The sequence below is a fragment of the Electrophorus electricus genome, chromosome 16, assembly GCF_041902795.1.
Source record: "Electrophorus electricus isolate QZ-2024a chromosome 16, ASM4190279v1, whole genome shotgun sequence".
In the NCBI taxonomy this organism is placed as follows: domain Eukaryota; kingdom Metazoa; phylum Chordata; class Actinopteri; order Gymnotiformes; family Gymnotidae; genus Electrophorus; species Electrophorus electricus.
In genome coordinates, this window is record NC_137512.1 from 14434198 (window position 1) to 14722555 (window position 288358).

Consider the following 288358-nt stretch of genomic DNA (forward strand, 5'->3'; position numbering starts at 1 on the left):
TAATACAAAATGAACGATTGAAAAGTTTGACTCACGTATAACTTTATGACAGCCAGTTCTCATTTCTCATTGCCTTTGTTCATAGAGGCCATGGAACTGAACAGCTGAATAGTTTGTCAAAGCTGGTATAGCATGCTGTTTTTTTGTTTTGTTTTTTTTCTTGTTCAGCAAGGGTATTGGAAAAAAAAATTTTTTAGCCACCCCCTGGTCAAAGCTGGTGTAACATGCTAAGTGTTAGTCAGGATTTTTTACGCAGGAAAAAAACTTCGACTGCTACAGAGGCCACCATGCGGTGGAGGGGGGAGGGACGACGACAATGGTTGAAAAAAATGTACTTTTCCCACAAACCTTTTAGGCTTGTTCTAAATTAGCTGTGTCTGGCCTTGGTGATTAGCAAGATCAGCCAGTTGCGGTTCGGGGAGGAGATGCGCAGAAAGCTGATAAACCGAAGTTTTACCTGCTATACCCCACGTGAGATGGCAGATGTTTTGGAATTCATATAAATGCATGGGTTATACAGGTGCATCTCAATAAATTAGAATATAATCCAAAAGTTATTTATGTCAGTAATTCAATTCAAAAGTGAAACTCTAATGGTGATGATTATGGCCTACAGCCAATGAAAACCCCAAATTCAGTATCTCAGAAAATTAGAATATTGTGAAAAGGTTCGATATTGTAGACTCATGGTGTTGCACTCTAATCAGCTAATCAACACAAAACACCTGCAAAGGTTTCCTAAGCCTTTAAGTGGTCCCTTAGTCTGGTTCAGTAGGCTATACAATCATGGGGAAGACTGCTGACTTGACAGTTGTCTAGAAGGCAGACATTGAAACCATCCACAAGGAGGGTAAGCCACAAAAATTCATTGCTACAGATGTTGGCTGTTCACAGAGTGCTGTATCCAAGCATATAAATGGAAAGTTGAGTGCAAGGTACAAAAAATTGCACAAGCAACAGGGATAACTGCAGCCTTTACAGGATTGTCAAGAAAAGGCGATTCAAGATTCACAAGGAGTGGACTGCTGCTGGAGTCAGTGCTTCAAGAGCCACCACACACAGACGTATCCAGGACGTGGCCTACGACTGTTGCTTTCATTGTGTCAAGCCACTCATGACCCAGAGACAACGTCAGAAGCGTGTTACCTGGGCCAAGGAGAAAAAAGACTCGACTGTAGCTCAGTAGTCCAAAGTCCTGTTTTCAGATTAAAGTAAATTTTGCATTTCATTTGGAAATCAATGTCCCAGACTCGGGAGGAAGAGTGGAGAGGCACACAATCCAAGCTGCTTGAGGTCTAGTGTGAAGTTTCCAAAATTAGTGATGGTTTGGGGAGCTATGTCATTTACTGGTGTTGGTCCACTGTGTTATATCTAATCCAAAGTCAGCGCAGCCATCTATCAGGACATTTTAGAGCACTTCATGCTTCCCTCTGCTGACAAGCTTTATGGACATGCGAATTTCATTTACCAGCAGGACTTAGCACCCACGCATACTGCCAAAAGTACCAATACCTGGTTTAATAACCACAGTATCACTGTGTTTGATTGGCCAGCAAACTCACCTGACCTAAACCCCATAGAGAATCTATGAGGTATTGTCAAGAGGAAGATGACAGACACCAGACCGAACAATGCAGACGAGCTGAAGGCCGCTATCAAAGCAACCTGGGCTTCCATAACACCTCTACAGTGCCACAGGCTGATCGCCTCCATGCCACGCCACAATGATGCAGTAATTCATGAAAAAGGAGCCCCAACCAAGTATTGAGTGCATATACTGTACATACTTTTCAGTAGGCCAACATTTATGTATTAAAATCATTTTTTCAATTGGTCTTAAATAATATTCTAATTTTCTGAGATACAGACTTTTGGGTTTTCATTGGCTGTAGGCCATAATCATCAACATTAAAAGAAATAAACACTTGAAATAGATCACTCTGTGTGTAATGAATCTATATAATATACGAGTTTCACTTTTTGAATTGAATTACTGACATAAAGTAACTTTTCAATGATATTCTAATTTATTGAGATGCACCTGTAAGTCTAAAGGAATTTTATACGGTATGGCATGTGTTGTCAATGTGTTGTATTAGCTACAGTTTATGGGTACATGTTTGTCGACAGATAGCCAATGTGGATTCAGCGCTCAGCTCATGCAGCTGTAGAACATGCAGCGCCTGGCTCTGAAATCTGCAGCTGTCTCACTCTCACAAGATTATAATTGTGTATGCAATTTATACAACAAGTTAAATGCTAAAATAATTTCCCATTTTGTATATACACAAAACTAGCCACCATTAGCGACAGTAGAGTGATACTGTTTTGGTATCAGCATGTTGAGAATGATTTTCGACCAATAATATTGTGAGGTCAGGATTAATTTGTATAATTGCCGATAACACATTCTCTCTTGTGTTCTATTATTTAAACAGTAAAGCTGTGGTATAAACTTTATACAGCACAGCTGTGGCATACACATTATACAGAACCTCTGTAGTGTAAATGGAGATTTTTTTCTCTCCATGTCCCCTCCAGGGCTCAGTACAAACTCCAGAAGACACTATTTAAAAAACAAAACAAAACCATTAAGTAAACGTTATGTACTCTGTCTTCATGAGGTTGTAGGAGAACCTTGTCAGTGCCATTGATTATCCAGCTTCTCTGTAAATCAGATCAGTCTGAACTTTACATTGTTTATGTAAACAAAAATATCTGACAAGACAGGTAGGACATGGCCTGAGATGACTAGACCCTAGTGTACTGTGTGTGTGTGTGTGTGTGTGTGTGTGTGTGTGTGTGTTTATCTGTATTGTTATTTGACAATCATAAAAATTAAGTATTTTTATAAAAAACTTATAGATTAGTTCGCTCAATTTCTGTTCCTCAACACATCAATGCCCAGTTGACCTGCAACTCATCTTTGTACATATGACATTCTTTGAAAATGCTGCAGTCACATGTTACATAGTGGAAATTATGAAACAGAGTTGATGTCTGAAAGCAAAAGAACTTTGACTTTCATCCTCAAAGAATCTCAAAAATCAAGCGGAAGCCCTCCTCTATAGACAGCAAGTAGTCTCCCACAGACGCCCACACATGGCCCCGGCTACCAGCAGCGTCATCCCGCTCTGACTCACCCCTTCCCCAGACTGTACTGCCACCCACATGATAGCAATGCAGGCTCCAGGCGAACCGAAGCTCACTGGCAACCTCCTTCACTGCAATGCTACAACCCTTCTGCATCTGATTTATTAATTGCTCATGCTTTCTGGATCTTTAGGTGACAAGGGATAAAAGAACCGCACTTTGAACCAGTTTATCTTTTGAAACTGGAGCTATGAAGCTGGTCGCACCCATGCATGTGCCTGTGCTTGTTCATGTGTCAGAGTCAGCCCACACAGGTTGTTCTCCAACCATTAAATGAAGATCAAGGGTGGTAGCTCAAAACACTCGTTACTCAGTTTCATATATATATTTTTTAAATAGAATGAATGTGTTTGTGTATAAAAGAACTGTTGTTAAGAGTCAGTGGATCAAAAGAAAATATATAGCTTGAATAACCTGAAAGTCACTATGTAAAGCCTTCACAATATTCTTCCCACATCCTATATTTTTGTCAGAGCTTTTAGGCTTGCCGAAGAATGCTTTCATTGAAATTTGACACTTTAACAATAACTGCATTTTCAATATAAATTACAGCCCATTATTGATTGTTTGTGTGCAATCTACTTAGTTGATGTTCTCAAATGTCCTTGTCTTCTCATGGCCACCTCATTTATTTATGTACATGCAAACAGGGCATATCAATACATCTCTCATTGGCAGACAGATTCAAATGCTTCATAAATTGACATTTTTTTGTATGTCGCTCGCACACACACACACACACACACACACACACACACACACACACACACACTTGATGAAAGCTTAGTCTTTCTTTAAAATCAGCGCTCTGTGTTCTATATTATTGGGAATCCAGTTTGGTAGTTATGTAGTCTTTTGTGGCTTTTACCATTAATTAGAGGTATGAATAAAGCTTACTTTATGCAATTTGTGTTAAAAAGTAGTAGTTAAGTACACTGCAACCTGGATTGTTTCTTGTGTGTGTAGGCAAAAACCTACATATACCACTCTTAGCTGTGCTTCAGTGAAAACAGTCATTCCCACAAGCCACACACAGATCTTTAATCTCGCTCCCTATTTTTTATGTAAAAAAATTGTACATAATTTTTACATGGTACAATTTGATTGGATACTGCCACAAAATAAATTTCAGCACCTTGAAGCCACAAATATTATGTAAAATAAAAATATGTCCTCTAAGGTTATTGGTTTGGTAGCATTGGTCTTTTCACTTGGGGAGATTAGAGATGGAGACAAATACTGCCTTCAACTAGACAAATAGCACAGGCCATGGCTGAGTGCTGGGAGCATTTGAGAAGAGACAGAAGAGGTGGGGGGTGAGGATGCGATAGAACCTGAGTGCAAAATGGCCACTGTGACATCTTGCACTCAGATGCAACAGTGCAACAGATGCAGACATGGCAGAACACAGAGAATTGAAACCAAGCCAAGTTCATACCAACTTGGTCCTATTACTGTCAACTAAAACTGATAATGAATGAATTTACACCTTAGCGTAGGCAAATTATAACACCAAAGGCTATGGTGTACCTAGGATGGTGCTTTTATCCTAGGTAAATGCACCAAAGCACTATCTGAGAAATTCTTTTCAGATCATTTAAGATCAGATAATTCAGTGTGACAGATTGCTCTTAATGCCTGTTCTACATCCATAGCAGCAAAATTTTATTTGTGTTGTATTCTCATAGCAGACAACAAATAGTATTTGATGTTAGGCAGATGTTTGCCTTTATTAGATGGTAAAAAAACAAATTGTTGCTGGAAAGTAAGGAGTAAGCTGCAACTATGCATTTGATCTACAAAAAAGAACAACAACAACAGACAACCCCCCCCCCCCCAAAAAAAAACAACAAACAAAAAAAAAACCACTGTCTTTAAAGATTTAATACTTGGGGTTTGACCTGTGACAGTATGCACTTCATCAAACAGCAGTGAGTAATCTTTTACACTTTTTACAGGTACTTTTACACATTTACTCCAATGTTTCATGTTCTCAGAACAATCATCATACTCATCAAACAATTGTCACTCGGTGTAACAGATACAGAGGCTTCTGCTTCTGCTTTGCTTGCTCATAATACAAAAAAGTACACATCTGCACTAAGATTAACCAGAAAAATATCAATCACAGATTTTGCTGGTTGATTTAGCATGCTGCTACAAAGTAAGGCTTTTAAAACAAATAGCAATAGAAACTACATTTTCTACTTGATAGGCATCTGCTATGTAGTTCTCTATAAATTTACATGTTGATTATGTTTCTCCATCAAACAATACCCATGAGCAGTGAACTGGTAGGAGCATCAGCTGGGTGAAATCAAATATATAGTGTGGCAATGGTGTATACAAATCGATATGAAATTTGATTTTGCTTCTCTCACCCTCCTTTTCTTAAATAATGTTTTTTCAGCTTTGCCTGGCATCACAAACTGCTCATGGTTGCATTTACACTAGTAAAGACTGTATGGACAGTTTAGAATGGTACTCAAATGATGATGACACAATTTTCTGTTATGTTGCATATTGTTGCCCATGGAATGTTTTCTGATAGATTTCAACAAATAGGGCGAAAAGGTGTGGATATCATTTTGAGAACAGGAGAATTGCTTGCACAAATGCTTTTACAACACCTCACTGTATACTGTATCTATCTATTTATCTATCTATTATAATTTTGCTAAGTGAATCAGCAACTCCCACTACCACAGATGCTGTGGAATGTTCACATTACTTTTCCAACTACGCTCTTGATTCAATTCAGGTGTAAACTTTATAGGAAACCAATGAAGCTGCCATGATCTGGGTTCACATCACACACCACACACTTTGTAGTAGTAGTATTAGTAGTAAATACTTTGCAATGCAGTATTTGGCAATACTGGTGGCATGAGAACAGTTGCTATAGTGAGTAGTGTAAAGGACATGTGAGGAAAGCCCTCCTCCCTGACACCCACACACACATACACACACACGTGATGACATGCATTACTCTGCACATGCTGTGTGTGCCTGAGTGGGTGGTTAGCCATCAGTGGAGCAGGTCATTATGAGCTCTAGTGAGACAGCTCTTGCTTTCCATGTCAGCCTCTCTCAGCATGCATGACAGGCCCTTCACACTAACGAACGATAGAGTTTTTGACCACAAGCAAGCAAACAAACAAGCATGGCCAGCTCCCTGTGGCACACAGCATTGTTAGGTTAGATAATATTGGAGAATATATGGATGATTGCCATAAGGTCAGCTTTACGTAATCAGTGAGCCTCAAATGTCACACTAGACAGGGTGGCATTCTCTCTCCTCCCTCCTTCCCCCTCCCCTCTCTGTTTCTATTTCTCTCACACACACAAACACACTATTTTACCAATTTTAGCAAGTAGTTTAGCAATATGTGGTTCATACCCATGATATAAAGAAGTATATTTTAATTATACTAGGTGTACATTAAAATCATTCCTTTAACATGTTTATATACAAGCACGCACACACACACACACACATATACTCACACACGTAGATTTGTGTGTGTGTATGTGTATATTCATACATGACTACTGATGCTTCAATTTGCCTGCCTCCAAAACATGAGCGCACAGACAAGAGAGTCATGTTTGCTCAGTAGTTGCCCTGATTAACAAGGTCCATGTTGAATGTTGAAAAAGCAGGACAATGTGATGGTAAGTGGGCTAGTGGAACAAACCATAGATGTATGAGGTGGGACAACATGGATCTAATGGAATACTACTGCATCAGCAAGTCCAATGACAGAGGCTATATTAAGTGCATGAAGGAAGTTTGGATGAGGAAAAGGCCTTCAATCCACACTCACAGACAAGCAATTATTTACCCAGTGCTCGAATGTGAAATAATGCCTCTTATAACAGACCACAATATATGAAAAATGGTAAATATCACTGCCATGGCAGAACACCTAGTGCATCTGAGAAAGAACAGTCAGAATACAATTGGAATTCACCAGTACAAGAATATAATGTTAAAATATTATGTGGTCCAACTGTGGACATGCAGAAATTAATTATGACAAAGCTAACTACTTTTAGTCACCGCTTAAGGCCCCCCTGTCTTAGCAAACATCAGACAGTATGCTAACAAATATGAATGCAGCAATAATCACAATAACAGCAACCAGTATAACTGAAACCAACAAACTTGTATATGCTGATGCACCAGTCATGCTTGAGATGCTAAGCCACAAAATACAAGCCACAAGACCCTTTAAAACAGAGGCTGGAAACTAAGCTCGCAGAAGGAAATAAAGATCGAAAATGGGATCTGACTACAAAAGAAATACAATGGGTAGCCCATAACTGAGGCTCTAAAGACTTCCAAACAAAGGTTAGCATTGGCACCCAGCACTGGCATCCAGAGTGCACAGATGCACAAAAGAAGCAGTGTCCAAAAGAGTAAATGCCCTCTTCAACAATGAACCATCCAAAGTGTACTCTAAGTTTCCATACAACAGAACCCTGATCCAATCAGAGCTGAAACGGAACAGTATTGTAAGAGCATATGGGAAGATGAATTATCACATGACACTATTGCCCCTTGGTTAATAAATCTCAAAGCACAACACCTCAATCTCCCATAACAGTAACCAGTTGGTATTACAACAGCACATATCCATGAGTGGGTAAGAAACATAAAGAACTTGGCAGCTCCTGGACCTGATGTGAGCCTTACCTACTGGGTAACAGTTTTGCATGCCCGACTTGCAGAACAAATTAACCTGCTGCTAAATACTGGCTCCCATTCAGGAGCAGTACTGAGCATGAAGGACCTAAACAAGGGACAAACATCATCCAACTACAGACCTATATCCTGCCTGTCCATAACATGGTATCTCCTGCCAGGAATACTAACCACAATGCTGAAGGAGCATATGTGCAAGAACATGAGCACTGCTTAGAAGGGGATTGGTAACAACACCAGATGCCCTAAGCATCACCTACTTACAGACAGAGCTGTCCACCAGGATTCCAAGACCAGACAGACTAACCTAAGTATTGCCTAGATTGACTACAATAAATGTATATGACTTAATGCTACACACCTGGATGCCTAGCCCTGTATCATCAATAAACACATAAAGGCTTTCATCCAGGACAACACTAGAAGCCAACTCAAAGACAATTTCCAAGGTCACCATAAAGCGTGGTGTATACCAAAGAGATACACTACCCCTATTGCTGTTCTGCATAGGCCTGAATCCTCTCAGACAGATCATTAATGCAGTGGGTATGAGTACAGTTTCAGGTCTGGAACTACCATTAGCCACCTCCTTTATGTGGATGACATCAAGCTGTATGCCAAGAGAGAAAGGGATATTAACTCACTTATTCAACTGACCAGAATCTTCATCAAGAACATAGAAATGTCACTCAGGCTGGAGAAGTGTGGTCAGCTAATGGCGAAAAGAGAAAAAGTGATCAGGACAGAAGGAATTGAACTTCCATAAGGCCATGTAACATACCTTTTGGAACCTACAAATACCTGCAGATTCTCCAATCACACAGGAACTATGAGTCAGAAACCAGGAGGACAGCAGCATTCAAGTAGCTCCATATAGTAAGGTAGGTCCTCAAATGTGAGTGAATGAGAACAATAAGATCAAAGTCATAAACACATCCTGTTAGTTGTCAGATACAACTGTCCTGCCAGTTATCAGATATCCAGCAGGCACAACAAGCTGGCTAAGAAAAGAACTGGAAGCTGCCAACATCAAGACCAGATCCAACATCCACAGACTGTACAGCAGGCTAAAGGAGGAAAGAGGGGGTCTACAAACTGTAAGTTTCACTGACTGTCCAAAGTGAGACACAAAACATTCATGAATACATCTAAGCAATGGCTCCCGAGGATGAGCTGATTAGAGAGTGATTCAGTCAGATGGGGAAGGTGGTCACCATGGAAGCAGAAGAGGTCCTGGAGATACATACATACATAAATACATACATTTTATATATATATACATCATGCTTTGTATGTCTCACTACTGCTCATCACCCCTCACCTCGCAATAAGCAGCATCTCGCCTTACAATGTCTGATAACATTTATTTGATGTATTACCTTATGGATAACCAATTTTATGTAATATTTCAAAGAGCATTTAAAGAAGAAATATAATTTTAATTGTGATGCAAAAAAAAAAAAGATATTCCACTAGAAAATTGTGGCACAGTTTCCCAAATTACTTATTCTAGCTTCCTGTACTATTATTATTATTATCAGAATTACTATTGAAGTTGATTGGTTCAATAAAAAATAGCTGTCAGTGGAGCAGGCTATAACAGATCAAGTATTTAGTTCATGACTAAAGAATCAGACTTGTTTTTTCAGTTGCTGTAATAAACCACTGGCATGATGTTATGTTGATTTGTGATGTCATTTATTTGGAGCAGTGATACAGACACACGTGATGACTCTCCCCAGCAGATAAGACACTGCATTTCATTCTTGGAAACAATTAAAATATGCAGTAATGCTACACACACACACACACACACACACACACACACACACACACACCCTCTATTACAGTGGTTCTTCTGTGGCTTGGAGTTAAGCTACTTCAGAAAATATATTTGATTGTGCTACGTAAGTGAATTGGTTATATAAACACATCTGTGATGGTTAGGTAATTGTGCGTGTGTGTGTGCGTGTGTGTGTGTGTGTGTGTGTGTGTGTGCATGTGTGTGTGTGTGTGTGTGTGTGTGTGTGTGTGTGTGTGTGCATGTGAGCTGGCTGTTTCTTGTGTTTGCACTGCAGTTTCTATGATGTACTTAAAATACATACCAGGCACCTTGTCTGTGTGGCAGCGATGAATCTGCTGGGGCATTTGGTTGGGCCATGCAGGCCATTCTTGCTGTTTATTTGCTGTTAAACAAGGCAAATTGTATTTCATATAAATCTACAATGCATATAACTTTCAGAAATTATAAACTTTGGTTTAAACTAATAAATAAGTGATCAGTTTAGGTAAGTTTTGATCAGTCTAAAGGAAAGGCACATGCCTTGAATATAGATAACAAGTTACATGGTATGTAGTGTCTTATTTTTAGTCACAACAGTAATTGAAGTTGTAATTGAATGCGATTTTGATTTTTAAACTGGGAACTCCAGCTAGGATGAGTGGAACATGAAATAAGATGGAATATTTTTGCAAGGATATACAATTTAATTATTTTACAATTCCTTATCCATGTCCATTCTTGGGGCTGATGAATTTATTAGTGGCATTGTAACAAGCATAGTTCTGCCTGAACTCGGAAAGAGCGAAAACTTTTTTTTCCGCATGACCACATGGAGGCGGTAGGTAGTCTATTACGTTTTAAAAAGAAATGCGTGTCAAACTGTTTCAGCAAAGCGCATGGAACTATCGCAACAGGGAGTCTAAAGGGTTCAGTTCAAAACAGGTTATTATCAATAATATGGTTCACTGAATTCCGTCCGGAATCAATGTATTCACTACAGGGGGCTGGTTACTGCCGATTTGATGCTGAAGCGCAGAGTCCGTCAGGTTCTTGCCCGTACCGCTCACAGACGCTGGATGTTTGATGAGTGCGCGTGAAGGAGAAGGTTTTGGCAGTGAACTTGCAAGGAGCTCTTCGACCGTCCGACTGCACTACGACACTCGAAATCGCGTGCGGTGCGCTTCCAATGGAATGAGAGTGATTCAACTCAGGAGGGGTGATCCAGCTGGGGCTGAGGTGTAAAACAAGCTAGAAGGTGGCAGCTATTTCCCCCAGGTGCTGGCATGCTGAGGATTCCGGAAAATGGAAGTTATTTTTGGACGTCTAAAGTAACTAGGCAGTCTTCATGATTCGGTGTAGAGAACAACGGAGAGAAGACCAAGATCAGAAGTTATTCAGGCGACTTTTAACGAAGTGTTTAGCAAGCAAGTCTAGCTAGTGATACGGAATGTTTACTCAATTCCAGTTAGTTAAGATAGGTTAGATTAGCCTACGTTCTTTTGACCATACCAAACTCCATATCCACATAAACTATTTTCGAAAGAAACCAAATTTACACTAATGTCAAGTCTAATTACTGCAGAAAATGGTAATTTGAAGTACAACTGAAGCAGTGGAAACACTTGCCGACGACTCGCGTAGAAGACGAAAAGCAGTTTATCAGTATCAAGTGAGTTAACCGCTAACTGTTTATCATGTCTTGTAGTTAACCCTGCTATGGCTTATTTTATCTAAGAATGCGTTCATGGAATACCTTTACCATTTACATTTTGTGGTCTGTCTTTAAAAAGCTGCCTTTTTTAATTAACATAACTTTAACGTTAGTTGTAATGTAATGTTCAGTGACAAACAGAAAACAATATGCATCTGTATTACGATACTAGCTAGTAGTCGCCTACTCAGGTGCAAACAAGGGACGCGGTTAGAAAAACTAAATAATCAGTTTAGATTTTTTTTCTAGTGTTCGAGTCATTTATAGTGGTTATTATGGAATCAATTAGATTTTTCTTGTGCTTTTATGATTTCCTTCCCGCAACGTCTAACTTCCATCAGTTCATGAGAAAGAAAACAGAATTGCACATTAGGTGTAATGTCGAAATAGTTAAAATTGTTATATTGTTGTATTGTTGGATTTTGGATGACGAAACGTTTTTAATAGCCTCCGGAGAACAGCATGCGCTACAGTCGTGGTCGGCGGGCGCGAGAGACTATCTAGCCATATTGATTTGTAGAGTAAAGTAAGTCCATAGATCAGAGTTGAGACTGCAGATCGACTCCGGCCATACTTTAACTGTAACTTTAAACGTTTCTACCTGCCTCTTGTGCCAAAGAATCAAGCTATAGGCGACGGGACACGGATGTGTTATAAACAAGCGCGCTTTGGTGCACTGTTCGCAGTCCACAACTTAAGCATTTCGCTGTAGTTTTTACAGTAGCCTATTTGTAGTATGAAAATATACTACATAATTTGAGTCTCTTACCGCTCTGGATGTTTTTGTTCAGAGGTTAGTCACAGGTTTGAATCATAATCGGAAACTGTTTTCAATGTATAAACGTATGAAAAATATAAAGGTAAGATTTCCCCTTGTCTGTGACAATAAATCTGTTCTGAAACAGATTAGTTATATACACTGATAGCACATGTCTGCTGAGATATATTGCTATTTTTAATTTGCAGTGAGTCACTCTTATAATTGGTAAATGTCAGGCTTTTCCATGTCATTCTGTTTCTTTGCAATACTTGTTATATCTACTGAGAGCGAAAGTAAAGTTTGAGGTGCAGTAGGTCTTTGTCATGCCCCAGTTCTCTGTTGCTGGCCAGAGATATGACACTAGGTTGTTGCATTTATCATGCTATTTTCCCCATGCATTAATATCTTGGTCTATTTTAGTATTTATATACTTCTTCAGAGGGACTTAGAAATTGTTGTATTCCAAGTGGCAATGGATGTTATTTAGAACAGACATATTGGCGTGCACAAAGGAGATTCATTAATTTGTTTTTATTTGTTGCTTTGTTTACAGACTGGTTTAAGGAGGGTGTATGTTTTTTTTTTTTTTATTTGCTGAGGGCAAATATGTGCATATTTGCTCTATAAAACATCCTGGAAAAAGGATGTTTAGAATAAATAGAGAAAATGAGAGCAAGTTGACAAAAATCTGTTATGTGCCTTAAGGAATTTTATTGTTGAATGAATCAGTTGTCCCTTGAGAATTTTTTTTTTATTCTTTAATAAATATAAACTGTGTAGCCTAATTTGCATAATAAAGGGTGGTTTGTTCTGCTTTATATTACCTCTGGCTACAACAATAGCTGCATTGTCAACCTTAGTGGGTTTAGTCTGGTTGTAGAAACTGCATGTGTGCTGCTTTTCACAACTGTCCTCTCAATAGCCATCCAACAAAATGTAATTGCCAATACTTTTACAAATTGTTTTTTTACTTTGCCTACTGGGTGAGAATTTGTAGACTTTAGCTTTATAAAGGTGTAAAAAGGGCTTTTTCAGTTTTATTCTTTATGGCTGTTATGCCACCATTTTCAGCAAACATTTACGTAGGTTGAATACCTGGTATTTACAGCCCACTATAACGTGCCTCTAAGTGAAGGGAGATGGAGTATAAGTAAAATTGAAGTAGTTAACCTTTCGTGTCCTGGAGAGTGTGCATCCTTGGGCCATTCCCATGTGATGATGGCTCCAACACACTTCGGGATAAGGGGCTGGGGGTGGTTGGTGGCTAAATGAAAACAGATGGTGGCGTCAATCCCACTCAGTCGCTGCTTCGCTTTCACCATGACCATTTATCACCGTCAGGCCCCCTTCATCATAAAGACTTTACCCATTAAAGGAGAAGGGTGCACTTGTGTCTGCCCAGCTCCAAATTCTAATCTGTGGGCTCCACAAGGAGCTCTTTTAGAGCTTATTGTTAGCACTTAAGACTGGGTTGAAATGAGTTTTCGCCACCTGCCCTTATTGTTGTGGTAATGAGATGCAGGGCCCGGTGCGGCCGCAAGGAAACATGGCTGCGTTCCTCTGCATGATAATTGAAATGTAGTTGTCATTAGGAGGGTGCTTTTCAGCTGGGAACGCTCAGGAGGTGCAGCTCTGTCGTGCAGGGAGGAGCTGTTTGTGTAAACATAAATCAGCACCAGAGTCTTCTTGTGCAACACCAGGCACTCCACTGAACATGGTAATAGCTTTAACCAGGGGCTGAATGAGTTTATTTGCATAAATATTGTAAGCGGGTATTTATAATTAAGTTTTACAAGTGCAAATCCAGTTTTGAAGCGTACTCAGATCACTGTAAAGGCGTAATCAAAAGGAAGAAATTACTTAGCATGTAAATGGCCTGGGTGGGCTTGGAGGAGGATGGCAAGGGGGTATGTAAATATTTGGAGGATAGCGCTTTCCCAGGTGTGCGCCTCTGTCAACATGTGAAACAACTCATGAAGCTGTGTAGTGTACTAGGTGAGGTGAACTGATGTGGTTCAATTGTCAAGAAAACGCTTGAAGGGGAGTGTTGCTGTGCATTACATTTGGCAAGGCCTAGAGCACAAAGTAAATATGGACCCTTATCACCCACCTTATTAGAAATGCCTACCTGGCACGTTTGCCTCATGCACTCACTGGCCACCCTATAAGGAACAGCGGTCTTGTAGATGTACTTTGTAGGTGTACTGCACTGCAGTGTACTCCAGTTAAAGATGTAGCGGTAATAAAAATTGGACGGTAGTACACAAGGCAGATCTTCTGAAGCATTTCACTTGCACAGCTGATAAAGGTGTGAAATATCCTGTTGCTCTGGAAAACATGTACTACATTGCTGCAGTTTTTACTACCTTTATGCACATACACAAGATAATTTAGACAGTACTTAATGATGGTAGTATTTCACACATTATGATGAGCTCAAGTTAAAATTATGCTACAGGCGAAAGCTGGTAAAAGCAAACATAACATTCTTCTTAATTACAGATTTGTTCTCAAACTTGACATCTTGAATTACTGAGTTATTAACTTTAATTTTTTTCACCATAATACAGTACAGCAGCCATCATGTTGATATTTAGAACTCTCAACAACAGACAAAAAAAAGCACACCAGCCAGTTGAATTGAACAGTCTCAGTCTGGATGGGCAGGAACTGATCCAGTCAACAAAACTCATAGACATTGGACTCCCTGTACCTTATCATCTGAAACAACGTCTGCAAATCCTAAATATATAACATGAGGTCAAAGTAAAAGTCAAATTTATTGATATAGCGCTTTTTATAACAGTTGTTGACACAAAGCAGCTTTACACATGTCTTGAGTCCAAGCCCTCAGTGAGCAAGCCAAGGGCGACAGTGGCAAGGGAAAAACCTTGAGATGAACCAAGACTCAGCTGGTGCTCCACACTGGGGATGAGAGTGCCTCAAGAACTTTTTATTCAGTTCTCACACACATGCTTCCTATCAAACTTGGGGCCTATAATTACTCCTGATTAAAAAGTTCCAAAGCGTGAAGATTCTCACTCCCACTCATTGTTGCTGTTGTTAGAAGTACTTTTCTTAGCTTGATTTTTGAAATATGCAAAAAATAATTATATTAATACATAAAAATCTGAGGAAAAAAAACAACAAATAAACTGTTCAAATGTTAATTTGGCAACGATTGGACAGAAATGTTCTTCCTCTTGTAAGAATTTGGGAGTTGAAGCATTTTCTATCCAGCTGTCAATACAACTGACATTTAATGCAACTGTAACATTTGATAGCATGCATGCTTATTATTCCTTCTTTTGAAAACAAGGTCAGTCTTTTCATGCCAACACTTATTGCATTTACATTTACAGAGAGCTATGTGCAATGAATAAGTGGACTTAAACACAAATAGTTGTTTACATTATTATTTTTTGGGCAGGAAACAGATTACAAGTAGGGAAAGCAATTAGAGAATGGATAAATATACAAGATATTTGCTTTAATATCTAGTATGAAACATATCTGCTGTACTCTTAGTTATAACTTGCAAGAAACAAACATTTTGGAGTCATGGCAGCATATATGGATAGTGCAGTCTGAATGTACATGAACATTAACTCAGTCCTTGTTTTCAGGCTTTGTAAAACAGCATAGCTGATTTTCAAATGAACCACGGCAAAGAGGTTAAAGTATCATATTACAGCTTTAATTTGAGTGCTTTTATGTCTATATTAGATTAACTATATAAGAATTGCAGTTATTTTTTAATCTACATAATACCGCTACATAATACTCCATGTCAGGAAACCAAATGTAATTTGAAAGATTTACATAATTTTAAATAATTTTGTCATGCTTATGTTATATAACTGATTAAAATACTTTGCAGTTGATGTTTGCCTAAGTTTGTGATGTGTAGACATAACCAGACACTGGGTATTTTCCTGGTGTTCTGCCAAGGCTGTAATGCAGCTATTTTCAGTTCCTGTTTACTGCTTGTTTTAGGGGCTTTTTACATTCCATCTTGTCTTCAGTAAGTGAAATACATGCTCAGATGGTTGGTTGGCCAAACACATCTATTTAATTTTTTCAGCAGTGAAGTATTTTAAGTTTATTCAGCACTAGATTTCAGGTCATTGTCCTGCTGCAGTATGCTGTTCTGCTGCAAGATAAAGCCGAATTAGATCATATCAGTAAAGTGAACCTGTTCCACTGGCAGTCATTTATGGCCATGCAACTGTTTTTCATAAATGAGGTGGTGTTCATTTGGATCCTTTTTTACCAGAGCATTTTTGCTTCTTAATAATATACCAAGTTGTTGCTTTTGACGCACTTAATGTTTTGGGTATGTACCTGATTTGTTCAGATTTTTCAGCCTCATAAAAGCCTGCTTTACTGACACTGGAATTTGTGCCTCATTTTGTGAGATGACAGCAACAGATTCCAGATGCAAATTTCACATCTAGTTCTAGACTTTTTTGCTAGCTCTACTATGCATGAACTAACGATATAAAAATATACAGCAAACAAAGAAACAAGTAGCCAATTGTCAATTGACTTGTCTCCCAAAAGGTGAGGACTATGTATAAAATTGGCTATAATTCCTGCATTGTTTACCTGATATAGATGTTCATCCCCTGAGTTAATGCAGCCCTTCTGCACTTTTTTCCCACTTGAAGTACAGTGTGCTAGAGAACAGAACCAAAATAACAAAACTTGTCTCTGTCCAATTGCTTATTGTAGGTGAAAAATGCTTTTACTAGCTTGAGTTTGTCATTTTTATGGAAGATGGACTGAATCCAGCAGCTGATGAGAGGCCAGGTCTACTTCATCCTGGCTCACACAATTTGACGAGAAAGCTATATGACACCGTGTGACACTCAAAAGTTGTAGGCCAGCAAGTTAATAGCTGTAACCTTGCAACAATGAGGTGGAGCAAATTTGAAGTCAGTCATTAAAAGCTATAAATAGCCATCAAGGTGTCATGGGAGGCCTGCAAAGGGGGTAGCAATTAAGGGTGTGCATCACCAGACAAAGCCTTCGGTTGCCTTTTCAGCAAAGTAAGCCAAGACTACTTTGACGCTTTGGCCCTTTGACCACAGGTCTGTCTATAGACACATACAAATGACCCACCTCCTTCTCTTTATTATTTTCCATATTCCATAACAGGTAAAATATTTTTTACACATTTCATGTCAGGTATTTCAATAGTCCAGTGTGTTATTTACTGTTTATTTGACATTTCACACCTCTAAATCATGTGCTAATTTAATTTATTCTGCAATGTTTTGAGTTTGATTCAATGTTGTCATAAATCATAATGCATAATACAATGTAGTTGATCCATAAATGTTTGAATTTTAAATAAATGTAATCAATGAATGAGACATATGGTAGCTCCATATGGGAAAGTCATGGTGACAGTTTTTCTTTGAGAAATAAAATGAAGGGCTCCATATGTACTGATCCAACATTAACCACATGTTTGTTTGTCTAATTACAGAGTGTCCTATCTCTAATGAGGAGGGAATCATGGTGATTAACCAACAAATAATTGAAAGCTTGAAAATGTTCCAGTGCAGATCAACTTTAACATTTTCAATACCTCTAATAGAATTTAATACATTTGGAACATTTTATATATAAGGAATGTTTGTTCTTTTTGCATGAATACTTTAATTTTGATTTGTAGCACTTTAAGTATATTCACATTTCTAAACATGGAAAAGTAATATAGTTTATACAAATATTTAAGCGATTTTTAGAAACAATATTTTTCCTGCAGTGCAGAACTGATTTAGTTGCTGTATATAAACAACAGCTAGAGCCTTTTTTTTTTTTTTTTAATTGGTTGTGTATTTTATTGTTAATTTGCAATGTTGGTGTTCAGTCAGCTTGTTTTAAGTAAAAGTTACTGTTTGCAGCTTCTCAGGATCATCCTGTGTCAAATGCAATAATTCTTAATTAGCAACAACCTCTTTGATACCTTCCAACGTGTTTTTAGTACAATGTGTAGCACAGAGACAGCCCTTTTACAAGTTGTCAGTGATCTCCTCTCTACTGATTCTGGTGCTCTCTTTGCCTTTTAGATTTAAGTGCTGCATTTGACACAATTAATCATGATACACTTATCTCCTGACTTTCAACTATTGGCATCACTGGCATGGCCCTTACTTGGTTCACGTCTTACATTACTAATAGATTTTATATAAACACACATCTTCTCTTGATGCTGTTAGGTAAGTTGTCCCCCAGGGATCAGTCCTTGGTCCTCTCCCTTTCATCATCTGCTTGTTGAGGTAAACTGGTTCAAACTTGGTTCACACCTTACATTACTAATATATTTCATTTTGTGCTCTTGGTAAACACAAATCTGTTATTGATGCTGTTGGACAAGATATTCCCAAGAGAACAGTCCTTGGACCTCTCCTTTTTATCATCAACATGTTAACTCTCAGTCAAATCATTTGCCATCATTTGATACTCTGTGAACATCAATGCAACCATTACCCTACCACCCTCTGACCTCATATTCTACATCTGAGACTGCAGATACTGCATTAATGCAATTCTTCACTAAATACTGACAACACTAAAGTATTACTCATTGGCTATGAGTGTACAATATCTAATTTTCCTGGCTTCACTGATAACTCGGGTGGTGTAATTGTGAAAGCCTCAACAGTAATGTATAACCTAGGGGCACTTTTTGATTTTTTTTAAAATTTAGAAATGCACATCAGGTCTCTAGTCAAAAGTCAAATTTTTCTAGCTCCTCACCCTTGCTCTGCTCTCCATGAAACATGCCATGGTCCATGCTTTTATAACATTCTGTTTATATTACACCACTACCCTTTTTATTGGCATCCCAGACAAAACCATGTGTCTCTTCAATATGTCCACAATTCAGCTCTTAGAATTTTGTCTCATTTTTCAAAATCAGGTCATATCATCCCAATTTTATTTGTTACACTGGTTGCATGGTCTGGCACACCCATATTTAGCTGATCTCTTGCATCCATCCTGCCTGAACACTTAGGTGCTCTGATGCTGGTCTTCTAGATGACCCAGACTATTGACTGGTCACAGCTGGAGGTAGATCTTTCAGTGTCATGGCCCCCAAACTATGGAATACTCAGTACTTTAATTCAGTCTCTTATTTTTTTGTTTGGAGGCAAACAAATGATACAGCACATTTTGTGACATTTTTTGAACAATTTGTGTATTAGTGCTGAACAAGTTTAATAGGCTGACTTTTTATTGATCAAGTGTTTCAGCTTTGATGTTAGGATGCTTTTGACCTTTAAATGTGCACCTTATATCATTGTTATAATGATTGTTGAGTTTAAAGATGTTACTTTTATACCTTTTAACAGATCCATTGTAATATTTGAAAAATACCAACACCTTTAGCCTACAAATATAAAACACCCACTCATGCTACTTTCCTTAGGTGCTCTATTGACATTATAATCAATGAAGGAAATGTAGATAGATGGACACAATGTAACCTTTAGTGAACAAACTGCAAATGCTGCATTATTTCTGGAGCAAAAAAATAGGATGAAAATTTAATAGGTGTGAGGAAGTAGCTGTTTTAATTGTGGGAAAGTCCATTGATTACCCGTCTCCAACAACTTCCCCTGCTTCTCTGGCCTGGACACTCTAGAGTTTTTCATTAATAGTCTCTCACATCTTTCACAAACTCCTAATTCCTGTGGTCTCCGACCAGCTTCATGTAATGTCAACTTTCTTCTTGGTTTTCTGTTTCTCATATTTAACTTTTATTTGCTCAACACGACAGACCTAATATTGGTCACTGGCAAATTTTTACCTCTGACTCTAACTTAACTGTGCTTTGCTGGCCAATGAATACTCCAGTGTGGTCTACTGTTATTCGTTTGTCATAGTTATGCTCTTGTAATGCTATGTGCATTAATTCAGAATGTACAAAAGGTAACCAAAATGTGATTAGTGACCGAAGGTGATACTGTTTGCTTTTATATAAATTTACCTTAGTATAATTGTATTGTTTATAACTAATAACACAATAGTCCAGTGTAAACAGCTTATTCAGGTTTGTAACCCATCCTTTTAATGTACATAATATGTATATACCTTCCTAGTCCTGCAAGCTGCTCTGGATATGGGTACTGAGGAAGCACTATTAACTTTGTTATAATGAGTTAAATATCACCAGATATTGTGATACAGCAATATGTTTGGAGAATATTGATATTGAACATCGTGTGGTCACTATTGGGCACTACCTGAAGACAATAGGTTCTCCATGTCTTGGCTCCACTCATGGCTTCTTCCTCATGCCATATCGATAGTTTTTACTATCTCATTGGTGAACCCAGGTTTTGTGAAAGCTGCCTTGTGACAATTTCTGTTGTACAAGGTTCTCTACAAACAAATAAAAAATAAACTGAACCTCACATTTTTTGTGAGCGCAGTATAAATTATATGGCATGGTCTAATCTTGTAAGAGATACATATATAAGAGAATATTGCTTAAGAAAACAGTTCCATGAAAGTGAAATCTGTCACCCTGTCTTGGGGGGGGGGGGGGGGTGGGGGGGGGGGGGTTTGGACACAAGCCAGTCATTTTCACCAGAATGTGATTTAGTGCTTTCATTGCATCCTTTGTACAACTAATTAGTATAACCCTTAAGTCAACAAGTAAACTGCCAAATCCAAATGTCATTGTGGACCTCATAATGAGACTGTTTTAAACATTTTTTAAACTATAGTTGCGGTGACCCATAATCTGGAGGTATAATTCTGTGTCAGACTTTAAAGCCCAGAAAAGTTTTAAATGTGAAGCAAAGACAAAGTAGTAGTTGAGAAGCCTTTTTTTGTTGTTAAAGCATGTTGTTTTTAAAGTGCCACAGCAACCCTGTAAGGTAGCCTTACATGCCCTTTTACAAGATCCATATTAAAATCAAGGCACAAAATCATCTATTGTGTCACATATGGCACACATTAATATACATGTCCAGATTAAAGATATTTTAGTCTGAGCAGAGAAGGCCTCTCACCAATCCTGTGGTGCTCTGTTTACACTTGCTTCGCCCACCACACGTTTTCCTTTAGCATCTGAATGTGGAGTGGGCTTTTGCACAACCTTCTCTGGGTGATCCATCTGCTGCCATGTTGGCTGTTACTTCTTCCACTTGGCTAAGCAAAGGGGTGCTGAGGAGAGGGGGAAACAATCTGTGTACCCCCCCCTCCCTACCCTGGGGATGCAGCTTACTTCTGGAGCACTTGCTGTGGATGCTTTTCAAGCACCTTGTTTCTGCTCATTTGATTCCTTCACTAGGGCCCTGTATTCCGACTTAGGGGCAAAGGATTTACTTTAACTAGAAAGGAAGCTTTGAAATTAGTAGGGGGTGCCCTGCTGTTGTGAGTATATGACTGTAGAATGTTGAGAGGTTGTGTGTTTTTTTCAGGACTTTGATTATGTGCTCTTTGAAGTTTAGCATTTCCAAGCTGCCTAACCCTTATGTTATTCCTGCACTCAAATGAAGAGAAATGATTGAGCTTCCAATCAGTTGATTACTGTTGGTTAGGTGTGGCCTGCCAACACACAAGTGCACTTTCAATACAGAAGTACTGTCTAATTAGCAGTTTTGCAGTCTCAGCGTAGTGTTGAAAAATTATCAAAAGGCCAAATTCCAAAGACCTAAAATACCAAATTCATATCTTCGGCATTGAGTCACATTTTGCAGCAGCTGCAGTCAAGTTTAGTGTAAATGTGCATTTATCCCTTGATGACTCATCTGTTTTGTGCTGTGCTAATGATTCTGTAATTACCATTTGTGGCACTTGCTCATGGCTGGGATAGATTGGTAGATTTGCATCTTGGTATCTTTGTCTCCGTGTGTTACCAATAAACACCATACTGTCAAGTGTAGAACACAGCTGATGTAATGTAAAAAAGGGTTACATGGCACAATATCACAGGTAGTTACAAAGGTTTATTCCATATGCTAAAACTAATTTGCATACCCCCCCCCCCCCTCCACACACACACATTGTAGCTTGGTGGCCAGTGGGCTCAGGCTTTTGTAATTTTATTATATCTGGCAATAGTGCCATAGTGGCTTCTTACTTTATGTATGTCACCTGGATATGGAGGCCTTCATCTTTGCAGTGCTGCACTTGCCTGCACATTATCACCCAAGTTGTGTGCATTCAGCAAGATCATGGTCAATCTGCACCACTGCATTGCTTCATAGGTTCTGACTAGTGACTGCAGATGATATTTTAAGAAATAATGGACCACAACTAACTTTACAATTTATAAGCCAAATCGATGCATGTGTTTATATAACAAGAATTTTAAATTATAGTGGTTCAAACAAAATTTATGAATGCCTTGTAGAGAATGTTTGTCCAAAGAAAATAGCCCTTTGATATTTTTGACTTCATTCTATTAGTCCTGGACTTACACCCAAACCTTTGAAGGATGTGAGAGAAGGACTTATCAGACAGACCTGTAATAAAAATATGTAAAACCATCAGCATTTTTGGCAGAAAATAAAGGAAAATCTGTTTACTGCTTGATAGGCACCTTGATAGGGTAGGTGTGTTGACTGCAATGCCAAGGGTGAAATAATTACTACTATAGCCATATAATCATTCCTGGCTACTAATCAAGTGATTGATGTGCGACAGAATTTGTAATAGTAGGCATTGATTTTTTTTTTTACGTGTGAGTTTGTGTGGGTTGGAGGGAGCTGTGGATGGGCATGTTTGCAACTAGCATTGCGAAAGAAAAGTCTATGTTGAGCTTTTCTGGCCTCTGAACACTTCTGTGTGTACAAAAGGTCCATTGAGATGCTGTTCTTGTTTAATTGGGTGTATATCATTGCTTAGTGTATAATTAATAATTAATTTAGTTTTCTTTGGTTATACAGGTAATCTGAAGTATGTCTTATTCCATAACTTATATATACTGCTTTGAACACATTACCTCAGTCTGAAATGTCCTGTTTCTGTACTGTACTAAAATTACCACCTCTATACATATATAAATATGCATGTTCTGTCTCTCTCTACCTTTTTCTCTTTCTCTCTCTCTCGACACAGAAAGAGAGAGAGCGCAAGTGCATATTTTGCCTCTGGGTTGAATATTGTGATAATAGTTGTATATCATGTGTCTAGCTTATTGTCTATGAATTCACCCCCTGAAATTACATTGAAAATGAATGTTGTTTGTCATTTTGTAATTATCACAGTTTTCCTATGAGAGGGTTTTATCTCTACTAAGAAAAAATGGGAATTTACAGAGGTCACCAGTAATGCTTCTACTGAAGTAGCAATGACTCTGCTCAATACCACTATTACTTTAGGATGAACATTTAAACCAGTGTTTATGTACATGAAATGCAATTGTGAAAGAGAGAAATAATGGGAGACAGAGAAGGAAAGAGAGACAGTGAGAGCATGCATGACGTTTTACTCTCATTCACTTCTCTGAATGCTAATAAGGGACTCATGAGTGCCTGCTAAGCAGCTGCTAATTGGTGTGGCAAAGCTATGTGCTACTTCTACAGTATTTATTTCTTCTTTTCCTCTCTAGTGGGCTCAGTCTGGTGTAGAAGGAGCCCCCTCTGCCCCTTCAAACTTTCTCCCACTATTTCTCTCCCTTTCTTACATCTTACAACCCCGGGCTAGCATGGCTGGCGGACAAAGCCCCTCCTGGGTTACAAACCTAGGAGACACAGAAATGCAGCTGTATTCCCTCGTTCTTGTCAGTTCAGAGCTTAGCACCATGGCTAATGTAGGAAAGGTTATTGTAGCTGCTGTTAGCAAGAAAGTTGGAGCCATTTTGGCAAGCAGACATGTATTCCAGCATATGCGCCTCGGTTACCTGGCCCCATCTGGGAAATGATCTGACACAAATGATTTGTCACCTTATAAAAGCAAGGCTTTTGTGATAGATGAGATGGGCTTTTGTATATGTATAAACTATTGAACTTGAACTTCATCATAGATTCTCGCAGCCAAATTTCACAATTGCAAGAGTCAGTTCATGTAAATAGATATGAAGTGTTGATAGTCACCAGAGGTTTTCTTTCAACTCTATGAAAGAATTGTTTAGAGTTTCTGTAAATGAGATCAGGCCGTGTGTAAAGTGGTGTGCAACTAAGTTATGACACTGAGGGGAAAAATACCACTGGATTATGAACAGAATTACCAGTTTTTTACTTCAATCACAATAGCTAATCTCTTAGTCATTGTTTTGTTGATGTACTTATTTTAAGTGACAGTGTTTCACTGAGGTTTGGACAGATTGGTAAAGTAGGGGATTACAAAGTTATGCATTTGCCACTTGCTACTGATTCATACAAGGCCTCGGGGCCTAGGGGAAAGGGGGGTTCCATCTCATTTCCTTATGCTTCAGGAGTGTCCCCAGCAGCATCAGTGCATCCTTTTTAGTGTAAAGCCTTGTCTCTGCTTATATGTCAGCCTATATCTGTCAGCAAGCTCCAAAATACAGTGTGACATAACTGTGTGTGTGTGTGTGTGGGGTGGGTGTGAAAGGAAAACCTTTGGGGATATTTGCTGACCCTTTATGGGATTAAATTCTTCAGGAAAAAAAGGGAGCTCTCACTTGAGTAACTGAAAGATTTCCCTTTAAACTACTAAAGTTAAGGTAACCAACCTCAGTAAGATGAGGTTAAGCAGGAGGCATAACAGCATTTACTTACATTAATCTGTTTCAGAAGGGTCAAATTATTGGCATGCATCAAACAGAGAAAACATCTAAGGAGATTGCTGAAACTTCTAAAATCAGGTTAAGAACTGCCCAATGCATTATTAAAAAGTGGAAGGGCAGTGGGGAAACATCATCTTCGAGGAAGCAATGTGGACGGAAAAAAAATCTTGAATGATCGTGATCAGCAATCACTTAAACGTGTGGTGAAATCAAATCGTACAAAAACTACAGTAGAACTCAGGGATATATTTAATAGTGAAAGTAAGAGCATTTCCGCACGCACAATGCAAAGGGAATTCGAGGGATTGGGACTAAACAGCTGTGTAGCCTTAAGAAAACCACTTGTCAGTGAGGCTAACCGGAAAAATTACTTCAATTTGCTAAGGAGCATAAAGATTGGACTCTGGAGCAATGGAAGAAGGTCATGTGGTCTGATGAGTTCAGATTTACCCTGTTCCAGAGTGATGGGTGCATCAGGGTAAGAAGGCAGCTCAAGTGATGCACCCATCATGCCTAGTGCCTACCGTACAAGCCTGTGGGGGCAGTGCTATGATCTGGGGCTGCTGCAGTTGGTCAGGTCTAGGTTCAGCAACGTTATGTGCCCAAAGAATGAGATCAACTGACTACCTGAATATATACACACACATATATATATATACACACACACATATATATATATACACACACACACACACACACATATATATATATATATATATATATATATATATGAACGACCAGGTTATTCCATCAATGGATTTTATCTTCCCAGATGGCATGGGCATATTCCAAGATGACAATGCCAGGATACATCTACCTCAAATTGTAAAAGAGTGGTTCAGGGAGCATGAGATCATTTTCACACATGGATTGGCCACCACAGAGTCCAGACCTGAACCCTACTGAGAATCTTTGGGATGTGCTGGAGAAGACATAGCAGTGGCCCAAATCTCCCATCATCAATACAAGATACAAGAAATTAATGCAACTCTGGACAGAAATAAATGTTGTGACATTACAGAAGCTTGTGGAAACGATGCCACAGTGAATGCATGCCATAATCAAAGCTAAAGACGGTCCAACGATATATTAGAGTCTGTGACCTTTTTTCTGGCCAGGCAGTATATATTGGTCAAAGGTACATATTGTAGTAAAAGGTGTGTGTGTGTGTGTGTGTGTGGGTGTGTGTGTGTGTGTGTGGGTGTGGGTGTGGGTGTGGGTGTGTGTATAAGTGTATATGTCTGCATGCATGCGTGTGTGGGTATATGTCAAGGCATGATTACAGCCCTCACTTTCTTAGAGGCTGGATTCAGTTATCATCTTTGTACTGAATGCGCTTTAGCTTTGCAGCATATCAGCAGAATAGGCCTCTATTACGCTTTCTGATTTATACTGCATGTTGTTACATGCATAGTGCCTCAAGTGCAATTCCAGCTGCACCCACTGCTGGCACACTCTGTTGCTGCTCATCCATGCACTGGTTTCCTTGCAAGGAACCCAAATTTTATGTAGTTTTTGGATGCCAATTCTTCTTGCACTTTTGCTTAATTTCAGAACCACAGTACCTGGACAGCTCCACAGCTCTCTCAGCTGCATGTTAACTTATTATGGGATAATTCAGGGGCAGATTTAAATATTCACTTGACACCATTGATCTAGTTTCACATTTTATTCTAAAAATACTCATCTTCTTATGGACCTTCCACACATATGCTATATTTCTCCCATTGTGTTTGCTTCTACGGAGTCGGCTAATGTGTATATCTCCTGGGAAAGGTCTAACTGCTTGAGGAATGCAAGTGAGTGTAAGCAATGAAAGTAGTATATAAACACAACTGAGTTCAGTGTTTTTAGACTTGATATTGTCCTTGATATTGTGGCCTGTATACCGGAACTGTTGCCAAGCCTTTAGTGTCAAAGAGAAGAAGAGAGTGTTTGAGGATTGTTTTGTCCTAAGCCTCGGGTGAAATGTATTATTTACTGTTGCACTAGCCAATTCCATGCTGCAAGAGCAGCCTGAAAAACACAATTGATTTGGAATACATTAACAGATCTTTGTTACTAGAGCTTTGGTATTCATTCAAAACATTATAAACATGTTCACATATAAGGCTATCATTAGGCTACATATCTTAAAAGAAGGTTAACCTTGAATTTCTTTCTGTATCTTACAGTGCTTTCATTAATCTGAATTGTGACATTCCTCATAGATTAATAAATTCATTTAGGTTGAGGTGTGCTTAGAAATAGTTGTTGTGGATATTTTGAGCTTTCAGGCTAAATAGTGCACTAGTGCACTACAGTTTGTATAAACCATAACCCTGGCTCAGGAGACTTTTTTTTATTCAGGAAACTTGGTTTAATATGGGAATATATTGAAAATCTGCAGAAGTGATATTTTCTGTATTATTAATTTATGGGGAAAATGAACATTTATGAAAAGCAACAGTGAATATTTAATTAGCCATGTCAGCAGAAAGTGGAACCTTGCCTCGGATGCATCCTGAGGCTACCTGCTCGTTAAGTCAATTCCAGAAGGCACAAAACCAAACTGTTTGTTTTCACTCTTACAAACGTAGTCTCTCCTGTGTGACTTAGTGAAAGATTTGCCAAATTCGCTTTTGGTCTTCTGCATAGTGCTTTTCCTTGTGTATGAGCAGTGTTCACTGCTTGGGCACTGTTTGTTTTAAAGCCATTCAACTCCCTGCGAGAGGTAATCATCACACAGCTGTTTTAATGACCATCAAGTTCAATTATTGATTTTTTCAGACAGACCTCATTCTGATGCACCTCATTACCTCGTGCCACCGCTGTCTCCCTTTTATCTCTGCATGTCATAGTTGGTGAGTTGTAGCATGTCTTCTTCCCAGATTAATTTCCATGTTTGTATGGTCATATCCTGCTCCACTGGCATGTGGAGCTTGGCAGATTTTTAATAACACATGCAGGAGACAGCATGGAGTCAAATGAGTGCATTTGAAACTCCTCACACAGTTTGGCACTGTCCAAAAACTACAGAGACTGCTTGAAGATGCATTTTCATGTTGAGCTACTCAGTTGCATATTATGGACTAAAGATTGGTCATATGTTTGGCTGTGTGGCCTGTTAGGACATCGGAATGTGTGCTATCCTTTGTCATTGGTTATGGAATGGAGTAAACTATGCCACTTTATAATGCAAAGAACTGTTATTGAAGTCACTTCTTTGTTCATAGGTTATAATTTAGTCAGCCTAAACCCTTTCATGTAAACATAATAAATAACCATCGGTATTATTTTAGTGACAGCATGTATTTTTTTGACAGGACTTTCAGAAGTGAGAAGGCATTTCTACAGTTCTCTACTGCTGTGAACGTTTACTGCTCTTCAGTTTGTAATGTTTCTCAATATAGCTGCTAAAGGTGGATTCTTTCTAATATGCTATTGCTCTTATAATGCATGCTAAACCTTTGGACAACAAATTATTTACCAATGTGAAAACCCTTTCCCAGTTGGACACCGAACATAAGCTCATCTGTTGTATTTTGATGACTTTGGCATGATCTGACATTTTAAAAGCTAAGGAGGAAGCAACAGGATTTGCAAAAAAAGTAATTTAAACTTAAAAGGTTTCAGTAGTCTTAAGTTGTGTAATATTTGAAGTTTTATTTTCATATACAAGTTTCAAAATGCTATTTCATAAAAAAAAATACTATAATTTTCTTTAAAACAAAGTTCAGTTTCCATGGTTTAGTTACAAAAATAATAATGGAATTTATTTACAGCATGCAGTATGCCATTGTTCATCTGACATAATCACACCTGTGTATATTGGGCTGGTTGATGAGGTATTGCAAGCTGTAACCAGTTGCTGAGCTGTACCTGAGGACCTGAAGGAACCATGCTTCAGCAGAACTGTTGATCTGATGAACGGGAGACTGTGTTTTTCTGCTTGTCTCTCTAAGTCGCGCTCCGTTTCCGGCCGACTGCTTTACAGCCTCTTAATGGCTTTGTAATGGTGATGTGTGGTGAGCAATTAGTTTCCTGGCCGAGCAGGTGCTGCTGAATCCATTACAGGTCAGCCAATGAGAGGGACCTTTCACAAGCCCTTTTATCTTGTGCCCTGGTGTTTAAAGAAGGACTACTTTATTTCTGTTTCTAAGAGTACACTAGTATTATAAACACTTTTATTATTCGCTCTATCTGTATACACATTTGGAGATGGCTTGCCAAAATTCTTAAGCTTGAAATATAATGCTACATAGCTTGCCCACAATTCAGGCATACAGCCCTGAAATGAAAGCGTTTATCCAAATGTTGAGGACTCTTCCACCTACTGCAAGGTCTTCTTGTGTCCTCATGTGCCTTAGTCATCTGTTAGTCATATCGGCCAGCTCCGGAGGCCATCCGGCCCGGAACCGCTGAATCGGTACGCTGTTTGCGGAGTTGCAAGGACATGTCTCAGTGGGCTTCCCGCAACCCCGGTACAACAGCAGATGGTGGGATGCGCTGTCTGGGCTGCTGCATCGCTGATGACAGAACCACAGAAGTGTACTGCAGACTACTGCCACAGGGCTGAACCTCTCAGAATCGGTCAGCTTCCACCACATGCCTACCTGCGTGGATCTTACCACAGCCCACCACAGCAGCATGCCTGCTCAGTGTCCCAAGCCGCTATAACCTGCTCACGAATAAATCGGCACTTTCAATTAGACATCATGATGCAGTGTTCTGCAAAGAAAAATGAACCGTTGCAAGTATTTCATCTTTTACCTAATTAGTGTTCAGCAGCACTGTTATGCAAACTACTAATGATCATTCACAAAGATCATTGCCTTGTGAGAGGTCTAGTTGACTGATGTATTAAGGTAGATATGTGACTGTGATTCTAGACTAAGTGTTTAGCTGAGACTGTGCCAGCCTGAAATGGAGACGGTCGTCTACATTACACCTCAATTTAGATTTCACTTACACCTGCATTCCCATGGGCATTGTAGCCACAGAACAAAAGTGGTGGTGTGGTGGTGGGGGTAGGGTGCAGCCTGCTGAAGTGCTGTACCTGCTGGTAATTTATTTTGAAACCATTTTGAGAGTGAAAAGCTTGGTTGTATTACTGTGAATTTGTAATAAAAAAGCCATTTTTAAATCTTGTTCCTTTGGAATGAGAGAGAGATGTTGAAGGGCCCCTATCTATCTGTCTGTCTGTCAGTCTATCTAGATATGTATTTGCAGTTTGAATATATATATATATATATATAATCAAACTGCAGAAGACTGTACCCCTGCTAGAAAGGCCATGTGGAATTCTGCATGTTTTCATAGGGAAGTTTTAGAAAGGAGAAATCTGCATGTTTCATGAGTAATGCTGGAACGAGGGCCTAATGGGGTATCATCCATTTGCAGTATGCACAAGCACCTGACATGCAATCCTCTAAGCTTTCACACTAACAAACCTCCTCCAGACATCCTTGAACATTTACCAAGTTTGGACAGCCACTAGACATACGTACGAAATAGCTTTAAACTGCATTTGTGAAAGTAATTGCTGTGCTCCTTCTGTCTGCAGACTCTCACCTCTTTCTGTTTCTCTGAGACACACGCGCCTGCACCCGCACACTTCAGTGGGGATCCAGCCACGCTACCCACCCCCTCTGGCGCTCTTAAGACCCGATCACTGGGAGCTGTGTTTGCATTCATGGCTGTTTGGCAGAACGTTGGCACCAGTAATTGGGTGCGCCCCCTCCTTTGGCTTTGATGTACCTCCCACCGAGGGCTGGCAGGACGAAGCAGTGGTGAGCACAAAGCCGCTGCTGTGGTCAGGGTGATTTGTGGCCACGCTGCTCCCAAGGCTGGATTTACATGCGGGTCCTGCTGAGTAACGCTGCTGCCTGGACATCATAATGACCACAAGGGATGCTTTTACAGGGGAAGGAGGCTTAAATGGCAGGCTCGAGGTTACTGGAAAGTATGGCTATAAAGCAATTTACACTTTGTCATGACCTGAGCCAGCAGGTCAGCAGCTTTGGTTGAAAGATGGAGTTTGGCTTAAGCTGTGCTAACTGTTTGTTTTATGTTATTTTCTTTTTGGCTAGGGGGCCTGGAACTACTGCCATATATGTGACAGCTAAGTTTGAGCCTTGCAGCCTTTGTGGAGTTGCTGTAATCGATATTTCTCATGCTTTAAAAAAAAAGTCTTTACATATTCTTCTGAATATATTAGAGAGACTTGGTCTTAATCAATGTGGTAACTTTTTTTCATTAACAAATGAAGAAATTTCTTAAAATGTGTCAATTATTTAATGATGCAATTTCTTATGCACAAAGTCTAATTGAAATATTGTACATTCCAATACTTATTTTAAGCCTTTTTTGCTTCCCTGAGATTTAAATACAAGAAAATCCTACAAGCTTTTGAGCTTTCTAAAATGGACAATGGCTATAAAAATTAGCTTCAAAACTGAAAACACCCACCTCCTCTATAATAGCAGTTAAGAAGTTCCAAACAACTGGATCTCTAAGGAAGGGAACACAAACACATTTTGCCCCACACATAATGAGGAAGATGGATGGAGAGGCAAACTTTTCTCTGAGGATCAGTGTTGGATTGTTGTTGGAATTGGAGTCGCGAGGTCACTGAACTTTCAAAACTATAATTAGACTCTACCTTTATGGCAATCATGGTTGCTCAAAGGTGCTTGCAAGAACAAAGCCTCTTTTTTTGTCAAACCACATGTGTAAGCACCTGAAATTCAATTAACATTTTGAATCTTATGTGGAACCATATACGATGGCAAAATGAGACAAAGTGTTTTGGCCACACATTGCAGGGATAGGGTGTGGTGTAAAGAGTCAAGGCCATGCTGAAAAAGAAATTCCCACTTTGAAGTATGGTAGAGAATCTGTATTGTAAAGCTGTTGTTTTTCAAAAGCCTTTGGACTCTAAGATGCATGGTATTATGGACTGAGTTTAGATTAAATTCTAGCAATTTTGAGTGGAGGAGTGGTTTCAGATCCCATTGTATATATTTTCACACCTCAGTGTGAGAGCATTATAAGAGAAATCAGACTGATGTTACTTTGGCAAAGAGGCTGAACAAAGTGGTAAATATGATAACAATAATTACAATATATTTCTGATATGTTATTCAATTTTTAGTAAGGATTTTTTTCCTTGAATAATTTTACCTTACAGAAAATGTTAAATGCATGATCAAGCTGTTAAACAACAAAAGCATTTTTTCTTACTTTTGCTTTTTGCTAATCTTTTGTGTGCCAATAATTCTGGAAGGCACAGCACAGCAGTTGGTAAATTCAGAATATTATATATATACATAAACTACTCATGCATTACCATTTCACCTTTACTTGAGTACAAATCAGTGAGTTTCACGGAGTTAAGAATACTGAATAAAATCCAGAGGGGAAACTACAGAGTAAAGCGTGCACACAGGGGTCAGTTTTTATGCACTTGGAATTCTGGACCATTTCAGATGGGGTGGAACAAAGCAAACTAATGCAAAGGATGAGAGGACATGTATGGAGGGTGGGGGTTGGGAGGTCTATATAAAACTCTCTTGCTGCCCTTCACTAGACTAAGGTGCTGATCTGTGAAATGATTTAAACCGGGTGCTCAGTTGGCTAACTGACCTCTCTCTAAATGCTCTTAGCAGAAAACAGAAAACATGCCTTGTGTTTTGGAATGCCAGAAACAGCGTATTGCTCTGCAAATGGTGTCTGCTGAGTGTTTTAATCAAAACATTATAACAAGTAAGTACATGGATGACACAAACAGCTCTGTTATCTTACTGTAGCGTATTTAGCTACACACTAGTATGCCATGTTTGCTGCACCATCATTATAAAGCAGTACTTTCACCAGCTGGAAAAATGACATTTTTGTCCATTCTTTGTTTTTGTAGGCATTTGTAGGCCATGCCTGTTTTAAAATGCAGAACGAAACCTTTTCATGAACTGGTATACTAAATGAGTTTTTGGTGCTTTGAGATATTTTCTGTATGAAAGAGTGTAAAGATGCTGGCTTCCCGAGTTTCTGCCAACTCTTAGGCAGTCATTATCCAGGATCTAAAAATCAGCCCCAACTGTTTCTGAATATAATAACTGTTTCTGAAAATACTTTTTCCTTTATTGTATAAAACAATAAAGGAAAAATTCTTTTGGTTGAAATGCAGCCATTTTCATTGGCAAGTAATGTGCTTAATATATGCCCTGATGTACTCAGATGCCTTTTCTTTTCTATCCCATCACAAACCTCTGGTGAACATTTATGGCATTAAGATGACAATAAAGGGTGCCTTTTTTGTCTACTCAGAAAATATACCCTTTAGATATGTATTGGGAAGTAACCATTCTTAAATGCTGTCTAAAACACAATTTTAGAAGCTAAGCAAACATACAAACTTGTATAGGAACATCATTTTTAAAGAACAGGTGTGCAAATAGGATGTTTTACAAAAACATCTAATTAAGGTTTTGTATAGAAACAACAAGACATGTTATGTTTCTGAGTGTCTCAAAATTCATCATCATGCATCAAAGCACTGAGTATCTTTCTAAAGAGGTCCTTCACATGGACTCCAGTGCACAATTAAAAGGGTTTTTGACATAGTAATTGTAGTTGTATGCAGTTAATAGCCATTCCGTTGTTACCAGTGTTATTCTTCTGGAATGTTTTTTAAGAGTACAGAGTTTTGGATGAACTAGAGATTTGTGCAAAATTTAAATGAAATTGCTAGGAAATTTGGCTTGCAAGTAGACCATTTTCTTTAAAACATCAAAGCCAAAGGAATTAGGAAGAGTTATTTTCATTGTCCCATATTTAGGTTGAGTTGAATTATAGCAGACTTCCAGATCATGTGTGGGGCAGACCATGTTTCTCTGTGTGCTTCCATGCTGCTTCCAAAGGGGTTTGCCCATTTTAAGGGTTTTATGCTGTTACAAAAGAAAAAAACTGCTCCCTTTTTCTGGCAAGCCAAGGACCATGGACAGCTACACTCACCCTAAATGATCTTGCCATATTAATTATACTTATACTGAGGAATAAATCTTTATTGATTACTAGCTGCATTTATTGTGAATTATTTAAAATATTTAATTTATGCACAGTAGAAACCACAGGTTAACATGTTAAGCAGTTGAAGTTACAGTATAATGATTTGAATCGGACTAATTTGAAATGGGTTTTGGCATTGTGTGCTGACTAATAAAAGCATCACTGGTTCTGTTGTACAGGATTAGTGTGCCTGTTGTGAGGGACTGCTTGGGCAGCAGTGAGTCAGGGCTTTCTGTGGTGAGCTGTTTTGGTTTTTTTTCCCGTGTACCTCATGCATTTTAAATGAACTATTTTTCACTCTCTGTCTGGGAAATGTTTCTGAGTGTATTCTTAAGAGAATGCATGTTTTTTTTTTGACTGAGTGCATGTTTCCTTTTTGACAGATTCCTGAATCATTTGCTTTTTAGTGTGATTCAGCCAGTCTCTAGTTCAGTGTGAAGCTTGAGCTCCAGACCTATAATCAAACTCCTTAAAACTTGCTTTCTATTTTCATAAGTAACTTGCCCAAAACTCAATTGAGATCTATTAGAAAATGTCTTTTTAGTTTTTCTTCCCTTCCCTGACCAAAAAAAATAGGGATGTTTTTCACTTCCTATTGATGAATTTTAAGTAAATGGAGTGTAAAGATATAACTTCAGAATGGACACGGTGGGTATGTGAGAAAAGCAAACAGTGATGCAAGTGGATGTGTTCTGCTGTTGACAGGTGAAGAGTAGTTATTGTTCAGTTTCCCCTTACTGGTGCCTCTTTCTCATCCTACCTTGTCAAATGGTTGGAAGTTTGTACCACTAGCCAGAAAAACACTAATGGACATCACTGAAGAATAGAGGTTTCATATTAATGGGAAATCTTATTTTTGTAAACTTACAGGAAATTGGGATAGTATAATACCAGTGAGATTTTATAATGGCTTCTTTAAACATGTGGTTAATAATTCCTTATTGTGCAGTGATTTCTTGCTGTTGCTAACATCATAGTTTGTGACTGTCTCAATCTTCTCCTTTGTTTGCTTGTGTTGCATTTATAAAGTGAGCTCCATAAAATTAGAACTATTAATTTTGACATACTCATATCTGATGGGTATAGGTAGTCTAATGTTGGTAGTCAGGTTCTTCTATCTTGAAAATTTCCAAAACTGCAGTTCATAAGAACAAGGTCAATCAGCAAACACATGGGACAACAACAGCTACAGACTGGCAGAGGTCGAAAACGACTGTGATGATTGCCACCTCATTCGAATGTCACTTAACAACCGTAAGATGACGTCAAGTGACCTACAAAAAGAATGACATGCAGCAGCTGGGGTGAATTGCACAGCGAGGACAGTTCGAAATAGGCTTCTGGAGGCAGGGCTGAAGTCATGCAAAGCTAGAAAGAAAGCCCTTCACCACTGAGAAGCAAAGAAGAGCCAGACTGAAGTTTGCGAAATACCTTAAGGATTGGACCGTAGAAGACTGGAGTAAGGTCATCTTCTCTGATGAGTGCAGTTTTCAGCTTTGTCCAACACCTGGTCATGTAATGGTTAGACGGAGACCTGGAGAGGCCTACAAGCCAGGGTGTCTCACATCCACTGTGAAATTTGGTGCAGGATCAGTGATGATCTGGGGGTGTTTCAACAAGGCTGGATTCAGGCAAATTTGTCTTTGTGAAGGACACATGAATCAAGCCACTTACAAAACTGTGCTGGAAGAAAACTTGCTTCCTTCTGCTCTGACAATGTTCCCCAACTCTGATGATTGTTTTTTTCAACAGGACAATTCTCCATGTCACACAGCCAGGTCAATCAAAGTATGGCTGATGGACCACCAGATCAAGACCCTATCATGGCCAGCCTAATTTCCAGACCTGAACCCCATTGGAAACCTCTGGAATGTGATCAAGAGGAAGATGAATGGTCACAAGCCATCAAACAAAGCTGAGCTCCTGGAATATCTGTGCCAGGATTGGCATAAAGTTACCTAACAGCAATGTTAAAGACTGGCGGAAAGCATGCCAAGACGCATGAAAGCTGTGATGAAAAATTAGGGTTATTCCACCAAATATTGATTTTTTGACTCATTCTAAGTTGAAATATTAATACTGTGTTGTTTATAAATGAATATGAACTTGTTTTGTTGAGCTTGTTCTTTGCATAATTTGTGGTCTGAAATTTCTGTAACTGTTTTGCTGTTTTGACCATTAGTCATTTTCATTAGAAAACATACTCTAAAATACATTATTTTTGTCTGGTGTTTGGAAGAAATGTTGCCAGTAGTTTATAGAATAAAACAAAACTGCTCAGCCTGGTCAAGCACATACCCATCAATTATAAAACTAGAGAAACTGATAATTTTGAAGTGGTCTCTTATTTTTTATGTGTGTGTGTGTGTGTGTGTGTGTGTGTGTGTGTGTATGTGTATATATATATATATATATATATATATATATATATATATATATATATATATATATATATATATATATATATTATTGTGTGTGTGTGTGTGTTCAATTTTGGTTCTTTGTACCAATGACTGAATTAAGAGCAGTACTTGATGTGTATATTAAAGATGTACATATGTCCATCTACATATATTATCACAAATGTTTCAATGTTGGTATATTGTTCAAAATCAAAAATGTGCTAGATCTCAAGGAAAGACCACAGAAGACCACAGTAATGAATAAATGAAGAATACCTACAATCCTGAACAAAATGTGTCGAAGAAATATCAGAAGATGTTGCTGTAGATGTGTCTTAAAAAAAACATAAAGAGAAGAAATACACCAGCTTGACCTCAGACTCACACCAAAAAAATCCACAAAAACCACAAGATGCAAACCACTGTAAAAATGTGCAAAAAAAGTGTTCTAGTGTGATATATGAAGATAAACCTGCACCAGACTGAGGAAAGAGAAAATTGTAGAGCAAAAGAAAATAAACTGCTCATGATCCAAGGCATTCTACTGCATGTGTAAAATATGGTGGCATGGAGTGTATGGTTGTCAGTAGATCTGGCTCAGTTGTCTTTGTTGTTGATGTGTCAACTATGGAGCTTTTGAAGGTATAAAAAATTTTCTGCCAAAACAGGGCTTTGTATATGAAATAGGACGAGTAAGGCGCATACAGAAGCCACCGTTAGTTTTCACGCAAACAGGAAGCTTCCTTTCTTTTTGTTTTTTAATGGTCAGTTCATTTCTAAAAAAGAAATGCATCTCCAGCATTAATATCTTCTATAAAATATATAAAACAAAGCAAAATTCTTACTCCGATGAGGTAGAAGAAGAAAGTAGCATAGCACAGCTAATGCATAGCTAATCAAAGGACATCTAACTCAGCTCAGTAGCTAATTAACATGCCCTTCATGAGGTAGAGATTGGTGTGTTCGAGCAGGGGTAACTCCAAAATGTGCAGATCTGGGGTACTTCAAGGTCAAGAACACTGAGGCACTAAACTAACCCATGAATCATGGAGGTTTCGGTTAAAGATGTTGAGAAACCATGGTGAAGACTTATATAGCCAAAACCTTATATGACCTGTCTTGTTTATCTTAGGTTTTCAAATTTTAATTTATTTTTTTTACTGCTGTTTGATGATGCTGATAGCCTGCACATGTAATATATGTTAGAGGGGCATGCTATATCCTGTAGTAGTGTATATAGTAGTATAGTATTGCTTGTCAATGTTCAGCCTGTCTGTGGCTAGTTTGTATTTATTTGTTGATATAGCAAAGTTCCTGCCTTATCTTACTGTTGTTATATTAATTGATCGTGATTGTGTGAAAGTTTTGTTTCTTTTCATTTGCTTGTATTACAGAGTTGTTTTTGGAATTGTTACCAGTCAGAAGTTGGCAGCAGGCAGCTTTTAGCCAAGTTTGTATTTGTATTTTTGGTTGGGCCTATTTTCCATTTGTTTTTCTTTCATTTTGAATTTGTGCTGTCCTCTGCTATTTTTGCAATCCTTGTCATGTTTACACTCGTGAAGGAGAATAATTAACTCATTGTAGCCTGATTAATACTGACTGTATTAAAAATCAATCTCGATCTAGTTGCAGTTGTGTAAGTGATGTGCAGAAGAATATGTAGGGAAATACCCCAGCAAAGTGCAACACAGCATTCAATCCTTTGGAACATTTGAACACACACATAGAGGCTGCCTTCAAGAGACCTATTTAAAAATAGGTCATAAGGGTTTTGTTTGGAAGATGTATTTCACTATAAATTTCAAAGCATGGCTAGTGGTTTTGTGATGTCTTGTAAATGTACATGCTCCAAATTGAGTGAACCACAATTTTTAACAATTAAAAATGATAGCCAAGTCAATATTTTCCTTATTGCCAGACTTAACAGAACATTTTCTTATTATAGAGAGTGACTTTACTGTCTCTTAAATCAGGTTAGACCACTGTTTGACCAGTGGTCTCGGCATGGTCACAGCTTCACGCTTGAGCTACTTTTAGGCACGTTACAGGCAAGATGATGTCTGGCTCTTTTTAATCCCGCATTATAGCAGTACTCAGTATTTTTCCCTGTGCACCATGCCCACCCACATATTTTCTTTTGAATAAGAATTTACTATCCAGAGTCTAAGACTGCTCTAATAGCAACATAATCCCATCATAATCCCAGACCATGCAGCAGCCATATCCTTGTCACTTTAGATTCCCTGAAAAACAAGCTAGTCTCAAAGGTTGCAGGTTTAACCTCCTTTTTATTGCTGAGGAGGACTTCACAGACTTAGTCCTCTCAAGTGGCTGTTTTATAATAGATCACTCCTGATGTCTCACCCTTACTAATGCAGCAGTCGTATCTTTGAGGGCTAAATAATCTCCTGTTAGTAGATGATATAGAGAGAGTAAATTAGAGGAGTTATCTCATACATTTTTATAAATTAACAGCCTGCTTATACAAAAAGAGATGTATCAATATGCAAAATTATATATATTTTTTATTTTAACAGACAAGGTCGATTGTTGAGAATTTGTCATGTGAGTTTGTTGTAATAAACAAACGCAATAAAAGAATTGCAATAGAGCTATATTTGCCCAATCAGTTAATGTAACTGTGAATAAAATCAAATCATATGATTAATCAGCTGCTTCTGCTATTATCACTGAATTTGACTACTGGAGATGGTGGTCCAAGGCATCAGTAGGCTGACGAGGAAACAAAAACTGTGTCAAATATTCCATACTGCATACTGCAAAAAATGTTGCAACCAAAGCTATTATCTTAAATGTCTCCTGACCACACCCTCCAAGACATTTTGGGTGCACTGTCCCTCCCATATATAAGGTAATCAACAATGAAAAATAGCTGCTTCTACAACCAGTTGGCTAATGATTTTTGGCAGTCCTTTTTGCATATGGTGGTAATCTTTTGTATTCAAGTTATTCCACATTTGGTAATCTCATTTGGTAACATTTGGTGACCTACTCACCTACAACATACTTGCTTCTTGGATCTTCATTACCTGAAACCGTTTCCAGTGGCCAAACTGGTTCAATCCAACAAACACTGAGCTACCACTGCCATGGATAAAGCTATTTGTACCCTGTCCTGTTAGCCTTGGATCATGCAAATGATTTGGTCTCCATCTTCTCCCCCTGTCAGTGGAACTCTTTCTTGTACTTCTTGCTGCCCTCACCCAGTTATGCAAGTGATCTTCAATAGTAGACAATAACTCAAAATATATTTTTATGCTGATGTGTGGTTGTTATAGGAGAGGCTCATCCACCCCATCTTCACATGCAGTGCTTCTCTGTTCTCTTCTTTCATTTAGTACTGCTTTTATGATAATAAGTAGGTTCCCCAATCACTGTGAGTTTAGGGCCAGTTATAACCCATTATCAACTACAACTTCATTCCAACATTTTTCCCCACCATTCTTATATACCACATATATATATATATATATATATATATATATATATATATATATATATATATATATATATATATATATATATATATATACTTTTATGGGTGTATATAAATTCCTTGGAATCTTCAAGATTATATACACCCATAAAAGTATCGCAAGCAAAGCAAGATTATTCAAAATGCAAACTACATTTTTGGTGCTGTGGTATTAAAAAAAGAGACTGGGTTAAAAAAGAACAGACCTCATCATGTGGCTCTCTCCCCTTACTCTTCCTGTCTGTCCTTTTATTTCCTACAGCTACGCAAGACAAAAAGATGAAGTCTGCAGCATTCATATTTCTGCTTATCAGTTCTGCTGCCTGTGTCAATCTGAAATACATTTCCAAGAGGAACTCTGGTAAGTCAATCAATTTATACCAATTACTGTCTCGCTCAGCCTGAATTCAGCCTTCGTTTACCCATTATTTTTGTGTGTATTGGTTTATTATCTTGTTATCTGCCACTGATGCCTAAGCGTGGGATACCCTTAAAAATGGTTTGTCATTTAAAAAAAAAACCATTTCAGAAAGTGAGCAGTGGTGAACTTCCATAACTCACTGCAAACATGACCCAGACTGCTCTGTGTCAGACTGTGGAGATGCTGGTTAATTTTGCGTCTCCAGCGCATACAATTTTCAGCAGGGTATTTATTTCCAGAGAGCGGCTGAGGGTATCTCCCTGTTGAAGAGAATGCTATCATCTCTTTTTTTCTTCAAGAGTGAAGACAAAGGATTCTAATCCTTCTACTGGATCCCATAATCCATTTCTTCTTTGGAAACTAATCAATGTTTTTCGTGTGTTTGTGTGTGGGTGCGGGTGTGTGGTGAGCAATTATGTTATCAACACCAAGCGGGCTCTCATGTGGGCGACAGAAATATAGAGGCAATTTTGTCTGTTAGCTTTCTTTCCCTGTATGAGATTTAAGTGTTTACTATGGTATTTTTCTGTATTTTTCTATGGTATTTTTCAGATTTTATTGACATATCTCATGCTATGCATAAGTATGCATAGCATTAGTATACATAACCTTAGAACGTAACATGTATTTTCTACTCATGTATTAACATGTATTAATATAGTTTTTACACTTTTATTAAGATGTGCATTAGACAAAATGCATGAGAGCAGTCATAGGTGACATTTTTACATGCTTATGGATATGGCATTAATGGTAACCCTTCTGGTACAGGATGCTACAAAAAAATGCTTTATGCCTATCACAGGATAGGGGTGTTGGCCTGCAGGCTGCTGCATTGCACTGGAGTATAGTGGGCACCTAGGGTTCTGATTGGGTTGGGGTTCAATGCATTAAAAAAATAAACAATAGTTTTATCATCAATAGCATGGAACGTAGGCCAATTTGGAAGGCTTTATTGCTGGGTGTAATATTGCTGAGTGGTTAGTGGGGTGGAAGACAGATGTTCAGATCTTACAAGCTTCATCTCAGGTACCACTAAACATATTATTGGGTCAGACATTATTCTCCTGCTGCACCTCTGGGTTACCAAGGGCCAGCCATGTGTGTCAAATTACACATGAGTAGATCCGCGATGGACTCCAGCATTTTGAAAGCCTTGCTAGTTTTTCTTCAGCAAATGATGCTCTGACTTTACCAAAATGAAAAAAGAAACCCACTGATAGAAATCAATCTATACATTTGTAAAACAATAAGTAAGACTTCACTTGGGGTACTAGAACAACGAGAGTGAAATATTTTCCCTTTGTGTGAAATACATAAAACCATGGGACACCTGGTATTTCCACATGGAGAATTGTTGTAGGCAACAATTGCTTTCTGTATTATCTTCAGGGGAAAAAAAACACAGAGGCTGATTTATCAGTTATATGATCTTTGGCACGGAGATAAAGCCTTATCTGAATTTTGAACGTGAATAATCTAATTATGCTGTCTAGTCTGTTTCTGTTAAGATCTCACCCTTGCCCTCCTTTCCCCTGCCCACTTTTAAGATGGTTCCCTGCTCAGAAAATGGTAGTCTTTCACCTTCTAGTTCTGGCTTTACATCGAGGGAAGGTTAGTGGAAAGCAACGGTGGGCTTCAGTATCTCTGTGATCTTGAAGAGACAGGACACTCAAGTCACTCAGTTAATGCTTTAAAGTGTAATAGAACACTGTGTGCCTGGAGCATCCTAGGCAGAGAAAAAATGATTCCTCCTGCAAAGGAAATTCTGTGTTGGTGCTCAGGGGCTGAACACATCAACTGAAGTCACTTTCCTCAGGATTATGGGATATGGGGCTTACAAGGAGGCTTGTACAGTATGCAACCGTTATTTCTAAAACTAGATCGTGCTGGCTGCTTCTTGCGATTCAGTTTAAAGTCTGAGCTTAAGATCTCCTTTATCTAAATCCTGTGTTTGCCTAGATGAGTAGTATAGATAATAACATTTCTTCCTGTGTAGATTATCTTATGGTGATAGGTTTGAATTAAAAAGTAAGTAATATCTCTAAACTAATAAATCAGCATTAAAATATAAGACCAATATCTGATTTGTATTATTGTGTAAATCTCTTTAATGATTTCCACAATGAAAGAAAATACTCATTTGAGGACAAGCTTGTGAACTGGTCCAATAATTGACTGATGCTGAGAAGTTTACATAATTTCAACCAGCCATGGATCACAAAATATGAATTGTGATGGAAAAACAAAATACTTGCTAGATTACATGTGAATAATTACTGAAGTATTTCTTACACACTAGTTGCCTGCAGGTCTATGCTAGCTAGATTTCTAACTGAAAAGGAAGGGTATTGCTTATGGCTAAGCTTTTGTTTAGGGTTAAAACTAATGGTCTTTTTGAGGGCCAGGGACTGGAGTAGCTTGCCACAAAAGTTCTTTCCAGGGTTACTTACTGAAATAGGTGATACTGTGATAAGCTGTATTAACCTTGGTCAGTGAATAATGTACCATTGTAAATAAGAGGAGGACTTAGACTTGTTCAGAGAATAAAATAAGAAATGTCATACCATATTTGTATTTACAATGTTGAATAAAACATTTTTATAAGGGACTGTGTTTTTAGTTGAAATCAGATACTGTAAACACAAATAATTAAAAATTATGCAGACCTCAGTAGAAACATTACTTCTTCCTCTAGGAGGATTACAGTAGCACTGTAATATGAGAAAGAACAGACCTCTTGAAGGCTTAGATTTATGTCTTTTTATATATATGTTTGGTTTAAAATCACCAATATATAAAGGTACTCTAATTAGTACTTAGGATATCTGTATTAAAACTTCACTCCTATAGGGCTGTAAAACTGCAAAGAAGAGCATGAGCCAAACATGGTCACACGATCTGTCGATGTCCTACTGATACATGTTTCAGATAAACCCTGCAAGCGGTAGGGGAGAAAAAGTGGAAAACCTCAGAGCAATGCGATTTGAAGAGAAAACGAGTGCTTTGAAAATGAATGCCCTCAGTGGAAAAGTTGCACTTTTCCAGCTAAATTAATCATGTCAGGCAGCATCGGCGTCTGTCCTGAATGTGCTTTCCAGTCCCATGGAAGTCATCTGTGATGTGATTTAAATGATTTTTCCTTTCTTAACATGCTGAGCGGAGGTGGGGAACAGTGTGCATGTGTCTCCTGTGGATGGCATTGACTGTGGGGAAGCATGAACATGTGGTGCATATTATTATAATAAGCATGAGTCACCAGTGGTGATATTGGCCAATTTGATGAATAGAAAATTTTATATATACATATCCACTTTGAATAAACTGAAATTAAAATGTATTGACATTTGGGCAGAACCCATCTTGTGTTCATCAGACCACTCACAGCAACATTAAGCCATGGCATCTAGTACAGATTTTGTACTAGTTCCAACCCTGGTGGAAATTCTCACACAATGTTGCCAGCTCTCATTGGCAAATGACTTTGGCTTTTTATGCCACTTCCATTGAACCTCACACTGAGCAAAAGCACAATGGATGTGGAAAGGTTACTGATTCCACAACTGACACAAAAAGGCTTAGCATATGAAAAGCACCTTCCACACCGTATGCCACTCATTGCCCTCCCAGTGTTAAGCCATTCGCTGTCAATAGAGCTGGCTGATTTTTGAAAGCTACTGTGGAACGAAACCCAAACAATGCCCCTTGCTGTTTTAAAAGATCTTGAACTAGTCTTTAGTAATCTGCCTCAGACATGGCGGCAGTCACGACAATGTGTGTGGCAGCCAATATGCAAGTCAGATAAAGGAAGTAAAGGAAATTTGAACGATCTTCAAAGGGCTCCTCTCTGCCGTCTTGGTTCGGGCACTTTGCAGGCTTTTCTGCCAGCTTTTCAATTTCAGATGAAGCATTTCCTCCTTTCAACATACTATATCAATCTGAGAGAGAAGGGTCCGACTGCACGCTAATGGATGTATCGGCAGACTTTCTCTTTTAATTAAGGCACTGTCAAGGACACACAATAAAACCAACTGTTCAAGCAGGAAAGAGATAATGAGGAAATATTTATCTATTGTACTTTAAGTTCTGATTATAAAAAATGAATTAACCATAGTTATTGTTATTCATTGCAGTTAGTTTATTGTAATCCGTCACAAATATACTTGAATGTTACCTATACTTCTGAGGGCCCTATTTGCTACATCAAAATTAAATTATTGCTCATAAACTAGGCAAAATCAAACAGAAAGATAAAACTCTTCAAATGCTATATTTTATTATTTTTCTACTTTCCTATATTTTGGGATAGTTTTGATAAATGTTTAGTTGTTCAGATCTTTCTATTGTGTGGAGGATCAAGGCAGCATATCAGATATGAATTAATTATGAATACATATGAACTTGTGTGATCACAAGAATCTTTGTCTGTGTTTCAGAGACTGAATGGATTCATTACCAAAGAGCAATAACCGATTAATGTGTAATGATGTGGTCAGACAACACCAAAAAGCTGTCCCAGCTATTTATTTATTTATTCTTTGTTTATTTTGCATACAGGTAAAAGAGAAAAGATGGGGTGGGGTGGGGGGCAGAGAAGAATGGCTCCAAATCAGCCCATGTAAACATACTGTGGTCTTTCTGCAATGCTGCGAGACCCTTGAACAGCAGAGATGATAGTTCCTTGTTGGCAACACCTAAATATAACGTATAAAGTGCTTTCATTTGAAAGGGGGCCCACGAGAGCAGAACTATGAATAAACACACAACCACTGGCAGGAGCACTTTGAGTGGTGTGCAGAAAGCAATTGAGACATCAAGTAGCCTGACATTGGCAGCAGATCTGGTACACGGAGAGATGCACTGGCACAATATGATGACATAGACGTTTTGGAAACAAAATGTCTCCAGTGGAACTTGTGCTTTCCATGCTATGTGGGTAAGGAAGCTCAATTTCCCCTTAGGCAGAATAATGCTCAATTTTTAGAGTGAGAGAGAGAGAGAGACAGACGTCTTCACTGGGATTTGATCTCATGAGGTGACTTTATTGCCAAAGTTAATAGGGTATTAAAAAAACACTGGCACTTTCCATTATTTGCTGAATTTCTTTCTGTTAATGCATCCTTTTACATTAATTGTTGCCCTTAATGACTGGCTTATAAAATCGTCCTTTCAGGTGGTATGTACTCATTGGTGAATGGGCTCTCCACTGAAGATTGTGCCTTGACATAAGTGCTGCTGTTCTCTGCTGACACTCTACCCTGAAATCTTGAATTCTAAATTAGTTTGTGGAACACGGCCAAACTGTTAGAAGGCATATAATTAAGCTACACAGAGAGGATCTCACCATGTCTGCTGCCATGTAATTTTTCAAGACCTGAATGCACAAAGCAATAGATGGAACAGTTCAGCTGCTGCCATCATTGTGTTTGCTTCTCTAACCCTACAAAAATGAGTTGTACTTTCTTAATAACCAATTTGAACATGCACTATCCTTATGCCATAGTCCTCATGCCCTAGTGTTTATGACCTAGTCTTCATGCACTTGGCCTCATGCCCCAGACCATATTCCCCAGTCTTCATGCACTAGTCCTCATACCCTAGTCTTTATGCTCTAGTCTTCATACCCTAGTCTTCATGCACTAGTCCTCATACTCTAGTCTTTATGCTCTAGTCCTCATGCCCTAGTCTTTATGCTCTAGTCCTCATGCCCTAGTCTTCATGCACTAGTTCTCATGCCCTAGTCTTCATTCACTAGTTCTCATGCCCTAGCCTTCATGCACTAGTTCTCATGACCTAATCTTAATGCCCTAGTCTTCATGCAGATTTAGTTATGCCATGAATTTAAAATAGTTAATATGATAATATTATAATATTGCAGACTTCCTACAGAAAATGCAGATTATATGGTATATGACTTGGGGGGGGGGGGGGTGTATAATGAAGCAAATGTACAACAGCTATATGCCTCATGCCAAAGATATAACTGAGCCACACAACCACATAGGGATTTCTGTTGTGCAAGCCACTCTGTGTACATGTTCAACACTCTCAGTGTAAAATTATAAAATCAAGCAAACAGGTAGGCAGTGCTTACACAGCCAATGTTGTGCAATGTGCCCATGTACTTGGGCATCCAAGCACAATACGATTGTCAGTTCTAGAAGGTTCTAGAAGGTTGGGCATTGATGCTTTACAAAATATAAAGGAGACAGAACAACACTTTTGAAGCAGCTGTTGACCTAAGAGAGTGGAATGATAAGTGCTTTCTGGCAGGCCTGTCCAGTGGGAAATGGGATGCTCGGAGTTATAGAGGGTTACCCATGGAAGTGCAGCCCTTTCACCTAATAAAACCATCTTTGACTTTAGGACAGATAAGGACAAACAGGCCATTATACTTCTGGAACCATTTATGTAGCAGCACTAAGTGCAAACATAAGCACAACTAGCAGTGATTCCTAAGAGCACTTCTCCAGTATTCAGTGATAGTATTATACTGTAGTCATCGTTAAGTTAGAGAATTAACTAATATTCAATATTATTCAACAAATGCTGAACCAAATGCTGAATGCACCATAGCTAAGTTTTATAATAAAATAAAAGGCCAGATATTAAACATGCTATAATTGCATATTTTGTCCTCCTGAGTTTTTATTTTTCAGGTCTTCCACCAAATTAACATCTTAAAATTTCGAAGTATATATATATATATATATATATATATATATATATGGAATTATCAGCCTCTGAAAAGCTTGTGTAAGCATTGTGTTGGAGTTTAAGCAATTTTGTTGAATGAACAATAACCGTTACATTCCTTTACTTTTCTTCTTCCTAAAATAAATAGTAAATGCTCTCCAGTAGTATTCTCCCTTGCCTCTATATCACCAAAAGAGTCCAAGCTAGCTTCAATCTTCCAGAACCTTAGGCTCGTGTCTCAGGGAAGGACATATTACTTTGGGCAGATTATAACACTGTCAGTGAGTTTGGAGAAGTGGGAGCTTGTTTTGTTTTCTTCAACCCAGTCAAAAAAATCACAGAGATGCTACACGGCAGGCTTTAATGCTCTCTTCCATCATGTGGTGCTTGAAACTGTGTGAACATGAAGACTAAGTTCATTGAGATTCCAAGAAACTAATTGCCCCCTGTCCAGACTTTAGCATAGGGGCTGTCAGGCTCTGTGTCTCTTTGTACTTATTATACTGAGACTACAAAGGATGTTACAGTAGAACTCTATTCAGATGCACTGCATTAATGTACAGTTTATTATTCATTCTTAGACATGTGATTAGTTGTTGGTAGTTATCAGTATCAGTATTTTATTAGTTATTGAAGGCCAGTTTTTGCTCAGCTTGAGGGTACCAAACCTATATTTCTTCACATCGATGTTATGTAAGAGACGCCTGTAATCATCGGCTGCCTGACACCACAGGCAAATGTGCAGCTCAACACAACCTTAGCTCAGTATATCCAGGCCTTAAGCATCCTGTGAGGGATTTGAAAACCAGACATTAAGTGTCCCATGAGGGAATCAAAAAACATGTATTTGTCTTCTTCTTGATAAGTTTAGGTGATCCCAATATATTTTTATTTGTTTGAATATAGCACACATTCATATCCGAAGGATACACATTTGTAGTGGTTTTCTGCATGTGATCAAAATTGCAGCACCACTGTGGTAAAAGAACAGAGAGTATGGGCAGGACCATGTCATAATTCAAAATCAAATTACTACCTTTTGTCAGTCATAATTGATCAGGAATAGCAAGGGAACCCTTTCAGATCAGGCTAAATTGTCCATAACCCATGGCCCATGGTGATTAGTAGAGTGGTGGCCATTTTGTTGATGAATGGCTGTGTGTTAATCACAGTAGTAAGTTGTGAGCCAAAATCATGTCTGTTTGTTTTGTTTGTTTTTAAACATATAGGGGGTGAGGAGTAGCTTTTAAATGTGATTGTCTTGGTAATTTACATTTTGAAAATAATTTTTTAATTGGCTTGCGCATTACTATTAGTTATGGTTATCCCATGAGATTAGCTTTGATTGCATAAAGGTAATTTGGCTTTCAGGAATGTAGTATAACATAATTCACCAACAGTTTAAACAACTACCTTCCTAATTACCTTTAAAATCCTAGATGGATTTCAAATGGAATTTTTAAACAGTTCAATAAATCATTACCTATGCATGCAGACCTCTGCTTGTACACCAAGTTAGTATGGTGTAGTGTGTGTGTGTGTGTGTGTGTGTGCATGTGTTTGCACACATGTGTATGCATGTGTATATGTATGTGGTATCACATTCTCCTTCTTCTTGAAACAGATTTTTGAAAGATAAGACAGCATTTGTTTTGATCTCAAGAACAAACATACCAGAATCCTATGAAAACAATGCAAGTTTCAGTTATGCAAGATATCAAAATTCGTGCCTTGTTCAAAGTATTTCTTTCCTTATTGTAAGTCACATATAAACTCTTCAAATGAAAGTTCAGGCTATGCTGTTCCCAGTGAAGGTACAACTATTAGAGATGTTCAGGCAGGAGAGGATCTATTATATATTACTGGAGTGTTGTGAACAGTGCTTAAAGAGTAAGGCATTTTAAGTACCATACGAAGTACTCTAAAGAGTAAAGTGTAGTAGTGCTTATCACATTTCATAGCACTTGTCTTTTCTGTGATTCCTCCACCACACAGGCTTGGCCTTGGGGTGCATGTGTGCGCAACATATTGCAATATTGTTTTAAATATGCACAGTAAAGAAGATGGAATTTTAAACGCTTGATTGTAGTTACACCAATTCTTAATAACTAGCAGATGATTTGATCCCCACGGATGGAATACGTTGATGTATCTCCATGGCTAAACACTTGTCAGTGGTGTACTCCTGAGTGTGCTGAGTCCAGTCTGAGCCCTCCGATGCCAGAGTGACTGTGGACATCTGCAGCCTTAATCTCTGTAGCCAATGGGCAGCCCTGTCCAGGGTTGACCTCGCAAGTCTCCTCCCCATGCTCTGCAATAACTCCTCACACATGTGGTGCACAACGGCATCCCAGCCAAACAAGTGCAGGGCCACGCTTCTTGGGAAGGTATACGTGGTCACATATTTGCATTTTCTGATATGGCATGTTATTTGCTCAGCTGATAGCCACTAGAATGGCCAGCAGAGTTAACCTAAACACTACTTTTTTTTTTGGCAGGTCCCAAACAGCTCTCAAGTCATGTTGTTTTCTCTTTGAGGAAAATTCTTCCTCAAAGTATGTATATTTTAAATGCCTATCCATATACACCAGGCCAATCCTTTTGTAGGGCAATGCCTGATTAATTTTCTTTATCATATTAGACTGGTTCATATGAATGCTGAGTGGCTTTTTAAGACAAACATTTCCATGGAATTTATTATCGTTTAAACCATATAATTTTTCCATCAGCTCATCACTTTCAGTGCCTTGTATGCCCCAGGCAGCAAAAGTGCCTAGAGTGTATAAAGTAAAGGTGGTGAAAAAGAGAGTTATTTTACCAGTTGTGAGTGAATATTTATCTTACTGCAGTAGCAGAGAAGATCAAAGGGAATATCTAAAGATAGTATTCAAACTATTTCACAGTGTGCTGCCTTTAACCTCACAAGCATTACCGAGCCCCTTGTCTTTTTTCTCCAAAAGCATATAACTGAAAGGAAATAATTTGTCTTCCAGTTGAACTAACTGCGGGATAATTCATGTTTTGTTTTGTTGTTCTCTGGTTTTCTCCACATGGTACATTGACAGGAGGGATTGGAGGGGAACAACAGAGATCATAAGACAAAGAGCTCCTTCTTGGGTGCAGAATGGAACATGCCATGAGATGCATTCAGGAAGTAGACATTGATAGAGAGATTTTTTAGGACTACTAGGTCCTGCAACAATTTTCCAGCTATGTTAATAAGCAGCAGTAATACGCAGTTTACGATATGCAAGCTCTTAAATAAGGTGAGCCTCAGCAGATGATGTACTGCAGTGCATTCTGAAGGAAAAAAGGAAACTGGGACAGAAATAAAGAGGGAAATTTAGTGTTATTTAGAGAGACCAGCCTGAGTGTGCAACACAGCGGAGCTGCCGATGAGCGCAGCAGTGTGTGACGTTTGTGCCAAGGGGGACAGAGCCAGAGAGATGCTCAGCGTCACGTGCCTAATCGCTAATTATCCCTTCAGGTACCACAGAGGATATTTGAGGTTTGCCAAGCCATCTGGGGGAGGGCAGGGGTATGTTGGGGCCATTTGAGCCTCTTTTAAGCAAAGCATTCATTTGCAGGCATGAAGCGATGTCTCCCCTGCCTAATAACACAACGATGGAATTCTGTTGGACGGGATGCCTACGGCTCCCATAACAGATTCTTTAAGTGTAAAAACAGACTTTAATGGAGAAGCTGTCTGGCCTTTCTTTTTAAATGTATCTTTTAGAAAAGGTTTGCACAGTAAGCTGAGGTTAACACCCTCTGAATAATAGCAGTATACACAGATTCTCATTTTGACTGCAGTTATTTCACTGCTATGCTCTCAAGAAGCACATCTGATTTTTGGTCATGTATAGCTTGTAGGATTTCAGAAGGAGTGGGTTACATGTATGTACTAGAGGAAAAGAAGGAACTTACATTTTCAATTTCTCTCAATCCCTTGAGTAGATTTTACAAAATAATTATAAAATAGCTATCATGTTAGGTGTGTTGTGTATTATAGAGATAAAGATGGCATGTTTAAAATGAATTATAGTTATATATGTTTTCAGCACCATTATGTTTGCACACTGTCCCTGAAATATATATAAAAAAATTGATTCAGGATTTTCCGAATGAAATCTCTCTGTATTACATCAGTTAAGTTTCTTTCTTCCTCTGCATTTTCCTGTGTGATGCTATAGTGAAAGTTGTTTTGTTTGGCACACAGACATTAACAGGTCCTCTAGCTGAAAGCCCCCACTGCAGCAGTGTGATATGAATGCCTAGAAATACCGATCCAAAACATACTAAATTCTTAATCAGAAAGCATATGGAATGTTTTTATGCAGGAAGATGGAACTTGTGTGTGTGAAAATAAGAATACAGTTGTGCCAAAAAAATCTTTATCTGCAAAAGATAAAATTCCTGGTTACAAGATATATATGTATAAATAATTACTGTTCAGTCCAAATTGGAACAAATGTTTGGAAATGCACATGAAAGGAGCTCATTCTTAGCTGTCATCCATGCTTGGCAGCTGCTGTCAGTCTCTTTGTTGGTGTTCCTCAGCTCACTCATATCGTCTGCACATTGTAAAGATATAGTGGGGCTGGGATTTGTCAGCAGGTACCCCTTCGTACCTATCTAACATCTCACTCAGCTACATCAGATACGACAGTTCAAATTCACTGGCAGGACTTCTTGTGCAGCATTTCATTAAATGCCTAATTAATTTTTGTCATGTTTCATTTTAAGTGTGAAAGAGTCTATTAAGTAAGCAGAGTGTCTATGGGGTGCCTTGGACAAAGATCAGAATGACCTATAGAGAAGAATGAATTTACTATGAAGGACAGGTCTGTGTCTGAAGCACATTCCATTCTTTGCGCAAAGTAATGTCTTTAGAAAGAAATTCTAACAATATGGTTGTTATGGTAGGCTTTGTTTGTGTTGGTGTTTTTCATGACAATCATTAAATAATGTATTCATTTCTTGGTCATGAAGCGTACAGGAGTATTGACTTCACTTTTCTTTCCTGTGTGAGGAGTTTACTCATATGCTGAAAAAAAAGCTCAGAATTCAGTGGGGGTGCATAACAGTAGCTTGACGCCAATCTTTATTTTTACAGCCAAACTCGTTTCATTTATTCTTTTATTCTTACTATTAGCTGAATTATTAATCTTTTATTGTGAATATGCTTATATATGCATATACTTAATTTCAACTGCTACTACAGGTATTCATATTTATACATATTGACTTAGAAAATTATTAGTTCAGAACATTAGACTATTAGAATTATTCATAGTTTTCATGCTGGCGCATTTAGAAATGTATGCATATATTTATATATCTTATGTTAACCGATTATCTTACGTTATAACTCATTCAGAACACAGTCACAGCGATTGTGTAATGCACAAGGCTGTGTTCCTTTACTGTCTGGGCCCATAAAGGGGTGCGTATGTTTTGACAGAGTGCCTGGTCTTGTGCGTGAGGAGGTGAGGACCCATGGCGAGAGCCCCCCCAAGACGGGCCTCTAATGAAGCCAGTCTAATTGCGTTTTAATGTACCTGAGCCCAGCAGCTGCTCCTCCGACTGCCCCCAGACCCGGCACCGGTGCATTCGTCAGCCACCTTGCACATGACTGACACTCCCGAGCGCCCATTCCACAGCCCTGCTGGAGTTCCATCTGCCTAAAAGGTGCTCCCTGCGGCTTCCGGCAGCCTCTGGCGAGTAACATGGCGCAGGGCTGCAGCGACATGCCGGCGCCATGTATGCCCTTATTGCCCAGATTTTGGTTAGTGGACCTTTTGTCAGCATAATAACAGTTACCGTGTTTGTGCCTTATTTGCAAGTGGGTGGGTGTTGGCGATGATGATTGATCTTACATATACAGTGGATGATGATGTCACTAAATGCCCTAACTGCATGATGCACAAATCAGTCAAAGGGGAACCAATACGTTACTCAAAAGCTAATATATAATAAAATAAGTATATATACTTAATAAATATATATAAAATATTATCAATCTGAGATTGGTTAAATACAAACCTTTATCTGCTAGGTAAAAATGTTCATGAAGATTAATTGGGTCTTAAACATTTTTTTCTACAATGTGCATGCAGGGTGCATCAAAAGTAAGGAAACGCACACAAACACACACACACACACACACACACACACACACACACACACACACACACACACACACCACACACACACACACACACACACATATGAAAACGGTTTGGCAGACAGTGATCCAATTTTAGACAAGCTATGGGGGAAAGGGAAATCTATTAACCATGTGATCAACATGGCAGCCATCATGAGTGCACCATCTTAGACTCAACTTCAGTTTTTCAGATGGTAAAGTAGACGTATGACACATCAAATTGGTAGAGAATTTCACAACCTTGAAACACACCACTTTTTTTCTGGTGAAACTCTCTATGAGTTTGATGTGCCACTTCTGACACACCCTGTACTTTTATATACTCTGCCCTAAAAGCTACTAGTATAACAGTTTCTTCTAGTTTCTTCTCTGATCAGTCAGGTATGCAAGAGGCAAACATTGTATTGTACCTAAAACACCTGATCACAATCACACTGTCATCAGCGAGATGTCAAATTTTATAGCAGCAGCATTCCTCTGCTGCTTCAGAAGACCACAGACCACAGTTTCAGTGTCAGGTTTTTTTTTTGGGGATAGGTGAGGTAGCTGTCAGATATTATAACTTGATTTTCTGATATTGAGCGGTAGACACAATGTTGCAAGCTTTAAGTTAAGAGGCTTTTAAAATCATTGTCAACATTATTTCTACACATATTTTATCCAAAAGTCTGAAACACTAAAAACTAAAACAATTGAATGAAGTCCAAGCATTTTCACTGTATATCTTGGAAGCATGAAGACTCACTGCGTTATCTTTATGTCCATACATTTGACACTGAATTTATCTAGGATAAGTGAAGTTGAGTTTAAAAAAGCCTATTTGAACAGAATGATCTTTTCAAACCATGGTAAACACTTTATTTTAAACTGTGACTGTGGATTTGCCACCCACAGTCACCAAGAAGGTGGTTACCTTCTTTAATTAAGAAGTCTCCCTATTAGGATAAAACACTTGCACTGTTTCAGCTTTACAGCAATTAGAGGGCATTGATCTTCGTCGCTTTTCCAGATACTGCAGCATTGAGAACAGACCAGGGGGTAGATGGAGAGCGAAGAAACAAGTGGGAGAATGTAGTTGGAGTACAATATGGAGGACAGAAGCATTGTGGGCTAAAAGTATCAGAGAAGGGTGCAAGGCATAAGCAAGTCAGTGGTAAAATACAGAATGTATCAGTAGTTCACAATAATGACTTTGAGAAGTCAGGACCTTTTATGCATTATGTGCCAAATAATATGTTGCACTGCAGTGCAATGTGTAAGGGATAACTGTTGAAACAGGGTCCAGGTACCCTGTTTTTTTAATGTTATGTTCATTTGACTCACCCTTCCACCAACCCCACCACCACTACACTCACATACTGTATTTTCACTTAGCAAATACAAAAAAATCCAATGTTTATTTAAGCTTTTTATGCACCAAAATTCAGCCTTGTTTTACATTAGTGTGTGCCCTCTCAGACCCCAGAGAGTAATGAATACATCGCTATCCTGCTAATATGACTTTTTCATTTAAATCTTTGTGAATATACACTTCAAGTATAATATGACATTTGGTCACTGAGGCATTGCAAAGCACTATAATTTTACTAAAAATAATTTTTCACTTTTATTCAGTTAAAACTTGACATATATACATCACACTAAGTAGACATTTTTCTTTCTCCTGGAAAAATAGGAAGATGAAAAATGAAAATTTATTTTAACCTGATTCACCCCCTCACTTCCTCTGCCATTGAATGGTCTTTAAATTGGCCATTAATTGCCTTGCATTAGGAACATAGTTAAAATTATCCAGAGCTTATTGTGGCTAGCCTAAACAATTTGAGCACTCAGGATATTGCGTTGGTATGTTGGTATTCAAATTTCAGTTCAGCGTGCTGACTGTAGCCAGAAAAAGCGTTAATACATGAAAATGTAAAACGTGGAAGGTGAATACATTATAACTGGCTTACGTTATTGCATCATAAATTCATATTCTGCATCCAAAGAGGCTCCACTCCTCCACTCAGCTTTGCACATAGCTGATAAAGCTCCAGAGGACAAAGAGGCCAAAGAAAACAGCTGTGTGGGAACATTTTAAATTATAGGATGACAAGAAAGATGCTCAGTAAATCACAATATTGGTATACTATGGAAGCAAGACAAAGTGTGATGTAAGTATATGCAAGAATAGTGATCCTCATGTGGAAAGGCCCATCACGTACTCTACATATTTTCAAAAAGCTCATGGCACATTTCACTTCTTTTGTCCTCTTCTGTACATTATTCATATGACATTTCTGCTTACTGGACACATTTTGAAGCACATTAACAAACATGCTTATGGTAAGGTTATAGTTAATTAGGAGATTTTAAAGTTGTTGGTTTGAACTATACTTTTGTGAACCAGTGTTTGGACACCAAGAGCCTGTGGCATCTGTAAAGTGGTACATGGGCCAGCCCCTGTGTTTAGAGAGGGGAGCACTGCTTCAGGCATTACTGCAAGGTTTCCTCATATCTGCCGTCAGCCCCTACTCGGGAGGCCTAGTGTCCAAATCGAGATCTGACATCTGCCCTTTCATGAAAAGATTTAATGCTTTCATTACATGAGAACACATCGCTAAAGCACCCCACGCTACTACAGTTACAGTGTTCACTGTCGAGAAAGCACTACAGTTGCAGCACCTCACTATCATGACTAGGAGATAATTTTTTTTTTCATATGCAAAACATAGCATTGCTGTACCTGTTCTGCACATTTAGCAATTTAGAGTTATGTCTTTTAATGCCCTACACTCCAAGACCCATGGGTGAGACCACACCCTCATTCTTCAGTCTTACTACGTAATATAGCTTTCATGTGTATCAGTGCAGGTACTGAGTATTTCAGTGTGCTTGCTGAATAATTTGCATGAACGATATTAATGCAACAATAATCCGGGAGCTAAAGGAGTTTAAGTTTTGTGGATGAGAAATATGACCCTGACAATTTAGAACCCTGGAATTTAGCTGGATTTTTAATTCTGGTTTTTGTTATAATCCAAGACCACCATGGGCTGTGAGGTTAATTAGAAGTGAAGACAAGGCTAGGGCTTGGCACTTTAGAAATGAAACAGTAAGGGCAAAATGTCAGCTTCTTTGAATGGACTTTATTCTGCATACACAGCAGATGAAGCACCTGTTTCCTAAGAGGCATCTGGGCTCAGTCAAGCACCAGCAGGAGTCACCATTTTTCAACACCATCAGGAAAATTGCAGACCCAGTAACCTATACTTTGATTGAATGTACTTTATGGATATGCTTTCACAGTTGTCAAGTTTGTGTCAATTGTCATTTTAATATCACTCCTCAAAACATTTGTCCCTCAGCTTCTAGTAGTATGGATTTTAGAGAAGCAGCCTGTAGTTGCTTTGCATTGAGAAATGAAATAAAACATGCAGCATCTTTTATTGTTGAAGGTATCCATATGAAAATAAATTAGCAGTAAAGATACCGATTTATAGAGATAGATACAGTGTGATTTTATATATATATATATATAAAATGTGTGTGTGTGTGTGTGTATATATATATATATATATATATAGAGAGAGAGAGAGAGAGAGAGAGAGAGAGAAAGAAAGAGTAGAAGTAGTAGTAATATATAGTAGAAATATGAATATGAATTCATTATATAACAATTTAACAATTATTTGACATGGCAGTATATAGTTACAGTGTATAGTTACTTTTTTGTTAACTACTGCTACCAGCTTTTAGACATTAAAACAAGTCAGACTTATTCATTCTAAAAGGTTACGTCTCTCCCCAAAGTTGGCCAAATTCAAAGATCAGTAATTCATATTACAGCTCAGAAAAGCAGGCCATCATCGCATGCACCTTATTTTCAAGCACAGTGAGGCATAAATTGAATGTATGCTTCTGGATATACTATACTTGGAGGATAAAAGCTCCTTCAAAAGTCAATTAGACCCCAGGCAGTGTGTGAGCTCAGTGAGCCCAGCAATGGTTGAGCTCACTGTAGCTGACCTCCAGTTGTTTCAGCCAAAAAGACTACTGAAACGTTTGGAGGTCAAGAAGAGAAAGCACCCATGGGTGAATATTTTACCTAAATACTTCTGTAATATATAGAACCCTGGGGGCAATGGAGGCAACATGGCATTGTGCTCTTTGTCATGGTTTATTACAAACATCCTTAGTTTTTGTTAATTACTTTTAATGTTTTTCCAATAAAACTGTTAGCAGTCCAGGAAATTCATTCTAACAAGTCCTTACTGCATGCTGAGATGCTGGGTAGTGTGCCTCAATATAATTTCGGAGAAGGACGGGTATGACAAGAAAGAAAAAATAGAAAAGACATCATAACTGCCAGTATGTTTAATTTATCAAGCTTCTCTCAGCTTCTCTCTGGAGTCCCATTTGATTGAGACAAAAGCAGTTTGGAAATCTGCAATTAAAATGATGTAATATTTGTGTTCACACCCCCCTTGATGACATTTCCCCCTGTCTTCATACAAGCTGTACATAGTGGAAATCAAAATGTAAATCTCAAATATTGTTTACCGGCAGTGCCTTGACACCATGCGTTTGACGGAACAGAGATATAAAGCGTAAAGGTCATTTAGACACAATCGCTCTTTGTCCTGACACTTCTTGCCAGTCTTCCTGATTAACACTTTGTGTGCTTTGTCTAAAGTGAGGACTGTCTACTGAATCTACAAAGCTGCTTAATGCTGACATAGGAAGGAAATCTCGTTCAATGTTTCGGCTTTCAATAGTTCAGTAATTTTCTTTGCTATGTTTTGAAACATGGGAGTCATTGTTGAGCACTGACTCTCGGCCTGCAAAATATCTGTGTTGACGTTTCATAAAGATGTTTTTTCAAAGCTACATTTTGATATGCACAGAAGTTTCTTTTCATATGAAAACTGGAGAATTGGGGAGAATTGAAAGTAAAATGAGAAGACCTCACTGCAGTTAGTCTAAGCTGAAATCTAAACCTAATTAGAGGTGTTGTCCAACATTGCACAAGTATTTTCTCTGGCTGAGTTAATGGGTAATAGATGTATTTTTTCCATGTTTTTACTCTGCTAAGCTTTCACCTTCACCTCAATACAAGGCCTCTGACCACCCTACTGAGGACCCCAACCCTGAGGTCTCTACCTTTCTTTCTATTGACTAGGTGAGTGAGAACTTGAAAAACTCTGCACAGCCAAATCCACGGATCCTGATAGAATCAGCCCCAGACTGTGCACACCCTGCATCAGCCAGCTCTGTGGGGTTCCATAGCATCTGTTTCCTCCTTTCCCTGGGATTTCAGAAAGTGCCCCAGCTCTGGTAGATTTATTTTATAGTCCCGATACCAAATACAGGACATCCCAGCACTCTCAAGAACTATAGGCCAGTTGCTATCAATTTGTACATCATTAAGCCCTTTCTTAATGATGGTGCTGAAGCAACTCTGATCCATGGTTACCAAACATCTGGACCTCCTGGATGTCACCTACCAGTTGTAGAGCAGTTGTAGATACTGCTCTTATTTACATTCATAGGGCATACACATGCCTGGACAGGGCCAGCACTGTTGTCAGAATTATGCTCAGTGGTTTCAAGACCATCCTTCCACAGAATAATAAAAATAAAGTCAAGGCATGTATCTTGACTTGTCTCCTGAAGCATCATCTGATCAACAGATCACACTGTGTGAGGAGCCAGGAATTAATGGATCAGACTTTATCAGAGTTCCACTATCACACCAGCTCATGCCGTCTAAAGACATTGTCTGACTCCTCCATCATAGTGTGAATAGAGATGAGTCAGAGCCTAGGAGGCTGATGGAAGAACTCAACTTGTGGAACAATGAAAACCACCTGCAACCTAACATCAGTAAGACAAAGGAACTGGTGATTCAGTCGTTTCTACTCAGTATTCTTTTCTGTTTGGTTGTCTGCTGGGGAAGCAACACTAATAGAGGAGGTAAAAACAGTTAAAAAAATCTGAGTATAAAGGCCTGCTCCATCAAAGTACTGATACTGCAATGACTCAAGGCAGTGATAGAGAAGCATTTGGTAGTAACATAGAGTAACTTTAATGAACATGTTAGATTATCAAGGAACCTCACCTTAAAACCCCTACCTTAGTTATTTCAAATCAAATATCAAATCAAAATGTATTTATATAGCGCTTGATGTTGTCACAAAGCAGCTTTACAAATGTCCAAGTCCAAGTCCCCAGTGAGCAAGCCAAGGGCGACAGTGGCAAGGAAAAACTCCCTATTGCAATGACTAAGAAATGTTGAGAGGAACCAAGACTCAAAGGGGAGCCCATCCTCCTCTGGCCGACAATGGTCACCACATTAATAATAATTTTAAGAGAAAAATAAGTAACTAATAATAAAATGAAAAAATAAGTAATTCATGTCTAATCCAATTTTGTAGAGGTCCTAGTCTTGTCCCGATTGTGTGCATGTGTCCGAAACCCATCCCACAAGAAAACGTCCATTAAAGGCAACGGAGAAGTAGTTGGCTGGAGTGGAAATGTATTGAACTACAAGAGGGGACATCAGAGGGTGGTGGGAGTAGCCATGACAGCTGAGATGGGTTGAGGCTCAGTAACTTCATGACATCCTGCAAGAGAATGTCCATTAAGGGCAATGGAGAAGTAGTTGCCTGGACTGGAGGTGTGGTGGACTACAGCTGGGAACATCAGGGGGTGGTGGGAGTTGAGGATCAGTAGCATCATGATATAAGGGGTAGGTGTAACTCGGCAGAAAGAGGGACTAGATTATTTGGCATGTCCAGGCATCAGGGTGTGTAAATTAGGGAACTATAATGTGCAAAAATGAACTCCAGCGATCTAGCTATGGCAGCACAGCTAAAATAGAGCTAGAAGGAAACACAGGCATGCGGGCACGGTGGAACATCAGCACTCTGCCGCTCTCAGTCAACAAACTTGAGTGACAAGAGGGAGGTGAAGTGACAGCATCATAACATCCCAGTTTACCATAACTCTTAATGCCCATGGACCCCCAGATCTACGCCTTTACCTAATATGGGAAGTAGTTAATAAAATGCCTGACTGTACAGATAATTTTTCAGCCTAGCCTTAAATATTGAGACTATGTTTGAGTCTTGAACTTTTACAGGAAGGTTATTCCATAGTGTGGGAGCTTTATAGGAAAAGGCCCTGCCTTTTCTTATTCTTGGTAGTAGTAAAGAGCCTGCACCTTTTGAACTGAACACACATGGTGGCTCATAATGCACTCTAAGAGATCTTTAAGGTACTGTGGGGCAGTTCACTCAGTGGTTTGTAGATTATTAGAAGTATTTAATAGTCAATACAAAATTTTACTGGGAGCCAATGTAAAGTAGCTAAGATAGGAGTGATGGGATTACATTTTCTACTTCTAGTAAGAATTCTGGCTGCTGCATTTTGCATTAGGTTGAGCTTGTTTAGGCACTTAATGGTACAGCCATAAAGTAAGGCATTACAGTAGTCCAATCTTGAAGTAATAAATGCATGGATTAGCATATCTGCATCATGTGAGGAGAGAATGTTCCTAATCTTTGAAGTGTTCCTAATGTGGACAAGGGCAGTCCCAAATATTATTTGCATGTGCTTCGAAAGAGACTGGGATCCATAATAACTCCAAGATCTTTAACTGTTAGAGATGATGTAATTGGGAAACTATTGGGGTTCACTGAGTAATTAGAGAGTGAGGACCTAGCTATCTCTATTAGAAGCACGTCTGTTTTGTCAGGATTAAGTGAAAGAAAGTTCCTAAACATCCAGTGTCTGACATCCTTTATTCCTTCATCAATAATACTAAGATGATATATGTCCTCTAGTTTGGCTGAGACATATATCTGAGTATCATCAGCGTAGCAATGGAAACAAGCACAGTGTTTACGTATAATGTCACCTTGAGGTAGCATATATAAAGGAAAAAGCAAAGGCCATAGAACAGATCCTTGTGAGACACCATAGCTAACCTTTCTAAGATTGAAACCAGGAAAGGGCTATTCCTCTAATCCCAACAACATTTTTGAGTCTATCTAGTAAAATGTTGTGATCAATCATGTCAAATGCAGCACTCAGATCAAGCAATATTAGCAAAGAAATAACCCTGGTCAGAAGCCAACAACATGTCATTAACTACTTTAATTAATGCTGTTTCCATACTGTAATTAGGTCTAAACCCTGACTGGAAGACTTCATGTATCTGGTTCTGATTTAGATATGATCTTAACTGCTGAGCTACAGATTTTTCTATGATCTTGGAAATAAATTAAAGATTTGAGATTGGCCTGTAGTTTGACAGCTGGCATGGATTGAGGTTAGATTTTTTGATAAATGGTCAGATTACTGCTAATTTGAATGATTTAGGAATTTAGCCAAGGTTCAAGGAGGAGATTATTAAATTTAGTAAAGGTTCAATTACTTCAGGTTCTTGACTAGGGGTAGTGGATTCTAGAGTTGTTTTTGGCTAGTTTGTTCTGATCTCTGATTAATATTCTTAATGTTATCTCTAATGTGCTTAATTTTCTCATTAAAGAAATTCATGAACTCATTACTACTGTGTGATGTTGTAATCTGTGCATTGGTGTCAGTTCTATTGCTAGTTAGATGTGCAATTGTACTAAAAAGAAGTCTAGGATTATTTTTGTTATTTTCTATTAGGGTCAAGTGATAAGATGTTTGAACTGTAATAAGTGCTTTTCTATAATTGGAAGGCTCTCCTTCCATGCAAGCTTAAATAATACAAGTTTAGTGTGATGCCATTTACGTTCTATTTTTCAAATTATTTGTTTTAAATTGTGAATGTGATCATTATACCAAGGTAATACATTTTTGTCCCTAATTGTTTTATTCTTAAGTGGAGCAACATCATTGAGTGTGCAGAGGAATACTGATTTTAAGCATTCATTTATTTGAGCAAGTTCTATGGGGTTTGAGGGTATCCTAGTTGCAAATGATAAGTCTGGGAGATTCACAATAAATTTAGTTAGCGAGGTGAGGTTACTATATTGTGGCTCATATGTAATTCAAATGAAATTAGGGAATGGTCTGAGATGGCATCTGACTGGGGTAGTATAAATACATTCTCTATGTCTACACCGTATGTCAGTACTACGTCAAGTGTATGTCTACCAGAGCGTGTTGGTTCTCTTATACATTGGGTGAAACCAATTGATTCTAATATAGAACTCATAAATCATATCTCATAGCTCAGAAAAAAAAAATGTTATGCTTAAGATACATCATGTTAGCATTTTTTGATCCATTTTGAGAAAACAACATATGATGCATTTTGGCTTTGATGGCAGTTGAGCATTTAAAGCTGCTGAGAGTCTGAGAAAAGCACCACACTATAATTTCTTGAAAATAACTCTGCTTTCCTTTAAATATAATAAAACATGTAAACCCAAGTAGCCACAAAATAAGGACACCCAATTTTTTAAATATCTGCTTTCACGAAATATGTCTTCATATTCAACTTTTACATTTAAAATGTAATCTATTCACTTTACATGAGGATAGCTGACTCTGCTTGAACAGAACTCTATCAATATGTGATGTTAGCAGAAAGGGGACCATATTTGATATGGGGGTTTTACCTATATTGCCTTTGGCTTTATCATTCAGCTTTCCCTTGATATCTCCAAGATCCCATTTCAACCCATTATGATGGGTAATTCATAAGCAATGCTGCATATTATCTCCTACTGAATGAGTAATTTATTCTACACTTCTTTCTCAGCAGGTAATATTTCAGGTGGATGACACATCAGTTGCTATCAAAATTTAAGTTCTTCAAAAAGCTTTTAGTCACAGAGTCTCCTGTCATAACTCAGGATGATTAAAACCATTTTTAATAGACCTGCTTGTTGACTGTTGATCAGATTAAACAGATGAATCAGATTGTTTGACACGTCATATAGGAATGCTGTGAACTACAGCAACAATATTTCTATTTATAACCACACACACACACACACACACACACACACTCACACACACACACACACTAAAATTAACAGTAGAGGTACATTTAATTTCAAGCAGTCACCTTACCTACCACAACAATAAAGGTGCCTAAGATGCATAGATTTTTTTTAAACAATGCTACTCTTCTTTTAAAAAGAAGCCATTTTCTGTGTCTCTGGGACCAGACTGCTTCCGTTTATGGTATCATAGCTTCAAAGAATATTGTGAAATTTCTCTACCAACCATTACATATGTGTGGCAGTAAAGACCTGCAGACATTTTAATTTGAAACCTAAGAAAATGGTCCAGGTGCATTGAATAAATTTGAAGTGAACTGTTGGGTTGGTACATATATTGGAGCCAATGAAGTGAATAAACAAAGGGAATGGATAAAACAGCCAAGGCCACAAAAATTAGTTAATGAGACCAGACTGCAAAGAGATGTGACATCTCTCTATCTTCCCCCTCCCAAGTGGAAAGCTCATATCTTCATATCATAATCATTAGATCACCGATACATTTCCTCCAGGGGAACAGAAGAAAGCAATGTTTTCAAATTTGAATTTAATGCACTGACATGATGTTCCACTATGATACAGTGCCCTCCGGAATTACTTGCAAGCTTAGTACAGATGAGCAAAGAAAAAGGTATGAAAAAAGAAGCATTGTTTATCAGTTTATCTTATAATGAACATTTGAAAAAAGAGAAGTGTGTTGTTAAAAATGCTAGGGTTGTTTCTGCATTACACACTATTTCTATACCAAACTGGCTTTTAGTGACTTTTAGCTGCCAATTTCAGGCATTTGTTGAAATGCTTAAAGCAGAGTGTTTCTTTTAAATACTTTTTGCCATTTAGTTGGTAGCTCATCATTAGAGATTAGTTTTGGGGACTAGAAAACACCAAGATGCAAGCAGCTTCTGCAACTCTGGGCCTTAGAGACAATTGTGCCCCTTTAGCCATCCTTCTTACTGTGGAAGAGGGCAAAATTCCCTGTTTCATCCCTCTTACTTTTTCTTGCCCGCTCTCTCTTTCTTTTTCTTTCTATCTCTCAGAGGTCATTAATCAGCTTTGCCAGCAAATTGCAAAGGGTTTACAAATCTAAGGATTAAATCAGTGATGTAACTAACAATAATGAACATGTGTAGACATTTCTCACATGTATTATCAATTGTGTTTCAGTAACAGACGAAAGGTCAGTGGGATCGTTAAATATGATTTATCTAATTTAAACTTCTGATGTTAAACACAGACTATGTTTACCACTTTGAAATCAACAATGAAGGACTCAGTGAGTCATTTTCATTTGTACAAGTCAATGTCAGTTATGTTCACCAAATATGGTTTCGGTGTGAATATGGACACTGTCACTCAAATCTCTCTCTATGAATTCAGCAGTGCGTTGCTCTTACCCCATCTTTTCAGTGAATAGAATATTGAGAATTAAAAGCTAAATGCTAAAGCGTTTTCAAGCTAATGCTTGAAAACATTCATATGGTCCCCAAACCTCTTCAAAACACAGTAGGCAACCCTGAAGAGCAGCTCCGGCGGAAATTCTCATTGAGAGATCAGTCTTTCAAACTGTCTGCCCTTTTATTCCCGCCTACAGTAAATTTGTCTGTGTATGTCCCCAAACAGCATCTCAGGTGGCACAGAAACAATGTATTTAATTTGAATCAGCACTTTTGAAGCCAATGCCTTCTGCTTTGCTCTCCCTGTGAACCGTGGGAAACAGTTTGCGGAGCTCACCAACAGACGAAAGCCGAACGCTGACATAGAGGAGAAATGTTTTCTTTGGCAGGGCAATGATTGCCTTCGGTTGTTAACGTTCTGAGCTTGGATCTGCCCCTGGCATATCAATGCACAGCGGCGCAATAGTATTGGAGTAACCTGAGATAAAGGCGAGTGTGTAAGGTTTTTTGTTGATACTGTTTGATGCGGTGTCATTCAGCGAGCAAAGGATATTAAGGTATGAGGGTCACCTCCAATCCTTGAGCGGCATCCTTTGTGGTTTCACTCACAACCCACCCACACTGCATCCTAAGGTTGTGTCTTATGTGTGCAGATATAGAGGCGTCTGCTGAGAGGATACAGTAATGTAAAAAGAGGTTGTAAGAATACTGATTGTCATAGATGAAGCTGTACTCATTCTTCAGCACAGCTTCATCTGAACTGAAATATGAAAACTTCAGTACAAGAGATTATTGTGAGTCCACATGCATTGTAAACACCTTGGAGATTTTAGGATATGATTATTATCATTTTAGTGTTTGTGAAGCTTGGACTTTCCCTTTTAATTCATACCTTTCAGTCATCAAAGACAACACCTTCACAGAAATATTTAAAGTGATCAGCACTGAGATATTGAGATGGTAGACATAGATTCTAATAACATGTATTTGAAGGTTTACACATATAATACAATGATGCTTGATTGTGTGTATGCAAATGTATGTTTATGTAGATGTGCTGTGCAAACTTGACAGTCATTATCTAAACTTTTTTTCACACTGGTGACAAATCAGGTGCTCAACAACCTAAGTGCTTAAGTTGCTTACGAATGGCTGTTTAAACTAGATTACATGCATCATTGCCGCTACAGTGAATGCCCTTGGTTATTTGAGATGGACAAAAAGCAAAAGAGGAATAATTACCCAGTGTCCCCCTGTAAATTTAGCATAGATCTTGAAGTTTTGTGTACATTTGGGGTAATTGATTTCCTTTTTTGTTGTTCCTTTTTTTTTTTTTTTTTTTTTTTTTTTTTCAAATAGTGTGTTATAGCATATCTGGCATATAGCAGTGTTGATATTTGATCACAGATTGTTGTGACAGGTTTTCTTTCAAGAAAAGTAGTAATAAAAGTTCAACACTTGTGAATATAAGCCATAGAGCTTTTGTAGCCATCTCTGCTTTGAAGTTGATAAACAAATAAATCAATGGACAGTGGAAACCATTACCATGGAGAGAAAATCACTTAAGTCCTACCCGCATGGAATTAGGATCTCTGGCATCATTGGTAATAATTACTGAGGTCAGCAATCATTACCAATACTGATTGTCCACTTAGACAGCTCTGTTAACTTATAAACACAATAAGAAATGTGATACTTAGGAATGTAAGTATGGTTATACAGGCATAGCAGCTCAGTCTGTTGGTAGTGATACTAATGTGGATAATGAATTGAATGTTGTGTGAATAAGGCTTCCACTTCCTTCTTGGTTCAATCCAATAAACTTATTCTCTTCTGTTTTACTTTACTTTTAATACTCAGTATCAGTATGTTTTGCTTGAATTGGGCGCAGTCCAAATGAGACAACCCAAATGACAAAAGTAAGCTAAGCTTCCTTTGCTTACTATCTTTACACATATTTAACTTGCTTTCTGTTCTTTTTGTAATCATTCAGTTTCATGAGAGGTTTATGACCTCAGCCTGGAGGTCACTTAATACATTTTAGGTCAAGTATTTTCAGTGTAACATTATGGGACAAAAAAAGGATATAACTGCTGTCAAATTACCACTCTTGAGAAGGACTACAAACTAAATATGGCTATTAGGCTTTGGCTTGTACAACTTACAGCCATTTCTGAGGTCAGAGAAAGTAACTGAGAAAAGAATAATTAGTGAACCCTTAGATATTACTTGGATTTTAAGCCTGATTAGCTTGGTTGAAACACCTGATTTGAGTAACCTCATCAAAATACACGATTATCCAAGAGGTTCTCCCATATATTTTAACAATGTTTGTAATAGTTAAGTTTTTAATGAAGATATAGCATAACAAAATTGGTGTGTAATTTTGCAAAATAAACTTCTTTATTAGATGTTTTGTTAACCATACCTTAGATGCAGATTAAAGCTCAGTTTTCCAAAAGCATCATAAAACAAAGATCATCTTAAAATGGTAGAGCAGCTGTTACACTGAACACGCTCTCCTTGATTTGAGATAATCTTAACAATATGATTATTTTGGGAAATGGGTCTCAGCTCATTTTAAGAGCAGTTCTTGCAGAAATTCCAAAAATTCAAACATTTTCTTACAATAATACCTTGTCTGACCTCTGAGCTCTCTGCATTCCCTCTCACTGCTGCATAAGTGTACAAAATCATACTTGCTCATTTCTATTAAATTAAATACATTATTATACCTCCCAGGTGAAGGGTAACCCACTCTGCACCAAGAACAATGTTACTTGTTTCTTGCAAGCAAGCCATGCTCATTGTAATACAAATGGAAAGAACATTATTAATCTAAATATTAATCTAATAACAATGACATTCTCTTCCACAACAGTTAATATCCTTAGTTCTCAATGTTGCACATACAAAAAGGATATGCAGATCAGGTAAATGCATTAAAAAGATCACTCAAAAGTAGAAGCAGCAGCAGATGCATCTTCTTTTTCTTAACTTTCTTCTTCTTCTTTTGTTTATTATTATTATTATTATTATTATTATTATTATTACAAGAAATGCACATGTAGTGGACTGCATACCTGTACAGTTGTTAATTCCTCAAATGCCATAAAAGGGTGCTTTTGATTAATTAGACTTATTACAGTGTTCCAGACAAACAATATCTCTTCTCCTACACTGAGACATTCATTCTTCAGATAATTCATTTATCTTACAGTAATTTTTAGTTATATGAATTCAACACAAAGAAATTACCATTTCTCATGGTTATCTCGTGCTCCTGAGCATCTTATAGAAATCACTTTCTGAATTAGATCATTCATTAGTATAATCCCCATGAGCAAACATATTAAAGTTAATGCATGTAGTACTTATAATTCTCAGTTAATTACTGCGATTGTGTCATAATGAATTCCTCCAATTTGCATTGGTAATTGAGTAACTGCACATGGCAATGGCAGAAGAAAACAGCGATTTGATAGATCTCTTCGAATTTAGAAGTGTCTAACTCCTGTTCAGTTTACATGCTAAGGTTAGGCTAATGGGTCAGACCATCAATCTTGAAAAATCACATTCACAAGCTATCAGTACCCAGAGACATAGCTTAAATGTTTGCATTTGTATGCACATACAGTGGATAGCACAGGCAGATTTTGTGCTGAGAGAGCTGTTGTTTAAGGTGACTGAGCTTCTGTTATATCTATCATCTTTGATAGTATTGGAATAGACAGCTAGCTGAATACATGGTTATACTATAAAATATTACTTATTTTCTATGTAATTGTGAATATTTGCTTCAGTAATTATATAGAAAACTGGTAATTGTGTCAGTTGGTATTTATTTATGCCCATAGATGCTGCTGACAGCAGCATGTGGGATTGGATTTAAGGTAAGAGTTAGCTTTACCTTCTGTTAGCTTCACTTTTCTATCCTATCTGTTATAACAGAAGCATTAAGTCCATTTAAACTTTATTTGCTGCTTTACTATGACTGCATAACCAAAGGACTCTGTTCGTTTGCAGTCTGCTCATGTGTTACTGTGTTTTGTGTGGAACTGAGCTATCATATATTATGATTGTCTTGCTTGCCACTACATTTCTTCAGTGTGATCATTTAATCTCCAGCTGATTGCAGAGTATATGGCTGACTGTATGGTGGAGGGGGATGGTAGTGAGTGTGGAGGGGTGAGGGAGGTCGATGTGCTGACTCTTCTCATGTACTGCTAGTCTCTTAAGCTCTGACTCAGAGCTCTGCTGTCTTATTCTGTTTGTTTGTTTGTTTTTCATGCACCCAAAAAATCAATGGCAGATGCTAATTAAAATTGGTCCCTTTTATCCTGTGTTATCGGGAACTGAACGGAACTGAACACTTGTTTTCCTTTTCCCAGCCTAAAATATTGCTGTGGTCTTTTTCTTTGATACCATTATTGATACTGTTAGGTTTTCTGCCTCAGTAGCTAGGAGCAGTGTGTGGTTCACTTTAATTAGGAGGATACAGTGGGTGACAGCCAAGCCAAGATTGTCCCCTTTATTCAGCACTGGCTCTGGTCTAAGCAGGGTACTAATATCCTACTAAATATAAGCAGTCTTTGAGGACTAATGTTTAAAAATTAACTATCAACAGCAGCTGGCATTGAAATATGCTGAACTAAAGACTCATGAAACTTTCATGGAGACTGAATTTAGTGTCATAGGACCAAAAAGTGATGTTAAAAATTAATCACATCAGCTGATTTCCTGTGCCCTTGGACTCAAAAAGCTGAATCACATCTTTTCAAGAATTGCATTTGCTATGCTAGCATAATCTAGTGAAGGGGTTGTGACCTGCCTGTCACATCCAAACATGTAACTTACACAAAGACTGACAATGGGAGCCTCTATGAATGCCTGGGGAAGAGATTTAAATGCCGTGGGAATATAGTCTGATTACAAACTTGTAGTAGCAGTGTGCTCATGTTGGAATGATGCTTTTTTCATTCTCTCCTACCATCCTTCTCTCTCTCTCTCTCTCTCTCTCTCTCTCTCTCTCCATCTCTCTCTCTTTATCTGCAGTAGGTCATTCTATCTCCTCTTCTACACAAAAACAAAGCACACACACATCAAGATTTTGCTCAGATTGTCACTCAGTCTGCCCTATTCCTCAATATTATTCTGTTCCATTTCAAAGGTCATATTGAAATTAGAGACAGGAAATGAGTACCATATTGGCTCTGTTATTATGGCTTTGGACAGTTACTGTAACTAACTGAAGTATTGCAAGATAACACATAAGAAAAGCCAGGGGAATACTCGATAGATTTTTCTTTCCTTTGAGCATTTGGCCAGAAACGTTTGATTATGATGATTTGGTTATTTGAAAATAACCTAGTATTTTAAATAACCAACATTTTTAAAATATTTATTATAGTACCTTTCTCAGACTCAATGATGCTTTACAGATAGTTATCAGCTTTTACAAACTCTCACACACTGATGAGAAGCAGCAGCCAAATTGCACACAGCATACTCCCTATCAGCCCCTGGAGGACTGCATCAGGTGTAGTGGAATGGGAGGAGGTTAAGATCAGGACAGAGCAACAACCATCACAGAACATACATGCACACATTCATACAGGACAAGTTAGAATATCCAATCAACCTAGCCTCCACATTTTTTGACTGTGGAAGGAAACTGGAGACCACCAAAGGAAACCCACACCACACCAGCACAGGGAGAACATGGAAACTTCACCCAGATAGGGATTCAAACCCAAGACCTTAGCACTGAGAGGCTAACCACCAAGCCACCATGCTGCCCAAATGATATGCAAGTATCATTTTGTTTTAGTGAAGGGTGTACACTATTCCATTCAATGTTTGAGCAGAAACATGGGATATGGGTTTATTTGGTGGATAAAAACTGGATGGAATGCATGGAAATTACAACAATTGCTGTTAAGATGAAACTGAATAAATGGATATAAACATGTCTGTGGGGATATGTGAACACATCAACAGACATTCAGATGACTAAACTGTTAGAAAGTTCAAAGAAATAGCCTAACTGCCATCTTTATGTTGCCCTGTACACTTTTGGAAAACCAGGCCCAGATGTGTCAGGATTGGTTTTGTGTCAGATTGTTATTTGCAGGTAGCTTTGCTGCACAAATAAATTCCACCTTGTTATAAGGGCAACAGACTTTTTATTTCTTTTCTTTTATATTACTCTACTTGGTAGAGCTTATATTTGACTGTCACCATCTCCTCCACAAAGACAAACAGAGGGACACTGGCAAAAGTGAGATCCACTTATGAGTAGTAAAATTAACTGTGTGTGTGTGTGTTTGAGAGAAAGGGGGTGAGAGAGGGAGAGAGAAGGGTGAGAAGAGGCTTCCACATATTGGCCTGACAGTGGCAGAAACAAATCAGCACTGCTCTATCTCATCTTCTCACGCACTGACAGGAAAGGGGGAAAAAAAAGCCCTGCACCATGCCGCTGGCACTAACTCACTGACCCCATTTGGACAGGAGAGGCAGCGAGGTATAGGGGTTTAGCACAGAAATGAGAGAGAAAGGGGGGTATAGGCCTCGGGTGCAGTATAATCATATTCCAATTGGAAGTCAGTCAGCTGGAACAATGGGGGCCCACGCCAAGAATGGATTTTACATGCACACTTTTCATGGCCCAGCCTATTTACTCCAAACCACTTGGAAATGGAACAGCATTATATAGTGCAGCCAACAGTGAATGCATTCCCCTGCCTGGCGATGCCATCTCGGTTTGTCTTTGTTTCTCAGCAGCGCCTCCCTGTCATTTACTAGACGGAACCTTCCAGTTGTCCCTCGAGCGTGTCCACCCTGCGTCGGCGCAGACACTGAGATGACTTATTCAGCATGCAACACGTGTGCTGTAGAAGTCCTGGCTGCAAGTAGTCAAGAATTTGGAAAGATATTTTAGACCCCATATTTCCCATCTGTTCTCATTTATGTTTTGCACCTTTTCAGGGGTGTGAAATGTGCAATTAGTCGCTCCATCTGTAGAGCCCTATGCTCTCTCCAAAAGGATAGAATCAGAGCACTGCAAATAGTAAAACTAAATTGTTTAAGTACCACTCAAGCTCAATACATTGACCATGTAATAATAGTTATATAATACCCCAAGATACATTTAAAAACCTGAAGTGGATATTGCTGGAAGATGAAATTTTACTGACAAAAATCTAATTATACTGTGTGCACAATATTTATTTTATATGAACATATTGTATATAATGTAAAGTCTGCAATGCTTGTCACAGTGCAGCTCCCCAGTGTGAGAGTGAATTGATGTCCATTGTCATAAGGTAAGCAGTTACAAATATCATGTATCTTTAACCAACCATATTTTTTTTTTCATTTCAGATATCCTTTTAGTTTAGAAACAGTGGTAAAATGTGTATTTTTGTCAGATTAATAAAGTGAACTGAATTCCAATGAGAATATCTCTGTCACTTGCCTAGATGTAAATGTAGATTCTAGTAATTGCCTAGATTCTAAATGATTCCATAGCTTTGGAAAGAGAAACAAATGCACAGCTACAGCGCAGACTGGCTGTATGTAACTCTTTTCTTAGGATTTCTCCTGATTCATCATTTAATGGTAGGTGCTCTGTGCAGATAAATACATGCATTTTTCTTAACTGCACTTTTAATCCTAGACTCATCTGGGAGTGCTTGTATATCCCTAAGTGACACATTATCCTATATTGCGCCATCTGAGTAGTCCAAGAAACATATAGTACTAATGCCAAAATATATTAATTTTATATCTAATAATAATTAACATCAGATGTATATTAATTAATACATCGTAAAATAAAGAATATTAAACTAGAGTATATAACCTGTTTAATTTCTTTGAAATGCACCTTTGCTTTACAGCATTCGATAAGTGGTTTGCTGTCAACATGATCCAGGAAGCAAAACTTAGAAATGCAGTGCCTAAAGACAGACTGCAGACTTGTCATTGGAAGACAGCCAAAGACAGCTATATAATGCCTATCAAAGTAAACATTGAAACTCACATTATCCCCCTTTTCAAAATGCCAAAATGCATGTTCCCCAGATAAATGAGCCCATAATTTTTTTTTTTCAGCAATCTGTGTAAAGCTACTGTGAGCTATGTGCTAAAGTAAAGATCACTTGTACCTACCTAGGTGATGTTTTGTCTTGATCAGACATGTGTGTTTGCCAAGAAGCAGTCTAGTTCATAATCATGACAGATAATATTCTGTGCAGAGTATATGCTTGACACCTTCGTTGCTGTCTCTAGTAATTATGCTGTCAGCTTCAAGGAGAGGAACCTCTAGCCCAGCTCCCACCCTCAGCCTGTAATTAAAGTTAGCAGGATGGAAAGGAATTGGATGAGCTTTTCAAGGTCTACACCAATGTCCATGCCATTCAGGTGGGGGATGGGTTCTAGTTCCTTACTGGATGGACCTCATAGCTGCAGGAGACGGCTCTGTTTAACACAATGAGTGGGTAACCTTTGTCAGTGTGATATCTGATCCTTATATAATGCCATGTGCCATCCCCTGGACTTTGGTGGGGAGAAACCTTTAAGTCTTTTCGTAGCGTGCAGACTTTTCAGACGAGGTAGGACTAGTCTTTGAGGGGAAAATCGGATCTTGGCCACATGCTTATAATTTGACCTGGTGTAACTTATCAAATTTGGAAGATAGCTGATATTGTTTAATTCTCTCATAAACCATTAAAAAAATACCTGTCAACTTCCTCTGCATGCACTTAATTTCTCATCTAAATTAGATGTTGGCTGTACCTAAGCAGCAAGGTTTGTCAAATCATAAACGGAAGGTTAGCTGCTATCAAATATGTTTTTGTAAGACATCAAAATGTAATTATATGTTTGGAAAAACCATTAAAATGTGCTTATACTCTTATGCCAGAGGGGCTGATTTCTGTGACCTTACAAACTAACATGATTAATATTTCATTATGAATGTTTCATTGAGGGCAGGATTATGAGTAAAATGCAGTTAACCTGTTGAGATGCAGGGTACAGCAAGGCCACCTTCCAAAATGTCGTATGAGGATTTCATGTCCCTTAGGGTTAAATATTAATTTTCCATGGGTTAAATTTTAATCATGTGAAAACATTTTTAAAACTAGAAGTGAGTGAATATCATTGCCATAGAGGTGAAACAACATTGTAGCTTTGACTGTAAATCTAATTTTTATGGGTTAAGTACTTTTGATTAAAACAGTTTAGTTGAATGAACTGTCATAAAATACCATATTTTCTGAATGCACTCTGAAATGGCACAAAAATGACATGTGTAAGTGCTATAAATTAGATCTCAACTGATCGATTTTATTTCCAGGCTGCCAAAAGGAGTGTGGATCTCTTGCATCCGAGGCAAATACTGGGTGTCTTTTGCTTTCTTGCTAACCTCATTTCAGCACTCATATATTTATTTGCATGCCTAAATACTATTTCAGGGCCTAAAAACTATATTTGTAGATTTTAAATATGTCTTGAATTATTACTGCTTGCTGTCTTTAGCAGTAGTAATAGCTATTATTTAACAGATTATGGCTTATGCAGGACTGTGCTAATTTTTATACATTCATTAGCTAGGTATGAAGAACAGTAGCAACTGTTGTCCTGCAAGTGCCTTGCATTCAGATAGACCATTAGACAGTCAAACATGCTTACACACACAGACACATACACCTGCACACCCCCTCCAGATGTCAGCTAAGTGGATGCGGAGCCTCAGGGGACTGATTTTATCAGGGGCAGTGCTGTAGGCAAGTCAAATGTCGCTCAAGGAGAGGCAGGCAGCCACACAGAGCTGCCGCTCATTTGCCTTTAATTGGAAGTAGAAGAGGGTGTCGCCCTTACCACACACATTCCCTTCAGCTTTATTCTGTGGAGCTGAGCACACCGTGTCAGCAAATGTCAGCACATCTTTGCTTTGCTATGGTTTTATATATCAAATATTCACATATAAATAAATAAATGAAAAATAATTGAATTCTAATGGCATACTTAAAAGCCAAAATCAAATTTGATGACTTGTGAAAAAATGTGTCTCGTAAGAATTCATTACTTATTTTAGCATACTTATTTGCTACTTATTTTGATTTCATTTGGAAACATTTTTATTTGTTCGACAGAACTAACCAATATTAGTCTAGGCAGCATTATTTAATGTCTTTACCACATACATCTTATGTCAAACCAATAGGAGCCTTCCAGTCTTGCTACATTCAGTGCTTTGATTAAGTTTTCATTCTCATTCACTATCCATGCAGTCTACTCAACCAGAACGGCTGTGTTGAATCTACACTGTCTCAGTTCTGTTGTGTCCAGCTGGAAATATAAGCATTGGGAAAGCTTGTTCCCTATAATATATGCCTGGCAAACATTCCCTGTATGAGACTGCTGTCACACAGTGCTGAAGGAGACAGTGTAAGCTCTAGTGCAGCAGCCTTAAACTCATTTTTCCAACACTTTGGGTCACTCACCTTTTCTTTTTCATTTTTTTAATTCCTCATGGAGTGGGCATAAAGGAAAATCTCACTTTTTCAGATGTGAAGAGTAATCCATTGACTAAGTGCACACCACACAGTGCCCCTTGCTTGGCAGGCTGTGAAAAGAAATTGAGGGGATTGATAGCGCTTCTCCAGTGTATCTAGAGAGGCTTGCTTTTTAAATGCCTGAACGAGAGACAAGACCTCCCTCAAGGCAAGGCTTATTGTGATATGAATTCACTGTCACCTACGCTTGAGAACTCTATTAGTCTGATGTGCTGTGAGCTAAAACAGCACATGTCAGTCATGTGGTACGCTTTATGATACCTTGAGTACCTGGACTGGTGACTCATCCCCAGCCTGCAAGATTATTGTAGGTACGTTTACATAACAGCACCACCTAAATCAGCCCTTTAATATTTATCATGCTGATTCCAATCTGTGTCTGATCACACTCTTACCATTCTTTGTTGCCATTTTTCAGTTATATTGCGTTGGAAAACCCCTTTCCAAAAACATCACTTGCCATCTCTTAAGCATGTCCTGTAGGTTATAACAACAGGCCACAGGACCTACAATAACAGAATCCTTTCAGATTGCTTTTGAGACTCCATGTCATATTGTTAAAAGCACACAGTTCAAAATTCAATGATACACAGTCTTCATATTTCAGTTTTCACTGTTAAAGCTTGGTTCCAGTGCAGGAAAATGGCAAATAGCTAGTTTGCAGGTTTTGATCCTTCCATCTCTAAGCATGTGTATGTCTGCTTCTTGGCCCATGTAGCATTATTTGTTGTGAGCATTTTTGGTCACACTAAATAACATAGTACTTAGTTTCTTCATAAATGATAGATGATTTACTCATACTCTGATGGCTGCCACATGCTCTGATGTAGCCATTATACACACTCACCCATGAACATCCACAACCAAGTAAGATAGAAATGTGTGTGCCTGTTAATGATAGATCATGTGTAAACTAAGCATATAGCACAGAATTATGTTCTTTAATAAGCTTAGTGACAGTAGTTCTGCAGTGGGAGACTTGTTTCTCATATAAAGGGCATAGAAGGAAAGAGCGTGATGGAATCAGATATCATAGCAGCAGTGTTTGTCCAAGGAAGTTAATATCTGGGCATGCATGAAACATATGCAGAATTTTACAAGCTCTTCCAGTACCCCATTAAGAGACTTCACAGGCATAAAGATCCAACAGTCCTTTGTATGCCAACAACGATTCTTCTGTTTAGTAAAATAAGCAGCTTCAGGAATCATAAACATCTTAAGCAATGGAGTTGCAATGAAAGCATCTTTAATAGACAGAAGTTATCATGAAGCCTTAGAATGAGTGCAGATCACTCACATTATAGTAGTTTCTTAATATAGCCCTTTGGGCTACACTGATTTCTTTAATATTAATACAAGCGGGTTATAATAACATGAATGCAATTGAGTATATTTCTGGAGGATGTTGTTTAGTTTTACAGGGGGTGCTTTGTAATAATGTTGAATGCAATAAAAGATGGCATCAGTGGATTTGTTAGTAAGTAGATATCCTACTTATGAATTTTAAAGTGACTAATGCTGCTTCAGTTTCTCTACTTATTGAGCAGAAGCACAGCATTCACCTATGCTACAGAGTTCATTTGTAAGAGCTTTGTAACCTGCAGGTATGGGGACACTTGGCCTGCCAATCAGTTTAGGATTGTAGTGTTTTTAAATGAAGGGACAAATATAAAGATGGAATTACAGAGAATAATTCCACCCAGTACTTGCCGTGCTTTTCCTCAGGGAATGATGCCTAAATCTTAATCCATAAATTTATTAATCTTTCCATGGTAGACATGAGTATGTTGTGTTTGGGTAATTGTTATCCTGAAGCAAGATGATTTATTTCAACTCTTGCAGAAACAAGTTATTTAAGATCTACCTTCACTGCTAACAACTTTGTGTATCTGATAAATAACAATATGCAAAACATTCTACTTCAAACAGAATTAGAGATCCCAACATAATAAAATAAGAAATAAGATCCCAAAGCAGTTACTTGTTTTGTCTCAGGCCTTGGTTGAATGGCTTGTCCCAATGGTTCTTCATTGAGGATATGCAGTATTAAGCGGCCCGGGAGATATTCTGCAGGGTTATCTTGGATTGATACAGCAGGGGGGATTATTAGTCTTAAATTGTCTTAAACAGTTGTTATATGTTTTCAGCCTTTTAATATCTAGGATTCTGATTTATACAACCAGTACGTGAATTTACCAAAATACTCATAATATATTGCACATATGAATGAAAGTGCTTTACAAAATGACTCACTGTGATATCCCCCAAATCACAATCAGTTTTTTCCGTATAATAGTACAAATGACCAGTTTTGGTATTTACCCTTAAATTAAGCATTGCTGCAACTCCTGCGACCTCCTTTTTTGTTAATCCCTAGACAGTCCTGGTAATGGATCAGAAATAATCAGATGATCAAAAAGAGGCAACTTTATAACTGATTGAGATTCTAAGCTTGCTAGATAAATCTTAGAGAGTGAAGGTAGGGTATTATGGTGAGTGGAGATCAAAGCATCCAATGCTAAAGTCAAGCCTTTGAGAAAGCTAATCAGAGAAAACCACCCTCAAGGTGCGTGATCAAATGTTGTTTTTTGAAAAAACTAGCAAGATCACTCAGCAAATCGAAGACACAACAAAAACCCCATTCTGGAATTAACACATACAGCATTTCAATCGTATCGATCCAGCTGTACATTAATGAATACTACATGAGCTGATTAATCCCTGCAGTGTATAATTAGAATTCTGTGGATTGTCAATGCATGCATTACAATTGTTCATGACAAATTTGCCTTTTTAACATCATGAACTTGATCAAGAAGTAAACAATATATAGCCAGCCCATCGTGGTTCAGATCCTAGAGCTGTGGACTTGATATTAACACGTTTATGATTAAATGATTTGTTTTTAATAACACAATTTACCAAACTTGTGCATTATAACTAAATATTACATATTACATTTGGTACCAGTCTATTCAAGCCCGCTGATTTTCTCAGTAAACTCAGTAACCTAACTCCATGCAGCTCAGCAGGAGTTAAGGGAAGCTTTAAATCAAGGATGCCCAACCCTCCTTCCTGAAATCTTTTGGACTTTAGAGTTTAGTTCAAGAGTTTAGTTTAGTTTAGAACGGATCTGATTGAAATAATCATTGCATTTTTTGAATGTTAATGATGCATGTGTTAGATTAAGGTTGAAACACAATTCTGTGTGCAGTAGGACAGATCTTTTAAGAAAGAATCAATGACAGATCATGTGGGTATCTTGTAAATCTTCTTGGCTTCTGTATAGTGGCACTGATGGGCAGTGGTCTCTTACTGTTCTTTATTCTAAGAATTTAAAGACTGCTTGGGTGGAATTTTCCACAGAATGTATGCATTATTTGGCCTGCTGAGTTGTCTCCCCTTTTTTTCCTGTAGGACAATATGATGTTGGTGAAATGCATTCAGATTGGAAGCATTATTCATTTTCTGTTGAGACTATTAGTGTTTGTCAAATAACATTACAATTAACAGTTTTTAATGCAGCGTATGAGAAGTCAAAAAATGGTAGCTGTTGCCATATTAATGTCTGATCTGTGCATAAACTATTATGTTGCATCCCTAATTAATTGTGTAGAATGTACTAATAGTGACTGTAAAATCTTATGTATGATTTAGCAGGTATGTGTTTTTACTTCAAGTCCTTTGATGCTGCTGTCCTTTAACCTGACCTGCCAGTCACAGTATCTTCTGACCTTTTTATACTGCTCAAGTATTATGTCTTTTTCCGTCAGCTGCTCAAAACAGCCTCAAGCTAGCATCCTCGACTGTTCAGATCAACACACAATCTTCATGCGTTGTTTGTTATTATGTGTGCTGTGGCCAGAGGATGCGAGGGGATACATTTAGACACCTTTTCACTCTTTGGAACTTGCTGCGCTGGCTGGGCTCGAACGACAGGGCAGGACAGTGGCACGAGGTGCCTGCCGGTGAGGATTTGTGTCAGAGATGTCTGAAGGCTCAGACGCCGTCTGCACAGGCCCTCGCTTTTCATCAGCCTTGTCACAATTGATGGCTGTCAGCAGTGTGCTGAGCCTGCTGTTCCTTAGCTCAGCGAACATGGCCAGGGTTAGCTACTCTAATGACATCATTGGCGAGCCAGTCTGTCGTGCTGCCTGTGGTGCTCAGAGCGTGTAGTGTGCGTGTGAGTGGGGGGATGTGTGTGGTGTGTGTGTGTGTGTGTGTGTGTGTGTGTGTGTGTGTGTGTCTGTGTGTCCACACTCAGAAAAGGGTGAGGGAATGAATGGAGATCTGTTTGCAAACATGAAAGGCTGTTTGACTGTGCAATCACACAGTTCAAGGGAATAATCTCATTCATTGTGTTACCCATGTGATGTACAAGGATTAGCATACAGATAGGCTTTCTGAGACATACTGAGATACATGTCATAGATTTGGAAAGTTATAAGCCAACACATCTAGATTTATTAGTATGCATTATAAGTGCTTACATCATAAGTACTTACACAACTAAGCACTCACTACATGTGTTCTTTGCCATTATATATTCCACAGTCTCTCTCTTCCTGAATCCATGTGACAGTAATACACAGTTTAAGTTTGTTCAGCAGTTGTAAAATGCAAGCCATGAATCCAACAGTAATTTAAGTCCTTAACATAAACAAAAAGTGCTGCAATGAACTGTGACTTCTGAAAGTGGCATTTCGAGATGGATTGTGACCATGCATGTTTGTATGTTCTGGGTTTATTGTAGTGCTAGAATTCCATCTGGGCCAGTCTGCTAAGGTGCACCTGTCTTAGGAAGGATAATAGTGCAGCACTGACACTGGCAACACATTTGGCTGAAGATGCTGCAATCTTTAATGTCTATGAATATACATGTCTGCTGCCCAAATCGGGAAGTAGATTTTCTCTGAGTAAGTTATTCTAATGTGCAGTAAATGGAAGCAGCCTTTTTTGATTGGGAAGGTTTGGGGTGGAGCTTTTCTGGCTGTGCTTGCAAAATAAAGGAGAATGCTTTTCTCAGAACACTCACAATAAATTAATAAATAAAAATCTATGAAGTTTAATTAATAATAATAATAATAATAATAATAATAATAATAATAATAATAATGGGAACATTACTGAGCCTAGATTTGGGAAAATACTATTAGGCCTCTAAAAATATTTCTCTTTTAACCTATATCTGTCTTGAAAATAGTGAATGTGAGGTAGAGTGTGTGACCTCTGCAGTAATTGTCACCACAACTGTTTTTGATCTTTTCTTTCTTTTTCTTTATATTTGCTTTGTACTGTATAGCATACAGTGTAGGCTTGCCACTAAAATGTGAGGTAATTTGTCATGCCACTTCATAAATTGTCTGCATGTGCACATGTGTACATATGAAAACTGTGCTGTAAGTATGTCTGCTATAGAAAGAGGAGTGTGTTTTCTGAGGATACACATGCAGATGAGAAAAGTGCCCCACAACCTTGTCAACTACCACTGTCTCTCACTACTAGTGTGTGTTTGTGTTTGCCAGTGTATGTGTGCGTGCTGTGTGTGTATGTGTGAGAGCGTGCGCGTGGCTATCTGTGTGGTGCCAATGGAAATCACTCCCTGTAGACCAGCCAGTGGTCCTCTGCCACAATAATATCTTAAAAGAAGCTCATGCATGTGTGAATGTCTATAGAAAGGAGCTGGTGTGTCTGAGTGTTTGTGTGTGCATGTGCATGTGCGTATCTGTGTGTGTGCAAACACACCATGTATATCTGCACATGGGCAGCCAACATTGATGTAATTCTGTTCTGTTTCTCCAGTAAATGCATAACACAGAGCATGTAATGTGCTACTCTCATATTCACCAGTGATCCAACATTTACCTCATGACAAGCTGCCTTTCAACAACTCATGCAAGTGATAAAGCACCAGCCACCGGGCATTGCTTTTCTCCAACTAATTAGAACGCAAACGATTTAGAAACAGAGGTGCCTGTTGCGACGGTGCTGACCTTATTCAGAGCTGCAGAGTTTGGCCTAATAACTCGGCGTAGACTGCCTCTAAAAAAGAGGACATGACAGTGCATAGATGGATGGCACAGGGGTAAATAAAACTTCACTGAAGACCATAAAGCTCTAGACTCATTTTTATGAAGTCATAAAACACAAGTGGGGAAAAAAGCAGTGGAGCAGACGTTGCACTTCAGTGTTACGTGGCTGTATGCATCAGATCTATCCTCAGGCATAAATTATCAAAGGCCAAGCCATAATATTAACTTGTGCTTCACTGTTGACCATCCACACCTATTAATTAGGAGGTTGCAGGTTAGAGCATCAGGCCCACTATTTTCTGTTCATTTGCCCCTGGAAGGGAGAACTAATGGAATTATGCCTAGAAATACATTTATTCTGATTATAATGTCCACATTAATCAACTGCATATGGGACAATTTAGACAGTACTTTGCCAGGACTCCAGCCTGAGGAATGTAAATTAAGTAGTTTTCCTTGAGTAACGATTGTGTTTCTGCTGCTTATTCAGACCCTTGTGGCTCTTGATATTTCTCTGCTTAAAGAAACTTAAAATATTCTGATATTGAAGACAACAATACTTAATGAATGAAAAGTAGTAGAGGGCAGTTACCTACTGAAACAGTTCCCAGTGGTTCAAAAGTTGTTGACTAGACGCAATAGAAATTTGGGAAAATGTATTTCATCGCTTTATTGAGAGGTATAATTTCAGGTAGTACAAATGTATTTTTTTCTGCTGAAGATATACTGTGTTGTTGGAAACAGTTACAATAATGTGACAAAATTTACATGACCACCTATTTAAAATGCAATAAAATAATTAGTCAGACTTTGACAGCATAAATTGGTATTTGCATATTATTGTCTCAGAGGTTCTAATGTAGATATTGCAATCTAAAAATAAGAAGCAAATTCTCATTATATTTTTATTTACTGTCTAGCTACAGATTATAGCATATCCTAAATATTCTGTATTAAGTTACAAACAGTAGGCAAACCGTTTACATCGAGGCAAAGCTTTGGTGCTTGGCTCCCTGATGGACACAGTAAATGTTCATGTACCCTTGTTTTGTAATTATAGAAAACCTCTTACCAAATTATGTTGTTTAGTGTCTAATAAATTTTTTTCAGTGCTTATCAGGATGTGTGCCCAAAGACAAGTTAAATATAAAGAACCATGTTCAAACTTAATCCAAACATAGCGATGCACTATAAATGAAGTTCGCTGTATTAAAATGGCTGATATTTAACAAGATTGCATCTTCTCCGATGTGCCCTATTGTTCCCGTCAAGGTTTTAGCAATTTTGGCTGTACATGTACATTTGGCTGTACACAAAGAGGGGAGGTGATTGCACTTCTCTTGTTTTGGATCAAACCCATTTTTTATGTTTTGAGCTAGATGCACCACTGGCTGTTACTGAACTCCTGAGACACTTGCCTCACTTGCACTATGGATCTAAAAGAAGGCTTCTTTGACATTTAACCCAGTGTTTGAAATTCTTAAAGTCTGTTTCAACTTTTAGAGAGCTTCAAACTATTTTATCATAAGGTCATCTCCCAAGCTGTATTGAGACTCTGAGTGGGTGTCCACACAGCTTGCCATGGACATTGCTATCAGCTACAAATCTGGGGTTGTCTCTCAGTCTGCAAATACTAGGTGTTGTAATTGCAAAGAATTCTTAAATTACTTCCAAACATCCAAAAAATAGTCCTTGTAATATTTTGTTTGCTCACTAACAGACCATTGTATTGACTTTGGACTTGCTTGCCAGTGAGAACTCTGAATCAGAAGTTAGGCTGACATGAAAACCAAATCTTGAGTTTAGGCGAGGTCCAGTTTTGACATTAGCATTACTGCAGATGACACTGCTGATGACACTTGGGTCAAGATCATTAATTACTCTGGGCAGTAGAATGTCTTGAGATAATGCATGCTATGGAGATGCCTTCATTACTTACTTTGCTTAGGCACACTGCTGTGTGTGGCTCAATTTATTTGTCAGTTTTTTTTGCTCAGTATATGGAGCATGTAGTTCTTTTTAATGGTCCAGGTTGGTTCATGTCTTTTACTTGTCCCACCAGTTTCACTTAAACAGGTTCCAACATTCGTTTTACTAAAGCTGACTTTAAGATTCATCACCTCTTTCCAAGCTGTATCTGTGCTGTGTTCTCCCATTTTGGTACACAGTGAATGAATGAATGAATGAATGAATGAATAAAAAAGTCTGACAAAAATATTTGCACATGCTCATGTCATCTTAAAGTCAAGCCATTAGTCTCTGTTTAGACTGGGTCTGTTTGCTCACAGAAGTCTAACCTCTAACAATGCTGTATACTTTTAGTCCACTGGGTTTCAGAGTTTTCACACCTTGATAAAGACTGTAATATATTGTGCCACACTTTCATCCCTTCCTATATGGGCTTTCAAAATCTTTAAGAGGAACATTCGTGATTCAATGAAAAATCTTCTTCTTGAAATGTTTTCAACTAGTAATAGTAGCCCAATTCTCCTGGTGGAATGAGGATATTTATCTAAATATTCGTCCTCATCTTCCAAACAGAATTCCCTCATAGTTCTGCAAGTCATCTTTGATGCACAGTTTTTCAACATCCCTTTTGCACTCTTTTCTTGCCCCACATTCATGCTCTAATACATTATCCTTTCCCCTCTGGGTTAGTGTAATATTTCTAGTTGTAGTCTGACCTCCTGCTGTGAAGTCTCGCGAGACATGACTGGAAGCAGTAAACAGTGGTGCACCTCTCTTCTCCTGAGCTCCACTCAGCCCTGGGTCTTCATCTCCTATCCCCAGCCCCCAACCCTGACCCTCCATCAGCTCCAACCCCAGCACCTCATTAGTGTGCTATTTCCTCATCATCTGGAGGAACTGTTAGTCAGCACAATGTGATCAAACTGCATAAATATGTGGCTTGGATTTTTAAAGTAAAAATAAATATAAATAAATAAATAAGCATAAAAATGCATGGTTAACATTTATGGAAGTTAAACTTTGAACAACATTGTTTGATGATGTTTGCCTATGGAAATACATAAAAAATGCATGGTTAACATTTATGGAAGTTAAACTATGTTTGAACAACATTGATGATGTTTGCCTATGGAGATACAACTGGTTGGTTCTTGCTACATTTGAGTCAATTTATTTAATAATAAAAAGTTTTATTTATGCTAGTATGTATGTATGTATGTATTTTTCATAATGTTGAGCAAAGATTAATATTTAGATTTTTTTTTTATTGAGCATTTTAATTGAGTATTTTAATCATCCATCCTTGACCCTGTTCTACTGTATGGTCAAAAGACTACATTAGAGTTTAGTGTTTATCACAGTACTGCTGTTGAGGACTCTTAACAAATGACAAAGCAATGATAAAGAAAGTCGGTCTACAACCATAACAAAATCTTTTTAAAATATGTTCCAAACTAAATGTGTAGTAATATAATCACAGTGGAGTATTCTGTGTGGTGTAGAGCCACCTGAATTGCATGCATGCCTGAAATTTCAATGTGAAATCTTGGCAGCAGTGCCAGAGCTGTGTAGTAAGACTGTGGTGTAAGACTATGCAGTTCGCTACTCATCTCAGAAACACATGGCAGACTCATGGTGGTCAGCTCAGTGTATCATACACCCACGCATGCACTAGGGGAGGTGTGTTATTGCAGAGCAGCCCTATTGCCTGTGTTTGCAGTCTGCCATAAAAAAAGCATTTGCAGATGTATAATTTATACTTTTTAAATGCAATCAAAACTATATTTGCCTTTGCGATGTCACCAAAACGAGTTCACAGCCATTCATAAAGTATGCATGACATCTATTCCTTTCATGACCGCTTCACTAGAGGATATCTAAGTCATCAGAAAATGTGTGTCTTTGGTGCTGCAGTAGTACGTGCTTATAATTTGAGATAATGGGGTAACAAACTTAAAGCCATTGGACTATGTAGCTCCTTGATGTTCTCCATATTGGTGGAATAATAGATGACAATATAAAAACTGAAAGTATGTGATGGCATTCTAAACTGAAAATGTCATTTTGTTCTTTTATTTAACTGCAAAAGAACTCCCTACTACCATCTCCCCTAGCAGTTTTGTTGTATTTGATGCTTTTCAAAATTGAACTGAGGAAAATCTTTAAAAAATAATATGGACAAATATCTTATTTTATTATATTTTAATCTTTTAGAAAATATTCACCACATACAACGATTCACACCACATACAACGGTTCACACCAGTCTATACATAACTATAACAAAGCATTGTGACTAGAGTCACAGATTAAATTGTCAGTGATATCACAGACACTCACCCTGTGTTGTGTGTGGACTCCTTACTCCACCCCCACAATATTCCTTAAATTGCCAAGGGTCACACAATTTGCTGACCCTATCTATTTTTTTCAATGTTTTTTTCTTCCAATCTGCTGCTCCATTACTTTAATTGACTGCTGTTCAAACTCATGTTACACTAGCTAGCTTTAGAATGTTCAACATGTGAAACCCAATTAATGCCTCCCTACCAAAACATGCGGCCAGCCCTGCACATTCGTGGGGGTTAGGGGCAGAGGACCCTGGCGAAAGTGGGAAAAAATGTGTATATCTCAAGGCCCCTCCAACCTTAACTCTTAAGTACCTGTGGGCATAAATAGGGGAGAAAACAAAGGAGGCAAACAGGAGAGAGATGTACATGTTCAGTAATCAGTTGATAGGTTCAACTGGTATGTGTGTGGCAGTGGGTGTGTCCCTTGGGTGGGGTACCTGGCACACTGAGACACTAAATATTTCATTTTACTTGGATTTTGTTGGTTATACATGTCATTTGCGATTTTCCATAAAACAAAACAAAAAAAAAAATCAATTTGTTATTGATGGCAAAAATATGAACCAAATCAGTAAATTGGTACCTTCATCAGTATATTGGTATATTGGAAAAGGCTTCTTGATAATTTCATGCATTACACAAGGATTGGGTGGGGGGAATTTCCATGTAAAACATTGATAGACCAGGTGTTGACATTTTTATGAAACTTGAGTCACTAAAAAGAATGCCAGTCTCAAACTCCAGTCTCAAACTCAACACTAAACTCAAATTGTCTAAACCTAACCAAATCATTGTATGGTGCTGTATAGCACAGATGTATCTATATTCTGATATATAGGCCTATTGTAGAGCTGTTTAATTGTAAGGTACATGCTATGAGTAACAACTAGATCCACCCTTACCTGATATACGTTACATGATGTTTATATGACATTTGTCAATGATTGTGTAGGCCACTATGGTTGCCTGAAGTAAGTAAAGCTCCTTAAAGCACTAGTCAAAGTTCTGATCAAGTCTGGCCCTTCAAGTGTATAGCATCATATATACTTGCGAGAAGCTTTTAACTGATTTCTGCTATCAGGTCCAATAACCTCAGAGGAGTTTAATAGTTTATATCTGGACAGGAGAAACATGCAGGATTTTGTGCTCTCTGAGAGGTGAATCACATCTTGAATTATCTCAAATTGATGCTGATGCTGACAGGAGTGAGCCAGTGTCAACAGAATCCATGCTGATGGCATTTATTAGATGGATGTCATATGTTGTTTCATTCTGTCACCTTTGTGCAATTTGTCACTGGGGAATATGAGGAGTAATCTGCTTGAGCAATTTCTTCACTGTCTGATGCATCGAACAGATAAATAGATAGAAAAGCTTTATTAATCTCCAAGGGTGAAACTGATGTGGTCATCTGCACATAAAAAAGTCATAAAATGCACATTAACAACAAAACTCCATGAGAACAAATGTGATATAATTACATTCAATTTCGGTCATTGACAGATGACTTTCTGAGGCATTCTGTGGTGCATGTAATCATGTTTAACACATGTTTCACTGCAGTAGTCAGGCCATGCAGTGCACCATGCAGAGTGCGTATTAAAGCATAGTTTAAAGTTTTAAGGGCAGTGGTAGCTCGGTGGTTAAGGTAATCGACTAGTTCAAGTTGCCACTGTTGGGCCCCTGAGCATAGCCCTGAACCCTCAATTGCTCAAATTGTTCTCAGTCATAATTATAAGTTGCTTTGGATAAAAGCGTCAGCTAAATGCCATAAATGTAAATGTAATGCCTCCTAGATCTTTATCATACTAATAATGTCAGTCAGTAGTTAAGCTGCTTCCACAGAATGCCTCACCATAGCATAGGGCATTTGCTAAGTTGCTTTGATAAAAGACAATTTCATACTGACTCATCTCATCAAATGGCTCAAGCCTACACTGGACTTTTTTCAAGAATGGCATTTGTCAAACAAACACCCACTCACTTCTAAAGGGAAATATTCTCAACTAAATTACTTTTAATAACTGGTGTGGCCACCTGCTTATTTTTCCTAAAATTTACCACAAATTTGCTCAACTACTTGGTATATTTGATTATATTAAGATTCTATGCATACCAGCTGGCAATCTCAACACATCTCTATTAGTTGCTTCACCATATATGAGTTTGCATAAGTGTCCCTGATAGTATATTCAGTATCTAGCTACTGCATTTATGTTTGTCTTCCAGGAAGCTGAAATATCTGATAACTAACCACAGATGATTAACCATAAGAGCCATATCATGGAGTATGTTGGATCACATATGTATTGCAGTTTGTATCCTGTTGGAGAAAATGTCCTGGTTTTCTTTATACCACACACATTACATAAGATGCCTTTCATTCCCTTTGTTTCATAACATCTCTTTCATATGATCTGGAATAACAGGATCAAATCCAAGATGTAGGTTGTCCATGCTAAATATAGTTTTGAGTAGGTGGAATAGTAATTGATGGGTGGAAATAAAATTTCTTCTGGATTCACAGCATATGTAATGAACTACAAAAGGCTCCTCGAACATATATTTGGAAAAAAATAAGTATTGAATGTTGTTATAGTATTGTACGGTTTATTTTATTACTATTTTATTTATTTATTCAAGTTTCTGTCTGGAATTATGCCATTAAAAATTATCTTTTGCTAGCAGGAAATATCTACATTTATGAACTGGCAAGAAATAGCTGCAACTCCGTAATATGATTTCCTTTTGCGCCAAATGACCTCCTTTTCGACCTGAGTAGGGAGAAAGAAGGATGCCAGATAGTAACATGTACTGTTTTATTTGGCAAATAGGAGGCTTTTTACCAGTGATATTGCTACTATCAACTAATGTAAGACCCAGCCACAGGTATATGATTTAAAATGTGTAGGTTCCTGTTGATTTATATTCAATAATACTGTTAAACCCTAACCATAATCCTAGTCCAATAAAACAATGGTTCAAAATACTCCCACCTAGAGTGGGAATAACTTCACTAGCTGCTTATAAAACTGAATTTTTGTTTTCAACACTCTGTTGCTGATTTCCTATTGTGTTTTAGATCTTGATAATACTGTATTATCTAGCCTCTTGTGAGTTTTACACTGAAAATTCATTAGTCCATTCACCATGGTTCATAGTTGGGATGAAGACTTTTCAAACATAACAATATCAGTGTTAGTCATATTTTCTGGGGGTTTTCCATTGAACTATTAAACTATTTTTTACTGCAGTTAATATCAGTATATCTTAATATAAACCTAACACGTACGTGCATGCAAGAACACACACACACACACACAACAAAAACAGGTTATGATGTGTGGATATTCACCACTGACATCATCTTACCATGTCTAATACACACACACACACACACACACACACACACGAAATCATGCAGATTAATTGTATATAATAAAGGAACATCTTGCATTTGATCTAGGAGGCTGTTAAAAACAATCATCTTTACCAAAGGAACCCATACAGTAAGACATTTTGAATGTCACTGATCTAAAGACAAAAAGAGTGACTAGGTCTTGTAATAATGAGAGTGAATAATTAATAATTTCTTTATTAATAATCAGTTTATGTTTCATACTCATGTATTTCTTTTGCATAGTCTTAATTTCATACTCCCATCTAAATCTTTCATCACTGAGCTGGATGTAATTATTCTGGATAATCTGAATGATTCAACCTTCCTCAGTTAATCCTGATTTCCCATTCATCTTCTTTCCTTTTTTGGACATTCTCATCTTTACTTGGCTGGGGTGAAAGGAAAAGAGCTTGTACTATAAGCATATGTATTTGCATATTTTAAGGTTCTTGTATTTTATTAAATTATAATGCAAAATATAGGGTAATGTAAAACATGCATGAAATTCATGCATTAAATACCCTCAGAACTGCAGTTTCACAGATATGTTTCCTTTTAAAGTAAATGATAAGATTATGAATTCAAATAGGGTGAAGTGTAGAAAATCACAATTCAGCAAAATATTAAGAAACATCTATTCAGTAATGAAAGAAAAATACAAATGGGTCTTTTCTTCCATGGCTCAGGTAATACTGGGGATTTCTTCTTAGGTCATGTCATTACAGTTTGTCTTTAACAGCCCTGTAACTTGATAAATGGGACTTAAAGTAAAATACAAACAGTCATTGGGACCTTTGATGCCAAAATGCATTAGGCCACTTTGAAAGAAGTATGCTAACAGCATCATCATCAGTGAGTAAGTGCAAAGCATGGGGTCAGTTGTCTGCAATTTTAGCTCAAAGGAAAGGCTTTGAAAGACATAGCTCTTTCACACATTATAATTGCCCCAAAGTGACTGTTTGAGCCAGACTCTTTATAAAAGTTCAAAGTGACATGCTGGCTAGGTAAGAAGGGAGAGATAATTGTGCATCTTTAACCCTGTGAAGAAGATGGGGCTTATGGTATACATTTGTCACTAGTTATGCTGCAAGTGCTTTTCCAAACTTCTATCCAAAGCTCAGATTTTTTTCATCATTATTCTGGGGGCTGAGAAGATTATTTGTAGTAAGAAGTACAGATATCGGAAGAACAAAATTGGGGGAAAAAAGAGTATAACAAAAACTGCTTTTAAAGTCTTGCTGGGTTTTGGATAATTTTCAGCATGGCCCTGCAATTTACCCTTCCTGCAATTCCAAGCAATTGAAGTGCAAACTATAGCACAATTTCTAAAGGATTTGGATCAGATGTATTACTTTATTACTGATCTTTGGGTTGAGTAGACACGTGGCTAAGTAGATACATGGTTTTAGATTGATCAAATTAAAACCAGTGAATAAAAGCAGCCAAAAGGCATATATGCTCAGAACATTTCAAGATAGCCGATTAGATAATGAAAAGTAATCATGTTAAAAAAACAAAACATTGCTTAGAATAACAGAACAACATAATTGACACTTCAGTCACTGTTGGTTGTGCTTGGAGAACAATAATGTCAGTTTCCTGTTAAAATGCCAATAAATCACTACAGTTCTCATTAAGAGCATGTTTTTGGGAGTTCTCTAAGAAATCATTTTATCCGCTGATCACACCATAAAAATTGCACTGCGCCATTTACTCTTACTATGCCCAGTATTTTTTTAATCTCTGTATTGCATTCATTCAAGCTCATGTAGTGAAAATTACAACTGTGATGTACAAAGTGGTTATTGCTCTGCAAAGATACTGCAGTAGAGTAGTGCCTTGTGTTGGCTCAAAGACAGTGGTCAAAGCCTCGTTCAGCCAAAGCTCATTAAACATAGACTGAAAGTGTTTCCAGAGCAGTAATTCTGGAAAACGAGACCTAATTCAACTGATTCCATCCATGATAGAATAGGCAAACCATCAAGTGGAATCAGGTGTGTTGGAGAAGGGAAAATCATGTACTGAACAGGTCTCCAGCACTCATTGTGAATCAGTTTTACTTGTTTGGGTCTGTGAAAGGTATTAAAACCCTAAAATTAATTCAACAGGCTCCTTTTTCAACACGAGACACAGGGTGATGGGTGTTTTTCCAGATGTTGTTGATGATGGAGTTTGGTTACATGGAGACCTATGGATGTTAACTGTAAAATGCCTGGCTAAAATGAGACGCTGCAAAAAAGTGGTGTGCAAACTGAGACAACATGAAGCAAAAGTGATGAGACACTTCTGAGTCATGTCCTACTAGTGCACACCTCAGCCAGCTACTTTACAGATGGCTTTTAATCAGGAACGATACATTAGATTCTGTATTTGCAAGGTCTGACTCGTGTACTCAGCTTAGTGAGTGGTTTATATTATTGGACCCATTTTTATTGTCTCATTCATTACTAAATCAGTGAACAAATATTATCTTAATCCTAGGTTATGATTATAATATTGATTAGAAATGACTGTTAATGATTATCTTCCAACTCTGGATGTTGAATCCGGTTTCTAGGCCTGGATTTTGTTAATGCTAGTAGATAAAGTAACTAATTAGTCACTTTGCCACCACACCTAACTCGCAGGTGAAGAGAGGGGAAATATGTAGTACCTAGTTGGCTAGATGGCTGTGATTTGACCTACTTTGCTCAAATTGAAAATGTCTGCACTTAAGCATAATATGGAATATAATTTTTATACAAAAGTTCAGTTCATTTTCAATTAATTTTTCTTACCTTTTTACATTTAAAATTGTTTTACATAAATTTAAACAGGTCATTAATACAAATGATCATAGAAATAATATTTCCTTTTGATATTGCTATTCTAGGAATCCACATGTTTATATGGTTAGTTTACAGAGTACATTTACATTTAGTATTTACATTTATAATGTAAATGTACATGGAATGTACACTGCTCAAGGTGCACTGTATACAATAAAATATCTAGAACAGAAAGGTGCCATGGAGAAAGATAATTTAGGAGAACGCAAATGCACAGAATTCAGTCATAACAAACATAACAAACATGTATGGCATGAAAGTGAAATTCCATTTAGTGGCAGGTTGGAAGGTTTTCCTAATTCTATGTGAACAACTTTTATTGGTTTTTGAACAGGCTCAGTAAGCAGCCATGGCTCAGCAGGTTAGCTGCTCAGTAGGACCCAGAGGCCTAGGCAGGAATTGATTTTCAGGTGGGCTGGAGCTAAAATGGGTGAGCAAGATTTTTTGTGTAGTTCAAACAGGCTCCACACACCAGTAGACAGCCTCACTTGTAGGAGCATGCCCACAGTTCTGTGTAGACTCTGACAGTACAGCATCATCCTGAAATAAGGAATAACCTCAGTGGCAGCCTGATGGAAACAGGATGCGATATTGAGTTGTCTCTTTCAGTCTGGTTTCTTTGATCATATGATGTGCAAACATTTCTCTTTGACTCTCCTGCAGAGGGTTGATAGGCTGGGCTGTCATAGAGATGTGGATGAATAGGTTACTGACCCTGGACCTTGGGCCTTCCGCCCTTGGCCTGCATGCTCCTGAGTTCATGCATTTTCCACACAAAATCTCTCAACCATCAAATCACTGAAGGAACATTCTTCAGAACGAAAGCAAGGCACAAACACAGATTTTACAAAAAAAGTGTCTTTGTTTCTCAACCAGAATTCCATGTTGGTTCAGTACAAGAATTACACATATTGATGGATGGACTGATAAACTCTGCTAAAAACATTTTTGTTCTTAAAAGCTACCTGATATTTTTGATTTTATTTATTTTGTTTGCAACACTGAACAGTCTGTTGAGAGCATGTGATAAACATAACTAGCATGCACTTTCCAAGAACAAAAATAATTCATTCTAAACTGGACAGCATCAGTATTCCATAGGCTGCTTGCGGCAAAGACAAGGATACTACATTGATATGTTACTCCTAACAACTTCTAACAGCTAATGTGAAAGTGTCAAACACATAAATACAGCAAAAGCTGAGTTTCTAATTTGTGATTATTGGTAGTCAGAAAACGTTTTTGTTTTTTTTTACAAACTCAAGGAATACGGCTTAAAACGTTTTAGTTTTGCCTCGCCCACTGTCTTCAGAATCTGACATTAATGTCATCCATGTGATGTAAATGGTGGACAACAACTCAAGAAGTTGAACTGTAGATGATGCAACCATAGACAACAAACCTTTTTGTCATTTTGCATTAGTTCAGTGTACAGAAGGACCCCAGTGCACAAATAGCCAAACATCCCAAAATATCCCCAAAAAACTGACAAAATCTGTCAACTTTAAAAAGGCACATTGGAAAGGCCCATCCACTTCTCCATTATCTGTAGTGCTTTACTACAACTATGGAATGTGGAGAGTTGGGCTCACATGATGATATGATCTTAAGACTGCTGCTTTTCCAACATTATGGGCACGTAAATAAACTAGCAAGAGGTCTTCAAGAGCCTCTGTGCTAATGGAAGTAAACAGGGTAAGTGCAATTACCTTGCCCATTTTAGTTGACCTTAGCTAACATTAGCCTTGCTAGCTAGATTGTTTTATTAGATAACTGACTGACTTGCTAAGCTTGGTGCATTCTGGCCTAAAACTACTCCATGTAGTTGCATTACAGAGATCTATAGAGTGTCTTATGAATGCAAATTCGACGTAGATTGCTTTTACAACAATAACAATAATTGAACATTTGCGTTTAGTGTCATTAATAGCTCAATGCAAAGTTTCTAATGTTCGTAGCTAGCTTACGTTTCCCATAATGATCCACCATCTTGCCAAAGACTTGACTGTTTAACACTTTGTCAGTTAATTTTTTTTCCCCAATGTAGAGTTAGCACTAGAAATTCAGTGAACCACACAGAAGAGAAGGAAATGATAATGCATACATTTTAAGGCTAGACACATATAACCTATAGACATATGATTAATCTACCAAAAACACATATTGGACCACTAAAGCAGAGGCATTATCTAACCTATCTTAGCTAAGACATTGGTTATTAGCAAAAGGGAGAACTGCTAACTAGTTAGTTAACTAGTTTAGTACATGACAAGCTAGTAAAATGAGAAACCATATAACCAGTAGCTAGCTAGCTAGCTAATCAATATAACCAGTAGCTAGTTAGCTAGCTAATCAAATGACCCTGCTATAAATAATTGTTACTAGACAAGATTACATCTATGGCTCAAATATAAATGGTTGAAATTCACTGTAATGACACACATTGACCCCACTGTCACTGCTGATTCATAATATTAATCCAATTCAAAAATATCTTTGGAATCTGAAGAACCAGCACTGGAAAATTCACAGTTCAAGTCAGTCATAATGGTGTTTGATCGTGGTGTTGTTCGCTGTCTACCATTTACGTCACTTGACAACTTACTGAAATTTCCAGATCGACATTAGGTTTTCTCTTCAATTCACTTGAATGAATAATTTTTAAAGAAATAAACATCTTTTCATTTTAATTCATAGATACATTTTTGTAATAGCTAAGGTAAGGTGAAATCTTCAGGGAGGTCCATTAGGTGGTGCATAGCCTAAAGAGATGCAGTTGCCTCGCTTTGAATGAATGACAAAACACACAATATTGTAATAACTTCATTGTTTGAGCAAATAGTGTAACTAAAGAAAATGTAATGCTATTTCACATTACAAGCCTTCACCTAATTAGCCTATATGTCAGCCTCATACAGAAATGCAAAGATGATGGTTAGAAGACAGAATGCAGACTGGGTTTCAGAGTCGAGCACAATTTCAGTCAGGCAGACAAAACCAGTACTTAATACTTGAACTAGCATGTCACATTACAACTTTATCTTGTACCTGATCAGTTGTGTATTTTCTTGTTGATGAGTCCAGTACAGGCAAAGGTCGGCAACAAACAGAAAATAAACCAGTCAAACAATAACAGGCTAAGGTTAGGCAAAAACAGGTCAACCATAAACAGAAAAACATCAAACTGGAAGGCATTAACCAGTGAAACAGAAACTCAGTCAAGACTTCACAAAGACAGACACGATGTGAGGTTGAAATTCACCACATAATGAAGGTAAATTGGGAACTGGTGATATCAACAGACAGAGGAACTGCATGTGATGAGAGCAACAGAGGAATTCTGGGAGTCCCAAGGTCTAGTGACAGGCATGACAGTAGCAGATATGACTTGAGCCATATTTGATGAATATATCTATCAAGCTTTGCCTAGTTAATAGCTAGTAGATTCACTTACAGTGAATGAGTACATAAAAGCTCACAAGGGCTGCTAACCTTAATAGGACTTAAACACTACTAAAACATTACTAATTATTATTTTTCCTTTTTTAGATTGAATATAAAGTGTACATCATGTACTCCATCACATCACATTTATCTTGCTGTTTCTTATTGGTCAACATTTCCTTGGCAGTCAGAACATGGGTGCTGTAGTTAACATGTTACCTATTAATGTCATTAAGTTTTTGGGTTTTTTTTGTGAAATAATTTGGAAGAAGACTGGCTGGTCCTGGGATCTGTCTACCCCCCAGCTAGGAATCAGATTGCTGGATGTTTGAGCCTCAGGATCCTCAAGTACCATGATGGGGAGGCACTTTTGGAGCAGGTTGTGTTTAAACAACCTCCTTAGGCCTTTTAAACTGCCTTTGGGCAGGACATGTCACCACCAGCTTCTCCTGCGGTGCTTCACCAGGGTACCTGTCTCGCAACCCACCACTAACCACAGCGGAACATCTTGGGAAAACAGCAAGGAGGGCTCACTGGCACTTCTGTAAATAAATCTTAGAAACAGATTTTGCAGTGTCACCTTCCACAGCATCGGATATCATGGCTTCAGGACTGCAGTGTTTGACATCAAGCTTAGTAGTTGGGACACTTGCAAAACAAGTGGAGCGTGGTATCCCTGTTTTTTCCTTGACTCTACCTGTTAAAAGTAAAATAAAATAAAATCTGGATATCACACTGCCAAGCTTGAAGGCAGGTTGAATTGTAGGAGTATTATCTATCACATTGTTAAAGGTTATTGTCTATCACATTGTTAAAGGTTACTATGTGCCATATTTTTAAAGGCATGTGGTGGTGTCAGTAGAACCTTTGAATCATTTCCCTAAAATAATTTTGTAATGTATACACAAAATGCTAATGTGGTGCATGTTATCATCATCTAAAAAAAGCATCTATGTTAAACACCCATCATTGCTTAATTCAATTCCAAATGACAATAACTAAATTTATACTTGGTATTTCAGTCAAACTATTGAAATGTCACAGTATAGCACTGATAACAGTCATCCAGTATCTGAAGAGAATCATAATTCTTGTCTGTGTAATTTTAGCTGTCATTACTTCAAGCAACAGCTTTCATAAAGTTGACCTTTTGGCAACTTTGACATCTTAGTTGATAAGGATACTTATAGCAGCCTCACAAGTTGACAGCATACTTTCTCATTTAAATGCAGCAGGTGCAAGAAGGTTAGCTACTGGTGTTCACGTTTGATGAAAATGCTCAGGAAGATTAAACAGTAAAAGGCATAAAATACCTAGTAACAGCTTCCCTGTATCTCTTTCCCAGTTTCAGTAACTTTTTTTCTTTTGGAGTAGCATTCAGTAAATAACATGGCCCTAACTAATGGAAAATGCATTCCAGTGTGTCAGCGATCCAAGATGGAAGAACTATCAACAAGCACAGAGCCTACAGCTGTGGAAGAGCCTCCACCCTCTGTTTGTGGTGAGAAAACCACCAGGGACCTCCTCTAGAGTACACAATACTGAATGACTAGTTACTTCGGTGCTCACTGTAGCTGATGCCTGTAGCTAAACAGCTGTTATATGAGCCTCATGCTAATCCAGCTCCACACCCATAGCTAGCACATATGGCCCAGCCTCTGGATATTTCACTTACCATGTTCCCACTTCAGCACCTTCAGAACAGTAGGTGAAACATGCAACACTAAATGGAAGCTTGGTACTGAGCTCAAGGCAAGCACCACTTACATTAAGTCTCTTGAGAATGACAGAAGCTCATTTTACTGATTTACTGTGTCCTTTCTTTGAAACACTATGAACTATTTCTATAAAGTTTAATGGAGAAAGGTAATGACTGCTTTTCTATTGGCTGTGTGTTCCTTGTTTATCTTAATGTGTGTGAATGCTAACTTTAGGGAGGCACAGTAATAGCAATGGGCTGTTTTAGTATTTTCTGTTTCTTTTTTGCTGAAGGGTAATTGTGTTTGAGATATGCATCGATCACTATTTGGCATTATTTGTACAGTCATGCAGGAAGATGTATTATTTATTTAAAATCACAATGATATCTTGATGTTTTGAAAAACATTCCAGTGCAATATAAGGATCGGTTATTAGAGACCTATTGTACCATTATTGAGATAGAGAAGTAGAAGTGGTGTCTGTGGACTCACCTAACATAAGAAGTAATGGGCCATACCCTCACTTCTCCTAAATCTCATGATGGAATAAATCTTCAAAGAGTCTTGGAACACCTAAAAATGTGTATGGGAGAAGTATGTGTGTGTGTGATTGTGTGTGGGCCTTTAAGATATAAGTAACTTTTTCAATTGCAGTACATCACTCATACTTAAGGCTAATCGTTTAACATTTTAATAAAGGGAACTTAATTTTAGGAAAAATGATCAAAATATGTATTTTAATATTTGAAATATTTCAATATTTGAAATATTTCAATATTGGTTCTGAAACCTGGATGAAGTGAGTGTTTGTTGGTTGTGTGGTTATTTCGGGGGGTTAGATTTTGGGTATTTTCAACTTGGCAATATTTATTTTACTAAATAACAATAAAATAACAATAATATTTTTACTAAAGACTGAGATAGCGATATTGTCGTAAGATGCAGTAACCACATTCTGGTTATTGCACCTTGCATCTGCTTTTTTTTTTAAATTTTATTGGGCTGTGTTCTTTCCCATATGACTTGATAAAGACTGAGAGCTAAGGTTTTAGCACATGGAAAGCCCAGTAAGCATCAAAAAGTGATTAAAGTGGATAGGCTTGCCTACCTTAAGCCCAGCAATGGAAATGGGGCTAATGATTTCCTGGATCTTTCAAAGGTTAGGCACTTGGTAGTCCCATGGGTATGAAGACTTCATTAAATCTTTATGCCTCTACACGCTCTGAATTATATAGAACAAAAATGATTTGTTACAAGATGACACATCTAAAATTAGCCTTGAAAGCGCAAGTTGGGATGTTATTTCTATCATACCCAATTTTTGCACTGACAGTTATTGATTTACCAACCTAGTGATGGAAATTCTAAATATCTAAATAGAGTCTAATAATTAAAGCTTTTGACAGTTATTCAAATGATGCATTTTGAAACACAACTGCAATAATTTGAAATGCAATGGAATTTTATTCCTGATGTTTATCAAATTTTTAAAATTTACTAAGTGGCGTGATAATAAGTGTGTGTGTGTGTGTGTGTGTGTGTGTGTGTGTGTGTGTGTGTGTGTGTGTGGTGGGGCGGGTGGGCGGGCAGGGGTTATTTTCTGTGGGGGGAGAGAGTGAAAATTTGCAAATTAGCGGGTTGGACTAGAAATACTTGAAATAGCATGTCACATTACCACTTTATCTTGTACCTGATCAGTTGTGTATTTTCTTGTTGATGAATTTGGCCATGATTGATAATATATTCAGTGATCTATTGAGTACAGTAATACAGTATGCAGTACTGGATCCAGAACGGTTGTGGGCCTCCCCGTACATGGCGCCTCCAGTTCATAATCACCCCCTTTTGTGCTTATGTACCATTCTCACTCTATCAGTACTTTAGCTGATTTTATTTTTCCAGGGGGTGACCAGTTCTGAATGAGAGAAATCAATAAGCAATATGGATGATGATTAATTAGGGACCTAGAAATGAATTACTTTTCCCACTTGTAGGTCAGAGTCACACTCTATTTGGGAAGACTCCTGCTTCCCCATTACACCTCTGTTGGGATTCCCTGATGTGAAGGGAATAAGCAATGTAGCACCCAAAGAATCAGATGATTTTCTAGATGACGTGGCTCACTGTGGCCGGCAATGGCATAATTAATGCCCAAAAGTGCTGGCAACCATGAACGCCTCCCGTACTAACTTATTAGCAAGATAATTTGAAATGATTCATTATTATGCTTTTATTATAATGTATGCTTGTTTTGTTTATCTGTCTGTCTGCCTGACTTTTTTGTTTGACTGGCAATTTGTGACATTGCAGTCCAGGGGTGTATGATTCAACACAAACATTCAAGAATGGACACTTTCCAGTGTCTCAGAGGCCACATTAACCATGTAATAAATTACCTTGGTGTTTTGCTTTGATAGTCAGGAGGAATGTTCCTTTTTCTGTTCACTGAAATGCAGAACATAATGAGGTATATCCATTTTCTAAATCAGGGTATGGGATTTCAATGTAGACCTACTTTGTGCCCTGTACCACCATTCAGAGGGCTATCAAGCCTTTTGTTTTGTCACAGTAGCAGTTTAAAAATGTTAATGTGAACTGTGGAACGCTCTTGATTAATAATTTTGCAATACTCCTGATTAATAAATCACATAATCTGCCATATTTTGTTATGGATTGTTTTTGTGTATTACAAATTGTATAGATGTGTAGTATAAGAAGCCCTACAAACACCACAGTAAATACACTGAAATTATTCTCAGTTCTACATTATCTATGTAGCTCATTCATACTTTTCTAAAATAAAAATCCACTTTTGATGTTCTTTGCCTATCAGCAAACCTTGAAGCTAGAAGAGAGGATCAAAGATCATTTATATTTCCTTCATGTATCCTGTGTATGGCGGCTATGTCCCATTGCCTGTGCAGCATTCTTGCCTGCTGAATAATACCTAAAAAGGCTTCTTTCCTGTGGGCAGAAATGTGTCCTGTGTTATCCATGTAGCTTCTACCATTCCCTGGACCTTAAGCACAAAAGATCGAGGTCAGTGTGTCAGTAGCATTAGACCCATTTACGATAAAGATGCAGATGTCTGCTTGATCTTGTATGACATTTAAAATGAGCCAAATCTTCAAACTCATTCAAAAAACATTCAAAACCATTAAACATTATTAGCCTATTGCTAACTGATTGTAATAATCTAATGGATTGAATGTTTATAGCAACCTATGAAAAGTGCAGAGTGTGCTACATCATCCAGGATATCTGTCTAGGGTTGCATCCAGGGACCAGTCTAGGGTTGCATAGACCAAACTCTGCACTGTGCTGCTGCAAGAGTGAAGCTCAAGATGTCATGACTGACTTTAAGAAGGTGTCCTTTCAAAGGTGGTGTCAAAAGCTGTATAGAACATGGCACTCAAAGAACATTGATAGAGTACAGCTGTAAAAAGTACGACTTCATGAGTTTTTTTAGTGTGGACTGATGTTGGAATTATCCAAGGCCTGTACTGAACATGTCTGGTTTTATATTATCAAGTAGACAGAATGTTTTTCAGAAGGTTTTCCATCTGCATGCATTACAGGCTGCCTCATTTCAGGCTGGCTTATAGAAGCTAAATAGGACATATTGCATAGCTTGAAAATGCTCGGTTAGACCACTGCTGGATGAATACTCGCATGTGTGAGGCAACAGCATGCACATCACGTTCAACCATTAACCGCGCTTGTGAAAGTAGGATATAACCACTTTAATATGCATAAGGCATTAGCAAAAGACATGAATAGCTGCCTTATAGCGAGGTAGCTTGCGAAAGCTGTGCTGGATTTGCACTGGGTGAATGAAGGAATAAACAAATGAGAGATGCATCAAAGGGAACTGTTGAGGGACGTGATGGAGTAAAAGTTAAACTGTCTGTAGGCAATATACAATATTGTATATTGTATTCGCTCGTCTGCCTTCGCACACATATGAACTTGAGTGACGTCCCAATCTTAATCCATAGGGTTTAATATGATGTCGGCCCACCCTTTTTGACCATTCTTCCAGAAGCACATTTGTGAGGTCAGACACTGATGTTGGACGAGAAGACCTGGCTCGCAGTCTCCCAAAGGTGTTCTATTAAGTTGAGGCCAGGACTCTGTGCAGGCCAGTCAAGTTGTTCTACATCAAACTTGCTCATTCATGTCTTTATAGACCTTGCTTTGTGCACTGGTGCATAGTCATGTTGGAACAGGAAGGGGCCATCCCCAAACTGTTTCCACAAAGTTGGGAGCATAAAATTGTCAAATCTATTGATATGCTGAAGCATTAACAGTTCCTTTCACAGGAACTAAGGGGCCAAGCCCAACTCCTAAAAAACAACCCACACCATAACCCCCCTTGGTGATGTAAGGCTTGGATGCAGCTGCTTGGCTATGGAAACCCATTCCATGAAGCTCTCTATGCACTGTTCTTGAGCTAATCTCAAGGCCACATGAATTTGGAGGTAGCAATTGACTCAGCACAAAGTTGCCGACCTCTGCGCACCATATGCTTCAGCATCTGCTGACCACACTCTGTCATTTTATGTGACCTACCACTTCATGGCTGAATTGCTGTCAATCCCAATCGCTTCCACTTTGTTATAATACCACTGACAGTTGACTATGGAATATTTAGTAGCGAGGAAATTTCATGACTGGACTTGTAGAGGTGGCATCCTATCACGGTACCACGCTGGGATTCACTGAGCTCCTGAGAGCAACCCATTCTTTCACAAATGGTTTAAGAAGCAATCTGCATGCCTAGGTGCTTGGTTTTATACACCCGTGGCCATGGAGGTGATTGGAACACCTGAATTGAATTATTTGGATGGGTGAGTGAATACGTTTGGCAATATAGTGTAAGTGATGAAACATTCAGTTGGAGGAGTCTATTATTAGGAGGGAGAATCCACTCACTACCAGCCATGACGTGCAACTTAAGAATCAACACTTGTACTGCAATGCAAAACTACCTTAAGGTTGCAAGAGAGGTACTATACATCACAACGATATATACAAGAGCATGAATGCAGGAAAATATCTGAAACATTGTTTTTTTTCTGAAATGTATTTCTTAGTAGGGATTGATGTTATGACATCAGCTCATTTCCTCGTTTTAGTAATAGCAACTTACTTGAGCTTTATTGCACTAGTCAATAGTAAGAAGAAGGACATATGATACAGGTAGAAGTATCCAGCCTGTAGAACTGAAGAAGCAAAGAAGTGATATTGCATTATGTAAAAAAGAAGAAAAGCATGTTTATGAAGTAAATATGTGACATTTCCATCCATTAAAACCAAATCTCACTTTGTTAGTATTTTGGTGATTCATACAGAGCTGATAAATGTGTTGAACTTCTTGTGAAACTGTGAAATGAGTTACCACAGCTGTAATCAAATGGCAACTCAGAAGAAATCAATAATAGGCACAGATGAAAGCAATGCCTGTAGTAAACAACACTGACATAAGAAGGGAAAGAGTTCAGACATTTCTGACTGAATATAGCCTAAATCAAAAATCAACAGGTAACTATACTCACCATTCTCTTAAATAGAAACATTTGTTAGTTAGAAGCACATTTTGCTGTACAGTTAGAAACTATAGATCTTTTGCCATGCACTATTGGTGTTATACATTTGCCAGTTCTTAATCAGTGATCAATTTCAGACCACAGTGTCACTGTTGGCCGCATATTTTTGGGTGGAAGGGGTAGAAGGTAGCTTATAAATCATGTATGTGCAACACATCTATAAAATGCACCTATATGATAGGTATACATAAACATTGGCCTGTGAGTATAGGAGCACAGCAGGTGTTTCTAATAAAGTGGGTACCGAGTGTATGCGGAACTGGGTGGTACGCTGGAACCTGTTACATTGTTAATATGTACTGTATTGTGATGTACAGACGTTGCACTTGTGCTTTGTATTTGCAGTCATTTCTAATTATAAGCCTGATGCAAGAGTAGCATTAAATACTTGTTTAAAATATTAGGCAGGTGTTTTGTATGGGTGAAATGCACTAAGAAAAGAATGCACCAACCAGTGAGCCTATACCATGCAGCTCAAATCTTGAAGAGTTTGCAGAAATTATCATTGGTCGATGGCAGGTATGCAAATGTTAAGAATCAGTAATAAAGTGTATATTGTTTGTTCATTCATTTGTATGTTTATTTATTTCAGCCTGAATGCTGTCAAGTGTGGTTTTACGTGCATCAGTAAGAATACTCCACTATAGGTTATACCTATTAAACAGTGGTGATCATTTATAAAATGGAAGTAATGTCCTTTCTATAGATCTTGGTCAGAGCAGTTAGGCTGTGTTAAATGAAACTTCAAAAGCAAGCAGATGACAGGTTGAATTGCTAATAATGGCTGAATAATGAATTAGCCTAGTGAGATCTGAAGAACTGAGAACTGCAAAAATGCAGGATTGGATATCATGTAACTATTTCATATAGGAAAACCTCTGCCAGGATGTTCTGCTTATGCTGTGGGTAAAGAATAATTCTGATGTAAGAATATGTCTGTTCATGGTAATAAATGCATTGTATATTTATGAGCTAAGCATGTACACTGTATTTTGCAGAATTCTTTCTGCTGAAATAACATGCTAAATAAGCATGTAAGCAGGAGTCTGGATGAAGTAGTCATTTGGGGTATGAGTATCCCACTGCTCCCTGTTTTTATGTTCTACAAGTACTGGAGAGGATGGTCTGTAAAATGAAAGCATAAATCCAGAGTATCCCCAGGGGCCAAGCTGTGTTACTTTTGAGCAGACCGGCCCACAGGTAAAAGCCATGTTGTGAGGTTGGAAAGTGGTGGTTACCTCAGCAAGCCATGAGAAACTCTGAAAAGGGTCCTGTTGTGTATTATTATTGAGGTTAAAATGTAAAAATGGAAAGTCAAATTCAAGTCTAAACTACGGGCAGTGGTGAAGCTGAACTACTCAGGAGCCCTCAGGAACCCTGAATGCTGGTTTATAATGCTCATGAGGTGGGATGCTAGAAGAAATATCAGCATGGGTGTGGTAAGCAACTACTTATATACTGGTGTCCATGAGACTGGCAGAAACATAATAAGAATTTAAATACACTGCTTGGCCAAAAAAAAAAAAAGGTCACACACTAATATTTCATTGGACTGCCTTTAGCTTTGATTATGGCATGCATTTGCTGTGGCATCGTTTCCACAAGCTTCTGCAATGTCAGAACATTTATTTCTGTCTAGAGTTGCATTAATTTTTCCCCAAGATCTTGTATTGATGATGGGAGATTTGGACCTTCTCCAGCACATCCCAAAGATTCTCACTGGGGTTCAGGTCTGGACTCTGTGGTGGCCAATCCATAATAATTCTGGCCAATCCATAATAATCCATGTGTAAAAATGATCTCATGCTCCCTGAACCACTCTTTCACAATTTGAGCCCGATGAATCCTGGAATTGTCATCTTGGAATATGCCCGTGCCATCAGGGAAGAAAAAATCCATTGATGGAATAATCTGGTTGTTCAGTATATTCAGGTAGTCATCTGACCTCATTCTTTGGGCACATAACGTTGCTGAACCTAGACCTGACCAACTGTAGCAACCCCAGATCATAGCACTGTCCCCACAGGCTTATACGGTAGGCACTAGGCATGATGGGTGCATCACTTCAGCCGCCTCTCTTCTCACCCTGATGCACCCATCACTCTGGAACAGGCTAAATCTGGACTCATCAAACCACATGACCTTCTTCCATTGCTCCAGAGTCCAATCTTTATGCTCCCTAACAAATTGAAGCCGTTTTTGCCAGTTAGCCTCACTGACAAGTGGTTTTCTTAAAGCTACACAGCTGTTTAGTCCCAATCCCGTGTGGAAATGCTGTTACTTTCACTATTAAACATATCCCTGAGTTCTGCTGTTGTTTTTCTAAGATTTGATTTCACCACACGTTTAAGTGATCGCCGATCACGATCATTCAAGATTTTTTTTCCGACCACATTCCTTCCTCGAAGATGATGTTTCCCTACTGTCCTTCTACTTTTTAATAATGCATTGGGCAGTTCTTAACCTGATTTTAGTAGTTTCAGCAATCTCCTTAGATATCTTCTCTGCTTGATGCTTGTCAATAATTTGACCCTTCTGAAACAGATTAACATCATTAGGGGAGGTGGAACGCTCGGAATCAGGGTGGACGTGCACCCCCGCGTGTCCATTGAGGCCAAGGACACGTTTCCAGTGCCTACGGGGTTAGCAGGCGCTGCATCACAGCGTCGTATGTGTTGGTCTAATGCTGTAATTGTTTGTGTGTATTTGCGCCTTTTGTATGTTTACAGGCGCATGACGTCACTGGGAGCATAGCAGACTGCCCTAAGAGAGGCAGGGACTTTGCCTTTCTCCTTCTTTCTGAGAGGTCTCCCTGGCTGGCGGTTCCTAGCCCGCCTTGTGTTAGGTGGGCACTGGGCAGTGCCATGCAGGTTCTGTGTGTGTGCACGGCGGCCTGGGATTTGCTGTCCAGGAATAGGATGCTTCGGGAGCCACGCCCCTTGGGAGGTGGTACTATCACAGAATGCTCCTCTCCCCAAGAATCACGTGGTATGGCCCACCGTGTGCAGGGGGATTCATATGTGTATTATTTGTAGCCACACCCCCTGAGATTGCACACACCTGCATAGGGTTTACTGTTGAATGTTTGTCTGTCTATTTAAACCCCTGTCAGTGTGTGTACCCTCGTTGGTCATTGTTGCTTTGTGTAACTGTCGATTTTATGTAAACAACGCTGTAGCCGTAACATCTGTTTGTGTTATCACCATTTCATGTGTATGTTAATCGTCAAATGTTCAACATGTTCACCGTACATGTTGCATCAGGTTCACTGTAGATGTTGTATGTGAGTGCCACCTTTGTCGTGTATGTTTAATGTTAATAAATGTCTTGCACCATCGAGGAAGTCTGTGCATCCTGCCCCACACCCTGCGGCACTTGGGCCAGCAGCGTTATAATCAGACAAGTACATGTGTGGAAGAGCAGTCCATATTCCAAAAGCAAAAAACAATATTCCAAAAAACAAAAACACCATAAAACTGGTAATTCACAAAATAAAACAAAACAAGGGCCATATCTGAAATTGAGTACCTCTGTACTATACTCCGCTACTTATTCATATGACTGATTAATTGGTATGTTCGCATGCCATAATTAAAAATGCTATACTTGTCACAATCCAGATGTTGTTTTAAATTCACCGAAAAAGCTACTGCACTATAAAGCATAGACACAAAAATTAACAAGTGTGTTACTCCTTACAATGAAAAGGATGCTTCATACTATTTAGAGCCTTTAATGGAAAGGAAGAGGTGGGGCTATCAGTGGCCATGTAAAAAAGCTCTAGCTGTGTCTACAAATGGCTAATTTAACTACATACTTCATAGGAGCATTCTTAAATCACAAAGAGATTAGGGAGGAGTTTAAACTCAGATAAACCGAGCATGGTACGTGATTTCAGACACAACAAAGGTCAGACTTGGCAAATAACGAAATGAGACAAGGCTTTAGAAAGCCAAACTGAGTTCACACAAGGAGTAGAAATACACAGACTGATGAGCGGTGAACAAGATGCAGGTGAGGAAAATTAGGGGTTGGGAACAGAAGCACAAGACACAGTGCAGAGAAAGGAAGTGAAACTAAAACAAAAACAAAGAACACATGCTGTGTGTGACATGGGAACCACAATGCCAGGAGGGGAACTGTGACACAAATGCAAACTACTTTGATGATTGTAAAATAATAGTGTTTGGGGATACTGAAGTGTTACTAGAGGATAATTGTAAAAAAAAAAATAAAATAGTTGAGAAAAAAAGAAACACTTTTGTTTTGTTGAATTGTACCAGTTTTTCAGAATTCTATAAATTTACTCATTATACAATTGTTACGTTTTTTAACCAGTAGCTAGAGGATAATTCTTGGTGATGTCTCTAAGAGGTCAAAGGCTGATGGGTCATCCTCAGAGATAATGCAGTGTTTTACTGCTACTGCACAGTTTCTTCAACTCATCAAAAATGTAATTGATGGAAATCTCACTCTCGATATTTTGGAACTATACCAAGTTGAAATTCTGTAGATTATACTGTAAAGCAGACAGCTGACCATTGCTTTACAGACCTTACTAATAAACTAAGCGGAATTGCTGACACTTTGGCCAGGCGGTGGTGAATACACATTTATGAGGCTTATAGCATGTGTAGTTCAGGCCCTTGTGATGTAATGAGGATATTGTCAGGTTGGACCTCTCACTGGTATGACATGGCTTCATACCCATAAAAACCATCGCACAAACTTAGTGATTCAGAATGCTATCAATAATTCAGTCTACCAAAATCTAAACAAAGCATCTTTATTCTTTTACCTCCAGAGAAGCTGCATATGGTCTTAGTAAACACCAGGGACCAACAATAATTCTACGTATATTCATGAGTGTGTGAACGTTTTAATCAACCTCTTAGTTAAGCTTGGCTTGTTTTCCATGCTGTGGCTCTGATGGTAAATAAGAATCTAAAAGGTGCTTTATCTAGCCATCTTAAGATTTGCAATTACATCTTAAGAGTTTCTATTAACACACAACTCTATAGATCAATAAGGAATATACTTCCTGTTTTTCAGTTTAAGTTCCTAATGAAAGCTTGTAGAGGTCTGGGTCTATGGGACAGAATAAAAACATAACTATAGTGAATAAACATCACTATAACATCAGTATATATATCATATTTATTCAACATTATTTGTTTTTACATAATTTAACATGTATTTTTTAATAAATGTAACCACTAGTCAATAGTTGCAGCTCTGTGTTCCAGAGCATTCTTGGACTAGAGGAAGTCTCAGCATGGTTTTAAACGAGCATGCTGACACTAATGAGAGCCAGAGAGAAGATATCTATATTATTAATGCCCCCTCCCCTTTTCCCTTTCTGTTGCACTTAATATGACACTGAATGACGCCGCAACCTGGCAATGAGGTTGTTTTCATATGACATCTGTCAGTATTCATGCCAGGCCACTTGGCGAGGTAACTGGTGATAGAAGCTGACAGTGGCAGAAAAGGCTTTATGAGGAGACTGTGGCATTCTTCATCAGCTGATGCTGTGGCTCAGTAGAGGCAAAAAGTAGCCAATCTCAGTCTTTCACATTCCCCCGCCCCCAAACCGTCACCACCATACACCTGTTCTTTCTAAGGAAGTATATACAGGCTTAATTTGTCACCTGGTCCTAACCTTTCTTGGAATGTGGATAAAGTAAGCATTACTGACAATACTAAGAAGACTACCAGTATGTCCCTTTATTTATGTTAATCTAAGCCTAGATTTTAAAATCTTAATATGATAGCAGTAGCTTCTTAATTAGGCTGCTGCTTCCTTTTGTCTCCAGCATTTTCTGTTTTAATTTCTAATGCACTTTATCGGTATACTATTAATTGTGTAATAAATGTAAAGTTTTATACATAAAAATCAGCTCTTTTTATTGTTCAGAAACATTTCTTTTTCATTTTTACTTTGAGTGAAAATTAGTACTGGATGTGCAGGCATGTGTGCCTCTGTATGTAAGCATGAAATTCACCCTGTGGCTCTGTATCTATTGAGCACATTTACAAGCTGTTGTAAAAAACACAAAATGTACCTCTGATTGGTCCACCCCCAGGAATCCAGTGCACAGCTGAAAAAGCATAGGCACATCTCCATAAATTAGGGACAGCTATGAGAAATCACAGAGTGTGATGCATACTCAAATGGAATATACATTGGTGCCTCTTTGCTGTGGGTGTTGATGAGAAACCTTGTTTTGCTGGCTGCTTATCAAGGATGCAGTTCAAAGGTATGGAGGAGTTTTCTTCCTTATACCCTCTGCAATGAAGATGTGGTGTGAAAATAATAATAATTATTATTATTATTATTTAAATAATTCAAATGGAGCAAAGAGTTTGGAAGTTTTTTCTGTTTAATGAAAAAAGTGCTTTCTGTTCTGGAAATTGTGTTGCTTGTAGCATGGGAAACAAATCGATATAGAATCATTTTGTGTAATCGATTAAAAAATGGGTCAAATTAGAACAAAGATGGATTGCTGCAGATTTTGTTCACCAGTTATAGATCACTAAATATTGGTACACAAAGCTGAGTCGACCATGAGAAATGTAAGCAAATCAATGTTATCTCACACTAAGGCTGTAATGAAGCAAGAAATAAATCTAGAAATGTCATAGACTTTCTCTTTATAATACAATGTCTAATCTCACTCATTTGAACTCCAACTCTTGACTATATCTTCACACTACGATACGGTCCTGAGGAGGATCAGTTCTTCTTTCTCCTTTGTCTATATGTCTCCCTTGGCCTTCTCATTAATGGCCTAGACCCAAAATTCTGGAAAGCTGATTTGTTACTATGTATATTATAAAAAGTGCAATCAATTATTCCATAGATTTTTCAGTAGTGGGGTAAACTGCAATGTTCAGACTTTCATTTGCTGTTTTACACTTCAGAATTAAAGATGTTAATGTTTTGAGAGGCTTTCCATGACTTGTCAGAAAGGGTGTTAATGAAAAACAGCATTATGGTAGATAGTTACTTGTAATTAATTTAAGAAACATGAGCTGGTTGTACGAGCATAAAGACCCTCGTGTGTCTAAAATGATCACAGTTCATATCTCTGTTCTTTCCTGCAGCAAGAAACACACCTGGACTTCCTAGTAGTATTTTGTATGTATATGCAGTATATGTGTATATGCAGACTATGAATATGCAGACCAATTCAGAGGATGAGCTAATCAGGCAGTGTGGGTACCATGGGGAGTCATTAGTTTGCCTCAATTAACATTTGTGGCAAAACTCTGAAAAATTGTGGCAAGCTGAGAGACAGCCAGTTCTTCCACCAGCCTGTCAGTCGTTCCTTCCATCAGCATATCAGTCGCTCCTTCCACCAGCCTGTCAGTCACTCCTACCAGCCTGTCAGTCTGCTTAACGCAAAGCAGGATGATCAAATAGCACAGCTCATTACACTCAGTGGTCACTCTACCCCTTCTTGCTCTATATATTACAGGGACAGTGAGTCAGGCCAGTGATTGTCTTGCCTATTGGCTCTGTATATCATGGTTATATTGTACCTGCGCTTTGTTACTTTGCTGTAAATTCTCTATTGCCTTATATGTCGTGTGCCCTGGGTGTGTCTTGGGTTCTTTTATCTTTTTGCAATGGTCTTCATTGCATAAATAGTAAAATGTAAAATGGTAAAGCATTCCTAATGCCATTGCCATAATATGAGCAAAAGATTAGTGTAAAAACATAAGTACGTTAGCCAACACTAGTTCTAACATTAGCCATTAATAATTTTTATATAAATTTGGTAGTGCACATTGGAAATTTGCAAATGTGGGATCATGTACAGTTGCTGTATAATGGTGGTATAGTATCTTCTCATAATGTGTTATATTTCTGTTGTTTTATATTGCACATGATCACCAAAGCCAATGTGGGAATGCTGTATGCAAAAGTAGAGGTTGCATGACACATTAAAACCAAACTAGTACAATTAGCAAATTCCTGAAATGTTGCATTCGTTGCCACATAAATCAGGAAATACATGACAAAACTGCAATTGGTGGGGCAGATTTTATCTCATTGAGAGATGATTTTGTGTCACTGACAGAATGGTTGTACTGCTGAACAGCTTCTGCCTATCACTCACGAATGACACAGAATGAAAATACTTATATTTCAGTTATTCATAAATCATAGTTAGAAATTTTGCACAATGCTGTAATGCATTATAATTGTGAGGTATGTAAAGAGTTAACCTTTTAACACTGATCTATAGATTGTCTCACAACCTCATTAATAACAAATTATAACTAAGGGTGCATAATGCATTATGTGCTTAGTATTCTCAACAAGCCCCAGTGGTTGTGAGATGAGCAGTGAGGTCTGGATTCGGCACGGCATCATCATGGTACTGAGCCCGTGTCATTGCCTGGAAAACAAGCCATGCAACTCACCTCCACACTTCTCTGCACATTCCCTTTGCCCAAATTCAAGGCCCGATTGCCTTGCTGGGGCTTCGCTTGCCCATTACTGTTGCCCTTAAACTGAGACTTCACACAAATAATAACAAGCTAGAGCCACGTGGATGCATGCACAACTGCCATCGTTCACATGTCCACTTGCACTTGTTCACTCGTTCATACGCTGGCAGATTACAACGCTGTAAGTGTGGACCAAGGTTTAGCCTGCTGATGGTTGTCTTAAAAAAAAGGGGCTACTGTAGTTAGGTTGATACAGTGATGACACAGCCAAAGAAAGGAAACATGTTACTAAGCTGGGACAGTCTAGGACAATGATGCATACCTTTGAAAACAGTTAAATAATATGTACATCATAAATGGCTCTGTTAAACAAACAAACTGCCCCATTATAAACATTTATTCTTTATGTGTATAAACCTAAAGCTGCACTAAAACACTAACTCAAACCTGTATCTAGCTCCTTGACTCAGTATAGTTTTTATAGTTGTTGTATTGCACACTGTACATTGTGCATTGTTTCTCAGTCACAGGGCAAACAATGGAAATTCTGGTGATTCTGTAATGTTGAGGAGCCAGAGGTAATTGGATCCGAGTGTGACTACAGTTTGTTGGGAATTTTCCAAGATGCATCCCCACTACAGCCAACAATCTCTATGAAACCAGAAGGCAACATGCATAAGTGTGTGATGTGCTCCTGTGCAGAACAGTGTGAGGGCTTGTAAGGTGGAGTCCCTGACAAATTAATTATTTCAGAATTTCCCAATCGATTCCATATGGGCCCCTACCAGTCCACTTGTTTGGTTTGCTCCAACTTCCCAGTGTACCTAAGTCTGAGCAGCTTCTACAGCCCATGTCTACCTGGTCTAGGTGTGTTGCCATTTGGATAGCTGAGTAAAATATAGACCAGCAGGTGTCCCTGAAGACTGAAATTAAAATCAGTGGTGTTGTAAGTAATTAACAAAAAAAGCTCACAGTGACAGTTCGTTACTGGCTTTCAAAGACAACAGTAACTGACATATACTTTCTATTAATTAGCTGTTTAATTCTGGGGCAGGGGATATTTTCATTTGCAGATGTACATTTTAAACCTGCACTTGAGTAGGTTTAATATGAACTTTTTTCAAATTTGAAGCCTGAATGAAAACTGGCACACACTGATGATTGTACATGATTTAATGAGGTACTATATAGACTAAAAGTACATCTTGTTATATCACTGAAGTAACCCGAGCAAATATAATTTGATTAAACAAACAGAATATGAAGTAATCTTTGATAAAAACAAACATGTAGGCCAAGCAGACACTCCTGGCCATTTGAGGGTTTTTTGTGGAATAGTTTGATCATGGGTTAGTGCGTCCACCAGTCTTGGAGCCTTAGCAAAATTGCAAGCTTTTGTATACTGATGTGCTATTGTGAGCAAATAAAATGACACCCTTGCAGTTTTCCTCAAGTGTAAACTAGCACACATCATTGAAAACAAGGATGGAGCAGGTGAGATGAAAGGTGTTTTGTCAGAGCTGGACCAATATGCAGCAACAGTAGTTCCCTTCTTTACATTGGAATAAAAATGAGAGAGAGAAAACTCAGCTTGGGAAAAGTCAGCTTTTATCTAGTATTAGAGCAGTTCGGTGGTAATATGAGTGAAATTCACATATGCCCACATAGAAATTCAATGACCCATATGGTGTGGCATAGACATTGCCACAGTGCTGCAATTCCTGGCTCACCATCCTCACTTTTAGTTTATCAGCTGCATTTCTGTGGTTACCATGGGTATTTTCTCATTCTGACAACATTATCATCCCACGCGCTGCAGTTTATTTGCTGTTCAGGAATGTTTGTGTATCTTGAAGGGCTGTTGGTTCTGCTTTGCCTTGCTGTTGAGAGCTAAGGAAAGTGTGTGTGCAAGGGAGTGAGAGAGTGAGTGTAAAGTTCACTCACTGTGACTCTTCTCAAGTATGGAAGCCGAGCCATCTGTTGTGGCTTTGAGATACACCTCCAGCTACATGGCAGCTATTACTGCTTCGGTGGCCTGTTTAGGGTCCTAATGATGTTGCAAGTGTGCATCAGACAAAATTTTCTTCACAGGATGAGATTAATTCATTGTGTTGGTAGGAGTCTGACCTCACGCACTTTATACAAGGAGGATCTGTTCAGGCCAGAGAACCGCCCAACACGTTCAATTCTCCTTTCTTGTCCTCCACTTCTTTTTTTTCAGTTGTTTCTAAAAACTAGAGATCATATTATATTTCTGTAAAAGGTAAGAAAAATCACTTTTTGTGATTTCTGAATTAATTTGTGTAAATATGAAAATGGAAGCCATTTAGTGAAACCAAAACACCCCTGAAGGTAACAGTTGTGGACATCATAGAAGAAATAAAGTATATATAATATCATTGCCTCATACAAAATGTGGTTATGGTCCACTGTATATAGCATATCTTAGAATGTCGCTGTAAGCCTAACTAAAGGGTGACAATGAACTTGCAATGTGCGATGAGTAACTCTTGTGCCTAAGCTCCGGCTAAATTTGAAAGACAGTTTTAAAAAAAAAAGTGAGCCTGTATTGGTAAATATTCATGTGAAATCTGGACAGGGGTTGGAATAATGGGACTCTTGGTCTAAGTGACTATTTCTTTTAGTCCAGTAAACACTCTATTTTTAGCAGCTTGCAAACACAGACAGCGCTCCATCTGTCGCATGTATGCTTGGGCCGAAAGTGGTTCAGACTGCTGCTGGTTTGCTGCATGGATGTGGGTCCATGCCATAACCTGACCTGTGCACATATTTGTAATCCAGGGGCTGCTTTATAGAGCTGACATGGTGCTCATAAAGATCTGTCACCCCCCCACCCCCCCTTATTTCTTCCTTTCTCATTTTGTACTTTCCCATAACTGTCAATAAAATATAAAGTTGTGCACATATCTCTTTTTGCAAGCATACTATTTTTAGCAGCTCACAAACACGGCCATTGTGCTGTCTTCTGTGCACAGGCTTGCGCCAAATGTGGTTCACAGTGCTGCTGGTTTGTTGCATGGATATGGGGGTCTACACCATAACCCATCCTGTAAAAATATTTGTGATCTCGGAGCTGCTTTATATGACATCACACTCTTAAAGTCCTCCCCTCCGTTATTATTTTTGCACTTCCCCAGTGCCTCCAACTGTGTACATATCTCTTTTGCATTAATTCATGTGGGTTACATTTTGCACAGAAAGTAAAGGGTCCATTTTTTGTTGGCATTGACAGTTTTCTGATAGGTGATGCACACTTTACGTTTGCCAGGCATGGCCTATGCAAATGTCAGGCTGGCTGTGAACACTGTAACTGTGGCAGTATTATTTCACCAGGCCACTCTGCTCCCTTCCTGACATGGACCCAATATAAATTCAGCTCATTGATTTCTGCTGGGCTCAGAGAACCTGCTGACAAGCACAAAAGGCCAGGCAGAGTGCACACACATGCACCTGCCTGCACACTCATGCACACTTGTGTGTGCCGAGACCTAAATAGATGTATGCACTTGGCGGAAGTAACATATTTGGCTGTGTGTCGGGAAGGAAACCAGTAATGTGGCTGCTTAGCCTGAGCTAAGAGCATGGTAAAGTAGTTCTTTTATTAATCAGTGGAGATTCCCTGCATTTCTCAGTGCCTTAACAGGCTATCATGAATGTACTAAAGGTCACTTGACCCATAGGATGAGCTCTGGCCCGCTTTATTCATTGGGAGGCCTTGTGTCGATTCCACTAATGAGGTTCTGCTGGATAGATAAATAGAAACAGGCATGCATACAGCACTAATGGTAAATGGTCTTAAATGCAGTTATTCCTCTTCACCGATGTGCATATCACATAGCATGTAGTCAAGCTGGAAATCATTGTCTTATTATCCTGCAATCAAAACAAGATTGTGTTCATTACTTTCCTTGCAGTCCTCTTAAGGGAAGATTAGAATGAGATATATGAAGTGGATTTGCATTATACACGGAAGACTTTGCATTTAGTATGTTATTGTTATGGCTAGGAATGAGTGTTAAAATTTTAAATACAATGCACTGCACTGGATTTCAGTTTCAGTTTATACATACATAAGTGTTTTTTTGTCATATACTTTAAATGCTGTATTATAATACAAAATATTCTGAATGGTAATTTACATAGTTACATACTTATAATCACTTAATGTTTTTCATTGTTGCCAGTTGGTCACTGCTATATGGTGATCATCATCAAATATGCCAACATCCGCTCTTTATCTTCTTGTGGTTATCTTCTGCGGTTCAATTAGCTTCTGATTGGCTGATCTGGCTTCAGCGCTGCTATATGAGTTGCTGATGCCATCTGAAGCTCATGTGTGCTAAAAATCTTCCTGGCATCCCCTCTTCCTGGTGGCTGAGAAGAGCTGAGTTACATGGTTGTGGGGATGGGCACTTCAGACTGGCACTGATATGCAGCAGAAGGTCCAAGGTGGCAGCACGGTCTATCCACTATGGGCTCTGGCACCAGGTGTTTAATGAAATGGAGACAAATGTGGTTGAGACCTGTGCTTGACACCTATCTGTCATGCTGCTGAGCTGGTAGCACAGGCTGATTCCACAGTCTCCCCACCTGAGGCCACTGTGTCAGGTGGGTTATTCAGCTGGGTGGGACAATAGGTTCAGAGGTCAAGTACATTTACCCAAGTTGTGGGGTAAGATGAGCAACAAAATGCAACAAATTAAACCAGTTTTCTCCAATAAGAAAATATACAAATGAATCCTTTATTGGTTAGTTTACTGCAGTTAATTTGTTCACAGTTCCTATTTAGGGCATAGTTCTCTGTGTATAGTATCTCTGTGTGTGTGTGTGTGTGTATGTATGTATGTGTGTGTGTGTATATATATATATATATATATATATATATATATATATATATATATATATAAATTCTAATTATTATACTACTAAAGTAACAATGCTTTTTAATGCTTTTTTGTACCAGCAATGTGGTAGACCCCAAATGGCTACGTAGTTTTTATTTTCTTGGATTTGTGAAGGCTCCTCTGATTAGTTTCGAGTGGGATGGGAACGCCAGTATGGATGCATATCTCTCCTTTTTTGCATTTGACTGGTGTCTCTGGCACAAGTTTTGAAGCTCACACACCTGTCGATGAAGGCCACGTATCCACATGAGCAGGCTCCATTTTAAATATTTTTAGGCAAACACCATCTTGCCTTGAGCTGCTTTTGAACTTATTGCTGGCCTGGAAACATGTTTGATCTCCTGGATTAAACCCCACTCTGCCCCATTATAGATGGTTGTTGTTTAAGGCGAAATGTTCATGTTATTTCCTCTGCCGTACATTTTACTGTGGCTACGCACACAAACATGGCATCAGTCAGTTAATTAGCGTAATGTTCCAGGTAGGAGGTATAAGTCCCTCATAGCCCATTCTTCTCTTTCAGCAGTTCAGCATAAGAGAAGTAATGCACTTTGTTATTCACACAGCACTTGCCCAAAACCTCCGTATTAACACCCGCAGTATTTACATCAGTCAAATAGGACACTATCAAACCCTGTAAGACTTAATTCAGCACTGCTGGTGTTAATTCAACCATGTGCTTTTTGCTGCATGACCCAGAACCTCCAGAGTTCTTCCATGTCACTATGGCAATGACAAGTTCATAACACTCCACCCCCACTCTGAAAATGGCCTGTTGGGCTAATAGGCACCTTGCTCGGGAACAAGACTTATGTGGAGCAAGGGGATAAAGCATTGCTCAGACCAAACAACAGCCTGTGGTAAATGCTCGGTGATAAAAAATCGTCTCCACTGCCTCGTCCCAGTAGCGCTCAAATGCTTGCTGCGATCGCGGTTGCAGCTCAGCAGCAAGGGATCCTATTGTCAGACAGCTTGTGCACTTGCTGTTTGCCTGCCCCTGGCCACTTACCTGCCACCAAATCGCTCAGCCTTGGCCACTGTCCATTATGTGGCTCGTGTGAGTTGCAGATTAATCCATGGGTGAGCTCGAGTGTGATGGATGTGGCACAATCCATGCTTCTTTTCCTGTGGGAAAAGAAAGTTATTATTTCTAATTCTTTTCCTAGTGATTGGTCAATTTCCTGTTTTCTGATAATTATAGTTCTTAAATACATTATATATAGATATTATAGCACTAATTTTTAATGTACATAATTATATAATAGATAGATAGATAGATAGATAGATAGATAGATAGATAGATAGATAGATAGATAGATAGATAGATAGATAGATAGATAGATAGATAGATAGATAGATAGATAGATAGATAGATAGATAGATAGAGATATTATAGCACTATTTTCACACCAGAATGAGATGGACTGATCCAATTTTATTTAAATAAGAATAATTGTTATAATTCCAATGAGAAAAGCTGCAAGTGGATGCTTTCAGGTCCAGCATGTTTACAGAATGCCTTAGGGGATGCAGTGGTGACTGAAAAAGTGCTGAGAGATGCAAAATTAATTTAGATGGAAAATCAGAGGATGGATGCCTTCTTCAACAGTTGGCTCCATACCTATGAGTCGAGCTCTCCTGTTTCACTGGGCTGTTCTTTTTAAATTCATTTTTGAAGGTTTTCTTAAAACACTTTCAGATCACTTTCAGCATTCATCACTGACTGAAGTCTTAGATTAGACTTAATTCAAAGAAAAAAATCATAAGGTTTTAAGTTTCAAGTTTATTTGGTTTATTTGTTATGTACATAGTCATACACGGTATAACTCAGTGAAATGGTTTGAGTGCTCTGTCCAAACTGAGGGAAAAATAACAGGAAGGAAATATCTATCTATCTATCTATCTATCTATCTATCTATCTATCTATCTATCTATCTATCTATCTATCTATCTATCTATCTATCTATCTATCTATCTATCTATATATAAATATAAAACAATGTATGTACAATATATGTATATATACACAATGTACAATTTATATATGGATATATGTGTATGAACAAAATGTACAATTCCAGCTTACAAATTTACAGATTTACAGTCACATGGTGGTGGTGCCCTGCAAGATGTGAACTTCAAGGTACCTGAAACTGTCTACTCTCTCCACCGTGGTTCCATTGATCCTCACAGGTTCGTAGTGCCGCTCCTGCTTCTTGCTGCAGTCCACAATCAGCTCCTTTGTCTTGCTGACGTTTAGGAGGAGATTATTTCCCGGGCACCAGTTTTCCAGTTGTTTAATCTCCTCCAGGTAGGCCCTCTCATCGTTGTCCGAGATCAGGCCCATGACGACGGTATCGTCAGCAAACTTGACAATGATGGTGGAGCTGGAAGTGGCTGCGCAATTGTAGGTGTACAGTGAGTAGAGCAAGGGGCTTAGGACACAACCCTGAGGAGCTCCAGTGCTGAAGGTGAGGGTGGATGAGACACAGTTGCCCACCTGTACTGATTGTGGTCTGTCTGTTAGGAAGTTGGAGATCCAGTCGCACAGGGATGTATGCAGTCCTACATCCTCCAACTTAGTAGTGAGTAGGGAGGGGATGATGGTGTTAAATGCTGAGCTGTAGTCGACAAACAGCATTTTAACATAATTACCCCTCCCTTCGGCCAGGTGGGTCAGTGTGGTGTGGAGCAGATGTGCAATTGCGTCATCTTTGGAGCGGTTGTGGCGGTATGCAAACTGCAGTGGGTCCATGGAGGCTGGCAGTGAAGAAGTGATGAAGTCTCTGACTAGCTTTTCAAAGCACTTCATCACGACTGATGTGAGGGCAACAGGACGGTAGTCATTGAGGCCGGAGGGTTGAGGTTTCTTTGGGACGGGGACGATGGTGGATCGCTTGAAGCTGAATGGGACGGTACCGAGCATCAGGGAGAGTTTGAAGATGTCGGTGAATACTGGGGCTAGCTGGTCTGCGCAGGCTTTGAGGACTCTCCCGCAGATACCGTTTGGTCCTGCCGCCTTCCTGTTATTCACCCTTTTAAACACTCTCCTCACGTCACTCTCCGTGATGATGAGAGGGCGCTGTTCGATGGTGGGCTCTGCGCATGCGCCGTTGGCTGCCCCGATCGCACCATTAGCGTTGTTAGCATTAGCGCTACTAGAAGTAGCCTCGAAGCGAGCGAAAAATGTGTCTAGCTCGTTCGCCAGAGACTCATCCGCACTCGTCAGTCTGGAGAGTGGGCGTTTGTAGTCCGTGATCGTCCGTAGTCCCTGCCACAGGGATCTAGAGCCACTCTGCTGGAACTGTGTCTCTAGTTTCCTCCCGTAGCGCCGCTTCGCCTCCCTCACCGCCCTGCGCACTCCGTATGCCGCAAACTTGTACTCGTCCATGTTCCCGCTGATGATCCCCGCGTTGTAAGCAGCAGTAGGAGAGTTCAGGGCCTCGCGGATAGTTTTGTCCACCCAGGGCTTCTGGTTCTTGATGGTGACTCATGGAATCGTGTCGTCCACCAGTTTCCCAAAAAAAACCCACTGATGCCTCCATTCTGTAACATTCTTTGACACTGCCCATTCTGTAACACTGCCCAATATGCAATAATATATGGATCAATTAGTTGAAAATCCACTTTCAGAGCATCTTAACTTGCTGAACCAAAAGAAGAAAATCAAATTTATTTATTTTGATGGTAGACAATAGAGGCATTAGGGAAGGGCATAATGAAAACCACTAGTAGTCAGTTACTGGAGTGTTCACATGTAACATTCATAGCAAATTACAGATGGAAAAAGTGCTTAACTCCAACCCAGTAAATTTGGATTTACATGACAAATGCCCATAATTCCAGACATATAAATGAGCGTGACAGCCTCATCCAGCAAAATCCTCACTTGAACCTTTTGCAAATGGCTGCTTGGAACAGGTTATGGTTATTCACTGACCTGTTGAGAATTAGTCTTTGGTGTTTCCTATGGCAGAAGGTAGACAAACCTTAATAAAAGGAATCCAGCTCTTGTGGGAGTGTCTTTCATATCATTTTCCAAATCCGAAATCCATTTGGAGGTAAGAGTATCTGTCGCTTCATTCCATACTTGACAAAACTGCTATGGATCAGCTGACAGGGCCTTTGTGAATGTGAATTCACTCTCTCTCTTTTACTTTTGTAACAAGTAGACATCCTGTGAGCAGGTAAGTAGGTCGAGGAGTCGGTTATGCTAACTAAGCAAAGTTCCAAAGTTGCAAAAAAGGCATTAGGTCTCCCCCATTATGTATATTTTATTACAAGAGACAGGCATAAAGTGTTTGAATAAAGTCAGCCACATTGTACTTTTTTCAACTACTGATGCCTGCCGTTCATTCAGTTTGCTGTTCTAAGTTGGTTTTAAAAGCTTTTCAAGGCTTACTGTATGGTGCTGCATACTATATGTTCCAGTAATGTCTCCTTCCAGTGGGGGGTGGGGGGCAGTGTAAGTTAAGAAATGTATAGGACATTTAAAAAAAATATTATTTTACTTTTTTTTTTGGCTGATGTAACTGACATTAGGTTTCTCTGTGAAATGTTAGAAAAAATGCCTTGCGTTAAGTGGTATCCAGTATAGAAATAGTCAGCCGCAGGGTTCCCTCAGCAAGGCGAGAGCAGGGCCAGATACTGATCCGCAGTCCCTTCATATTACGGAACGCCGTGCGCTTCCAGGTTGCTGTCTGGAAGCGTGCTGCTGGAGTGTTTCCTGGCACGGTGTGCCTGCAGAAATCACGCTAAAGATGCTTACCTTGAAATACAAAAACAAGTCAGTCAGTGGATGGAAAACATGACACCATCATTTGTTCAGTGTAACAGACAAAGAGGTGAGCATATAAATCATGATTCAGTGCACGACACACTCGGGAGCAATGTGGTCTCATTTCATGATAGCTATTTTGACTGGCCATGTGTTTGTTTGTTTGTTTGTTGGTTTGTGTTTCTTTTGATTTACAGAGAAGGTAGCAACTAAACTAAAATTTACATGTGGAAAAAGCCCAGTTCCAGCTCATACACTACCTTATCTATTCCCAGTGCTGGTATGAATGCCACCAAAGCTGGACTGATTGTCCCAGCTTCAGTTAAGAAAGCGGGGAGTGCCATGAGACAAGTTAACCATTAAATGGAAACATGTTTGCGTTATGTTATCCATCCTCTGGGACTCTTCCCCCCTCACCTGCTGTGTGGACCGTAGAAATGGAAGGTGGGTAAAGTAGGGGACATATTTATTTGCCTGCCGCACACCAGTTCTGGTGGCCTATTCCCCAGGTCCCCATGCTGTTTCCAGCTCGCGTGCAGCCCACAGACCATTACCGCCTTAGCCCTTCTGCCTGGGCTGCAGTCTCCCAGAGACTGAATGTCAGTCAAGATAGATGTTCTTGTTGGTTTTGCTCCCCCTGAGGGATGGAGGGCAGCCATGTTCCTGCATGGCGCATGTGCGCATGGAGGACGGGCAGTGGCTCAACTCGCAACCCAGTGGAGCTTCACCCAGGAGAGTGCCTCTGCATGGGGGCGACCAGAGTGAAATGCTATGGTGAAACCACAGTGAAAGTTTCCCTTTTAAATTTGGAGCAAGATCCACTCTTATGTTTATTGAAGAGTTTGGAGCAGTTCTGTTCAGAGCACATAACGCCTGATAAACAAAAATGGTCAAACATACATTGTTCCTTGAAAAACATTTGTGCATTTTACTATAATACTTAATGTGGCAGTGAAATCAATGGTCTGAGAGCCATAAGCATGTAAGGTCTGCTTTTATTTCAGAGGTTTTTAGTGTTCTATTTAAGAGTTTAGATGGAACTACAGTATTTTAAAACGCAGAATTTTGGTTGCATACACACACAGCAAAAAGTATAGATGGTCTATAAACAGATATATCCTTTCTTTTTAGGTGTTTCTGGCCTTTTCAAAACCTGACTACACCTGCACTTCTAGGGCAGTCATATTAAATTTTTCAAACCTTACAATGATCAAAGAGCATGTTTAATTTAGTGGTAATCTCATAGGTCAAAATGTATTTAACTTGGCTTGACCTTGATCTCTGAGGTGAACTCTTTAAAACACTCCAGGCTGACTTGGTGACAACAGCCTCCGTAAAATCCTGTTTTACCCACTGCAGCTATCACACTACCCCGATAATGACACACAATGGCCATTATGAACCACTGGGTCTGCGGCAGCATCTTTGGCCTGGGTCTAGAAAGCATATCTTCAGTTTGCATTGAATTATGGGGATTGAAAAATGTCTGTGGCTTTATCTGATAACTGACAAAACCTTTCAGGCAACCAAGCCCTCTCACTGACAAAGGTCAGATGATGGTTCTTTCCTAGTACATGTTGAGCTGGAGGAGAGTATAGGAACAGGATCTTTAATGAGGTGCTTTATCTGAAAATAGACAGACATAACATTTTCAGCTTATTCTTCTCTCTTTAAGTTAAGAGCGTTCGAACTGATGTGAGGCAAATGTGCGACAAAGCAAGTCGACTTGCTGAATTTCCTGCAAACGGCCCCAAATAACCAACACGTGTCTTGTAAAGCATTATCCACAGTTTCAAATAAGAATCCCCTCTAATGACTGTCACATCTATCCAGGTGACCAGGGGGACTGGCACCAAAGAATGAGCCAGCAGCAGTTGTTCCCAGTCGCAGCCGCATTCCACTGGGTACACAGCACAGCGGGACCCCCCACTCCCCCATCCGAGCTGTCAGCACAGAGCAGTGGGCGAGGAGGGCCCAGTCATGGCATGAGGCGTCAGGTTGAGCAGGTTGCCGGTTGAGGGATGGTGTGGACGACCAGCACTGATGAGGAGCCAGAACCTCTCCATCTGTTTCCACTTAGTGAGCTGCCTAGCCGGCAGCTCGTCCTCGCTTTGTCCCTCCCCTCACTCGGCCCGATGCCTACCACTTTTTCTTTATCTTTTTTTTCCCTTTCACCCTCTCACTCTCCTTTGTCCCTGCCTTCCGCTGCTCTTTACGAGAGTCAGCCCCTCGCATCTGCTGGTCAGACGTCACATGCCGACCTCGTCGTGACCCTGCCTGTCCCCATTCTGCATTTCTGCTGCACCTGTCTGTCCTCTCGTTCTTTGTCTTGGCGGTTCATCGCTGCAGCAAGTGTCACGGGCATGACACTTTGTCCTCGAAGCATGGACGGCTGTCTACTTAGCCTTGCGCTGTCGGCTGCGACTTCCTAATTATCACTGGCTGCCATTCACATTCATAACTTTTTCACTTAATTGCATTACAGAATGCTGTAGACTTACTAAAGAAAAATTGGCCAAAACCAATTCAAAAGTTAATTTACAACATTGGGAAAGTAATACACAAGAATGAATCTAAATTAATTGTAATGTATTATTAGTGTTAATTGTGGAATATAGACTATATAGGCCTGTCCATTGTTTATCAATGCAGTTACCTTTTACGATGATAGTAGTAGAGGTAAATGGGGGTCTTGCTTTGATGGTTCTGGATAAATAAGTCTCATTTGAGCCTCTATCCTTTGATATGTAACATAGGATTGATGTATTTAACATTGTTATTTTTAATAATGATCACTCAGTGTGTATTAACTTTTAACATTTTAAAAACATTTTAATAGACAATAAGCAATGAATACATATTTATTAATCTATTTAATAATTTTCATGTATTTGACTGTTTGTGATCAGGGATTGGTCAGAACCCAGAATACTTGTTTTTATCTTTCCGAATTCAGAATTACTTCCTTTGTCTGTTGTTATAATGTACAAGATGTACACCTTCAAATTTTCCCTTAACATTTACAGAATATTCAAATAGTGACGATTCAAATAGGATGTTTTGCATCTAATTTTACTTAAGAGAATGACTGCTAGGTGCCTTCTTGGAGGAGAGAGACTCTCTGAGGCACTGGCTTCCTTCCCATAGCAGCTGTTTGCAGATTCTAAACCTGATGGGACATAACTCCTAGGGAACCAGGTTGTTCATAAACCTGAGAATAGATACCCTCCAAGTCTCTGCATGAACACACTTTGCTCATACTGCAGCAGGCAAAAGAGAGTGCTTAGAGTGAAGGGCGAGATAGATACATTCCTGTCAAATTACTGTTTCTGTTTGATATGTTTTACATATTAAGGCATGCCACTCTAATGCCTGCTGTCTGAAACTTAGCCTCCTGCCTTGCATGTAAACCTCTGGATCAGGGATATCAAAGTGTTCTGCATTGCCCCAGATTACATGTAATCACACGACTCTTTTGTGCACTTTGCAAACCAAACTTTGATTCATCTTAAGCTAAGCTAATGAAGCACATTGTATCCATGGTCCTATGGTAGAAGGGTCGCAGAAAGGTGAATAAGCTTATGAGGGTTGTAGTTTAAACCAAATGAGTGATCTCCTCAGCTGTGAGCCAAGCAATACAGCCACCAGCACACTACCTCACTGCATCTCTAGAAAATGCGCTGTTTGTACACTTAATCATGTTTTGGAAATTTATGAGTAAGAAATTCACCTTTCACTACATTATGGTAGTGCAGTACTTTTCAATGGAAACAAGTTTTTCTCTATACTTGCTCATTCTGCTTTTTGTTTAAAGATTTGAAACTATATAATCAAGGTTGGTTGGTCAACAGCAAAAGCTGTCGGAGGCAATTTGGCCGGGAAGTGTTGGCCGTAGCAGTGGTCGAGCCGGTGGAGCAAAGTCAGATTGCCCTTGAACTACGATGGCTGGCTGCATATGAAAGAGCTCTTTCCATGCCTCTTTTCTCTGGCACTGATGCTGCCGGCAACTGCACAAGCAAGTCAAGTCTCCAGAGAAACACCATGCTAATGAGGAGAGTGACGGCTCACTGCCACAGATCTCTGCATAATGCAGTTAATGGGAGCTGAAGGGCCGGATCAGTGGCCCCCTGTCATGGCTGGATCAAAAACAGCTGTATTTGTCTTCTTTGCCCGCGATATGTCTCCTATCCATCAGCAAATGCCGAATATCCAGCCTAATTTAATTTATCATAATGACAAAATCACTAAAATGTAGTCATAATAGAGAGAAAAAAATAAACAAACATAAACTAATTAATGCTTGTTTAAGGGAAAAGTAAGCAAACGGGGAAATTTAATTGTTTGTTTTTCTTTAATCAGTGCGTGTTATACTAGTGAATGATACTTGCATATCACTTTTAAAGCAAGCTTCTTATGTTTGTATCCCGAGTCACATTTTTAACATCCATAACAGGTAGAAAGATACAGCTTTGACTTTGAGCAGAGACTGAAGTCTGTACAGTAACTCAGCAGCTCTGGTTCAGTGCTGTGTGCAGATCATGGTGGCTGGGTCAGCTCGGGGATCCAGCCACCAAATCAGCAGGTAACAAGGTGACACAGCTGCTCTTTGCCAAGTGGTGATCTCAACTCTTAGTCCTTTACCACAGGGACTGAAGTTGTACAGATACAGCCAGTCATGCAAATGACATGAAGCATGCAGCAGATATCACCGCGGCTATAACGTGGGATGTAACCTTGGTTGGCAGTTAAGTCACCTGCAATCGAGTTTAAATGAGTAATGTAGCTTTTTATTTCCTATGTGATATAATTGTATAGACCTATTTTTACTTCTTGTACAATAGTATGATGGATATGTCAGTCAGGTGTTTCATTATCAATAGACCATGCATATTTCCAGACATAGTACCAGACCTTATGAAATGAAAAAGAATTTTAAACTTAAAGGTTCAGCAATTACAAAACTAGCATATTTCATATATCCATCATAAAATTGCTTTCTTAAGTTTATTAACAATATCCAGTGATATCAGGAAGCCTACAGCTGATGTCTTCTTGTTATCCTAGAAAGGTTCTGCTGGTATGAAGCAGCTTTGGTATTGGTCAAGTGAAGAGTCATTATATGAGATACAGGGTTTTCTGTCTGGAGCAAAAAGCTTAATTTGAATGTTCTCTATGTGTAAATTGAGAAGCACTCTGTGTACATTGCTACCTCTGCTTCTCCCCCTTGTTTGGTTGCTTGTCTGAGGCAAATGTGACTCTCAATGTGATTCATGGTCTGGGGAGAAAGGAGCTGTAACCAAGGGGTGGTGGCAGGTCGTCAGTGCCAACATGACATTGCAAATTTGAAGTAGATCATTAAGCACAGTCTCTCACTCTATCTCCATCTCTCTCTCTGTCTCTTTCTCTCCATCTCATTGTCTATCCAGATACATATTTTCACACATACACACAAGTTTAGTCATAGGCCCTGTTTCTCCTTAATGCATTTACTGCACCACTCTGTTTTAAAGGCTGATGGTATCACAGTCACTGCAGTACTCCTTCATTCCTTTCTGATTATTAGAGGTCAATTCTGTTAACAGTATGTGCAAACACTGTGAAAGGTGCCTCAATTGTATTGGACGCTATAATAATGCCTTTTTTTCTTTCATCACCATAACCTAACATAAGCTTTGAAGCTTGATTTGCCTTTTGTATATGGATAACCAAAATAGAATGGCAGGACAAAGAACTGGAGTCTCTTTCGGGCCTACATTTTTGGAATAAGAGCCTACATTTCTTGGAAAAATGTTGCACAGCTTGGTGTGGAACAAAATGTAAATCTATTTCTGTCATCAGAAATCAGCCCCAGGCAATTACTGTCCTTTGTGTGCATTTTACTACTACAGCTCTGTGAGTTAGGTTGAGCTTTCAGACATGGAGACATTTATCAGTTGTCTTCTCAGGTGATTTAGGTGTTTATCTCCTTATATCCCTGTTCATTCTTCTCCCTGCTGTATTTCTCCTAGGCTCCTCCTTGCCTTTCTGGCCTGTCTCCCCTTTTCACATTTCTTTTTTCACTGTAATTATACCAGCTCACATGTACATTGCATGGTCTTGCCCTCTGGTGCACAAAGTGACCTGTTTATCCCCATTTCACTTCTCTATAAAGAGCAGAACATTTACACTCCATTCATAATGTACCACACATTTTCCAAAAGTAAAACCTAAAAAACTACTAAGAAAATATCAAGCTTGTCTGCTTACCTTATTGTTGCCTGTTCCATTATTATTATTATTATTATTATTATTATTATTATTATTAAACTCATAATTACCAAGACCGTGATCTGATTTTTGCTCTAGTGTCGCAGAACACTCCCCTTCCATCAGTCACGTGTTATGGCCCGCCGCGTGCAGTGGGAGTTCTTCGTTGACTGTGTCTCATTTGTAATCATGCCTATGTTTAGCACACACCTGCATCGGTTTAGTCTTGTCATGTTTGTATGTATTTCAACCCTTCACAGTGTGTGCATTATTGTCGGTCATTGATCATATTCGTGTTCACGTTGTTCTTGTTCGCCGTTTGTGTGTTCATGTTCACAGTTTGTGTTATACATGAGTGCTGCTGTCTGTATCGTATGTTAATAAATGTTTATCTCTACCGAGCGACTCTGTACGTCCTGCTCCTTGCCCAGCGGCACTCGGACCATTACATCTAGACCTTTCATAGAACTCTCAGATTAAAAGCTCCTGGAACAAGTAGTGACGGGAGTGTTATTCAAGCGGAAACGGAGACTGAATTGCTTATGATTTTCCAACTACGACCACAACCCTGATCAGTTCTAAACACTTCAATTACTGTAGCCCGTTTTTGTCAAGATAGGGTGGCCTTGCTAATACATTACATGAAAGGCATATCACACAGTACTTTGTTTTGTCAAAACAATCATTTGATTGTACCATTTAGATAAGTTTAATTTGCATGTATAGAGCCTTACATTTTGTTTCTGTTTGGTTTAATACTAAAAAGGGATCAAAGGAGCACCACAAAACATGGTATAAGTAGCATATGTATAAATAGCATAATAGTGAACATCTTGATCAATGTCAAGTATTGTTCTTATTTTAAAAATTAACATGACAATTGAAAATGAAAAAAGGAGAATAAACGATTCTACATCGTTTTATAATCAGAATAAAGCAAAAACAACAAAAGAAAATACTAGCAAACAACCTTATTTTAGAAGTGCACCAGTCTCTAGGTTTAGATCTAGTCATAGAACCATGAAATCCGAAGCCAAAGTGTTCTGGTTTTGGCTTTTTTTGTTTGTTTCTTTGTTTGTTTGTTTGTTTTGTTTTTGAGAGCAATTTACATGAAACTGCAAATCAGAAGTTACACCTGTGTAGTATAACACTTCTAGCTGTAATGGATCAATAAAAGACTGAAGGGAAATCTTACAATATACATTCTCAGGCAGTAGTGTACCTTTAGACACTTAAACTCAAGCACAGTGACTGAAATGAATAAAGCAATATTCTTTCTAAAGTGAAATTTGACAGGCCACTGCACAAGACTGTAATATACACTGCACAACTGTTACCTAAAGGACTGACAAGGCTGAAATCTCACATTAGTCATGCAAACACCCCTCCCTAACCTCATGGCTGCTGGACTGGCCTCTGTCCTGTTTCTGTTCTGCTGTACCTGCACCTGCTTCGCATCACCTGAATTCTGATCATCTGATCTACATTCCTGCCAGTTTGCATTATAAATAGCCTAGAAAGTTCCAATGGCATTTGTGCTGCTTTGTGTTAGCATTATTTAGCTAATACTATTCATCTTCACACTTTATTCTGTTGTTTGCCTCATGGACTTGTGTCTAAATCACCGGGAATGTCATTCATGACATTGAGTGGCCACTTGATTCAGACTTTGCAAAGATGTGAGGTTATGATTTAAATGTGCCTCTATATTAAATTATATAAAAACTTTAAAAAGTTATATATACATATAGAATAGAATAAAATACACACACACACACACACACACACACACACACACACACACACACTCAACAGAATGTTAACCATTCAGCAAAGTTTTTACATTTAACTAGTTTATATTATTTTGTTTGCTTATTTGTGTACTTTTTTGTTTGCTTGTTTTTTTACTTTGACATCCCTTGACGTAAACGTCCTTCTGCATCAAAATCATGATTTATGATACATGGCTTTGCCTAATTCAGATGTTACATACTTCAAAACAAAACCAGTCTTATAACCCTATCAAATCTGCCATGCAGAGTATTTATGTTGCTGACATGGTGAATAAATTCAAATCTGGTTTGTGGTATTTCAGGGTAGTTGTGGTCAAGTCTATTTATATAAAACACCTTACAAGTTTCGCCCTGATAAACTGCCGCGTGAGCTCAGTCTCAAGAAGGGGCCAAAACCTTTGGTGCATTTCCATATTTATCCCTCTCTGATAAGATTTTTTGTCTGCAGCTGAGTGTAACTCATTTCAAGGGACATATTGATATGGCTGCTCCACTCTCTCTCTCTGCTCACCTCTCCATTGGCTAAGCTTCTTTTATACGTGTGTAAAGATGCATGTCCATTGTAAGATATTCGTTCACATTTCTTGAGAAATAATAAACAAGCTATCAAATGCAAGTCAGGACCAAAACTGCACATCAGCACAATATATAGGTATGCTATAGCTCTGACATTGACTTTTTTAGATCTCTCTGCTGTCATGGCTGAAATTGCTATACTACTTCATGATGGACTTGGCTATGGTGTGCCAAGCAGGTCAAGCTATTATTATTGCGACAGGCACCAGGTTCTCCAGTGGATTTTGTTAGCATGTAGAGCTTAGAGGCAACAGGGCACTGCAGTATATGGGAGTCGACAAGCTCTGAGCTATTGAAGAAAGATGATAAGGAAGGGGAAGAATGAGGGATGTAAGTGTGCTGCTCGTTGTTGTCTTCAGCATGAGAACACATCTTTTACAGCATCAGAGTGAACGCAGACCGATCATAGCCGGTCAACTCTCCAAGTCTGGCTCCAGATCTTCTGGTCCTGTGGCTATTAATTCCTAAAGACACCCCAGGCTTTGTGTAGTGCAGATGACACAGCAATTATTTTGATATTCTAAACTGGAATCTTAGCTGAAAACTGTGCCATGTAAAAAGTTCCCTGTTGCCCTTTATGGCATTATGGTTATATTTCCTTTGAGACGCATTGCTTCGCCTGCTCTTTTCAGACAGTTCCCTTTTACGTAGGTTTGTCTGACCTCAGGCCTCGGAATTAGGCCACATGCATATGCAAACGTCTAGGAAGGTGCAGAAAAAAACAGGGTCGTCTTATCTCTCTGGAATGATATCCATCCAGGCCAGTGGCGCTGCCACTAACACATCTTATTCCCAAACTGTCACCGAGGTGCGCCCAGTAATCAGAAAGCAGATCATTCAGTAAAAGTACGCTCGCCATGCTGTAACTCGGGGCGATGCATGGCGACCTAGGTGCTTCCTCCTTATGTAATGTGTAACCTGTGCACTGTGCCTCTGTGTGAGACACATCACATTAAAGCAATGGACCAAAATAACACCACTTTGTTCTTGGTGCCTTGTGTTTCTATCTTGTTCACATACAAGTGGGTGTGTGAGGTCTTCAAATTACCTTTGGCATCTGACCTCATCCTTTCTTGCCACGCATGATGGATAGGACTTTCTCCACACTATCTTTCTTCCAGGCTCTATATCCGGGATTAATTTCAGGATGCCACAACAAAAATTGATCAAGCCAGACATATAAAAAAAAATCTATATAGAAAATTTGTGGTTGTGTCACTGTTCATTGTAAATAATAGCCTGAAGGTTTTGAATGTGAAAATATTAAGTAGTACTAGGGAGTGAATTATTAAATTGCATTTGCTTTATTGTGGCTAATGCTGATTATGGTGTTGATGAGTTTAATGTTTAAAATATGCCTCATCCAAATAAAATTTCCATATGTGTGCAATGTCTACAACTTTCACTTTGGGGGTTTTGCACTTGACTTATGTTTCCTAACAGGAGTAAGAGCTCGCTACTCACACAGGGACACACATACACAAGCACATAGTCAACAGTGAACTCCCACTGCATGTGGATGGCTGTACCATGTGATCAGTGGGAAGAGGAACATACTGGACGGGAAGCTCCTCCACAGGACTGAAAGCACTGCGGCAATCGTCAAAGACAGCAGCCTCGGCGGGACCCAGTTGGGACAGACGACATAACGCACCCTCCTGTACAGGAAGTGCGCTTGTGGACCGACACAAAAGGCGCACTGACAAAGCACCTGCTGGAAGGGCAGACACTGTAGGGAGGACAGAGGGGCACATTCCTAGCCCTGCAGGACATACGGAGGGGCACATCTGTCCTGGGTCTAGACGTGCTGAGACGGACTACAGCCCACACATCACCAGCCGCCCAGGGAGAGCCAATCATGGAGGCAAAGTCCTTGAGGCAGTCCTGTTCCTGGGCATTGGGTGGACCCACCTAGTACTCATAGCTTCCTTCTGGAAAAGAGAGAGAAGAGATGATAGAAGCATTAACTAGAGACTTAGCCACCCCACTAGACCACCCAAAAAATGGTTCCAGAGGAGCCAATCAGTTCCCGTGGTTCGTCACTTTGGCTGGAGTGGGCTGTGTCTTCCTACTCCTCTTCCCCTGGTGTGGCCGCAAGCACTGGTCGAGATCCTCTCACCAACATCCAGGGCTACACGCAGCAGCTTGGGATGTCAGCGTCATAGGAGTGCAAACATGAGCACTAATGCTAACATAAACATCAAACGTACATTAACACGAAAAATGACTGACACCCACTCCACAAGGACACAAAGATTTAAATACATACATATGAAACCAAGGGGCAGGTGTACTGGATTACAGTAACAAGGGAGGCATGGTTGCAGATAAGGTACAAGTCACAATGAACACAGTCAACAGTGAACTGCCACTGTATGTGGCCGGCCGTACCATGTGACCAGTGGGAAAGGGAGTGTACCGTGACACTGACTCATATTCCTTTCTCTTTTTTACCCTATTGTGTGCTATTATCTGTCAAAAACTGCATTTATCTTAGTATATTACCACAGAGCAGGAAGGATGAAGACGTCCTGTGGTATCTTCACACACCTGTGCAATCTTTAATCCTAGAGAACCAAGCTGGTGTAAATTGCACGACTGGGTCTAAAGCACCCAGCAAGCCTTCTTCAAACGATGTAAATTAAAGCCCGACTGTTGAATGCATAAGGACGTGATAGCGGTAATGGGCAACCTGGGATAGCGGCAACCCTGATGCAAACCCCGAAGACTGAATTTGCATCAAGCCTGAAGTCTAGGGTCTAGAATTTCAATCCATTATGCACTTCACCTTGTTGAAAGCTTTCCAATAGTCTCTTTATTTTAAACAGACGGAGGTGTCAGACAAAAATCTAAATTTTATACGAATATTTTATTTCAAACACTTCAGTTTGTGTCATGGCTTTCTACCTACTTTACAGGTTCTAGTGTCTTAAATCCTAAAGTACTACTTTATGTACACCTAATGGAGTACATAGAAATATGTACCATTGTCTATTGCGTAGCTTACTAAAAAATGTGAAATGATTGTTCAGGGGTTTTCAGCTTCTGTGTTAAGGCCCACATCATTCATGAAATCAAGTGTTTTCTTGCTCTAGTCCAGCCCATAAAGGACTTGATAATTAGCTGATGAGCTGGATGTGGTGTACTATAAGCAGGGAGCACTTGAAACTGTGCAGGACTGTGGGGTTCCAGGACTGGAGATGAAAACTCCCGCTCTAATTTAACACACATTTCCTGTATCGGTGGTCCTGAGCTCAGAGACTCAGCACTTCCCAGCCTACTCTCTTGGTTGTGATGTAGACTATGAATGATGGATTTGTTACTTTGGAGACATCTCATCCCAGGACCATCTTGCCTCTCTTACTAAATCCTCTTATCTCCCAAGGCAATTACCAAAAATTGCTGCCATTCACATCCCCCATGACGACCATTTTCAAAAATTGTTTAATGCATAATGTGTTATTTATTATGTTTCTCTACTTTTGTGTGCTTATGGATCTCAAAATGGTTTTGCTCTCTTCAACAGTGGACGGTTGTATTGACTGGTCAGTGGACCTGAAGACATACCGTGTTCTGGCAGGAGAACCTCTGAGAGTGAAGTGCGCCCTTTTCTACAGCTACATCCGCACCAACTATAGCATGACTCAGAATGCCAAGCTGCGGCTGATCTGGTACAAGAACAAGGGGGACTCAGAAGAGCCCATTATCTTCTCTGGCCACCGGCTCAGTAAGGAGGGTGACTCCATCTGGTTCCGCTCAGCGGAGATGGAAGACAATGGCTTTTACACTTGTGTGCTCAGGTGAGTTCTTCTTAAACACCCTTGTAACCCATTTACTGGTTACTTCTCTTTACGTTAGTTTTACTTCAAGTCTATCAAAGAGCGAAATTAATCACAAATGCCTTGGTGAATCAAAGTTAGAGTCCAGTTTATTGTCATAGCCATTGCCCCCCTGTGTGTGCCAGAAATTCCCCAGGGTTGCAGTTAAACATTAGAAATGGACGATTAAACACTAACAAACAGTAAAAAGTGGAAACAATGCAATACAATACAATTTACAACTCTTATGGTAATATTAAAGCAACCATTAACCACTACAAACACTGTGGGTAACACCAAGGCAGCATAAGATAGACAAAGACTTCAATAGATAATGGCTACAGCACACAATAATTTAGAAGAAGTATTACAATGCTCAGATGCTTGCTGTTTAAATGTACTATCTATGAGTTTATTATATTGGTTTATTGTTTATTGAGTCATTTTTTATCCATCTGGAAAATGGCATTTGTACAAAGTATAGAGGCATGCTGGCACGAATAATGGTGAGATCCTGTGGTTTTCACTGCAGTGTAACTATAAGGCAAAGTGCCTTTCCTGCATTAAATTAGCCACTTTTTCTTAACCTTTGGTGACTATATCATCAACTTTATTCAAAATATGAAAATGTTAAAGCAAGGGACTAAGATGTTTAAAACCCACATGCTTTAGTTTTTTTGCAATGCTAGGAGAAATGGGTGTAACGAATTTAATCAACTAAAATGTCTTTCACGGGGCTGTATTAGGTAACAAGTGAAAAATCAGATGTTTGAACAGCAATTATTAGCAAAGTGTGTAACAGTTCGTAGCATACTTCAATATTCTAACATATATCCTCTTGGACAGTCTTCCCTGGTCAATAGTAAGGCTTTTTTACAGACTGTTGTAACAGCACTGCAGCATTCCTCCTGTGCTATCTAATTAGGCCCAGGTTCCTGTCATTTCCATCACTGCTCTTATTATCAGTAGTATCCCACTCATTTGGACATGTTCACAGACAGACATGGCACATACTGTCATTGTGTCAGCACATACCACCTGGCTAAGACTATTCAAAAAGCTTCATGCTGGATTTTATGTTGGGTGGGGAGCATCTTAAAATGGGTTACAATAGATGTTCCATGATATAGCTCCAGTATCGTTATTTAGTTAAAAAGGTATAGGTACTGCTAAAGGATGTAAATGTAAATGTACAGGTTCTGAACCCAGTTCTGAACCCCAACTGAACCCCACTAGAATCCTCAATAAAAGTGACGGATGAATGACATTCTCAAAGTCATTACATTACTTATCAATTCCCAAGATCAGCGATGTTCATCAAAACCAGGGTTCTTTGTGTCAGTCCCCTTACTGATTTGAATACAAAAGTACTTTTGGCACAAAGCACAAAATACCATACTATAGCACACAAAAGAATTTCAGCCCTTCAAAACAAGTAAGAAAGGAACAGAGAGAGGCTGGGAGGACACCCAGTGTGTAGTCAAAAGGAATTTCATCTGTCAAAAGCCAAGCTTTTGTGGGGTACAATTGCTGTAAAATAACACTGGCAAAGGCAGCTGTGTCGGAGATGACAAGATGAGCTGGAAAGTAGGGAATCTATTTTCCAAAGTTCAGTCCCATCAGAGGAAGTATATTTGTGTTTCCACCCAAGGGAAATACACACATCTGCCTATAAAACAATCATTGCCCCAAGTCACACTCCATCATGTCTGTAAAACCTAAAGCTTGGTATGCTACAGACAGTAGTGGTAGCCATGCATCGCAAACATGTATGCAACACTTTTTAATAAAGAGGTCTGTCCCTCTCTCATGAAGCTAAACATCACCTTATGCCCACAGGGAATCGCATCAAAGCAAATGCTCAATAAAATACATTCATATTGCATTACACGCACTTCTCTCATCCATAGACTGTGAGAGCGAATGTTGGGTTTGAGTTTTGGCTGTTTCTGTTGCCATTGTGGCAGCACTGACACTTGTTACAACATGGTTGATGGACCCTGCAGTGCTAATGCATGCTAAGTCTTTCTCCCAATACCCATGTTCCACACAGTCTCCAGTGAAGCTGTCCTCCACCAGGCATGATGGAGAGCACATGTTTTACACCACCACAGAAACAATGCAGGCCCATTTAGACTTCATTTTATAACTTTATTTCTATAAAGACATAAGTCTTCCCTCACACTGATAAACTTTCAGAATAAAACTAAAGACTAAAGCAGAAGTAGTCATTTTGTCCTCTGCACTTTGGGAATGGTATATTCTCCCCAAGGCTTATGAAGTAATCAGCACCACCTGTCTTTTCCCCCTTTAAGATAATCCCTCTTGTCTACGGTTGGCTGCCTTATTAACCTCTCTTTATAAACACACTCACGTTTGCGTGTTATTAATCTTAGCATCCAAGATCTTGAAAGGAGCAATGTGATTGGTGGAGGGAGACAATATTTCTGCTGTTGTTGCCAGCAATGTCCAAAGCAGTTAAAGCTGATGTAAGCAATTTTTTTTATCACTTCAGTTAAACTCTGGCTAAATCATCTTTACATGGTGATAGCTATCATTAAAATAGTTGCTCTGAGAAAAAAAATATCTGTCACTGCCCTGGGCTGTGACAATTAAACATTTTAACACAGTCTGCTTTTATTAACCCATCTTTATTAACCAATCTTTCTACATGGAGGTGGTCCTTCCTGATTTTTTGTATTTGGTGGGAACAGCTTTGTAAAAAGTGTTGGACGGAACATATTAGACTGAAGGGAGGGTGTAGACTCTTTCTGTAGACAGGTCTTTTGGAACATAGCAAAGACTGTAACATCAATTTCAACACCTTTAAGCTGTACTAAGCAAGATGAGCTTATATAGAAGATGGAATCCAAAAAGGGTTGTTGAAGCTGACTAAAGTATATTTGTTTCTGTATATTTAAATATATTTACCCTTTTAGTCAGCAAAGTGTCCACAGCTAGACTTAGCAAATTAACCACATTCTGATGTAAGAGAGCATCCACAAGTCACATCACTGGCAATTATATTCTAGCTGCTGAATACCATTTAAAATCTATACCCATAAAAAGTGCATCTCTGGATTTCTCTCCAGAACTTTGGTCAGAACTGTTCAGAACTTAAATGTAAAGGCCCGAGTGCCGCAGAGCAAGGAGCAGGACACACAGACTCCTTCGATGGAGACAAACGTTTATTAGACAGACATGAATAACGAACATAGTGCCACTCACATGGAACAGGCAAGGTGAACATGGGCAATATCAAACACAGCTTAAAAACATAATGTGCACCAAAAACGTGAACATGATCATGATTACAACTAAAGATCAACAAGAATGCACACACTAACAGGGATTTAAATACATGCAAATATAACAACACAAAACCAGGTGCAGATGTATGCTAAACAACAATGCGTGGTTACAAATGAGACTGCATGCGGTGGGCTGACCATGGGAACAGTGGGAAGGGGCATGTTCCGTGACATTAAAAACTTTATTCTTAAGGTAAGAATCAAATTGAATATAGCTGTTATATGACAGAGCTGTACGAGTTCAAAACTCTTTGACCTAAATTAGATTTATCATGAGGACCTGCAGCTGAGGTTACAGCTTTCTAGTTGCATCATGATAATACTGAAAATGCCTTAAGTGAGCAATCCAATTCAATAATGTATATAGCGTAGGTAATGTATTGCATTTATCAATGTAATCCATTCTTAGAAAATCAAACTCTATTGGGACAGTGAAACTGTTTTGGCAACATAACTACATTGCTGTTTCTCTGGCATGAAAGGATAATGATGGTCTCAATCCACATGCTAATATGCCCATAGGGACAATGGATGAAAATTACCTACATGGCTAAACCTGACACATTTATATTAAAGCAATCTAATGAAGTGGTTAATTAATTAAACGGATGAACCTTTAAAATATTCTTAGATACTCATTACACATAATGACAGATTGGTGTTAATACTTTGTGCCACAGAAAATATTCAGAGGTCTAAAAGTCCATTTTTATTAACCTTTCAGCAAGCGTATCTCCTTTACAGATAGATACCAGGAGCCTTTACTAAGGAACTTTTAATGCTGATGTCAGTGTCAAGTCTTGTGCTGTTCTGTTTGAGCATTTGGAGTTTTTGGAGTTTTTATTAGAAAGTCTTGCTTTGGGAATGTCCTACTCTTAATGTTGTCATTTCTTTATCTCCTTATTTAAAAATACATTTATTAATTCACATACTTCATACAGAGAACACTTTTAAGTTTTCCCCCATTAAAGTCTTGATAGTTCATGAGCTGGTGTCATGGAATGCTCCCCCCCCACCCCCCCACCCCCGAGTCACGTGGTATGGCCCACCGTGTGCAGGGGACTTTATGTTTGTTGCCACGCCCTCCATGATGGCATGCACTTGCATGGGGTGTTAACGTTGATTGTATGTTTGTATTTAAACCCCTGCCAGTGTGAACCTCATTGTTGGTCATTGTTAGTGTAATGTTAGTGTCAATGAGTGTATAGCCACTGTTAGTATAACCCAACGTTTGTACCATTTTATGTTGTCGTTGTTACTGTTCCTGTCTATTAGTGTTATTATATGTGAGTGTCATGAGTGTCCTTTATGTTTTACATCATTAAATGTTTCACATCATCAAGGGAGTCTGTGCGTCCTGCTCAATGCCCTGTGACACTCAGGCGGTGACAGAATGATCAACCACCGCTTCTGTTTGTATGCATTTGCGCCTCTTGTGTGTTTACAGGCGCAACGTCACTAGGAGCATACCAGACTGTCCTGAGATAGGCAGGGAAGCTGCCTTTCTCCTTCTTTCAGAGAGGTCTCCCTTGTTTGCGGCACCTGGCCCACCTTGTATTGGGTGGGCACCGGGCATTGCCATGCTGTGTTTTGTGTGTGCACAGCGGCCTGGGATTCGCTGTCCTGGAATTGGACGCGTCAGGATCCACGCCACTTGAGAAGGGGTTATGTCACAGAATGCCCCCCCCCCCAAAACAAGTCACGTAGTATGGCCTGCAGGGGATTGCAGGGGATTTTAGGTTTGTTGGTCATTGTTAGTGTTAGTGTAATGTTAGTGTCAGTGAGTGTACAGCCACTGTTAGTATAACCCAACCTTTGTACCATTTTATGTTGTTGTTGTTATTGTTTATGCTGTTTGTGTGTTCCTGTCTATTAGTGTTATTATGTGTGAGTGCCACGAGTGTCCTTTATGTTTTACATCATTAAATGTTTCCCATCATCAAGGGAGTCTGTGCGTCCTGCTCAACGCCCTGTGGCACTCAGGCCGTGAGGCTGGATGAGGTGGTGATAATGGTAGACAGGTGCATGGTAGTAGTGGATAGTGTTGGCAGCGCATTCCTAGGATTGGAGCTTCGGTATAAAGGTCTACAGTCTTTACACCACTCTCCAGCATTACGATTCTTTCATGGCATACATTCATATTTGAGACAGCATGACATTAAGTCATGGCAGAGACCTTCATCAGCTTCAGTACACACGCACACACACACACACACTTAAAACAGCTACATCTGTTAAATATATAAAGTTTTAAAACACCCAGCACATGCTACCTTAACATTTGATAGATGTAAAAAACATTAATACTGACATAAGGAAGTAATTGGGTATGCAACAGGCATAAGATGTACCAGTGCAATAGAGTAAGATCATGTACAGCTGGAGGCCTGAGGGTGCATACAAGCAACCGAGTGCTTACATATGAGTTAACACAGTGCGAACATGCTGCAGTGAAAACAGCAGCACTACATCTCATGTAAATGTGAAGCAGGCGCTTGTTTGTAGAGTCCTAGTGGTGTCCCATAGCAATGGTGCTCCATTGTGGTAGAGATGTTCAGGAGGTACTGGAGGTACTGCTTCAGCTTATGTGTAGAAATTGCCTTTCAACTGAGGTACACAGCTATGACAGTAGCATATCACAGTCCTCTCGTTTGCAATACCACTAGAATGCCGAACAGTGTGACAGGTTATAGATTTGAGTGGCTCAGGTTTCAGCATTCCAGATCACCCTAACAACCTTAAGCTTTTATTTTTAAAAATATGTTCTGCCTGCTACACTTTTAGATTATTTTAATATGTGTTATTCATGGAGCACATTTATTTCAGTGTTCAAAAATAATCACTGTATGGCTGAAACCCAAAGAAAACAGTTTTATTTGTTTATTTTACTTTATGAATCAAAGAAGCCCTTCAGAATACATGCAGAATAGAACAATATATAGAACCGAAACAAGAGCAGATACTGTACATATAAAAAGCATTAAAAATGTAAAATGATACCAGTGCCAACAAAGTTGGACTTTTTTGGATTGGCTACCAGCTAAAACCATCTATTTTTTAGCATTCTTATACATATCACTATAAATTTTTCAATATGTTACTGTATATTCTGTTTCTATTGTGTGTAGCAATTTTAATACTTTTAATGAATTGCCAGTTGCAATTGGTAAATTTAATTGGTGCACCACCCTGTTTAACAGGGAACATTTTGTCATTTTAATTAATGTATTAATGACTAATAACTCATGAAAGTCGCTAATTCGATATGTGATTATTTCTTGTCTATAATCAAACATTATAATATCACTCTGGGCTCACAGGTGTAATAACCAAGGTATGTTTATTTATGGTCTTCAGTTCCTTATGATAGATTGTTACTAAGCTTAACTACATGTGGAATTTGTTGACAATATATTGGGCTTTTAAAAGTTCAAATTTCATAACTGGGTAAAGCATATATCCTACTTATCCCATACAGACCACATTTTTCAGCTTTAAAGTGTGTGGAGGGACTAGAGCATTGGAGCATTATTTCTTCTCAATTACTTCTGTCCTAATTAGCAAACCCATGGGGAAATGAGTTAGGAAATCTTTGCCCAGCTATTTTCACCCACACAGACATGGATTCATACAGCTGCATTTCCCTTAACCTCTACTAATGATAGTAATTGTTGATAAAGGCTACCACTCCCTTTATGGCTGAATGAAAGGCAGTGCCATGTAATATTTAAGACAGGACAAACTCACTTCCTCAAATATCTTGCTCTCATTGTGGCCACAGGAATGGGGAGATGTTTTCAGAGCCCCCACCCCTTTCTCCTTGGGTTCATTGATCCGCCCCTCTGTCTGATTTGCAGGTGCTGTTCACAAGCCCTCAGCATGCCTGTTGAATTAACCAAAGAGACCAACGAGAGTTTATATATATATATATATATATATATATATATATATATATATATATATATATATATATATATATTTTTTTTTTTTATTTTATTTTTTTTTATTAATATTTTTTTTTTCAAAAAAACATGCTGACCCATGTAAGGGTGATCTTTTCATAATATCTAATTTAATTAAGAAGGGAGAACAGGTTAGGAATAAGGTCAGTTTTAGTTTCAGGAGCGATGTTTCATTTGGACACTTACTGTGGGACATGAACGCAAATCAACAGAGTTGATTAATGCAATTTCCCTTTCATGGAAATGCTCTGTAGCCAGAAAGCAGGATGATTTTCGCCAAGAGAATGCTTGGGATTCAATAGGGCACTGTCGTGTTTCTCTAAAGGCCATAATTATATCTGGCAGATTAGATAATATAGATTAGCATGAGAAACCCTCTGAAATTTGCATAAATGCTTGGATTACCCACAAAATTATCAGGTCCAAGACTGCACACAAGCTGCATACATCCTGGAAGCTGTGCATAACACAGGAGGTTAGCGTGAATCATAAAGATTTGAGCACCAGAAACATGACTGAGACTTCTGGATGTCCTTTAGCTGACAGATGAGAAAGTAGAGACCCAAAATGTGGCTGCAGCAAGACCATCAAGCTTTGCATTTTGACACTTGCTGTCAGTATGCAATTGCTCAGTGTTCTGGTGTCCTCTTCTTGGTTGACTGTAATTTCCTGGGGGTTTTATGTCGCTATGGAGAATATTTCTAATATTGTCATGACTGCTGCGACGCTACCAAGAGAATGGGTAATGCAGACTGTGTGTGGTGTGTATGAAGTGTGTACCTCCTGTGACTGACAGCTGCTGATGCCATCAAACAGGCTTTCGGCATCATGGAGCAATCGTGGTGCAATAATTCTTACATCACAATAAGATAAATGATGAGGTTAAATCCAGTGAAGCATTTTCAATTACAAAGCATTTTATTCCATTACCAGCATTAATCAGATGTCTGCCCAGAAGGAAATAGCATGCATGCCCCTGTTAGGCCAAAGATATTCATCATGTATTTGTTACTGTTGTGCCTTTCTGTTTGGTGGTATTGAGTCAGACACATATGAGATGGACATCAGAGTTTCTGGCTTCTGACCTCCTGACGATTAGAAATTACCAAAATCCGCATGTAGTGTCAGTGACTGTCACCCCCTGAAAGATAGAGGATAATCCATGGTTAATGAACCACCCTGCTGTGAGGGGATGGTAGCCCAATGTGAACCCCTGGGGTGGGGCGGGGGGGTGCATATTTATGACTCTGGATGAAAGGTAGATGTGTGAGGGGCACATGAAAAGTGTCATGTACAAGGGTGTGCTCCCTGATGTTGAAGGCAGTGGGACAGAGACTGTCACTCCTTGAATGAGGGAGTATTTGGCCATACCTCAGTCTCTAACCCAGGACACAACAGGTGGTAAACATGTGCCCTGACCACCAGACTCCATCACACCACACTATTGAAGATGAAGAAAATGCTAAGGAAAATCCTGTGGCAATGTTTTGTCTTCTGTTGTCAAACATGCTGTTTAAAGTTTAAATGAGTGATATCACTTAACACTGTCCTTGAGATGGCAAGTGATACTGCCCCCTTTCAGTGCCCCTCCATATAGATAAAATGAGAGCAATGAACCTAGTACAAATTATCCAATAAAAAAGCATTTTTGCAAGTGTTGTCAAATATTTTCTGTGTTGTTTGTGCAGTGCTGAAAATCAAAATGCTGGGATGTCATTCACAATTTTCAAGCTACTCTAAGGTTCAAAGATGAGGCAGTGCAACTTTCCAAAATTCTTTCTCCTGTTTATGTCCTAGATGGGAAGTTATCATCAAAGGTTGTAACTCACTTGTATTTGTCACTTATTTGATTATATAAGTTTAATACTGAAAAAAATTTCCAGTTGAGATAATCCAAGCCAGGAGCCTATAAGAATATAAGAGAGTGACATGTGGTCACATTCAGATTATGCAAAACAGTGGAATACATGTGCCCTGCACTACTAATTGCAATTAATTCTGCAATAAAACTCCCATGATACATCACAGAACCAATATGCATTTAGAGGTTTTATTTGCCAAAGTCTTCTTTCAATGTGCATGTGACTATGATGACAAGGCATTTAATTTTTAATGAGGTGTGAGTCCTCTCCAAATTTTCCGTTTGTTGTGAGTAGTCTCCCCACAAAAGCATCATCAAAGCATTAGCATTATGTTCACTGATCAACTCTGTCCACGCTTAATTTCCGTTGTGTAAGCATTGTTAATTTTCTGCGCAGCAGGTATTACCATTGTCATAGGCACATAACAGGAGTGTGTGTGACACACACAAGGCCTGCCACCACATCTTTTTCAGTGTTGGCTGTGTGGTATTGTCCCGAGGTGGTGTGCTTGGAGGGGAACATTAAATACTTGATCCTTCCAGGGCGAGGTGTGAGAGGATGGTGTGTCGCATAGCAACACCAGAAGGGGGGAGAGTGACCCTGTGGTTTCCCAGTTCTAATAAGATTATGGACAGTTGCTTGCTCCAGATCTTCAAGTTGGTCTTAAATCTCACTAAGATTCACCCAAGAGGCCAAATCCTGCCTTAGGAATATCTTTCTTCAACTTTCATTTGGTGAAACACTGTGCAGTTGAAGCTCATTTGCCATAACATCATACAGCATGTTGTGTTAATAAAGTAATGGATGTTCTCTAGCTTTTTTCCATCCTCCTACATCGCCCAGACACCTGTATTTGCTAAATGGCTCATGAAATTTACTCCAAAAGGGACAAATGGATTTTTCATTTACTATTGACTGTTGTCTAAAGAGTGCACTTTATGTAGCAGAGGCAGACTAGACAACAGCTGACAATAATGAAAATGGATTGAATGTAAAAGACCAGAAAATAAGGGATTTCACTTACAAAAACACTATTGAAACTGTAGTTGCCAATAATAATGCAATGTCAAAGCCTGTTATAGGAAAATTGGAGAAAAAATATTTTGTTCATTTGTTTGAAACTACTCATACATTTTTTTTCCACATTCTTTTTTTTCCCTATAAAAAGCAAACTATCAAAATCCAGGATAATAGATAATTAACAGATAGCTTTTGTTAATTATCCAGCTTCCAGTAAGGCATAGATCAAATATTCTGCATAGGGAGATAGGGAACTAGACATCCAAAGGCATTTCCTCTTCTACTGGGATCGCAGCCATGGCTTCCCCACAGCAGTCCTGTCATTCATGATGGGACGTCCCTCTCACCACAGCCCGCTATCCCCCTCACCAGCTGATGAATGTTCTATGGTGAGGTGTTAAATCTTGGCAGGTGGTGTGCTGGATTTGTTGAAGGAGGATCAGGGTGCGTATGTGAGGCTGACACTATGCTGCTGTGTAATCCCTGGCCCCAAGGCCCCATGAATTTTTAATAGGACTAAGGATACAGCCATCACCCCTGCACAAGGGCCCATGCCAGGCGGCCTGTGCATTACAATACCGCAACAGAAGATGCCTTGCAGGAAAGTACACATCGCATGGTGATATATTTTGAGCGAGAATGCTGAGATATGCTCATGTTCCTTGTTTCCCCAACTGACAGTTGCCATTCATGATCAAATGTACTCATACTGTTCATATTTTAATGAAAACTAAAAGAATTGCAGTGTAATCACTGTTGGTGTAGACAATTGCATTGCAGAAAAGAGAATAGACAAAAAGGAAATGCTACTTACAAACATGCTTGTAAAACTTTTGTATCCTCACAGAAACACAACATACTGCATGAAGGTGTCCATGTCCTTGACAGTAGAGGAAAGCGATGAAGATCTCTGCTTCAGCAGTCGAATTCGCTACATAGAGAAGGCAGAGGTCACTAAAAGCAAAATGATCACCTGTCCTGACATCGACGACTACCTAGCCCCTTACAAACAGCCCATCATGGCGTGGTACAAGGTACAGTGATTGCATTTCTGTTTAGTATTCTTTAGCGCTGAGAAGATCTGATGAGCACTGCCTTGGAATGTACCATTAACCATGTTTCCATGATTATAGGAATCACATTTTCAAGTGACTGAAAGAAAAGAAAATCTACAAAGTCAAAAGAAAAAAAAAAGTGCTCCTTTTGCATATCAAGTACACCAACTGTGAAATGAAATAGCTGAGAGCTAAACATTTGTGCCTTTTACATTTGACCAAAGTCTGACCACATTACCAAATCATATTTTTGTCTATATATAAGTTACTAGTTTGATGGGTACCTAGCTTTGTGATTATATGGACAGCAATTTCACTGGACTTGCATGTAACACCCTGATTTTTCTGTGTTCACAGGAGTGTCAAAAGAAACTCTGGAGGAGTTCCATAATCATCAACACCACCAACCTCTATATTCCAGTGGTGCAGGAGGAGGATGAAGGGAATTACACATGTGAGCTGAAGTATGGGAGCAGAGTAGTCAGGAGAACAACAGAACTCAAAGTAACAGGTAATTGATCCTCTGATTTGCATACACTCTTAGGTTCCTTGAAGAAAATGGGAGCCCAGTGTTTAGGGAAAAAAAAACAAAGCAACCAGAAAGTTTCTTATTTGAATACCAGGACTGACTGGGTACTTCTGGCTGGTGACTGCATTCTGAAAGAAATGTTTTCTGTCTCATTGTGTGTTAGTCACTTGCATGAGCTTACTAAGACAGAGTTTATATTGCCTGTTTCCTCATCTTTATGATGGTAATTTGGTATTTGATTAGTTTTGTCAGACATGCCATTCTAGTAATTATAGGATATTCCGTGTGTAATGACACATCAACTGTCTGATTCACATTTAGTAGCCACAGCTGAGTGGTTTATTCTTGTTTGTTATGGATAAAATAATTCAGTCAGTTTTAGTTTGTTAAGTGAAGAAATCCAATAAGACTGAAGTGACATAAAAAGTGTGAATTTACAACACCAGGTTCTAAGAAATGGGACAGGACCTTTTAAGCCACTTGCAGTCAGAAAAATGCCATTTTGGACTTCTGTGCTGTGTCTCAGGAAAAAAAAAAATTACTTATGTTCAACCACATTACTAATGAATTGGCATGATACCATTGTAGCACAGTGGAATGAACTGACTCAATGACAAAAGTACAAGAAATGTAAGCTAAGAATACGAAAATGCACAAGGCCTATTGTCTCATAGCAGTGATTCCTGAGCTAAATGAGTCGTTTTGCTCTGCTAATGAGCTAACCTATATGTCCTGGGAACCAGACACATGGACTATCATGAGTCAGCATCGTGGGTTTTTTGTTGTTGCTGTTTTTGTTGGGGGTTTTTTTTGGGGGGGGGGGCTGTTTTGGGTTTTTTTAATTGCAGGGTTTAAGGTGGCACTGGACAACAAAGCCATTTGTCTGCACACAGTACTTCATGACTGTCTGTGTTCTGCCAGTTGGGAACAGTGTCATCCGTATCACATGTCAAAAGGGGCTGTCACTAGCTCCCTCCCTTGCCACTCCTGCCCACCATGAGTGGGAGGGTTTTAACACACTTCCCCTCAGCTGGACTGTGGCACTGCGTTGCAGTGCTTAAATTCCTGAGGCAGTTTGTGGGTACTTCTGTAGCTAGTTCCCAGTGGCCACTTAAAAGTTTTGCTTTTCTTTCTTTATTTCAGAGATAGCATGGAGACGGCTGAGAACAGAGTTCAGTTAAACTGCTGCATGCTAGATTTGTGTTCACACCAAATGAATTTAAAACAGTTTAAAAATGGCAGCATTCTGGCTGGATTTGCTTGAAGGTGAAAATGCTCCTCTACTGCTCACATTTGTGGACAAAACTCTGTTAAGTGTCAGAAATTATCCCAAAGGAACATTGGAGAATCTGATGCAAGGTAGAACTGAAAATAGCTTAACAGGCTCAGAGGCTTGGGATCTATTTACTGACCATGTGTTGTTTAAGTGATGGCTCAGCTCTTGGCATCAGTGTTCTGTGCAGCCTCCCTTAGATGACTATAGCTGTTTCTTTCAGGTTGTCTTCATTGATGGTTAAGGGGAAGATAAGTCTGAATGTCACAGGAGACCTTTGTGGGTCAAGAAGCAGCAGACATTACTCTGCTGTATAAAGAACATAGCCATGGATTGAATTCTGAAAAAAACAGCACAGGTTCCATTTGATTACACTCACTGACTGAAAATTATGCGTATAACTAGCCAAATTTGTTCCTGGAGTGAAAGTACATTTAATGAATAGTCAAACTACATAACCTCCTGATTTTTTTCATAGCTATTCAGCTATTTGTTTGTATTGAAATCTCTGTTCTGGAAGATTTCACACAGTTATTCAGTTAACATAATGTCCAGAACCAATCAAGATCAAGCCAACAGAAAAACACAATGACATCAAAGACAACAAATGAAGAAAAAACAAAACAATTATTCAAATAAGTAAATATATAATTTAATAAAATCAGTACCTCTAATGATAAATAAGTATTTTAATAAAATAAATGATGTTAATACTGTAATAATTTTAAAACAGCAGGATCCAAATAGATGCTAAAGATGCCTTGGTTTGCTTGCTTTTTTCCCTGAAAAATGGTGTTCGATGAGGAGGGAAAGCACTTTCCAAAGCATCTGAGACCACTCTTCGATACAGTTCATGTTTTTCAGAGCCTTTGGAGCTTATTTGTGCACTCCCTTCTTCAGCTCATCCTCCAGGCTTGCAGTTTTTTGGCTGAGGGAAAGGTGGTTGCTAAAATTTGATTCTGTGGTCCAGGAAGGCTGCTCTAGAAGAATGCTCTGTATCATTGTACTGCAGGAGGGTCCAGTGATATCCCAGTTTTGGCATATGAACAGAAGAATCATATTTTCCTCTACTGTGGCTAGATATATGAAGTTTGATGAAGTCATGTATCCTAGCATATATCCATATGTTCTCCTTCTTGGGAAGCATATCATTCAGCAATACATACAACTGTACTTAGGTCAGATAAAGGCTCTTTTCTGTCTTAATAAGTGAAAAGTGTTTGGGAACTTTCTTTATATGTATCTACCATGAATTGCCATTAAGCCTATCAGCAGATAATCCGTTTTAGACAGATTTTGAAAGATAGTCACTCCACAAGTATTCAACTGTGAAAGTTCTTGACACACCACACTGTCAGCAAAGTGCAGCTTTGTTGAACTCCGATTTTCAAATGGTGAATTTGGTTGGACTTGCAATATGGTGTACTAAATTAGACATAGGGCTGTCTGTGAAAATTAACAGCAGGACTGTAACAAAGTGTATAGATTGGTGACTTAATTAACTATATGTAAAGCAGTTCATGAGCCAAGTAACTTTTTTATTTAAAACATTTATTTTACAGGCCATAGTGTTTGTTTGTTTGTTTTTTTTATTACTTCATGGACAATTATTATTGTTATTTCTGGTCCAGTCAGAACAAGAATAAAAAGGAAAGACAAGTAGTTCTAGACAGTTAGACAAAAAATTATCCAAGGTTTATCAGTTGGCACCATATGCAAAATGCACTGCACAGTATGTTCCTCATGTTCCATGATACAAAACAAAAGAATATAACAAAAGAATAGAATTGAGCTCACTGGAGAGACTCACTTTCTTTGCATTAAGTCTCAGAGCAGAACTTTTTTGTAAGCATGCCTGGAGCATTATTAAAAACTACCTCTCTTTAATGTTATTGACAAGCCAATTAATCATTTAATCAGAGCTAATAACTTTGGGTATGGATACTGAAGGTAATTGGTTGATCAATGATGCCTAATCATAGGAGCATCGTTGTTCAGCATAAGTCCCTTGTGAAATGTGGGTTGACTTACAGTTTCTAAAAAGCCATATTGCGATTGATTTTCAGTCTAATTCACTTAGCATCACAAGACTGTGAATTACAATGCTGCCATGGCTACCACTGACCATGCTGCAAATTTAAGTGATCAGAAAATGTAGACAACAAAGCAGTGAGATTGCTGGAGGTTAATAAAATGCTAGGGGTGAAGTTTGCTGTTATTGAATCACTGATTAACAAGGTTTGTTTTGTTTAAATAAAATTCATATACAGTTATATACATACACATATATGTCTGGAAATGCTTTCCTTCACTCAAATCTAGGTAAAATTGAATAGAATAGGTAAGCAACAGGACAGTTTGCAGTCTATTTATGAAAAGAAAAGGTAGTTATTCAAGTTTTACAGGGATAAATAGTAATACATCACAGTTTTAAAATGCCAAAAGCTCTAGGAACTATGTACATGAGCACATTTTATGCAATTATCAGCACATTTTCACAATTACAGATTTGTAGGTTTCGTATCAGCTAGTGTGCATGGAAAGGTAAATGTGCTTATGGATAGCAATCAGGAAGATTTTGTAATTATAATGATTCTTAAGAACTGATTTGCATGACATTACATGAAACTGCTCTCACATGTTATATTTCTTATGAATTATTTGTGGGTTGCAATAATATACCATCAGTAATAAACAGGAATCAGGGGAAATATAGCAGGAGTTTAGAAATAACCCACTATAGAAGTAACGTTGCTGTATTTATTTTTTTGTTTATTTTAGTTGAGTAGAGATATAATTAGTTATATAAACAGATACTCAAGTAAAACTAAATTACATCTATTTTGAATCAAGAATAACCTTAGTTTACTGTTAAAGTAAGAAAGATGCTCCATTCAAAAACGGAAGTTCAGTGCCAAAATTTCAATTGGTTCCGTCCGGAATAATCTACTTTATTAAAATGGAAAAAGGCAGGTGATCAAAGGGCAAAGCAAATCAATCAATTAGCCCACTTTGTGACTGGTGCTGCTAATGAGTTCTGATGCCCTACAGCTGAATAACAGGCATCCATATAGGATACATTTCTAATTAGCGTGCTGTTTGTTTTCAGATAAACATTCATTGCTGTTGGAATGGAAGTGCTTCACGTTTTGGTGGTTGTTTTTTGGTGGTGTGTGTTTCTTTCATGGTAATTTCATGGTAAATGTGTCTCATTTTCTCTCAAAGTTCATAATGAGAAACTATTGTAACTAATGTACTTAGATGTATATACCCTTTTTTTCAGTATATACTGTTTTTTGTTTTTTTTATGTTACCTGTCAAAACATGTCCATTACTTAAGAATTCAACTCAGTAGTTTCAAGACATATAAATACATTTGGCCACTTTTGCCATTATTTTATGTCATTGACGGAACCCAAGACTGAGTAAGGGAATATAGTAAACAAGCTTTTAAAACATGAATTAAGTTGCAGAAAAAGCAATGAAATTACAGGTCTCTTAAAAACTACCCACTTTTTCTTTTGAATAAGACTGATTACTTGTATTACAATTGATTTAAGAGTAAGAAAATCCTGAGGTGGGGGGACAACACAGGACAACATTCACAGCTAAGCATCCATTGTTACAACAGAGTCTGAGTCATACTCAAGTTACAGTTGTGGTGGCTCAGTATGACGACCTATAAAGCTGTATTTTTCACCTCGGCAGTTCATATTTTATTGCAAATTCAGTACCTGGGCTGAAATGTACTTTACTGTCCAAATAATAAAATGATATTTGCATTTCCATGGTATATGTATTCTGTAGAGTGTGTAGACTTCTAGCTGTATTCATATGTAATATTCTGGATCTTCTTCACTTTATGGGATGCCCATTACAACCAGAGGGCATGGCATGTTTAGTGGTGGCAGTTTTATTCCACTGAGGCTCCTCGCTGAGGTTTTAGAATAGGTGACTGCAAGATTTTACATCTTAGCAGTATTTTTGATGGTTTCCCTCTAATTCAGACCTTCTTGCTTTTTAAATAAAATCGTGATGGCTTCCCACTGGATTTGAGTAGTAATGTGAGGTGTTATTTGAAATCCTTTTTTGAGGCTCCAATCTGATGTTTTAGAATAGGCAACCATAGAATTTTATATCTTTGCCGTATTTCTAAGGAGGTTCCTTCTAATTCATGCATTCATGCTTTTTAAGCAAAGATCATATGGTTCCTCACTGGACGTAAGTAGTAAAGTGAGGTGCACAAGTTATCAGTTGTACTAAATCAAATGATCTGAGAAATATGTTGGTTCATTTCCATGTGGCTTTCTGCTCAATGCTTTAACCAATCTGACTCACTGTACTGAAATTGAGTCCAAATAAGTCTACAGAGTTGACTGTGAGTTGATCAAGGCTACACGTTATTATACATGGCTGCCTTCTATGTTACTACATCCAATTACAACCCAGCAAATATTGGCTCATCTCTGTAGTTATGCTCCGAGTCTCTCATGAGGTTTCCCTCATGTACTCAAGACGAACAGAAAGGTACAGCCCCCACCCATTCTGCAGGCTCTCACTCACTCACACACACACACACACACACACACACAATGCACATTATGAATACATATGTGGCTATAATAAGAGTTTTTATTTATTTCTCTCTCTCTCTCTCTCTCTTGTTACCTAAAATGATGGAGCCCATATTCCTGTGTATGGCTCATTTGTCTTTTTAATAGATGTACTGTTGCAAACCCTGCCATTGTTGGGAAATGCTCTGTACTAACACACTGTCTTGCATTTATTATGTGAATATAACAGCCACCTCTGCATCCCATTAGCTGCACTGATCACACTTTATCAAACAGCATACAAGAGAACACTGGAGACATTCATTTGCAATTCACTTGCCTGAAATAAACAGACAGGGTTAGGTTTTGCTGCAGGAGATCTGCAGCAAGATGTTTTATTTGATCATATGAGCTAAGTAACACTTATGAGGCAATTACAAACTATAATTACACACTCACACAGGCATTCCTGTGCCCATGTACATACACAACATGGTTGCAAAAGCTCAAATGAGTAATTGAATAGAGAAGGAATATCTATCTATGAATCAATGATTACAATATTATTTGAGCATTGAAATATTTCAAATATATATCTGCTCAACTGAAAATCTCATGAAGCCATCTCCACATAGATAACCCCTTTATGCAAGATAGCTGGACTTATATGGACAACACCAGACACAGGCACTCTGAAATCACATCCCAGAGTTCCCATTTAGGATGAGCACCAAGAAGTGGCAGATTAACTGTGCTCTCATGATAGGCTATGGATTAGGGCAAGCCAGGCCGAGGCAGACTGGAGTGAAAGAATGAGGAGAAAATAGTGCCATTATGGGGCAGTGTCATCCCCAATGTCACCTGGAGGAACTCTTCAGTACTTCTCTAAATGGAGGAAGAGTGGGCAACCAGATTGATATACACTGATGTGCAATGACAGTGTGATTTATCACTAGGCACACAACCTTCTCGCTGCAAGCAGGGCCAGCCAGGCCAAGCAGGATCGCCACTCATGACTCAGCACTTCTTCATAGCACTGCAAAAAACTCTCTGCAGCGTTTATTCACGTGGCCTTCTACAGCAGGTTCAGCCTATAATCACAGCATTCACGTTCAGTTCACTTTTTTGTTTTGTTTTTTACTTTTTGCAGTTTTTATTCCTTTTTCATCATCGCCCAAACCATGAGCTGATCCATCAAGTCTGAGCATATCACATAATTCAGGGTTGGAATAGCAAATGGTGCAAAATGGATAATTGGCAATATGTAGGTTGTCTAAGGCCTGTTGGATGATATTGTCTCTGGGCAGCTATATTGGATATGTTTGCCTAATTTTATGCTCAGATGAATTCCGTACAGTTCATGGTTCAAAATATGCAAAACTTAATATAGTGCGCCTATATGGCTGATCTGCGATATTTCACTTTCACAGTAGTAGGGACACACATCCTGTCCAGAGAAATCTGGCTCTGTTTGACTTGGATTTAGGGTGCTCCTTTTGCCAGAGGAAAAATTGGCCTGTAACTGACATGGTTATATGTTATTTTCAAAGAGGATCATGGATTAATAGATCATTTTCCATTTTTTCCCCTATGTTAAGTACCATATTATATGCTACTACTACTACTACTTTAAAACCTTTTTTCAGATTGTGTGTGTGTGTGTGTGTGTGTGTGTGTGTGTGTGTGTGTGTGTGGTTGTGATGTACTTTATTGTATCAATAACAAATCTGTCTAGAGTCTGATGTGAGCTGAGAAAAAGAAACATCTTTGTACAAAATAATATTTCACTTTGGCACTGCTGTGAAAATAATTTGTGCTACTGAGGAGAAAAAGTATAATAATCAGATAGTGTGATGGTCTTAAGCTGAACTGCACATAGGAACTGCTGTAATTGATACGTCCTATATGAACCCTATGAATTCTATGAAGTCTTAAATGATAAAGTGAAAAAAAAAAAACACACACACATTACAATGTTGGCTTTCATTACATGTAGCTTTATTTGGTTTCACTATGAATGTCATTGTATTAAATCAGTGTGTAGGCTTAAGTAATGTGACCTACTACCTAACTAAATTTTGAAATGTTATCTGTGCATATTACTAATGGAGAGTGTAATCCAGTCAACAGGTCCAGCATAAAAAACCCACTGGAAACAGTATGAAGTTATGTAGTTCCTAGGACGTCTGAGCAAGCTATTTGATTTTAGCTATAGAAATAGCTATATATTATTGATTTCCTCGAAATGTATTGTTTTTTGTTTATTTACTTATGTAATCATTTATACATTTCATTTACATCATTGTGTCATTGGTCAATGTTTTTTGTTTGTTCCAGAGCAAGTTTGTGTGTTAATGTTATTTGAATTTCCACCCTATGTGAATTAGTGGTGCTGGCCAACTATGAATATGTGTCTTGTCTAGTTGATGGTGCTATGTTAGAGGAGCCCAATTATGATGTGTTTTGGTCCAGAGAGAGGTCTGCTGAAGTTTAGACCTCTGAGTAGTCTTTTTTTAGAGGCAATAGCAGACTTTGGATTGAACTGAAACTACTTTGAATGTGAACTGTAAACCTACTTTTGACTTGTTTAAGAAGTTGCTAAGTGGAGTGAAATATCTATTTATCATTTTCTTTCTTTCCATTTTTGTTTTTTCCTTCAGTTTTTGCCCACTTGGATTGGTGGTGAACTGTGCCATATGGTAATTGGCATCTTAATAAACATCAAAGTTTTTCACTACCACTCTGTCCTTGCTTTTTATAGCCAAACCCTTTCTCTGCTTTTTTTGTAATTTGTTACCACTCAGGACAGATTCTTTCACAACTTCTGAAAGTGGTGGGATTGTCCAGTAAGGGGCAGTAGTGAGTGTTTTCTTTTGACTTTTTTTTTTTTTTTTACAGCTTTTGTTTCTCCTCCCTTATCCCACTGTTTCTTATCCTTCAAGATGGGGCATAGAAAGAGCCTACCTGAATGACTGGAGGAAGTGGTAGTTGAGGTACCTATGGGCAAAATGCCTGCAGAGAGATGAGGGAGAATTGAGAAACATTGCTGAAGACACTTTTCTGGACACATGTACTGGACATATCTTGCAATGCAGCAAGCCAGAGACTCATATCATATAGATCAGGAGGCAGCCAGACAGGAAGCACAATAGAAAACAATCCAACATCAGTCTAACTTGTTCCAACAGAAGGTGAATTGTGGAACTACTCCAGCCCTGGGCCACGCAGTTGGTGATAATATCCAGGACAACTCAGTAACTCCTATAACACATCAGTTCCTGGTAATACCTATACCAGCATGGAAAATGCAACACAAAGCTGTGCCTGTTAGGCAGCCAGGCACAGGACATGGTTTGAGAATGATCCAGAGGACACACCACCTTAAACTAGTCGCATATCGGTGGCCTACAACTGATTGGGCAGTCAAATTAGTGTTGCCTCCTGATGGGCAGAGCTAGAAGTGGATATCGAGTCTCTAGATTATGTCAAGGTCAAGGCAGCCATTTTGAGTAAATGTAATATTAAACCAGAGACATGTCTTCTGCAGTTCCAAGCTACTGAAATAGGGGAGGAGTAGGCCCCCAAAGAATGTATAGGCATTTTAAGAGAGTGTTTCAGAAATGGGTGCAACCTCAGAATCAGACCAAGGATGAGATTGGTTAGGTGATCTAAAACAGTATCTCTGCATGCTCACTCCAGAGTTACAAATGTGGATTAAGGAGCACAATCCATGTTCTGCTGATGAGGCTGCATCTTTGGCAGACATCTTCGAGACAGATTGCTGGAAGGCCCAGCTTTGTAATTACAGATGGTGGAAAGACACCAAAGAGCCAAGGAAGCTATGCAGGATGTCCCTGTCTTCTGCAGAGACCACAAAGGATAAGACTCGATTGGGTTGGTCCTGCCAAACAAAGCCCTAATTTTAGACCTAGGACTACTATGTTTCTTGTGGACAGGAAGGCCATATAAAAAAGACCATATAAAACCCAAATATCTTAATAGCCCCTCCACCTTTAAAAATATTTGCAGCATCCCCAGGCCTGTGTCTCTTTGTGTGAGCACAAAGGTAAAATTGCTTTGCATTATGTTTCTATTGATTTAAATGGACAGGAAGTGGATGAAGTAGATACTGGCAGTATGCTGGCAGTGGCAGTTTGTCTCAGGAATAATGCTGATAAGGTGTCCATCTGCTGTGTCCATGGAGAGGAGAGGTAGTATCCCACAGCAAATGTGAATATAGATAAAATGCAAGGTCTTAATTGTTTAAAATTGCTCTCACAGCATCTTCCCTATTTAATTATTCTGGGTCTGGATTTGTCAGTATTATTGGATTTGTTACCCTTTTTCAGTGTTACCCTTTGTTGGATTTGTTACCCTTTTAATTTAATTGAAAGACATTTAGGGAGTCAAAAGACCTTGACACAGATTAGCTACCATTTTTTGGACAAGTATGAGAAAGTAAGTTGCTGATTATTATAGGTCTTGCCCACAGTGTCAGCAAGCAGTCAGCAAAGGTCCCCCCAGTGCTCCCCTAGAGCCTCTTCCTTTTGTGGGTGTACCATTTAAAATGCTTGGCATGGACATAGTAGGTCATCTTGAGCAAAGCACAGGATTGCTGTATGTTGGTAATGATCGAGTACACAACTAAGTATCCTAAAGTATTCCTAATTAACACAGTTTAGGCATGGACAGTGGTTGTATGTCTTATTCAGCTGTTTTCTAGGAAAGATTTCCAAAAGAGCATACTAACTAATCAAGGGTCTAATTTTATGTCCAACCTTTTAAAGCAGCTATTAGGTGTAAAGGGCATAAGGAACAAACCTCATCAGCCCCAGACCGTTTGACTGATTGAATGAGACCATAAAGATTCTTTACAAATTTGTGAACAAGTGGTAGCTAAGTAGTCAAGGTACTTGACTTGTAATCGGAGGGTTGCTGGTTCAAGTTGTACTCACTCATAATTGTAAGTCGCGTTGGATAATAGCATCAGCTAAATATAATTAAAAAATAATTTAAACTGTCCAGAGTATACTTCAGGGTGGGCATATGCCAACATAAACAAAACTGTCTAGGATCTGGCCAAAATAAAGCTACCTTCCATGTAAATAAAGAAAGAGAAAATACAATACCTCTACCCTAACCCTATTAATTAGTTGCATGAACAGGAGTAAAACAAGATCAAATGCAAATGGAACTTACACCTAAAAATCCAAAACAAATAAACAAATACATATACACACTGATTCTGAAGGTATCCCATGAATCACATCCCCTGGTTATGAGGGCCTAAGCATACCACTATCAGTACTCACTCACTACATAGTAACCAATACAGATAACATAACTACTCTAAACAGCCTTTAACAATCAAATACTAGCTCACGAGGTTCTCTGTGCAAAACAAGAACCCAACCAACAAAGCATTACTGTAGAACCAACTTAAAAGGCCTTAAACATCCTATACCAACAATAGCTGTGATGCATAATACAACCCCCTATGGTGTGACGTATGGCGGACCACGTGTTGACTACTGACAAGACAGCAAAGGGAGCAATACATGTGCAACAGGTCTTTTTTTTTAAAGTAGCTAATCGTTGGAAGGCCAGTCACATCTTCAAGGATGATCAGGTTGCATCTCTAGTGTCTCCTCATAACATCTCACCATGCCCCCTGGTGGATGGCCTGTAAAATACACAAAACACACAAACAGCACAACCACATAGACCATAACAATCATGTATGAAGAGGCAACATCAGGACAAGAGATCCAAGCGTGTTCTGCACATTAACCTGTTAAAGGAGTGACACAAAAAAGGGGGAGCAGAGGTACTGATTTGTCATTTGGATGAAGTAGGAAGTGAATGAACAATATCTACTAGTCCTGTCATGCTCTTCTTTAGACATCAGTCAACTATCAACTAAACAGCAGTCTGAAGTGTCTGTCAGTCAGAGTTGTTTCAAGGAAAGCCAGGATGTACAGTGCTGGTGGAACAGGACACCATCCTTTGTGAAGTGGTGGTTATTCTGTGTGGAGTTCAGGCAGCTGTATGTCTAAAGTCCTGACTGCATTTCAGACACCCTGGGGACTTTCCAGATGTCTATGGGGTACCTTCCAAATGCTCATAAACCAGATATTGTCTGACTTGATCACCTTTGCCACAGCCTATTTGGGTGATACCATTGTCTATGGTTCATCCTGGGATGATCACCTGAGATACCTGGGGAATTTCTTTTAAGTGCATCTCGTCAGCAGGCCTCATCAATCCTGCTAAATATGGCATAGCAAAAGCTTAAACTGAGTACCTGAGTTAAGGATACATGGCTATGTGGTTATGTGGTTAAGTGAATCATCAGACCTCAGATTCAAAAGTTTGGGGGTGTTTATAACTGTCCATTGCTATAGACCAAGAACCAGGTGCAGCCTTTCCTGGTAATGTTGGAATGGTACCAAAGGTTTGTACCAAACTTCTTGACACAGGCAAAAGCACTCACAGGTCTGGGGTGAGTTTCCTGATAATGATTAATCTTATTGATTTACAAACAGAGCAACATTAAAAATATTTTGCTAATATTTTGCAACTAGTTCTTTGTAAGTCTTTGCTGACCCTACTTCTTCACTCGCACCTTAAAAGCACCACCAAACCACTGATTTACATGTGTTTTTTTATTATTATACCAGAAAAGTATTATGAAAATATTAAAACTAATAATGAATAAGTATTGAAATTAATAACATAAAAGCATGAAACATTACATTTGCAATTCCTACCCAAGCATGTCAAGCTTAGAAATAGACACCAAATTAAGCTTTTCTACATCATCAAACCAGCAGAACAAAGTACTACTAGTAGTACTACTACACTGGAAAATGCACTTAATTTACTCGATTAAAATGTGTACATCATAAAGTCAACAAATATTGTCCTATACTTTAATCAAGTTAAATTGTTTCACATGAATAAAATTTGCATCAAGGTTTATATACTTTAAACCCTGACATAAGATCAGACACTATATATACACAGTGGATTCATTTTATTATTGAGCAACTACTGTGCTTTCGGTTGATCCAAAATGTAAATAAACCTCAAACCTGAATATTTAAGAAAGTAAAAGTAAGGTTTTGGCTTTCTTTGGAGAATATCTATGTGTGCATAATTATTGGGCAACTATTAGTTTGCAGAATTATTATGCAACTAAATGAAAAATGGAAATCAGACTTGTTTATTTGCATCTGTTAAAATGAGAATAATAAACAAACAACTCAATTTACAAAACAACATTTGACATTTTAAATAAATTTTAAAAAAGAAATAAATTGGTGACCAATATAGCCACCCTTTTCAATAAGGGTCATAAGCCTTCCATTCATGGAGTCTGTCAGTTTCTTATTCTGTTGACGATCATCTTTTTGTGCAACAGCAACCACAGCCTCCCAGACACTGTTCAGAGAACTGTACTGTTTTCCTTTGCTGTAAATCTCCCAGGGCCCACAAGTTCTCAATAAGGTTTAGGTCAGGTGAGGAAGGGGCCATGTCATTATTCTTTCATCTTTAAGGCCTTTACTGGCTAGCCACGCAGTGGAGTACTTCGATGCATACGATGGAGCATTGTCCTGCATAAAAATCATGGTCTTCTTGAAAGATGCAGACTTTTTCCTGTACTACTCTTTGAAGAAAGTGTCTTCTAAAAACAAGTTTAAGCACAATGTTCATTATAAATGGTTTCGAGAAACACTCATAAATTAAAGAATGTTCATATGTACAAGATTAAACAGTACTTACCGATGTTACCAATGTTTTGGGAAACCCATATTTGATCTGCCCCAACAAGTATTAAGTGGACACACAAAGCCAAGGCAGCTTTTACTGATCCCAAGAATGCTTTGTATGATTATCCAATACTTTATTGTCCAGGCCGTTGTCCCTCAGTGAAAAGCCTTTGTGCTTCAGACTGATACCCTTGACAGAGGCATAGGGGAGGTGTTTCTTCAGGGTGAGCCAGAGGACTGACGTCCTGTGGCTTATATCATCAGAAAGCTTTCCCCCCCCGGGAGGTGCAGTACCATACATTTGAGGGGTGTCTGGCAGTAAAATGGGTATTGGACACCTTTACGTATTACCTCTTGGGTTGAGAGTTCCTTCTTGATCATCCATCACTGCAATGGATGCAAGAATTAGTTGCTTGTATCTGTCCATACAACCATACAAGTTCACTATCTCTCATGTCTCTGGGACAAGTAATGTTCCTGGGACCACTGATTTCATCACCCACCTGCCAGGGTGAGACCAGAGGGAGGTGTGCATGTGATAGTCACATTGTGAGCTGCACATAGAAACTGTTGATATTACCCTCTCTATAAGCATTCTATGAATTCTTAAATGATAGGGGAAAAAAACATTCCTAGCAATATTGGCCTTTGTTAAATGGTTTCATCACAAATTTCGTTGTACTGAGTGAAGGCACAAGCTTAGTTAAAATAACTTGCTTTTACATTTTTAAATAGTATCTGTGCATGTTACCTGTGGAGTGTGAGATTCATGTCAATAGGTCCAGCAAAAAAAGGTGTCCGATTAGGAACAGTGTGAAATTATGTGGTTTAGCGGAGGATATCTGGGCAAACCATTTGATTTTGGCCACAGGAGCCATAAAGACGTTTGATTCCCTTGAAATACATTAGTTTTGGTTTATTTCTTTATGTAATCATAAATTTGATTTAGAAATTTGATTACATGATTGTGTCATTGGCCAACGTGTTTATAGGTTTTTGTGTTAATACTATTTGTATTCCCCACCTTGTGTATTATTAGTGGTGGTCACCACACTGTAAATGTGTGTCTTCTGTCTAGTTGTCTTAAGAGGCCTAGTCTGATGTGTTTTGGTCCAGAGAGGGGTCCGCTAAAGTTAAGACTTCTGAGTGTTCTGTTTATACTAGCAATAGTAGACTTTAGATCGGGCTACTTTTAATGCAAACTGTATACCTACTTTTGACATTGAATTAGGTCCTCACTGTAGTGAAATATCTATCATTTTCTTTCTTTCTCATTTTTGTCTTTTTTCCCTTTCCCCTTTTTTCTCCATTCTTCATTTGGATTGGTGGTGAATTGTGCTGTGTAGTAATTGACAGCTTAATAAATATCAAAGGTTTGCACTACCACTCTGGCCTTGATTTTTATGGCCAACCCTTATTTGGTTTGTTAGAATTTGTTATAGCTCAAAACAGATTCCTTCACAGATATATACATGCCAAAGTGAATTCAGTAAACACACTAGGGAAGTGAAGTGAATTACAACTGTATTTATGAATTACAGAGTGAGACAGTGGAAGCCTAGCATGGACAGTTCAGCAATATGGCAGTTTGTGTTGAGGTCTTTAACTGTTACAATTTCATGGGCATTGTTCTGTAAGCACCCATGGTCTCTGGCAACATGACAAAAAAAAAGCATGATATGGTATATTATTATTTGTATTATTTATAAACTATGTACTCTGAGCTTTACTTGTAATGTACATGTAACAGTGCTTTGGTGAGCTATTGTGCTCGACTGCCACTATGAATTATTGAATGTTTTCTTGTGTATCTACTCCGCCCTTCAGAACAACAAATTCCCTCAGTGATTTGTGATGTAAAAAGGTTTTAAATAGGTGCTTATTTGGAATTTTCCTGCAGGTTCTGAAGGACATGTAGCTCTGGCAATCATCCATAATTGATGGAACCTTGGTTTCCATGTGTAACATTTTGTTTCACTCCTGCTTACTGCCAGAGAACGCTGTCCACTCTGGCAAGATTGAATGTAAGTAGTGGTACAAGAAGCAAACTGCTGAGACATTAAACCAGAGTATATGCTTGCCAAATCCATCCAACATCAACTGACCTTGAACAGTGCAAAAAAAGCTAGGCAATGACTAAAGAACGCAGGCTGAACCATTGCGAATGGGAGCTCTTAATAGCACAGTGAGCGTGAACTGAGGACAAGTATGGTGATGACCTTGATAATACAATAAAAGTGCTAAATTCGTCATGACCAATAGGCATAGACAATGGAAGTCAACTTAGTGAGAAATGAGAATCATGGTTTTACCAGCTAAGTATAGCATCTTCTATACGTAACATACAATTGCTTTAAAGAAAATATAGTAAGAAAACCTTACTTCCAGAGAGAGCAAATTCAGCCAACTTCTTTTTTGTTTAGCTGGGATAAGTCTTAATGACTATTTCATAAAAAAGTTTTACTTACATTGCCCACACAAAAGAATACCCATACCTGTCACAACTGCCCCTTCTCTGGCATTGTAGTTCTCTTTGTTTTGGTTCTGTTCTTGTTCTGCCCCCTTGTTTCAGTTTTCCCTACCTTCGATTTTTCTCACCTGTTTGATTTCTTTATTGGGCCCAGTTGTTCCTCGTTTGTCATTCTATTTAAACCCAGTGTTTTGTTAACTTCCTTGTCAGTTATTGTAGACTGTATGTTCTGCTTTGGTTCATGTTTGTTTCTACACTCACTTGTGTTTTCCTGTTAACTTGTTCTGTCTTTTCGTTTGTGGTTTCTTGGTTTTATTGTTTGCTCCTTCCTTTTCATTATAATGTGTTTGCATCATGTTTTCCGCCTCGTCCACGTCTCAGCATTACACACCACCTTCCTCTCTCTTTGTGCCTGTCTGTCTCACTCGCTGTTCCTGTCCATATATGAGTATGTGAGGTGAAACAGAGTGGAAGGCACAGAGAGGCCAGAGAGACCCAAGGGTCTTTGTGTACAACACACGAGGTGATAGGCCTCCTAATGAAATTAGGAGTATACGGGAGCTTGCTGTGACCCATTTTATTAGTAGTGCTGGTCTCCAGATAAAAGCAAAAGATTTATTCTCACTCAGTAATGAGCTGGATAATTAATTACACTGACATCCATCACATTCTCAACAAGCCCATTGTCTTGGAAATTGCTCTTCAACTCCATTGGTGCCAATGAGGCAGGTACGGGAGACTGAGAATCGACGTGGACTGTAATGAACCGTGGGATTACTCAGGTACACTTTATTAAGAAAAGCTAATAGTTTCTCTTTTTTTAATTTAACACATAATAAAAGGAACAGGAAGCATGTATAGCAATGATTGAGTCCTATGATCTGTAAATACATCCTAGCATGACATTCAGGAGTGCATTTCTTGGATCCTTTCCACCTTTAAGTAAAGAAATTAAGTCATTCGAGGGTGTTCACACTGAACTAACATGCCTTTAATTAACTTGATATTCTCAGACACTAAGATATTGTGATTATGGTGACTTTAGAATGTATATTAAATGATGTAGTTGTGTTGCCAAACTACAACAGAGTGAAAATAGATGGCTACCATACTAGGTTTTCATTAAATCAGCATATTTCATTCAAAAAACATATTTTATCTTTATTTTATATTTATTCATAATCTGTCAAAAGCAAAATCAAACAGGCAGCATTAAATAATATCAATGACAAAAACAAAAGGGGGTAACAGAGGTAGGATGTTTTAAAAAAGCAGACATAGAAAGAATCATCAATCTTAAAGACTGACAGAACACAGATACCATATACAGAATTTGAGATGAGTGGGGATGACAAACAGGTATGTGGCAATAATAGGGGGGCACTGGTGATTAATAAGGCGTTGATGTTGAGCCCTGGTAGGCTGGCACAAGAGAGCTGAACAATATACAGGTTTCAAATCACATATGTTCCAATACGGAGAATAATGCCCTAACATGTTGCTATGTTAATCTACTGTTTAAAAATAAATAAATCCAACCAAAAAAAACAGGAAACCCACTATATAGTAAGTTTATTTTTAAAAGCTTTTCAGCATAAAATGCCATCTATAACACACATGGTATTTTTAATTTCCAATGATAGAGGGTCTCTGTATGTTCCTGTATTGCTTACCACATGAATTCTGTTTAATGCAGATTCATATGGCATTGCTCTGGGACCTCAAAGGATTGGCTATTGTGTGTTTCACTTTTTGACTTGTGGGTAGAATATGTCAGTATTGACTGTTCGAATGTGAAGTCATATTTTTCAGTTATCCACTCTGCTTTTCAGCATAGACACAGAAAGGTACAACCCAAAAATGTACAAACACAAAAAGATACAAACTGTTCATAAAAACCTTGGTTAGGAAAATACTTGGTTAGGAAGTTGCATATGTGTGAAAGTACAAATAGCTTCCTATATTCTTTTTTATTGCACCGATGGGCTACAAATGGGCTAACATGTCTCCTATGAGACTGGGTTGGCCAAGAGTACATTACTTTACAGCAGTTGCACAGTTTGATGATACACACAACAATTGTTCAAAGTTGTTCAGAAATTGTTCAAAGATGGAGCAGCACAGGTAGGTTCCAGTGCATTTGTATGAGAAGAATTGACAGAATACCCAACCAACAGAGGGCCTTTGCTCACACATATCTGAGGCCCAAAAGACACATCCGTAGACCAGAGAGAAATGTTCAGACACAGGCCAGCTTCAGATGGCTTGGCTTAGCCCATTGTGTTAGTGTGTCTGCTGTCACTGGGCTTCATTCCAGTGGACTGAATTTTGTTCCCTGAGCTTCAGGGACAAAAGACCACAACCGTTTGATGGATCCGAGCACTATACATCAATAGCAAGGGCTTGGCATAAAGAAAATAGAGGACACTGGTTAAAAAGATGAGGCATGGTCACAGAGCATGGGCAGTCTGCCCAACACTTCAAGCTGTTACAACTGCACTTGTTTATTTATTTATTTCTATGGTGGCAGTAGATATGGTGTAAAGGGGTATCAAGCTAAAGCGTTGTGTTGGTGTGGTCTGATTACACCAGGCTGAACTCATGAAGGCCCTGATTATTAGCTGACAAGTTCAGTCAAGCACAGAACTATGCCATGCTTTTGCTACCAAGAGCTGCAGTTTGACAGCCCCAAAGTTAACATACATATTCATTAGTCATGAGTCATAAGAAGAGGAAATGCACTATGCTCTAACAGTTGTCAACATGAAAAGCTGTGAACAAATGGTCCTTTATGTCTAGATCAATCTCAGCAGTACTGCTGCTTACCATGACAATTAGAATTTGAGGAGCAGCTCAATTACTCTAAATAAAATGATTAGCATGTAAGTCTGATAAAGGCAGTGTGGAAGAGCATGTGTAAAAGACTTGGTTGTACTCTCTGAGAATCATTATATAAATACAAACGTAGACGAGAAGGTAAACTTGATATTAATATATTTTGATGTAACTGAATTGATTTACTTTGTGTTTGTAGATTTTGTTTGATTCCTTTTGTCAACCGTTGCAGCTTTGAGAACGTTTTCTTCCTTATTCTTTCTTCTTTTTCTTTTCTTTTCAGGTTTATTCTCAGTTTTCAGTGCCACCCCCTGGTCATTGTGGTGATAATTAGTCTGTACAAAACCACGGAGGACTTTCATTGTACTCTCTGTAGTTGCTTTGGCCATCAAAAAAGATGCTTTATAATGACAGCGTGAAGAAAACAAGTTCTCAGGATCTGCACAGTCTATTTCGTCTGCTGGCACCCCCTCCACTCAATGTAAACCAGCTCTTCTCAAACTTAGGCAGTATCCCAGCAGGAGGCTTTTGACATATTGGTGCAATTTTCTAAGTAATCCAAAGGTAGCAGACCAGACACTAGAGAACTACTGCAGTTTTAAAGAGTGTAGAGTCTGTTTTGTGACAGAAGCAGATGATATAAAGAGCTGATAAGTGTTTATAATAATAATTATAATAATTTAGATTACCAGATGCATAAATCTATAAATATAGAGTAAAATTATCAGGGTTATCAAAATAAGAGCCCCATTCATCAATTAATACTTCTTATGGAATCATAAACTGGTGATGTTTAGAACCGATGAAAGCAGCATACCTCATTGTCGAGCACACAACTCCACGTGACGATGTGGAGGACCACTTTGCCACAACTGTGTTTTACTTAGTGATGGGGAAAAATAAATGTTAATATACTTCCATCCAAGTGAGAATGCACCTGTATTCCATTTGCAGGGCTCACCAGTACACGGCTAAGCAGCTGTCTTCTGAGAGTTTTTCATGGATGAAGTACATACATGAGATGGCTTTTTAAAAAATATGTTTAGGCTACATCTGATTGCTATATACAGGCAATGTATTGCTTCAATTATCAATAGGTCATCTTGCTGGCTTCCTTAGGCCAAGCAAACATTAAGGAGAAAGTGGTGCAGGTGTGTCTGACTTCAACATGCCTTGTATGTTGAAGAAGCCATGCTCAATTAAACACCTCTCAGAACTGATTACAGATTTTATGAGATAACTGGAGTGATCTCATTAGTCATGACAGCGCGTAAAGATTCTGGCCCATGCAAGATATTAAACCCCTCGCCACTGGACTGTTTCCAGCCAAGGCTAGAAGACCATGGTGTGATTAAAAGACAGGATCACTTAGAGAACGCCCATTACAGCATTATTCACACCTGTTATATGGCCATGCTGTGTTATGGACATGCCAATCATCTGTTCATAGTTGTTGGCAGTAGAACTTGCTGGACAGTCTTCGACGATGGGGTAGTGGGGATGGTTATTATTTTGCTCTTGGAGGGTTTCATCTTGATACTTTTTACATAACAAGCACATGGAATGTGCATTTTGGATTGCCTACACTAAAGGTAGTGCATTAGTGAAGACCAGAGTGGCTCGAGGCATGTGGAACAGCGGTATATGTCATATTTCAGTTGGATTAAAATGTCTTAAAGACCAAGCACTTGGAACATATCATTATTAAATAGCTATCATATTTGTTGAATGGAGATGAAGCCCTTTGTAGGTTCATGTAGACATCAAAATGTTCTTCCTTAATTACCACTTTTAACCTTAGTGTCGATTCTGCAGAAATTAGATTGTTCATACAAGTGAAGCTGCGTGACCTCTATTATAGTGTTATAATGGGCTTGTGCAGCAAGGGACATAAACTCTGGTTGAATTCCAAAAAAGCTCTTGGTACTTGCATCGCATCAGATATGTGTGAATTGTTTATAAGTAGGGTACATATGTACATAATGCTACATTTAATTTATTATTACACTAGTGCCAGTGTCATGTCTACAAACTTTAGAAATCATGAGAGGAAACATTTAAGGGCCTGATTCATGGCATATTCTTAGGGTGTTTAGTTTAAATTATCCTGAAGGCAGATGTTAATCATCCTTTTCAAACAGCTCTCAGTGAATTAATATGGCATCAAGGGTTTCTCTTGAGAACCTAAGAGCTTGTTTGTAAGTGGTAATAATCAAGAGAATAGGCTATTCGGTGCATTTTAAACAAGTTTAAATGGCCAGTGGCTCAGAGGCTTGCACTTTAGCTTTGGTATTTCTATTCAGAATCACAGACAAGTGTTGTGCATTTTTATAACTTGCATTTGCAACCCAGTAGAAGATGATTAATGAAACTACATAGTCAGTGTGTTTGGCCTATAGGTTTTGGAGAATAAATATTCCACCTTTGTCCCACCTGTTTTTCTCACCTCTTACTTGGCACCATTCATTCATTCATTCATTCATTCATTCATTCATTCATTCAGCCATTAAGTTATCTGCTGGTTTGGGAACTTTGCTTTGTTTGTTTGTTGGTTTAGCAGCTGAGTTTGGAAACAAATTGTCACGTTGGCTATAAGACTGTGGATTGCTCTGAATGCTTCACATATCCTTGGACCACTTTGTGCTTCAATCTGTCTGAGGTGAACCCTGTCAGACAGGGGCAGCTTGCCATATGTCCAGCTGCTCTGCAGAGTGAACAACTGCAGCTCACAAATGTTACTCAGTGCACTTTTTAGGGGTCCTTTCAGAACTTTATTTACCAGTGATCAATGCTAAACCCATATAGACTTTCAGCACTCTTAATTAAGAGAGAAGTACAATCTGACCTGGTATACATCACTGATGGTTTTGTAGAACCAAAATGATATAACCACAGTTATGATATTTTGAATGGGTGGTACTTGGATATTTTACAGATTATGAAATATAATCTGTTAGATCACTGATATTATACCAAAGCATATTAGGAAACCAGCTCATCATCTATAATCTACATAATCATAATTTCTGTTTTCAGAGATTGACCACATGCCATAACATGAGTACACAATGGTGATACATGCCTGAAGTCATAATACTCTTCTGCCCATGTAGCTAAGTGCAGATAAGTAACATTTTATATTATTAGAAAAAAATGCCTTAGTGCATTAGTTATAATTCATCAATGAAAATTTCACCTTTCTTTGAACTGTATTTTATCATATTAACAGAGATAAAATACTTTCTGAAAACCTTTTAAAATTGCATTTATAACATTTTGAGATTAAATTGTAGTAGTCCAAAGATGAAGTCTTTAGCACTTAAAGAATAAATCGTAAAACTGCAAGAATAATATGATATTGTTTTGAGATTGGAGACTTATACTTTCAAGAATAAAGTGAGCATGCTGAATATAGACAAATTAACTATCAAGTGATTTAATGTGAAAGTTTGTGATGCTAGGAACATTGTAAATGGTTAATGTTAATATTATGAACACTCTTCCCATAGGGAAAAATAGGTTTTTGACCTCTACAACAAACAAAAAATGTATGAAAGGACTGTAGCTCATTTGGAACGTCAGGTTCTACCTATTAATTTTAATGGCTTCTGTCTCACATGAATAAAGCAAATCAGTAGTATCAATATTAATTCTGATTTATCCATGCTACCTTTAAATGGATTTCAACTGAGAAAATATGAAGGCACTGTACTTATGCCATTCTCCAGGCAGCTTCAAGGCTTCATCTGGAATGCCACTTAAATGCCACCGCCCAGATTTATTATGGTCTGCAGACTCTAAAAGTTTCTGATCATTTGCACTTTTGCTCACTGTAAATGTCAGGAAAGCACCAGACATGAATACCTATCTACTTGAGAGTGTTTGTACACAGCAATCAAATTGTCAACTCTGTTATATGTACATAGCCTGGCCTATGCGTCATCTGTCAGTGCATACTTAGCTACAAGCCATTTGTCTGTACTTTAACTACTAATCATAACACTGGGTAATGAAATCGTAAGTTTTTCTGTCCCACAAATTAAGGTGGACATTATTGTATTTTTTTGTGCTGAATTTGAATCTGTTTGAATCTGAATCTGTTTGAAATGTTTTATCACATATGGTTTTTAACTGACAGAGCAATGAAATCTTACATTATGTATATATTACTTATATATAAATGAGGGTGTTATTACACTTAGAATATGTACAATCTTTACTTTTAAAATGTACAGTGTATGACTTTTGCCTATATTAGGTCTCAAGAACATTTTCAGCAGTCCTATTATGATCAAGGCTTACCAATTTATAACAAACCATTTATAACAAACCATGAACATGATGTGTGTTTGAAATATGCAATATCTAAAGCATATAGGATGGCACTAGACACAAGTGTAATGGCCCGAATGCCGCAGGGCAAGGAGCAGGATGTACAGATTCCCTCAATGGTGACAGATTTATTTTTTAACACACAATAAAGACACTGGCACTCACATGCAAAATAAACACTGAACACAGACACAAATGCGGATAACATGAACTACGTGAACATGAACATGAAAATTAACAATGACCCACAAAGATGCACACTCCCACAGCAGTTTAAATACACACAGACAATACAAGACTAAACCATGTGCAGGTGTGTGCTAATTACAAAGGCGTGGTTACAAACAAGACAATGAACTCCCACTGCACGCGGCAAGCCATACCAAATGACTAGTGGGGAGAGGACCGTTCCGTGACAGAACCCACCCAAGGGTCGCGGCTCCTGATGCGTCCTTCCAGGGACTGTGAACCGAAGGCCGCTGTGTACACATAATATACAAAAAAACACATACAACAAATGGCAAAGCCTGGTGCCCACCCAACACAAGGCGGGCTAGGAGCTGCCAACAAGGCAGGCCTCAGTACATGAGGGGGAAAGGCAAAGTCCATGCCTGTGCCAGGGAAGTCCGGTTGTGCTCCGTGGCTGGTCCACCAGCTTCGAAGGCGCAGCCACGGCATTCACTGAAAGGACCAGAGGCGCAGCTACGACATTCAGTGGCAGGTCCATAGGCGCAGCTACATCGTTCAGCAGCGTGTAGATGCACCTGTAGACACACACAGAAGGTGCTGATTTACGCAACAAATAGATGCGCCTATAGACACACACAGAAAGCGCTGATTTAGGCAACAAATAGATCCGCCTGTAGACACATACAGAAGGCACTTAGACACAGTGCCCGCTGGAAGCGCAAGCACTGGAGGCATGTCCTTGGACCTACAAGACACGCAGAGGGGCATGTTCACCCCAGTTCCAAGAGTGCTGCTCCAGACTATGATCCTTCTGTCGCCAGCCACCCAAGGAGAGCCCCTGAGGCAGTCCTCCTCCCATTTTTTTTGCGGACCCATCCAGTGCTCTTGGCCTGTATTCCGGAGTGAGAGAACACAGGCTAAAACCTCGCTAGCCAGGGACCTTACCGGCTCCACCAAACTGCCTACACTGTGGTCCCCTTGGAGCAGCTCGGCTCGGTAGTCCTAAGCCCCTGTCAAAGAAATTCCAGGGGGCGTTCCCCTCCTCTTCCGGTGTGGCCGCAAACACCGGTTGAGGTCCACTCCCCAACATCCAGGGATCCAGGCAGCAACTTGGAATGTCCCTAAGCACGTCCCTATAGGAAGTCTGTTTACCACCGAGAGAGTAGGTGTCCTGTGGTGGTCGGTTATCCTGTAATGGCCCGAGTACCGCGGGGCAAGGACTCCCATGACAGTGACAGACGTTTATTAACACACGATAAAGACACCGACACTCAAATGCAACATAAACACAAATACGGATAACATGAACTACATGAACGTGAACATGAACATTAACAATGATCGACAAAGATGCACACAGACATTAAAAGACTAAACCATGTGCAGATGTATGCTAAATACAAGGTATGGTTACAAACAAGACAATGAACTCCTACTGCACGTGGAGGGCCGCTCCCCATGACTAGTGGGGAGGGAAGTGTTCCGTGATGCAAAGATAGTGGACATTTGTGGACATTTAGCTATTTAGTAATAATAGTCTTTTTTGAGTCTAACATGTCATTCACCTAGGCTTTAGGGTATGCAACTAATCAAACAACACCCCACTGTAGCTCCAAAACAATTGTTATTTAGTAATAATGTAATGAGTCTTTGTTGAGTCTAACATGTCATTCACCTAGGCTTTAGGGTATGCAACTAATGAAACAACACCCCACTGTAGCTCCAAAACAATTGTTTTGTTGGCTCAAGAACACCTCCAAATGTGTCTTGGTCATTCTGTTGGTTTGGCAGTGTTGTGTAATTGTGTAATTGTGTATTTCTGACTGATGTTTTTCTTAATTATTATCATCATTACTCATTATGCAGTCACTTATTCTTAAAGTTCCAGTGCAAAGTCATTGTGCACTTTCATCTACACTTCAGAGGCAGGTAGTGATGAATGTCCTCTCCTATATCCCCTCCACTCTAACTGCAACGTGGTGATAAGACCTCCCTAATAGCCAACCTTCCTTATAATTTTTCACTTACTAACTTAAACAAGCTATTAGTTTTAAATAATTCACTCAATTTCCTGAAGAAATATGAAGGAATAAAAATATCATTTAAGGAAAATTACTGTTATCTACTGGAAGTATACATGCTTTATTTATTTTATTCTGTTTAATACATACATACTTTACAGACTTGTATGTGAACGACTTATCTCCCATCTCGTTCGGGTGTTTTCAAAAACCGCAGCGAAATTCCTCTGAACATTCAAACCAGGCTCATTCATTTATGTGCCAGAACTGCGGTGAAAGTGACAACCGTATAAAATGAGTGCTTGACAAGATGAACTCACCAAAAAAAAAAAAAACAGCTAATGTAATGAGGATAAACCCCCTCTGCCAGGCAACAAGGTAACGGCATCTATCATCTAGCGTCACACAGACGCAAGCCAGCTGGGAAAACAACCACTGATTTATGCTTTCTTCCATTCTGGCAATGCAGCCCCCCATCTAAATTTCCACCTATGGGCACATTTTGTCACTATACTATGTTGCTCACCATGCCCTACCTACCCGACCTCCCCTGCCTCCAGTTTACCGTTGAAAGACTGGAAAGAAGTGAATGTTTGGTCAAAGTCGTTTCTTTGAACAGGATCCAAGTTCCAGCACCCTGGAGTCATGCTGCGCACCGGGCGCTGCCAGCAGGCACAATATAATACTAGAGTGCACACAGGAAGTTGAATAAAGATTCATAGTTGATTGGTTTTTTTTTTTTTGGATACCTTTTGCCATTCACTCATACTGCATAAATAGCTTTGTGCATGACACTGCCAGAAGATATACTTTAGGGAAGCTCATTTTTGGGGAATTTTTGTTGTTTTGTTTTGGCAGTTACAGTAAAACAAAACAAAGCAAAAAAAACAAACAAAAAAACACACATTGCTTACATTGCTTTTGCATACACTACACAGTGCATCTCTGTACAGTACAAACACTTGATTGGACCACTGAACTTTGGATGCAATGTGTGCTTCTGTGCACTGTTTCAGAGAACATTTCAGATCAGGCAGTCTACAGAGGCCACCTGATCTCGCTTTCATGTGGAATGTATTGATTTAAAGTTGGCAAAACTATGTGCACTAAAATTTATGGAGGCAAAACTTATAAATGAAAAAAGCTAAGGGTTTTCTTAGGCATTATTTTGGGCATAAGAAGCTTTAGTGAACATTAAACCCACATTTAGTTTTCTAGTTGTGAAATATTTTAAGTAATGTTTGTACAACACACCATTTCGAGTTCCCACAGGTCATGGAATTTCTGGAATATCTTGAATATCATGTGACAAGGAAAGTCTGGGAATATGGTTATTTTTTGCGTCAAGTCATGGAATACCAGCAATTTTTTTTTTTTAACATCTTTAAATGTGAGCTTTGGACTTTTGTGTCCATTTAATAAAGGTGGCCCATTTTACCATTCATTACATGTCATGAAACGTTTTTAGTCAGTGAAAGGAAAAAGAGAATTTGACATTTGCCTCGGAGCGAAAGCCCTGGCCATTGAAAGTAAGCTGGTGCTGTGCCTCAGAAAGAGTAAAAAAAAATGTGTTAAAAGACATTCCACTAAGACCTTACACTTATTTTCTCTGATTAGCAACAACTTATCTAAGACGGACATTATAATCATTATAACCCTAGCGTCATTATAATTACAATAGCGTCATTATAATCCTAGCGTTTGATTGAGGTGTTTTGGAGAAATGTCGTGCTTTCATTGCAATTCCACTTCCTACCCATTTCCGTATGAATGCTTCAGTGGATTCTAGCTTCGGAGCCTGGGTCCTCTGAAGCCCCTTTGTGTCTGTTGTTCCCAAAGCCATGCTTTCCTCAGCTGACTGCTTGAGCACTCTGTGAACAGCGCAGGAGGCAAAGCAGTCAGCATGACATTCACACTGTAGCTCTCCAGGGCTCTACACCATTGTGTCCCATATTTGTGCCAGACTCAAGGGCTGCTAAGATGGGCTTTTCAATCTAGCCAAGAAGGTTCATTCTTTCAGTTTTCTTTTTTATCTGTTTGACCATTTCATTACCATAATAGAGCAAAAAACAACAGAGCTAGGTTGTTAATTATTAATCATGCATTTTTATCTACTTTACATTCACATGTGTGGTCCAAACATACAAATCTTCAAATTGTAGTTGTTTTCATATTAGGATGCACAATTAGAATAGAGCTGCTATGAGAATATTTAGGCAAAGCATGCTGTTCATATTCTTCAGATATGTATGTAACCGCTTCCTTGGAGAAAGGAATAAAATGTTATGTTTGGCATTACTGTAGGAGCGCCATCTTCAGTGTGAAAGCCCTCATTGTATACGGTAGCACATAAGTTCCAGTGGATCGTCCTGTACGCCCCCGCTAGAGCCCCCTTACCCCAAGGCTGCTGAATAGTGTGTACACTTGCCCACTTCCTCCTTTGTGCAAAGGGAGCTCCTGTAATGAGGAAAGCAGAGTAGCAAAGCAATGTATCTTCTCACTCACCTTGTTTAGTGGCCCATGCTCTACCACATATAACGCATAATTCCAGGTCAGTCACATCAACATGGTGTTAGAAGCTGATGCAATGGGAGCAGTGCTCCACTGCATCAAAGCTCTTGAGACCCTCAGCAGGCTCTATAACAGGCAGACAGCTGACCAGCAATATATATGGCCTGCATATGCTCCATATTAGCCTGACGAGCCCTTGTGGGGCACAGTTTATGCTGTGGTTTATCCTGGTCCAAACTGAGCAAAGGAAAACTGTTACCAGTGACACCGCCAGGCATCGCTGGGCCCTAGTTAGAGGTGTGAGGAACCTGAGGCGAACAATCCAGCCTTGGGCCTCAAGTGTCTCCCGAGTGGAGACTAAAACAAATGGCACGCAGGATTAAAAGTTCAATGGAGCATGTAAGTCACCCATACAATCCACTGCAACCAAGGGGAGCAGCAACACTAGTAAGAGAATGTTTACCAGTGGCACTGCTGAACTGCAGCCAAATCTGCTGCTCCATGTCAGGGAGCAGGCCCCACTCACCTGCTCCTGCCACACGCTTCCACAATACAGAGCTGCACTGGCTAACATAAAGTGGAACATTTGTAAGATCTGCGGGGGGGCGTGACTGCACGGTGTGTTGCCTTCCTGTATACCTGACGATCAGACACATTGTCTGCCTTGATCAGGATGTGAGAGCCTCACACATCCTTTGGGAAAGGGGGTTAAGAAGTTATAATATGCATGTCATCACTCTTAGAATAAAGTGTTGCTACAGCAACCACACAAGAGTCACTTAGCCAGCCTTCAAGAGCTTCTTGCAGTTATTTGCTGCAAATAACTCAATAAGCTCGAAAAACCTGCACATAAATGTGCACAAATAAATATTTATTGTAGTTATTAGTAGTTCTGAGACCCAGTAACTACTGGCAAATATCACTATGACTGTATGTATCAATATGACTCTAGGGAAGTGACCTATAACAAGAGTATATTTGAATATGTGCTCTGAATGAAGTGCATTATTTACATCCGCCATAGACCACATCAAAGCAGTTTGCCATTGCTCATTGTTCATATCATGCCCAGAGCCAGTGAAAACCTGATGTTTTACATGGATTCCAAAATCTTTCAACACTGATTACACTGAGTAACTTCTTAACCTGCAACTTGTAACTGAGATACTCTGACCAAATACCTCCCCTCTTCACACGCTAGCACAAAAATATTGCAGTGTAGCACTTAAGAGAAAATGAGCTTGTCAGTTCCATGTTCCACTCCCTTATGCTTTTAAACTCTTGAAATGAGAGCTGGCCAATCTTGCACTCCTGAGGTACCTACTATAATCATTTTGTCACCTATTTTTTCCCCTAACCAATTTAGCTTCAACTGTGAACCTGTCCAGAAGCAAACAGGATTACATTCCCGGCTTATAAAGGCCCATTCTTAGTTAGACTGAAATTTAGAATTTTCATGAATCCCATCTGACTAAGCGAAATTAATGCATATTATATGCGTATTATAAGTGTTAGTGTTGTTGTATAGTGTTGTTGTCGTTGTTGATTAAAATGTGTTTATATTGTTTATATTGAGTATCATGTCATGTTAAATACATCAAGGTTATTTCTAGATAACTTTTGCACTTGATCCATTTATTACTGGTATAGTTGTTTGTTTGCTTGTTAATCCAAAAAATCAGAGCAGGGTTATTTGCAGATTGGATTGCACCACTTAGGAAGAAAAGCTCTGTCATGAGTAAAAATCACCACATGTCCTATTACATTCAACATTGACTTACTTGTTTGGGACCTCATTCATTTAAGGAATAAATCAACACATTTCTACTTCTTGTGTTTGTTTGGTTTTTGTTTAATTTTGATTGAGGATATGTTTCAGTAGAGACTACATAGCATAGAGACTTTGTAAGCCACTCTGGACAAGGGCATCTGCCAAATGCTGTCAATGTACAACAAATGACAGTTATCCAGAGGTCAATAGAAGGCCACTCACTCTGGCCACAACATATTCCTTTCAACACAGTAACAGCAATACTAAATGTTTTTATAATGACAATGTGTCAGATGGTCTGTAAGAAAGACAACCAAATTACAAGACAAGTTGCAGATATGTGAATACCCTGTAACCTATTATGACTATATTCTGATAAAAGCCATTTTTTATAACATTTGAATATTTTCAAAGAGGGCTTGTGGTGGTACTTTTGATGATTGTTCCTAAAACACAGTATATATCACAATTTGCATTGAAATATCAGTGCACACACCAACAAAAACTGAACCAATACAGTCTGTTGAACGAGACTTATAATTATGTAATGCTCAATGAACACGTATCTGGAGATAATAAAATAATGGTTGTGCTCATGGAAAGCCAAGCAGCAAACAGTTTTTTTGACATTTAACACTGACAACAACAATTGGCACACACTCCAGTTTAGAACTTGAATGGAACATATCTAAGGTTCCCCTAATAAGGAACCTCATAGTTTCCTCATAGGTTCACTAAGGGTGCCTATCTTCTGTGGCAGTTTGATCCTGATTATGGCCAGAGGAAAGCTTTTCAAATAGAGATTTCATAATTATCTGCTGTCACCTTAGGCCTTCTTTTTTCCACACCTAGTTGATAAGGAGGTTTATTTCCATGACAACTTATCATGGCTCATAAAGTTATGCCAGGAGCAAGTTAAGCCAGTGACTTTATATTGAGTTTGTCAGTGTACAGCACAGTTTTACTTCATTATCATTCGGATGTGATCTAAAATTACACTGTTTATTATGAGGAGAGTTAAAGTTCATAGATGTTTGGTCCACTAGATAAGGTAACCTTTCTGGCAGCATTGCTTCTGTGAGGAAGTAAGCTCAAAGCAGGCCACCAGATATTTGTTTCACTGGCTGAAAATTGTGACTGCAGACTGCTCACTCTGGCAAACAGAGGACTAAGGAGAAAGAATGCAGCAGATGTCCTGAAGGCTAGATTTAAAACATTTGACGTAGTGTTTGTGGTCCATAGAAGTGTTACATAAAGACATGAGCTTCTCAGCTTTTTTTCTAAGAACAGACCTCCAACATGCTTGTTGTTTTTTTCCCCATTGGATCTAAACAGTTTAATCTTGCTTAATTTGCTTTTTCCCTATGCCTCTCGTGTTCACCTGTATTGAACCTTACATTTCGTTTTGTTTGCCTCAACTCTGTGTGGAATCACAAGCAGAGAACTGAATATCCAAAGAGATGTACTACATCTATAAACAAGTAGCAAAATTAAGGACTGTATAAGTGAATTAAACGAATACTACCCTGGTAAGCAATAAAAGTAGACAAAAAAGATGATTTCTGGGGCCAGGGCGTATACTGAAATTTAAGCAAACTTAATTGTAGTTCACATAATTAATTACTATTAACCAGGTATCCACACATATTTCGGTATAAATATCTGTATATGAAAAGCCATGTTAAACAGTTATTATTGTTAGAGGATGTAGTGTTTCGTTAATGACAATTATAGCCCAAAGCATAGCATTGTGGCACTTTTTATCAAATCATGACATGCCCTTGGTTACAACTGTGAGTACATTCTTGATATTGATTACATTTTATGGTGAAATGGACAGTTGTCTTCGAGTTGGCCTCTTGTGTTGTCATTCAGTGTTGCACTGAGTTCTGGATGAAGGCTTGTGGTTTTATTGACTTTATACAGTGCTAGACATACAGGTATCCAGGTGTATGGAATTGAATCATATGGTTTCTTGTAGTCAATCCAAGCAACACATAGGTTGGTCTGTCTGGTTTAGGAATCCTTGTGGATGGCTCTATGTGTCAGTATGTTGTGCTTGGAGCCTGTGGTGTTGTCTCTTTTTGAGCATTGCACATGCACATATGCTTATTCAGCTTGGTGGTTAGTATTCTTGACAGGAGTTTCCATGTTGTGGGCAGGTTGTCAGTCTGTAGTTGAATGGTGTTTGGCCCTTGTTGGGGGGTTAGTACTGTCCTGCCTTCTATCAGGTAGCCCAGATAGGAGCCAGTATTTAAAAGCTGGTTTATTTGTTCTGCTACTTGTTTTGTTACTTGGCCATTTGTTCTGCTACTTGGCCATTTGTTCTGCTACTTGGCCATGCAAAGCTTACTAGTGCAGCTTCTCTGGAGACCTTCTGTACTTTGCTGCAGTTTTGAACATCTCTGAATTCTTTACTACACTGCAGTTACTTACCTGGGATATTCTTTATATATATATATATATATATATATATATATATATATATATATATATATATATATATATATATATATATATATACAATTTTGATGGGAATGACAAATGAGTTTAATGAGAATTAAATGTATTTCAAATTGGATTCAATAGACATTTCAAGGGTGCACAGTCATAAAAATACAGCACCTATCTGTCATCGAGAGTGGGCAGAACAAAGACAATTTCATAAATGCTTAATGATTAACGATTGGGTTGGCTGGCTCATTAAATAAGGATTAACATTACTATACTATGTAAAAAGAGTTTCAGAATACACTCATACTTTAAGTATGTCATTAATATAAGTTTATGATACACTACAGTGCTTTCTGGAAACTCACCTCTGATGACCGCTGATTAGTACAGTTATGTTCACTCGTGATTAAAATTATATTTTAAAACATTGCTTTTGACATTCCAAAAGAAGGCTTTTGATTTTTGTACAGCTGGCCCTTTCCATGCACCTCTCCCAGCCTTGTGTAAACATCATATCTCGAGGCACCATTAACATGCCTAACCTATCCCGCCCACGATCCCACAGTGTGCATGTAATAATTAATTTGCATTAAAGGAGAGTGCGTTATCCATCCGAGTGTATGGAGGGGACAACAGAACAAACAGGGATCTAGACCTAGGTGAAGGGTGCGAGAATGCTCATGCAGGGCCCGGTAGTGTGGTCTGGCGGCTGGGGAATATTAAGCGGTCGTGTGAACGTCTTGGCCCACTGTTGACAAGAATGATAGCTTTCATTTGCATGCTAAAGCTGCAGCTGTCCACCCAAGATGGATGATGGGTCCCTCTTTCATCCCTCAGTCCTGCTTTTACAATAGAGAGGCCAAATTAAGCCAAGGCAAAAAGATAAGCATTTTCACATTGCATGGAATGACTGAATTCCCCTTCAGTGGAAGGTTATGCCAAGCCACGAGATATGCGCTGAATGAACCCTGAAAGTTGAATGCTGGTTGGTGTTTTTTCATATTTTGATTTTTTAAAAACTTATTTATTTGGAATGTTGCATAGGCATGCTTATATAAGTGTGACGTGTATAGTAAAGGTTTGTACATACACTGATCTTTATTATAACACGGGCATTTATTATATATATTTATTATAACATTGTACACTCACAAACCACTTTATATGAAACACCTTATGGATGTCTACTTAGACTTCACACCACATGGGTTGCCTTGCATAATTTGTGTAAAACATCCTCTAGCCCTTCATCAATGGCCTGAAAGTGACAGGACACCTGTGTGCTGGATGTTCTTTGTGGCAGACCACACTCAGCCAATGATAAGTTGTACCCATGGGGTGTGTACCCAAATAATATCTGTGTATGGTAGCAAATAGGCTACAGTCTTTTTACAAACACTTTCAAATGCACCTGTAAGATGATACCTAGTGAGTGTTTTTTTCAAGTAAACTATAAGCTGCCATTCTTTAGTAATATGTTTCTTGCAACCTGAATCTCAGTACTTTATCGGTGTGTGTTATTCTGTCTGAAAATGAGTATCTGTGTAGGCCTGAATATGTCTTCAGTAAGTATATATTGTATCATAGCTCATTTGTCCTTGTTTTTGTTTGTTTTGTTTTTTTTTCCCAGCTCTCCTCACATCTAGACCACCGAAAGTCCTATTCCCCACAGAGGGACAGGCCAATATTATAGAAGTCCAAGTGGGTAAGTGTTCCTATTGTGGAAAACAGAAAAAGAAAAAAATGTGTTATGGAGTTGTTATGGAGCTACATATTGAGGAATTATATTGTTTTTGCTCTATGGCCTTTTAACAGTTCACTACTGATATTAAACACTAAATAAACGTGATGCTGAAGCTGTAGTGTTTTCTGAATAAAGTGTTCCATTGGCCATGATTTCTGGTTTAGGTTGGATATTCCTTCGTATGTTCATTCTACATCAAATAATTCAGGCTTATGGAACAAAACCCACAAAATAGCCTAAGAAATTTAAGAAATATATGTTTTACCATAGGATATAATAGGAACCTACTTTTAACATCCTGGAAGAAAAAGACAGAAGTTACTCTAATATGCCACGGAATTACATCCATACAAGGTTACCAGAGTCTTTTAAAGCTAATCTGTCTGCAGCATTGTATTGCAACATGTATACTTCTATCCTGTGAACAGATTTTTCTTTATTATTTGCACATCAAACCCAGGTTTGCACATCAAACTTTTTTGCTTGGAAATCCTTCCAAATTTCTTGTTAGAATTTAGATGGGGTTTTCTTGTAGTCTTAAAGATTAGCACTTACAACTCTATTGTGATTCCTTGAAATATTTTTGGTTTCTCATGGTGGTAAAAATGTATACTGCAAGCGGGTTCAATACATTTTCAGTTGTTTTAAACTTAAAATTATTATTTTACTAATAGATCAAATAGGCATTGTTATTTTATTATCTTATTGTTGTCTGAACTGTGACTCTATCCTCCCTTATATTCCTTGTGCTTATAGATAAGTAAGAGGCATGGACGTCACTTTATGTATATGGTGGTCATGGATGACCCCTTAAGGGCCCCCTAACCTCCAACAAAAGGAAGAGATAAGTGGCAACACACTTGAGCCATCAGAAAGATGACCTTTCCCAAGAGTTGTTTTCCTATTATTTCAGCATATGTGCTTGTAATTCCAGAGATCACTGTGTATCAGACATTCAACTGGAAAATTTAGTCACACAAATTGATGAGGCAAAGAGCATATAGGTCAAAAAACATTATGCACCATTTGAATACATCTTAAATATACAGAACACTAGCCTTTTAAATAATTACAGTTGTGTTCAAAATAATAGCAGTCCAGCATGACTAACCAGATCAATCACCGTTTTTGGTAGAAATTATATTACTACATGGCAAATAACTTACCAGTAGGTGTAGTAGAGTCATAGAAAACCATCAGACCCAACATTCATGATGTGCATGCTCCTGAGTTTGTGTAATTTAATAATTAATTGAAACAGGCATGTTCAAAATAATAGCAGTGTGGAGTTCAGTTAGTGAGGTCATTCATTCTGTGAAAAAACAGATGTCAATCAGGTGGCCCTTATTTAAGGATGAAGTCAGCACATGTTGTACATGCATTTCTCTCTGAAAACCTGAGAAAAATGGGTCGATCCAGACATTGTTCAGAACAGCATACTTTGATTAAAACGTTGATTGGAGAGGGTAAAACGTATAAAGAAGTGAAGAAAATGATAGGCTGCTCCGCTAAAATGATCTCGAATGCTTTAAAATGGAAAGCAAAACCAGAGAAACGTGGAAGAAAATGGAAGACTACCATTCGAATGGATCGAAGAATAGCCAGAATGGCAAAGACTCAGCCAATGATCAGCTCCAGGGTGATCAAAGATGGTTTGAAGTTACCTGTGAGTACTGTGACAATTAGAAGACGCCTGTGTGAAGCTAATCTATCGGCAAGAAGCCCCCGCAAAGTCCAATTGTTAACAAAAATGTGTGCTGAAGAGGTTACAATTTGCCAAAGAACACATGGACTGGCCTAAAGAGAAATGGAGAAACATTTTGTGGACTGATGATAGTAAGATCGTTCTTTTTGGATCCAAGGGCCGCAGACAGTTTGTCAGATGACCCTCAAACACTGAATTCAAGCCACAGTACAATCTGAAGACAGTGAAGCATGGTGGTGCAGGCATCATGATATGGGGATGTTTCTCTTACTATGGTGTCAGGCCTATTTATCGCATAACAGGGATCATGGATCAGTTTGCATATATCAAAATACTTGAAGAGGTCATGTCGCCGTATGCTGAAGAGGAAATGCCCTTGAAATGGGTGTTTCAACAAGACAACGACCCCAAACACACCAGTAAGCAAGCAGCATCTTGGTTACAGACCAACATAATTAAAGTTATGGAGTGGCCAGCCTAATCCCCGGACCTTAATCCCATAGAAAACTTGTGGGGGGACATCAAAAATGCTGTTTCTGAGGCAAAACCAAGAAATGCAGAGGAATTGTGGAAAGTTGTCAAACCATCCTGGGCTGGAATACCTGTTCACAGGTGCCATAAATTGGTCGTCTCCATGCAACACAGATGTGAAGCAGTTCTCAGAAACAGTGGTTATACAACTAAATATTAGTTTAGTGATTCACAGCAGTGCTAAATCTTAAAGATTTTAAATGCAGACACTGCTATTTTTTTAAACAGCCCAATATTCATTTTTCAAGTAATATTCAAGTAATTAAAAAATTGATACATTTTTTTTCATGTTTTGATTTAGAATATAATGTGCAGTGTTCCCAGTGCATGGAAATAAAAACTATTATTAGGATTCTGAGCTTTACTCATGTTTTTAAACTGCTATTATTTTGAACATAACTGTACATCATCTGCATGATTTATGTTTTATCAATTTTCTAAGATTCTAAGATCTATTAATATCTTAAATCCATTGTTTTCATTCGTTCATTTTTCTCAAGTGTCAGCAAAACCTGCCAATGTATACATGTACCAGTGTGTACACACACAGAAAGAGAGAGAGAGAGAGAGAGAGAGAGAGAGAGAGAGAGAGAGAGGTACTATGTATAACGAAGGCTCTGATCCCTATATGGCTCATAGAGTATAGACAGGAATTCTCAAATATTACCTGACATCCTGAATCCAGTGTGCAATTTGCAAAAAAAAAAAAAGTTGCATGACTGAATAAGCAAACAGGTTAACAAAAGACACTTAGAGACCAGGTGTACAGGACATATACAGTATCTCTGTATTCATTGTTTTGTTTTTTGTTTTTCTCTTTTATGAATATGAAACAAATGCTCAGTAAACAAACAGAAATGACTTCATTTGCTTGGTTCAGAGTCTCCTCGATACACCCTATTTCACTCTGCTCAGCAGTCAGGTCCATCTCTCTCTACCACTGGCCTCACATGGAGAGCCCATTTAGTAGTGTCCTTTCCTCCTCCCTGAACCAGCAACACCTGGCTTTCCTAACAATGGGGAGGAGTACTAGCAATCAAGGTAGGGTCATGCAACTCCACCCCTCAGGCCATCATTATATGCTCAGTCTCAACGTGCACTTATTAAAATTAAACCAGTGAGAGACTGGATTAGTGCCTGTAGATGTTGCTTATTGCCTGTAGATGTGTGTATATATATACACACTAATTGGAACTATAATACCCAGTAGAAAGAGCCAAATCACAGTATTCCCAAAGTGATCATTTCAGTATAATTAGAAGCTGGTTCTCACCTGCAGCATGTTCTCATCAGCAATGTCATTACTCTCTTCAGCATGGAGTCAGTTCTTGAATAGGGTTTAACATTTCCATTGATGGACATGGAGTGTTTACAACAATGAAACATCAGGCTAGGTACATTGTTCGTCAGTTTTACACCAGTATTTAGTCACTTTATCCAATGGATGCAGGCAAAGCAATGTAGGGAGCATTATTTTTATTAGGCATTAAGTAGTATCCATCACACATGCGCAGACACACACGCACGTGCACAAAAACACACATATACAAGCACACGTTATTTTGTCCTCATTCAGTTCTCATTAAAAACAAACACACAAGCAATATGTGCATACATGCCTTCCAGGATTACAAACACTCTTTACATTTGACTCCCCATTCAGTAAGCAGTTGACAACAATAAAACAGCTTTGAGAAAAACTTAATTCCTTCTGTCCTGGAAAAAGCAAACAGAAATTTCATTATATCGTGCAGTTACATCTAACACTTCACTCAAAGTAGTTGACAATAACAAAACAGCTTGGAGAAAAGCATGTTTAAGCTGTCGGGCTCTGGTAAATTATAGGCCATTATTCCACATGCATCAACAGAGAGAACAGGACGAGACAGCAGAGAAGATGGAAGTTCTGAGCCCCTGCAGAGAGCAAGAGGTGTCTACACCCTCTTTGCACATTATTTAAATAAATCACTCCATCTAATAGCTGTCTCTAAAATGAGTCTTTGAGGACTAGAGGTCTACTGGTTCTTCGCATCAATTGTTTTCATAATTGTTGTGACGTTACAGCATCAGTGAGATGCATCTGCTGTCCCTATTGACAAGTGAGGTCATTTTCATGATTGCTAGTGTGCAGTGATATTTTCAGAAAATACCTTTTGCTTGCACTAAAATGAGTAGCAACTCAAAAGGAAACAGATATCACCAAACTGAAGCTTGCATTATTACTTATTAACTTCATTAATAAGAGTTTGTAACCTAGAATGTGACCCATGCTATTGTAATTGCTTTACTTGTTCAAATGGTACCTGATACCTGAAGAAGAAGAACAAGTCTGAACTACCAAATTAGCTAAATATGACTGAGCTGAAAAGGTGACCTGGAGAAAATAAGATAGGGCCTTGGGCCAAAGCAGTGATATATGTAGCTTTAATTAGGATCCAGTAAATGTTACAGAAATTGCAATTTCTAGAACACAGTGTATGGTTTAAATTGCCCTGTCCATCTCACTAGTCTTCCTGGTATAAACCAGTGGTTTTGCTTTGCCCAAGGTGCTTTACCAGATCTTTCAGACTAGGCATAGAGAACTTGTAAAGGGCCACACTTTAATGAACACAATTATAAATAAAAAATAATAATAGTAAGGCACAAGATCAAAACATTGGCAAGCGTAAATATGGCAGGTATGTTTCTTGTATTATAATTATCATTATGTGCAGGCAGTAACCTGGAAAAGAGTGTTGTAATTGTAAAAAGGAGTTATAAGAATAATCTGGGTGTGCTCCACCATTGACCAGACGCACTCTATGCCTTGTGGATGTGGTTTCTACTCTACTTACATGTGATCAGGACTTCCAGCTGTTACTGTGAATTTGTTTTACAGGTAAATAAAGGTAAGACATTTGTACACTGCACCATGTACCAGCCACATTGTACCGACAGCAAAAGTTGTTAAATGTTGTCCCCATTTTTTTTAGCCAAATTAATGTGAAAATGTTTTTGTATGTTTTGGATTTGTATAATTATACATTGCTCGAAGGTGAGTTTTAAGTTTGGTCTCAAGATACAGCTATTAATGGCAATTAGTTTAACTCTGCCTGGTCCAGCTTTGTTGTCAATAGGCTATATAACAATTAACATAAGATCTGCCACACCCCAGTTAAACAGTTTTTGCCCTCGCCGTTACACAAGAAGTGGCAACTGTATCAATTAAAATGGATCACACCCATTATCAGCCTTTGTGGTCAGGAATGCTTCTACAGTATCTAGTAAACTACTTCCAATTGAAACATGAGTGCAAATGCAGACTGAAGACCCATCTATTTGTGGAATATTTAAATGACCACTGACCTGCTCCTGTGTTGACTAACTGAAATTCATACTTATTGTAGGGTATTGTTTATTGCACTGGTGTTGACTGCTCCTTTGTTGACAAACAAACTCTAGTACTTATTGTTTATTGCATTTATCATCTGAGATAGAGCTTGTGTATTTTGCACTTCTAGGAATTAGCATTGTTCAACAGTATATTGGACTCTACTGTACCAGCTAATTCTATAAGTAAATGACAAAGCACTTTTGTAAGTAGCTCTGGATAAGAGCATCTGCTAAATGCCTTAAATTTAAACGTAAATGTAAATGAGTGCATGCTGGTGGTTAAGCGCAGCAATTTGTTCATAATGGCAGGAAAGCCAAACAGTAGAGATATACATCATCATCAGTGATATAGAAAATAGAAGCACTTTATTACACTTACAGATAGGGAAACAAATTGTATAGCCTACATATTTATACTTTTATTGTATATGACATAACTTATAAATGTTTTATGTCCTCTGGTACAAAAAAGGAACAATTTTAGAGGAAAGTGAATGTAAAAATACTGTTGTAATGGTGGATTTCATCCCCAATTGTGCCATTCCATCTTAATGAGCTAGGAAAAATTCATTTTTGCCCCTAATAAAATAGCAAATAGCCAAGATTAGAAAAAAATTGGATTTGCCTAACCAAATCAATAATAAACTGATTTTGTTCTGTGTTAAAATAGACAGAAAGGTAAATGCCAGATCTTTTTATAGGATACAATTCTTGGTATAGTACAAGCCAATAGATCGCTAGTCAAGTGTTCTACAGATTCTAAAGTCTCTCCAAGGTCAATTGTAGGTCTTTACAGATCCACACAATGCAAAGGATTTGACTGGTAACAATAAGAAAGGTGAGTCTACATAGAATATAATTATTTAATCAGGCTCCAGTGGAAGCATAAGGATATGGAAGGCTTTAGGCGTTGATTTATAACAATCTGCATGATCTGCAATTTAAGAACCCTTACCTGTCAATGGTGAATATGATTCTTGATGAAGGGGATAAGTGGTTCTCAACTGTTTGGGAAGCAATTTACAGACAGGAGCTTCAGGAAATTTTATTAAAGCTATCCTAAGAAGAGATGCTCCAGAAAAAGCTACACCAACTAGGCTTGCTGACACAGGGGTAGGACTTTCTCATCTGCTGATCTGATATAGAGTGCTTAAATAAACCTGCAGTCTTACCGCTAGTTGTATTGATGGGCTAAAATTCACACCATTGTCATATCTAGTTAATGATACGCCACACATAAAGAGTATTGTTTGCTATTTGTGATAAGTTAACAGATGCTAACACACTCAGTCACTCACTCACTCACTCTCTCTCTCTCTCTCTCTCTCTCTCTCTCCATATATATATATATATATATATATATATATATATATATATATATATATATATATATGTATGTATGTATGTATGTATTTCATTGTGTGGGTGGGTGGGTGTTTCTTAGCCTTTCCATATTAAAAAAAAAATAAATAAATATGTGGTTCACCTTTCGAGGGAGGTTTTATTATTTGAGGGAGATTATTAGGTGGAGAAAATCTGTACTCTGCTACAAGATGCTGTCCTAATTTTTTTGTGTGACAGCAGACTATGTGCATGTATTCCCAGACCCAGATTCTTATACAAGTAGTCCGGTAAGGTCACTCTTAGTTCTTGTAGCTGCCCTCTACCCTTAGCAACAGCAAGAGATTTTTAGCAAGAGAGTCACCTATAAGATGCCAAACAATTTACAGTTTAAAACTTAAAAGATCATAGTCCTCCCAAGTGTACTTCATACATCTCATGGCAAAGATAAAGGCCCAATGTCATTTCTTATATTCACCACTATCCCTTGTTTTCAAATGTCTCCTTGCCTCTTGGAACTAAGGTGTAGTGTTTGGAAACCTCCCCTATGAAATGAGACAACCCTTCAGAAACTCAATATGTCAGAAGTATTCCTCAATTGCTTTTATGTAAACAAACTTGACATGTTTTTGACTGACACTTCAAAGAAGATGCCATCCTCTGTTGCCAAATATCATAACCTCTGTGTTTTCTTTGTGTAACTGAAGGCAATTCTGCATTATACAGTAATATTAAGTGCTCCAAATATAGAGTGTGTTGTTGAGCTGCAATCATCCATTGAGAAAGCCACATATATCTGTATGTCATAATCATCACTGTAATAAAAAAAAATGTATTGTGTTGTAGAATTTGGCCTAATGGGAGCATTTATAGATTGAATACAAGTGGACCAAGAACTAAATGCTGTGGAACTCCACGTTTCAGCTATCAGATTCACAACTGCCAACCCTGAAAAAGTAACTCCAGCCTTCTAATTAAGATAATTCCAAAATAGTCCTACCCAATTTTCCAACCTATCTAGAAGTACTTTGTGATCAGTGAACAGTGCCAAATGCAGCACTAAGATCTAGTAATATCAAGACTGACGGAGTCAGTATTTAGGCTTATATTCTACCAGAGTGAGTATTCAGGTTTATATCATTTAGTACTTTTATGATAGAAGTTTCTGTACTATGTATATGTATTATGTATATGAATTCATCAAGATATCCAATTACATTAAAGGAATTATTGTACACTTTCTCAATTACTGTATTTATCAAAAGAAGTTTTGAGACAGGTGTGTAGATGGTAATTCTAGAAGCATGCAAATTTTTCTTTTTCAAGAGTGGCTTAATGGCAGCTGTTTTAGTGACTTTGCGAATATACCTGATAGGAGTCACACATTAACTACTTGCAGCCAACCAGGTTCTACAGGGTTGAATATGTTTAAGAAAGTCAACTGACAAAAGTATCAAGAAGTTGATAGATATATATATTTACAAAGAATGATAGACATGTATATTTACAAAACTAACAGTCATAGAATGTTGTAGTGATTAGAGAGTACCATCATCATGAGTACATAGTCTAAAGGAGCATATGAAAGGCCTACAGTACAGAATAAATGCTTTTAATACTGAATTTGTGCTTTCTGATTTTCTTTAAAAAAAAATGGATCAAGCCAACCTAAATAAAAGAAAATATGTATTGGAATAAAAATAAAATATGCATGGGTGTTTTACATATGTATTACTTACCAAGCTCTAAGTACCATTAATTAAAAATACATTCTTAATTTTCATACAATATTAATAAACATTAATTTGCTAATCATTAATATTTATCAATAACCTGATTGTTAATAATTTTGATAAACCTTTTTTTCATTATAAAGTGTTCTTGAAGAGCAGACCGGAAGAGAAGCAAGTTCTAAAATGTTAACATACTGTAACATTCAGCCGACACATTTTTTAAAATTATTTTTGACAAATTACTGCCAGTACACCTTTTGCCCACTTCCCTTTGTCTATATACTGCCAGTTGAGACACATCACTGAGCTCACAGAGAGTGTTATTATGGCTGGAAGGCTTGTGGCTATGCAGGACAGTGGGTCTCCACCACTAAAAGAGAAAATCATAAGTTATAAATCTTTTGAACCAACTATTTAGTTTATTTCTCAAGAGGTCTACAATTAAAAGCATGCCTTTCATTTATTGGTCAACATATTAACTGATTATGTTAAGATGACCTCATAATGACCATTATAAATGTCCTTACACATACTCATTTGTGCATATATTTTGATTATGAAATGTGAATGCAAACCAACAATTTCAGTTTACGAATTTTGCTGTGCTCTAATTAACTGAAACTCATTATTAAACAAATGTGCAAGCAAAGAAGTCCAGATGTGCATTTTACACCTCATCATTACTGCACAACTGAACTCCTGTCCCCCCAAAAAAGGCAACTGTCCAGTGAGCCATGCTGTCTCAGGCAGATCCCCATTCAAAGTTGAAAATTGGCAACATAATAATCATCCTCTGACATCAGCTGTCTCTTTTGTTTGGTCCCTCATGAACCAGAATGAGCAACATTTATGAGCCTTTGATGAAGTACTGGGAACTCTAATTGTTGTGCCTTAGCCAGAGGATGTATAATACAGAGATATATGGAGGGGATGGAATCAGTAGTCGTTCCAAGGTTATTGCGACCACAATTAACAGACCTCCAAAAACACAAGTCTAGCAGAACGCAGATGGTCACTGTGAGGGTTAATTCAATACTGCAGTTAATTCAACATTAGGGGTTTTACTGTGTGATTTCTGTATTTCATGATCTTTGACATTTGATTTGTTGTTCATTAGAAGTTCCAAAATTTTATTTATTACTGAGTGACCCTACAAATGTGAGACCTTATAGAAAACTAGTTCACATCAAAAAACACTACATGGCAGATATAGGAAGTCCATATAGCATGAATTAAAAGTATTATTCACAGATGTTTTCTTCTTTGAGTAAGGTCAGAAGCCTTGATTGCATATAAATGTCATCACCTCATTAAGACCTGTAAGAAAATAGAAACCAAACATTGACAGTGAACCAGTCACAACAGTGCTCAATACATTTTGTGTGAAGTCTGGTCAAACTGTTCTCTGTGCCTTAATGTTAATAAGCAGATGCATCTCATCTTGAATGAATTGCCTCTCAGTGGTTTTCAGATTATTGTGTATATGGCTACTCATGTATTTTGATTAAGCTTTTTATGTACTGGGAATCACAGTAATACTTATTTACGTGTATTGTATCCTTCCTCATGTTTTTGCGAATGGTCTTGCTTGTGGTGAAAGACAGCTGGAGGAAGGATTTTTGAAGAGATTTAAAGAGAAGAGAGTTGTGCTTGAAGAGAACTACTCTATGAGGAGAAAATACATGTTATAACAACAGCAACCCTTTGTGTTAATTCTGGAGAAACTGAAAAGACATTTAAGAAAATGGCAATTTTTGAAGCTGGAGGATCACTGCGAAAGTTTTTTTCAGCTCCTCATATTTGCGTTTGTAAGAGCTATGGGTGTACTGAGGTGGCCAACATTTTTGCAATGTAGACTTCTTGTCTTTGGTAAATGGAATTCAGCCTACTCAGCTAGTTACATTTCCCCTTTGACAGTTGTCTAGTCTATTTTCCATATAATGTATACTGTGCCCCTCCATCAGCTCTTTTGGTGGACAATATTACAGTCACTGGATGACCCAGCTAACCCTGCTGGTCCATTAGCAGCATGTTGGCTTTAACACAGACCCCGTCAGCAACAGCTGCTGTCAGACTGCTCTCATTTTGTCCCCCGTTTATCTAGCAGTGACAAGTTGCCCGCTCCTACTAGTCACATGAAAGATATGGCACTAGGGATAAGCAGCTCACATAGAGGTACAATTTAAAACACCATCCCCAAAGCACAACAAATTGAAAACAACAACCGAGAATAGAGAAGCGCGAGAGAGTAGCTCGACAGCAATGCATACTTAGATTTGATGTAATGTTGGAGTAAACATATATCAGCAATAATATTGCTAGTTGGAACCTACTTAATCTACACCAAAGTCAAACATGTTATTATGAAAAAACACATGTTCTTACTCATATTTCATCTGCATTTTTATGTGTTGTCTGCATTTATATGCCTCCTTTCAGCATTGGCAACTGACCATGAACAGCTCAGAAAACATTCATATTTACTACACATTTACATCACTTTTCTGTTTCCTACCTTTTGCTTTGTGTCTTTATATACGTAGTTTCCCCAGCTTTAACTGGCTGTTTAGCCTGGTTCTCTCTTGGGCCTGATCAAGAAGCCCATACTGCATGCTCGTAATGGTTTTCTTGTGCTCTCAGCTCAGGGCAAAAAAGGTATCATGTCATTTCAATGAGGGGTTTATTCATGACTCAGCCCGGCACAAAGGGCCTCTTCTGTTGCTTTTCAACCCGCTCTAAACCACACATTTGCATTTTAAAGGAACACCTGTGATAGTCATGAAATGTGTTGTGAAACAAAGCGTGCTAATTGCCTGATATTCGTGTTTCATTTGTCACCTTTTCAAAGAGTAGCCATTAAAATGGCTGCTCAGTCAGGTGACCTGTGTTGTGGGATGCATTGCAGCTTCCAGGCCCAGGAAATGGACATATCATTATGAGCATGATGGGTAATTGAAGGTCAAATAATGCAGCCTAGCAAAAGACCCTCTTTCAATTTCCTGATTTTAACTGCACATCCATTAAAAAAGCACAGGAGAGTTAACTTCTTTGTCTCTCCTATGAGCTTGATGTTTTGGCCTACGCATGCTCCACTTTTAAGTTTGAGCTGTTCAGCTCCTTGTGTCATTAGTCTGCTAGTTCATGTTTTAGCAGTCAAGACAAATAAGGGAGACCCGCAGTTAGACCTGTATATCAGGTTCTCTAAGGACAATTATCAGGACTCCCAGAAAACTGTTTATTTCTTAGTTTCAGTTACAAATACTTGAAAATGAGTTCTTTATTTACTTCACAACTATGTGCTGTGTAGAAACCTATAGCCTACTGTCACAAATATGGATTTTATTTGAAAATAATTATTCAGATATAATGCAACATTGTTTTATTCAGAAATGCCTTACATTTACATGTATTCATTTGGCAGATGATAACCTTTTTTCTAAGGATATTTACACTGAAGCACAAAATCATACCAGAGATACAGGAGCACAAGCATGTTATGCCTAACAACTTTTGAGAGGTGGGAGCCGTAGCCCTCGAGGCTGTGAAAGTAAGCATCAAGGCCTTGAACTGTCTAGTAGGAGCCAGTGGACCAAGATGAGAAGAGGCATGATGTGCGCTTGGGTTGCTTGATCAGATGGGTTGCTACACGTTGAACCACAAGAAGTAGTTTGTGCTGCATCCTGGAAGGCCGGCCAGTAGGGAATACTAGTAGTCCGGGCCTGAGGTAATGAGGGCCTAGACAAAGAACTGAGTGTAATCTGACAGTCCTGATCTTTCTAATGTTATATAAGGTGAATTTGTGATTGGGAGTCAGCTGCATTGTGGTCAGGTTCTGGGCAAGGTTTTATAAGCTAGCAAACATGCCGTGATATGTCAACATTTCACAGGGGATATAATCAAGTTTGTTTTTGTTCAAATTATGTAATGTGCTAATTAAGTGTGAACATAAGTGTAATCTGTTATGTAAAGATGCATGGGAAAATAATTTTATGATGATAATAAGAAGTTAAAAAAAAAAGGTTAAACGGGGGGGGGGGGGGGGTATCAGTGTAACCATCAGCGTTGTATCAGTGTAGAGGCTGCCAACATGAGGAAATTCTTGCATTTTTTTGCTGGCAGTGGGGAACAAGGTGCATATGGTTGTGTTTGTTGAGAGTTACATAGACTTTGTGAATAAATTTGAATGTAATAAGCAATGGGTTGTTTTATTAGAGGCTGAATTGCTATTGCCCCATAATGTTTGCCAGTCACTGTAACCAGTGTTCCAACATGGTCTGTTTTCTTAATTGCAATAATTTATAAAGAGCACAGAGTAAGGTGGGAGACATTGACAACACAAACAACTCAATACCCTTAGTTCTAATATTTGTTGCACCTGATAATAGTTTCTGTGAATTTTTCAGTCACTAAGAAATGAAGTCTTAGTTTACAGTGCTTTATGATAATGTTACAGCAAAAGAGTAACTTCATGAACCATCTTAGAAAGATACCACCTCTGCAAGTGTTGAAAGCCTTCATTAACAAGGATTAACATCAGGGAGAGGAGAAGTACACTGAAGCACCCAGCCTCTTGGCCCAGAAGAACACAGTCACTGCTGGCTCCAGTAGAGCTTTGTGGAATAAGAAGGGGGAACATACCTGTGGAGAACAGTTTCTATCCACAGCTCATCTTAACTCTGCACACTCATCTTCACCCCACTGTAGTCCTGCCATGCTCGCAGGGCTCAGCTGAAAGCCAGCTTTTGTGGGTTTTAAATGGAAAAGAGAAGCATCTCCTTAGAAAATTAATAGAATGTAAAATGTTACCTTGTATTCACTAAATAAACACTGGTTTTCCTATTTGGTTGATATCTAATTTGATTGATAATTAATAAACACTTTCTTTCAGACACATAGACAACAAGTGGCCAGAGAAAATACCTCTAATACCTGTAAAAAGCTTTCATGTTTTCAGGCTTAACAATCATTGCACATCGTGTACAGAACATGCTGGAATGTTGACATGCAAACAGCTAAAGCTCATTCAAAGTCATATTAAAGAACATGCTAAATTAGTGTTTTTATGATCTTTTTGATTTTGAGATGGAATCAATGATGCATATATAAAGTGTTTCGGGAAACTCACTCCTACTCATGCAATCACCCTTTTTCAAGACTCATGCCACTTCCACTACTTCATACTGATCTTCTCATGACAGCATAAAATCATTTTTGGTAGTTTCATGTCTTTCACACTTCACAGTCCTGGCACTAACAAATGGGAAGTGAGATGTTGCTAATTTCATGAAAATGTATAATATTTTCGAATAGACATATGGGGACGATGTTTCAGGTGTTTTTATCAAAGTGTTAAGCATTAGGTGCAACCAAAAGACACGCAGACACAATCTGATTATAGCAGTTCCCGGAATAATGTCACCAACACACTGAATGGGAGGTACGAGAGGTGTAAACCTGACAATGATGAAACCCAACGATGCTTAAACCTCTATTATTCTGCTGCTTTTGCAAAAAAAAAACAACAACTCAGCATTCATGACTGTGGTATGTAGTGGCACTTCATATCGGCATCATTATTTTGCATCATGAAAATATGAGGTTCTCCTGTCTTTTCACAAATAGCTTGAGAGAGCGTTGAGGTTTGTCCTAGTTACCTGAAGATGGTGGTAATGGAATCATAAAGCTTTTCTTCTCTTTTTAAATTCAACAGTGTGAAGAGATGATGTGTATTGTAATAAACTGAAGAATGTATGCCTACTCTACATTACAATGTCCAACCTAATATTTCTTGCTATGATTCTAGGTTTCAACTAGAATTGTGCAAGCCTAGAATCTTAATGAGTAAAAGTCCTGCTTTGAGCGGTCAATAAATTTTTCAGAGGTAAGCTCAAAATTGCTAGGGCCAACCTCAGAATTTAGATGAGATGTTCAAGAAAACCGGTGCCCAAATGATTTGTTCAGTAATATTTGTGCTTATGAAGCTGTGTAGTTTAACCTATGAAAAACAAATTAATAATTGGCACTTTAATCTCATCATAACTTATTGACTTATGATTGTTAAATTACACACAAGCCTTACCGTGTAAATGTATCACTGTATTCTGTAAACTTTAATAATAATAAACTTAAAGTGCAGTATGACAAACTTAAGTGCAGTATGTTAAGCCGCAACAGCAACAAACTAAAGGGCAAATGCCACATCTAGAACTTTTATTAACTCTCTCGTGGATCAACCAATAAATATCGAACAGCACCAAGAAACAGCTGAACAGCCACATTTCTTGTGGTCCAAAAAAGATATAATTCCTGCATGCCACACGTGATTCTTAATTATATTTTTTTCATTTTAAATCTTATGCACTGCACTGTTTATCAACCTGAGATCACTGCCACTCATTTCCAGTGAGTAATCTTGAGCGGAAGTGTTATTTTTGTTTCATTTCAAACCCTGAAATAAATTATGAACCACTTTGATCTGGGTGCGACATGGTTATGCACACCTTTCACATTCTTTCTTTGTAGTAATGATAAAGACTTACATGCAGTATGAAATTATATGTGCCAGTGTGTGCTAATTCCCATTGACTCATTAAAGCCATTTCCTCAGCTGCAGGCTTCATAGAACCATCTCTGTGTGATTTCTGGTAAGACACTGTCCTGTAGTTACAGTCATCTAAGTATGGGACATCCTTATGTTATATTTTCTGTGTCTTTGATCTGAATGATTTTGCTTTAATTGAACGCAATTTCACAATAATTTATACTATTTAAGTGGGAAATAAGTCTGGATTAGTGAAAACTGAATGACTTTAGAACAGTTCAACTGGACTGTGAAATGTATATATGAGAGTTCAGCTATATGTGAATCCTCATCATTTAAATGTAAAAATGTGTTCAGTAACAGATTATTAGGAGGAGAAAACTAATCTCCAGGGAGTTAGACATAATAGCATGGGCTTTTCAATCAAACTATAGACATACTGCCTGCATACTTGAAGATGAAGGTCCACTCTTGCTGCACTGTATGTATGCGGCTATTGTATTATTTCAAAATGCAGCCTGCATGTTTTTAATAAGACAGAGCTTGAATGACAAAGCTCTTACACTAGGTGCTGTATGGAGTCAATGGTGCATATTTACAATGTTTTGGAAACTCACCCTTATTCATGCACTCACCCTTTTCGAAGACTGTTTTCACATTTTAACATTAGCACTACAGCATACTGATCTTTTCATGACAGCAGAAAATGCTTTTCGGTAGTTTCAATATGGTCAGTATGGTTGTATAATAATAATAATCTGAAAATACCCTGAACAAGTCCTCACAAACTAACCACTTTACCAGGTGTCATCTGAAAAGCTTAACCTGAAAAGTTTGAAATCTCAGTAAGTGACTTTTAGTAAAGCACGCCAGAGTGCAGAATTGATCCGATGGTTCTGGCAGATGAATTTCTTGATTGTTTTTTTGTTTGTTTGTTTGTTTGTTTCAATTAAGAAGAAAAATTGGTATCTTGGGTTAACCTTTAAACTTTTACTGACATCAAAAATACAATAAATAGAGTACTTAGAAAAAATATTGTTTGGAAAAAAATGTATTTTATGTTTTTGTTGTTTTATTATGTAAGCTTTGTGACACAGTGTTAAATTGGAATTGTACATATACACAGGATAAGATGTATAATATCATGCACCATTAGCGCTTCATATAGGTGCCTGCTTCCTCTCTTCAACTCAGCAACCACATTACAAGCTCTTCTCAGGGGTCATCAGATAGGCACTGTCTTTCATCTGTGTTTTAGTGAATTAAGCCCACGACACCTAAGACCAGAATGCTCAACAGTGGGGTCTGGTATCCCAGCCTCACCCCCCTCCAAGATCACTTTTAAAGTCACACCACTTTAAACACTATGCCACTAATCCATGATGGCCTTCCCAGTGAATAAAGCCATTCCCAGACCCACTGGCACCTTTAATGCATGCTCAGTGCTGCTAGTTTCACATGGACTTTATCTACTATATCAGAAAGCATTCTCCAAGGCAACAGAACCATCCTGGCCATCCAAATGACTAAAGCCAGCACTCTTAATGCCTGCTCCAAGCCACCCTTTCCATCTGGATCTACCAGTTTACCCAATGACACAACATAAACCCTTATTGTGCATTACCCCAACTAGTCTGAGCACTCCCTATCCACAATCACTGACTAGCCCTTTTAGCTACTTTTGACAACTCCTTCACAGCTACTCTTAATTTACAGCCTCTAATGCCAAACTGCACAAGCAATGATGTGGCAGAGTTTGCTACAAATCCCCTAACACCTATCTGTACCAGTCTTATGCGCCTGCCACCTGCACCCACATATCATGCTATACTACGTAAACAATGCGGCACCCATAGCCACCTCCTTATAAACTTATTGATATTCCTCTCCAGCCTCTCTACTACTGTAATTGGAGCCTCATACACTGTGAATGGCCATTTAATACAAGGTTAGCAGGCCAAACTGGAGACACCACAATTTCAGTTTACCTGGAAGATATGATTTCTCAATACTATTAATAGTCTTCATCAGTTCTGTCTTTAGCCCCACAACTTGCTTTTTATCATTTAATGCTGCACTACACCATCTACCTAAACCCCTAACTGACTTCTACTATAACTACAACTACTATATTCATTACTTATGTGTGTACTCTTTAACTATGAACTGATGTCTAATATGCAATCCTTCAAAATGAAATGTTAGTGCATTTGTTTTTTCACCCTACAACTTTTCACCAAGACACAACCTAACAGCCCCATACAGATGATTGCTATTTGTTTTCATGCACCCCTGAGTTGTGATTGCATGGTCCAGTGAGGTCAGCATCTTAAGAGAAGCTCTGAATAAACTGACTCCATTCATGATGTGCCTCTTGCCCTTGGTCACCTGGGGAACCATGGTGCCCTGTGGTGCCAAGTGGCCAGCACCAAGTCATGTTACTCTTGATATAGAGATGCTGCTGATATGACACCCAGAGTGTTAGAACAGGGCAGCTGCAGTCACATTTGCAAATGGTGCCAACGCAGTTCAGAGGTTTACTTTCTCTCTCTGCCTGTGTGGGTGTTTAATATCACAGACTGCAATATGCCTCTCCCCAATATATTACTGAATATATTGCTGCTCTCCTTCTTATTAAAGTTCAATAACTTAATTTATAGAAATATTCATTTCTTATTTATCTGAGTCCATTGTTGTGGAGAGTACTCTTATTTAATCACTAAGTACACATCAATATACAGCTTGCAACACAGAGAAGGTTACACTTGATAACTGAATCAAAAAATTATTTTCACAATTATAATGTTATGGTAGTATCAATTGTTAAATCACAATATGTAAAGAAAATGTTGAAAATAACAGATTTAAACAGATTCAAACAGATATTAGAAAAATGGCTGATAAAAATAAATGTGAAAGCATCAAGTCAATGTGTTGATTTATAGTTATTTGCTTCTGTACAGTCATGCAGTTGCTGAATAATATATAAAATACACATAGTAAGTGGTTCCAAAAACAATAGCCATCATTAATTACATCAGTGAGTGATATGTACATAAGTATGAAGCAGTCATTGGGTCATAAAAAAAATAAAATCAAGCATGTCTGTGGCAAGTGTATTGCAGGCAGGCATCTAGACATCCTGTGGGGATGGGTTCTTTCCCAAGGTATAATTGCTTCTTATGGACAGATATACAATAGCAGTCTGAGTGCGGACAAGAAATGAAACCACAGTAATGCGAATCCATTGGGATCGGACCTGAAAGGCAAAGTGACTGGTGAGGAAGGTTACACAGATTAAAAGTGTGCAGCTGACAATGTACAGTGAAACTAAGAAAGAACATTGCTTGGGCAGGGGACTTCACAAGTATATGTAAATGTATATATGTTTGTATTCTGTTATACTAGCAGAACTTGAGTGGTTAGATGTTAACAAAGAGTCCTTGTGTGGCACTGGCAGTGGTGCTGAATTGTACAAGGTATACATTAGAAGATGTGAGTAAATATCTATAAGGAATTTGCTCACATCTGGTATTGCTGTGGATTTTAGAAATTATTGGTTCTGCCTTTTATATATTTTTTCTTTAGTAAATATATGCTCTAATGACTTCTATCAGGAACCTCTGGTCTCTCACAGAAATACAATAAAACAAATGCTCAAAGGACTAGAATTGTGTGCAGGTGCACAGCTCTGCTAACTGACAAGGTGAAACAGTAATGCTGTAAGAAAGCTTAGGCCAGTGGCACCATGGAGGCAGCAGCAGGTTTAGAGGACATTTGATCTGGCAGGTGCCTTGTTGGTGTAACCAGGGACTCAGAGAATAGACCAGAAAGCATGTGTTGCCTATTGCTTATTGTGGGACAGACAACGCACGAACAGTGTACAGTGGGCACAGAAGCAAACAAGCCACTAGAAAACAGGAATTAAACTTGGAAAAAACAGAAACTAACAAATAAGTAGACACTAAGCATGCACTAGCAATGGTTAGTACACAAAGGAATCTGCGCAGCATGTAATGAAACCTAAAGCCTAGAAATCTTTTACAGAAATAAGAGACTTCACAAAAAGAACAGATGTACAGGGTAGTTTATGTGTGAACTAACATGTAAATAAACCACCAGTAAGTGTGAGAGAAATGAAGAGAGGTGTCCATGTTGTCACATGATATAGCATGTCCCAGCTTTTCAAGAAATCCCAGAGTTCCCTCTGAACAGCTCATGAGCGGTAAAATTTGGTAGTGTAGTGTAAAACAAAACCATCAATTACCAAAGGATGCACATTAGAAAATAATCTGAATTTTCTACATGGAAAATTGTGTATACCTTGTTCTCTTATGCAGTATGAGCACTATAAATGATAAGTTTGATTACGCGATTTGCATCAGGATAATGCTTTATGTAACTGGGCAGAGACTTTGAGAGCCACCCAGTAACTTGGACCCAAAAACATGCCAAGAGCTAAACCTTCCACCCTGTCAATAGTTTTGTGCCCTTGTCATCAGCCTTGTTTATAGAATCAACATAATGATTTTAAAATCATGCTAATCGGTTAAATTCATGGTAAATTATTTCCAGTTCTTTTTAAAAACATTAGCCTTGTTGCCTTAGTAAATTGCAAAATCAAAGACTAACGATTAATGTTTAATCATGCCAACTGGAAAAAATGAAAAATTAATTTTGGTTGAAATATTCCTTTTTTACTAGTTTTACATAGTGATAAATAAGCATAAATTATCCAGTGTGTGTCAATATTACTGTAGCTGTGATAATCAATAAGGGCCTTGAGCATATGTAATGACAGAATGGCCACAGGCAACCTTCTGCCTTATAAACACCTTGAAAGAATTATTAAAGTCCTAGATGCAGTCGCTGCTTGCACTTTCTAATTTATATGCATACGTGCAGAAGATCCTGATGCATTAATGTGGCTTCAGGTTTTTGGTTAAAGGTTTGTGTTTAATTCTATTGATATTATATAATATTCCTTTTTTTGCTTTGTTTTTCTTAAGAAATGATTAGGCAGGATCACTATTTGATATTCAAAAATCAAAGCATGTACATATCAATGACACCTCTGGCTCCTTTTCCCACTTGTGATTACCATGTGATTAATAATGACCTGACCGTAGCTATAAAATTCCTTTGCTTTATTTCAGCTTGAGAGTCAACACAACAGCAAGAATTTTTTTCAGTTCAGAGGATAGGAAGTGTTTTCATGTTTGGAGGTTATTACACAAAGGAGGCATGATTTCAGATCTGATGTAATGCAGACTTAGAATAAACAGCATGTGATACCTTTATGGTAGTGTATTGCTTAGATGCTCAGTGGAGTAGTGCCTTTTGGCCTTATATTGACCGAATTTGAACATTTTATTAATTCTTTCTTGTGCCCATGCAAGAGGTAACAGAAACCAGAATATTGTAAATACCACCCAGTCCTTTTTACCACTGTATTTGTGCTTTAATTTGTTTTCCTGACTGACCAGTTAGCTGAAGGTGCCATGCTGTGTTCTCCCACCAAGCAGACAGTGTGTCATACTGCCGGCCATCTCAGTGTAGTCCTGGCAACTCACCTGCGCGATTGTCTCCACTCAGCCCCCAGTGCATGTCACAGCTGTTTGAAGTCACTTGTCTAATTCACAATGGTGACTCACAGGAATCCTGACAGCCATATGGCTGAATCTGAGATGTATTATGGAAAGGAAAAATGGACAATGAACAAAAAAAAGAATATTTTGGAAACCAATGGAAAATTATTGTGAGGTAACAGTGATAAAGAGCTTTAACATAACACAAAATATGACAGTAATATTATTTTGGCTATGTGTGTGTACATTTTAAAAATTGAAGACAAAGGAATGTCAAACCACTAACTAACCTTTTTTTATTTGTAATATTTTCAGTTTGCTCTTTCTATAACTAGGTCAGTATTGCTCCCCCAGCCATTGCCTGCATAATTCTGAATAATAGCATTCATTTAGACAAAGGCAAAAATGTTCATGTTATTCAAAATACTGATGCAGGACGATTGGCCTCCTTAGGCCAATGTTCCATACACTTATACTCAGTATGTAATGTCTGGCTGTGTGCTATATGTAAATTTGTATTTGGAACAAAATATTACCTGAGAACATGTTAAGAATGACATTGAAACTGTAGAATAGACAGATGCAATGTGTGTTGCATGGAAAGTTCCCTTGTCCCTGACTGGCTAGGTGGTGAAGAAGCTTGTAGGTATTAAAGTTCTATAGGAATCCACACGACTGAACATAAAAAATATATTATTTAATATTGAGCTTGATACAGACATAGTCATGGAAGGAGCTGGTTTCTAATTTACAATGTTTAGTTTTGTCCTTTTAGCACCTATCTGACTCAACCCTATCAGGTCTACATCTGTCATAATCCCATCCCCTTCCCCCAGTCACTGCTGAAGGTCAGCCTCTTTTATAAATACATCGAATAATTTATTATTATACACTATACTGCAACAATAATATAGTGTGCAGATTGCATTAATGACATACCATAGGGAAATTACTGTCAGCACCATGCTTGCTGTTGGAGGTAATAAAGTTTCAAACAGAGACAGTGCTTGATCCCATCTGCCAAATGTTGACTGTTAGCAGTGCATAATTCTTACACATTATAACAGAGGTGACAGTGTTAAAGAAATGAGAAAATTTTGCAACTATAGATATGAACACTGCACTGGTTGCACTGGTCTTTAACATACTGAGGCTAAAACATTGTTCAATTCTCTATATTAATTGGATTTACAATCTAAAGCAAATGTTGCAATCTACATATAAGTTAAATGCATATATCTCAAAATACCTCCTTTTCTACATACCAATGCACATAAGTTGTGCAGTTAATTTATTGTTCTTTAATGACTTTTTACGACCTGAAGATTTTCAGGGTGGGATGTACTCACTTAACCAAAAATACATTTTTACCAAATTCCGACTCAATATACTCTAGATTAATCTGAATAATTTGGGATACAAGCTAACAGTAGTCGATATTTTGCTTTGGTTTTGCTTTGTTGCTGTTGCTTTGGGCAGAGATGTATTTGAGGGAAGTGAGTCTTCAGTCGATTGGCATGCGTCTGCAGGGCATTAAGTCCTTCAGCATCGGAAATGGCTCTATATCACTGTAATTGCATTGCATTGTGTTCATCAAATGTAATTAGGGCCCAAAAGGATTTGTTCATGTTTTCCATTCAGTGTCGTTGTTAAAATCATGAAGCCTTCCAAAGTGAATTGACATGTTCCATTTGCAAATACATATTTATTGACTCACTCAAGCCAAATAATTTATTCTTCAGCAGGAACACTCCCAACTACTCCATTTAGTTAAACACTAAGAGAACACAATGTGTTAAAAATGTTTACATGACAGTAAATGACAGTGTTATATGCACATTCAACAAATTAAAATTTAAAACAGCACAGAAATAATATAAAACATTGCGAAAAACTGAACCAAACTGGTTCATCAGTCTTAGCTATGAACAAGGGTGAATCAGAGTACATCCATAAGTATATGACACTACTAATGAGTATACCGATGCAGATCATTCAGCAGCTAGATCGGCTGAATGACTGAATGGTCAGTTCAATGGACGGCAGAAACTGCACTGCCAAATGACTTACATTACCTTCAAAATTTCATGACATTCAGAGATGCAAATGACATACTGTACAACTGTCTTATGCTTTTTCTGGCTATATAGCTTCCACTCAGTTAGACTTGAAGAGGGTGAGAAAGCAGAAACACAGTGTTTGGGAGGGGCATCAGCTATCTGACTGTGGAGAGTAAAGATTACCCATTTTACATTTAAATGGGAGCAATTCTGGTGAAATACATTTTTCAGTCACTGAATGTTGGAATGGTATTCATGGGACATGCTTTTCATATTTTCACTGTATTCCCAAAAGAGCAAGATTAGGCTAATTATAAATAAATCACAGAGTTAGGTTATTCCATCTTTAAAATGGTGGTGTGTGTGATGCACTTCATATCATATCCCATTTCTCTGCAGGGAAGGATTACTTTCGATGAGATCAATGCTTGAAACATAAATAGCAAGACAATACATTGTTATGCCTTATACTGGTCTTGGGTTAATTCAATTTATCATAAACTTGCATATATCAATTGAAATGCAACACATGCAGTGTTTTGTTTGAGGTATTGTATAACATATATATAAGTATATAACATATATGTATAGATTATAGTCAGACTGAGGGTCCTCGATTACGATGATGTAATGTATTTTCAAGGTGAAAAAAGACACTGAACATGGGCACAACTGTTTCAGCTTGATGTCCTGGCTCCATTTCATAAGTTCAACATTTTTCTCAAATATAATTTTTCTCAAACATTCAATTACTGGTCTAGAGTGATAAATTTTTGCTTCCTTCAAAAATACCTGTTCCTTATGTTTTTTTGTGCAATGAATCCAAATATATTTTCACAATTTCTCTATTTTTTGGGGTTTGTGTTTTTTTGTGGGGGGGGGGGGGTTGTTAGGAGGGGGGTTGGTTATTATGTATAGTATGGGAAAGCAGTACCAAGGAAAGTGGATCCCCTCTATGTTGGCAGACTGCTGCTGGACACTGAAGAGTGAGGTTTCTGAGGCCAAATATAGGCAAAAATCATACATTGTACATCTTAGAAGTATGTTTGTACATATTGAATGTGTTTATAAAGTAATAATAAAGTAATATATTTAAATGTAAAATGTAATTGCTCTGTCACTTAAAAACTGTGATTAAAAAATCCAAAATGTAGATTCAAATTCAGCATAAAAAGTACTATAATGTCCACATATATTAGATCATATATTAGATTCAGAAACAAAAATAGTTTGTTGTACACTGTAATGTGAGCTTATAATTAATTGTAAACATTTATTTTTATGTGGACAGGGAATAGTTCTGTAAGTCTGACAGATTGCTAAAATGATTTTTTTTTAAAGCAACTTTATCCTCCTTGCATATGTAAACATGTGTTGCGGTTGTAATTTGTGAATAAAAAGTTAAATTTATACTCATTATTATGGCTTTGTGGATCAATTGGGAAAAATTAATTTGATGTAATTCAAATTCAAGATCTGAAACAACAAAATGCAAAGGGAATAAAAGTGCTTCAAGCTGAGCACTTCCGCAAAGCTCTCTAATTATCCTGACAACTTTAAGATTAGTCCTCATGAAATAAATGTGGGTAGCAATTATCATCCTCTTTGCTTCCTTCAGAAATCCACCAGCATGTGCTTTTATCTTTGTTTTGGTTAAAAAAGAAAAAAGAAAAGAAAGAAAAAAAAATGTGTGGATGAAAGAAGGGTGCCTGGCACTTTCTCCCACTGAGGCATCTTGGGAGACATCTTGGTAACATAATACCAGCAACACAACAGTGTTGCTGATTAGACACAGGAAGGGATTACACTGCTCACCAGACTTTTTGAGATTCTTTGTTTTAGGTGGGTACTCTTCTGGACAACCAACCTCACCACCTCCCCCACCCCCACCCCCAAAACCTCAAATTTTAATAGGCTGAAAGAAACAAACCACATGTCTTTTGGGGGTGGGGGGGTGGGGGGGATGCGCATCTTGTATTGATCTGCTAGTGTTTGAGGAGTTGGAATAAATCCAAGTGTGCCTTTAGAAACTTTTTTTAACAAATACAATGCGTTTTTGATTTTTAGATCACATTAATAGATTTTTCAAAGTCTGGCCCATATTGTCCTATGACTGAATATCAAGAACAGTGAATATCAATATACAGGTTGTGGAAAAGCCCTTCTCACTAAATGGTTGGGTTTTACCCCAGCTAAAAACATATGAAGAGCTTAGTGAAAAGTCTTTGTAGATGTAGATGTTTGTTGTGACTATGCCTTGTGCTTCTTTCTGCAGGCATGCCCCTCAGTTTGGACTGCAAAGCTTTCTTTGGCTATAGTGGAGAGTCCCGACCAATAATCTACTGGACGAAGGGGGACAAGTTCGTAGAAGAGTTGGAAGGACATGTCAGAGAGAGTGAAGTTAGGTAGGAATTATTTTATAACAGAGAACAATGTTTTGATGTGGATAATGGCAGTGCATTATGAATGATTAATGATATGTAATTTTGCTTAAATGGATGTTCTCTGTTCTCAGTTATTAATCAAGAATATATTTCCATAAAAAGCTATATTTAATGTGTCCAAGAGCCTGAAAAAGCCATCTTTAAAATGTCTAGTGTAAATTTGAAATATAACATAAAACTATTCTTCAAACTACAAGAGGTAGTATTTTTGGGTTTTACATGTGATGAAAATTCTTCTTTCGTATGGATCCTTTCAGCCATAAGTTGGTACTGCCTTCAGTATACATGATGCATGTTTAGACCCAAACCAAGTAATTGAGCAGCACCTCGTCCCAGAAGCCAATTTCTTCTGGCTTCAGGCTAAGATAAATATGGTTTTCCATGCTCTAAAAGCCTATTACATCACCATTGGCTTCTTAATACAGTACATCAAAGTTTTTCCCCTTGTGCAAAAGCACTGAGCTGGTGTTGAACATGCTTGTGCTGCTAGTCTTCATCAGCTGCTAGCCCTCGTCATATTCACTTTGTATAAGGCTCATCGCCAGCACTGATCATCATCAGTCCATTTTGTGAGTGAACGTATACTAGCAATACACTGGTAGTTAGTATACCAGTTGCTAGTATAGTAGCTAAATAAGCTTGTATTAGATACGTACTATATATTTATCTGATGATATTAAAAAAAAAAAAAAAAAAGAGAAAGCTTTATGTTTCAGACTTTTTAAATAAGCTTAGGTACAGCTTTGCTATTAAGACTTAGATGTTGTTATGGGCCATTTCAATCTCCATTGATTTCCTGGTGTGACATACAGCTCACTCCCAAATCTTGTTTTTGGATACAGGCAAGATTCATAATATTTTGAGAGAGGACTTCAATACTGAGGACTAGGTTATGCCTGCCTTTTTGGCTTGAGAGCTGATATCAGGTACAAGGAATGATGGCCCAGCATCTTAAAATGGTGGTGTGGGGAGGGGGTGGATCCTCATTCCCCATGCTTAGATGACTTTGCTGACACTGCATGCTCTGTATGCTGACTCATGGGGCAAAGTCTGGGATGCTGCAGGCCTTCACCATGAGATGGCCAAAATGGTGCAGCGCCTCCCGCTGGGCAGCCGCCTCATGAATGGCCGCACTTGTGCATAAGTAGCCGGTGGCCCATCTTCATGTATCCCCCGTCCACATACCCATCCAGTACATGTGGGCCTGAGGAGAGCAGCTGCTGGTTGCACCTCCGGGCCCCAGTCGTGATGCGAGTGAGTGGCATCTGTTTGCTGGCTGGAGTCATTCATCTGGTTTGGATCTGTTGGATGTAAAGGTTTGATTGGTAGCAGTATTATTATGTCATATTAAGATGGCGTAGATGATGCATTCATCATGGTGGAGTGATGTTTACGGTCGTCCATTTTGAAAAGGTGGAGGGTGGAGCCTTTCTAGCCTGTTTCAATATGGCTGGTTTCATTGTACTTGCAGTTGGAAGTGCTGTTTGACCTTCATTTTGAGCCTGGCATTTCAATGAGTTTGAAAACATAAGACAGTATTTTTGGGGATTTACACACTCATCTAATAGGGTGGCCCATTTGGAGTTTGTCTGAGGTTTAATGTGATTGTGCTCAGGCTGATGATGATGTGTTTTCCTTTTTTCACGCCTATCGTAGACACAAGATTGGTCTACACAAGTAGCATAAAAGCACATGAATAAAATAAAATACTGAATATATGTATACAGATCCATAAAAAACTGATACATGTATATATCAGCATCTTTCAGGAAACATAAAAGGAAAATATGCAACTTAACACCAAGTTAGATAGAAATGAAATAACAAAACAGACAAGGGGTTAAGGGTAATTGTAAGGTACAGAAAGCATTGAGGATATCTGTAGTTGTGATTTACTTGAATAACACAGTGCTTGTGCTTGTTTTAGTGAAAATACTGGCAACATGCCCTCTTCCTCTGTTCAGTTATGATGTAGGTGAGATGAAGGCAGCCACTTTGGAAATTAGTTTTTTGTTGCGTTAAAGTTGGAGGAAAACATCCTGTTTTGAGGTGAGTATGCACAGGCAAATTAGGTGATGTAATCGACCCACGACATAATCTCATATCGAGAAGGATATTGGCTGTCATTGCAGATTAGAGAGATGTATTTACATGTGTAAAACTGGATAACATTAATCTAAAACAACCTACTAAACTGGATTTAGGCGATCAATTTTAGTCACTTCTTTAAAGCATCTTGGGTGCATTCATACCTGCATTTTTATTTGGATAATCTTCATCCATCAGCCATCCTAAAATGCTTGAAATGACCAGGTATAAATGGAGTCTAAGCAGCTCTTAGCTCTTTGGATGGTTGGTGTCGGAGGATGATTTCCCTATTCCTCTGGATGTGCTAGCAATCAGAGAGCATAGCCACTTCTTAAAGATTAGTAAAGAATGTGTTTTTGAATTAAATCTTTATGGTGGCAGCCCATGTAATAGTGCATGCATTGAAAAGATTTTGCTTTTTCAGCTTGGATGTACTGTACTGATAAATAAAATATATGCACCTTATGTATATGTAAAACTTTTGACATTTAGCTCACGCTTTTATCCAAAGCAGCTCACAATTATGACTGAATACATCTTGAGCAATTGAGCAATTTAGGGTTAAGGGCCTTGCTCAGGGCCCCAACTGTGGTAACATGATTGTGTTGGGGCTTGAACTGGCAACCTTTCAATTACAAGTCAACTTGACCACTGAGCTGCCACTGCCCACTAGATGTATAACTTCTGTTACCCATATGTTGACTGTATAGTAACTGTGGGTTAACTCCTCGCCTTCGGGTGTTTGTAGTGTAGTGTTTGTGTGTGCCTTGGTGTCAGATTTAGGTCACATTGATTTCTTTCTAGCAGATATAGTGGTACAGCTTTCCTACAATCGTAGCTTCTCACAATATCTATATGATAGCTAAAAGTGGGAGCATTTGGTTAAGTTTATAACCTTGGTTCCCTGAACAAAGAGACAAGAGCACACTACCCTGCTCAGTAAATTGGATATACTCCCTTTGCAGAAAAGGGGAAGGGGATTTCCTTCCACTAAGCAATTACGTGGTTGAATTCAATGTAGTTTTCAGAATGACTTAAAGAAGGGTGTTGTCAGTTCTTGTTTCTTTATTAGAGGGCTAGATACATTTTGTGTATATTGTGTATTTATGAACTTGCATTAGATCTCACCAGTTATTTGTAATTTTGTTCCTCTGCACTCTGCAAACCATCAGCTGTAGATTCAGTGTGGTAGATCACAATATTTCATAATACAGTATATTACTGTTACGGTTCTATTGACACCCAGCCAAAGGGGGACAGACACATGCACAACATGCTCCTTCTCGCAGCTGCTCCCACACTCCCAATCACCAGTTTATTAGCCTAACCTAACACACCTGTCCCTTGTTCACGTTTCATTATCTCTCCCTACTTACGCCCACTAGTAATCTCCTACTGCACTTCGCATTTTGCCTTCATGCGATCAAGTAGCCGCAAGACACTACCAAAGAGCTCTCAGCAAAAAGTTTGTATCAATTTGTCCGGTCCCCTTTATGGCTGTATACCTATATGGCCAGTAGGCCATAATGAAATATAGGACGTTAATTATTTATACCATTCTGAGTAAATCGATGCACACTCTTGATTGTTTGTCGAGTGATGTCAGGATGAAGGCCGTGCATTTTTGTCAATAGACGTTAAAAGAGAGAGTAACCTTAGAACAAAAGTTTTTGAAATGAAGCGTGCTTTGAGCTCATTCAGAGCATGGGTCAGGATAGTGCTGCAAGAGCCTATGACCCAGTTTTCTACCAGTGACTGCAGATTAATGCAGTCTGTGCATGGGAGCGAGAAAAAGACTGAAACCTGGCAGTAGACAGAAGGAATGAAAAATACTGACTGGGAAAAAAAGGGAGCACACATTTGTGTATGGAGGTTTGTGTGTGTGTGTGTGTGTGTATGTGTGTGTGTGTGTGTGTGTGTGCCCACGCGCCATACTGGTAATTAGAGCCACCATGGGTATGTCTTAAAGATAAGGGCAAATGTGCAGTCAGTATAGCAGGCCACGTCTTTAAGTATGTCTATGCATTGACTGCTTGTTATCCAAGGAGTGAAATAAATTTCAGTGCAATGAATAAAGAGGAAAAACTGCTGTTGAAGGTTGGACATTATTCCAATGTATCTTCAGTGGAAAGCAGCTCCTATTTGGGTGCATTCTCTTCTGTTTTGTTTTCCTGCCAAGCGGGTTTAAACACCCTAACACACATACAAGTATGCGCACACACGCACGCACACATACCATCAGCCCAGCTAATGCCACGGCTAATTACTCTGCCTCCGATGGCAAGCACATCCTCTAAATAGAGATGTGAAAAGCCTAGCTGCCATGCTGTCTCACCCAGCCACCCCCACTCACTTTCTTGGTTCTGTAGCCCTCCTTCCCATTTCTCTTACCCATATCCCCCATCTATCCCACCGGGTATGCAGCCTTATTTCACACCTGATATTGGCTTGATGTCTGGTTGGTTTAAAGAAAATCGAGTATTGCTTTTGCATATTACATCAAAACCTGGGTTTTCCCACCATTTCACAATCACAAAGCAGGTGTAGATGGCTATGTGCTTTAATGATTTTTTGCTAATTCAAAAGCATTTCAGTAGTAATAGTTGTGCCTTCATACAAAGAAATATCACTGATACATCTTGATTGGCAAGGTAAAAGGGCTCGCTCTATCTGTCTATCTATCGATGACATATATGTTTCTGTAAGTCATAGCATGGCTGTTTCACAATCCCTCATCTGTCATGCATTCTTTCTTTCTTTCCTCCCACCAACACCTTCCATTTTTACTCAACAATTTCCATACTATCATTGTCTATGAAGTGCATGTTCATGGTAAACCGTGAGATCATAAGGTACCTCATAGAAGTGTTACAATGTATCCTTCATTCACCCTCTATGTAACATTTACTCTTTCTCTCAGATACAGGGGAATATATATATTTGTTTATTTGGGTTTTTTTGCTTCCTCAGCCTTTGTGACAGCCATGTGCATCATGTACTATAGTTGGTCGTGCCACCAATAGCCAATTTTTAAGCATGGCAATGTGGTGATAGGTTTTAGAGTCTAATTGACTACCTGAGCATAAAGCTATATCAACTTATGATTGACTTTAACTTCAAATCCATTAAAAGTATTTTGATTATGTAGTCTTCATTTATTTAGAGTTGCATTTGTTTCTCATTACAGTGTTTCTCATTTTTGTCTCATTGTCAAGGGGAAAAAAGGAAGCAAAAGAAAATAATGAAGTAGTTATTGCAAACACCTGTATGGCAAAGTTTCGGTGGCTGAATTGGTGTCTAATTGGTGTCTATTTTTTGTTGTCAAAGAATCAGATGGATAACTGCAGAATCCAGCTACATATATACAAATATATTACATTATTTAATTTTGGTACATTTGATTTGTTCAGTTCTATAAAGATTTGTGTTCATTCTGGAAAATGAAAAGAGTTTAGATTTAACCATCACAAGTTGACTTCTTTGGTTAAGCTCACTTGATGAAAATGAAAATGATTGAAAACACAAGGAAAATGCAGTGCAATGTGGATTTTTGAAATTCATTCCCTACCAAATTAACCACATATACAGATTTAAGCAGTTGCTCTCCTGCAGATGTATGTAATCATGACAACGGACCTATGAATCAATAATGAAGTATGTTTGCCCTCAACCATCTTGATAGTGGAGACCTACATATTTGTGGGGGTTTGGCTAAGACTACAATGAATACAATAATAATTTTAAAAATGATAATTCACCCTATTATTAAAGGGTAAGTTTAGTTAAGACTGTCTCTTGTGGCACTGGCCTGAGAAAGGGCCTAGTAATCCTTACCAAATCCCCAAGCAAGATGCTCTAGAATGCACAGAGACCTAGCACAAGTGAATTTTAGTTTATTCCAACATTTTTAAATACAGTCAAGACAAAATTAAATTATTCTTCAGGGGCTTCAAAGTCCATATAAAGACTGGTCAGGATCTTCTCTCTCTCTCAGGCAGGTTGTTCTCTGTGTGTGGCTGGAGACCCTGTTTGCCATTTTGCAAACAAATGGACCCCACAGACTTAATCTGCTGTATTTATCATGAGCTATGCTAGCTCATATCATTATATTCTGTTTTATAAAAGAAGATAAATAATCACCTCAAAAATATTTCCAGGCCTTGTCTTGTATTATAGACACTTATGATAACTTCATACAAATTAGCTTGTGTGAACTTGGGGCTAGATCCTGTTGGTTCCAGGTGTAAATGGGTTAGCTGTTGTCCCAAGAAACACACTGTGTGTGAAATGCCTAGCAGTTTAAAATATCCTCTGAAACTTGTGTTTGGTACATGAGACAGCATCAAATATCATTCAAGACAAAGACAAAAAGTGAGATTCTTGAGGATGTTTTTTTTTTTTTTTTCATTGCCAACAGTAAATTGATTATTGCTTTTCCCCTTAAGTGCCAGTGCCATATCATTGGTATTCTAAAGTTGCTGATTATACCCATAAATTTTCCATGTCCATGATTTTAAAAGCTTATTTTGGAGTAAGCTGAGGTTCAGCTCAGCTATCGTTTAATTTACTTTTCATATTGTTTCTATTGTTAACACTTTATTTCCACTGGGGGGGGGGGGGGGGGGGGGGGGGTTGAGAGTGTTTGTGAATCCCTCATCTGTGTTGGGCCAGCATATGGAAACATGGCACTGGTTGTAGGAACAGAAAAAAAACAGCAATCATTTTGAAGATTTGTAATGCCAAAAATTGAGTGTATCAGGATTTGTATCGAGTTAAAGGTTTAGACAACAAGTTCTCATTCTGAAGGTTGTATTGTGTGCAGGGTCACCAGAGAGTACTTGGGAGAGAAAGAAGTGGAGCTGAGTCTAACCTTCGATGCTGTGGAGGAGACAGACATGGGCAACTACACCTGCACTGTGGAGAACCATAATGGGCGTGGGCGTGGAAGTGTCCTCCTTCAGAAGAAAGGTAAAGTTCACTAAAACCTAATCCTATTACAAAGTATGGGTCTGCTGACTTCTTCTTTATTCAAAGGTCTTGCAAGTATGGTAAGAGAACTAATGCAGGCCTTTCATGCTATGCTGTGTTGTGTTAAATCTAAATTCACAAAAAGCCTGCACCCTGAGTCACAAAGGACAAAAGCAATTTGGTACAATCAAAATAAATTAATGTTTTATAACTTTGAGCAAAAGCATCAGTGCAAGGCTCTTTTTGGCCTTGCTGACTTCTCCCAAGGAGCTGCTATGACCCAGTTTCGTAGAAAAACAATTATTCAGTCCCATCATATAGCCATTAACATCAGAAGCAGAAAATGTATGATTATCTTTACTCTGAAAATAGGACTCGTGGATCTTTGACCTTGAATAATAGTTTTGCAGTAGATATACAGCAAGAATATGGTTCAAAGGCTACCAAACCTTAAACAGATAGATCACACAAAGTTATTAGTTAATCAGGCTTTTAACTCTTGAGTCACTAATTATCAGAGATGTGGGTCTGGGCTCTGGGATGTCACAGTTTGACTGTGGAATTGAGAAGTGATTAGGTATATGGACTATGTACGTAGGAAGAAGGTGATAAAATCCTACCTCATCACATCCCTGTGGTCATTGTAGACATATTATGAGACTATTTCCTAGAAGGAAATGACTAGTTTGAAAAATGCCCTCTTTCCCCAAATGGGAGTGCACATTCCATAAATGTGCCTGTTTCTAAAGGCAATACTGTCGCCTTGAATATGAGGCTAGGTGTATTGCCTTGGCTTACTTATTTAGCCTCTAATGCAACTTCGCCTGCCGCTCAATTCAAGTCTGCTTAACATTATTTCAAAAACATATTTTGAAATAAGTTCCCAGTGCCAGGTAGACTGACCTGTGAATACAATCACAAAATTTCTTCCAAAAGACGAAAGAGGCATAACACAGACAATTAATTACTCAGATTCTTAAGTATCCAATTAGTTTCAGCGAGAGCTACCATGGGTTCAGATGTCACATTATAAGTATTCTATAAGTATTGGTCTGAATTGCTATTTTTCATGTGCGCTCAAGCACCAAACATAAGCTAAAAGCACAAACAATTGAAGTACAGAAAGGTGATCTTTTATTTATGGCAGGGTTTTGGATGCAAATATGATATGTATCAAATTTCTGTTACATAATTGTTGGGGGATTATAAAACTTCGTGTCCATATTCCCTGTTTTGGGTCAGCATAAATCTTGGAATTAAATAGTAAAAGGACAGTAAAAAAATATTTGCTTTGGATGCAATAACTACACTTAGCCAGCAACCCCTAACACTAGCATGTCTATCCATCATCACCCTCTGAGACTGCTTCACCAAGCCTATGCCATTTGCAGCTATTTGTGCTGAGGGGTTCCTGACTTCAGCCTCCTTTTCATAAAGTACAATACATGCTTGATTGGGTATAAATTAAGCAATAAACTTGGATCATCATCCCAAGCCTTCCACTTTAACCCTCTGGGTGTCTTTGGTTACCTTGGTGCTGGGTATAGTGTCACATTGTGCAGTGAATTTGGTAGGAACTTACAGAGGCAGACTGGATACTTTTGCATACTTTCAATCTTTTACACTTGTCCCATAGAAGTCTTCTGGATGGTAAACCCTCACTGCACTTTGAAAAACTTTCAAGGGCACAAAAAGATTTTAAAAAACACATTTCCGTCCTTTGTATATATGGCTAATACCAAGTATATTTTAATTTAGTGATTGTTTTCTGCTCTGTTTTTCTAAATATTATGAAAATATGTGTAATACCATTGCTGGTTTGGACTGGTTCTAATATAATACATACTGCATACATCCTTTTCTTTAAGGATTAAAATAGCCTGTTATTCTTTCCTAGGCAGATGTTGAATCTTCATAGTGGGTCATGCCTACTAAATCTAAAGTAGATTTCCAAGCCAAAAGCAATTCAGTTTTATATGTGCTGTTTCAATGCAGCTGGAAGCTTCTAACCAATTTAAAAAGCAAACCAAAGTTGTGTGATCTACTTACTAAACACAAGCTTACTGTCCCACTGATTATGTTTACAAATAAGAAATGCTGAAGAGACAGGCAGCTTCCAGATTGTAAAATACATAAATCCTGAAATACCCACAAATAAATGAATATAATGTATTTCTATGTTATTTATCTTTAATCCAATGAAGCTTTGACTTCATTGTACCGTACTTCTAGAATGTCCTGTGTTTGATGTTAAATGGGAGTAGCTGAGCAAACCTGGGCTTTACTTAGAGTGGAACAGTAGAGTCAACTCCATAAGTGCAAGCATGACTGCTTTTTTCAGTTTTATTGAACCTCTCATTTACAACTTCATACCTCTTTCTCCAATTTATAAACCTGTATATGGATGCCCAGAGAAGAATTTCTCTTTGCTCTTTGAATTGTGCATTGTTGAATAGATAAAACTGGTCTGATGAAATAAGATAAAGAGTGGGTGTGAGTAAGACAGTGGTCCAAATCGCAATGCAGGAGCATCAACTGAGGGTTAGAATGGAAAGCTAATGGAGTGTGACAGAGACAGAAAGAGAGAGAAGGGAAAGAGACAGAGAGAAAGGTGAATATAATTAATTTTGATTCATTAAACATGAATTTATTTTCACCATCTCTGCCAGCTTATTTAAATGTTGTTCAGTATTAATACTGACACCCCCCTTGACATTTGGCACTTAATGTAGAGAAATGAATAATGTTCCCCAGGGTCCAGGATTCTCTTGGTTTCTGATGTTATTCCAGGTGTCTTGAATCCTTATGCCAGGCCCACAGTGACCTCTACTGGTTAATTAAACATTTGCTTAAATAAGGATCAGCTAACCCTAAAGGGTCTGTATAATGATTTACAATATAATACTCTTGGCTGAAATTATCACACATGCCTGAAAAGTTATCTCTCATGGGCCTAAAGCATACATTTTTGTATCATTATCTTCACTTCCTACGTAAGTTCTTCAGGCTAATTTTCTGAACTTCAGAAAATTGCCATAAATTATTATGCATTCATTATCATTCTGAATTATCTTATTTGACATTCCAGAGGTTCCTAAGGGCTAAGCACCCTGCATCATTTGTTCAAAAATATCACTCATAAAATGACTAATACTTAAAATCTAAGAGTTAAAAGGGGAGCTTTGAGTCTATAGATTGAAGTCCTGCTTACAGAGACCAGTAAAAAGAACATACATTTTTACATAGAGCTACTACAGCCAAGAAAAAATGACTCTCACTACTCCCACTGTATCTCTTGAGGTCAGTGCTCTCGTTGAAATGAGAATATGGTTGGATATGAAATTAGATTAAAAATGTCTCAACATATTTTGCACCGTGTGCAGTACAGTGCAGGCTGTGCCCATGGACAGCAACTACTTAATAGCTGTTAAATGACTTAAACGAACTTTAATTGAAGGGTAATGTGTCGCTGAACAGTCACTGCCTGCTTTAAAGGCGGTGGGCAGTGTGTCCATACGTAACATCATCACAAAACCACTATGGCATTTGAAAAAAGCAGAGACAAACAACTGACAGCAGTGTCAGTTGCTGCTGTCAAACAGGATAATTCCAACCTGATTTTCAATCAAGTTTAATTGTATATATTCAAGCTGAATTTTTTTTTTAACTAATAACATAAAATATGCACTAGTCCATATAGAGTGTCTCTTTTGTGAAGCATCAGCAGGTTATGCTTATATAAGTCTGGAACACGAATAGCAAATTCTACAGTGGCAAGTTCTTTTCAATCACTCATACAAGCAGTTTAAGAACTAAGGTGTTTGTATGAGGAGTTCTTGCATGTGGTCCATAGTTTGACAAAGAAATACCATTTGTACATGCAGCTTCATAAAATACATTTTCCTTAAGATATTAAATGCATAGATCAAAGTAGTAGTAGCTATCCTAAAACATGAATCACTTTATTTTTTACCATGCACATATTGACACATATGTGCCTACACAACAAGACTGTGATTAAAACTCCAGGGGCTAAATACTGATTCTGTGGGCCAGTAACTACTCTCTAAGCAAGAAACACCTCTGCTCTTTAAAATTAAACTGTTTCCAAGGAAGGCATCCTGTAAATAGACTGAGTTGTCCTGCTTAGCAAAGGCAAGCATTTCTTCCACAGGGGGAAAGTACATAGAGTCGTTTGCATTCCCTCTGTTCCTGCCCACTAACCCCACATCCTTCTGTCTAAATGTCTAGCCCTTTAAAGTTTCTTGAAAATGAATTGTATTATTTTCAAATGTCAAAATAACACAAATGCCCACACTAGGCATTCATAACACTGCCACCGGGTTCTGCATTTTTTATATGCAGTCTATTATAGTAACCACAGTCACAGTATTAAGTGATGGTTAGTGCCACTCGCTTAATTTTTGCAACAGATCATTTAATGATGCTCCATCATGAAACTACAAAGAAAATTAATAAGTTAAAAACATAATAATGAGTGCACTTTTAATATTAAGAGTATTTTATCAAGATGTGGCATATCATCAACATCTTAAAGGTGGGTGGGTTATATGCTTATTTCACAGATAATAAAATTTTATAATTGAAAACATGTGCACTATATCACCTAAGGCACTACATAGGGCCATTGACAAGTGGCAAGCGCATTCTGTACTGTATGACAGATGCCGTTGTATGTGAGAAATGATGCTGCTATCACAGGGGCTGAGTGAAGCAGAGATTAATGGCTCATTTTAGTAAGTGACAGTACAGCAAACATGAACGATTGCAGCTAGTCAAGGAGTTTTGAGGTCCCCTCCTCAGACATCCATATTTCTCCCATCTGTTTCAGGAATATATTTTCCTTCCTGTCATCTCTGTCTCTCTTCCTCTCTCTATCTTTCTCTCTTTCTCTCTTTCTATCCACTCTTTCAGGCTTATTGTGCAGTATGTGTATTCCGTTCTCAAAAAAGACTTGAGATGCCAAACTTCTAAATCTGCTTTATAAGGGAAAAAATCCCAAAGTTTGTAAATGTTATATTATTCTTGGCTTTAATGTTATCTCCCTAATGCAGTGGTCAGCAACTCTCCAAGAGATCGACCTTGCTGAAAATCTTAGCTCCAACCCACACCTAACTCGATTGGAGTAGACAATCAAAGTTTTGAGCAGGAATTGTTTAGTAGAATTGAGCACATTAGATGTGGTTTAGAAGGGTATTTGGCAGGATACTAGAACTCCAGGTTCAGGTTTATTGACCAGTGTAGCTAAATACAAACCACATTTTATGTCTTTCTATAATATAATTAAAAGCTTTCACAAATAATAAGGAAAGTGATTATAGAAAGTCTGAGAAGTTAGTCATCTGGGGAAAGGGATTGGAAAGGTGGGGAATTTCTTCATGAGAGGAGGGCAAGAACTCTGTTATTTTTGCAAGTGACAGTGTAAAAGGGGGGAGAGCTGAAATGATTGCTTGGTTAGTATGTACTGTAGCACATGGCTGCTCTCACCACTTCGTCCTTGCCTCATGTTTACTCATTTTTACAGATGCATACAGGTTGGAGCTGGCTGGTGGGCTTGGAGCCATCTTGTTGTTGCTAGGGGTCTTCACAGCCATCTACAAGTGCTACAATGTGGAGATTATGCTCTGTTATCGACATCACTTTGGCAACGATGAGACAGAGGATGGTGAGGGGGCTTTTTTTTTCCCTTTTCCCCAGCAAATTAAATGAATGTTTTTTGTAAAGTAATTAAATAGCAGAGTGAGTTAATGAACTGTGGAACTCTCCCACATGGGACACCATTCCTGTATCCCAGTGATGCCATTTCCTGTTTGTAAGCAGAGGGACACATAATTGGCCATGCTGTCACAGGCTGGCAAGCATGCCAGTGTTCTTCTGTTTTTGTCCGTATAAGCATTACGTTAGCCAGCCTGGCTACTAGGTCCTGCTGACAGGTTTAGACAGTTACCATTCACCATGAGGAATGTTGAATTACTTGACAGTGCTGCATGTGAAAGGATCAGCTCATGGCTTCATTTGCTTTGGACTGGTGGTACTGTCTCATAGGGGTGATACAACAATAGAAAATTACTTCCAAGAAAGCCCTAACAAGGCGGTTTCATATGAGAGGTACAAGAGCATATATGTATGCTAGCATTTATAAATGGATCACCCATGTCAATATCAAAATCAATCACCCACTGGGAAACTGGGATGCTCGTGCTCGCTCACTCTCTCTCTCTCTCTCTCTCTCTCTCTCTCTCTCTTTCTCTCTCTCTCTCTAATTATTTATTCATCTGTTGTATTAACAAAACTTCTGATTGACAAATGGAGGAGAAAGACTACTACTGGGTTCAAGACTACTACTGGGTAGTAGTGAAGCTGGACAAGCAGATAATTGCTTGACCATCAACAATAATGGTCATCGAGTCACCAAAAACAGTAACAAGGAAGAATCCATTCACTTCTGATGTCGGAAAAGCCCTAAGAACCAGCCAGGAACCACGTACCAGTGAACCCTCAGATGTCCAAGTGAATCATTCCTACTGGAGCTCCTCTTCCTGACTAACTGGGGGCTCAACCGACCAGCTGATTTATAAGCAACATAAATAACCAAGTAGCTTTTGTTTTGAAAGTGTGTTGGAATTGCCTATGACGTCACAACCATGTCTTCTAGGATGTATGCATCATGTATGCATCACAGTGAGAGACCATGGCCCCTTTAAGGAGGCTGTTTGCAAGTTTATGGTCTGCTGAGAAGCAAAATCATTAAATGGCAAGAAAGGAGTGACAATTTAAACAAGAGAAGTCAAAAGAACAATAGCAATAAACATATCAATTGCACAATTTTAAATATTTTTAGCACATTTTGCAGGTACTTTTGCAGGTGTTCATATGAGCACAAGGCCCAAAATTTATGTTAAATGCTACTAAGTATTTCCAGTATATCCACCAAGTGTCATTTAGTTTAATATGAGGTTTAATACAATGCCTGATAAAACTGGACTCCTTTTTAAAGGGACTAAGGAAGCATTTTCTAGAAATATAGGAAATTTTAATAGGACTCTCAGGCTCCTCAGTAATTCATACTGAAATCACACTTCAGTGACTAGTAATTCATACAATACCTCCCTTAGGATAATAATAGTTAATTTTAGCTAAAAAAAACAAACAAAAAAAAAAACAGGTATATTCCAGACATAATGAGGAAAAAAACTGTTTATCTAAAGTCAGTTGTGCTGGCAGTTTTCATCTTAGATTAAATGAAGAATGAGGAATAAAGCAGTGCCATCTGTCTGATTGCCCAATTTCCTTCTGGGATGGTGATAAATGAGATGATTATATTCAAAATAGACATTAAGTAGTTCATAAGATGCATAAACCATTTTTAAATTTTAGGTCTTTACGCTTATATTCCATTTGTACCCATTTTGTGTAATAACAGAACTGTTTTGCTCACAGACAACAAGGAATATGATGCCTACCTCTCGTACACCAAAGTGGACCTGGACTCCGTGGGGCCAGAGATAAGTGAGGAGGAGCAGTTGGCTCTGGAGATCTTACCTGACGTGCTGGAGAAACACTATGGCTACAAGATGTTCATCCCAGACCGAGATCTCATTCCCACCAGCAGTAAGTCTCAGGCTTTGTAGATCTTCAGCTTCTTCCAACTCATCATTTTCTGCCCCCATGGCTTATATCCTAAGCTTTAACTACACTGAACCTCAGACTTAATGGAAGATGTTTCACATGATTAGAACAAGGAGGCCTGAACTGGTTTAAAAGCTTAGGTGTTTTTTGTTTTTTTTCTTTTTTCGAAACCTATAACCTAAAGGGCATTTTTGCTGAGGCATTGCTAGATCTCCAAATCGACTTTATCAGAAATAATGCTGGTGAGTCAGAGGCCCAGCGCACTAGATCAGTGATAAATCGTTTCAAATTCTGCTGTGCCTTATGGGAGCTTCTCTCTCTTTCTGGCTGCCATTTATTTCAATGTCAGAAGGAATAAAGTCAAGAGTCATATCCTAATCTCATATGCAGCTGCTGCACTACATTTGTCACCTTTTCACAACAGAGGCAAACAAATACTGCAATAAACACTGTTAAATGTGAGGCTTCTGGCTCAGAGGATGGTGTGCCAGGTTTCTTAATCTGTTTAAGCTGTCCCTTAGTCACGGGAAAAGACTTTGAGAGCTTATTTCATGTCAGAAAAATATATGACAGATCTAAGAAAATAATATCACTGCAGCCCATATTTTGTTGACTAATGTGCTGTGTGCCTTAAATTCCTGATGCACCTATATGTACTTTCTAAGACAGAATTTCTAAGAATGATTTACTACCAAAAAAGACCACTAAGAACTTAAAAATACTCAGTTCTGTATATGTGCTCAGGGGTGATGTCTTTTTCTGCTGTTAACAAGCATGCAAGCCAAAATAACATTCCAACGCTTTCTAAAGATACTGTGCTAGTGTGCATGATTTATGAGTCATTACAAAACACAATGCATCTCTTATTCATAGGAATTTATTATATAGTTTATATTAGACCTCCATTCAGCTACATTATTAGGCAGTAGATTATTTACAGCTCCCACAAATGCAAGTACCATAAAGAGTTAGGCAAAAAAGAAAATACTGAGTTGAAGAATTTTTTAAAGCTGTAGCTTTGAAGTGACAGCAGCAAGAAGATGAAAGCATCAAGGAAAATAGTGACAGTGAAAGCCAAAGTGAAAGTCAAAAACATTAGCAGGCAACATTCACAGATCAAATTGAGACATATTTTCCTTAAATGACATTTAATGCTCTCGCTACCAAAACATGGATCGCCAACATACACTGACATAGGAAAGCAAAACCTACAAGGCAAAAATGTATATTTATACTTTATCTATAATTATCTATAATTTCAACAAATCACTGAAAGCTATATTATTGATGAGTAGCAAACTGATCCTGCTACAGTGTGGTGTTGCTGTTTCATCATAAAAATGGCTGGGAAGTCATTTGACCAGGGTTCTTCTAACACTTTGCTAGATGCAGGGATATCTTGGTAACAGAAGTTGTGTCAGAAGTGTCAGATTCCCTCATCATTGGCAGGAAAGACAGTGGGTGTCAGGGGCATGTGGGGGAGGGGCACATGGACATCAAGCACACCAAGCACACCATTACAGTGTTAGAAATGCATGCACCAGCACTGTGCACAGAATGTAGCATTGAAACTACAGCTAAGCAAAAGCTAGGAATTCAGTAATATTTTATTTAGTAGGAAACTGTGTCAGGTTCTGAGGTTTTCCATTTACTGTCTCTCCACAACAGCAGATGGTGACAGGATGAATCAGTCATAAATGACATTTTAAAGAGGAGACCTGGAAATGAACTTTAGAATGTTGAAATGAGTAAACACTGCCCTTTATGTGTTTTTCATTACAAATATAGAGCACTTTTCTAGTCCTTTCATTCTAGAATTGTGTGATATATTGGTATCTCTCTCTCTCTCCTCCAACATTAATTATTTCTATCTCTCACATGTTAACTCTCACACTCTTTCTCTTTGTCTTACTGTAACACACATTAATCACCTCTCTCTCATTCTCTCGCTAGTCTACATTGAGGATCTGGCACGAAGTGTGGAGCAGAGCAGACGCCTCATTTTCGTGCTGACCCCTGAGTTTGTGGCAAGGCGTGGCTGGAGTATCTTTCAGTTGGAGCCACGGCTGCACAGCATGCTGGTGACGGGCGAGATCAAGGTCATTATGATCGAGTGTGCTGACCTCCGCAACATCATCAACTATCAAGAAGTGGAGGCCCTCCAGCACACCATCAAAGTGCTCTCCATCATCAAGTGGCGAGGCACCAAGAGCAACCAGCTGAAGTCCAAGTTTTGGAAGCAGGTGGTATATGAGATGCCTGTGAAAAAGAAAGAGACTCTGTCTCGCCGACAGGTGCTGGACTCTGGTGAGCAGGGCCTCTTTGGCGACCTGCAGGCTGTCTCTACTATCGCCATGACGACCACCTCACCTACAGTGGCACCTGCCCATGCTGAGATCCCAGACTTTAATCAGTCTACCCTCCCACAGATGCGACACTTCTGCCGGAGCTATGAGTATGAGATGCCAGCCTCATCACTACAAATAGCGACACTCAGCAACCGTCACATGTACTGCAATATCCCTATGACGCTGCTCAATGGACAAATGACCCAGAATAACACTGGGGGAAAGGCCAAGCAAGATTTTCACTTAAACAACACATTCGTCCCACTGTCAGGGCGAGAACTCAGCAGTGATATCTGGTAGAAACATCAACGGCAATATCTTCCAAGGTCCGTCACTTTTTTTGGTTTTGTTTTCATCTGATCTGCATGATATAATTTCAAAAAGACTGTAAACATGATATTTTGCTCCTTCCTTCTGGGCCTTTAATTAGCTGTGTTCATTTTAAGGTTTTGTTTCAGCTGAAAAATAAAAAAAATCTCAATATAAAGTTGCTATGAATATAATTTTCCTACTTGAATTTCTCCTTTTTGGAGATGAGTAATAAGAAACCTTGTTTTTCATGTTCAAGGAATTGATAGTATGTACAGTTTCATATCTTATGAAGACATTCAAGATTCCTTAATATTGGTCTGTGAATTGATTGAGCCCACATTAAAAAGTTTTTGCCTAGAACTTTTTCATTTTCAGGTGAGTGACTGCTTTGGTCATTGCAGCACAATTATGTAAAGGCAGGTTGAACACATTTGATGTGAGCTTTAAAAATATTACAGTATATTAAACAAATAAATGCTAATTAAATTAACAAAAAAAATTGTGTTTGTTGGAAGCCAATTAAATATTAAATATTGATATTTAAGTATTTTAAAAACTACAGTTTGCTTGATTTTCAGTGAGTTAAGTTTGCTGTCTCTTCACTGAGGACTCAAAATGAAGTTTTCTTAAGGCTTTCTGTCTAATTATGTTTTTTGTTTGTTTGTTTAGTTGGTTGGGGTTTTTTTTTTTTAAGAGAGAACTTGCTTTTTTGTCTGATAGACCCAGCAGTTGTACCTTGTATCAAACACAAATTATGCCAGTCAACTGTATTCATTTTATTATTTACATATATTATTCAGTACACTCTCGTAGCATTTGTATGTCATTATATCATGACACCTTTTCTTTATCGGAAAGTGTTGCCACTACATCTAGGGGTCTCTGGCATAAAATGCACTCTGTAGCCAACACTGACAGTGAGTTCTTTAGAATGATTAAATGACACCAAATTCTCTTGGTGATTTTCATGTCATCTTTTCTCAGCTTTTATATATATATATATATATATACACTTAGATGTATATGATGCAATCAGTCTGAATATGTTGCATAAAAAAGGTTTTTGAAAATAAATTATAATAACCAGGAATAACTAAATTCAATAGTGCCATCTAGAGGTGCATTATGATAGCTCATATCTCTTTAAATTCACTATTGATAATATTACTGTTTTCATTAAACTATTTCATTTGCATCCTTAATATGACATTTGAAGTAGATCAAGACACCTTTTTAAGGTAATAAATTGTTTTTGTTAAATGTTACATAATTTCATTATTTTGTGAAATAAAATTTCATGGCAAATAGACAGTGGCTAATGGCTTTGCAGGACTTTCCTTTAATACAATACAACTGCATTAGTTTAAACATCTTGGAAACTACAACACTATGAATTGTGTTTCCTTCCTCTTTTTTTGCATAAATATCACATCAAAATATATTTTTCTTACATAGAAGAACACAGTATGTGAATTACAAACAAGAAAGGATTTCTCAGTTACCTAATATATGCATTTGGCTTTTTCCATGCATATATAGAATTTCCTTAATAAAATTGCAGCTTTAGCATACACATATTATTCAACAAAATACACAAGTTCCCTGCATTTTAACCATTATGCAATGAATATCCCAAGGCCATATGAAAGTCACTAAGTGTCCAAGATTTATTAACATTCCACAGCATATGTCCCATCCCTTAGGGCTGTTCTTCAGCAGCTGGAAATGGGAGTTCTATGCAGTTTATGGAAGTCAAGAAAACAAATTTGTATTCACACACAGGAAACTGCTAGGGTACTGAGTTTTTCCAATCTGACTGAGAGAACTGAAGTTGGTACATGTGAGTGTGTTTGTGTTGTGACTGCATGTGACCAATGTGCTGCATTGCCTGGACTCATCCCACCAGGGGCAGAGGCTAAAAGGAAAAAGCTGAGACCCAAGGCACATGTGGGCTGCTTTATTACAAGAGCAACCAGCACATCTAAAAGATTGCCCTATTCTGACCTCTTGTTTTGTGTCCCACATGGTTTATGTTAGCACATAGGTGTAATATGCCACTCTATGATGTTCATGTATTCACAGTAATTTGTAGAATATTTCAATATATTATTGTATTGCTAGATGAAAAAGGGGGAAATGTTCATCAAGTAACAGTAGGCCTGTGGGGTCTCATTGTCCAAATAGGTGGGCCAGGTTTTTCAGGCCACTGCCCACTGTTCATGAATATCAGTTTCTAAGCATATTCAACATATAAACGCTATTTTAAATCCAAGTCAGTCTTTGCTAACTCATATTAGCAATAGGTTCTGCTTGTGCTTCGTCTCAATAGAGGTCCCTCTGTAGCCTGTACACAGTGCCCCTGTTTAGAGGTCAGCTGTTTCTGAGAATGGGTTGCTCCAGCCGTGGGTCATGGACCAGAAGAATGATATTAAAAGGTTTGTTCACTAACAAAGTAGTATATATGACCTGTTACTCTTTGGAACAAAGGAAGACTAGTTTATAAGCTTTCTTTTCTATCCACAGATTAACTATTTCAATAATTTAAAGTTTCATAGTTGGAAAAAAAAAGGAAAGTGCAAATGAAAACCACAGACAACTCAGTTGCTTTACTGATAACTAGCAACCTAAAATTATATAATCATAATTTGAATAAAGAGCACTGAGACTTTAAGATTTAAAGTCACTTAACTTAAAAGAAGGCTAGTTTGATGACAACTAGAGGAAACGGACTAAATTTCTTGGGGAGAGGAGGGGGCACTGTTTCGGTTTCCTGAGTGTGTTCCGGGTTTCGCGAGATGAGAGGTGTCCAGTGTTTATCGACAATCTTAGAAACGAATGGACAGGCACACTAACGGCGTTATCTTTTTTATTTTGAAAAGTTAGTATATGTTTTGTAATCGGCAGGCCGACTCATTAAAATGGCAAAAGACTGCATTGCAAGAAGTCTCGACAACATTGACCTCTCCTCTTTACGGGTAAAAGATGTTTGTCGTAATCTAACCTACGTGGGCTAAAATGTTTTGAGCTTTGATCTTATTTTAGTACCTAGGACGTTATCAATGAGGTTTCTTGGGCCGCAAGACATTGTTTATATCGACCCATTTAGTACATATAAAGTTTTGAGTGCTAGCCATTCGCTCTTTGTCTGTCAAATAACGGTTATTTCTCTGTGCATTCGCTGTAATTACTCCCATCTTTTTCATATGCACAGAACTAGCCCGAAAATACACTTTCCTACGTTTTGTCCTCTTGAATAACTCCCTGAAAGTCAGCTGTCATAGTCACACGCCTATGGTTGAAGGTTCTAGTTTAATGTACTTATCTGCTATATGATAATGTTTTGGATAGTACATGTTGCAGTCAAGTGTTCTATGAAGTCACTAAACAGTTCATTATAGGATATATGCTTATAATGTAGCGAAGACTAACATTGACTGTCACTATAGGCTATTATCACAGTCAGTATGATGAATGAGCTGCTGAAAAATTGTAGATAAGACTGCATGTAATTTACCTGGGCACATGAATTACCCTAGACCCCTAAAAGTCCCAGTTCAATAAAATATGATCAATCTATTCTGATGTACACTTATGAAAATTATGTTCATTTTTTATTTCAGGACCCTGCTGGGATATTTGAACTTGTTGAGGTGGTTGGTAATGGAACATATGGTCAAGTATATAAGGTTTGTGAAATTGTTTCAATATTTCTTGTGAACTAGTCTGAAACCTCAAATAGCAGCTTTTATGATGCCTGAAACAGGTGCAGCCAGTCGACTGACAGATACATGCTCCACAAACAAGAAAAACTGTTAGGCCAAATTGCCTTGTAGGCTACTGAGACATATAACTTAAAGTTCTGCTCTTCAGGTTGCCTAAATTCAAGTTTGAAAATGTAGTTTTAAAAAGGAATTGTTTCAAAAAAGGGTATGTCAAGAATTATGTGTTAATAATCATTTTGTACTTACATACATGGCAACATAGTGTATGACAGACATAATGCAAGAGCATGCAAGGATGTGTAAATGAATTCAGATATATTTACTTATACTTCAGACAAAATGTGTTTTTGGACACAGTTCGCCAATATTAGGAACAAGGGAATGCAGCCCACACAATGTTGTGTAGACAGGCAAGTGAAGAATTTGGAAGTGGGATGGGGTATATCCCTTTATGCATGAAGTCATACCAGATATTTTTTGTAAGTCAGTGCCATTTTGACAGATATACACTACAGTACCAAATATACCAAGTAACCTACTAGCCAAAATTGCAAAAATACCAACAAGTTAGCATTGTAATATGTGCCTTTATGAGACTGCCACTGTGGGCTATATGTGTTGTACCGTCTTGCAACTTTTACAAGAACTGTAGTGCTATGTTTCTCTCACACTGACCTTTAAACAATGTTGAGGCTTGACAATGATTACCTAGCTTGCATAGCATCCTCAAGCAACACTGTGTACAATAGACATAATGCTGAATTGCGTTATTCCTGAATCCAATTTAGACAATTACCATGTCAACCTTCCCTTTTCTCTAGCAGCTTTCATATGTCATACATAAGTAAGTTGTTCAAGTTTTATAAGAGTGGTTTTTAGACAGGCATCTTTTGCACGCTTTGGGTGGAGCAGACTTCCTCATCAACAGTAGAAATAAGTTAGGTGTGTCTTCAAAAAGGGAGCATGTGAAACTGATGCAGCTTAAAAGAAATTCTCAGGAACTTGATTCTTTGCAAGCACATGTTTTACCATCAGTGTGTTGCATTTGTCTTACCAGAAAGGATGTCACTATGACATGTTGACAGAGCAGTGATTGTAGAAACAAAAGATTGTTCAGTTATTGTGAAATTTTAATGGATGAATGTTGCAATATTGAATAAACTGCATCAGGGAACACAACACTGTATAACATATATTTTTACTGATTGGGTTTAAATTAGAATAATTCTTGTATTTTACATCCACATTCTCTAAACCAGTCATGTATCATCAATTAATTAGCTGCAGCTGAGTTGAGCACATATGCTGTGTATATGACCATGTGACTGGAGTTTCCCTTTGTCATTTCTCTTTCCTGTATTCTCCCAAAGCCTTTCACTGACTGAACATGTTGAATGAACAATAGAATATCTTCCCCTTAAAGCATACAGTTCTTTATTTCTGTGTATCCTTTGCCTGAATTAAGCTATAAAGAACATATGATTTGAAAATAGGGGGTATCTGCAAGGAAATGCAGGAAATGCATGTGTGTGTGTGTGTGTGTGTGTGTGTGTGTGTGTGTGTGTGTGTGTGTGTGTGTGTGTGTGTGTGTGTGCATGTTCTCCAGGTTTTGATACATAAGTACATTAGCCAGAATTGCTGTCCACCTGGAATGTTTCAGTGTAGTCTCTATCTGTCTCTTGCAAACATGTATGATCTCTTTAAACTTGCAGAGTAATAAATTAAAGTGTTATCACTGCCATTTCTTGTCTATAGTTTAGCCCCCAAATTACATAATTATTATACAGTAGGCCTGCCATACAGTAGGCTTGCCATAGCAGCATACCTGTCTTTGAAGGTTTGCAGCAAGAAGTCACTTCTGTACACACTTTAACTGCACCGCTTTTATGTACACTGGAGGACTCTTGGCTAAAAGTTCTCTAAAAAAGTATTATTACATTTACTCATAGTGAAATTCTGGACAAGAGGCATTCCCTCTCCCTCCAAATACCCCTGTCATCATATGCATATGACCTCTGAAACACTTGGAAATCTCAGAATGAGTTGTCTTCTCTGTTTAAAAAAAAAAAAAAGCCCTGTTTTCAAGAGTCATGCTATTTTGAAAGTTAATCTTGCCATTGTTAATTACAGCCACAGGAAACAGTAAACATTCAACATTAAGTCTATTGGTTATGCACATTTAATCTTGGAGAGGTTACTCATATTAAAAAACAAACAAACAAACAAACAAACAAAAAAAACTAGCGAAAATAAGATAATAATACTTTCACTCAGGGCTTGACTACAGTGTCTGAGTAATCGTTATGTTAAAGGGCCTATATCCTACATTTCTCTTCTTTTATATTTTTACATTGTCCACTTTTCAACATTTCTGTAGCTTTATATTCCAAAACAGTTCTAATTCATTTTTACATGTTATGGTCCAAACTCTCTATAGCCCTTAGAATTAACAGTTTCTGTTACCGCACCTTTAAGACAGCTATGAGATAAATGAGCTGTGTTCTGATTGGCTGCCCTGTACACACGCAGAGCAAAAACATGCCTGAGGACTGCAATGTAAGTGGGCAGGGCTAAACAGCTGTATGCTGAATAATGTGAATGTTTACATATTACTTCAAATTTCTGATACAGGCCCTTTGACTAATTTCACTAAAATATAATTTTTATGTTTATATATAATCTTTATTGTTATATATCTAGCTAGCTAATAAACATTATTGACTTGCTAATAACAGTTTGTGTTTGCAAGTACTGAATTGTTTTGTTTTTTCCCCTGAGCAATTTGGAACACCGAATTATAATTACAGTAAGTAATACCCATCAGTATTAACATTGTACAAACATCCCACATTATGAGTCAGTTAGAATGCTAACCTAAACTGTTTTTAATAAAGCCACTACCATGTTTTAGTGAAAATAATTCTGATGCAGTCTACCCATATAACTAGCTAATTAGCTAGCTATTCAGTTACATTATTAAGAGAACTAAAATCATTCCTCACAGGCAAAAACATTTACCAGATTATGTATCTTTTTAATAATTAATTAATTTCCCTTATTAAGAGAAATGGCACTGATACAGGAGGAGCTCTGCATCCAGAATTGATCTTTGTTGTTGTACCCAATTTATAGTTATATATATATATATATATATATATATATATATATATATATATATATATATATAATATTGTATTTTATATTTGAATTGCTATCATATTACAACAAGCATGTTCGGGTTTCAAGTGACCGATTCCAGAAAGAATCTTTCTTTAAAACAAAAGTGAGAATTAGAGGAAGAATTAGAGGAAGTAGTAAAAGTATCTGAAAATGCTCATCTCCATTACCAGAGCAATAACCATGTTTAAAATTCTATTGATAATATTTGTTATTATTATAGAAGAGATCACATGGTAAGAGCAGACACATGCCTTTACTGCATCTAAAACAGATTATCCCTTTGTAAAGCATAATGTTTCTGGTGAAATTCACAGGTTCAAGCATGACATGTTCAGTATTACACTCTGTGCAAAATGAAAAATACATAAAGGGGTGGTGGAGGTCCAGCAGATTTGAGCTATTTTCACCTTTTTTTTTTCTTCATTTTTGCAACGTTTTTCTATATTTGAGTCAATAGCTGGCCCAAGGACTGACCAGTCTGCTGGGAATTTTCCTGGGGTTGCAGATGGTCAATTAGACACTACTTCCTGTTTTTGTCTGTGTCATAATACAATATGATGCTGGTAAGAGGGGATCATATCAACTAGGGGAATCTAAGGAAATCCCCTTTCAACAGAAATATCCTCCAAGGGTACAGTTGTCCAGACAGCTTCTGCTAGGCATCCCGTTGCTACAATGACAGAAGAAAGTTTTTGTCTGCTTTGCTTCGCATTATTGTTTTGTCACTTTGTTTTGCAGTGCCTCCACTGGTCTGTAATCAAAAGTATGAATATTCTGGATTTTTAAATCAGATCATCAGACTGACTGGGTTGATCTGAGGTTTCTTCCTTTTTCATCACCATGGTCCTCTCTAGCTTCCTTTTTGTTGACGGAGCATGCTAGTTTGACGCCATCTGGAATGTGTGTGTGGCCTGCTTGCTTAGAGAAGGTCGAAGCAGGAAGCGTTTGTTGGGAAAGCGGTTTCCTGGCCCTGGGCTAGCCCAAAAAAGAGCCACAGTCCCTGTCCCATTATTGTGCATAATAGCCTCTTCTCTTGCAAATTATCATTCAGTTGCTATCATGCTGGGATGACCTGATTCTATTTGCCAGTGCCTTTACTGCAGTATGGAGACAAATCCAAGAATGTAAAAGAGTCTTACTTGTTGTAGTGGTGGTTTCAGTGTTTTGAAACCAGTAACAAAAAAAACAAAACAAAACAGCTGCCTTGGTAAAATTGCAGTGGTATCATGGTGCATCATGTTCTTAGCGATGGACATGTTTACATAGTTACATGACAATCAAATTTAAATGAAGTGATAATACGGAAATTAACTAACAATTAAACATCAACTTGTTTACATATTAAAAATAATGTCCACTGTATAGATTGGTCAGCAGAAAACACAAATGGGGCGCAGGGCTTCAGTCTGATTTACAGTAGTAATGTCCAGTGCAGGTATATTCCAAAAAAAAAAATCTGAATTATTCAATCAATACCAAAAAATCAATACAAAAAAAAATGCATCACATATCAGCAAGGTGCAAGGAAAGTGATTGAGGTCAGCAATTAATTGTGAACAGGTACAAAGTTTAGTAGCTAATGGTGGATTAAAATGCAATCTAACAGTCTTAATTAAGCATTGCTAATGGTGATTTCCATGGTATCTAAAAATTAGCCAGTGCATAGAACAGTGCTATCATAGCACTCCCTGAGTTTTCTACACAATACAGTGCAAACATCAATAAATAGCCAGATCATGACAAGATGACAAGGACCTGGAAACTCATTTGTGATTACAGACAAAAATCAGACAGTTAACGATCCAACACAGCAAAAAATGTACATTAAACTGAAAGAAGCATGAGTGCAGATTCACTTTTCATCACCACAGTGAGTCACACTATAGGGCGAAAGTAGTTGGTCAAATACTAAAAAGGAAACGTCATGTAGAGAGCCTGTTCACATCCAGACCTGCACATCTTGAGAAGTACAGCTCATAAACCATACGAAGGTAGCTTTGGGAAGATGGAGAAAATGTAAATGTCACATTAAATAATGGTGAATGTCAAATTTATCTGAACATGAAGATGGCACAAAGTACTTGATCTTATTTACTATAAGCTTATTAAGATTATTATAATATTTGTGGAATATTTAAATGACCAGTGATCCTGCACCTACAGAAATTTCATACTTCTGTTGAGTAACTAAACACTATAGCACTTATTGCTTGATATTGTTATTGCACTTATCATTGTCCAATATAGATCTTGTGCTTATTTTGCACTTCTTCTAGGTATCAGTATTAATTCCTGTATTTCAAAAGTATTCTAGTTCAACAGTATCTTGAACTCTGACCTGCTGTACTTGTTAGGATACATTCTATGGGTAAATGACAAAGCACTTTTGTAAATACCTAAAATGTAAATGTAACATATTAAGATTATTAAAATTATTAATAATGAAATAAATAAATGAAATAAATTACTCCTACAATACATGTACAATAATTTACAAACTAATGTGTCTCAATAATAGTGTGGAATAATAGCAGGTCTTCAAAAATATTGTTAAAGTATTATGAAGCTGAAGGTGTGCTGACATAGGCTATTATCAATTGCAAGAGTGGAATTGCACTGTTGATTACAGAATGGGATATTGCTTTATTTTATGTAAAAAAAAAACCCATCTATTTCCTTTTCTCTTTAACTTTGCAGGATTGTTACATCACTTTTGTATTTCAGCAGCATGACTCACTATTGAACTCTGTGTATTTTTGGTTTGCCTTACATACATACCAGGGACAAATCAATCAAAAGAAATTCCAATTTGATAACTTAATAATATTTTGAAGGCTCTGTGAACTCTAAATACTGACAAGTTGAGAAGTTTGCATTTTGTGAGCTCATTACAGCTTCTTAGGAAAAAACTAAAGAAAAAAATACATGTCATAGTGTATGAACCCTATAGACAAGAAGAGCCTCTTTTCAGATAAACAATGGAGACCAACCCCCTGAGACTTGTAAAGTTCTATGTACCATTTTTGCTCAACACATTTCACTAGTAATTACCTTAAGGGTGGTGTACTTCTCTTGACCTGCCCTAGGTTCTGACACTTACAGCATTTTCAGTTTTTCCATAACATTCCGTTGCTTTATACTTCTCTTTTTTAAATGACAATGCTTCCTATCTTCAGACTGAGGCATTGATTTAATGTTACTTCCTCTTGCTGCAACTCACCTTAGCACCTCAGCCTGGTCTCAGAGATTGGGACCCATATTCCCTTGAGTTTAGCAGAAATGTCAAATGACAGATCTCCTTAATGTCCCTCCAGTGCTGCAGTTTTTATTTTCTGAAAATCTTATCTTAACCTATAAATGTCCATAAAGTGATCTGCTGTGCAGGTGGTATGATGTGATGTAGAATGATTTCACTACCTCATCAAATCACTACAGCATCAATGACCATGAAAAATATGAACAGAAATACTCATCATTCTTCATTCTAACAGTTTGTCACATAGTGCCTTTTCTTTATCATATTCTATTTTAATTCACAGATCATTTTTAACACAAAACAGTTTAACTAAGGGCTTTGTTTAAATTAGAAAAACACTTGATTCATTTTCCTTTTAAATTGCAGGCCTGTAGTGTAATTCACTGGGACTTAGCTGAAATAAACTTGATTTGATCAACATTAAGCCTGCATTAGTTTAAAGATTAAACTGCATAAATATCCAGAGATGTTCGTTTGCAGGACTTCTTATTCTAACTCCACCCATGACTGATGTCCTTGTGCTTTGGCAGGGTCGACATGTGAAAACAGGACAGCTGGCTGCTATCAAGGTCATGGATGTGACAGAGGTGAGAGGTCCCACTATCCTGACTCACACTGCCCTAAAGAGCCAAGGCAGGTGACATGTGACTGACAACAGCAGATTGTTACCTCTGACCCCAAGAATTCAGAGCACTGGATAGTTGCACTGAATCAGTCAGTGCTGCGTCTACCTGACAGTGTATTTTAAGACATGCAAATGAGCTAGCGCTAGCTTCATGCAATCCTTCCTTCCCTCTCAGAATTGTAGCACTACTAGAGGAAGTCATGTTTGCTTAGGAAAAGTTCATTCATCTTATTTCCCCAGAGTAATCCACTCAGTGATGAGAGGAGACGTAGTCTGGACTCACCCTCTGGCTCTCTGCAAGAACAAAGACTGGCTTTATTACAGTAGCACTCTGCACACACAGGAGAGCATTTCATTGAAAATATTTTTTTCTTTGGGGTACATTTAACCCAAAATCATGATCATGAGGGAAATAGGAGATCTGCATTTTGCATGCTACAATAATGCCACACAGATTGGTTTCTGTAAGGTAATGGAAAGGCGTGTAGTAAATTCTATGAATGAAATGGCTGAATTAAATTTGATGTAATGAGCATTAAACATGCCATATTTAAAATACTAAAATGCAAAAATATACAAATAGATTTTTTCAATCTACATTTGATTGTGGATTCTTTCTTAGTTAAGATAAATTAGTTTAAATAATTATTTGCAATAGTGTTTAAAAATTATTTTGGTAGTATACTGTGAAGACTGGCATAACAAGGTGTATATGAGTACATTTATCACATGCACGTCAGCTTTAGGAAAAGTTTGGCTAGATATAGTGAAGTGATAAGTTCTAAAAGTATAAATAAGCACAGCATTATACAACAGGACAGAAAGGAAAAATATAACCATAGTTTGGTCATTTTTAATGACAGCTGACTTAATAGTGTTTGAGTGTTTATTAACATGTATGCTACATTACAACAGCTAAGAAGTGGACTACATAGAATGTGTAATCCACTGTAATTTCTATGGAGGATTTTGATTTTGTTTCATGTCCTGCACCTTGTTTCTGTATAATCACTATTCACTGTATATTTCCTCTGCCTTGTGTTTTATGGTAAAGTCCTTCTTGTCCTGTTATTTAATTCTATGCAAACTTGTCCATTATTCTGTGACTAAGAATAATGCACATTCTCTCTGCACATTCCTACACATCTCACACACTCTGTATGTCTTTATTCAAGCACTTACACTCCTGGTTTGGCCTCCAAGTCTCCTATGTGTGTTTACTACGGAGCCACAGGGGTCCTGTCTCACCCAATGCTCAGAGGAGATAGCTTGGGTACAGAAAATAAAACAATGAGAAATATTTCTTTCTAACCACCTGGATTTGCTAATTATCTCAAGCCAGTAAATCAATTAGTGAAATCGAGTGGGTGAAATAATAGTAGAACTTTTACTTTTTTTTTTTACACCTCTGGAGAAAATAATTTGTTAAATGGGGTGTTATTGGCAATCAAAGGGAAATGCGGTAGAAACATTGTCAAATTAACATGAGATTTCTGTCTCTTTCTCTCTAAAATTATCAGTCATATTGGCATTCTCCTTAATGCAATGAACCATAGAAAAGATCATACATCCTGTCAGGTCAAAAGGTTCACGGCCTGAAATTTGCTCTGTGTTAGTAGTTTACTAATAGAAACCAGTTCTCAAAAGGGCCTGAGCTGTTTTTTCCTAGCCATGATTGCCAGGTGACTGTATCCCACACTGGAGAGTGGGGTAGAGTGGGGGACTTTGAACAGAAATCCTTGAGGAATCGGTCTTTGAAAATCAGTTTCAAAGGCGGTATGCCTATTCTTCAGCTTTTAGTCCTTGCCAAGAGTGCATGTTGTGTCTAATTCTGTAGCTTTTATGGATTGTTGAGCTATTTTCAGAAGACATACACTATGATTAAGTAATATATTACACAAAAAGTGACGCATAAATCAGAAAGATCATATAGATAGAAACAAGTCAATTTGCAAGTTTGCACACTGCTTTCTTGCTATGATGGAAGTTGCATGAGGTGTGGTGGTGTCTGTGGCTACTGATGACAGCTGAGCACAGACTTCAAACGTCCTCACTTCTGCTAAGAAAAAATAAGCATGTCACAACAGGTGTCACAACAAACCAACCTAATGTACAGAAATAGGCTTGTCTGCCATCTTAAGGGACAATCACTTACTTCTAGAATTCTTTTTATTAAAAGGTCTAAACACTGGTTAGGGAATTCCACTGATGAGACATAAGAATCACATTGTATTTTCGAATCCCCCCATGTACATGATCCCATAAGAATATTATCAGTATCCATATAAACTGTATGTACATTTGTTGTCTTACGTTTGCATAGGAGGAAGAGGATGAGATCAAACTGGAAATAAGCATGCTGAAGATGTATTCTCATCACAGGAATATAGCCACATACTACGGCGCATTTGTGAAGAACAGTCCTGCAGGTCAGGATGACCAGCTGTGGGTGAGGAGCTGCATCTCCTTTGTTCTGATATAGACATAAATGAGGCAAGATGGGAATTAGGAATTGGCTTGTGGGTTGTCTGTATTGTAGATTATCTTTGTCATAAAGTACTGCCCTTTAAGTGAGGTTTTTTGGCACGCATTTGAACCTACTAGATAAGCTCCGATCATTATAAAGGAGAAAGCTGGTCTGAGAAAGGAGCATCTTTCTTTCTTTTTCTTCTTTTTTTTTGCAGTTCACATAAGGGTCATTCCATGGTAAACTGTGGCTGGTAGACACTGTTTGACCAAATTCGTGTGGATCTCATAAATTATGTACATTTATAATAACCCTGTATGCTGCTTAATTTGTAGTAAGATTTTTGCCATCTGTAATTATACAAAACTCCATAATGTTGTATTCATGCAATGCATGTTAATGTTGTATGCACTTTTTTTCCAAGATGTGTTTTTATCTTGTAAGTAATGTATGCAAGCTGTCTTCTCTAAATGGTCTTTAAGAAATTATTTTTTGCTGTTTTTATCGACAAAATGATCACACGACATCAGTGATCACAACACATCGAAGGATATCTTATGTTTTAGTTTGATGTTTGTCCTTATCTGGTCTGCTCTGTGGTGTGCACCTCCACCCTGTGCCATACAGCTTGTGATGGAGTACTGTGGAGCCGGCTCCGTTACAGATCTAGTGAAGAAGACCAAAGGGAATTGCCTGAAGGAGGACTGGATTGCCTACATCTGCAGAGAAGTCCTTCGAGTGAGTGCTGGCCTTACATCTACTGTACCTCCCTTAGTGTTTCTTAGACCATAATTATGCTGTGTGTGTGTGTGTGTTGTGTGTGTTGTGTGTGTATGGTGTGTGTGTGTGTGTGTGTGTGTGTGTGTGTGTGTGTGTGTGTATGTGTGTGTGTGAGAGGGTGTGAGTGTGTGTGAGAGAGAGAGAGAGTGAGAGAGAGAGGCAGACAAACAGGGTGCATGCATACATCTGAGTGCCTGTCTTAGTACACATAGATCCTCTTGACACTGTACTCTTATGTAGGGTCTGTCTCATCTCCACACACACCATGTCATCCATCGTGACATCAAAGGACAGAACGTGTTGCTGACTGAGAATGCTGAAGTTAAACTGGGTAAGGTGAATGAACAGACAGGAATATTCATGTTTTCTTTATTTATCTTTTTGTAATTTCTTTTGCACATATGCAAGTATTTTGTAAATACACAGCAAGGATAGTCAGTAAATACAAGAACCTTTTTCTCTACAGGGCCGTTAGAAAGACTCTCAGCTTATACGAATGAATAATGATTACCTCAATAAAACATCTTTTAAATATTAAGAGTACTTTTAATATTAAAAGAAAGTTTAATATAAAATCATAGTCAAGATACTTTTGAAGGGGAATACTGACCTCACATTTTCTGTTGATAGTGGATTTTGGGGTGAGTGCTCAGCTAGACAGGACAGTTGGAAGAAGGAATACGTTTATTGGGACACCATACTGGATGGCTCCAGAAGTGATCGCCTGTGATGAAAACCCTGAATCTACATATGACTACAGGGTGAGTCCTGTACACAAGGTACTGTACACATAGGGGGGGGTTTATAGAACTTAATTCAACTCAACATCATCGTCATACATTTGAATCCTAAACTCCGAAATTTTACAAATATTCTTGAATACTCACTTTACAATCAACTATGATCACACTGATAAATGCAGTGTCACTGTGTGACCTCACAAACATCTACAAAGCTAAAATTCCTCAGGCACGATTCCTCAGTACAAATCCCTAAGAATAGTTGGTTGTGGATTTTTCTCTTCAGCTTGTCCTACAGATAGCAGTGGACTTGTTTTCTTGTTCTGAGGTTGAGACTGGGATAGCAGGAGCTTGATTCTGTGGTCAGTAGTCCATTTTTGTATGGAACTAGAGAACTATTTTTGATCATTGTCATGGTGGAAGAGGGAATACCGATCCAGTTTCATACTCCCAGCAGAAGCAGGCTTTCCTCTGAAATGTCCTCAAACATAGAGTGTGAATAAATTAGTCTAAGATGCCATGTGTGAGTTTCCAAGGCTTTTGCAAAAAAAAGCACTGTGTAGAACCATCTATCCAACAACTTGTTTTGCATAATTAATTGATATCTTGTGAGAAGACAATAACTTTCAGAAAATGAACATTGCTCTGATAAGTAGCATTAAGCATAGTTTTTTGAGTGGCCGAAGACTTTTCCATGATATTGTGCTTAAATGTGGGGATTAGGTTATTTTATCTGTGCCCATGCTTGTTACCCCTTGTTTTAGCTGTATTACTTCAACCATAAAAGTGTGTTTGTGGTCAAAAAGCTATGTTTTGGTGTCATCCTTGGTGTTAAAGTTCCTTTGTCCCAACCGTTGCACCTCATTTGGTCAGTAAATTGTTAACTTGAAGGCTGTATATATTTTCATAATTTTGAGGACACAGTAATACTGAAAATATATATATATATATATATATATATATATATATATATATATATATATAATAATATATGTAGATGGATAGATCGATAGATAGAAAAGCAATACATATATGTTGCCTTGTCGCATTTGCAATGTAAAATTTATTTCATTCCATATGAGCCTGACAAGCGTTGATGCTAATATTGATGGCCATTACAGTCATTGCTTAAATTATTCATTTTATGTTTTGATAGAGTGACTTGTGGTCTCTGGGGATCACAGCTTTGGAAATGGCAGAGGGAGCACCACGTGAGTTTCATTAGATATTCTGGAGAAACATTTGGAGTGAAAATTAAAGAACATAAGGTGTAAGTACATATGCTCTCTCTCTGCAGCCTTGTGTGACATGCACCCTATGAGAGCCCTCTTCCTCATCCCACGGAACCCACCTCCCAAACTTAAATCCAAAAAATGGTAAAAGACCTCTGAGTTTTTCATTACTCTGCAAAAAGAAAGACAGGAATCTTTGCTTCAAAGTAAAGCTGGCTCACAAGGTTGACTTTAACTTTCTCTATGTATATAGATGTAGGAGTAATACAAAATTCAGTCCTGTGGAAACATTGTGTACAACACTGATCTCGACGGATGGATGGATGTTCAAAGAGATTTAATTGAAAGTAATTGCAATTTTCCTTCACACTATGTCCACCTTCCAAACCCTGTGTTTCTTAATATTGCAGGTCCAAGAAGTTTTTGAACTTTGTGGACAGATGTCTGGTAAAGAATTACCTGCATCGGCCATGCACTGAGACACTTCTGCACCATTCATTCATTAAAGAGCTGAATGAAAGGCAAGCACGTCTCATGCTCAAAGACCACATGGACAGAACAAGGAAGAAGAAAGGGGAAAGAGGTGAGAAGCTGTATGGGTATTCTTTCACACTATCAAAAACTTACACCAGTGTTGACTGATGTTGATTTTATGTTTATCCATGCTGGCTTAGTTATTCTTTATCTCGCTCAGTTATTCTTTATTCTGCATCTGTATAGTATTTACACATTATACACAAATACATTCATAGGCTGTTTTTACCAATTTGAGCAATGTCAGGCTGCTATTATTTTTTATACAATGTATACACAGTAAAATCCATTAATGAACCTGATTATTCATATGGCCTACTGTAAAAGTGTAAACCCCATATATCCATGTCCAATGCATATGCAGTGTAATTAATGACATTTTAGCCACAACCTGGTATATTTTCCCTACTAAAAACAGGGAACACCTAGCCCTATAGGTTAAAAAACAGTTAAGCTAAAACAACAGCAAAGGACATTTTGTGCTGTCACAAATGTGCTGATTTAGTGCCCATTTTACAAGCAACCTCATTTCATATAATTGTATCAGTAGAGAGTAAGTAAGACTCTTATGAGCATTATATTCTGTAGGTTTAGAGAATTTTTCAGTTTTGTAAAAAATTTAATTTAATTTTAAAAATGACCAAATTTAGTGACATTGTATTTTGAGTGAGCTGTTTAAATATTAAATAGTTACTCAACAGACTCTCAGTAACATACCAATGATGTAGCAGTAATGAAGCATATGAATACATTCTGTAGATTAATCAAGAGGCTTTTAACTGAATAAATAAAATCTGTTTAATCTGATGAATCAATTTTTTACTTTATTTAGAATGTCCAAGTTCATATCTGTAGATGTTAATTTCAGAAGTCACTGAACATGTAACAGGTTAATACATACCATCTTGGCATACTCAACAAGCTGTTATAACAGATACTCAGTTGAGAGTTTATATAAATCATCTATAAAGGACCACGCAAAATACAGTGTTACCTCAAGTTTTATTACTCTTTATTTCTCTTACTTTATTACGTTTATTAATCTGTATTCATTTGTGCTCTTAAATAACAGAAGGGTCAGAATACAATGAATACAATACAAGTGACAATGAGGAGGATGAAGTGAATGAAGATGAAGGAGAACCCAGGTACGCAATGCCCTCCACATCACGAGACCCAGGAGCCAACATCATCTGCATCAGCTGCATACTTTTCCGACGTCCAGCACATTTACCTACATCCTGGCTTCCCTTTATTAGCAGTGACATAACTGTGACATGACGGCATGATCACCGAGTGACTCGTCAAAATGCTCTTCCTCCACTGCAGCTCTATAGTCAACCTTCCTGGAGAATCCACATTAAGGCGCGAGTTCCTGAGACTGCAGCAAGAGAACAAAAGCCAGTCTGAAGCCCAAAGGCAGAGTCAGCATCAGCTTCATGACCAGGAACGCTACAAGAGACAGCTCCTCGCCGACAGACAGAGGAGGATAGAACACCAGCAAGAGCAGAGGAGAGTCTTGGAAGATGTATGGGTGACTTTTTTCCAGACAGCTAATCTTTTTAAAGACGTTTTCTTTTTTTTTTTTTTGTAAAAGTGATCAATCCAGGAAAATGTTTGCTTTAAATATGCACCACTGTGGATTAATGACAGTTTAATTACAGTCTATAACAAAGGGAAAACATACTACGTGAAAAAGCTATGCTAAAAGGTTTTGTAGTGGCCAGCAGTATGTTCTTATTGAGCTATCAAATGTATTGCTGCAAAATAGATTAAACATCCTAAAAATATTTTAAAAATGTATGCATGCATGTATGTCAGCAGAAGAAGCAGTTGCAGGCATTCCAGTGGTCAGAGCTACAGGAGGTAATATGGCAAGAAGAGGCTGATCTTAATGAGAGAATCCTAAATGTGGAGAGGACCAAATGGAATGCCGTAAAGCAGGTTGGACAGAATTATCTCTCATTCACATCCATCCTGCTAAAATCATTAAAAAAGCAATCTACATGATGTTAACTTGTCCTTTGCTGGTTGAGTTATGGTATTCTTTATATTAGTGATTTCAGGAATAATTAATAACAATACATTGTTACATTAAATAACAACACAAATATAACATTATATACCAACACAAATTTACAGCACTTTTTAGATACCTTGGAGTTTTATTTTATAACCATGAATATTTAAGTACTGATTTTGGCACAGTATACAGGATTTCTTTATTACACAATATTATCTAATCACTGGAATCTGTTCTGGGTGCTTTTTAAAATTATATGTTTTTAATAATTATACCAGCTGCAGACAACAGTTTATAACTTGAAAAAAGCTCTCATGTAAAGTGTTGAACTGTTAACAAAGTAAGTCTGTCTGTTTAATACTTAAAATCTCTAAAAACAACAATCTCTCTCACTCACTCACTCATGCACACACACACACACACACACACACACACACACACACACACACACACACACACCAACCACACACACATATACAAACACGCATTTACACAAACACACGCACACATACCCATTGTGTTAGCTCTGTGTTTATAGTGCAGCAGCTTTGGGCAGCATCCTGAGGAGGCGAAATTATAGATAATTATTTACAGCTATGGACTGGAGTTCCTCAGACATCTTCTTGTTCTGCTTTTTTGCTTTGTTCTGTGGTGCCAGATATGTGACTTTATCTTAAATGGCCTAAGCCCTGTTCAGACCAGAGGACCTGTAACTCTGCTACCAAATGAAATTTCTTCCACAGAATATCCTCCTTTTATTAATGGTTCACTGGTCTTTGGAGGATTAAAGCAGTGTTAGTGACATATTTTTATAAATCAGTGTTTGTCACCAGCCACAGTTAACCAATTTATGTTCCTAAAATTTTATATTCATAAAATCTTCTCACTTTTATCTTCTCACTGCAAATGCAATTTTTATTTAGTAAACAAACCAATTTGCGTAACCTTACTATTGAAGAGTTTCTTCAGAACAAAACTTTCCAGTGGCTTCCAGTATCTTTATTTATTCTCACAAGTAACATGTAATGATGTGAACTGATTCACAGAGTAAACATTAAAGGCAGAAACAGAATACTTTACATTTTCCACTTAGAATCACATGATTAGTCACAGTGCACCGTGAACTTGCCGCTAATATAACTCTTATTGAATTGTAGCCTGAAGATTCAGCCAGGCAAAGGAATGATGCAGGATCAAGTCATTTAGTTCCTTTTGCTGACCAGGTAAAGACCAATTTTTAATTCTTAAAATTGAATTCCATTTCTTTGTTTGGTTTATAAGGTTAGATTTAACAGGGGTTTCTTTATAATAAAATGGTATAATTTACATTTCTTAAGTATTTTTAAGAAATGCATCTATAAACTAGCACATTTACAAGCTACCATGTGAGCAATATTGAGAGCCTTTGGATGAAAGAAACAGCAGTACTCTGAACACTGTTAGATTAGGATATATTATTGAACATTGTGTTAGATTAGGATAGATTATTGAACACTGTATTAAATTAGGATAGATTATTGCAGTGTAGGCAAGGCCAGTGAAAACTGGTGCAAGATGACTGGCTAATTATTTTGGGACACAATAATGGTACAGTTATGATGTATACACAGTATCTCATCATTGATATAAGATTGATCATTTGTTAACTTTGGCTAACATTAGATGGGCTGAAAGTAGGGTTGTGTGATGGATGTGTCATAGCAAGCTTCCTACTTTCATTTTACTGTATTATATGGTTTACTGTAACATTAGTCTTCATTTCTCCATCCTGAAGTTACCAGGATGGTAACTAACCATTTAAATGCAAGCCTGACACCTCTTCTCTTAAGATCAGCTTGTAATGCCACTGCTTACTAAATGATAAAATGCCTTAGGGATGCTCACTAAATTTATGGGAATAGTAGTGCTCCTATAAAAGTCCTTAAAGTAACAAATGTGAATTTCACTTACAGGAAATCTTATGTTAATGCATTGCTTAATGGGTACTTAATGGCAGAATTTACAATTAACACACTCGGATTTACAGAGTATCTTTATCTTATCTTTAAGTATCTTTATCTTTTTATCCTCTTATCTTTATCCTATCTTCCCTTGTCCCAGAACACTTGTTAGGTGTGTGTGCGATGTCCACACAACTTGTCACATGACTCAATAGAGAAGTGGTCATCCACATCATTGGAAGTTAAACTGTCACTCTAGCCACTGTTTTGAGTCTTGACTTTGTGTGGTTTTTTATAGCAAGATGAAAGAGTTGTTAAGCACTTCCTAACACTTACATGTTATGCTTTCTCATGCTACTGTTTCAGTGTTTTGTCATTTGTGTCAGATATATGTTTTTGCATATTCTAATTAATATGTGTAAATCAGATATGTCAGAATAAGCATCTTCACTGAAAATGATTTTGATATAATATCTGCAAATGCAAGAAGTATGCTGATAGTTTCCTGAGGTTTAGAACAAAATCTCAACTGATTTCTTCACACAGGCCTATGGTAAAAATCTCATTTGAGTGGCATAATTGAAGTTTTCACACTCCTCAAAAACGAATGCTCTCCATTTAGGTTCAGTTGCAATAACACGTGCGTATATTCTAAAGTGTCCTCATATGTGCATTAAATACTCAGCTTAGTATGAGCTCCGTCACTCTGGAATATTTCAACTTTTTGGTCAGGCTAACACTGAGGCAAGCGGCTGGTCAGGATTCTAGCAGTCTGAGTTTCCCTGGCCGGCCCGTGTGGTTCAGTTCACGAGGCTGTTGGTGGAGAATGAAATGCTTGCTGTCTATGTCGTTGTGCAGAGGCAGGCCGACCTGACGGCTCAGCCCCAGCAGCCGATGCGGAAGCTCCACCGCACGCTTCCCAAAGACCAGACACAGCTGCTTTCGCTTCAGCACGACCACAGGCCCAAGCAAAGGGAGCCCCAGAAGCCTGCTGGTGTCATGCCTAACTGTCCTGCTAGTAGCTGGTGTCTAGTGGTAAATCCCTAGGCCAGCTCATGCTTGCTGCTTTACTGTTTGCCATGATATTCCATGAAGATATTCCCTTCTCATTTAAAGGCGTGGATCATTTTAAATCTTTTAGGAATTCCTGCTGTGGGGACGGTATAGGGGTTGTAAAAATGCACAGCATGGTTTGAAATTTATAGCCTAATTTTGAGACTTCTTATTTTAAGATCTTTTGTTTGGCCACAGGTCAAATGTTTTGTTAAATATGCTTGCTGGCTGCAAAATAGCTTTTTTAGTGTGTCAAGTTGATAAAGCATGTTTAATGTTCGATAGAGCCTGACCAATCCACTTACTGTTGGACAATTTTCACTTTAGTTAAGATATATATAAGGAGAAGTCATTAATCATGTTTAAACTTTTCAACTTTATACCTATTGCATCCTCATGTTTGTATGATCTATTTGGTTAAGCAGGTTATTTATTTATTTGATTTGCTTACTTAAGCAAATATTATTTGCATAACAATAAAGTTTAAATATTGACATATTATAATAATATAATAATCTACCAGCATTCTTAAAAATCCCATCTTGGTCAAGCTCTGTTGTTCAGTAAACAGCAATCGCTTGCAGAAATCTATTCTGTTGCTTATATTAACCTTCAGATGGAGAACAAAGCAAAAGCTTTGGAGAGCCATCACGTTAATGTCAACAAACTAGAGGCAGGGCTGTCGATGCGCATCCAGTCAAGGCTGGGCTCAGGAAGCAGCTCCAGTCCCTGTACTCCAGTCCTGCAGAGGGCACCACTCCAGGTACAGAAGACAGAGTAGCGACACTCGACTGAAATGATCATGCAAGGGTGCTTCACGATTCTGTGATTTTGTGGGTTATTTTTGTTATTTGCCATTTCAGGGTCACAAGAGATTTAGTGTTTTTTGGGAATAAGAACTGTTTGAGGGCCAAACAAGTGCTTTTGAATATATAGGCTCTCAAATGCTCAACTAATGAAGAAAACCTAGGGAAAGCATGTATGTGTGTTGTCTGCTAAAGCTTATTGCAGCTAACCCCCGCATTGATACCACTGACATACCATTCTTTTAATTTAAAATCTCTTCCTTATCATAAATACACTAGTTCTGAGTATTGTAGGATGACAGGTTTCGCTCAGTAATCAGCAATAGCCGAGTGTGTTGAGTGTCTGCCAGTCTCCTGTACTACTTTTTATTTCATGAATGTATCTTCATGCCTAATTAGAGGCTCAGATGTGTAAGGTAGACTGAGTTACATGAGGTTCATTTTCAGAATGCCAACTTGTGCTCCAGCCGAGAGAGTCAGCACAGTAACTCCCTGTCAGATGTGGCCATGTCCAGTTTGTCACCCACGGTGGATGATGTATTCCTGGATTTCCCTACTTCCAATGAGCATCCTCCTATGGTCAGTTCACATAATGCCACACACATCTTGAAGTGTTTTATGCAAGTGCTATTGAACATTTGAAATTTTCACCTTCATGTTAATGTGCATGTCATTGTGCCCAGTAGCAGCTTGCTAGAAAGACATCATGCTGTAATATTATGCTATTATTGTGGTTCTTATGTGTCATTTTGAGTTTATACCAATAGTGAAATCTTGCCTGCTACTGCCTTGTAACCTCATAAACAAACACTACTGCTAACTGATGAAGAAGAAACACTTCCACTTTCAGCTCATTTGCAAGCATATATATATATATATATATATATATATATAAAAGATAACAGGTTGAAGAAAAGCAAATCATTTAGTTTCGGGTTTTAACCCTTAAACAAATGTGAACATGCTGGTCTAAAAGCTAACAGCAGTGTAAAAGCTCCACTAAGGTGTTTGGCACCCAGCTGAAACCGGTCAGAAACAGCTTCCCTTTTCACTGGGTGGTGTCTTCCTTCCCTTATGTGACACATGCAAACACGATGGGCTGTCAGAAGGTTAGAAACCACATTGGTAAAATGGAATCGAGAAACCACAAACAGATGTGGGTGGGTTAGATTTAGAGTTCTGACTGCACAAGTCACACGGAAGTGTTGGTTTAACATTTACCCATGTGAAGTGTGCTGCCTCGTGTGTGTTGCCTCATATCTGGTGATTGAGTGTTGACTCACTCATCATCTGTACCGGTGGCACCAATAGTGCTTACAGGGTGTGTCCGTATTAAGTTTGTGGTCCATCTTTTGTTGTTGTTGTTGTTTTCTATTTTCTCTCAAGGTTCCAGAGCGAACTACATCAAAATTGTACTGCAGAGAGTTCATGAACCACCACAGAACTACATCACAGTAATTGAATCAATTTCATGTTCAGTCTGTTTTACATTTACCACATGTAAAACAGTTTGTTAGCTCAGCGGTTAAGGTACTTGACTTGTAATCGGAAGATTGCTGGTTCAAGCCCCACCACTGCCAAGATGCCACTGTTGGGCTCCTGAGCAAGGCCCTTAACCCTCAATTGCTCAAGTTGTACTCAGTCATAATTGTAAGTCGCTTAGGATAAAAGCTTCAGCTAAATGTCATAAATGTAAATGTAAAACCACAGTCTTTATGTAAAGCCATCCTCCGTAGCATAAGTCAGCTGTGCACTGATTTGTCTCTGTATTCATTCTCTTGACTTTTATCGGCGCTACAGTGGAGGTCTGCAGACCCCTGTGAACAGAAGGATTCCATTCCCAGCTTCCTGTAGCAGCACAAGCAGTACTGCATCAGGTATAAACATGTAGGGAGTGTTTAGAATATAGGTGAAATGCTCAGTAGTCATCAGTGATTTTGTACTTGACGCCATCTTGTGGTGGCTTAGTATAGTGAAAAGTCAAATTTTAGATTTGTTTTGAGTTTAACTTGTAAAATGGAATCATTGCCACGAGCAAGAAGGACATTTTCCACATGACTGTTATTGTTAAGTGGGGGGTTAGTTACAATTTAAGGATCTCCTGAACCATCCTACCTTGTTTTGATTTAAAGTGTTTTGCTTAGTATGGTCATGGTCAAAAATAGGACATATTTATTGAAGTATATTATTGATTTGTATTAAAAGTTATTAGTTCAACCAGTTCACAAACCAGTTCAGGTTAATTATAGAGTTTAGCAGTGTAATCCTCTTGTGTTACTGTTACTGACCCCTTAGTAAGACACAACCTGTTAAAACCTGTATTATATATATGATGGCAAACTCCACCATTAGCAAAGCACTGCTTTATCATCCAGATTATAACTGATGACACGAGCTAAGCAATATCTTGCTAGCTAGATGTGCTAAAGAATTTTTGGAAAGCACCTCAAATACCTTTGCTTGAGATCAGTGAGAAAATTCCCATTTTAGTCACTGCTGCTTCATTGAGCACCGATTTCAAGAGGCATTTGATTGGTTTAAAAACTTCAAACTCAGTAAAATTTCAGTACTCAGAACAGGGGGGGAATTCAAATGAATTCATAAAAATCAGTTCATATGTATATAATTATATGTAACTTATGTTGAGATCTTAAATCACATTTTTTCTAAATTTTTTGTCATAGATTATCATCAGCCAGAAAGTGCTTCTCACCACAGTCATATCCAGGAATACAACAAGGTTCTAGATGGGTGTTCAGGAACATCAAAGCAATATCAGGTATTAGTTTATATATATATATATATATATATATATATATATATATATATATATATATATATATATATATATATATATTTATATATACACACACACACATATATATATATATATATATATATATACATACATTTATATACATTTTCTAATCTAGGGACATGTGGGACATGTTTACTTCACTGGTGCAAATACAAACATTTCCACATGGCAACAGTTATAAAGCCAAATAGATTTATTTACTTATTTCTATTAGGCTATAAATACAAACTGCTTTGGTAAAGGTTTTACAGCAAACACATTTCTTGTCAAAAGAATTTCTGCTTATCAAAGAGAAGTGTTCCTTGGCTATAGAAAGACTTATAGTGCAGACAACCTGGCAACTAGAAGATAAATTAAATCAAACAGTACACTTTTACCTATTTTCATTGACATACAAATGCCCAGTATTTCCACTGATACCTTCACTGGGGGCAAATGTTCCTGCTGGGATTAACTGCTTTATAAACAATTAAAGGAAAGACAATGTTCAACAAATGGAAATAGAATTTAGAAAAGATGTCATTCCTTCCCAATGAAGATTTTTTTCATAAATATCAATCAACAGCCGGAATGTGTGTCTTGAATCTGTCCATCCAAATTCATGTAATTGCAAAATTTAACTAAACTTCAGTTTAATTTAGGGGCCTACATAAACTATACTATAAAGTACTGCATATATATCATGTTTGTTAATAGACATTCTAACATTCTAAAAGGGTTAGAGGTTACAGTTCATGCAAAATCAGTCTTAGCTAAGGTAAGATAACACATTTCACTGAAATTCTTTTTGTTTTTCAGGGCTTTCAGTTGAGCTCTGGTCACAGGTCTCAATTCAGCCCGTTTGTGAAAGCTACAGAGTACTCCTCTTCGAGTGATGAACTGGGGAGCAGCGATGATGAGGAAAAGCACAGGTCAGCGTTACATTAATTAGACTGACAAAGCTAAACTGGATCCTTGTATGTAAATAGGAAGACTTGTAGAGCCATAATAGCTACTTGGATTCTCATTTCACATCTTTGCTATCATTCTACTCACAGTACAGAACTACAAATCCATTTTTGCTGTTTATTTTTAGCATTCAGTACCTGGAGGACACTGATATTTTAGTAAACTAAGTAAATAAATCTTAGATAATCCGGTGTCACTTCCTTGACCTTTTCTTGCACAGCTGATGAAGGAACTCTCTCTCTCAGAGAGAGAGAGAGAGAGCGAGAGCGCGAGAGAGTATAGTACAAAACATGCTGCCAGTGTAGAAAATATTATTTATGTATGCATTTATTCATTTCCATACTGCAGGTCACCACAAAGCAATGATAAGAGCAGGTTTTTCAATACGGCCTCTGAGGATATAGTTCTACAGTGCCACAGCAATCTTCACTCACAACTGGTACCACAGGTACTCTTAGCTTCATCTTCAAAAGTAATGCACATCCAGATTTAGTCAACGGTAACAGTCCAAGGTGTGGATACTGCTAATTAAAAGTATGTTTGTCATGATCTTAAATGCATTTTGAACTAAAGGATTACGCATTTGTTTCTAAGACAAATAAAATCTGCCACAACAGGAGGTCCCTCATTTGTCACTTCTGACACTCTAAGTTTTAATACAATTGCATATAGGATCAATGTAATATAATGTCCATAAAATACAAATACAAAGTTAACAATTTCATATCTAGTTTATTGATATGAAATTTAAGGCCATCTTATAGGAGAATTTTACAATCCAGGTTACAATACTAAAACTAACCACAGATGAACACTTGAAGGATAACTCCAAAATGTAATAGTGTTTCATTGAAGTTTTTTGTAATAACCAGATCACACACATATCGCCTGCCTTATGAATAACATACACTAGAGGGCATCATCCATCTATATAATTATGAACCCTTGTATGTACTCTCAGAGAAGTGTACATTTAGTCTTTGTGATTCTGTTTTATTTGAATTTTTAGTTAATGTTGATACATGAGATGTACATTCTTGCTGATGTTGTATAAAACATTTAAAAAGCAATCTTAAGGTATAAAATATAGTTAATCATATATAGTATTATATGTATCTGCTTAAATTACTATAAAATAACATTGTTCTTCACATTGCAAGCAATGTGTTAGACCTAAAATAGTACGTTCTGTTTCTTCCAGAATGTGGCAGCCTCTAAGCAGGGGGCATGCCACAAGAATGTGGCATTAGCGTCAAATGACAGCTACCTCCTCCCGGATATCCTGCACAAGAGCCCTGGCCATGAGCTCCCAGGCATGGGCCAGAATGACCTCATCTGCCCTCAGTCTCCTGATGGTTGGAGCCCCCATACGAAGGTGCTCCTCAAATACCGTCAGCACCCTTAACAACCTAAGCACTGCAACATTAGGGTTCACTTGGTTGTGTTGAAATGTGTAAAATATGTAGCTGAGGTTATTTTACTGACATGGATTCCAAAATGGTGGATTGTGGGTGTTGTGTAGTTATTTTACTGGCATGGATTCCAAAATCATTGTTCAAAAGAAAGCTAGTGGGAGCTGATCAAAAGTTATTGATAGCAAGGTATTCCAAACCTGTACAGAGTCATATGAATAGTGTCTTGTGCAAATAATTGTGTGAATCGGCTACAAATAAATATGGTGCACTAGATTTATGAAGATTAAAAAGGTGTTGCTTTGCCCCTTATGTGGGCCTGCTATCGCCCTTTTAGAAAGCTTAAAGCATGTGTTACTGATACAAAGCTACTTAACACAACAGAAAAAAAAACACATGAGGTCAAGAAACATCCTGTGTACATTTCTGTGGTAGGTCACTTTCATGAATAGTGGCTGGTTTATTTTATCTTTAGCCATATCAGTCTATCAACTGTGACCCCATTAATGCAGTGAACAATGATATCAAAACAGTGAACTGATATCAAAACAATTTTAGTAGATTTCAAATGAGAATTGTAGTGAAGCAAACTAACCATTTTTTGCACAAGTTTACTCAGGTATTCTATAAAGTTACAATATATTAAACCATTAGTTAGACCAAAACAGGATAAAACATATAGCTCCTTGTTTTGAAAATGTACTGTAATAAACATTTTGGACCAATGTTTTTTTACAATGATAGTGCCATGCAAAATACATTACACTGATAGTCATCTTAAATTCACCTCATTTATCCATTTTACTGATGTTTGTGTTCAGAAACCATGTAATGGCCAGCAAGCAAAGAGCATTTCATCGTCTTCCTCCTCATTCACTCCGTTCATAGATCCTCGCCTGCTACAGATACCTCCCCCTCAAAGTCCACAGGGAAACAACCCTAGTAAGTCATTATCTTTGCCCTATATGTGCTCTAACATAGTTGTCTTTGTCTTTGTTGCTTGAGATGAATTTTCACAAAAAAACTCTTGGTATAATATTTCTGGCTGGGTGATAAGTGCTCTTGCCGTTGACTGTTTGGGCCTCCTGAGATTTCTGGTTTTGAGCTAGGCGGTAGGTATTCATTAGCATTAGCATTTATTTCACATACAACACTGCGTTCACAGATGTGGCCTGTAGACCTTTCTAATGTGGAGCCAAGCAAGCATTTGTTTCTCTCTCTTTCTTTCTTTCTTTCTTTCGTTCACATACCCATTCTGCTGCTTCAGACAATGTGAAGTCTGAGCTGTACAAAAGGGAGAACCACAGGAAGGGCTCCATCGTTAATGTGAACCCTGCCAATATCCGGCCCCAGAGTGACACACCAGAGATACGCAAATACAAAAAGAAGTTCAACGCTGAGGTGCTGTGTGCTAGTTTGTGGGGTAAGGCATGCTTCTTCATGCTAAGCTGCTGTATCGCTGTTTGCTGGTCTGTTTTAAGATTGGGATTATTAAACCCACATTCATATTATTCAGTGTATGAGTCTCTGTACCATAGTGCTAAATAGAGTTAAAATGGCATTAATCTTATGAAATCTATCACACACATAATCAAGTACTTTTGGACAATATTTTCTCATTATACAATGTTTCATTCTGCATTTTAACATATTTTGCACAATGTTGCTTTGATAAGCTTTCACTCAGTACTTCCTCTCCTACTTTTTCCACCATATGTAGGTGTGAATCTACTGGTTGGCACTGAGAGCAGTCTGTGGCTCCTGGACCGCAGCGGTCAGGGGAAAGTCTACCCACTCATCAGCCGCAGACGCTTCCAGCAGATGGATGTACTAGAAGGCCTCAATGTGCTCATCACCATCTCAGGTAAGCCCTAGGGACACTAGGGACATTCATGTTTTGTTTAACACAGACGTTATTGCCAAGGACATAGTCTAAGATCAGTTTAAACTAGAGGTCTTGAATTAGCAGGATTAGAGTTTACATAAATTTAGTTTGTGGGCTGCATTGAGCCTGGTGTGAACTGGTAGGAAAAGGTGGGTATAGCTGTTTGAATTAAGTCCTAATTATTTAGCTGGCTTCCTGGAATACGTCCCTGGAAACTCATACAGGGCAGTAGTGCTGAGTCTAGCAGAAATTCTGCATGTCACATTACAACTCTCTTAATATTATGAGGTACAGCTCTCTTAATATTCAGAGGAACACGTATCATTTCACTCACCTGTACAGGTTTGGTTTGCATACCTTAACATTAATCATATCAGATCATGTTAAATATGTTGTGAACATATAGGATAAATATGACAAATGTACACATTTTAATACAACTGTGTCAACTCAAACCTCCACTGGTCACATTGTTTCACTTTTACTTTTAAAATAACAGGCATATACTGGAGAATGCATAAAAATTGTGTATCTATTTTATTAACATAACACCAACGACAACAACAATGAAAATAATAATAATAGTGACCTAATTGCATAACTAAATGGACAGGTAAGAAGAACAAGCTGAGATTGTACTACTTGTCATGGCTGAGGAATAAGATCTTGCGTAATGACCCTGAGGTGGAGAAGAAACAGGGCTGGACCTCAATAGGAGACATGGAGGGCTGTGTGCACTACAAAGTGGGTGAGTCTAAGATAAATAATAAGACGTTTTGTTTTACTTTCTCTTTCCCTAAATGCTTTGAACTAAAATATATTTGATCTTGTTTTGAACAGAAAACCTTTCTCTTTCCCTTATGCATTAGAAATTTCATTGACTTAAATTATTTTTTAAATTAAATTCGACATTTTGCCTGAATGAGTGCATATTTTAATTTTCTTTTTACTAAGTGCTGCTGTGTTTGCAAAGTTATCAAACCAAACATTCCCCCCCCAATCGCGCTATTGCTTTTTTTCTAAAGGGGACTTTTCTCTTCCCCCTACTATTCTCTTTATAATTCATAAATGTAAAACTATTTGAGGTAAAGTTTAAAAAACAAACACAAAGAAAACACACCCTGAAACAACCATGTGAAAACATTAGACCAACCGGGGTGTGTTTCCACATGAATGTTTAATTTTTTATGTTCGCAAATAGTGTAAAGGCCTTTTCACACTGCATATAAATAATTACTGGGGACAATTTGGACATTAGAAATTTAAATGAGCACCCATCTTAATTTTGTATTTGTTTCTATTTCTGTAGTCCCATGTTTTATTCTTCATAGGTTCAATTTCTTTTGTTTGTTGGTGCAAAGAAAATCTTTCAGACAATTAAAATGTATCGAAGTGAACATAAGCACACTACCAAATGAGGCAGCATAGGATGACCCCCATGCCTTTTTTTATTCGTTTATTTAGGAGAAAGGTGACAAATTTGCATACACTCATTTTTTATATTGTGTACACTCATTTTCAGCTAATGACAAAAATAAGCATTGGGTTTGATGAGAACTTGTCATGGTTGCCCATCTTCTGGCATTGTGGTTCTCACTGCCTTGCCATGCGTTCCTTTGTTTTGGTTTCTTTTCTAGCCATTTGCTTTCTGTCTTGGCCACACCTTCCACCTGTGTCTGCTTTGTTGCCCCTCCTTTGTAATCTGCAATCTGTGTAATCTGCCCCAGGTGTCTCCTTTTAGTGTTCTGTGTGTTTTTCCCCTTGTGTTGACCCAATTCCTTTGTTTTGCATTAGTTTGTTGGCATGTATGTATATCATATGAACTTTGTCACTTATCTAGTTTCTGCTCCTTGGTTCTGTGTTTTATGTTTCCTTCTCTCTTTGCTGTCTCTTCTGGTTAGATTATGTGTTTTGTTTCCAGATCTCATGTTTCTTTTCCTAGTTCCTTTTTTTCTATCCTGATTTGTTCCTCCAACCTCTTGGATTTCAATAAACCCCTCTTGCATTCACCTCCTGCCCCATCCTCGTCAGTGCAGCTGTTACAGATTCTGATGAGAAATATACTTAGTATATTTAGTGATGTCATGTGCCTTTAGTCTTGACAAAAAGTAGTTAATTTTCATGAACATGTCAAAAAGGCCCTATATCTGTTTTTGACTATATCAATTCATAACATCTCAGTTTAGGCAAAGTTTTGACTGAAAGGTGGTTAGAGCTTATCTATATAAAATGTGAAGGGAATACAAGTTTCACTTATCAAGCTTAAACCAGTACCAAACAGGTTTATTACAAAAATCAGAAGCAGCCAAATTCAAAACAGGGTCCACAAACAAAGTTATACCCAAAACACAACGATTCAAATGACCAAAGAAAACACAACAAGGAAGCAACAGGGGTTCAGTGGTGCACACTATGGGACAGGAAACTGAGGACTTTGGTTTTGCTATATGGGGAACAAGACATAATTGACTAAGGTAGCCACCAGAGACTCTCAGAGAGTTTAGGTTGAATGTAGGTGGGTAACATGACAGGCCAGTGACAAAGATTTCTTCAGAGTAAGTAGCTGGATTTGCTTGTACTATAGCTCTCATTCGGTGAGAAGATAATGGAAGAAGGATAGTGTGACAGACAAAGAGTGCCTTTCCCTTCATAATGTTGAGAGTGTGTTGGTGACTTTCTTATTATCACAGATCATTCATTCATTCATCTTCTAAACCAATTAATCCAAGACAGGGACGTAGAGGAGCCTATCAAGGCGAGAACCAACCCTGATCTTGGCTCCAGTCCATCACATAGCATACACACTCATTCACACCAGGCCAATGTAGAGATGTCAATCAACCTAACATGCACATGGAGAACATGCAAACTCCACACAGGCAGCAGCTAAGGGAAGCTATAGGAAGTCCTTTCACACGTGGAATTTCCATCATACATATGGGGGTGTAAGTACAATAACATTGTAGTATATGTTACAGGCATGTAGACTGCTGGAGTACAGCAGAAGTAGTTGAGGTGATGAGTTAGGAGAAAGACATATGTGGAGGACTAATTGAAGACAGAAAAGTTGTTGGATTTTTTCCTCCATAAATATCTACAAGAGGTAGTTATGATGCTGTTGAGCACTAAAGTTTTTTTTTCCACAATGATACCAACTTGCATGAGTTTGAGAATGTTCGATTTTTATTAAAGAAATAACACGCAAGCAAATCCAAAACGTAAATAGGGCTAAATAATACACATGAGAAAATGGTAAAACATTACATATTAACAATGGTATGGTTAAGTTGATCAGTAACAGGTGTGAGCAATACTAAGATGAAGAAATACTAAGATAATTTAGTAATAAAATAAACACATTCATTGTTTTTTTAATTTATTTACTCAAATATTTGCTCACTGCAATCGTGCATGAACTATGCATTATTTATGTTCCTCTCATTGTGCCTTGAATAATGAGTCATGCCACATGGTGCTCTCCATCTCAGTCACTTCTCATCTTGTGAATTCTGTTTCATGTAACTTCTTCAGATAGTTTTATGATTTATGCAGGACCTCTTGGGCAAAATAATACAACTGACATCTATTCATTAAATAAACAATGGAATGTATAATATATTTATCCTTTTTTGCATAAAATGATGATTGTAATTAACATTGACACCATGTCTGTGATTTCAGTTCGCTATGAAAAGATCAAATTCCTGGTTATTGCCTTGAAGAATGCTGTAGAAGTATATGCATGGGCTCCAAAGCCATATCACAAGTTCATGGCTTTCAAAGTAAGTGTCACAATTTGGTTGGTAAGAATACTAATAAGCATGCACTAATAAATTTTCATCTATAGATATAGAAATTTATGTAATTTAAGCAAAAGAAATTTTAAATTTTAATGTGTACTCAAGCAGTTTTGGAAGAGAGAGGTTTAATATGAGGCAAAAGTACAAACCTTTCTTTTTTTCCTTCTCTGCTGTTTGACTGATATGAGGTGACCACATACAGTCTATGAACTTGCTATTACAAAAGTGGAGAAATTAGATTAGTTTATGAATAAGGCCATAAGGCAGTGGTTATGTGTGGCTCTATGTCATGTGGCTTGGTATGACAAAGGAATGCTAGAGCTGCTGTTAACAAGAGTATTAGAGGAATTAAAATTTGCTAAGGTAAGTCTTGCGATGACTTGGCTGAGTTCTAGAGATGTGGCAGTAAAAGCTACAGCTTCAGCTGTAAAAGCAGGAAGGAAGTGGAATCCACAAGAGGCAGTCCAAAGAGCTCAGAGAATTCTGAAACACTGAGATGCCGTAGGGTGGGTACACAATGGGAGAGCGGAGTTTGGGTCAGGTGATTCATGGAAGGCATTCAACACAGTTGCACCACCACAGAGGATATAGATGATTACTAACTTTATTCAAGAGCATGAAGAGGAAGGCAGGAATGCAGCAGCGGTCACTCCAGGACACAGGATCAGTGGTTGGAAGTGGGAAAAAGCGAAAGCGCTATTGGACTATGGGTCCAAGTCGCATCAAATGTATCAATGGAGCTAACTATGATGCACATCCTGCTCCCCAAACCTTAGTCAGTGGGTAGGTGAAGATATGACTGTAAATTGTAAACTATGTACTGAAGTTGGTACTTTGAAGCACATTTTATCAGGTTGCAAAGGTAGTCTGCCGCAGGGACATTATATGTGGAGGTATAATCAGGTACTTAAATCGTTGGAATGGTTATTGGATCATAAGCACATAGAGATTAGTTTTCTTCCAGGCAAAAGTGTTTGTGAAGGAAGGGCAGAGCGCCAGTGGTCAGACAAAAATTAGCAGTAGCAGTAGATGAGATAAAGCAAGAGACTGGAAATTGGTAGCGTATGTAGGGAGGCAACTTCAGATTCCGCAGTGTATTGAACTATTCTGAGGCCCCATGGTGGTGTATTCTGAGGGTGAGTGTATAGTTTATTTTATTGAGCAAATAATTCAATTTGAGGATGTAATTGAGGAAGCCTTTGAAAGAAAGAAGCTGAAATGTACAAACTTGGTGGCAGAGGTGAGGGAACACAGTTGGTAGACATATATTAGGCCAGTAGAGATAGAGCCTAGAGCATTTGTAGCCAAGGCAACCATTTCACTACTTGATGAGTTTGGTTTTAGAGGGCAACTGCTAATAGTAGCATTAAGAGTTTATTAAAAGTAGCTGAAAAAGCAACTCAGTGGTTGTGGTTCAGGACGTCACAGATTAGTTAATGTTGTGTCAAGTGACTGGGGGAGTGGTGGAATTGGTGACACTGAGCATGCATTAACGGTGCCAGTGGGGCTTGATACGGCTTTCGTCACCAGGTAGGCTATAAGTATCTGGTTGCAGAAATGGTGATACTGAGCATGCATTAATGTTGCCAGTGGGTTTGATATGGCCTTAGTCACTAGGGAGGCCATTATTCTATCAGATGTGGAATAAGACCATTACATAGTAGTACTGGAGGGGATGTGTCTTTTAGCCAGATCTCACTGTTAAGCCTTCTGGAGGTGTCATAGGCTTAATTCAACAACAAACAAACAAACAAACAAAACATAGGAGGGTGCCTATTTGACAACCTAAAGGAAAAGCCTGCAATGTGTTGGTCAGCCAGTTGGTTTATCTGTTGTTTTGACAAGTCTGATGAACAGAAGGTTAACTAGGCCTTTATGGAATCCCTAATATTTTAGCACATGTAAGGAACATCTTAATATGTGTATAAGTGCAGTGATATGCTTTTGAAAAATAGCACTAGGTATTCCATTTTAAGTATGCATAAGTGATGTAGATTATGTCAAGCATGCACACGCTGACTACATTTAGTTTGCGATGGTGAAATCACCCACTAATTTAAAAGGGAGATAGGAAAAATTGTCTCTCAAGGGAAAAAAAAGTAATCTGAATTCTCATAGTTTAATCTGTAATAATGGAAAGCAGTTAAAATTCAACAAATTAAGGATATGACCTGGTCTGTTTAGCTGTAAGCAGTGGTAAGGTCACTGAAGTTTGGTTTTCACCATTTGCCTGCTAAAAATAAAATGTTCAGCGGAGTGAAATAATACCTAGTGAAATTTCAGTTCAAAACTAAAAATGTTCTCACACACATTCTCAGTTTACCCCAAAGTGACACCAGTTTAGGCACCACTCAGACATTACAAAAGTTCCATAGACTGAACCTTTTTACTTTAAGAAGTGAGCTACCTCCCAATAACTTTCAAACAAAGTTTCCCTAAAAAATAGGTTGATAACCCTTAGAAGCATATATGATTTTTACAGTGTGGCCATCGTGTTAGCTGGATAAAAATGCATGTAGCACTAGTGCAACACCCCATATGAAATATAGATTCCTAAAAGACATTGCAAAAAGGAAAGCAGCCATTCAGGAATGTTCCCATCAAGTTGTACTCAAGTTCAACGATTTTGTTGAATTTAGACATTGCAGTGGGTTTAAATGTTGACAGTCATTGTTTTCCTTATTGCAGTGACACATAATTTTAATCTCTCATAACTCATAACACATAACTCTAATCTCTCATACTGATAATGACTAATCTTTATACTGCCTTATTTATGAGGAACTCCATTTTCATTATGCCAGTTTTCCCACCATACAGGCAAATTAAATTTAAAGATCCTGAAGATCTCTAATTGTGTCTAGAAGGAGCAAGCTTTGCAAGATCAAATAAATAAGAAATGTAAGTCATTTTCAATTAGAAGTGGAAATTGGAAGTCTTAAATTAATAAATCATGGACATTGCAGGAATGTCATTAGGGCTCATGATTTCAGTATTGATGATCTTGAAAGCCACATAAAATGGTGATTATGGTAACTAAAGATAATGACTTATGACCTTAAATGAGCTTATCAAACAGTAGTTAATTTAGTCTGTACATAGAGACCCATTGTCTGCATTGCAGTGTAAATAGTAATAGAGTAATAGAGAAAATCCCATTAGGCACATACAGGTACAGGATGCTGTGCTGTATGAGCCCTAGCAAAACTAGAATTGTTGGTGCAGGTAACAGTACCCCAAAACAAGGAGTCTGATGAGTTATAGAACCACAACCTTTAACTAAAGTGTTGAGGAAGACAAAATGGTGTAGAAAAGAGTTTATTGCAGTGTGTCTCGACAATAGAACATTGGAATTTGGGGTTGCACATGGCTGTAGTTGTTGTGAGCATACATTAACTGCAGGCTGCTACAAATATGTTACTGCTCCTTAAATGAAGTGAGGGACTGAACGTCATTATAAAACTGTAAAACAGGCCTAGGTATGCCCCAAAATGAAAGGGGTTTACATATTCTTAGAATTGTGTTCTTAATCCTCACTGCAAAAGTACATAAAAATAAACAGTTGTGACATGACTGCTCAGTAATTTTGCCAGTCATTGTGTGCTTGCATGGGATACAATTATGTTTGAACAAATTATAAAAATCTCTAACAATATTTTATAAATCGTTTCAGAATAATCTCAATGCTCAACCCCTTGCTGGGTACATGTCATATCCTCACTGCTGTTGCTATATAATATATTCTTGTTTACCTTGGTTGAAAAAAATTTCAGATATCACGATGGTAGACCAAGAAGGTTTGTGTCAGTAAGGAGGTCACCTTGAAGACAGTGCCCTAGTTTAACATGATCCTGAGAGACTTGTTCTAGTTTTAACACACACACACGCGTGCGCACACACACACACACACATATACATATATATATATATATATATATATATATATATATATATATATATATATATCCATTTACTGTTTATTTTATCTCTGTGCACAGCACAATAATACAAATTATCTTCTTACTCTGAAAAGATGAGTTTAAAAACAAAGGCTGAACAACAAACCTTTGTGTTTTAAAACTAAACCCAAATGGTTTATAAGGTTTCCTTTCTAACTATGGGGAAGCATAGCATGTAAAGTTCCAGGCCTTGGTTTAGATGCTTTCCTAGTCCCTGAATTGCACTTACCTGTCCTGTTTAGGAGCATGAGTGCAGCACAATGGTAGTGATATCAGCACCTTCAACCCCCTAAAAGGAAGTCTAAATTAAGGTTAAGATTAGTATCTAAATTAGTCTTTCACAGAAAGTCTGTGGAATCTTTAAACAGTGGGTTCCTAACAAATATTGCAGAAATTAATAGTCACTTTAGCTGAAAAAATGTATTCTGGCAATGTGTTAATGCTCTATGATCTTTGCGCAGTCGTTCACTTCCTTGCCTCAGAAGCCACTCTCCGTTGATCTCACTGTGGAAGAAGGACAGAGGTTGAAAGTCATCTATGGATCTGTAAATGGCTTTCATGCCATTGATGTAGACTCTGGAACAACCTACGATTTGTACCTCCCCACTCATGTGAGTTACTTTTCTCACCGAAATGCACAAGAAGCATGCTTAAGCTTAAATCTAATAAAGTTAGTTTGCAGGACATTGACACACCCACATACATACATGCTCCTCGGAAAACATGTGTGGGTGTGTACTTATGATGACCGTGTATCTTCTTAAGTGTTGTAAAATCAGGATCTTTTGCTGGTATGGTCAATTTTATAGATATTAGGGTGGCGTGTGTGTGTGTGTGTGTGTGTGTGTGTGTGTGTGTGCATGTGCATGTGGGTAGTGCAGCTGTAGGGTGCTTGTCAGCTCAGCTTCGCCCACACTGCGGAGCTCTAACCGTTTAGTTCAGTGCTCATGTGGGAAGGAACTGTTTCCCACCAATTGCCATTACACTATGATTCACTCAAATGTGTTACTTTTAAACACAGGCTCAACATAGGCTTTGGAAGTCATATTACTTCAGTGCTCTACTTGGAAGCCAATAGAAAGCTTACTCCCACATACATTTGGAAGATCTGGCATGTCACAAATATTGCTGTCATTCCTAACAGACCCATGTTAGCTTAATTCTACTGGGAAACCTTCTGAATAGCATTTCTAAAAAAATGGTCTAGAAAAGTCTAGTCCTTTCAGCGTGAAATCTATGAACAAACTTGTACAAATTCAGACACTGGTCATTCTTTAGCTGTGTAGGTATTGTAATACAGCAAGTAAGATTTTACCTCAAGGTACCCCCTCCCCCCATTACAGTGATGCAGTACTGCACTAAGATAACACACCTACGCATCACTGCTGTGTATCAGCTTCCTAAGTGGCTCCTTGACACACAGCAAGACGGAGCGAGAGAGAGAGCAAGTTGGTTTTGTAAGACAGAAAGAAGCAGAGACAGAGAGATGGAGGAAGACAGAGAGAGAGAGCCAGAGAGAGAACGGGAGAAGAAATGAAAGGGTGAAAGCCAGAGAGAGCAAGTTGGAGGCAATAAGAGAGGAAGAGGTGGAGAGAGAAACAATGAGAGAATGACAGAGAAATTCAGAGAGAGAGAGAGAGAGAGAGAGAGAGAGAGAGAGAGAGAGAGTGAAAAGCAGGAGAGAGAGAACTCTCAGATGATGACTCTGTTACCCACCCCCAGTGCAGGCCTATGCTCAGATGAGGTGCCCCACATAGATTGCATTCCCTGAGTCTCAAAATCCTTCAGTGAGCGCATCTGCGTGGGTGCATGAGTGTGCGTGCATGTGTGGGTGTTCTGGTTTCCCCTAGCCAATGGCTTGCCTAAAAATACCGCGCCCCAGTCTTAGCTGTGTTCCCAAAGTGTGTGCCTGTTGTAATGACCCATTAGTCTGTCCTTTTCTTTTTTTTTCTAATAGCACAAAGTAGATATATTTAGAGACTACTATCAGCTTTAGCAGTGTGTGAGAAAGAAGCGGTGAGTGGAGGCTATGATGGATTGTGTTATATAGGCTCTCTACCTCTGCTCCTTGCTGTTCCGTCGCTTCTCTCTCCCTCATTCACTCTCTCCTTGCTTGCTCACTCTCATATACAGCCGCGCACACCTTCATGCACTCCCTCTACTGCAGTTGCTTTCTGTTTTCTTTCCAGCGCTCTGTCTTTCTCCGCCTGCTCACATGTACAGATGCACACATCCATGCTCTTTCCACTGTGCTTTTTGCCACCCTTGCTCCATGCCATCACTCTTCGCTACTTCGCACGTCTACGTCTGCACCTTTCTCCGCAGCCCTCTTGCCTCGTTCACTCTTCACCTGCTCTGAGCCCTCGGCGCGCTCCCTCTGCCTCCGACCCGGACGCTCGCGGAGGCACACACCAGCCCACGGCTGCTCTTTCCGCCACTCTGTTCGTGCCAGGGATGCTCATGAGAATCCCACGGCAGAGAATTAAGATAGCCCTGCCTCTATGGGTGCCAGTGCTGATGCTGAGGATTGTAGTGGCTCAGCAGGACGACCAGTCGGTTTGCGTGAGACAGTCTCTCAGCCAGGCAAGTACAGTGGCAGCTCGTGTGTCGGGGTGTGTGTGTGTGTGTGTGTGTGTGTGTATGGGGGTGTGTATGTGTGTGTGGGTGAGTTTGTGCTTGTATGAGAGAGAGAAGGAGTGAGAGAATATTCATGTTCACTTGGTTCTGGGTGTGTATTAAACGTTTCCACTGCCGCAAAACATTTGCATTTGTGATTTATCGTGAGCATTGTTATAACTTATAACTTATGTTTCTTATTGTAGTTATAACTTAACGTTTCTTAATGTAAATGTTCAGTACTTTTCATAGATGCAATGTTATTTAACAAAGCAACGTATACTAGTTTATAAAGCATGCTCTGCATCATCACATTATTCAGATTCATTCTGGTAAAATCTGCATGAACTTTACTTCATGTTTCTCCTAAAAAGTATTTATAAGTCTGGATCAGTCTGGGTAGAAAGGATTCAAGGTCCTCATCTCAATCCCTTAACTTGATGAAAGATTGACATGTTGGAGATAAATAAATGCTTATAACGTCCTGTGAAGTACACCCACACTGCACTTGTCACATCAAGGTTGTGAGAAATAGAGCTACATGAAGCACTGCTGGAGCAGCCCTCCTGAAATGAGATCAAGGTGAACTTCACAGTCAACATTCCACAGTTTATAGCAAATAAATTACATCTGAAAATTCTAAGATAATTAAGTTCTGTACAAATGGTTTTGTACAAATCAGCTGTCAAACTATAAATCAATTTATTGTATGTCTGCTGTCAGTCAAAAAAATATGTTTACAGAGTATTGAAGACCAAGCAGGAGATTAGTGAAATTTACTGTAACTGCAGTGTAGAAAAATTACAGTGTAGTAGAAAAAGTTCCTTGAGAAATAGGATATTTTGGGCAGAAGTTGTGCAAGCAAAGTGCTTCTGAAGTTGGAGGAGGTGGACCAGTTTATAATCAAATTTCTAATTCCCTTATTGGATCTATTCAAAGATGCACAGAAGCACATTAATCAGTTTGGCACTGTGTTGTACTGCCTTTATACAATTACTGACATAAATTAGGGCTAACATAACCGTCACACTGCCAATAGCATACTTCACCAAGTTAAATGTGTTATGCTGGGCAGTTATATTTCAGGTTTGGTAAGAATGAACAATGATAATGCTTTTTTCTAGCAAGTCTTCCAAACAAATTCTAGGCATGGAAGTGACCATAAGTTGCAACCAACTCCAACTGTGATTCTTCAATTATTTCAAGGCAGGCAAACTGCATCTCCCGCTATTTTAATGTGTCACTTGAGTAATACTAAAATAAGTTATTCCTGTCTGATTGTGATGGTCAGCAAAGTTTTGTTTCATTTGTATGTTCTCTGACCTTTCCCATGTTGATAAATGGGTAAAGGCGTTTTGTGTGCTAAGTGTGTGCTGCCTTCTGTTGATACCCCAGTGACGTAGGGAGTGATGGATCATCATGTAAGATTTGAATAAAGTTTCAGTTTAATCATTTAAAAACTGTTAATATTTTTGCTCTGAAGAATTTCTGGATGTCTTAACTGCGGCAGCAAATGTTTATTGTTTGATAACTTTTTAATTATATCATTTACCTCGATTATCTTAACAAGGGCACTAATAATTATGCTTTAGTTTTGTTTTGTTTTAATATATTGTTTTTTCAGGGGTATTCAGGGGAATTTTTCAAGGGGACTACAATGATTCAATTTGATCACCATTATTTCAGTATGTCTTTCAGAGGCAAGAGTTTCGATCAGAGTATTTAAATATTTTAAATGAGATAATCTGTAACAAAAAGCATTTGCATAATTTTGTCATAAATGCAGAGTTATTTATTTTTGGAATTATTTGTGTAATTTTCTAGAAGAGCAATGAAGATTGAAGATTGTTTACACCTCTTTCCACCATCCACATTAGCATAATTATTAGAAGGACAGAAGGAAAATATAAACTATACACATATTCCAATTGCATAAAAATCTGAAAGTATTCCAATTGCATAAAAAGTATGTTCTTAGGCCTCGGATGAAGGCCGACCAGAGAAGGTTACAGTGTCTACTCTAAGTGTCATGGCTTTTGAAATTTAGAACCTAAAACAGTTCAACTCACAGATGTGTATATAAGATGGAGATAAGGTCAGGAATACCTCTAAACACCCACATGACATTAGGTTTATTATTGATCTGTGTGTGTATGTGTGTGTGTGTGTGTGTGTGAATGCATGGATGTGCGTGTGGGTGTGTGTACATGTGTACACACGTCTTCCAGATTCAAGGCTCAATCCGTCCTCATGCCATAATCATTCTGCCCAGCAGCAGTGGGATGGAATTGTTAGTGTGCTATGAGGACGAAGGCATCTACATCGACACCTACGGCCGCATCACCAAGGAGACAGTGTTACAGTGGGGAGAGATGCCTGCCTCTGTTGGTGAGTTAAAATATGAAAATATCATCAGTTACCAATAACTGCAACATGGAAACAAAGGGGTACAAAGGGTTTTTGTTTTTGTGTTTGATTTTTATACCGGAAATCCAGAAATGCAGTCATCACTGATATGATAGGAAGATTATTTAATTTCTCTGAGTTTTAATCTCATGTTAGCTCTCACATGTTAATGAGTACAGCTGCATAGTAAGAAGGTAGACAGCTTGCATGTTTTATTAACTGAAGTCTACACAGTTAAATGTGAACACATATAGATTGCATTGCAAGCCAAAAAAAACAAAACAGGTATATCAGTTATGTAGTGTTATGAACACGTTAATAAATTGGCAGTTGAAATTAATACAATTAATTGGGACAGCACCATGATTAGCAGGGAAAATTAATTAATGTTAATTATTATTTCAATGTGTTAATTTAGTCTTAACTCATAAAAGTTTGAGAACGTAATTATTTCTTGTATACCTGAAATCAGGAATACCACTCTCAACACACATGTTGCAGCCAAGGGTAAGTTTATTGAACCAGAAATAACCAGATATAAAGGAAAAATGTAACCAGAGATAAAGGAAGAAAGCATAAAAAATGAGGGATATGTTAATAATGACTAGAGGTATGTATCAAATTCACTAAAATCATGAAACAAAACAAGCTTAAACAAACAAAATTAACTTTACAAGATTTGTGGTGAATCAAGCGTGGTTAAAGCAAATAGACAAGGGTAGAAAAGGGGAAATAAAATAAATATTATTAAAGCAATGTGTGAGGAGAACTAACTAGGGCTGAACAGGCTACTTAGGAAATGGGAGAAAGGAGTTCCCTAATCCAGTGCTGATGCATAGAAATTGCAGGAGCCTAACTGGTACCAACTGGTGATGTATGAGAGAGGCTTCGATTGGTTTCAACCAGCTGTTCCTGCCAATTGCATTTGATTGTCAAAGTTGGCTCATACTGAGAGCTAGGTGCATTTGCTTGTAGGACTTTTCAGAAGGTAACATAGCAGGAGTCTTGGTACTGGTCAGTTCTGTAGGCCCTTCTTGTCTTTGCTGAACATTCTGGGACCAACTAATCAACATGACATGACAAAACTTCCTTCTCTATCAGCAAAAACAAAATGCTTTTGCTTGATCAAAAATGTTGTGATTTGCGAATTCTCATGAACACGCACTAAAAGATTACAGATTGAACAAGAATAAAAAATGATGCTAGAATCTGATTTAATTTGTTTAGCAAAAGGCTATTTGCTTGCTTTCTTGGAAAAAGTAAAACTTCTTTCTTCTTGCTTTGTCTGTTCTTGCAAGCCTGGACACAAAACTTCTCTTACTTAAAACTATCAACACACCTTTTTATCAGGTATACACCAAGGGAGAGGTTTCATCTGTTGAGGGCTCATGCATATAATATCCTTTGTTTTAACAACAGGGAGGAAAATTCCTTTAGGGCATTCTAAGGAGGTTCACCAAAAAAAAAGTTAAAACAAAATAAAATAATCATACATTTATTGAACAATTTCATATCTCATGGTATTTATAGTTTACAAACCATGAAAGATCATAAACACTTAGAATATGTGAAGTGATTAAACAGTTACTTCCTTTCCTACTTGAAAAACTACTACCTTTTAATATATTTTGTCTAATTGGTTCATGTAAGATTTCAAGTAAAACAATTACAAGCAGTTAACAATTTTGTTTGCATGAGGTAAGCAGCATGAAGAATATTTTGGTAAACAAGATAATGAATATTTTATTTTGAAGATTATTATGATGAATAATGAAAAATAATACTGAATAAGTAATGAAGAGAATAAGAAACAAAACACTAGACAAATTACCAAAACAACAGAAGAAGAGAAGGAAACACCACAGTTTGAAGATTACACTAAGATAACCAGACATTACTTGACTTTATTACACCATTTGATGTCATAGTGAACACCACTTAAACTGTTATTATTTTGTAATGCTTATACCTTTGGCAAAATACATATTTTAATGTTTGATAGAATTCAGAGTCATAGTTCAAGCAATATAACAGACTGTTAGAAGGTTCCTGCATTATAGTCTATGGATTTAGAATACCTAGGGTGTCATGGTAAAAGGGAGCAGAAAGTCATATGTTCAGGGAGGGTTGATGAGACCTGAGATAGTGCCATTTTATGGTTGTTGTTGCTAGGCATCTTGAGCCACAGGGGTCCTGGTTCCTGTTGTAAGTAGGAGGTGAGACAACTCAACCTTACCAAACCAATTTTTTATAAAAAGAATAAGATGCAATTGATCTTTGCTATAGTAAACATCATTGAAAGAAGCAACCCTGTGTTCTTCTTTGGAAACGTTATTTGCAAAGACTGTAAAATGTCAGTATTGTCAGATATTGGATTATTATATTAAATGAGATGCATAAAACTAGTTTTGGAATAATAGAGTAAGCTTGGATGAACAGCCTTAGTTATATTCTCCACCCATTCCCCACCAACTCATATTTTAAATTAAATATAATAACTGGACTAAAATAGGGAAAATACTAGTGTAAAAGTGTTAGGCAGGTGATGCTTTCCATACAAAATGTGGAAATGGCCATATTGATCATGAGGTGCTTAGCACAAACCAGTCTATGTTGGATAGTTTCTAACTTTATTAAATGCTAACTGACTATAGATTTTCAGTCTTGATGATCTCCAATCTTCTTTAATCTCTCTGTCTAATATGCTATAACTGTATAAACTTGTCTATAATCAGTTCATGTCTAACTCTGTTTTTGTTTGACATGAGACATGTTTTAAGTGAAATGTGTTCAAATGTTTTTATTAAAATATAAATCTTCTGAAGTTCAATTTCAAGTTGTGCTCCAGTGCAATGGGATTTCACTTAAATGTCTCTAAAAACATGCCACCTCTATTCTTGAACATTGTTTTGTGTTGTGTATTACACACCTTTTCTGAAAGTAAACTTTTAATGCTCTAAGCAAGATCAGAGACGGAGTCTCATACAGTATGATGAATGCAGTTTATTAGAGAACCCTCATAGTCCACAGACGCAATCCAAAATACATAAGACAAGGTCATCAATCCAAAAAAGTCAATAAGTTAAACCAAACAGTGTGTAATGGTCTGAGCACGTGCAGAGACAGAGTCGCTTGCAGTATGTCGAATGCAGTTTTATTAGAGAACACGGGAATTCCACAGAGGTAATCCAAAGTACATAAAACGGGCGAAAATCCAAAGGGCAGTCATTGAAGCAAACCAAAACAGACAGGGAACAGGCAAAGAGTGTTATCCAGTGAAACAGGTAGAGATCCAATAAACCAGAAGCAACAAACACTATGATAAATGGCTCAGAAATGTAAGACGGGTAAACGAGACTTCGCAAAGACAACAAAACCAGGAAGTAAATAAATATATTGGCATTGCCGGCTAACGTAACACAGTGAGGGAACAGGCAAAGGGGGTAATCCAGGTAAAACAGGCAGAGATCCAATAAACAGACACAATAACCAACAGCTCAGAAACATAACAAGAGTTGACGAGACTTCACAAAGGCAAACTGAACACACGGGGCTTATATAGAGAGGTTAACGATGACAAACAAGATACAGGTGATAGCATTAACAGATGGAGATACTAACCAGGGACAGAACCGACAGAAACCAAAACAAGGAAGCATGAGGAAACGAAACCGAGGAGTAAACAAACAGAGTTGCTGTGGGAACTGTGACCCCAGGGAGGGGCAAACATGACAGAATCCCCCCCTTAATGCTCGGCTCCCAATTCACAAAACTAACAGTAAACCAAGAACCAAGACTAGACAGGTACAGACACAGGAAACATGGACAAAACAGAACACTGTAAAACCGAATGGATCACTAACTGTACAAACGATACTGGGACCGGAACATAGACCCACACAAAGCAGTGATTAGGGGCACAGGAAAGCCTCGAGGTGCAGCCACTGGAACTGGCCTGGCATAAGGCATTAGGACTGGCAGAGCAACTTCCTCCACAGACAGGAACTGGCAGGGTGTCTTCCACTATGCCAGGAACAGGAACTGAAACGGACTGGGCGGTGTCCACGACACTGAGAACAGGATTATGAGCAGGCTGGGCAGCATCCTGTATGCTGGGAACAGGAGCAGGCTGGGTGATGTCTTCCACGCTGGGAACAGGAACAGGCTTGGTGGCATCTTTCAATCCAGGAACAGGAACTGGCTGGGTGGTCTCCTTCCATGGTGGCATGTCAGGAAGGTCCGGAGGATGTCTGGCACTTTTCACACCGGGGTTCAGAGGTACAGATGTGACAGGCAACAGGTCTAGCGACACTGCGTCTATCAGCAGCAGGTCCAGAGGTGTGGCTGCTACTGCTGACATGTCCTGCAACACTGCAGACGCAACCTTTGCATCCCTGAGCGCGCCGGAAACAGCCTGTGCGACTCCATCATGCCTCTAGTCCTCCACACATGTTCCATGGAGCAGGCCTGCTGGGCCTTGAGGGTTCCTAGAACCCCCCCGCCAAAAAAATACATGGATGCCGTCACCTCAGAGAGATGCCTTAGATTTCTTCCTACGTTTCTTTACTTTAGGCTTAACCTGAACTGTCTCTAACATCAGGGAAAGGAGATCGTTTTTATGCTGAGTGCACATAGTCTACTGCAGACCCTTACCAACAGGGCCACCTTGTCAGCTGTGATGCAACAAATTCAGCTTTCACCCTACACAGTAGTATTGCGTTCATATAGCCAATACAGGGTGTCTACTAGTGAATGTGCTGCCAAACCTGCAGATATGCTTACCCTCCTTAGTCCCATTTGGAAGCATGAGGAAGTCGGACACTTCCTTGTCCTTCAAATCTCTTTGCTGCATTCGGCTGTTGGGTATACTGTAACTGGCAACTTCAATAATGAATGTGAAGTCTTCTGTAATATTCTGAGCACGAGCAGAGATGGAGTCACACACAGTATGATGAATGCAGTTTATGAGAGAACACACATAGTCCACAGAAGTAATCCAAAATCAACAAGGTAAACCAAACAGTGAGGGAATAGGCAAAGAGAGTAATCCAAAAGACATGTGGAGATCCAATTAGCCAGAATAAATGGACACAATAACCAACAACTCAGAAGAGTAACGAGTTGATGAGACTTCACAAAGACAAACTGAACACACAAACTAACGAGAACAAACAAGATACAGGTGATAGCAATAACAGGTGGAGTTATTAACCAGGCAGTAGAACCGACCAAATCAAACCAAACCAAGGAAGCATGATGAAACAAAACCAGGAAGTAAACAGGTACAGTTACCATAGGAACCGTGACACCACGGAGGGGTGAATGTGACAAAAACATCCCATATTATTCTGTAAATTAGTCATTTTTACTTCAGTAAACAAGTACTTTGAACTAGTAGGGTATATATAGTCAAACAGAATGGTTTTGTAATTTGCTAATTGGTTTTGTTACTTCCACAGCCTATCTTCAATCAAACCAAGTTATGGGCTGGGGAGACAAGGCCATTGAGCTGAGATCAGCTGACACTGGAGACCTGGAAGGAGTCTTCATGCATAAAAAGGCGCAGAAACTCAAATTCCTATGTGAGAGAAATGATAAGGTATAATTATTTTGCTTCTACAACTTGTCATAACTGTGTGTCTAGACCTTTATGCATCTAGACAAGCTCAATTTAGAAAATTCTATTCAGAAAATTTTAAATGATTGAACACATTATATGAAATATTTTAAACAAATACTAATCTAAAATATTACATATAATCATTTATGCAGTTAATTAAGAATACATACTTTCATAAAGAGCTGACTTTTATTATTCATGATTTTATCATAGTAATTTATATTAAGCATTGTCTGTCAGTGTATATTGTGCCCAACAACACTTATTGTTATTTCTTTAGAAACTCATTTGATAATGTTTTATAACTATCATTATATAAAGTATGCTGACAAAATCTAACCAGGGATTGACTACAGCAGTCAATGTGGGATTTATGCACATGGTATACTGTTAAATAGTTATATATAATAAATGTTGATGAAATTTATAGTTAGGAAAAGGTGGTTTAAACTAATTTTGTTACTAAAGTTTTTGAAGCCTGCTGATATGGAGTGTTTCAAGCTTTTTTATTTATTTGCAGGTCTTTTTTGCCTCAGTCCAGTCAGGTGGCAGCAGTCAGATTTACTTCATGACACTGGGCCAGAACTCCCTTTTCAACTGGTGATTTCTTAAATTTGAGAAACCGTTGCTCAGGGCAGAATGCAAATAAACTCTGAAAACCTTTAATTCAATTAAACATCAAAGTGGCACAATCAATTCCCCAAAATAACAATTTCCTAGATAATATTGTTATTTATAATTGTTTAATTACCAGTTTTAATAATCAGAATGCATTATTAAGATGAATTACATGCACATTTATACAGTAGCTGCTTCTAATAAGATCTTAGATTAATAATTGCTATTTAAAATGTGTTTGGACAAAACAAAAAGATTTTTCTTCCACCATGACACCCAATATGGAGTTAGAATAAGTGAGTCTGACAAGTATTAGTTAGCTGACAGTTATGGCAGTTAATTGGAATACAAATTATTACACTGCTAATCCTTGCCATCAACATGTGTATTTTATTATGCTAGGTTGCTAATTCAAACATTCCTTAACAAATCTAATACCACAACTAATACTGAGTATCTACTTTGCTTTTTTTCCTGTTTTATCTGGAACACTCAGTAATTGTATAATGTACTTTTAAATATGTCTTGCAAATTGAACTGGCCCCACCATACAAATACATCTAAAGCAATCTGCAATGTATATCGTAATTATTTAAGAACAATTTACTTTGGTCCCATAATAGGATATTGGTGAATGAGTATATCTAGGCCGTAAAATGGCACTCTGTACATGAACATTCACATTTAACATGCTTACTCAAGAAACTTAATACCACAGTGCTCACATTTTCACAAATTTATGACTGAGTAGTATAAACCTGGTGACATGTCTGCAACTGATTTATGAATGGTTATAAATATTATTAAATAAAATATAAAGATAAAAAGTGAAGTAGCTCTTTTGATTGAAAATTTAGACTGTTGTTAAGTCATTTGGTATGCTGCATATAGCACATATATTTATGTAGTAATGCAACATAAGTATAAGAAAGTGCAAGCTAACTAATATGTTGATGTTGATAGTTTTCTTATGAATTTACAAATGGCTCATTCTATGTTCATGTTTCATGAACTTACAGTGGAAGTTAATATCATTGTTTGGAGATATTTTTGCATTTGTTGGTCATATAAAGGAAAGCTGGAGTAGTTTGTTCTCATGTAAGCAAAGTTTCCAGAGTAAAAATAGAAAAGACAGATGCAGCAGCTGAAGACCTGAATGAAGAGGACCAGGTTAACAAATGTAGCATCAGACCTTGGACAAACAGCAGTTTTGACATTTTGCTGTATATCAGGCACATGTAATGTAGTTGCCTTTGTGTGTAATGTATGCTCTGTGCACAAATCTGTATGAAGCACTGAGATGTATGCTTTTCAGATTAATTAGGCTATTACATGTTTTCATTCATAATATATGCAGTAAATTGAGCTCTATAAGTAGGTTGTTTCAATAAGCATATGTCTAAGACATGACTTAAATTTGACTATTGAGAAAAACAAGCAACAACATACAAAAAATGAAATTATAGGCAATCTGGAAATACTTGTGCAAAGTTAAAAATAAAAAGGTAGTGTTGGGAAGGTAGTGTTCTCATGACATGGTAGATGTGATTCTACTGTTTTATTAATTATATGGCAAAAGTTAAAAATAAGAAGGAAGTGTTGGGAAGGCAGTTTTATGAAATGAGGAAGTGATGCCAAATTCACTTGATCCAGTTGTGCAAAGTATGAGATATTAAACATTTTGTTAAAATATTGTTAGATGATAGAATAAAATCACCTGGACATAGAAAGAAAGAAAAAAAGAAAGAATGTTTTAGTAGAAGAGTAGTAGTATTAGAGAAAGCTGTGACTAAGCATATCTTGTACACAAATTAGGTGTAGTTTTATTAATTTATAACCCATTGAATTTGTTGCAGGCTATACATAATTATGTGCAACATACCTTAACATCATCTATAAGTAACAACACATGCCATGAGTTAGGAAGGACATTATCATTTTACTTTATAGTAAAATAGTTTTACAGCAAATTACATTAGTGAAAGACATTTTCTCTGTTGTAGTCAAAGATTCAAACACAATGAATATTGAAATATTAATGTCATTTTTCATCCAGATTTCCCGAAGAAGTATTATAATAAAATGCTGAATTAATTGAAAAACATGGGGAGTTACTGACAGTGTTTACATTAACCTTCTATCATAAATGTATTTGTACTTTAGTGAATGTACATACCATTTGCACTCTTTTATAGATATTTTCTATTTGTCATTTATGTAAGTGTATTGTATAATGAATCGGGGGGGGGGGGGGGGGAGTATTTACGCTTTTGCACTCTTGCAATTATTTGGTGTAAACTGTAAACAGTCCTACTTAAAAACAATGTATTTTGTGCTGTTTCCTCCTTATGAAAGTGCAACTATTGTATGAGCCATTTGGGTGAAGTTTCTGTAACATCATGTTACTGTACACATTTACACATTCAATCTTATTTCTTGACTGTGTACTGCATGATTTATTGTTTGAACTTCTTTCTAAAATCTGTTAGTTCTGCAAAATCTATTCACAGGGAAATGTTTGTTGATAACACTTTGATATGCTGGTGTTTGGGTATTTGGCTAGTTCTACAGCAAAACAAAAATTTAGATTCAATGCCTTTTTTCATGCAAAAGTGAACATTCATAGTACCAATTTTTTCTGCTATTTTTCATTACTAGCAAAATAAGTTGAAAGATCTTGAACTGAATTTGTATATACATTTCATGAACTTTACCAATGACAATAAAGTTTTGAAAAATGGAAAGCAAAATTATTTGCATTCTGCTCTTTTAATTGCGGCATATATAATAGTATGGTGACTGATTGGTATATTTAACTATTTACTGTGGAAATGTTTTACAATCAAAACAACCTACAGTTAACAAGCTATAGTTTTATGTAACTTTAATTTGATACACCTTGTGATGAACTATTCATACAGGGACAACTGTGAAAACTCATTTTTTATGTTTTCCTCATTTGCTCATGATGATGAAAAAAATAGCTTTTTTAATGTGTGTAATGTGTAAAGAGATTCTGAGAAGTAACAATATTTTTTGCACTTATATTTTTAAGTCAATGCTTATCTATCTTATCTATTCATCTATTTATCAATTGAGCAATCAATCTATCGATCTGTTTATTATTTATTTTGATGTGGCTACACAATGAAAACTGCAATGACAATGAAAAATGTTTGAATTTTTGTTGGTTTTTGACAATTTTTTTGTTGATACACAGTAGGCTCTTCAAGTAATCCTTTGATTATGGCATAAATTATAGATACAGCAGGACAAAGCTTTACCAGAAAGAGGCGCTCATGCACTGCAGCTTGCTCCACACGCTATTTCAGTCTCTGTAGCAAGAAGTGTATGGACATGTGCTATATTTGAGAGCCAAGTGATTTCTTTACCCTCTAACTGTGGAGTCAGCTGTGTTTGGTAGGGGAGCAGTAACCTGAGACAGACGCTTACACTAACTTCCTTATTTTCTCCCACCATCTCACCCCACTCAGACAGAGTCTGCAGTAAATGTGGTATCTGTGTCTAGTCCTCAGTAGTTTTACTGCCCCTACCCCCAGCCTTAATCTAGCTCACTCCATACAGTCTGCTAGTGAGAGGAAGGAGTGCACCAAGGTGGGCCAACTGACACTGAGCTCTCATCTTATTTACTCATCCCAGTGGGATTGTTACTGGTTCCTATATCGCAAGGAGGCACAGCAGTAAGGATACTGATTTTGCATGTGGTGGTCTGGAATGTCTCTTTTAAAGGAAGCATACTTAGATGTAGCTGCTTGTAGGGAAAGTATATGGGATTGTTCTTTAGAAGCTGCCATTTGTCACGCTTAATGGAAAAAAATGCCCCTTACTATACCTGCAAGTTTTTGGTTCCAGAAGAAACATGACAAACTATGAAAGTGCTAGTACTGCATATATATGTATGCTTTAGGCGATGACTTAAGTAACGTATGCTACCATGCCTGCATGCCCATTTTTACCTAAAAATTTATTTTCTATGCCAATAATTAGGCTACATTTTATATTTTAGATTTAAGCTTGTATTTAGAATGACTTACAAAATGTACAGACTGCAGATGGGTCCATATTAAAAATGCAAACAATGATCTCCAGAAATGGGACAGTGAAGCATTCTGTGGGATTTTCTTCCCTGCTGCAAAGTCAAACATGGCAGGATAAAATGGGCCAATAGTCATTGTCTGGTACTGTTTGATGTTCAGATGCAGTAAGTGTTTAGACTGATTTAGATTTACTTTAGCCAGAAAAATACTATAACATTTTTTAATTTAATATCATACATGTTGCAGGCAAAACATATTCCTAGCTGCTGATAACTGTTTTGGACATCTGTTCCTTTTTCATTTATATCTCTTTTTGTTATAGTTATATTCCTCTCACCTTCTCATGTAGGTAGATTCTGAAACTTTGTTTCAGAGTTCTTGGATCTCCTTTACAGCTCATTTGTTTCAATATATATTTTATAAGTTATATATAAATATACTATGCTATAAGATATGAGATTGTAAGAAATAAAAAAGAGAGAGGGAGTGAGTAAGCTTAATGAAATATGATCTTTAGGCCTCCAATAGCACTGAAATAGCACTTCTCTATTATTAAGTTATAAATTATTTGAGTTAGCAGGGACTCAGGTAGCATGCATGTCTTGATTCTCCTATAACTCGACGCTGCCTTCGGTACAGCTGACAATGCAATTCTGTGGCCTTTGTGATGCAGACCTGTTCAGGTCTTACTTAAGTGATTGTAAATTCTGTGTTGCACTGGATACTAATACATTAAAGCATCTCACAGTATTTTGTGAAGTTCACTAAGGCTCAATTGTAAGCCCATTATATATGCTTTCTAAGACTAGTATCATAACTAGTATCATGTGTTTTCATCATCTATACCCATCAATACTTATCTAAGCATCTAATGACCTTAATTCTGTTGGTTCTATGTCTAACTCTGTAGATAGTCACGCTTGCATGGCTTTCTGACATTTGCAATGATTCAAAAAGCTAAAATAGAGAAGCTCCTTGTCTGTTAATGTCAATAATTATAGCAGAAATGTGTGCAATTGCCTCCTTTACAAGAACCACATCAGTGATGTCCACAAAACAGCATACTATATATCTCTATTGCATTTTCTAGACTCTAGTGAGAAATGCCTTTGTATCTAGCCTACCCAAGGCTAACTTGCAACATATTCAGAATAACACTGCCAACATCCTCATATTCACCAAAACAAATGATCACATTACATGCCTTCATTTGTTCCCAATATATTTTAAAATTGTTCTATTAGTATTTCAGTGTCTTCACAGTCTGTCCCTTTCTATCTTAACTAAGTGCCTGATAAATATGTTCTAGCAACCCCAGCTAGACCCATAACTCCAACTACTCTTTAAAAAAAAACTCTTCCTGTAGGTGAACTGATAAAGCTCCTCCATTGCTTCCATTCTCTTATTTACAATGTTTTAGATTAAAGCTCTAGACTTTATTGCTTAAAATGAGACCATGTGCTTGTGTATTGAGCCTTTGATGAAGCCCCTTTCTTTCCAAGCTATTATTGTTTTTGTTGTTGTTTTGCTGTTGTTGCATATTTTTAGAGCATAACCGAGGAAAAATAGTTTTATACTATTTTTCAGCTTTAATTTATTCTGATTTTAGGACAGAAATAAACGTTTTAACTTCATTTCCCAGCACTAACTGGGGCTGGTGGATATTGGTAATTTATTTTTTTTTAAGTTTCATATAGATGCCTGGATTTAGTCCAAAGTTCACAAGATGAAGTCATGTTGGGCTTGGTATAGCTAAATGGTCTTGGTTGTCAGTATGTCACCTGTGCTAGTGCTTGGAAAGTCTAATTTGTACATTTTGGTAATTTTAGCTAATTTGTAAATCTTGATAAATGTTGAATTAATAAGATCCACATGCTCAATTAGTAGTACAACACTTGAAACTCTAATATACACTCATGATAATGTTACCTACTTGTTTACATATTACACAAGTGTCAGATCTCTCTACATCCTAGTTATGTTTTGAAAAGAATATAGACATGGCCACTGATCCTGTCACTTTAACTGTGTCATCAATACTGTAGTGTCACATAATGGAGACCCTTATGTTAAACAAAAAATGTTGATGTGTATATTAGGTAGAGAAAATAATGGAAATATAATGTATAAGCATGTGTGTGCAGTCAATTCCTGCAATTTTGTGTTCAGAGTAACTTCAGTGCTTTCTTCCACAATGTTATGAGGCTCATTTTTTTCCCAGGCTGATGAGGTGTGTTCATAGTTGTGACAACACTAGGTTATGAGGGCATTATATTATTTTATTATTATTATTATTGTTATTATTATTATTTAGTAACTTTAGTTAAAACCAGTTTCAAATACGAGCATAAATTGTATTTATGAAGGTCATCTTGCACAGTTCTTCCTGAGATTGTGTTACATTATGGTTTACATTTTGCAGGCAATTTGTTTAGCTATTCAGGTTTTAGTTTTCGCATCATCATGTAATGTCTGTCTCTTTTACTAGTCTGTTACTATTTAAAAATTGTTACACTGACATAACTCACAAGAAAAACAATATTTTAGTGTTACAATTTTATATGCCTTTACATGATTTACATGATTTAACATTATTAAAATAATATTAGTTTAAACATATATTCATGGTAAGAAGTTTAAATAGCTTTAAATAGCTCAAAATAAGACTCATTTATACTGCATTCCTTTTTTGTCCACCTTCTGTATAAAAGATATACAAGGACATAAGGGGTCAATAGAATAAAGGCCTTACAGAACTTGAGAGCCACGTTGTCACAGTCAGTGACATTCCAGGACAGGGGGAAAGATTTATCCACCACCACGTGTTTCTAAATTCAACACGCAGAAGGGCAACAAAATTAGCTCTGCTCTCTGCTCAGATTTCCTGCTGGTCCCCTCTGTCTTACATCACAGCAAGTATAGGGCCTTTTACCAGCAATACCAAGGATCCTATGATGAGCATTACACTGAGAATGTTGCGGTCAGTCACAGTAAAATTGTGGAATGTTGTGCTGACTCTCATAGAGTTCAAATGAATACAATGTAAGTGTCTAGGGATTACTACATAAGTCAATATGTGTTCATTTAATGTTGATTTGAGTTAACTCTTGAATGCCTGTTACATCCTTTGAGAGAATAAGAGTGTTTCATTTTGTGAGTATATAAAAAGCATTGTGGATTTATGTCAGGAATATACTGTAATATCCTTTTAATACATAGATATATTTATCAGTATATAGAAAAAGACTATAAAGTCATTTTACATGTAGTTATGATATGTGCTGGCTCCAAGTTTACTTCCTCTTAGTCTGTTTACTTGTTTTTCAGCATTTAGAGAGACAAATAAGTTCTGTTTCCCTTAAGGACAGTACCACATGAGCTATGTTGCCTTCATGCTTCGCATATAGAGGTGTCATATTACTCAATCTCAAATTTGGGAAGATGAATTGTATGGTGTGAGAGGGTGAGGAGCAAAGGAGTGAAGGTCCCCCCCTGCATGAGCTTTTAGCACTCATTCAGCATATAACTGTGCTAAATTTTCCAAGAATTCATCTTTTTGCATAATTCACTCACACTTGTTGTAAATGGAGTTGCTTCAACACTTCTTGAAATGCACTTTGAAGTTAATCAAAGTAAAAGCATAAGATTCCCATGATTGTTCTATGTGACAGCCAAGTTCAGAAAGAAAAAAAGATCATAAAGAGTTCAGGGAGCCAAGAAGCAACACCTGGAGGACAGTGCTTTTAATTGCATTTGTTTCTCATTATTCCCTAATGATAAAAACACTCTATGCTCAAAATATCTCCAGTCCAAGATAATGATGCCTGTGTGGATGTTTGTAGGTAGCACCAAGTGGGCTCATCAGCATCCCCTGGAGACAACTGGAGTATGGCACAGTAAGCAGTAGCTTTCCTTACTCAAACACACACACACACACACATTCACACAAAGAACTGAGAATATGGAGGAAGATAGATTTGACTAAATATGGAAGTAAAACCATGAATGAGGTATGTCTGTGAATGGAGATGGGCGTAATTATTGCAAGTGACAGATCCAACAGCACAAGTCTTTTCAGCAGCATCTAATGACATAAATAAAAACATCCAATACAAAAAATAAATGGCATCAGTAAAAATCCAATAATAATAATAATAATATGCTTTATTTGTAACTGTTTATAATTACAGAAAGCATTATGAAGTGTCACGAAATCTTTCACATACTAATATTATAATTAATATATTATAATTCAATTATTATTATATTCAAATATTTTAACATTTATATTAAAAAATTACATTTATAAAAACAAATAGGTTATATTGCAGTAGTCTTATGGTAGCTGTCCTAAGTGTAGCCAAGCTTTGCATGAGGTTGTACCATAAAAAATAAAAAAAGAAATTGATATTGAATGCAAAATTTGTCTTTATAAATGTTATTTGAAAGGACATAGAAAATATATCATGAAGTGAAAAAAGACCTCAGGGTGGGCGTCACTCAAAAATAAGCAACAAAGAAGTCAGGTTTAAATAAAGGAGAAATGCCTTTTCTATCTAATCCAATCCAAAAACAAAAGAAAATAGGCTTTCCCTGACTCTGTCTAACCCACACCAGTAGAAAAGAGGGGGGGAAACTGGATTACGTCACATAACTAGGTTGATAAACCACATTTCATAACCAAATCAAAAGACACTATAACATCATAACATAAAATCATTCAGCAGAGTGTGTCATCTTTGCCTTACTATTGCTATGCCAAAAAGACACAAGAGTGCTGATGCTCCCAATTGTCATGGTCCCAAATCATGGATTTGCTCCCAAATCATGGATCAGTAACCTGCAGTGCCCTACTGGAGGTGTACACAGGTAATATTTGAAAGGCCAGTACCAATAAATCCATGAATCAATTTTAAGGTTTTAAGGATAGTACAAAGAAAACTGAATGTAATGACAGCTTTGGTCCATTTCCAGACCTAGATGAGGTTTTAGCAGATGGTAATGCCCTTGAAATGCCTGGAGAGCAGGAGACTTTCCCATCATTATTAAAGGATGTGGCAGGCATACCACCTCCAGAATGGCCCGACAGCCCTGTGGAAGAAACAGCTCCAGATCTGTCTACGTAAGAAATCTTACATTTAAAAAAAAATCAGTTGTTGTGGGTGTAAGATAAAAGAGTACCCAGGATAAACCATCGCTGCATGTAGCCATTTCTTACCCCTATTAGAGGAAACACATCACCATATAGAAAACAGAAAGACACCTCACAGGAAATGAAAAATAGACAAAGACCACTGGAACACCCCAGAAAAACAACAGACATAAACCTTCAAATATTGAACAAGGACTTTTGGGGATTGTTAAAGCAGCAAGCAATCAGATATAGTTCCATTGTTATATACAAATTTATGCAGTTCCATGAAACAGTTCCAGAAAGAGTTCCATGGCTATATCCATATTATTGCACTGAAAGGCAGTCTGCCTTTTTATAGTTGTGTCTGAAAACATATGGAAGAATATTCACACAACAGGTAAGAAAATACAAATACATGCAGGCACGCAAATTCTACATGGCTAATTCTCAATTCAGTAAGATGACTTATGGACCAACATAGTATATGTGTTCAACTTTCCAAACCTCTTCACAGCCCTTGGTGGTCTGCTACAATTCTTCCAGGATAGGGACAATTAGGAGCATCAGCACTCTTGTGTCTTTTTGGCATAGCAATAGTAAGGCAAAGATGATACACTCTGCTGGCAGCTTCTTTAAAGGTCTCTTCACTTTGTATTCCATCATGTACAACATACACCAAGCACTTCTGTCTTTTCCCCTAAAGAGTAATCAACAGGTAATGGTTCTCCTTGTTTTATCTCTTCACACCATTGGAAATGTCCTGCATGTTCCCAGGATCCAGAAGAAGACCTCCACCATGTCCCTGACCATCTCTTCATGTTCCCGAGAGAGTTCTTCCTACTCCTCTTCTTCTTCCTCCAGTACAGTGCACCAGCAGAGGCACTCTAGCCTGGTGCAGCCCCTCTGCATCAGCCCTCATCCAGTATGGACAGGATCCAAGAACACATACACACATGCACACACACATAGAAGCAATATAGCAAAGGATATTGCAGTTTATCTCTGTTATCTATAAACCACCATCAAGATTTTCAAGATTCCTTATTAAATTTTTTTAATGACTGTAGAGAAAGCAATATGGTCAAAACCATGTTCTTGTAATATTGCACTGGTTTCTTTATCCTGTAGACACAGACCACATGTCAGCACTCTGTGAATGGTGGCATTGCACCCACGTTTGTCAAGGTAACAAACTAAATTTGGTGATGATTTTTAGGAATTCATATATTTATGCTCAGTGGCACAAAATGTGTGAAAGGCAAGAAAATAGGCAGGCTTTTACATTAGACTTTGTGAGTCTAAGACTTGGACTTGGTTCTGTCTCCACAGTGTCTTCATGATGTAAGCACAGTAAAGGGACAACTAGTAGTTCTGGAATGCAGAGTCAGGGGGACCCCCCCACTCAATGTGTCCTGGTACAGAGAGGACGAGCAGATCCCTGACTCCGCAGACTTTCGCATTCTGAGAAAGAGTAAGTGATCATGTAGATCAGTGTACTAGGAACAGGTGTAACTAATTACCAGTGGCACAACTGAATTTAGCAACAGAAAATAACATTTACTTCATTTTTGAAATATTTTTGCTTTATTATTAACCAGGATTTCATACCCAACGAAGTTAGGCAGATTTATAGCAGGTGCCGCTGAGAACAAAATGTGTTATTTAGTGCACCGTAATTGCTAGATACATAAAACTTTCAACAGGAGTTTACATTAGGTCTTAGATAAGAGTAACCCAGACTTGGAGACCAGAGGTCATATATATGTGTTTTGGCATGGTATGAATACTCTTCACCAAAGTAGACTTGACAGTTGGTGACAATAATTAAAGACTTATTACTAAAATATATGTTTTTTAAAAAAAAAACAGTAGTGTTCATAAAAACATGTCCTTAAGAAAAAAAAAGAAGAAAAAAAGCCCTTATATTACATAAAAAAGAACATTCAATTTCTCAGCTATGCAAGCCAGCCCAGTTTACTTGCAGCCTTTAATTCAATAATATGTGCCCCTGAAACATAAAAGATTAATTTCGTTACCCATACATGCACTAAAAATATATAATAATTTCAGTTTAAACTTAACCTAGTGCGTTATTGCAGACCTAATCTTAAATTAAGAGGATTTGAGTGGAAAGTGGATGTCTGCCCAAATTAAAAAAAAAGTGCATGGGGTTTGAAAGTGTATGTGTGACAACCGACAATGTCATTAGGGGACAATGAAAAGTTAGAGACCGGTCATTTTCATTTTATAAAATTAAATCAAGGATGAGTGCAGGAAATACCATTACTTCAAAATTCTAAAAGACGCATGTTGTATCGTTGAGCGGTAAGGAGGCGGACGCATGTGCGGAGAAGAGCGAGATTTATTAGGGGCAAATCCGAAGTCGTAGTCGTTGGAGTAGTCCAGGGTCATAGAGCCAATACATAAAGCACTAGGATACATGATAAACTAAAAACAAAAGACACGAAGGCAACCAAGGGAAGCAGGCTGTAACAGAGACCAAGAATCGTGAAGGCTAGGATAAACACAAAGGCGCAGAGTATAAATTTATGGGTATACAAATATGGGCTTGCAAAATCAAAACATACATTCTAACAATAAACAGCTAACACAGAGGGTATCAGACAGGGTTTAAATACATGAACTTAACAAGGCTAGAAACGAGGGACAGGTGTGGAAAATCAAACGAGGGGCCGAGAAAATGAAACTACGGAATGGAACTAAAATACAGAAGACAGGGAAAACATGGAACATCGAAGCTGGGAGGGACTAACCGTGACACATGTCCATGAATCAAATCTCAGGGCTTTGAGAAAATTGGGCTAGTTAACCAACAGTGGAAAAAGGGTTTTTTTATTATTTAAAATGTAAAATATTAGGTGTGGTAAAGATCACACATGTATCATGTTTGGTTAGATCTGGGCAATAAAAACATACCTCCCATCCCTTTTCAGCTGACTTCAAATTTCCCACATTATTATAGGGTGCACAGGAACATATATACTTTGCGGACCTACATGTTTTAATGTTTTGAAAAATAGATATTTTACTCAAGTAGTTATTGCTTATCATTTTTGGGGAGATGTCATTGCATGTTTTCAAGACATTTACAATCATTTCAGGATAAGAATTACTACCATTACATATATAGATATTAACATTTCATACAAATTTGTTTGCACTATAAGTGTCTTTTCTTTACTTATCCTTTTCAGAAGCAAGTTCTACAGCTGTTCCAGGTGAGTGAATACTAATGAAACTAACATTACGAAACTTGCATACACATTTGATCATCAGCACATATATAATTTTTAGGTATCAGTGATGATGTTAAAGTATTACCTAATTCAGATGATAATTGTTCACTTACTATACTGAAGGACCTGCCTAGTTCATAATGATAATAAAAGTATGAGCTGAAGTTAGCCAATAGTCAGTGTGGAGTCTGATTTTTTTCTTCTTTGTTTCCTGTGAATTATAATTGCATGATCTAGTGACTCATTTGTTACAAATATTTTCTCTTGTGCTGTAGAGGAGTTGTGCACCTTGGTGATCACAGAGGCGTACCCTGAGGATTCTGGTATATTTAAATGTGTAACTGCAAATGAGTTTGGATCAGCAACCTGCAGTGCCCTACTGGAGGTGTACACAGGTAATATTTGAAAGGCCAGTACCAATAAATCCATGAATCAATTTTAAGGTTTTAAGGATAGTACAAAGAAAACTGAATGTAATGACAGCTTTGGTCCATTTCCAGACCTAGATGAGGTTTTAGCAGATGGTAATGCCCTTGAAATGCCTGGAGAGCAGGAGAATTTCCCATCATTATTAAAGGATGTGGCAGGCATACCACCTCCAGAATGGCCCGACAGCCCTGTGGAAGAAACAGCTCCAGATCTGTCTACGTAAGAAATCTTACATTTTAAAATATGAAAATGCTTGCTGGTGACCTTAACTTTAATCTTTGTAGCTTTGACAAAGTGGGTTATTCTAAGAAAAAGGGGAAAAAAAATAATAAAAATAAAATACATATATATATATATATATATATATATATATATATATATATATATATATATATGGCAATAAAAATAAGGGAGAGAGCTAAAAGTGTTCTACTTTCTTTTTTTTGTTTTTTTCCCTTTCTATTTCAGAATGATTTTACTGACATTCTGTTTTCACTCTGTTTTCTCATAGCCATATTTCAACTCATCCACATTCCAACTTTTACCTTTTACACCCATGCTCTCCATTTTTGTCTCTTTTCTTTTTCCCTTACACCTTCACTTATAAAAACAATGTCTCCATATTTTGCGGGCTAAGGAAGACATAGTATTGATCTGTACAAGAACATGTCTCTTGGTCATCTGAACTGCAAAATTAGCCTGGTTAAGTGGTTCCTAGTGAGCTCAGTTTACATAGCGAGCAAACATAGCGAGCTAACCTTGCAAGGAGAGGGTTTGGATAAAGTCATTTGCAGTTGTGTTGTAATGGGAATTTTTTACAGTTATATGCTTCCAGATTTTTGGCCATGCTGGTTTTTAGTTGCTTTAGTAGTTTTGTATTACTGTGTTCGAGTGTGTTTTGTTGAGTGTATTCAAAGACAATATCTGTACAAATTTGAAATCATTGTGTTGTCTATGGAGAATTAGTGGCACTTTTCTTGCCATTTGCTTTTCTTTTCAAGACTGTTCCACTTTAAATCATTTTTGATCAATGCACCTGTAATTCAAGCCCTTCTTGTTATGCCTCTTAGAAATGTTAGTTGTTTGATGGTGTTTTGAAGACTCACATATCAAAGTAAGCTCTACTATATCAGACTCACACTGTATATTTGCCGTCATCCTAAAATGACTGAACCGTTTAAATTGTAACTGCATCTTAATGTAACGTTGAACGGTAATGAGGCAGACGCATGTGCGGAGAAGAGCGAGATTTATTATTGACAAATCCAAAATCAGAGTCGTTAAGGCAGTCCAAGCTCAAAGAGCCGACACGGAGAGTACGACGACACATGATAACAAAAACATACGAAGGCAAACAGGGGAATCAGGCTATAACAAGACGCTAGGAAAAACCCAGGTCTAAGAAATACGAAAGCAAGGATAAACAAAAAGGCACGGAGTACAAAGGAACATAACCATATCAAATAAACATTAATTGAACAGCCAAAACACAGGACTCAAGACAGGGTTTAAATGCATGAACTAAACGAGAGACAGGTGTTGAAAATCAAACGAGGGGAGGAGAAAACGAAACTATGGAACGGAACTAAAAAACCACATGACAGGGAAAACACGGAACACGGTAGATGGGAGGGACTGATCGTGACGATTTAGAGTTTTATATTTTGGAAAATATGTTGGAAAGACGATAGTATATCTTAAAGCTTCAGACCATGTGTTCACAAATTCTCTCAGTGTATGTGGAAGCTAATTCTTACCCACTGCTCTTCACATTTTCTGCTTTCATATATCTTCTGTCAACATTGGAGATGAGTGCTAACAAATGCTTCCTCTGTGGCACCTGTAACCAACTACTACATCTTTTCAGTCTGCTGTTTATCAGGTTGGCTGAGTGCACTTGGATTTGCTAAGTGATCAGTTTTGAATATGTGCTCTAATGAATGCCTTTGACATGTGAATGCTGCACGGTATTGTTCCTGAATGGCCTACTGGCCACGTGATAGGCTGCAACAGTACCTTACATGTTCATTTTTAATCCATATTTTTTAGAATTTTTTGTGAGAATTATTTTTGGGTTTTTTTGCTTGTCTTTTAAACCAAAATCCTTTTGATTTAGTTTGGCCCCGTCCTGCCCATATCATAAGCTGCACCTACTGTTTATAAAATCCTGGTTAATGCCAACCCAAGTAGTTCAACACACCTAAAGCCATAATCTTGCATGAATAAAACATTTTGAGGACGCTTGCCGAATTATTAAGTGCTGGTAGACCTTATAATTTCCATATGTACAAGAATTTACAAACTAACAGAATTGACCAAGTTGCATATATTTGATGTATGAACTCCCAGAGACATTAGTCGGTAGCCAAGGTGGGTAGACGTGAAGAAAGAGAAAGGCAGCTCAGATTACAGCACCAAAATTAACTCTTCAAAACTCTTGAGTGGTCGCAGCAGCTAATGCGTCACGTAGCCTCGGTGGAAGCAAATAAAGAGAGCAGCACCCACTCTCCTCATGCTTCTGTGATGTGACAGGCATTTCTTTCACTGACCAGAGGCCCTCCTCACTAGACAGCTGTACCATCGAGCTAAGCACAGGGGATCATTGCATAGCCTTCAAGCACAGGTAAGTTAGGTTTTAATACAAAATGGATGAGGCTAAAGTATTGTGTGAACTTTTGCCATTTTTTTTTTATGGTTTTGTAATGTATTGCAGCACTGTAGAGTAGGCAGACATAGAACAGATTTGGCTTCCACTGTGAGCTGCAGAACAAATGTTTCAGCTGTCAACATTCTTATATCATGCAGCTTTTTGCTTGCTTTCTTAAAAACAGTACAGATCTTACAACTGGTGAAGAAGCTGCTCTGCATTGTTAGCCTATTAATATCCTGAAATGAAGTAATGAAAATGATGAAGACAGTGAGGTGCCAGTGGATTAGGGTCATGCTCAGCAAGTTAGAGAGGCAGCTGACTGTGAATGCTGTTTGATACTAGTGTGACAAATTGCAACACTCCTGTTTTCTTTATATATCTTTTTATGTTGTGCTGTAGAGAGGTAAAAATAAGCTTGAATTGTGAAATAAATAGACAAATAAATTAATGAAAAGGTGTTTGAAACCTTTGAACAGCAGGCTGTTCCTATGTCACCTACTGTAACCTTGGAAACCTCACATTGTGTAATGTGATTTAGGCTTTGGGTTAGAACTAAATACCCTCTCCAAACCCCCTCCCTTTCTTATTTGCAATTCTTCCATATTCTTGAAGCACAAGGCATTTACTAGGAAATGAAAGACAAACACATACCAACAATCCCTTCCCTTGCCATATTAGTTGGAATGGTTGGCATTTTGAAATGTCAAGAAACATAAACGACCCTCTAGCCATAGCTGCTGTAACAGTGCTGTCAGAATCTTTTTTTAGAATCTGACTCTAGAAGTAGATGTACTGAACCTTTAAACATTACACTATTCTAGCCCTTAATCTCTTTGAAGAGATATCTTTAAAAATGATTAAAACAACCTTTCAACAATCCTACACTCAGTTTCACTTTACACTTATTTCACAGGGATATGTAATAGGCAGTTTCACAGTCTGTAGGTAATTACTGATCTATAATAAAGAACTTTATTTTAGTGGTTGTAATGTATACAACATTATTGTATACTTATGGGGCACTGGGTGTCAATGATTATCATGAGAGTTGTTATAGCTACAGAATTCTGGCATCAAATATAGTTATTATTGAATAAACATTATTATCCTTAATGTAAACATAATTGTAGCAGGTTTGTCTGTAGCAATCTGACTATTTTCAGCCTTTTCATGTATTAATTCATGAATTCATTAATATACTAAAGAAATATTAGTATATGAAATCTGCTTGCTCTAAAAAAGAGCTGCAGTGCTTTAAAATGGCTGGGAAACACTAATTGGTAACCTGTCATATTTGTCTATAATAATGTTAGACATATAGGTTAATCTTGTGAATCAATTAGTTTCAAGAGTTGCTTACTGTGTGTTAGTATTATAAGATTTCAAAGCATTATTAATTGTTTACAATTAAAGGTAAAACATGGCTGTGAACATTCTGTGTTATGGGCTGTACATGACATTTGTCTGTTTGGTTAGGTGACCGATTAGCATTCATTCATGAGTCAGCCTTCCTAGAAATCTTCTACCACCACCAAACAGCACCTCAATACATCACCTTGTGTAGTCTTACTGACAACTGACTTTTCTGCACAATTGCTGCTGCCAGAAATCACTGTTACACTGTCAGAATCTGGTTGTCTGTTACGTCACATGTACAGTTAGCAGAACCAGGTGGTTAGTGTTGGATGTTCCATCTGTTTTTGTGGTCCAGCATGTTATTGGCCATGACTTCAGTGTGTGAACCTCTGCTGTTCTACTGTGATACCACACAGGTTGGATTTTGGAGTAAGACAGTGAGTAGAGAAGCATTTCTTTCTTTTTTTATGATTATTATTTTGATTATTATTTTGATTATTATAAATATTTATCACTGTCTACATTATATAAATTATACAAATTAAAATGTAATATAAAATTGCCCACTAATTTACTATTTTTAAAACAATAATCCTAATCTTAACTAACAGTTTCAAATGGGTGATTGGTCATATTTTCTGCCCACTTACCACTGGCTGCAATAAATGAAGGACATCCACCCAGCTTAACTAGACAACCAGACTTAGGGAAAACATTCAACATGCAAAAGGAATTAATTGTACAAACTTTTTTCTAGCACTTCTTCAAGCACCACATCAGTGTGTATAACTTCAGAGTAATCTCAAAATCTGATCACTGAAAGTAGTAAATATTCTCTTTAACTGGTGAGACAATTAGTTGTTTGATTAGTCTTGTGATGTCTCATGAAGTTCATCTAATGAAAGTTAGAGGTATCTACACATTTCATAATTGAGGGCTAAAACCAGAGTAAATGTTATAGTTGGACTAAAATAGCTTTGAAAAATATTGTATTGTTATTTGAAAGTGGTGAACAGTAAAAATGTCTTCAGTGCATTGAAGAGATGACTTACAGACCATATTTTATTTTATTCCTGTCAAGTCTCAATCTAATCAATTTCACATTTTGAAATGAACTGGATAAATCCAATTTGTTGACACAGGTCAACAAATTGAGGCAAATTGTTTCCTGCAGATTTAAAGCAAGTACCTGCAGGTGATAAATATAAATTCTTAAAATCTCTGCAGACATATTTTAACTTGCACCAAGGCTAAATTTAGTCATCCTTTCAGAATCGAAATGTCTAATGAACATTTAGGAAGTAGTTAGGTTCTCACTATAGTCACTACAGAATTTAAATTTTGCTCTAAAGAAACTTTACAAAAACAACAAATTTCTGTTCCTGTGTGTAGCAGAGAAATTGTGTAACAAACCATGTCTCTATTGGTTATATAATAAAATATCAGCTGTACGTTTTCTGTGGGTCATGGGTTTAAAACCTTTACATCTGTCACGGGGAATATTAACATGAGGTCTTGAAAAGTTGTTGCATTGACAACTGCTTAACTGTTGTCTAATAAAGAAGAAACCATTAATAAGTTATCAATATTCTCAGTCAGTTTTCTTAGGTGAAGTTATATCTCTTGTTTGATCATGAAATGGACTCAAATTTAACCTCACTCCATATGCAAATTATATTTTTGAGTGGTATCTGCTTATTAAGTATGTGAGTGTAGGTTGCAAAAAATATCAAT

The 288358-nt window shown here is 38.1% G+C and overlaps 3 protein-coding genes across 18 annotated transcripts in view; all 3 read left to right on the forward strand.

Annotated features, from left to right (window-relative positions):
- Window positions 1–10549: 10549 nt before the first annotated feature.
- Window positions 10550–222614, forward strand: il1rapl2 (interleukin 1 receptor accessory protein-like 2). 2 transcript variants are annotated; one of them, XM_035531916.2, is made up of 11 exons: window positions 10550–11313; window positions 40045–40143; window positions 132664–132937; window positions 143958–144144; window positions 144523–144676; window positions 178506–178580; window positions 203766–203895; window positions 210845–210990; window positions 216536–216676; window positions 218452–218622; window positions 220594–222614. In XM_035531916.2, the coding sequence occupies exons 2-11, from the start codon at window positions 40062–40064 to the stop codon at window positions 221286–221288; spliced, it is 2055 nt and encodes a 684-aa protein (XP_035387809.2). In that variant the 5' UTR covers window positions 10550–11313; window positions 40045–40061; the 3' UTR covers window positions 221289–222614. The 2 variants fall into 2 exon arrangements, with proteins under 2 accessions (XP_035387809.2, XP_081555548.1); XM_081699422.1 differs by lacking the exon at window positions 216536–216676.
- Window positions 222615–224075: 1461 nt separating this feature from the next.
- On the forward strand, window positions 224076–272493 carry si:zfos-2326c3.2 (mitogen-activated protein kinase kinase kinase kinase 4). Of its 10 annotated transcripts, none has more exons than XM_081698594.1 (33): window positions 224076–224275; window positions 224921–224986; window positions 231989–232045; window positions 234407–234532; window positions 235178–235288; window positions 235571–235661; window positions 235961–236091; window positions 237227–237281; window positions 237368–237446; window positions 237713–237885; window positions 238909–238984; window positions 239166–239364; window positions 239658–239780; window positions 241017–241082; window positions 242658–242834; window positions 243469–243615; window positions 244106–244237; window positions 245045–245112; window positions 245450–245535; window positions 246343–246437; window positions 247275–247387; window positions 247773–247872; window positions 248626–248799; window positions 249658–249778; window positions 250104–250259; window positions 250557–250700; window positions 251335–251469; window positions 254403–254503; window positions 258942–259091; window positions 260806–261063; window positions 263325–263484; window positions 268962–269101; window positions 269643–272493. In XM_081698594.1, exons 1-33 carry the CDS (start codon window positions 224219–224221, stop codon window positions 269724–269726), a joined length of 3951 nt encoding a protein of 1316 aa, XP_081554720.1. In that variant the 5' UTR covers window positions 224076–224218; the 3' UTR covers window positions 269727–272493. The 10 variants fall into 10 exon arrangements, 9 of the variants coding, with proteins under 9 accessions (XP_081554720.1, XP_035387902.1, XP_081554721.1 ...); XM_035532009.2 differs by having other exon boundaries at window positions 245459–245535; XM_081698595.1 differs by having other exon boundaries at window positions 239661–239780.
- A 768-nt stretch (window positions 272494–273261) lies between these two features.
- Window positions 273262–288358, forward strand: part of myot (myotilin) — a 23053-nt gene continuing 7956 nt past the window's right edge. For 3 of the 6 annotated variants that reach the window (XM_035532115.2, XM_035532118.2, XM_035532119.2), the window contains exons 1-8: window positions 273265–273441; window positions 277641–277694; window positions 279707–279854; window positions 280061–280117; window positions 280262–280403; window positions 282148–282171; window positions 282465–282584; window positions 282690–282837. In XM_035532115.2, the coding sequence (XP_035388008.2) occupies window positions 277687–277694; window positions 279707–279854; window positions 280061–280117; window positions 280262–280403; window positions 282148–282171; window positions 282465–282584; window positions 282690–282837 (647 nt within the window). In that variant the 5' untranslated portion in view covers window positions 273265–273441; window positions 277641–277686. Of the gene's footprint in view, window positions 273442–277640; window positions 277695–279706; window positions 279855–280060; window positions 280118–280261; window positions 280404–282147; window positions 282172–282464; window positions 282585–282689; window positions 282838–288358 lie in introns of all 6 variants that reach the window. The other 3 variants (XM_081698470.1, XM_035532117.2, XM_035532116.2) reach the window with 3 other exon arrangements.

What these genes read in the sequence shown, in the direction of transcription:
- il1rapl2 (XM_035531916.2), top strand. Translation starts at nt 40,062, where the DNA reads ATGAAGTCTGCAGCATTCATATTTCTGCTTATCAGTTCTGCTGCCTGT. An exon ending in CAACGATGAGACAGAGGATG is followed by an intron (nt 216,677 to 218,451) that starts GTGAGGGGGCTT and finishes TTTTGCTCACAG; the next exon opens with ACAACAAGGAATATGATGCC. An exon ending in AGATCTCATTCCCACCAGCA is followed by an intron (nt 218,623 to 220,593) that starts GTAAGTCTCAGG and finishes TTCTCTCGCTAG; the next exon opens with TCTACATTGAGGATCTGGCA.
- si:zfos-2326c3.2 (XM_081698594.1), top strand. Translation starts at nt 224,219, where the DNA reads ATGGCAAAAGACTGCATTGCAAGAAGTCTCGACAACATTGACCTCTCC. An exon ending in GTCAGGATGACCAGCTGTGG is followed by an intron (nt 234,533 to 235,177) that starts GTGAGGAGCTGC and finishes TGTGCCATACAG; the next exon opens with CTTGTGATGGAGTACTGTGG. An exon ending in ATTTGTACCTCCCCACTCAT is followed by an intron (nt 259,092 to 260,805) that starts GTGAGTTACTTT and finishes CTTTCTCCGCAG; the next exon opens with CCCTCTTGCCTCGTTCACTC.